This window comes from Lutra lutra, chromosome 8 (genome assembly GCF_902655055.1).
Source record: "Lutra lutra chromosome 8, mLutLut1.2, whole genome shotgun sequence".
In the NCBI taxonomy this organism is placed as follows: Eukaryota; Metazoa; Chordata; class Mammalia; order Carnivora; family Mustelidae; genus Lutra; species Lutra lutra.
In genome coordinates, this window is record NC_062285.1 from 86,582,503 (window position 1) to 86,826,295 (window position 243,793).

General features: G+C 39.4%; 8 protein-coding genes and 1 non-coding gene across 12 annotated transcripts; 6 read left to right on the forward strand and 3 right to left on the reverse strand.

The window, feature by feature from the left end:
• The first annotated feature begins 19,545 nt into the window (after window positions 1-19,545).
• LOC125108111 (U6 spliceosomal RNA) lies at window positions 19,546-19,648 on the forward strand. The gene has a single exon (XR_007129794.1). It is a non-coding gene; the product is annotated as a U6 spliceosomal RNA (small nuclear RNA).
• Window positions 19,649-29,650: 10,002 nt separating this feature from the next.
• On the forward strand, window positions 29,651-54,988 carry ART4 (ADP-ribosyltransferase 4 (inactive) (Dombrock blood group); the record flags this gene model as incomplete). Its single annotated transcript, XM_047741518.1, has 3 exons — window positions 29,651-29,902; window positions 32,862-33,570; window positions 54,819-54,988. Coding segments are annotated over 3 exons (1,089 nt in total), but the record flags the coding sequence as incomplete, so codon positions are not given.
• Window positions 54,989-57,403: 2,415 nt separating this feature from the next.
• On the reverse strand, window positions 57,404-71,569 carry C8H12orf60 (chromosome 8 C12orf60 homolog). Of its 4 annotated transcripts, XM_047743101.1 has the most exons (4): window positions 71,477-71,569; window positions 67,129-67,215; window positions 58,948-59,027; window positions 57,404-58,418 (listed from the first exon to the last, which is right to left on the reverse strand). In XM_047743101.1, exon 4 carries the CDS (start codon window positions 58,392-58,394, stop codon window positions 57,660-57,662), a length of 735 nt encoding a protein of 244 aa, XP_047599057.1. In that variant the 5' UTR covers window positions 58,395-58,418; window positions 58,948-59,027; window positions 67,129-67,215; window positions 71,477-71,569; the 3' UTR covers window positions 57,404-57,659. The 4 variants fall into 4 exon arrangements, 3 of the variants coding, with proteins under 3 accessions (XP_047599057.1, XP_047599058.1, XP_047599060.1); XM_047743102.1 differs by lacking the exon at window positions 58,948-59,027; XR_007129644.1 differs by lacking the exons at window positions 57,404-58,418; window positions 58,948-59,027 and adding an exon at window positions 63,084-63,522.
• On the forward strand, window positions 60,920-70,225 carry SMCO3 (single-pass membrane protein with coiled-coil domains 3). Its single transcript, XM_047743106.1, has 4 exons — window positions 60,920-61,109; window positions 65,293-65,375; window positions 66,921-67,319; window positions 68,909-70,225. Exon 4 carries the CDS (start codon window positions 68,925-68,927, stop codon window positions 69,600-69,602), a length of 678 nt encoding a protein of 225 aa, XP_047599062.1. The 5' UTR covers window positions 60,920-61,109; window positions 65,293-65,375; window positions 66,921-67,319; window positions 68,909-68,924; the 3' UTR covers window positions 69,603-70,225.
• A 733-nt stretch (window positions 71,570-72,302) lies between the features above and the next one.
• On the forward strand, window positions 72,303-87,824 carry WBP11 (WW domain binding protein 11). Its single transcript, XM_047743097.1, has 12 exons — window positions 72,303-72,440; window positions 73,989-74,104; window positions 74,566-74,597; window positions 75,435-75,528; window positions 77,943-78,139; window positions 79,603-79,736; window positions 79,953-80,152; window positions 80,567-80,758; window positions 83,311-83,412; window positions 83,844-84,137; window positions 85,126-85,308; window positions 86,799-87,824. Exons 2-12 carry the CDS (start codon window positions 74,041-74,043, stop codon window positions 87,230-87,232), a joined length of 1,926 nt encoding a protein of 641 aa, XP_047599053.1. The 5' UTR covers window positions 72,303-72,440; window positions 73,989-74,040; the 3' UTR covers window positions 87,233-87,824.
• Window positions 87,825-101,922: 14,098 nt separating this feature from the next.
• On the reverse strand, window positions 101,923-102,591 carry LOC125107734 (histone H2A.J). The gene has a single exon (XM_047743107.1). It carries the CDS (start codon window positions 102,482-102,484, stop codon window positions 102,095-102,097), a length of 390 nt encoding a protein of 129 aa, XP_047599063.1. The 5' UTR covers window positions 102,485-102,591; the 3' UTR covers window positions 101,923-102,094.
• A 3,228-nt stretch (window positions 102,592-105,819) lies between these two features.
• On the forward strand, window positions 105,820-180,367 carry LOC125107735 (histone H4). The gene is made up of 5 exons (XM_047743108.1): window positions 105,820-107,491; window positions 113,031-113,172; window positions 163,800-163,943; window positions 174,126-174,303; window positions 180,255-180,367. Exon 1 carries the CDS (start codon window positions 105,847-105,849, stop codon window positions 106,156-106,158), a length of 312 nt encoding a protein of 103 aa, XP_047599064.1. The 5' UTR covers window positions 105,820-105,846; the 3' UTR covers window positions 106,159-107,491; window positions 113,031-113,172; window positions 163,800-163,943; window positions 174,126-174,303; window positions 180,255-180,367.
• LOC125107732 (spindlin-1-like) lies at window positions 155,329-159,627 on the reverse strand. Its single transcript, XM_047743105.1, has one exon. It carries the CDS (start codon window positions 159,366-159,368, stop codon window positions 158,664-158,666), a length of 705 nt encoding a protein of 234 aa, XP_047599061.1. The 5' UTR covers window positions 159,369-159,627; the 3' UTR covers window positions 155,329-158,663.
• GUCY2C (guanylate cyclase 2C) lies at window positions 174,261-243,147 on the forward strand. The gene is made up of 27 exons (XM_047743096.1): window positions 174,261-174,532; window positions 180,255-180,367; window positions 182,344-182,408; window positions 185,096-185,311; window positions 186,375-186,496; window positions 188,538-188,634; window positions 191,031-191,148; window positions 192,757-192,892; window positions 196,487-196,572; window positions 198,702-198,813; window positions 207,742-207,823; window positions 210,733-210,838; window positions 213,793-213,855; window positions 214,405-214,476; window positions 214,969-215,073; window positions 219,733-219,819; window positions 220,939-221,071; window positions 223,505-223,642; window positions 224,639-224,727; window positions 226,340-226,431; window positions 229,396-229,554; window positions 232,570-232,762; window positions 234,470-234,644; window positions 237,131-237,229; window positions 238,846-238,940; window positions 241,225-241,301; window positions 242,533-243,147. Exons 1-27 carry the CDS (start codon window positions 174,322-174,324, stop codon window positions 242,708-242,710), a joined length of 3,219 nt encoding a protein of 1,072 aa, XP_047599052.1. The 5' UTR covers window positions 174,261-174,321; the 3' UTR covers window positions 242,711-243,147.
• The last annotated feature ends 646 nt before the right edge of the window (window positions 243,148-243,793 follow it).

The following is a 243,793-nucleotide window of genomic DNA, read 5'->3' on the forward strand; positions in this document are numbered from 1 at the left end:
ACAGCTAAACCCCCATCCCCATCCTCCCCCAGCAGCTAGACTTTGCCAGACACATTAGACCTCCAAGACTGGCAAGACTGACAGATGTTAATTCTTTGGTCAACCCTAGGAAATTTGGTGCACTGGACACACGAACTCCCCCCACCACCCCCATAAGGTATAGCTGAGAGCTGGCATTTTTCCAGATCCTAATCACTTTGTGCTGAACAGGGAAGAATCTGTCACATCTACCAGACCAAGCTGCCATATCCATTTTCCCCCAGATGACTAGGCTGTGCCAAACCCATCAGATTACATAACTGGTAAGACAGAAGCTAGTCTTCTGGGTAGCTGCCTCAGAAAAGTTGGGATGCTGGATGTACAAAACAAGACCTTCTTTCCCCTGGGAGAAAGTGGGAGCCACGACTTTCTTCCCAATTATACAGCTGTGCTAGGGACAGGGACTCCAATGAGAGGGGATCCCAAGTTTTTCTACCAGTTTCAGTGAGTCTGGTTTTATGTTTGTTCTGGACACAGCCATCTTTCAATCAGTTTCTGGGTTACTCACAAAGGGAATTTGTATATTGTTGTTGAATTGGTGTTTATGGGGAGAAGGCATGTCCAAGGCTTCCCCCTTCACCATCTTGCTTATGTCACAGACCCCCAAAGCAACTTTTTCCGAATACATTCTAGTTGGTCAGTATCTGTCCTGTAGGACCTAATATGAAGCACAAAACATTATCTGATGGTTTCAGAATGCAACTAATTGTGACTGCTCATTACCCAACCCTTGTTGCCCTTATTGGGAGTCAGAGCCTGCATTTATTTCTCTCATGGTTACTTCTCATGCCCTGTTAAAGCCTGTAAGTATTTTTGACATAAATTGCTAGAAAATCATATCTTCCCCCACCCTGTCCTTCTGAGTAAATTTTGTAATCTAAATGCAAAGTATATTTTATTGTTTTTTTAACTGTTCTCTCTTTAAATTCAGTAGTTGAGATAATTTTGTCATTTATTTTATTAGTTTTTTTGGAGATCTGACTCACCTGAAAATTTGATGAGGAAGTCATCTGTGCCTTTGAATAAAATATCTTTACCAACAAAGATTAGCAAGATTCCCCAGAGGGAAAGAGCCAAAAAGGGTGAGATAATGCAGCCATAGGAAAGAAGGTTGTCATTAAAATTCACTTCAAAGCTAATCATATCACCTGCTGTAGCCTGCATCTTTGTTAATAAAGCCCGCTTTATTGGAGATCCCAATGCAGACTTAGGGGGCCAGTAAATTCATTGCATATGCTATCTGAGATCAGTCTCTTGACCCCATTTGCTTTATTCCCTTATCATTCAAGGGAATGATGTGCCTAGGTGCTGCATAATGACTAGCTAACACATAATCCAAATAAACCCACTGATTGGGCCAAAAGGACAGAAGACAAAGAAAGGTCATTAAAAGTTTACAGTGAGTCAGATGAAGTCTCCAAATGAAGTGCTGTTTAGACAATTTCCCAGGCCAGGTCTTACTCACTCCTCCCCACCCCAGAGATTTGAGTACTTGTTGGGCAAGTACTAACATGTGCTTTGGTGTAGGAAGACCTGAGCCCAGGTCAGTCCGAGCTAGAATTATGACAAAGAAAGAAAATATTGTCTTAAACATCCACACTTCCTTTCCAGTCTCTTTTTCTATCTACTCCCTTCCCACTACTGACCCAAACAAGTTTGCCTTTGTCTTTCCAAGGAGATGTCTGCGTTTTAAAAACAAAATTTGGAGAGGACTATGTTGACACACACACACAAAAAAGTGTTTCAAATGGTCACCTTAAAGGCAGGGAGACAAGGTCCTGTACACAGATGTTTTGCTGCATGGCTCCCAGAGTACATCTCAGGTCATATTACAAAGTAGCAACGTAATCCACGGACAAGTAAAGAGGATTTTCTTTGTCAGCTGAACAGTTAGACAAGTTTCTCAAGCTGTCAATCAAGAGTAAGGTAAAAAGAGGCCCAGACTAATGTGGTTTCTGAGGAGCTCTTTAGGTGAGGGGGAACCTAAGTCTTATCTGGCCCCCTGGGAATTACTCATTTCTGGAGCCCCTACATTTTCCCGGTATATACAAAAAGTCAGGACTGATTTGAAAGAGAAGCATACTAAGCTTAATATCTAGAATGTCAGCTGTGGGTGTAGACTTATCTAGAAATGGTATTTGCATTTGTATGCCTGCATGTACGCAGTGAGAAAAAGAGAAGCAATCTTAGGGTTGATAACCCTGCCCTCTCCCAGCTCATTGCAAACACAATTCAAGATCTTCTCTATATAAGCTGTGCCTTTCCTTCCCCAAAGGAGCTGTGGGCATATGGCATTAATTTTCCATTTTTATAAACAAATTTATTTTAAACACTTTTGTACATATACATCAATCCCACAAATATTAACAGCATCTATAGGTTGTAGGCAAAGAGGTTATTATTCATAATCAAGAGATGTGAAAACTAAAACATTACTAGGTTAAAGTCATAAGTAAGTTAAAAACAAAACCAGCACTGAAACTCAATTTTTGATATCTTCTACAGGTGAGAAGCTTAAGGAGTTTTTTTGCAAAAGCAAAACTAAGGATGGACAACATTTGCAAACTGGCCAGAGTTTCAACAGCATGAAAAGAGAAGATCCAATCCTAAAGCAGGAAGAAATGTTGAGACTAAAAAGCCTCTTTGCAGTCATCTTTCAGTTTCTGATAAGATTCCCTTGGGAATTACAAAGTCACATGTTTGCAATCAGTCTAAACAGCACTTTTCAGTGATAAAGCACTTTTCAATCCCCTGCCTTGGAAAAAACTAGATCTCTTGGACAAAATCAAATAATTCAGTGTTAGTTTTGCAAGAGGGAAAAATAAACCTGTACTTCAAAAATATTTACAGCTTGGTTTTTTTTTTCCCTTTGCACTCAGTGACCTGAAAGATGAAAAGAGGGCTCTGAGCCAAACCAAAATATGTCCATGGTTTTCCACAAGCTGAACTAGGTTTCTAAATGTTGCAGTTAAAAAGCTTCAAAGTCATAACTCAGCTCTGTGACTGTCTTGTGTACACATACCTTACAATGTTAAACAATGACATGATTTATTACCTTCATATTAAAAACAAATAGACATGACTTCAGAGGCTAAATAAGATCTTGACAGGATCAGCTAAGTATTTAGATATTCAAGCTCTAGAATTAGCCCTATGTATACTTCAAAGATTTTTCAGTATCCATATTTTTAAGCCTCCAGTTTTCCAAGATCTTTCATGAGAGACTATCCTGCAGTATAGTTAATCTAACAGATAATTATGCTAATCCTGGTACACATAAATATTGGGTTTCAAAGAGAATTAGTGAAATGCCTTCTTTCTGTCTTCAACTACAAAATGAAATGCAAAATAATTCAAAAGATGGGTAGATGCACCAAAATGGAGCCTTGTGGATGTTCCCCATTTGATGGTGATGCTTCTTCCATAATTCATCATTGGCTGATGTTTTAATGATCATGTGACTTTTGGGGAAGTGTGGATTGGAAAGCTTACCCCTTCATGAGAGGGCAAGAAATGTAGTCACCTTCACCCCAACCATACCTTCCTCTCTAAGCTTAACTGGAACTTAATTTCAGTATCCCTCTCTTCATCTTCTTGTGCCCTAGTCATTAGAGCCAAAGAGTATCAAAATTAGAAAGTCAGACCCCTCCCTTTGTTTGACCTCTCTTCATGCCATAATTTCATGCAACCCACCTCTCCTCCTTAGAAAGCTCAGATGTACATGTCCCTTAAATCAGAATGGCTGTCTCTGTCCCAGCTCATTGTATGGCTCTATTTTATAGCCTAGAAACAGGCTCTAGATATCAAGGGCATTATGTCTAAAGGAGAATAAATATGAAAAGTAAAGGGATTAAAACTAAGCTATATGATCAGTGACTGACATAATGAGTGTTGTTTTGTTTGATGCAGAGAAGGTATATATGACATCTAGGTAAAAATATGCAGAGGTATGGCATGTGGGAAAAGAAAAATTCATGTTATCCTAAGGGTAGGACAATGAACAGAGGGTAAAAAAAGACAGGGAGAAAAATTTTGTTTCGAAAACCACAAAATCTAAGAGACAAGTTCACATTTGAAAAGGGCTGCTACAATGAGCTTCTCATCACAGATTGTGTTTAAACATGGGAATAACACCGCTTGACTGGGACAACAAGAAAGGGATTCCTGGAGTAGATTAGTTGTTTAGAACAAATGAAACTTCCAACCTTAGTACCCTGTTTTTTAAAAATTTATGTATTTATTTTAGAGAGAGCACTTGGGGTAGGGGGGAGAAGCAGAAGGAGAGGGAGAATCTCAAGCAGTATCCCCACTGAGTGTGGAGCCTGACTCAGGGATTGATCTCATGACCCTGAGATCATGACCTGAGCCAAAATCAAGAGTTGGACACTTAAATGACTGAGCCGCCCAGGTGCCCCTTAATACTCTGATTTTTATCATGTTCAAAGAGGAGAAATATATGAAGCCAATACTTATATCCATAAAATTAGCTGTTAGCACCCATTCTGTTCAGAATAGGGAGTGGATTATACAGTATAATATGCAAAAAAAAAAAAAAAAAAAAAAAAGGTTGAAGAAAGTGAGGTACTCCAGGCCAGACAGAATGAACATATGAGAATGGGCAAAAAAGGAGATGATTACAATTGAGCTATTAGGCTGGCAAATGGTCACATAATGAAATAAAGTAACTATTTGGATTTTAAGCCCACATCTTGACTCTTCATTCACATGCACACATAACATATATTTAAAGTGAACATATTTGGAGCTTGAACTTTATTTTTTGGATGACTAATTTAATTCTTTAGGTCTCATTGTAACCACAGCTCTGTGTTGTGAAATAAATATGGTCAAATGTGGGTAATATTCAAGAGTTTGATGAGGAAAGAAAATAAAAGTATTTCTATTACTCTCTAAACATCTCGTGCCTCATAATCTTTTTTTTAAGATTTTATTTATTTATTTGACAGAGATCACAAGTAGGTGGAGAGGCAGGTAGAGAGAGGGGAGGAAGCAGGCTCCCTGCCAAGCAGAGAGCCCAATGTGGGGCTCTGATCCCAGGACCCCGAGACCATGACTTGAGCATGGCAGAGGCTTTAACCCACTGAGCCACCCAGGCGTCCCTGTGCCTCATAATCTTAAATGTAATTAAACTAATATAAACATATATTACACATTTTACTTTGCTGTGGTCCATGTGATATAGTAGAAATGTATCTGGGTTTAATCTATTCTTAAGAAGTAGATGATTCAGAGAAAGACAAATACCATATAATTTCACTCATGTGGAATTTAGGAAACAAAAAGATGAACATAGAAGGGAAGGAAAAATAAAATAAGATAAAAACAGACAGGGAGGAAAACCATAAGAGACTCTTAAGTATAAGGGATAAACTGAGGGTTGGTGGAGGAGAGGTGGGTGGTAGGACGGGGTAACTGGGTGACAGCCATTAACTTTTTTTTTTTTTTTAGTTTTGAAAAACATTTTATTCAAGAATTACATAATTTCAATTATCTTCCAAAATACACTTTCCTAGATTGCTACAAAAGAAAGCAAATTCAATAAGACATTTATATCATTAAAAATGTTTTACTAGTATATACATACAGAATGCCAAGCAATTAATATTTAGCCCTGGAATGCATACCATGTCTTTTGTTTTTCCTTATTAAAGAGAGTCTCAATCCGCACTTGGTATAGGCTATGTACAACAGGCAAGTTGGTATAATAAGTACTGAGTGTTATAAGCAACTGATGATAATAATCTAATATATATATTATGTATATAATATAATAAACTAATAATACACTATTTGTTAACTAACTTGAATGTAAATGGAAAAAAAAGGCAGTAGACAACAGATGAAGGTCTTATGCCTAATCCTAACACCTGCTAAATATATGTTACTTAACAGAAGCATTTGACCTATTTGACCCAGTTTTCTCACTGTGTAAAATAAGGCTAATAATGTATGTATATTCTATCTACCTTATCACTTAATACAACTAAATCAGATAATGAAAATTTCTAAACTGCTGAGTGTATATTTGGTATATGAGGGGGGAAAACATGCATAAAAAAGAATTTTTGACTCAGATATTTTTATCTACACTATTACATATTTCTAGATATAGAACTTATAAAAATATCTATTAGTCAATATAAAAGTCATACTTTTAGCAGACCATAACTCATTTTCTTTTTTAAAAAATTTCTAACACCAATCTTTAAAATAGAAGTTTCTTATATGTTATAAACAGAAAAAATGTGAAAAAATACTAATTTATTTATCTCTGCATTTTCTGATAACTCAGTACTTCTAACCTAAATCCGATAATGGAAGGCTTTTTTCATCTACAAAGGACCAACTCAAGGGACACCTGGGTGGCTCAGGTCATGATCTCCAGGCCCTGGGATCGAGCCCCACATGGAGCCCCACATGGAGCCCTGCATCAGGCTTCTGGCTCAGCAGGGAGTCTGTTTCTCCCTCTCTCTCTGTGCTCTCTCTCTCTCTCTCAAATGAATAAATAAAATCTTTTTTTTTTTTTTTTTTTAAAGAGGGAGGAGTGGGATCCAGGAGAGAGGAGTAAGATGTTGGAGAAGTAGAAGACCTAAATTTCACTGGGTCCCAGAAATTCAGCTGAATAGTTGGCAAGTGCCATTCTGAGCACCTATAAACTCAACAGAAGATCAAAGAGATGAAGAGCAGCAATTCTAGGAGCAGAAAAGCAACCACTTTCTGGAAGGTAGGACCTGCAGGGAATGGATCTGAGGCAATATACGGGAAGATAGACCATGAGGGGAGGGGTCCACTCCCAGCAAGTGGTAGAGCAGTGGAGCACAAAATCAGAACTTTTAGAAGTCTGCTCCACTGAGGGACATTGCTCCAGTGGTTAAGCAGGGGGTGGAGCCCTCACAGGAACAGTGTGGTCTCAGGACCAGTGGGGTCACAGAAAGACCAGGGGTACCTGAGTGCAGCAGAGCTCCCCGATATTGGAGCAGGGAACCCGGTTACAGAGACGGAGCTGAACAGTGGTCTCTCAGCTCAGGGTTACCTTAAACCATAATCCAAGGCACATTCAGGACACTATTCTTTGAGCAACGACCCCACAAGTGGCAGATCCAGGGAGACTCACCTTCCTCCTCTGGGAGGAGGGTTTGGAGACTCCAAATGGGGCCATGCACGAGAGACAGAAATGTTCGGTCACAAGATGGGTGAGCTCGGAGCACAGTTGGAGACCCAGGGAGATGGGAGGGATTGACTGCTTTTCTCTGAGGGCGCACTGAGGAGTGGGGCTCTGAGCTCTCGGCTCCTCCAGGCCGGAGATTGGGAGGCTGCCATTTTCATTCCCATCCTCCAAAGCTCTACAGAAAGCGTTCAGGGAACAAAAGCTCCCGAGGGCGAATCCAAGCAGATTACTTAGCCTGGCCCCTGGTAAGGGTGGTGCAATTGCAATTCCACCTCAGGCAAAGACATTTGAGAATCACCACATCAGGTCCCTCCCCCAGAAGATCAGCAAGGACATCCAGCCAAGACCAAGTTCATCGATCAATGAGAACTGCAGAACTTCAGAGCTAGGGGATACAGCACATAGAATTTATGGCTTCTTTCCCATGATTCTTTAGTTAACTGTTTTGAATCTTCATTATTTTTTCTTTTTCTATTTTTTTAATGTCTTCTCTTTCCTATTTTAACCTATTTTAACAATTTTATCTTATCAATACCTTTTTTTTAAAGATCTTTATTTATTTATTTGACAGACGGAGATCACAAGTAGGCAGAGAGGCAGGCAGAGAGAGAGCGAGAGGAGGAACCAGGCTCCCTGATGAGCAGAGCCTGATGCAGGGCTTGATCCCAGGACCCCGATATCATGACCTGAGCTGAAGGCAGAGGCTGTAACCCACTGAGCCACCCAGGAGCCCCTTATCAATACCTTTTTAAAACTCTTTGTTAATTTTCATTTTTATAGTCATATTCTATCCCTTCATTGTATTTAATTTTTTTTTATACATATAAGTTTTCCTTTCTTTAAAATTTGGGAAACAGTTTCTCCTAACAGATCAAAATATACCCTAAATCTAACATATGGCTAGTCACCAGACTGATCACATTCTCTCCTCTTTTTTTTCTTTCTTTTTTTCAATCAAATTCTTATCTTATATATTTCTTTTTTAGAGTCTTTTGTAATTTTTATCTTTACAGTCATATTCCATCCCTTCACTCTCTTTACCTTTATTTTTGCATATATATAAGTTTTTCTTGCTTTAAAACTGGCTTGTGGGGGTGCCTGGGTGGCTCAGTGGGTTAAAGCCTCTGCCTTCAGCTCGGATCATGATCCCAGAGTCCTGGGATCGAGCCCCACATCAGGCTCTCTGCTTAGCAGCGAGCCTGCTTCCTCCTCTCTCTCTGCCTGCCTCTCTGCCTACTTGTGATCTCTGTCTGTCAAATAAATAAATAAATAAAATCTTTAAAAAAAAAACTGCTTTGTGGGGCTGGTTTGAATGTATACATGTACTAAAACCCATTGAACTGTGCACTTAAAATGAATAACTTTTATGGTATTCAAAATATATCTCAATTAAGTTTTTTTTTAAGAAAAAAAAAAAGGACCTACTCAAGGTAAAATCCTAAAATAGGTTTGCTTTTCTTACACCATCTCTCATCTCCCTTTTGTTTGCCCTTCCTTCTACTACTACACCTTACTTCTAGGTAAAGGGTAACCTTGCACCAGCCCCTTTAATCCATACTCCAATCCAAAATCTCCCCTTGGAAAATAACCTGCAGTCAGTCATATGTACCTTGCTACATGAGAATCAATGCATCTCCTTTCATAGATAATTACCTTTTCAGATTAATCCCTAGCTATAGTCTGCAAACCTACCCCCTGATTAATTTAAGGAAGATCAGGCACAAGTGAGTGAGCAAGGAGAGCTCATGTGTTTAGTTGCTGGCCCCTTCTGCCCAGCTGGCTCTGGGACCTCCCAATTCAAATAACTGAGAGAATTATAGTAAGTCTTTCTTCTAGGCCAGTAAGTGAATAACACTAATCCTGAACTTTTGGTGTGAGTAGCTGTTTTCCTGGTCATTAGTCACAAATGTCAATGTTTATGCACCTACAGTCAAAATCCAGAGGAACCAGCTTGACCAAAACTTTCCTTCTCAATATTACAGGACAGTTCTGCTTTTGTACACAACCTACATGAATGTAGAACTGTGTGATTATATTAAGTTGGCTGGAAAATTGTGTTTTCCTTGACAGCAATTAGGGTTTTACCCAAAGGTCTCCCAGCCTGAAGCAAAAATTGAAGGCATATTTTTTAAAGTAAGGGGAAAATAATAATATTAATTAAGCAATGAAATGGGATGCCATGCCCAGAAAAACTATGTTATATCTCAGTTAAAATACTCTCACTACTCTCTCCATTTGAATAACATGTTATCTATCAATTTATATTTTTATAATTAAATATACATTGAAATTACAAAGCATCTATTTGCACTATGTACACATCTTTTACTTTTATAAGAAAATAATAGGGGCGCCTGGGTGGCTCAGTGGGTTAAAGCCTCTGCCTTTGGCTCATGTCATGATCTCAGGGTCCTAGGATCAAGCCCCGAGTCAGGCTCTCTGCTCAGCAGGGAGCCTGCTTCCTCCTCTCTCTGCCTGCTTTCACACTGCCTACTTGTGATCTCCGCCTGTCAAATAAATAAATAAAATCTTTTAAAAATAAAAGAATAATAATCTTTATAACATTCATAATTGCTTTTAAAAAGGAAGAGTGTTGGGGACCCTGGGTGGCTCTGTTGGTTGAGCATCTGACTCTTGATTTCAGCTCCAGTTGTGGTCTCAGGGTACTGGGATGGGCCCAGCATTGGGCTCTGGGCTCAGCACAGAGTCTGATTGTCCCTCTCCCTCCCCCTCTTCACCTCCCCCTGCATTCTCTCTCTCTCTCAAATAACAAATAAATAAAGAAAATTTTTTTAAAACAGAATTTTTTTTAAAAAGTAAATAAGGAAGAGTGAGGGGGTGCCAGGCTGGCTCAGTCAGTAGAGCATGTGACCCTTGATATTAGGTCCATGAGTTCAAGCCCCATATTAGACATGGAACCTACTAAAAAAAAAAAAAAAAAAAAGAGTGAACGTAATAAAATGTTGAGCAACTTAAAGGAATTATGTGATTTAAAATTTATAAGAACCCAAATGGCCCCTTCTCTGGTAATTAATCTATCTTCCCTCTACCCCCTCTCCCCAAGGTTTTTGCTAAGCAGTCAACCAACTGAATACAAATGAAAACATGGATATATGTGAAAAGTGAGGTTCATTTGTCAGGAAACTATTGCACAGATAGATTATTTTGACTGGTTTGACCTGGTGATTAACCTATAGTGCTAAGAAAAATAAAGATATCAATTTAGGTCTAGGCAAACTCCTTGTAAACCATAATAATCATAGTAATAAAAACTGCAGTAGTAACTGTCATTCCTTGAGCATTCCCTGTATAACACTGTCCTAGATATTTCATAAACTTTGTCCATTCAGTCCTAATAATGACCATATGGGGTGGGTAGTATTATCACCATTTGCCAAAAGGGTAAACTGAGACACAGAGAGGGTAATTTGCTCAGTATCATCAGACTAGGAAAAGCAGAATCAGGAGGGAAGCCTACATTTGCCTGTTTCTTAAGCACTGTGTCCTTTGATCATGCAGGAACTTGAAAGAGATAATGCCAGTGCAAACTTAGACATCAAGACTCTAAGTCTGGCCAAGAGGTGTTAAAACTGTGGCTATAATTCATCAAGACTGGATTAGAGAATCACAAACCATGCCCATCATGGTTTGTGAACTGACATACTCTGTCAAGTTCAGAGAAATAAGCTGAGTCAGAAGGGAGATACTAGGTACTACAGTTTCATATGGATGAGAATCAAACAGAAAAAAACAGGCTTGTACCACCACTCCAGGAAAGCAAGATTCAGAGTATAAGGGGTCAACAACTCAAGTCAAAAGAGTGAAAACAAAAGAACCAAACATGTCCCCACTCCCCCTACCCCAACAATGGCTCTAGAGAACAAGAGGTAACAGAAACTATGGAAGAAGACTGAACATTACTGTAGTTACTTTAAACCACAGTTCAATCAGTAAACTTGGAATAATGACAATATTATTACCAAAAAGGCAAAAAGGGTATTTGGAAGAATTAAATGAAATTAAACATATCTGAACATACAGAGAGTATTAAATAAATGTTAGTGGTGATCTTGTTGGTTTAGATGGTTGCCTTCAATTTTCTAATATAGTGCAGTTTAGTGCAAATGCTCATTAACTAGGAGTCAGGAGACCTGGTTGAAATCTTTTGTTTGCCTTACTCTAAGTTAGCGATGTTGGGCTAACTTCCCGATATGATGATCTGTGAAAAAGGGATTATAATACCTCCTCATAAAATTCTTGAGAGAATTAAGACAATGAAGCCCTTGTGGGGTAGAAGAGGGTTTCCCTGTCTTTCTGGTATAACCTCAAACTTAGGAAGGACTCTTGGCCTGGCCTCTGGGATGGGACTATCTCAGCACCCTGTCTATGTCCTCTAACCTCCCTCTCTGACCCCTATCATGTCAAACTCTGGCAGTGGCAGTCAAACTCTGCCTTGTATCTATGAAGGGTCTTGCATGGACAGTTTCCTGCCCCTTCCCAATGGTGGTAGACCTCTGCTTTCTGTCATTGTAGGTACCTGAGCCAGATGGTTTTCCCTGCCTGTCCCTCAAACGCAGGGAACACAGGATGGTTTTTGCTTTAAATGAGAGAAGTTGTGAACCTGTTTTCATTACCATGGAGGAGGAATCTCTCTGATCCTGTCCTGTCCCCATTCTTTCTTGTGAATACCCAGTGGAGGCTTAGAAAAGACCTTGAGATTTTGCTCTTTGACACTGGGGCTCCAGCAGATTCTAAATTGTTTTGCTGGGGCACCTGGGTGGCTCAGTTGGTTAAGCAACTAACTGCCTTCAGCTTGGGTCATGATCCCAAGGTCCTGGGATTGAGCCCCACATCGGGCTCCCTGGTCAGTGGAGAGCCTGCTTCTCCTTCTCCTTCTGCTGCTCTGCCTGCTTGTGCTCTCTCGCTCTCTGTCAAATTAAAAAAAAAAAAATGTTTTGCTATCCCACACTTGACATTTAAGGATTTGTTAAAGTTTGGCTGTTTGCTTTTTACCCACTTTTATGGCAACTGCCTCTTTCTCCTCTATTTTGACAAAAATGAGGCAACTTATGTGTCCCATCTTTCTTTAGAGGGTCTGTTACCCTTTGAAATTCAGTTGACCTGCTTGTCATGTGACCTTGGCTCTTCCACAGATTCCAGGAGATTTATGATTTTGTAGATTATCTGGCTTTTTCCTTCATTTTTAGGGTGGGAATGATATTCTCTTAAGGTTTCTAAATCTTACTTGGAATGACTCAGATAGGGCTGGCCAATGCAAATGTCTGAAGAGTCCAGGTAGGTACATAATATATGTCATTAAACTAGTCTAAGAGTAAAAGGTGGGAATTATGGCTAAATGGAGAATACAAACCCACTTAATGCCATTTTTTAAATATTTAATCTTATGCATGTTAATTATTATATATTAATATAAGTATATTAATATTTAGTGTGCTAAATATTTAATATGCTAAAAATTAATGTTATGCATGCAAAATATCTTTTTTTTTTTCCCTCTACCCCTCCCCACCGTCGCAAAATATCTTTTTATTTCACCTGATACTTGGGGTCCCTGGCTAAGATGTTAGTAGAATTAGATGTGTTTAAACCTGGTTAAGCAACTGGTTGATGCCTAACTAAATAGAACTTTAGAACTTTAAAATGCATAATTTCAACCTAAAAGGAAACACCAATTAGCATACCCAGGAATCTCTACTTAGTCCTGTGCTGTTTTTAGTAGTTTAATTAATGTTTTGATGAAGATATAAAAGGAGTAGTAATTTTTGCATGAAATTAAACAAAGAGTTCTTGCAATAACACTTCATATCAGAATCAGGATTCACAAAGTCACTGAGAGGTTAAAATATAGTGGTTAAGTGTGCATAAATGTAAGGTCCTAAAAGTGAGCTTGTTAAATCTACTTCAGACTTACAGGTGCATAGCATTGGTGATATCCAACTTAACAGTAGAAATTCATATGCAAATGGCTTATAATTTCTAATAGCTGTGAATTCAGTGATTCAAAAAAATGATGTAATTGCCCCCAACATCTGCTTCGCATTAGGTTGCAACAGTGAAGGAGAGTGTTCAGAACAAAAGAAGCCTTAGTGCCACTGATTAGACACATGTGTGGTGTCCTATTGCCACGTTTCACAGGGGTCACTGAGTTACTGGAATTGAAACAAGGTGGCCAGGATGATAGAGAGTTTGAGGAACAGCTGAGTCAGAATGTTGAATCTGGAAAAAGAAAAGATTATGTTGAAAGAAAATGCTAAGATCTTCAAATTTAGAAAAGAATGGGGGAAGAGGAATTTGGCCACCACTATCAGAGATCATTCAAAATGATGGATGAAACTGATGTAATAATATGTGTAATTTAATATGTTATTACATTTAGGGTAAAGTAGATTGAAATGTTTTCTCCTTTGGTCAGCGAGAGAAATGTGGTTTATTTGTACCATTCATTACTAGTTAATGTAAGATTTGTAACATGTCTCAGAGCAAGGGGAGAGCAAGAGTTCGGTTAGCATAAAACCAGAATAATGCATTTTATAGAATAAGACCAATATTATATTATGACTCAAACATTAATTTGTCAAGTAGAAGATAGGTGTTTTTCAAAGAAAATTGATCTTTAAATTGTGAAAGTGGATTTGATTTCAGATATTTGTAGAACCTAGGGAAAAAATGGCTGCAGCACGGATAATTCACTCTCCTCACCACCATCCAGGAAACGATCGTTCACTCTGCCCACCTCTCAAGGGACATTAATGAACAGTGAACCCAGAATTCAACTCTCTTCTCAGACAGGCAATGCCTGGATGGAGGAGAAAGACCATCGATTTTTACTAGAAAACAGAAGCCACACATTTTTCAAGACAGAGTCAGGACTCAAGGTAGTAGAAGTTAATTCTGTTTCTAGGGAGTGGTTTGTGAACCCAGAGAAGCAGGAGACAGGACAAAAGCCCTATCTTTGGTGGAGCGAAGGGTTAAAAGAGCACTTCAGAGGCTGACTTCTGAACCACAAGCAGCATTCACTCACTGTGAGGATCAGGAAGAAAGTAAGATTCATCCTCCCCAAATGACACTTTTCTTCTCTCAGCCATAGAGACACATCATGTAGGAAATACAAGGAAGGGATTGACCACACAAGCTGCAGATGTAAACCTGGTAAAACAAACAAACAGACAACAACAACAACAAAAAACCCACCTTCTAGTTCCTTGGACCTTAATGAACAAAATGGAAATGTGTGAAGAAAATATTTTTAGATGTAGAACTATTAAACCAAAACAGACGTACCTTAATTTCCCGGGAGTCTGGGAAGTATATGTGGAACTGAATTTACAACTGACGCATGGAACACAGAGTCGCTGCTCTTGGTGGGAAGCCTTGGTCAATACTTAGCAAGCTGCACATGCCTGGGAAACAACCTGGACGTCAATCAAACCATGTGCCCAAGTGGGGAAAGGCAAGAAAATGACGGCATCTAGGTCAATAGAAAACTGTGTATCATGAAGAATATACCTCTGAGGGGTCTGGGTGGCTCAGTTGGTTAAGCGTCTGTGCTTGGCTCAGGTCATGACCCCACGGTCCTGGGATAGAGCCCCACGTGGGCTCCCTGTTCAGTAGGGAGTCTGCCCTTTCCTCTCTCTGCTGCTTGTGCTCTTTCTCTCTCTCTCAAATAAATAAAATCTTAAAAAAAAAAATACTTGCCTCCAAAATATTATGTTATCATACACACACACACACACACACACACACACACACACTTTTTAAAACCCTCAAGTAGAAATGCCAGCGATGGGGCGCCTGGGTGGCTCAGCGGGTTGAGCCGCTGCCTTCGGCTCGGGTCATGATCTCAGGGTCCTGGGATCAAGCCCCGCATCGGGCTCTCTGCTCAGTGGGGACCCTGCTTGCTCCTCTCTCTCTGCCTGCCTCTCTGCCTACTTGTGATCTCTCTCTGTCAAATGAATAAATAAAATCTTTAAAAAAAAACTTTATGCCAGCGATCTCACTAGAATGACACTGCAGGGCTGCTCTTGTCATCGTGCTGCTCTTGTCATCACGCTTCTCTTTCCTTGCTTCCTTTTCCACTTCTGCCAGCCTGTTTCCCACAGATGATCCCACTCATTCCACCTCTGAAAATCTCAGACCTGCTCATTTCAGGACTGCCATATAGCCAGACTTATAAGGGGACCACAGGGGGGCCTAGGGTCTGGGTCCTGGTGTCGAATACAGTCTCCCATCCAGAAACTTGCTCTAAGGATTTATCTGGGATTTACAAATCTCTCCCTAGAATTATAATCAACTTCCAGTACCTTCAATCCTGATGATGTCTTCAAAATATTATAGCTCCCATTCCCTACTAAAAATTGATAGTTTGGGGAGTATGCCTCAGTTCTAATATGCATGTTCTAGCTAAACAATCTGATGACTATTAGATTGAAAGATGGAGGTTTTTGAAAGATGGAGGTTTTTGCCTGAAATTTCTCCTAAGTGTTAAGCCCCTGTTACCTATGAGTGACCTTCCAAACTGCATAAATCTAAGTTTCTTGAGAGCTAGGACCATATCTGGTTGGTTTTTGCTAAAACGCCAGAGCCTTAGACAGAGCTCAATAAATATGTTATAAACAAGTGCATGAATGGTGATTACTTCCTTGCCTGGTATTCTCACTCTGTTCCACCCAGTGTTGGGATGGTCCCGGAGTTACGATGGATCTTCTGCTGCCCATTGTGCACCCAGAGCTATGGACAGACCTGAACCCATGTAGTCCTTGAACCCATGTCTGCCTCGGAGCGGTCTTCTGTCCCCATGCAAGTGGGGTGCACCACCATCTGGGCATGGGGATGTGTGCACCAACCTGGAAGCTCTCCAAAATTCACCCTCGTGGATTTTTACGGAGGCTGCATTACACAGGCATGATTCAGTAAATCACTGGCCTTGGGTGATTAACTTTCAGCATCCTTCTACTCCTGGAGATAGTGGGACTGAAAGTTCCAACCCCCTAACATTGGTTGTTTCCCCTGGCAACCATCGTCAGGAGCTTATTTTTAATGCAATATAAATAATTTTATTTAAAAATGACATATTTTGGAATTATTATCTTTAATTTGTGTGGTTATAAAAAGAACATGCAACAATATTTAATACAGTTGCTGTGAGTCGATGTTTTAGAATCTTTGACATATTAATTTCCCCAAATGTCAATTGCATAAAAGAGATACTTGGACTCAGAAGGCTTTTTCTTTTTTTTTTTTTTACTTTATTGTAATTATTAATAGTATTGTAATTTTTATTTGAGTATAGTTAACACATAATGTTACATTAGTTTCAGATGTACAACTAAGTGATTTTATAATTTTATACATTATAGCACAAATGTAGCTACCATCTGTCCTATTATATCACTATTACAATATCATAAACTATATTCCCAATGCGCTGCTTTTTATTCCTGTGACTTACTCATTCCATAACTGGAGGCATATATCTCCTTCTCTTCTCTCACCCATTTTGCTCACTCCCCATGCATCCCTTTCTCTCTGACAACCATCAGTTTGTTCTCTAAAGTTCTATTTCTGCTTTTTATTTATTCTTCTTTTTTAAGATTCCATTTATGAGTGGAATCATGTGATATTTCACTTAGCATGAAACCCTCTAGGTCCATTCATGTTGTCACAAATGGCACAGTTTCTCCTTTTTATGGCTGTGTAATATTCCATTATATATTTTATATGTAATATATATTGCTATATATATATATATATATAGATATATAGCATTTTCCTTGTCCATTGTCTACTAATGGACACTTACGTCTCTTCCACGTCTTGGCTTTTGTAAACAATGCTGCGATAAACAGAGGAGTGCATATATCTTTTCCAGTTAGTGTTTTCATTTTCTCTGGGTAAATACCTAGTAATGGAATTATTGGGTCATATGGAATTTCTATTTTTAATTTTTAGAGGAACTTCCATACTGTTTTCTACAGTGGCTGTAACAATTACATTCCCACCAGCAGTGCACAAGGGTCCTTTTTCTCCACATCTTTGCCAACACTTCTTTCTTGACTTCTTGACTTTAGGCACTCTAACAGGTATCGGGTAATATCCCATTGTGGTTTTGATTTCTATTTCCCAGATGATTGGTGATGGTGAGCATTTTTTCACATCGTCTGTTGGACATCTGGATGTCTTATTTAGAAAAATGTCTATTCAGGTCCTCTGGCCATTTTTTTCAGATTATTGGTTGGGGGGGTGTTCAGCTGCATAAGTTCTTTAAATATTTTGGATTTCAATCCCTTATCAGATATATCATTTTCAAATATCTTCTGTCATTCAATAGGTTATCCTTCTGTTTTGTTGATGGTTTCCTTTGCTATGCAAAAGCTTGTTATTTTGATGTAGTTCCAGTTGTTTGTTTTTGCTTTTGTTCCCCTTGCCTTAGGAGATTTATCTAGAAAAAGCTGCTATGACTGATGTCAGAGAAATTACTACCTGTGTTTTCTTCTAGGATTTCTATGGTTTCAGGCATCCCATTTAGATCTTTAATCCATTTTGAGTTATTTTTGTGTATGGTGTTAGAAAGTAGTTTAGTTTTATTCTTTCTCATGTACTTGTCTAGTTTTTCCAGCAGCACCATTTATTGAAAAGACTGTCTTTTCCCCATTGTATGTTTTTGCCTCTTTTTTCATAGATTAATTGGCCATATAAATGTGGGTTTATGTCTGGGATGTCTATTCTGTTCTTTTGATCTGTTCCCTCTTGTTTTTGTACCTGGACCATATTGTTTTGATAACTACAGCTTTGTTGTATATCTTGAAATCTGTAATTGTGATATGTCCAACTTTGTTCTTTCTCAGGATTGCTTTGGCTATTTGGGTTCCTGTGATTCCAAACAAATTCAGTATTATTTGTTCTAGTTTTGTGAAAAAATGCTGTTGATATTTTGATAGGGATTGCATTGAATCTGCAGATTGTTCTAAGTAATATGGACATTTTGACATTAATTCTTCCAATTCATAAGCATGGAATATCTATTTATTTGTATCATCTTCAGTTTCTTTCATCAATATTTTATGGTTTTCAGAGTACAGGTCTTTCACCTCCTTGGTTAAGTTTATTTCTAAGTATTTCATTCTTTCTGGTGTAATTGTAAATGGAATTGCTTTTTCAATTTCTCTTTCAGCAACTTTATTGTTAGTATATACAAACATTACCAATTTCTGGGTAATAATTTTTTATCTTGCCGCTTAATAAATTTGTTTATTACTTCTACTAATTTTTTGGTGGAAACTTTAGAATTTTCTATTTTCCATGTTATCTGCAAATAGTGACAGTTTAACGTCTAACAATACAGATGCCTCTTCTTCTTTTTCTTGTCTGATTGGCTATGGCTAGGACTTCTAGTGCTATGTTGAATAAAAGTGATGAGTGTGAACTTCCTTGTTTTATTTCTGACCCTAGAGAGAAAACTCTCGGTTTTCCACCATTGAGAACGATGTTGGCTATGGGTTTTTCATATATGACCTTTATTATGTTCACATATGTTCCCTCTAACCCTGTTTTGTTGAGAGTTTTTATCATGAATGATGTTGAATCATGCCAAACACTTCTTCTGCATCTATTGAAATGATCATATTTTATCCTTCATTTTGCTCAAGTGGTGTATGATGTTGATTAATTTGCAAATATTGAATCATCCTTGCATCCCAGGAATAAATCTCACCTGATCATGATAAATCATTTTTAACATACTGTTTTATGCATTTTGCTAATATTTTGTTGAGGATTCTTGCTTCTATGTTCATCAGGAATATTGGCCTGTAGTTTTCTTTTTTTGTAGTGTCTTTGGTTTTGGTATCAGAATAATGCTGGCTTCATAGAATGAATTTGGAGACCTTCCTTTCTCTTCTATTTTTTGGAATAGTTTGAAAAGAATAGGTATTAACTTTTCTTTAAATGTCTGGTAGAATTCAGTTGTGAATCCATCTGATCCTGGACTTTTTTTTTTTTTAGTTTTTTTTTTTATTATTATTACCTATTCAATTTTGTTACTTGTAATCCATCTATTCAGATTTTCTATTTCTTTTTTATTCAGTTTTGAAAGATTTTAGGGGCATCTGGGTGTCTCAGTGAGATAAGCATTGCCTTCAGCTCAGGTCATGATCCCGGGGCCCTGGGATTGAGCCCCACATCAGGCTTTCTGCTCAGCAGGCACATGCTTCTCCCTCTCCCTACCCCCAGCTTGCTTTCTCTCTCTCTCTCTCAAATACATAAATGAAATCTTAGGGAAAAAAAAAAAAAAGGATGATTGTATGTTTCATGCTCACTACTAAAATTAGAATGACCAAGAGAAGATTAGCATGGTCCCAGCACAGAGATAACATACAACTCCACAAAAGACTGTATTTTTCTAAGAATTTACCCATTTCTTCTAGGTTGTCCAGTTTGTTAACATATAAATTTCTTATTAATTATTTTCATTAACATATAACGTATTATTTGCCCCAGGGGTACAGATCTGTGAATCATGAGGCTTACACATTTCACAGCTCTCACCATATCACATACCCTCCCCAATGTACAAAACCCAAACACTCTCTCCACACACCCCCTTCCCCCAGCAACCCTCAGTTTGTTTTGTGAGATTAAGAGTCTCTTATGGTTTGTTTCCCTCCCAATCCCATCTTGTTTCATTTTTTCCTTACCTACCCCCAAGCCCCCCACTCTGCTTCTCAAATTCCTCATACCAGGGAGATCATATGATAATTGTCTTTATTTGATTGATTTATTTTGCTCAGCATAATACCCTCTAGTTCCATCCACATTGTTGCAGATGGCAAGATTTCATTTCTTTTGATGGCTGCATAGTATCCCATTGTATATATATATATACCACATCTTCTTTATCCATTCATCTGTTGATGGACATCTGGGCTCTTTCCATATTTTGGCTATTGTGACATTGCTGCTATAAACATTCGTGTGCACATTGTTGGCATATAATTTTTTGATGACATTCTCTTATAATCTCTTATATTTCTGGGGTATCTTTTGTTACCTCTCTTTCATTCTGATTTTATTTATTTGGGTCCTCTCTCCTTTTATTCTTGATAAATCTAATTAAAGGTTTGTCTATTTTGTTTATCTTTTCAAAGAACCAGTTCTGGCTTTTATTGATTTTTTCTATTTTTTAAAATCTCTACATCATTTCTTTATTGCCCTGGTCTTCATTATTTCCTTTCTTCTACTCATCCTGGGTTTTATTTTTTCTTCTTTTTTTAGTACCTTTCAGTGTAATGTTAGGGTTTTTATTTGAGTTTTTTCTTATTTCTTGAGGTAGACCTGTGTTGCTATATACTTCCCTCTTAGAACTGCTTTTGCTGTGTCCCAGAGATTTTGGACTGTTTTTTATTTATTTATTTTTTTGGTTGCGGGGAGTTCATTTTCATTTGTCTCCATGTATTTTTTTGCTTTCTTTTTTCATTGCTTCATTGACCCATGGTTGTTTAATATCATGTTGTTTAGTCTCCATGTGTTTGTGTTTTTTTCCAGTTTTTTCTTACAATTTATTTCTAGTTTCATACCGTTGTGGTTAAAGAAAGATGCACGGTTTAATTTCAGTCTTCTTAAATTTTTGAGACTTGTTTTATGGCCTAGTGTGTGATCTATTCTGGAGAATGTTCCATGTTTACTTGAGAAAAATGTGTATTCTGTTTTTTTTTGGATGGAGTATTCTGTATATTTCTGTTATGCTGGCCTGCTCCTATGTGTCATTCAAAGACATTGTTTCCTTATTAATTTTCTGTCTGGATGATCTACTATTGTTGTAAGTGGAGTGTTAAATTCCCCTACTATTGTTGTATTACCATCAATTTCTCTCTTTATGTCTGTTAATATTTGCTTCATGTAGTTGGGTACAAAGATGTTTGCAATCACTTTATCCTCTTAATTGATTGAACCCTTTATCAGTATGTCATACTCTTCTTTGTCCCTTGTTATAGTCTTTATTTTCAAGTCTATTTTGTCTGATGAAAGTATTGTCACCCCAGTTTTCTCCTGCTTCCATTTGCAGGGCAAATGTTTTTCTATCCCTTCACTTTCAGTCTGTATGCTTCTTTGGGTCTGAGGTTAATCCCTTTTTGCAACAGATAGATAGGTTGTGGTTTTCTCTTTTTCTCTTTTTTTCTTTTTTTTATATCCATTCCACCACACCATGTCTTTTGATTGGAGCATTTAGGCCATTTACATTCCAATTAATTATTGATAAGTATGTACTTATTGCCATTTTTAAAATGTGTCTTCTTGTTGTTTTTATAGTTCTTCTTTGTTCCCTTCTTTCTTCCCTTACTCTCTTTCTTTGTGGTCATCAAGTATCTATAGTGTTCTGTTAGGCTCTCTTTCTCATTATTTTTTGTGTATTTGTCATAGGTTTTGGAGTTGTGGTTACCATGATGTTCAAATATAATATCTTAAATAAATAACAGATTACATTACTTTGATGATGATTTAAGTACAATCACATTCTAAAATAAGAAAACAAAAATGAAAAAAAAACATAAAAAAGAAAAAATCTTTCTTTTTATTTTTCCTCCTCTCTTCCCTTATAACTCCCTTCTCCACATTTTAAGTATGTTGTCATATTTTACATCTTTGTATTCATATTTTTCTTATGTCTGAATTTGGCCATTTCTTTTCCATTTAAAGAAGTACCTTTAACATTTCTTGTACGTCTAGCTTGGTGGTGATAGACTCCTTTCTTTATCTTTTATCTGTCTGGCAAGTTCTTTTTAGCTCTCCTTCATAGCTGAATGATAACCTTGCTGGATAGAGTATTCTTGGTTGTAGGTTTTTTCCTTTCAGCACTTTGAATATATTGTGCAACTCCCTTCTGGCTTACAAAATTTTGCTGAAAAATCAGCTGACAGCCTTATTGTTTTCCCCTTATAGGCAACTTTTTGTTTCTCTCTTGATGTTTTTATGATTTGTTCTTTATCTTGAACCATTGACATTTTAATTATTACTTGCCATGGTTTGGACCTCCTTGGGTTCATCTTGTTTGGAATTCTCTGTTATTCTTGGACTTGAATGTCTGTTTCCGTCCCTAGGCCAGGGAAGTTTCCAATTATTATTTCTTCAAATGAGCTTTCCACAACTTTCTCTCTCTCTTCTGGGACCCTTATAATGTGAATGTTTGTTCACTTGATGTTGTCCAAATAATGTCCAGCTTCATTTTTAAAATTCTTTTCTCTTTTTGCCATCTAACTTGTGTGTTATTCATTACCCTGTCTTCCAGATTGTTGATCCATTCTTCTGCATCCTGTAATCTACTGCTGATTCCCTCTACTGTGTTTTTCATTTCAGTTATTGTATTCTTCAACTCTGATCAGTTTTGGATTTTTTAAAATATTTTCTATCTCTTTATTGAAGGTCTCACTGAGTCCTTCCACTTTTTCCCAACCCAGTGAGTGAGTATCTTTATGATCATTACTTTAAATTATTTATTAGCTGTATTATTTATCTCTGTTCCACTTAGTTCTTTTTCTGCAGTTTTTCCTTATTCTTTCTTTTGGAATATGTTCTTCTGTTTCCCATTTTGCTTGACTCTCCTTGTTTCTACAGATTAGGTAAAAAGGCTACTTCTCCTAAGGTTAAAGGAGTGGCCTTGTGTATCGTGTTCCCTGTGCAGCCTGTGTATGCTTGATGACTTTTGCTGGCTATCTGGACTTGTAGCTATATATGCTAATTATTCTTTTAAACCATGTTTTTTTTACAGAAAGAATAAAGAAAAATAACAGTAATGATGATGTTGATAAAAGAAAAGAAGAAAAGAAAATTTTTAAAGAAAAAAAAGAAAAGGAATAAGAATGAAAATAACAAAACAAAAAAAAAAACAAATTTTTAAAGTAAAAAAGTTAGCAAGTTGAATGAAAAATAAAATTTTAAAAAATTTTAAAAGGCCACAAAATCACAGCCTGTTTTTTGTACACCACAAGGCGGCTGAGGTGAGCTTATGGACCCTGGTCTTGCTGAGGTTGCAAGTGCTCTGGGAGCTGGACCTCACTTTGGTCTGCGCTTTTTAGGTGGATGAGGAAAGAGCATTCCCACAGTTCTTCAGCCCTTTTAAGCCTCAGCTTTCTTTCTGTGCCTCAGTACAAGTGGGGCTGGTGTGGACTTAAGAACCCTGGGGTTGCTGAGGTTACAAGCTCTCTATAATGAATGGACCCACCAGTTATGGTGTCTGGACACACCCGTTAGTTCCTCAGGACCCTCCAATTACAGAGTCTGAATCTGCCTTTTATGGCAACCAGACCTGCACCTTATGGTGCCCAGACCCTGCTCCGGTCTGTGCTTTTAAGATGGATGGGAGAGAATGTTCTTGCAGTTCCTGGGGGCTTCTAAACCATGGCTCTTTTTTCTGGGTCCCAGCACAGCTAGGGCTGTTGTGAGCTTGTGGACCCCGGGCTTGCCAAAGTCGCAAAACTTCTTTGCCAATCTGACCCACAAGTTATGGCATCAGGACCCACTAATTATGGCATCCCAGCCCATGCCTTATGATGTCCAGATCCTCTCCATTCTAGACTTATAAAGTGGCCTGGGGAGAGCTCCTTGGACACAGTTCCTTGGACCTTTTAAAACCCAGGTTTTTTTCTATGCCCCAGCATGGTTAGTGCTGATGTGGGATTGTGGACCCTGGACTCACTTAAGTCCCAAGCTCCCTGATACAGGCGGAACCGCCCCTTCCAGTGTCCAGACCCTGCTCCTGTCTAGGTGGGATGAGAACATAAACCATATCCCTCTGACCTGGAAAGCTTTCCCACAGCAGAGTTCTATTGCTTTTATATGCTAGTTGCTTTTATATGCTAGTTGCTTTTTTAAACCAGGCCTTTTCTTCCTGTTCCCAAGGACAGAGGGCTCTATTCCCAAGTCCTCAGTACTGTTTCTCCCCACTGCATTTGCAGCCTCAGGGGTGGGAGTTCCTTTTGTGGCTGGGTCTCCATCTCTCTTGCTGTTCCACTTGCCATTCTCTTACCTTTGGTTGCTCCAGATCTCTTCAGTCAGCTCTTACTTCTTCAGGAGTAACTGTCCTATTAATAGGTGTAGTTTGGTGTGTGCCCTGAGGGAGGGGAGTTCAGAGTCTTCCCACATAGACATCTGGAACCAGAACTTCCTAAGGGACTTGAAGGCACCACCTCATTAACTTAACCTAGGTATGGTTGAAAGGGGCTGGTTTGGAATTACAAAACACACACATTTCCTCTTTTTGGCTCTGCAGCTATTTCAGGAACTAGAAAAGATGTCGCTAAAGCTCTTAGCGTTTAAGAAATTACAAAGGTTTTAGGAGGTGTGTGGCACAAACCACAGACAAGAACAAATATATATTTATTATACATGTCAACATCACAGGAACACACACAACAGAAGTTGTTTTGTCCAGAATATTGAGGAGGAAATTCACAGTGGGTAGAAGATGATGAAAATAAAGCTTCCCCAACACTAAGGTCCTATACTTAAAAAAGAAGAAAGAGGAAGAGGAGAAGGAGAAATGCGAAAGTTTGGATAACATGTTTCAGGATGAAGCGATTGATCTAACAACTTTTGTTACAAATATATAGAAGTAACAGGTACAAATGCCTCCTGAGATAGCCCATCTCTTCTGTGATTTTCCTGCCAGCACTGTATGACCTGAATCTAATCATCAAGAAATAACAGATAAGCCCCCAACTGAGAGATATCTACAAAATAACTGACCTATGATTTTCAGAAACGTCAAGGTCAAAAAGCAATATGGACACTGAGATGTTCCAATTTAAAGAGACTAAAAGAAACTTGACGACTAAATGCAAATGGTGATCCTGGAAAATAGTCAGAAAGGAAATTATAGGAAAGGCTGATGAAATTTGTTAATGGACTATGCATAAGATAATAGCATTCTATAAATGTTAGATTTCTTGATATCGGTAATTGTATTGTGGTTCTATAAAAGAATGTCCTTGTCTTTAAGACATAAATTCTTAAGTATTTAACACTAAAGTGTGTTAATTAAACAATGAGGCCATTTGACCGAGATAGTACTAGTACCTTACCAGCCTACGTAAGCAAGCCAAAACCTAAGCGTTTAAAGACCTCAATGTTAAGAAATCAAAACCTAAAGACAACCAATCACAAGCAGCGAATTAGCCTTCCCTAAATGAGACAAATGGTTGAGCTACAGCCAATGAAATAATGTCTTGCTTTGCTTCCACTTTTTCCTCTACAAAAAATCTTCCCCTTGGTTCCTGTCAGTGGCGCAAGCTCTCCCAATCACTTCCAGGCTGCTGCTGCCTGATTTGAATTTATTTTTGCTCAAATAAGCTCTTAAAAATTTTAATATGCCTCAGTTTTTATCTTTTCACCAGGAGAAAATGCTTGCAATTAGTTCTTGAGTGGTTTAGAAAAAAGTGAGAGAATAATAGATCAAGCAGGGCAAAATCTCGAAATCTAAACATATGTGCTATTTAATGTGGATACAGGATATGAGAGTTCCTTGGACGTATGCGTGTTCCTTGTACAAACTTGCAACATTTCTGTAAGTTTAAAATTTTATCTAAATAAAAGTTGTTAAAAATATGAAGCAATTGAGTTTTGTTCACTTTTGTAAGGGTATTGAGGGTAAAAGAGAACTGACAAGTTAACATGTTAAAACCATTCTGAATTGCCAAATTTGGGGGTCTCTATTAACAACACTCCTTTGGATAACAAGAACTTCTGGAAGTCAAATACCCCCATTAAGTTGACACAAGGAGTTAAATGAAAGCCTAACAGTAAATACTAAGTGCCATTTCAAAACCTTTAGGCTGGTGGCAAAATATACGATTTCCCCCTGGATAATAACCTCTAGCAATGACTTCAACCTATGCTCCAAAAGTAGCTGTAGAAAATTAGTCCAGAATGTTTAGAATTTATGCTAGAAAATGGGAAAAATCTTTCCTTATAAAGCTGCTTATTTAAAACATTAATAAAAATTATCTTTCACTTTGTTGGATACCCTATGAATTAGTCTTTGCAAATGTCAGTAGATCTTAAGAGCCAACATGCCTTGAGAAGTTGCCATCAGAGGCACTTGGAAACAGAAAACCGAGGAATAGAGAGGTAAAATACCTTGCCCAAGGTCAAACATTAATGACCGAGTAGTACTAGGTGTCTGTCTCAAGAGTGTGTGCTCTAGTCACTAATCAATCTGCTTCCAAAGCAGTATGGTTCATGAATCCATTCCATATTTTATAGAGTATCTCAGTTTCACTGTTGTTCTAGCCCTGTAAGAGTGAGGTCATCTCCATTTTTACCTATGAAGGAGATGAGACTGAGAACTAACATAATTTGTTCAAATTCACAAAAACTAGGAACAGATGAAGGCAAAACACCAACACAGTTATGTGCAATTTAAAAACCCTTATCTCTTTTACCCATCAAGATGGCAGAAATAGATGGCATTTTGAAGAATTGGGTATCATCAAGAAAATGATACCTGAGTGAACTCCAAGCTTTAAAATAACTAATATTAAATTATCACATGGGAACTTTCCTAAAACAGTCCCAAGGCAAGAGATGATTTTTTTTTTTTTTACTGACTTTAAACATTGTCAGGAAAGAGTGTTTTCATTTTAATCCAAAAATGTACACACACTCACATGTCAGACCTCTTGTCTTTCACTATTCCATTTTATCTTCAGTATTTTCTCTTCCCTTCCTCCGTCCCTCCCTCCCTCTCTCTCTCACTGGTTCTGTCCCTGTCTCTCTGTCCCTCCCTTTTTTCCCTTTCTCTCTTCCTCCTCCTTGAAATTCTGGACAGTTGCATAAAAAGGTTACAAAGGTTCCTGCTTCCCCCTAGTGTTATGTGTCTATAAGTGGCAGTCACATTAGGAAAATTAACAAAACTCTACAAATAGTAGGAATAAAATGACACTTTAAAACCTTTAGAGTTTTTGGAGGCAGGGGGCCAACAGGGTGAGAGGAAAGAATATTATGATCACTGACAGTCTAGTTAACCTCACACGGCCTCAGGAAGTGCTCCTGTGACAGGGAAGTTAGACTATCCCCTTCTCACAGTTGTCTTGTGCGTTGAGATAAGACCTATACTAAAGGGTCTTGAAGCACAGTACACTCCCAATAAGAAGTAACTATTATTTACTTTTGACAGATCTGTAAGGTAGAAAATGGAGACTCAGCACTGCTCACTTATTTTCTTTAATTAACTCAGCCAGCGAGCTGTAGGACTAAGCCCATAATTCAAGTTTTCAGACGCTAGTGCTCTTCCTCACACCTCGATCTCCCAAATGGATAGCTGATAATGAGGAATCTTGAGAATTTTAAAAGGATTAAAAGGATATTTCATATACTACCTGTGTTTTCCATTAAATTAAAAAACATGCATTTCAATGATCTCTGGTCCTATCTCCAGAATTGGGTCTTAAAGTTGCAGGAGAGAAGTGCACAAAGATGTACGTTCAGGGGCACCTGGGTGGCTCAGGCAGTTAGGCATCTGCCTTTGGCTCAGGTCATGATCCCAGGGTCCTGGGATCAAGTACCGAGTCCAGCATCCGGCTCCCTGCTCATCAGGGAGCCTGCTTCTCCCTCTCCCTCTGCCCTTCCCCCTGCTTGTACTCTCTCTCTCTCAAATAAATAAATAAAATCTCTTTTTTTTTTTTTAAGATTTATGTCCAAAACATGTTCACGGATCATTACTTACAACAGTACAAAGTTGAAATCAAGTTAAGTATATTGATTCAATAAACCTTTGTACAAATAATGATAATTGTTCTTATTTATTTATTTCATTTACTTCTTGGTACAAGACACTGTTTTAAGAATGAGGAACAGATCAAAGCATCCAATGAGGTAGATGCTATTATGTTCTATTCACTGATCGTCTGCTTCTGAGAGAGCTCCATGGAACCACTCCACATTTCACTGCACTGTAGCCTTCCGGGTGGACCATTGTTCAACAGTGAAAAAAAAATCATGTTTTTGGTATTATTAAATTATATGGAGATGTGTTTACATTAAAAATGTTAAGGGAAAAAACAGTATGAAAAATCGCATACTATATTATTTCAGTCCTAAATGTGTGTGTGTGTGGGCATGTGCATGTACGTGCGTGTGTGTGTGTGTGTGTGTGTGTGTGTGTGTGTAGCACCAACATCTAAATCTAAATAGTATCTTTTTCCAGGGGATACGTTATGGGTAATTTTGTGTCCTCTTTAATACTTGTCTGAATATTCTGAACTTTTTTTTTAAGATTTTTATTTGTTTATTTGACAGAGATCTCAAGTAGGCAGAGAGGCAGGCAGAGAGAGAGGAGGAAGCAGGCTCCCTGCTGAGCAGAGAGCCCGATGTGGGGATCGATCCAAGGACCCCGGGATCATGACCTGAGCTGAAGGCAGAGGCTTAACCCACTGAGCCATCCAGGCGCCCCTGAATATTCTGAACTTTTGTAATGAGACAGAACTGCTAACATTGTTAGATGAAAAACTATTTTTAGGGTGCTAAAAAAAATGCCAGAATTTCTAAGAACAGGATTTTGTTTCTCTTCACAGTTAAATACTGAATCGGGAAGTGTAGCTGGGAAAGATTTGCAAGAAAAACAATTACCCCAGTGACTGGAGATAGAGGCAGGATGTTCAACCTAGAAGTGATAACCTAGAAAGGGAAGTGCCTGAGATAGGGTGTTTAAAGAGCACGTGTGCGGCATTAACTTGGCACGCAAGACCCCACTTTTGATCGATGTCAGCTGTTCCAAGGCTGTCTTCTGTCAGTAGTCATTAGGATTCACTATAGACTGAACTAGTGTGGACAGAGGCTCTGATGCCTTCCGAAGAGAAAATAGGGAAGAGCTGTGACCTCAACAGTTATAATTTCTGGGATGGAGACTTTCAAAGTAACAGTGGAAAGCAGCAAGGAGAACCTTCTGACAGTAATCCTAAAAGGTGTGCTGCTTCCTATCAGCCCCTTCTGGGCAGGGCCTATCAGCAGCACCAAATGAGAGTGACATAGGCCCACCTTGAGGTGGCATCTCCCCAGCAACCTGCGTGAGCCAATCACATCACTCGCAATGGAAACCTGCAGCTGCAGATAATGTCACTTGGCCCCAAACACTGTACAGCGTGTGCCTTTCCTGTCTTCCTGAGAAAGTAAGGGTTGAACTGCTGAGCCTGACCCTTAACAGGCCTTTGGAATTCCCCCCTACACAGACCAGATAAGGGATCTTTTTTTTTTTTTTATAGGAAACTAACAAGTTTGCTCTTACAATCCCTTATTTGGTGCAGCGATCTGGCTATTTCACAGAGATTTCAGCTCTGCAAATAAACTGGAGCCCATAGCTTCCCTCGGAGAAACTGCTGGTTGGAGGTGGTCAACAGAAATCTCCACAAGACATGAACAAGGAAAGGTCTTGCTGAGACTCATCCAAAGGAAATCCCGGAGGAGAACGCTGAGCCCTTATTTCACAGTGAAGTGGCAAGAGCGGGAAGGATTTGTAACACAAACGAATATCGACCATTGACCAACAGAGGCAGAAGGATTCTCCCAACTACTACCGCAGCCCCCACGATGAGAATCTGGCTCCTCCCCTGGCCGCTTCATCTCCTACTGCTGTTCTCTGGCCTGCAGACCCCCACCTGGAGTTCTGAGGTAGGGCGCAATTGAGGAGGTGATTTCTTTACGGTCAGAGCTCCACTGGGGCGCTTTCCTGGTGACAATCTTTAAATGACCTTTGGTCACTTGGGATCTAATTTCATTCAGACACTTTTTAAAAGATTTTTTATTTTATTTATGGGACGGAGCGGGGGTCATAAGCAGGGGTGTGGGAGAGGGAGAAGCAGGCTCTCCACTGAGCAGGGAGCCCAATGCAGGACTGGATCCCAGGACCCTGGGATCATGACCTGAGCAGGAAGCAGACACTTAACCAGCTGAGCCACGGAGGCACCCCTCATTCAGACTTTTTAACCAATAATGCTACTGAAGATGTTGAAAGCAATTCTTAAAGACTGTGGAATTCTTTAGAGTTTATAAATTTGGCATTAATGGAAGCTAGAGGCATAATGTGATTTTCTTGATTCTCCATAAAATTTAAGTAAAACATTGCTTCTGTAGGACAAATGATATAAAATAAAACCTATTTGGCTTTCGACTATTTCATAGGGATCAACTCAAAAGAAGTATTATAATTTAAAGTTCTATATAATAAAAAATAACCTAATGTTGAGAGATAACAGAGTACATATTTGAGATCTAGTGATATATTAAAATGTTTAGAGCTCACAGGATGTAACAGAACATGATATGATTGATTTTGTTTTGTTTTGGCTTAAATAGATTCTTGTAGGCCTATTTGTAAACCTTCTGTAAAGAGTTATTGGCAAAAATCATATAAGCAGTCTTAAAAATTTGCTCCATTTTACACACACCTAGATGTCTTCTCATCATAAATGACAGTAACACACCAAATGGTGTGTTTTTGAGTTTTAGCTGCAACATCTTTGATGTTGACTAGATGGAATCGTATCTCTTAATATAAGGAGTGCTATTTATTACAAATGCATTGTTTCTTTGCCAAGAAGAAAACATCTTGGAATTTGGATAGTTGAAAATATGACTCTAAAACATAGACTGATGATACTTAATGAACTTGTATTCAAATCTCTAACTTCAGTTTAATATGGACTAGATATTCATCTGTTGATGGGCATCTTGGTTCTTTCCACAGTTTGGCAACTGTGGCCATTGCTACTATGAACACTGGGGCACAGATGGCCCTTCTTTTCACTACATCTGTATCTTTGGGGTAAATACCCAGTAGTGCAATTGCAGGGTCATAGGAAATCTCTATTTTTAATTTCTTAAGGAATCTCCACACTGTTTTCCAAAGTGGCTGCACCAACTTGCATTCCCACCGACAGTGTAAAAGGATCCCCTTTCTCCACATCCTCTCCAACACACGTTGTTTACTGTCTTGTTAATTTTGGCAATTCTAACTGGTGTAAGTTGGTATCTCAATGTGGTTTTGATTTGAATCTCCCTGATGGCTAGCTATGATGAACATTTTTTTCATGTGTCTGTTAGACATTTGTATGTCTTCATTGGAGAAGTGTCTGTTCACGTCTTCTGCCCATTTTTTGACATGATTATCTATTTTGTGTGTGTTGAGTTTGAGGAGTTCTTTATAGATCTTGGATATCAGCCCTTTGTACTGTCATTTGTGAATATCTTCTCCCATTCTGTGGTCCATATATTCTATGGAGTATTATGCCTCCATCAGAAAGGATGAATACCCAACTTTTGTATCAACATGGACAGGACTGGAAGAGATTATGCTGAGTGAAATAAGTCAAGCAGCGAGAGTCAATTATCATATGGTTTTGCTTATTTGTGGAGCATAAGGAATAACACAGAGGACATGGGGAGATGGAGAGGAGAAGTGAGTTGGGGGAAATCAGAGGGGGAGATGAACGATGAGAGACTGTGGAATCTGAGGAACTAACTGAGGGTTTTGGGAGGGAGGGGGGTGGGAGGTTGGGTGAGCCTGGTGGTGGGTATTGTGGAGGGCACGTATTGCGTGGAGCACTGGGTGTGGTGCATAAACAATGAATTCTGGAACACTGAAAAGAAATTTAAAAAATAAATTAAAATTTAAAAAATATGGACTAGATATTAATAAATAACATTCAATTGACTACCCATGGGAAATTGTCTGTTTCTCATTCCTGATTTCTAGGAGGAGGGACTGTCCTAGGCACAGTCCTGAGCACTGTACCACTCCTCTGGTGGTGGGCAATTTTAGTTGACTGGTAATATCAGGAATAATAACAAGGCATTCTGAGTTTGACTCTGTTCTTCCTCCCCCTGGGAGTTAGCCTGACAGAAAAGGGCATGAGCTCTGTGTTCCTCCATGACAAGAATCTTATCTTTGGGCAGGCCACAATCCAATACTGTCTGCAGCTCAGTGGGCAAGTCTGCCTTGTTCTGTAGTATAGTCTTAACAAGTCTACGTGCCATCAGACCTAAAGATGTGTGCCCCATTACAATTCAGTAATGAAGGTGATATTTTAATCTTCATACATGCTCTGTTTTCCTCAATTTTTAAATCAGATCCTGGTCGAAAGAGAAGGCTGTTATTTAGTGGAGACCCTTTGGGAGAACCCAACATTACTCATCACTAAAGTTTTTTCTTAAGTGAAATTCAAAGATTTAATATGGGTTTTAGGTATTCATAAAAGAGATATTTATTAACACCCATGACAGAATGTAAAGGGGTTCAACAGGGGAAACAGAAAGTATACATAAATTTAAGATTTTATTTTTTTTCTTCAAAGTATTATGCAAAAATACTGGTTTTGGTTATACAAGAAGGGTCACTTCCTCCCTGGGGAGGTGAGTTTCTTGAACTTTTAGTAATATTTATCAAACCAAATTCAATCTCTGGCACAGGTCACTGATGCAGGAAGTACTAGGACAGGGTAATGATTATGAGTGAAATTTATTTCAGCAAATACATTTTGAGAAGACTTGGCTTTATGGAGGATAGCAAGTCAACCAGAACATCCACCACCTGATTTGAAAAGTTAAAATCGAGATTTTTCTTTTCTTATAGGTTGCAGTTAACATTGACTTTGACTTGGCACCAGATTCTTTTGATGATCAGTACCAAGGCTGTAGCCCACAGGTCATGGAGAAGCTAAGCCAAGGGGATTATTTCACAAAAGAAATAGAAGCACATAGAGATTACCACGGGGTCTGGAAGAAAGCCCACTTAACCTGGCTGAACAGAGCCAAAGATCTCCCCAAGAACATGAATATTACACATGCTCTGGCCATCTTGGTTTATACATCAAACAACAGTGTTCACACAAGCTTCACCAGAGCCATGGCCAATGCTGGGAGGTCTCCACAGCATTATGAACATTCATTCCATTTCAAGTACTTACACTACTACCTGACCTCAGCGATCCAGCTGCTAAGGAAAGAAATGGTCATGAAGAATGACTCTCTGTGTTTTGAGGTGTATCATAAGATGAAGAATATCAATTTGGAAGCCTACAGTGGTGCCACCATCCGATTTGGCCAATTCCTCTCCACCTCTCTCCTAAAAGAAGAGGCACAGAACTTTGGGAACCAAACTTTATTTACCATATTTACCTGCCTGGGCGTACCTATACCAGAAGACTCTCACAAGAAGGAGGTCCTGGTCCCTCCCTATGAGTTGTTCAAAGTTGTAAATATGAGCCATCATCCAAGAGGAAATTGGTTGCAGTTGCGATCCACTGGGAACGTGAGCACATACAACTGTCAGCTGCTAAAAGGTATTATATTATCCATCTAAACGGAATCTACTCTTATCAGGATCACAGACAACTATTCTTTTTAAAAAGTTATTTTTCTGTGGGGCTTATTAGGGGGAAGGCCAAAAATATGGAAATTGGCCTTCAGGAATGGTGGAACTGACGGATTAGAGAAGACTTGCCTTATTCCTTTGTTTCCCTCCCCTTCTTTCTCTTCAACTACTTCTGGAAAAAATGTGTTTCTTCAGTGGCTCTAATATGTGGGGCATTCTAGACACAGAGAGTAAACCTCTACTAGAAAAGATAGCATATAAAATATAACATTTTTACCTTCACCTTCAAACTCTCCTTTGTTTTTTGTTTTGTTTTTGTCATGGTCATTACAGGAATAGGGAGTGCTGTGAGTAAAGCAGGAGGCATGACTTAGTCACTTACTCTTATCTATTACCCATCTTCTATGTTCCAGGAACTGGAATGGGAGGCGTCATGTGCTATGAGATGAATAAAGCAAAATCACTATCCCAGGAGGTGTTTTAGTCTAATAAGAAATGAAAATATGAGCAAATGTCCACACTCAAAAGCACTAAGCAATACACCAGACATTCAAGGAATGGATGTGGCTTCTCAGTGTAGGAAGCTACTCATTCTCTTTGGAGGAAGTGAGAAAGTCTTCACAATCAAGGACCCCATGGGACTTGAAGTAGAAATGGGGGTTTTCAGTGAAAGAAGAGAGGAAAAGTCATTTCAAACAGAAAAGAGCATATGCTGAATGACAGAGGTTTCAAACAGCCAGTGTCTTTAGGGAATCTCCACAATTCTGGATGGCTGGAATGTAGGAGGTACAGGACACGGGAGGAGGCTAGGAGTCGAAAAGGAATAGGGGATGGGTTGGGGTGGAGAGTCTTCTGATGGGCCAGATGGTTAAAACTCTTGTATTCTATGCTAAGGACTTTCAAACTTCATGCTATAGGTAATGAGAAGCCACTGGAAATTTTTAAGGAGTGGAACATCAGTTAGATCAGTATTTTGGAAAGGGCTCTAATGATATGGTGGAAAATGAACTGAAACAGGAGAAACTGAAGATACCACAGAACAAGAACAACAAAATATTGCTAAGATCTTTTGTAGAAAATTATGTAGCCAACTCCATTCTGTCCCTGTATGTTACCAGCCACAGTCCCTGCACACAATGGTAGTTCTGTGGCAAGTGCCATGCCCTGTTTGATTCAGAAGGAAGATCGTCCTTATCCACACATGCATTTCTTCACACTCACACTTGACTGCAGTCAAACATTCAAAAATATCCCTGACTCTTTCTCTAGTCTGTCATTATTGCTACTGTTAGTAATTCAGGCTATGAGCATTACTCAGCATTTTGGGGCTGCAGTGTTAACAGTGATCCTGAAACTGACTTCCACGCTAAGGTCTTGGGCCTGCTTACTTGGGCCTATCTGCAAATCCAGACCAGGAGAGAGGTGACTTATCAATACTTTTATCTCTTTCTGCCTGTCCTTAGAAGTGTGGCAGGCAACAATACAGGTGAAATGAATATCTGTTCCACAGAACCAAGAGATTAGTGTTTGCAGAGGAGAATGAAAAACTAGAGTATGAAGCAAACAGTGAGATTTTGATACCAAACGAGAACATTCGTAGTCAGTTTCCAGGGTTCTTTAGAACTATACTGTTGCTTCATCCTCATAGAATGAAGCTGAGACAGAAAAATTTTTCTACTGGGTTGATGAGCAATATTTTTATTTAATATTTTTTTAATATAAAATATATTAAGTAAAAAGTTATAGAACATTTACATCAAAGGGTAGGAAACTGAAAGAAAGGAGTATAAAATAGAAACTATTACCCATATTCCCTACTCTGTAAGTCTCAAAGGAAACTATTTCAAGACCCTTCCCACCAAACTAATGATCTTTGCTTTCCTGTCAGGAAGCTACTCAAACACAACTGGGAGTTGAGGCTTAACTCGAGTAGCCATGCACATTGCTAGACTCTGGAAGCTTGGCTGGTCTTGACTGGATATTTGAAATCACAAATCATACTTAAGGAGTCAGTAAACTCATATTGCTCTGTAAGTTCTTTGTGGGCAGGCCTGTGACAATACAGTATTTAATTTAAGAGTCTGGCATTGAATCCAGGCAGTTTGACCCCGGATCCACTCTGTCTTGATTCCTATCCAACTTGTACCATTTTCCAGCTGTGTTCTCAGTCCAGTGTTTAAACTTCCTATGTTCTTCTACTATGTAAGGAGCATCATAATAGAGCCCCACAGGGTTTTTGTGAAAATAATACAAAAATATTTCTAAAAGAACTAGCATGTAATAAATGGTAAATAAGTGTTAACCAATATTAACTTCAGTCTCCTGGCACATAGAAATGTTCAATCTACATTTGTTGAAAAAAAAATCTATATTTGTTGAACAGCAAAAGATGAAGCATTCTCTTTCAATGCTTCTAAGTGGTCTTATCTTTGGGTCAGATGACCAGATAACTCAATTGACTAAAAACAGTTTCAATATTTGCTAGAAAGAGAAAGTATTCTAGGAAGTTCAACCCTTAGTCAAATATAGGGAGCTATAGCCATGATGTAACTGATCTGGAATGTGGTCATTTGCAATGTGAGTTACTACATCTAAATTCTTCCTGGAAATTCATCACTGTGCAGTCTTGGGAAGAGATTGTAAATGGCAGAAGAAAATGACCCCTGGTCGTAGAAGGTGATATATTGGTCAGAGACATCACGTGGTAGGCCAAGAGCTGGAGCTGGAGTGTCTTCCCAGCCGGCACAACTACAAAACTATTTGGAGATTGAAAGAGGGAGAAGAATCAGCTCGAGCTGCAGGGATGCCACTCTTCCTCTGACTTCATTGGCTCTGGCTGAGAGTTGCAGAGAAGGCTGCTCCATTCTCCGGTTCTGCCTTCCCTAAACCTCACATGGAAGCCCACTAGGGAAGCCTCAAGGCTGCCATTGGCTGGTTGTTAGCACAGACACTTTAGTTGAGGATAAAAAGACTATATTATCTCGAGATATAGATCCACCTATCTCTACGGATTACCCAAAAAAAAAAAAAAAAAAAAAAAGAGTTTGATTAACCTCATGATGCTTTCAGCTATTTGCTGCAATGGTGACTGTTTTCTCAAAAAGTAAGTGGTTTCTGAAACTTTCCTTAAGACATTTCTGTTAACTGACAAATAACAACTTTACTTATCCCAACATCCTGGAGCAGTGTTGGGTTGATCCATACATGAACAATGGGAGGAGGGAAGTGCTGTGTTTTTCTTTTCTGGAAGTCCTTCATTGGGAGGGAGGAAGATCAGTGGACCCTCCCCAGACCTCCTTTTCTAGCTAACTGCTATTGTCTGCCGTCAACCTCACAGTCTAGGGATTCCCAGAAGGTATTCTGGAGGACCGATATCCAATTCCTCATGAAACTGGAATCCTCTCAAGAGACTCTTTCTTATGCCTTCAGTTTTTTTTCCCAAGCAGAAGTCCCAAGCTATTCTACATCTAAAAAGTCCCTCTGAGCCAGTGACTTGTTTCCTCTCTTGTTCCCTCTTAATCTGACAGACATGATATTTGAAAGACAACACGAAGACTTTAAAAATTGGTCAGCCAAGACACCATAACTCTCCCAATGAAAAGACAATAGATTAGAGAGTATAGCTTCCCCAGACCTTCGATTTATTTCGAAATTGGTTCTGTTAACTTGAACCTACATTTCTCAATTTTAAAGAGTGCCCATAAATCTGTTGCCTTTAGAGTCAAAAGGTCAAATTGGTAGCATAATATATTTAAGCAAGGGCATTTGCAAAGGAAAAATTGTTTAAGAAATTCTACACTAACAGCCCTCCCTTCTAATTCTTCTCTCACCCCTCTTGTGACCTATACTGGTTACCATAGAAACAGATATTTTCATGCCCATTGAAAGACTCAAAATATGTTAGTTATTTGTCCTTAAATGTTGCTTTGTTCAGGAAAATAATCCGTGCCAAAAATCTGTAAACGCACAAATACATACTCTGTTCTGTATCATTGGATTCACAAAGAAGGATTTATTTGTGGAAATGTTTCACATAATCAAAATTCTTAAGCATGTTTCTAGAAAAAATACAGTCAACTTTTGTAGTAAGCCTGGTTTTATATGTTAACTTTGCCAGTTACTGGCAGTGAGAATGTGGGCAAAGGCTTGGTCCCTGTGTGTCTCCATTTCTTTATATGTAATATAGGGGGAAATGTCATGAAACCTTCCCTATAGGATTCTGGCAAGTACGAAGTGACTTAAGCATGTAAAAGCTCTTAGATCAGATTCTGACATTAGTAAGTACTCAAAACTTGTGGCTACTATTACTGTTACATATTATTTATTTTATTTACTTCCTGTTTCCTGTTTTCTCTTCCCCTGGGCTTTATCTCAACTTAGTGTTCCCTAGTTGCGGCAGCACATTAACATTGAAGTAGAGTGTCTGTCTCAGCTGAATGGATGAAAGAATGAGTAATTTGAGAGGTGGCTCAGTTGGTTAAGCGTCTGCTTTCTGCTCAGGTCATGATCCCAGGGTCCTGGGATTGAGTCCCGCATTGGGCTCCCTGCTCAGAAGGGAGGCTGCTTCTCCCTCTTCTCCCTGCTTGAGCTCTCTCTCGCTATCTCTGTCGCTGTCTCTGTCTCTCTCTCTCTCAAACAAATAAAATCTTAAAGAGAAAAGGAAAGAATGAATAATTGAATGAATCTAGGAGACCACACAGCATGGTAGAAAAAAGAGAAAAAACTTTGGAGTCAGGAAGGGCTGGACATATATGTTAGTAGCTATGTGGCCTGTGTGAGTAACAACCTATGAGCCTGTTTCTTCATTTATAAAATGGGGCAAAGGGGAACCTTGTGGCAGTACTTGGCATCCACCCTCTCAAACACAATTGAAAAATTCTAGGAAAGTACTTTGCACGTGGAAGTGGGATAATAGTTCAGTGGCACAAATGTGTGTTTCAGTGATATTGACAGTGACGAAAAAAACAAAGGAAGAGACAGAAGAAACAATGTTTACCAGTGTCTGAGTGCCAACTATTTCCTAGATAACTCTCTAAAAGAGTAATACTCATTAATCTCCACATTTTGAGAGAAAAAGGCTGTAGATAGCATTTGCCTCCAAATATCAAATTAACTAGATATACTGTATGTCAGTTTTAGCTTTTTTCTGCTTTTTTCAAGGGATTGAGTGTTTCTTTCTGAACAATCTGATATTTCACAGATTCAGAGTTCATGAAATACAAGCTATATTATGTATTTCTCCCTAAACCATATACCATAAGGCCAGATTGATCAAATTAAATTATAATCCACAAAAATATTATACTTACATAGCAAATCTCATTCACAGAAGGTTTTCACACACATTATCTGTTTAATTCTTACAACCATGCTGTACATTGGTTACTGACCCAACTATACTGGTGGGAATACTGAGGTTGAGAGAGGTTACATGGTCTGTATGAGATTATTCAGTTTATAAATGACAAAAGTAAGACCCTTTCCCATGTTTTATGACAAAAAGCCCAGGGCAATGTTCTCTATAGACTGCTTTCAGGAGATTTATTTGTCCATTCAAAAATATTGTTAGGAACCTACTATTCGTTTCAATCCTCTGTGACTGTAACTGCATTATAACTCACTTCATACACACATAAACATACAAGTACACACATATGTATAACAAGACAATCGTTCACAGTACACATGTCGTTTAACTCTAGGGTTTTTTTATTCTAATGCTTTTTATCACATTATTGGAATGAAGGTCGTAATAAAACATTAAGGCATCACAACCTCCAATTTGAAAAATACTCTACTAGGATACAGAGGGGGGAAAAAGCATTGAATAGATAGTTTAGAAGAAAAGCAAAAACAAATGCAAAAGTAAATTTAATGTGAGTTATCCTTAAATGAAAGATTTCATAGACATTTAAATCACGAATGTTTTTCATTTATTCCCCTAAAGGAAGATATTGTCTGTGTAAAAATAATGATAATAATAGTGTGAGGTAGAAATGTTAATGACTGTAAGAAAGAGAAAAAGTAACAAGAGAGGAAAGAAAAGTTACATTAACCTGAGAAAATAAAATTAAAGTAAACTTTTTTAATATCCTAGTTATGAGGAAGGGGGCTGAAGAGGTGGTTTTGAAGAATGAGTATGACTACAAAATAGTAATATCTGTATGTTTGTCCTTATTTGAGCATCAGTCATTATAGTAGCCATGAAGCAAAGTAAAGGGGAATGGTAGTGATCCTAGAATTTGCAACAGTGTTGGATGAGATGCTCTCGTTTTACAGATGAGAAAGCTCAGGTCCAGTGAAAGTACCTAATATAAAGGTCAGCTAGGGACAAAGCTTCAACACCCAAGCTAATCACTTCCAGTAACCGTAATTTCTACCCACTACATTGTTTCACTCTCAGTCAATATTCTCTGATAACTCTTCAGTAGAATCATATTCCATTAAAAAGTGAGAAAGAACAGAGTCAGAGGTCCTTGTGATCTCAGCCTCAGTGAGGAGAAAACAAAACAAAAAATGTTTGGGAATTACTGTAGTGAATGATCTGCTCAAGTGATATTAATGGTCTCGAGGTCCCTGTGAGAATTCAGATAATAAATTTTAACAGGAACTTTAACAGAAGTTTAGAAACATTATGCATTATTACTTTTCTTTGTCTACTGTTAATGGTAAAAATGGATTTTAAATATTGTTTGTATATACAGAATTCCAAGAAATTCCAGGAAACTAAAAGGATTTTATGCATTATTACGTGAAAGTAATGGGAAAATATTTCTCCATCATGTAGTCACCCTATCAGGCAATATGTTCAAATATTGAGGCAATCACAGATTTGAAAGTCTTCCTGACCCCAAGCATCTTTTCTACCTTAAACAGTCAGTGAAGTCTAGTTGAAAAGGAAATCCCTCTCTTTAGAACATTTTGTGATATATGGAGAAATGATACTGCAGCTAAAAAGATAGAGTTGAGCCAGACTGCTTGAGCTGGAATGCTGCCTTCACTGCACACTAGATGTGCACTTAGTGGTAAGTTTCTCCACATGTCTGTGTCACTGTTTGATCAGCAGGACAATGAGGATAATGAGAATAAATACCTCATACATTTCCTGAGAAGATTAAATAAGCTAATTGATAACAAGTACTTAAAATAGACCACAGCACAGAGTAAGTTGCTAATCAATGTCAGCTTTCATAATGGTGATGAAGGTGATGATAATTAAAATGGTGATGGTGCCACTGGGGACAATAAAGATGGAAAATCATGAGATCTCACACACCAACTAGCCGGGAACCTGGAGTAAATCTCTGAACTCCTTGGTGCTGTTTCATCTGCAAAATAAACAAGCTGAATTCTGCTGGTTAGAAAAAATTTTAAGAGGATACTTTTTTAAAGTAGCGAACTTCAAATATTTTTATTAGGAATTTTCTAAGTTAAAAAAAAAAGAATCAAAGGATAAATGAGGTTGCTTTTTAAAAAATAAACTCTACTCCTTTAAAGTTCTCTTTGTGTTCATTTTTACAGATTCCAGCAAAAAGTACAACCCCGCTCCTGTGGTTATTGCTTCTCTCTCCTTTTTGACCAGTATCGTCACCTCTTCCAAAAGAGGAGTATAAAGGAAACTTGGGGTTTTGCTTTCTCTGTGCCTTTCTGCTTGATGCCAGTGAGGGCACCCTGAATACCCTCGGGGAATCACTCTGCCCAGTTATCAACTGATGCAACACTCGCTCAGCCCACTGCCTGGGAGCAGACCTGGAACTCAGTGTATTTCTTCTCCATGGACACCGAGATTCATCAGGAATAGAAAAGGACACAGTCAGAACTAGTGAGATACAGTCATGGGAATTTTTTGGAATTGGGTTTGGGAGTGGGTTGGGAGCCTTTTAACTGAGTGGAGATTGATGAAAGCAGAATGAGTACGAGCCCACAGCTGCTAGCCACTCTCTTGCCACCAAGAAGGGAGACTCTATCTCCTTGAAATGGAGCAAACACAATGAAGGAAGAACTGAAAAATGCAAGAAAAAAAAAAAAACGGTTCTGGGGCACCTTAGTGGCTCAGTCTTTAAGCATCTGCCTTCAGCTAAGGTCATGATCCCAGGGTCCTGAAATCAAGCCCCACATGGGGCTCCCTGCTCAGTAGGAAGTCTGCTTCTCCCTCTCCCTCTCCCTCTTACCTTGCTTCTGTTCCCTCTCTCGATGTGTCTCTCTCTGCCAAATAAATAAATAAAATCTTTTTTTTATAATCATATAATGTATTTTTATCCCCAGGGGTACATGTCTGTGAATCACCAGGTTTACACACTTCACAGCACTCACCATAGCACATGCCCTCCCCAATATCCATAACCCCACCCCCTCTCCCGACCCCCCTCCCCCCAGCAACCCTCAGTTTGTTTTGTGAGATTAAGAGTCACTTATGGTTTGTCTCCCTCCCGATCCCATCTTGTTTCATTTATTCTCTTCCTACCCCCTTAACCCCCCATGTTGCATGTCCACTTCCTCATATCAGGGAGATCATATGATAGTTGCCTTTCTCTGATTGACTTATTTTGCTAAACATAATACCCTCTAGTTCCATCTACGTCATCGCAAATGGCAAGATTTCATTTCTTTTGATGGCTGCGTAGTATTCCATTGTGTATATATACCACATCTTCTTTATCCATTCATCTGTTGATGGACATCTAGGTTCTTTCCATAGTTTGGCTATTGTGGACATGGCTGCTATAAACATTTGGGTGCACTGCCCCTTTGGATCACTATGTTTGTATCTTTAGGGTAAATACTCAGTAGTGCAAATGCTGGGTCATAGGGTAGCTCTATTTTCAACATTTTGAGGAACCTCCATGCCGTTTTCCAGAGTGGTTGCACCAGCTTGCATTCCCACCAACAGTATAGGAGGGTTCCCCTTTCTCCACATCCTCGCGAGCATCTGTCATTTCCTGACTTATTAATTTTAGCCATTCTGTCTGGTGTGAGGTGGTATCTCATTGTGGTTTTGATTTGCATTTCCCTGATGCCAAGTAATGTGGAGCACTTTTTCATGTGTCTGTTGGCGATCTGGATGTCTTCTTTGCAGAAATGTGTGTTCATGTCCTCTGCCCATTTCTTTTTTTTTTTTCCAGATATCAAAGATGTCTCCATTTATTCAATTATCCATAGGTCTCTATATTAATCTGGTACATTTCTTTTTTTTATAAACATATAATATATTTTTATCCCCAGGGGTACAGTTCTGTGAATCGCCAGGTTTACACACTTCACAGCACTCACCATAGCACATACTCTCCCCAATGTCCATAACCCCACCACCCTTCTCCCAACCCCCCTCCCCCCATCAACCCTCAGTTTGTTTTGTGAGATTAAGAGTCACTTATGGTTTGTCTCCCTCCCGATCCCATCTTGTTTCATTTATTCTTCTCCTACCTCCTTAACCCCCATGTTGCATGTCCACTTCCTCATATCAGGGAGATCATATGATAGTTGTCTTTCTCCGATTGACTTATTTCACTAAGCATGATACCCTCTAGTTCCATCTACGTCATCAGAAATGGCAAGATTTCATTTCTTTTGATGGCTGCATAGTATTCCATTGTGTATATATACCACATCTTCTTTATCCATTCATCTGTTGATGGACATCTAGGTTCTTTCCATAGTTTGGCTATTGTAGACATTGCTGCTATAAACATTCGGGTGCACATGCCCCTTTGGATCACTACACTTGTATCTTTGGGGTAAATACCCAGTAGTACAATTGCTGGGTCATAGGGTAGTTCTATTTTCAACATTTTGAGGAACCTCCATGCTGTTTTCCAGAGTGGTTGCACCAGCTTGCATTCCCACCAACAGTATAGGAGGGTTCCCCTTTCTCCACATCCTCGCGAGCATCTGTCATTTCCTGACTTATTAATTTTAGCCATTCTGTCTGGTGTGAGGTGGTATCTCATTGTGGTTTTGATTTGCATTTCCCTGATGCCAAGTAATGTGGAGCACTTTTTCATGTGTCTGTTGGCGATCTGGATGTCTTCTTTGCAGAAATGTGTGTTCATGTCCTCTGCCCATTTCTTTTTTTTTTTTTCCAGATATCAAAGATGTCTCCATTTATTCAATTATCCATAGGTCTCTATATTAATCTGGTACATTTCTTTTTTTTATAAACATATAATATATTTTTATCCCCAGGGGTACAGTTCTGTGAATCGCCAGGTTTACACACTTCACAGCACTCACCATAGCACATACTCTCCCCAATGTCCATAACCCCACCACCCTTCTCCCAACCCCCCTCCCCCCATCAACCCTCAGTTTGTTTTGTGAGATTAAGAGTCACTTATGGTTTGTCTCCCTCCCGATCCCATCTTGTTTCATTTATTCTTCTCCTACCTCCTTAACCCCCATGTTGCATGTCCACTTCCTCATATCAGGGAGATCATATGATAGTTGTCTTTCTCCGATTGACTTATTTCACTAAGCATGATACCCTCTAGTTCCATCTACATCATCACAAATGGCAAGATTTCATTTCTTTTGATGGCTGCATAGTATTCCATTGTGTATATATACCACATCTTCTTTATCCATTCATCTGTTGATGGACATCTAGGTTCTTTCCATAGTTTGGCTATTGTAGACATTGCTGCTATAAACATTCGGGTGCACATGCCCCTTTGGATCACTACACTTGTATCTTTGGGGTAAATACCCAGTAGTACAATTGCTGGGTCATAGGGTAGTTCTATTTTCAACATTTTGAGGAACCTCCATGCTGTTTTCCAGAGTGGTTGCACCAGCTTGCATTCCCACCAACAGTGTAGGAAGGTTCCCCTTTTATGCATCCTCACCAGCATCTGTCATTTCCTGACTTGTTCATTTTAGCCATTCTGACTAGTGTGAGGGGATATCTCATGGTGGTTTTTGATTTGTATTTCCCTGATGCCGAGTGATGTGGAGCACTTTTTCATGTGTCTGTTGGCCATCTGGATGTCTTCTTTGCAGAAATGTCTGTTCGTGTCTTCTACCCATTTCTTGATTGGATTATTTGTTCTTTGGGTGTTGAGTTTGCTAAGTTCTTTATAGATTTTGGACACTAGCCCTTTATCTGATATGTCATTTGCAAATATCTTCTCCCATTCTGTCAGTTGTCTTTGGTTTTGATAACTGTTTCCTTTGCTGTGCAAAAGCTTTTGATCTTGATGAAATCCCAATAGTTCATTTTTGCCCTTGCTTCCCTTGCCTTTGGTGATGTTCCTAGGAAGATGTTGCAGTGGCTGAGGTCGAAGAGGTTGCTGCCTGTGTTCTCCTCAAGGATTTTGATGGATTCCTTTCTCACATTGAGGTCCTTCATCCATTTTGAGTCTATTTTTGTGTGTGGTGTAAGGAAATGGTCCAATTTCATTTTTCTGCATGTGGCTGTCCAATTTTCCCAGCACCATTTATTGATGAGGCTGTCTTTTTTCCATTGGACATTCTTTCCTGCTTTGTCAAAGATTAGTTGACCATAGAGTTGAGGGTCTATTTCTGGGTTCTCTATTCTGTTCCATTGGTCTATGTGTCTGTTTTTATGCCAGTACCATGCTGTCTTGATGACGACAGCTTTGTAATAGAGCTTGAAGTCCAGAATTGTGATGCCACCAACTTTGGTTTTCTTTTTCAATATTCCTTTGGCTATTCTAGGTCTTTTCTGGTTCCATATAAATTTGAGGATTATTTGTTCCATTTCTTTGAAAAAAAAATGGATGGTATTTTGATAGGGATTGCATTAAATGTGTAGATTGCTTTAGGTAGCATAGACATTTTCACAATATTTTTTCTTCCAATCTAGTAGCATGGAACATTTTTCCATTTCTTTGTGCCTTCTTCAATTTCTTTCATGAGTACTTTATAGTTTTCTGAGTATAGATTCTTAGTCTCTTTGGTTAGGTTTATTCCTAGGTATCTTATAGTTTTGGGTACAATTGTAAATGGGATTGACTCCTTAATTTCTCTTTCTTCTGTCTTGTTGTTGGTGTAGAGAAATGCAACTGATTTCTGTGCATTGATTTTATATCCTGACACTTTACTGAATTCCTGTACAAGTTCTAGCAGTTTTGGAGTGCAGTCTTTTGGGTTTTCCACATATAGTATCATATCATCTGTGAAGAGTGATAGTTTGACTTCTTCTTTGCTGATTTGGATGCCTTTAATTTCCTTTTGTTGTCTGATTGCTGAGACTAGAACTTCTAGTACTATGTTGAATAGCAGTGGTGATAATGGACATCCCTGTCGTGTTCCTGACCTTAGTGGAAAAGCTTTCAGTTTTTCTCCATTGAGAATGATATTTGTGGTGGATTTTTCATAGATGCCTTTGATAATATTGATGTGTGTGCCCTCTATCCCTACACTTTGAAGAGTTTTGATCAGGAAGGGATGCTGTACTTTGTCAAATGCTTTTTCAGCATCTATGGAGAGTATCATATGGTTCTTGTTCTTTCTTTTATTAATGTATTGTATCACACTGATTGATTTGCGGATGTTGAACCAACCTTGCAGCCCTGGAATAAATCCCACTTGGTCGTGGTGAATAATCCTTTTAATGTACTGTTGGATCCTATTGGCTAGTATTTTGATGAGAATTTTCGCATCTGTGTTCATCAAGGATATTGGTCTGTAATGCTCTTTTTTGATGGGATCCTTGTCTGGTTTTGGGATCAAGGTGATGCTGGCCTCATAAAATGAGGTTGGAAGTTTTCCTTCCATTTCTATTTTTTTGGAACAGTTTCAGGAGAATAGGAATTAATTCTTCTTTAAATGTTTGGTAGAATTCCCCCGGGAAGTCGTCTGGCCCTAGGCTTTTGTTTGTTTGGAGATTTTTTTTTTAATATTTTATTTATTTATTTGACACAGAGAGAGAGAGATCACAAGTAGGCAGAGAGACAGACAGAGAGAGAGGGGGAAACAGGCTCCCCACCGAGCAGAGAGCCCGATGCGGGGCTCGATCCCAGGACCCTGGGACCATGACTGAGCCGAAGGCAGAGGCCTTAACCCACTGAGCCACCCAGGTGCCCCTGTTTGGAGATTTTTGATGACTGTTTCAATCTCCTTACCAGTTATGTGTCTGTTCAGGTTTACTATTTCTTCCTGGTTCAGTTGTGGTAGTTTATATGTCTCTAGGAATGCATCCATTTCTTTCAGATTGTCAAATTTGTTGGCATAGAGTTACTCATTGTATGTTCTTTTTTTTTTCTAAGATTTTATTTATTTATTTGACAGACAGAAATCACAAGTAGGCAGAGAGGCAGGCAGAGAGAGAGGGAGAAGCAGCCTCCCCCCTGAGCAGAGAGCCCAATGCGGGGCTCAATCCCAGGACCCTGGGATCATGACCTGAGCCAAAGGCAGAGGCTTTAACCCACTGAGCCACCCAGGTGCCCCTCATTGTATGTTCTTATAATTGTTTGTATTTCTTTGGTGTTGGTTGTGATCTCTCCTCTTTCACTCATGATTTTATTGATTTGGATCCTTTCTCTTTTCTTTTCTTTTTTTTTTTTAATATTTTATTTATTTATTTGACAGAGAGAGATCACAAGCAGGCAGAGAGGCAGGCAGAGAGAAAGGGAAGCAGGCTCCCTGCTGAGCAGAGAGCCCTATGCGGGGCTTGATCCCAGGACCTTGGGAACATGACCTGAGCCAAAGGCAGAGGCTTTAACCTGCTGAGCCACCCAGGTGCCCCTCCTTTCTCTTTTCTTTTTGATAATTCTGGCCAGGGGTTTATCAATCTTATTAATTCTTTCAAAGAACCATCTCCCAGTTCCATTGATTTGTTCTATTGGGTTTTTTTGGTTTCTATTTCATTGATTTCTGCTCTGATCTTTATGATTTCTCTTCTCCTGCTGGGTTTAGGCTTTCTTTGTTGTTCTTTCTCCAGCTCCTTTAGGTGTAGGGTTAGGTTGTGTACTTGAGACCTTTCTTGTTTCTTGAGAAGGGCTTGTACCGCTATATATTTTCCTCTCAGGAGTGCCTTTGTTGTGTCCCACAGATTCTGAACCGTTGTGTTTTCATTATCATTTGTTTCCATGAATTTTTTCAATTCTTCTTTAATTTCCTGGTTGACCCATTCCTTTTTTAGAAGGATGCTGTTTAGTTTCCATGTATTTGGGTTCTTTCCCAATTTCCTCTTGTGATTGAGTTCTAGCTTCAGAGCATTGTGGTCTGAAAATATGCAGGGAATGATCCCAATCTTTTGATACCAGTTGAGACCTGATTTATGACCCAGGATGTGATCTATTCTGGAGAATGTTCCATGTACACTAGAGAAGAATGTGTATTCTTTTGCTTTGGGATGAAATGTTCTGAATATATCTGTGATGTCCATCTGGTCCAGTGTGTCATTTAAGGCCTTTATTTCCTTGTTGATCTTTTGCTTGGATGATCTGTCCATTTCAGTGAGGGGAGTGTTAAAGTCCCCCACTATTATTGGATTATTGTCGATGTGTTTCTTTGATTTTGTTATTAATTGGTTTATATAGTTGGCTGCTCCTATATCAGGTGCATAGATATTTAAAATTGTTAGATCTTCTTGTTGGACAGACCCTTTGAGTATGATACAGTGTCCTTCCTCATCTCTTATTATAGTCTTTGGCTTAAAATCTAATTAATCTGATATAAGGATTGCCACCCCAGCTTTCTTCTGATGTCCATTACCATGGTACATTGTTTTCCACCCCCTCACTTTAAATCTAGAGGTGTCTTCAGGTCTAAAATGAGTTTGTTGTAGGCAGCACATTGATGGGTTTTGGTTTTTTGTTTGTTTGTTTGTTTGTTTTTAAGATTTTATTTATTTATTTGACAGACAGAGATCACAAGTAGGCAGAGAGGCAGGCAGAGAGAGAGGGAGAAGCAGGCTCCCTGCCGAGCAGAGAGTCCAACTCAGGGCTCAATCCCAGGACCCTGGGATCATGTCCTGAGCCGAGGCAGAGGCTTTAACCCACTGAGCCACTCAGGCACCCCTGGGTTGTTTTGTTTTTGTTTTTGTTTTTATCCATTCTGATACCCTGTGTCTTTTGATTGTGGCATTTAGCCCATGAACACTCAGGGTAACTATTGAGAGATATGAATTTAATGCCATTATATTGCCTATAAGGTGACTGTTACTGTATATTGCCTCTGTTCCTTTCTGATCTACTACTTTTAGGGTCTCTCTTTGCTCAGAGGACCCCTTTCAATATTTCCTGTAGAGCTGGTTTGGTGTTTGCAAATTCTTTCAGTTTTTGTTTGTCCTGGAAGCTTTTTCTCTCTCATTCTATTTTCAATGATAGCCTAGCTGGATATAGTATTCTTGCCTGCATGTTTTTCTCATTTAGTGCTCTGAATATATCATGCCAGTTCTTTCTGGCCTGCCAGGTCTCTGTGGATAAGTCCACTGCCAATCTAATATTTTTACCATTGTATGTTACAGACTCCTTTTCCCAGGCTCCTTTCAGGATTTTCTCTTTGCTGCTAAAACTTGTAAATTTTACTATTAGGTGACGGTGTGTGGACCTATTCTTATTGATTTTGAGGGGGTTTCTCTGCACCTCCTGGATTTTGATGCTTGTTCCCTTTGCCGTATTAGGGATATTCTCTCCAATAATTCTCTCCAATATACCTTCTGCTCCCCTCTCTCTTTCTTCTTCTTCTGGAATCCCTATTATTCTAATGTTGTTTCGTCTTATGGTATCACTTATCTCTCGAATTCTGCCCTCATGGTCCAGTAGCTATTTGTCTCTCTTTTGCTCAGCTTCTTTATTCTCTGTCATTTGGTCGTCTATATCACTAATTCTTTCTTCTGCCTCATTTATCCTAGCAGTAAGTGCCTCCATTTTTTATTGCACCTCATTAATAGCTTTTTTGATTTCAACTTGGTTAGATTTTAGTTATTTTATTTCTCCAGAAAGGGCTTTTATATCTCCAGAGAGGGTTTCTCTAATATCTTCCATGCCTTTTTCGAGCCTGGCTAGAACCTTAAGAATCGTCATTCTGAACTCTAGATCTGACATATTACCAATGTCCATATTGATTAGGTCCCTAGCCTTTGGTACTGCCTCTTGTTCTTTTTTTTTTTTTTTGTGGTGAGTTTTTCCACCTTGTCATTTTGTCCAGATAAGAATATATGAAGGAGCAAATAAAATACTAAAATGGTGGCAAAGACCCCAGGAAAATGCACTTTAACCAAATCAGAAGAGACCCCAAATTGTGGGGTGGAGAAAGGGGATAAAAAGAAGTTCAGAAAAAAAATTAAAAAGACAAAACAAATAAAGAAAAAAGAAAAAAAAATATATATATATTAAACTGGTGACTAGAACAGGGCCACCCACTTAATTTTGGGAGTATTTTGGTCTCTTAGAATAAACTACCTCCCCAAATTTTTAAGAGTGAAAAACATATATAAGGGTAAACAAGATGAAGGGATGGAATATGCCTATAAAGATGAAAAAAAAAACTTTTTTAATTTCTAAAAAAGGAGGTGATAAAGTAAGTTGGTTGGGAGAATAAAGAAAAAGAAAGTGGAGAGAATTTGCTCAGGCTGGAGACTAGAACAAGCCCAGAGCTAGATTTAGGGTATATTTTGATCTATTAGAAGAAGTACCCCAAAATTTTTAGAAGAAAAAACCCTATGTGTATACAAAAAATAAAGTTAGATACAGTGAAGGATAAAATATGACTATAATAATGAAGGCTCAAAAAAGATTATTTTTTTTTCATGAAAGGTATTGTTAAGATGAACTAGTTAAAAAACATTAAAAAAGAAAAGGGTAAAAGTTAAAAAAATTTAGCAGAAGAAAAAATAAAAATTAAAAAAATTAAATTAACTGCAAGACTAAAGAATCATGGAGAGGAAAACCATGAGTTCCATGCTTTGCTTTTTCTTCTGGAATTCTGCTTTGTCCTTGGTAAGTGAACTTGGTCTTGGCTGGATTTCTTGTTGATCTTCTGGGGGAGGGGCCTGTTTTAGTGATTCTCAAGTGTCTTTGCCTGAGGCGGAATTGCACCACCCTTACCCGGGGCCAGGCTAAGTAATCTGTTCGGGTTCGCTTTCTGGAGCTTTTGTTCCCTGAACACTTTCCATAGAGTGCCGAAGGACAGAAATGAAAATGGTGGCCTCCCAGTCTCTGGCCCGGAGGAGCTGAGAGCTCGGGGCCCCACTCCTCAGTGCGCCCTCAGAGAAAAGTGCTCAGTCACTCCCGTCTCCCTGGCCTCTGGCTGCGCTCTGAGCTCACCCAGCCTGTGACCAGTTCAAGGTAACCCCGAGCTGAGAGCTCACTCCTTGGCTCTGTCTCTAGCCAGCTTCCCCACTCTAATACCTGTGAGCTCTGCAACACTCAGACACCCCCGATCCTTCTGTGACGCTGTGGGACCTGGGGCCTCGCTGACCCTGCATGGGCTTCACCTGGGTTTAGCCTCTGGAGTGATGTCCCTGAGTGGAGCAAAAAGTCCTGATTTAGTGCTCGGTTGTTCTGCCGCTTGCTGGGAACCGGCCCCTCCCCGTGCGGTCTATCTTCCCATTGCTTTGGATTCACTCCTCCGCCAGTCCTACCTTTTAGCAAGTGGTCTGTTTCTAGAATTGCTGCTCTTCTTCTCTTCGATCTCCTGTTGGATTTATAGGTGTTTGCACTGATTTGATAAGCTATCTAGCTGATCTCCTGCTACCTGAAGTAGTCTTAGCCTGCTACTTCTCTGCCATCTTGACTCCTCCCCTAAATAAAATCTTTTAAAAAATAAGAAGAAAAGAAAAGAAATAGTTCTGATGAAAGAATATGAGCCCCTGGATCCAACTATGCTTGAAACTGGAATCCTGGGCTTTTTAAAAATTACATAAATCAATACATTATATGTTTGCATAAATAATTTGAATCAGATTTCCTATCTCAAGCAAAGAATTTATGAATACTTATTTTTTTTTATTTAACAAGCCCAAATAGGAACAAATAGAGAAGCTTGAGTTTGAAAGCACAGAACAAATTCTTCATCAAATGGAAAAGCTTTGAACCCCAGAGGAATAATTAAAGTGTAGATTTTCTTCCAAGATTTTTATCAGCATTCAAGACCAAACAAGTATAGACTCAGATAGGAGAAAATAATGAAAACTTGAGAAATAAAAGGGAAAGTTAATAAAAGATAGTGAAATCTCATTCACTGGCTGAAAGGGAGTGCTACACATGTTTCTAAAATATTACAAAAGTTAGAATTTAAATCCATATGTTAATTTATAGAAGGACTTTATGGCAAATTGGATTTTAAGTTGTCATCAGAAATTTAGGTACATTTATTAGGAAAGCATGTAGATATATGTGGATATAAAGGAAAAAATGAGGGGGGGGGGAATCTGATAACCAAGTAAATATCAAAGATAAATCGAGCCCCACTGTGTGACAATAATTAAATAAAAAGAAGTATAAATCACCAAACTTCACAGCTGGGAATGTTCTCCAACTTCCCTCAGTTGTCTACAATATAAATGGGGCAATGGGAGTTGTTTTACCTGATTTCCAAAGACCCTGATACTGGGCTACAGGGAGTGGAGGGGAGGACTAGCTCTATACTTTAAATTATGGAAGTCCATAATACATGCCCCTCTGAGATTTGGGTAAGAAACAACAAAAGGGAAATCTGCTCATTTGACCCCAGCAGGACTTTCTAAAGGGACGGTGCCATGAGAGAAGAGACTTAGTGGGGAATTCGCTGCCTATAATCACCCAGTTGAGAATTTGAGCATCTAGTATATCATTCTTTCCACAGAATTTTGAGAACGGGGCCACATGCACCTCAGACACCTAGCTTACATTGACCTCTATTCCTAATAAGGCAAGCATAAAATTTCCATAGACACAATTTTCATGATTTATTGCCCAGGGACCTTGGTAGGTTAGTGGTTACTGAACAGAGAGTCCCATAAGCATGGCTCTGGGAAGAGATTTGCTGTGAGTTTTTGCAAGGCAACAGAAAAGCCTCCGAACATGTTGCAAATTTTTTTTTCTTGTGCCATATAAATACACTTTTTGAGCCATACTGTGTACAAAACACTTTGGGGATTAAAAGTTGAAGAGTGCAAGCCAGATCGTCCATGAGTTTACGATCTCTTGGGGGAAATGAAGAACAGAACACCAACAAGTGATGGAGGAAATACCAAAAGAAAGGGGACTATCAAGTCTTCTGTTCACGAGAGCTCAAAAGAACTTCTTAGGCAAAAGAAGAAGCCAGGAAGACTTCAAGGAGGAGGCAGCATTTGGGTGAGGTCTTGGGACCTTGGGGTGGGAGCAAGGAGTGAGAGGAAGAAGACAGTCAGTGTAGATATGTGTCAAGCGTTTAGTGCCAAAAAGGATGCAAAAAAAGTGCTCAGAGTTTCGAGAAAAGGGAGATCCCTCTGTCCTATGGTTGGATACAGCTTTCTATTGGAAATAAGGCTCAACGGAGGGCTTCAGATAGAAAAGGAGAGCTGAGTAGAAGAGAGACAGGGGATATAGGAATGATGGGTGTACACAAGGGTCAGGAAATAGATCTGGCAGAGTGAAACTGTAACATGGGCAGGAGAGAAAAGAGCCACCCGATCAAGCTAAAAGGCCAGCCGAACGCATTGGATCTCCATGAGAAATCAGTCTTCTCAGTAAGAAGCTAGCTGGGTGATCTTAACACATGCTCCCAGCACCTGCAGCACCAGTGTCCCGTACGAACTTGTCAGAACCATGAACCCTAGGGCCTGATCCCACATCTATAAAATCAGAAACCCAGAACCTGTGTTAAGAAGCCTTCCAGGCTTTTGACTGATGGGATTATGATCCATAAAGGAATAACCAGGTTTGTTTGTTTTTTTAAGATTTTATTTGTTTATTTGACAGAGAGAGAGAGAGAGAGATCACAAGTAGGTAGAGAGGCAGGCAGAGAGAAGGGGAAGCAGGCTTACTGCTGAGCAGAGAGCCCGATGCGGGGCTCAATCCCAGGACCCTGGGATCATGACCTGAGCTGAAGGCAGAGGCTTAACCCACAGAGCCACCCAGGCGCCCCTGGAAAAACCAGGTTTTTAAAAAGATAACTTAATTTTTCCTCCTGCTGCTGCTTCTTTTTTTTTTTTTATGTGCTCCATTTTTATTTGTCTACTTTTCCCTCTAACATGAATCTGTATTTTGTAATTATAACTTTGGTAAATTCTCAATCTTTTGCTTTCTTCTTCTTTTTCAGAGTTGATTTAGTTTTTTCATGAACTTTTCTTTTTTCAGAGTTGATCAAGATAAGTAACTTAAAAAATCAAATGAAATTTTTATTGTGGTTACAGAGATTTCCTAAATTATTTGATAGAGAATTGACATGATTCAAAGTTCATGAAACGTTAGAGACCAGTTTCAAAAATTTCATTGTAATTTCTGCTTTTTCCTTCTGGGATATCTTTGAAGGTAAAATGGATAAATTCACCTGGATGGTTAAAAGAGCTAGCCCTATAAAGTTTCAGAGTATTTATCTCCTGTGGTAATTTTTTTTTTACTAATGCTTCCCTCCTTTTTGTGTATGTAAAAAAATACTCTGGCTTCACTTATTGTTTTATTTGCTTCTTTATGATTCAGTGTTCTAATATGCCTATTTACTCTGACTTTAAAAAATAATAAGTCCAGTGAAAAAAATTTTCTGTAGAGCTTGATTTATTTAGAGAGCCAGGATTCTTGGCCTGAGGTGTCTAATGATCTGAATCAAACTGACTTACACTTTATGAACCCAGATCTTGATTTGGTAAAATTCAATAAACCTTTATTGAACTGGATGCTTTCAGAGACACTAACACATGCCAAACATTGGCAAGTGATAAAATGTGGAAAAAAAAAAAAAGGTATTACAGCATTACAGGACTCCCTCCCTTCCTTCCTTCCTCCCTCCCCCCTACTCTGCTCTCCTCCCTCCCTCCCTCCCTCCCTTCCTTCCTTATCTTCATATAGTAAGTACCCTTGCATTTTATTTTGTTGTGCTTCTTGACAGTTCACTTTCTACTCCCCACTATTGCTTCATTCCATTAGGTCACACTGTGCTCATGGCCTCTGGAGGAGGAATGGAACTAGATATGAGGTAGAAACTAGTGAGTTCTGCTTTTCAAAACCAGAAGGAAGGGAGAGAAAATGAGAGGAACCCAAAACAAAGAATTTGAGAGAAACACTAAATAAGAGTAATGGTTTTGAGAAGAGTATAGCTCCCTCACCCCCAAATATGTCCATATGTCCACAGGGTGGGCAGAAGTCATTGGAGTGGACAGATCAGTGGTGCTTGGTGGTAAGATGTCTGTGAGAGGCACTGTCAGTGATGATCAGCCTCAGAGGAGCCATGAGCATCTGAAAACCACCCGCTGCTACTGAAGAAGCATGGCCCATCCTAGCTGCCATTCCCATTGATGTGTGGTAAGGACCTCCCTCAAAATGCCCCCAGTCATGCCTCCAGTCTTTTTTTTTTTTTTAATATTCTATTTATTTGTCAGAGAGAGAGAGAGCACAAGCAAGGGGAGAAGCAGGCTCCCCGCTTAGCAATGAGCCCAATTCCAGATTTGATCCCAGGACCCTGGAATAATTACCTGAGCCGAAGGCAGATGCTTAACCAACTGAACCACCCAGGCGTTCCATGACCAGGACTTTTCTTTGCCCTTGTTCCATTCATTTCCCTGTGACTCTCCTAGCTGTCGCAATATCCTGGGACACAATCTTTTTTGTTTGTTTGTTGTAAGATTTTATTTATTTGAAAGAGAGATCACAAGCAGAGAGGGGGGCAAAGCGAGAGGGAGAAGCAGGCTCCCCACTGACCAAGGAGCCCGAAGTGGAGCTCTAACCCAAGACCATGGGATCATGACATGAGCTGAAGGCAGACACTTAACCAACTGAGTCACCCAGGTGCCCCTCCTGGGACACAATCTTAAAACCGAGAGAAGGCAGGTGAGAACCTGAAACACACATAGGTTCAGAAAAAGTAACAAAGTGAGAGCAGCACTTTCCACCTCCCATTTCTACATGTGTAGTTTTGAGGACAGGGTAGCAAATGGATACACTCAAGAACATCCTGAAAATAAGCCAGCTGTTTGAGCTGAGAGAAAATGCAGAATTCATGTATTGAAACTCATCTTTTTTCCAAGCCCTCTAAGCCCTGGAAGTGGTCCAAATCCCCTTGGTCCTTACTACAGGACTCTCTGAAGGTCTTAACTGTTAGGGAGCAAGGAAGGGATTCTTCTTTTTTTTTTTTAAAGATTTTATTTATTATTTATTTGACAGACAGAGATCACAAGTAGGCAGAGAGACAGGCAGAGAGAGAGGGGAAGCAGGCTCCAGGCTGAGCAGAGAGCCTGATGTGGAGCTCGATCCCAGAACACTGGGATCATGACCTGAGCTGAAGGCAAAGGCTTTAACCCACTGAGCCACCCAGGCGCCCCCCGAAGGAAGGGATTCTTACTTCAAAATTACAAGGGTGATTCCAATGACAGCCTTGGCTTTGGAGCTGAGCTCCTGACTCAGGATGGCAAAAGTGCAACTTCAAAGTAGCCACTACCGGGGAGGTGGACTGGCACCCTTGATGGATGTGACCGCATCGCAGGCTAAAAAGTACCGCGATTATCTTCTTCCGCCATGCCATCAAATGCTCACAATTTGTCTCTTAGTTTCTCATGATGCAGCCGTATCTTTTTAAAGATTTTATTTATTTATTTGACAGAGAGAGAGATCACAAGTAGGCAGAGAGGCAGGCAGAGAGAGAGAGAAGAGGAAGCAGGCTCCCCGCTGAGCAGAGCATCCGAGGTGGGGCTCAATCCCAGGACCCTGGGATCATGACCTGAGCGGAAGGCAGAGGGTTAACCCACTGAGCCACCCAGGTGCCCCTCATGCTGCAGCCTTATTTTTAAGTGTAGGGAAATAAGCATCTCCTTATTTTTAAAGGAGAAAATGGTATTTAAAACTTTAGAGGAGAAAATGTTTCAAGGAGGACAAAACTTAGGTATTCTCAGAAGAAAAATTCCACTCAAGAACTGGAATTATTAATGGCTTGTCTTATTCTCAACAATGTTCCTATTTACCACGTAGAATAGGGCAATTGTGAAAACACACACTCTTTCCTGTTACCTGAGAGCCAAAGACGTTCTGGTAGGCAAAGGGATTTATCTAACCTCTCTTTGTCAATACAAGCACATCTCAGAAATCCTACTTCTACAAATGTTGCAGTTTTTTATTTGTAAAAGGTTAGAACACCTCCATTTTTGAACCTCCAATAGCTCCTAATCATAAGACCTCAGTAGGAGGCAGACAAGAATAAATCACCTGCTCTGTTCTTATTCAAGTAAGCAAGAAAACTATTACTCTTCATTCATTGTTCTTATTAACTTCTTCTTTACCTATGATAGGTAAGGCACTGATGATACAGAAATTGGTATAGGACTGACAAAAATGCAGAAGGTAGGGGTGCGTGGGTGGCTCAGTCCATTAATCATCTGCCTTTGGCTCAGATCATGATCCAAGGGATGCTGGGATCAAGCTCCACATCGGGTTCCATGCTCAGTGGGGAGTCTGCTTCTCCCTCTGCCTCTGCTGCTACACCTGCTCGTGCTCTCTCTTTCTCTCGCTCTCTCTCTAGCCCTCTCTTAAGTAAATAAAATCTTTTTAAAAATGCAGAAGGATATTTTACGTGTTTCCTGCACCTGAACAGTACTTTCTGCCAGATTATCTGACAATAATGTTTACATTTACCAGGACTTCACACGGTAGTATCCAGAAATAGACTTACCAAGAGTGGAAATTAAAGTTATTTTAATTATGCATTAAGATGATATGTAATGTTTAGAGACATCCCCAAATGTAATACACTACCTTGATTTTCTGAACAACATGTTATTTTTAGTAACTGCCATGACAGCAGGCTTTCTTTGATTAGTTTTATTTGAATAAAACAAAACTTGAGGTAAATGGTCTTCCAGGTGACTACTTTTTGCACTTACATCCTAATATAACACCTTTCTGGCAGCAAAGGTCTTAGAACATGCTCTCAAAATTCTCAGGACATGAACTGATGTTCTGACAGAAATGAGCCCCTCTTGCATTCCTACTGGTCATTGGTTTTCTTGGGCACAGGAATCTTGGATTCCATAATATTTATGGCTTTTTGGAGGATCTCTAAGATTGGTGCCAGAGTTCTGACAATTTGCTCCAACTGATTTACAACTGACTCCATGGTATTCTTGAAATGTTCAGCTTTTAACACATCCTGCAATTTTTTCAAGATGTCTGCTGTACCGATTTTGGATGGACCTGGACTTTGGTTTTTCTCTGAGGTGTTGGCCTCTGATTGGTCTTCGGTGTCTTTTTGATAGAGGTCACTTAACTGAAGTTTCATGATAGGACATGTCATCAAGAGTGAAAGAGAAGATTCCAAAGCGCCAAGGATGTTACTGCTATTCAGTGCAGCAACGATAACTGGTGTCTGAACATTCTTGAACATTTCTCTAGCTGACTGCTGCAGCTCCTTGACATTGGCTCTCTTCTCAACCATAGAGCAAATCGCTGTTGCAATCTTGGAACATAAAGGTTCCTTTTGCATCTGGTCGTACTTTGCCTCCAGGACACACTGTATCTCCTTAAAGACTGTGAATAGTTGTTCAAAGACATCCTTAACGTTAGCATCTTCCTTCACAGTCAGGGAGTGGATCTGGGCATTCATAGTGCTGTTAAACGATTCTATAAATGTGTTAGTGAAGGCAACAAGATCTTGCATGTGAAAGAAAAATGTTTTGGCAGCTTGCACCAGCCTCTCTTTATCCTTTTCTGACTCTGAAGACATTTCTCCAGCACAAAAGTTTCAGCACTGCAAAACAAAGTAGTAATCTGGATAAAAACTTAAATTATTTATTTGTCAACCGCAAAGAGACTGATCTTAAAATCTAAATGTGGAAAATAACCGCTGTCGAGGGTAGGAAAGCTTCACCAGCTATGGAGCAGGAATTGATCCTGTGCTTTATTAAAAATAACAACAAAGATAATAATTAAAAGATTTTAAGCCACGATTGAATATCGTGCACTGGACCCTCAATTGGATATGCTGATATACGGAGTAACCAATTCTCACGCATTATCCTCAATAACTATCAGATCTAGTGGACAAGATTGTACAAAGCTTAAAAATTACATAGAAGGGCTCTGGTTCCAGTTAAGATAGAGCAAGCAGACGCGGTACAATCTTTCCTATGGAGTAGAACTAAAAATCCTGGACAGAAAAATAAAGTAACCATCAGATAACTCTGAAAGGTGAGTAACAGCAGACCAAAGAGGTGGAGTACTGCACTTCAAAGATGATCAAGGCCTTCTGACACCAACTCCCAAGACATCTGTCTTGCCTGAGAATGTTTCTGCACTTTTAGTACAACTCATCCTCTTCTGCCATAGAGAGGAGTGTTGATGTCTCACGAGAAAAGTTCTGGAGGAGACATAAAAAGATAGGACTGTGAACGTAACCCCAGGTGTCCCAAACCAGAAATCCACAGGCAAAGTCCAACCAGCAGATGTGCTTTGTTTGACCCAACAATTGCTTGTATCAACTTCTAAATTTAAAAACTGACAGATAGAAATCTGGATTGCTATTGCTTATTGAAAAAAATGAGATTAATTGGCAGCACAAAGCCCACATTATGAGTTAGAAAAGGTGACTAGATCTATAGCTGCCCTCTTCAAAGTGGGCTTTTACCATCTACACCCCATGGTCTGACACTAAGTGTTTCAACTACATGCGTCTTGTCATACCCACTAGTATAGTTTATATTAAGTAAGCTTCCTGAAATCCAAACCTCCTATTATCTCACAATAAAAAAACTTCAATGATTCAGTATTGCTGAGTGAATAAGATACAACTTGCTGGCATGGCGTTTAAGATCATCTAGACTGCTCTCAATTTTCCACTACTCCCTTCCCTCACTGCTCTCACGTATATCCTGGGCCACCAGTGTAATGGACTAAGTTTATGCCCTGAAAATGCTCCCAACATTTTGCTAGCCCCTTTATTCATAGTATTCCCTCCACCTGCATTCTCTCCTCCCTACCCCACCCCACACATCTGTTGAAATCCTACTTGTCCATCCATACTTACTTCAGATACACTGTCTACACACATCCTATTTCCCTTTTATCCCCATACCTGATAAGCCCCAGGATATGTCAAGTGCAAAATGATCCACTGGGACGGAAGTAAAATCATACCCCACTTAGTCCTCATTTAAAACTATAGAACAGCGCCTCTAGATTTTATATATCTCCTAGCTGGACTCTCAGTGTTGTATCCTCTACCCACCCCATAACAACAGAAATGACTGTTGTTAACGTTAAGACAAATGGCTACCATTTAGGAAGGTTTTGCCATATATCAAGCACTCTGCCAAATTCTTTGCATGCATTATCTCATTTAATCCATATGACAACCCATCAATTACAAACTAATACATCACACAATGAAAGCCTGGGTTGCTCAGTCGGTTAAGTGGCTGCCTTCGGCTCAGGTCATGATCCCAGCATCCTGGGATCAAGTCCCACATCGGGCTCCTTGCTTGGTGGGGAGCCTGCTTCTCCTTCTGCCTCTGCCTGCCACTCTGTCTGCCTGTGCGTGATCTCTCTCTCTCTCTCTCTCTCTGACAAATAAATAAATAAATAAAATATTTTTTAAAAAAAGAAAGAAAGAAAAAAGTTAAATTAAGTGACTTTTCCAGGGCTACATAGCTAGTAAGAGATATTTGGATACACAAAATCAGGACTGTCCAATTCTAAAGCCCATTTTTTTTTTCCATTAAGTTATGGGGGCTGGGGTAATTGTTTGCTTCTGAGGTGTCCCTGCTGTAGAGGAATCCATGGAGGTGAGGACTGAATGTAGAGGGAAAAGCATGAAAGACTCTGTTCTAAGCTTTAAGGGAAAGGAGTCAAGTTAGTCTTTAAGGCTTTCCTATGGTCAAGGAATTCACCGACACAGTGAGAGATGGTGATAAAGAGCAGGAAAGAAGAGCGCACTCACAAAAACCACATTGGGTTGCAGATATCTGGGTTTTTATCTCTTGAGAACAGAAACAAAGGCATCAGCAACAGATGGAGGTCTGAATGCAACAGAAGGTAAAGGAAACTTATGTGTGGAATAGCTGGCAAGACAGAACCGCAGAACCTGGGAGCTGCGCAGAGCCATCGTCTCTGCTGAGCTGGATGAGCTCGGTCGTACAGCACTTTTCAACCATAAAGTCCATTAAGGAATAGACAGTTACATGTCTCACCGCTTTATTCACCTTTCAAATTAGATGACTTAATACATACTAATTTTATATTAATATAGGAAATAGAAGAATTCAGAGAATGAGGATTGCAGAAATAGTAGATAAAGCAGACAGGCAGAGGGACCCAGCAGAGACCAGCAAAGGCTGTAAGTCATCACATTCCATGGAAACATCCAGATGAAACCAGATGAAAAAGCCCTTTGACAATATTCCTAAACAACCACTTGGACTACTGAACTCAGAAACACAGCAAGGTAAGCGATATGGCTATTTCTACTGGTATTGGTATGATATTCTGTTTCTCTGGATTAAACGGTTTTTGAAATAACATGTCAGTCTTGAATCCTAGCCATAAATATAATAAAGTCACAAAACAACTTTGTTTTAAGAGGATCCGATGGCAGCTTCCTTCTGAGTATTTCTCTGAAGACACCAGATAAAGAAGAAAATGAACAGCTTATGTAACTGATTAAGTCAGAGGGGAAGAAAAAGCAGTAAAGATAGCAATTTTAGAAAGCACTGAGGACAAAACGACACCTGTGTATTGTTTACATGGATTGTAGCATTTCTTTTTATGTCTCTAACATCAATATAAGTACTCAGGATCTGTGAAATGGAATGTACAATCTAATACTAGTTAACTTATAGAGTTTCTGCTCCCTCGTAAACTATATTACATTTAAATGCTGTCTGTCTCCAAATAGACTGTTATCTTCTTGAGGGCAAGGAACATTGTCTACTCTTTCTTTTTTTTTTCTAATGTCTTAAGGCATAGAAGTAGAGGATTCTCCCCTGAGCATTTAACAAAGGCTGATGAATGTCACTGATATTCTGCTTTCTGGTCAGAAACATTCTTTAGAACTTACATCAGAAAGAGTGTCATCCCACCATCAACAACTTCTTGGTTTTGTTTTGTTTTAATTAAAGGCCAGGGGTTTGATTTAAATTAAAGGAGGAGTCTCAGAACTATCAGTAACTGCTATTTTCTCTTGAAAAGCTTCTGGTTTCACCTGTCCCCTACTCCCAAACTCCCAAATAAGTGAACTTCCCAGGATAGCTGGACCCAATTTAGGATAGTGAGGAAAGTGACAGCAGGGAGAAATGGAAAAACCCAGAGAGCATGAATGACTCAACACTGGAGGCTGAGATGTGTTTTCTTTGTCTCTTTTCCCTTAATTGTTGCTATGGGAATAGTTCAAACATGCACAGAAGTGGAGATGATAAAATAATCAACTGTCATATACCCATAACCTAGTGTCAAAGATTTTCAAAACAAACTTGATCTTATTTCCTCTGTAACTCTATTCCACACTCCCTTCCAGATTCTTTGGAAGCCAGTCTCAGAAATCATGCGTATCATATCATCATTAACACACCACCATGTATTTCTACAAAAGCAAAAACTCTTCTTTTTGAAATTTAACTCTGTGCTTCCCAAATTAATAATATATATTTAACAGAACTATCTTTGGCTTCGAAACATACACAGTGCCTTGCTATAAAAATTTACTTTTGATGGTGGTATAAAATTTTTTGGAATGCAATTTGCAATACATATCCAAAAATAATAAATATAATAAAAACTTTAATTCTCATGGATTATACAATTCTTCTCGAAATTTATCCTGAGGAAATAATTAAGATAATTGGAAAAGGGGAAAAAACTGTGTATTAAAATGCCCACTACAATATTGTGATAGGGAAACAACTGGGTATTTATTAAATTATGGTTGATATCTTATGGAATATTTCATATAATAAAATTACTAGAAAACTAAGAATTTGGGCAGGTGTTTAAGTAAATTGATGTAAGATGAAAATATTATTTCAACTTGGGAAAAATGCTTACACATTTAAACAAACTTTAGGAAGGAACAATGAAAAAATTTAAGATGGTAGGTTTATGGGTTTTTTTTCTTTATTTTTAAAGTGTTTATATATTAGTTGAACTGACTTTATACTTTAAAGTACTTTTTTTAAATTTTTTTAAAGACTTTATTTATTTATTTGACAGATAGATAGAGATCACAGTAGGCAGAGAGGCAGGCAGAGAGAGAGAGAGGAGGAAGCAGGCTCCCTGCCGAGCAGAGAGCCTGATGTGGGGCTCGATCCCAGAACCCTGAGATCATGACCTAGAGCCAAAGGCAGAGGCTTAACCCACTGAGCCACCCAGGTGCCCCTAAAGTACTTTTTTATCAAATCTTTTACTTATAATTTCTTCATGTTATAATTCTACCATCTCTCAAAACATGTATCACTTGTCACTTTCTCCACGAAGCTTCCTCTAATCATTTCAATATAATTTCCTTCTTTAAATTTCTATAACACTTGACATTTAGCTACTGCTATTCATAAAATTATCCTGAGAATTTTTTATTTGAATATGTGATAATCAATACATTTTCACTTTGGAAAGTGATTCCTTTCCCCAAAACACTAAAACAACTCTACAGTATCACTAAATAAATCTTAACTTTTAGAGACAATACATCAATACATCTCTACTATTTCTTATACACTCTTTGATCTTGAATGTTGATCTCATTTCAAAATAATTGACAAGGTTAGTTTCAGTGAGAATCCATTTCAGGTTAGTCTTTGTTTCCATTCCAGTTTCAGAAGATATGCTGACCCCTGGAATCAGCATTTCCAAGTTTCTTTTATTGTCTGAAATAACAAGTAATGTTACATATACAATAACAGTGCATGTGATTTCCAAACTTCCTTTGGCAACAGAGCAACAGAACTCTCTCATTAAATTAAATTTTAAGCACCCACAGTCCAAATACAGCAACAAGCAAGCTCTGGGGCTTCAGCAAAGGCTAGGGTGAAATAAGGATGCTGGGGAGCCAGAGCGCCACCTGCTGCCAGCAATTCTTCATCAGGCTGCCTTACAGCTCTTGAGGACCTACCTCATGAACCCCGGCAACAAAATACTCAAATAACGGTAGAAACACAGCAGTTCAGTAGTGGATGCTAACTGTGCAGAGTGAACTTTTCACAGACAGTGAGCATTATCATCTGATAATAAACAATGTAAAAATCACATTTATCACACCAATGGTGCAAGTATTAAGAACTGGATTAAGAATAACATTTAGCTACTTATAAGTGCCAATCTTTAAAATTTATTTATAAAGTGACTTTGAAATTAGTTATAAGGGGTGCCTGGCAGGCTCAGTCAGTAGAGCATGTGAGTCTTGATCTCAGGGTTATGAGTCATCCCTGTGTTGGGCACAGAGCCAAACTAAAAAGAGAAAAGGTTCTTATTTTATTTTTAGAGATTTTACTTATTCATTCCAGCAGCAGGGAGCAGAGGGAGAGGGACAAGCGGATCTCGAGCTATGTGCAGAGCACAACCCAAAGCTCTATTTCAAGAACCCGAGATCCTGACCTGAGCCAAAACTAAGAGCCAGACACTCAACCAACTGAGCCCCCCAGGCACCCCAAAAGAAAAGTTTTCTTTTTAAGATTTTATTTATTTATTTGACAGAGAGAGACAGAGTGAGAGAAGGAACAGAAGCAGGGGGAGTGGGAGAGGGAGAAGCAGGCTTCCTGCCAAGCGGGGAGCCCTACTCCAGGCTCAGGACCCTGGGATCTGACACTTAACGGCTGAGCCACCCAGGTGCCCCAAGAAATGATTTTTAAAAGACTGAATTTTAAAGTCAATATTTAAAAGGTCATGCCTGAAAATGTTGTAAGATAGAGAAAAGTATGTATGGCCCAGACATCTTTTAGGTAAATATTATATATTGTTGGTAAGACATCCCTTAAGGCCTGCCGAAGTAACAACTAGGATCTTCAAGGAGGGTGGCTCTAACTGATTGCAAGGCTTTTGTTTTGCTGAGTGAAGTAAACACTTTGCAAGTCAGAGCTCAGCTTAATTGTCAGGGGCAATACTGGAAATGCTGCACTTTGCTAACTGTTTTTCCCCGTGGTGTATAACCTCTCCTCTAAGTATCAAGCATATATCTAAGAATAACAGTTTGAAAGGGAGCAAATTATTAACCTTCTCTAAATTACTGAATGTTTCCATATGGCCCTAATGTTAATACATATTAACCTGCAGATTGTTGAAAATTTGAATTTGCACAAATGAAGCACGAGCCCTATAATTTCAAATGACATAATACTTTCAGCTCAACGAGTGGCTTGAAGTCTGGCTTAACTATTTAACTAGATTAAAAATGCCATAAAAGCAGGACCCATGTCCTTTTCATTTTGTGTGCTCTATAAAGCTCAGCATGTTACCTTATCCACAGTAAATTGTTACTGAATTATTAAACTGCTTCCTTCATCAGGCTCTTCAAATTTCACCTGCCCAAAAATAATTCATTAGTTTCACCTTCAAACCCTACCTCTTCCTCACCTAATTCTCTATTGTTTATCTCACTGTTGGGATGAAAATAATGTTGAACTGTATTCAATCCTGGGAAGGTATGATGGCAGGCCTGCTGAAGATCTAGGAGGCGTAAGGAATCCTCCCAAAGTCCTTCCCCAACACAAAAGGAACTAGGAAGGTAAGCCCAACTCAGAAAAATACAAGTCCTTCTATGTTAGATTTGAAAAATAATTCTGAGCACATTATGACGTCTTACTCAAACTTGTTACAAAGAATTATAGACTGCTATCTGGAAACTGGGAGGAAGGGTATAAAAGTGCACGTGTCAGGCCTTGGGGATGTAAAAGAAAGAAAATATAATTGAAAATGTACTTGGGTCTTTGATTTCTGGTAAGATTGAAGTCTTTTCATCAGTTAATTAGCTACCATGCTTTTACTGTACAGAGCTGCTTGCTCATTTAGCTGTTAGATAGCTACTGTTTTTCTTATTGATAGCAAGTCATTAGAAATTCATACTTCATTTTTCTTGCATTTTTCCCAGGTTTTTTTAGTTCTTTTTACATGGTCATCCTTGTTTGTCAAATTTTTGTGTGACTTTTTTCCTTTGGTTTTAAGCTTATAAAGCCTTCCTCCATACAGACATTTGAAAATTATCAATTTTCTTCTATTTTATCTTTTTTTTTTTACAAATATTACACTAACTTTTTAAAATTAATTTCTAGGGGCGCCTGGGTGGCTCAGTGGGTTAAAGCCTCTGCCTTGGGCTCAGGTCATGATCCCAGAGTCCTGAGATCGAGCCCCGCATCGGGCTCTCTGCTCAGCAGGGAACCTGCTTCCTACTCTCTCTCTGCCTGTCTCTCTGCCTACTTGTGATCTCTGTCTGTCAAATAAATAAATAAGATCTTCAAAAAAATTAATTTCTAGGGACACCTGGGTGGCTCAGTCGTTGGGCTCAGGCATTCGGCTCAAGTCATGATCCTGTGGTCCTAGGATCGAGACCCACGTTGGGCTCCCTACTCAGTGGGAAGCCTGCTTCTCTCTCTCCCAGTCCCCCTGGCTGTATTCCTTCTCTTACTGTCTGTTAAATAAATAAATAATCTTTAAAAAATTTTAAAAACAGGGGCACCTGGGTGGCTCAGTGGGTTAAAACCTCTGCCTTCAGCTCAGGTCATGATCCCGGACCCTGGGATCGAGCCCTGCTTCGGGCTCTCTGCTCAGCAGGGACCTTGCTTCCTCCTCTCTCTCTGCCTGCCTCTCTGCCTACTTGTGATTTCTGTCTGTCAAATAAATAAATAAAATCTTTTTTAAAAAAATTTTTAATAAAATAAAATTAATTTCTAACCCCCCAAACTAGCCCATTGTGCCAGGAACATTTTCAATTATTATTGATTTGAAAGTCTACATTTATCGTATATTAAATGTATAGAAGAGTCTGTTTCCAGAACTATTTTGTTCCATGATTCCATCTACTCCTGCAACCTGTACAATACTAATATTATTTTTATGATGTTTTAATATTTGGGGAGGATAAAGTCCCATCATTACTCTTTCCTGGAAAAAAAAAAAAAAGAAATCTCATCTATTAGTTTTGTTTGATTTTGCTTCAACTCTTGGAAGAAAAGAAAAAGAAAATGGAGTCCTCTACATCTGTGTGGGACCTGGGTACATTTCTCCTCAAGTAAATTGCACCCTGATTTTTTTCTTTTATGATTAATTTGTCAAGGTTTGTTAAAACAAGTTAACTAGGAAGAAACTCACTACTTGGAAGCATTCAGCCTCCTATCCTGGAGGAAGGCTCATCTCTCCATTTGTTTATCTTTAGGTAAATAGAACCACATACCTTTTCTGGAAGCTATGCCTTCAGATAAAGGCAGATGAATAGCTGCTAGAGATATTTTACACTTTCACAGGCTAAGAAAGACTCCTCTCACCTAAATATCTGAATAAGAATGTAGTTGATGCTCTTCTGAATTCAAAGTGAGAAACTGGAGTTTTCACTTCATGATAGTATCTGAAAACTAGGAACCAAAAAGAAAAAGGTTGAATGGAAAATTTCTGGAAGAAAAAAGGAGAAACAAAGTCCAGATTCATGGTTATCAAAGTACAGTTTTGCCACCAAAAGGTGAGTTGGGGAATATTTAATAAATCCTCAACAATTTCTTTAAATGAAATTGAGATATTTTCTAAGTACTGTTGTGGAAATTTGTGTAACACATGGGTATGAGTGTGTGTGTGTGTGTGTGTGTGCGCGCGCGCACACGTGTGTGTGTGTGTGTGCTGGATTTGAATCAAAGATGCAAATGAATTTCTGACTGTGATAAGTTTATTCTATTAGGGATACCAAGGCATTTTTCTAAACTAAACATCGTAAATGATTATGTTCCCAATCCATTTAAAATCCCCTTCCTATTTCCAAATTATATCTTTATGTTCATGAAAAGAATGTTTACTTTCTTGAGAGAAAAATATCATTCCTTCATTCTATGCTTGTGAGATTCCTCATATCTAGGCTAAAAGCCATGGTCTCAGTCGATAGGGCCCAAATTCATTAGGATGTTGTTTACTCAAGAGAGAATATGCCAGACACCACAGAGATTTCATTCTCTCTTTTCTTCTAAGAGTTTCAACTAAAAATTAAAGTGCCAAGCACATAGTAAGACTATGCGAAGTATGCATATTGTAAGATTGTTCTCACAGTCCTCAAATTTTTTAACCAAATAAACTCTGAACATGCTTGTTCCTATTTTCTCTGCATAATACTCTAAGCCAGAAGAACAAACACAAGAAGGCTCTGGCCTGATTCATTGTATTCATTCTACTGCATACTCTTGCCACTTACTCTTAATACTTTCATGAAATGGCATTATTTCCTTTCTAACGCCAATTCTAGCAAATCTTCACTGTGCCCAAGTGCATTATAAACCAGTCTAAATAATTTAACTTCTAAGCTTTGCAAATGGAGACCACAGAGGTAGTCATAACCGCGCTGTCCCTGTACCATGCCCACTCTCTCCCCTAGTGGGATTTTAATCTAAAGAATTAATATATACCCTTAACATGAAAAATTTTTGTAAAGATTCTGTGTGTTGCCTTTGATGTCCCCTAGGCTTAGAGAACAAATAATTTGTTTGTAAAGACATATAGAGTAACTTTAATATTAGAAATTAAGTTAACAGTCTATAAACAAAATTAGACATTAATAACCCTGTAAATTCAGAGATTTTAATATTCTTCTGGCTCTACTAATTTATCTTCCAGTATTAGAAAAATCAATCTGGTAGGTGTATTCAGTGTGGTGAGTAGGGTCTGGAAAAATTAAGGAGTGCTGGTAATCAAGAATCAACCATATCAAACTGTAGTCTATGTCAAACCTTATTAAATACAACTTAGAAACAATCACATTTATTTACTAATAATCAGATGCTTGATAAATACAGATTTTCTTATCTAGGATTTCTCTCTACCACAAAAAAAAGCTAATGCCTCATTTATTGCATCGGTAGGTGGCATTGTCACCCACATTCCCATACACTGACTCTAAGTTTCATAAAAATAATTGTTTTAAAGAACCTGTTGAATTTTCTGAGGAATTCCTTAGATAGCACAGTGCTATTTTTCTACTCATAAAGTAAAAGATTTCTTGGTCAAATGCACACAGACAGCAGGTATTTTTCAAAAATTTTAGTGAAGATTTACTACTTTATTTTTCAGAGATTATATTTGAAACATGTCTCAGAGTGACTTCCTCTACCCAGAGAATCCACGGAGAAGGCAGGAAGTAAACCGACTTCACCAGCAGCTTCTTGACTGTTTATCTGATAGCTTCCATGCTACTAATAAGCTGATTGAGGTCTTAAACTTGCACTTGGGGTGCAAGTTGGCCTCCATCGAGATGAAAAGAGATGGGACCATCAAAGAAAACTGTGATATCATCATCCAAGCCATGATGAAAATCCAAACAGAACTACAAAAGGTTGATGAAGCACTAAAAGATAAGCTAGAGCCAACCCTCTACAGAAAACTTCAGGATATTAAAGAAAGGGAAACAGAGAAAATTGCAATAGTACAAAAGGTCATTTCAGTCATCCTGGGAGAAGCTACTTCCACAGCCAGTGCAGTAGCTGTTAAACTTGTGGGCTCAAACATCACAACTGGCATCATTAACAAGCTGGTCACTGTGTTAGCTCAAATTGGTGCTTCTCTCCTTGGTAGTATAGGAGTTGCCGTTCTTGGCCTTGGCATAGATATGATCTTCCGTGCCATCCTGGGAGCAGTGGAGAAAACGCAGCTTGAAGCAGCCATTAAAAGTTATGAGAAGCATCTGGTGGAATTCAAGTCAGCTTCAGAAAAGTATCATCATGCCATTACTGAGGTCACCAACACAGTGAAACACCAAATGAAATGAACAGCCACGGTGCCACTGGAATACTTTTCTATGTCTCTATAATAGTGTTTTGCTTCTTGGATTAGGTTCATTTTCTGCTAAGTTTCCAACATGGACAGAAATATAGTTAATAAGTTGGCAAGGTGGTTTAAGAGATGCTAAAACTAGAGGACTCCACAGAGTTTTTTATCAGTTGGGTCTAGACCCTGTGAGGCAAAAGATATATCCCAGGATACCTTCTTACTCTGCTCTACCAGATCAACATTACATTAAATGCTATTGTAGAAGAGCAAGTCTAGGGGTTACTTCTTCCTTTTCTTTTCCCCCAAATTCTTAAAATTTACTCTGAATAAAGAATCTTTCATTCCTACCACTAGCTTCAGACATCATTTAGTTCTAAGGGGATGTACTTGGTAACTTCTGCCTAGACACAAACTGTGGACCTTTGAATGAAATGGAAATACTACCATAATTTTGACCTTGAGCTTAAGCTCAATTTTCAATAAACTAGAAGAGACTGAAGTATGGGTTGTAACAGTTTATTTTAATGATCAAAGGACGCAAGGGTTCTGTAACTTCCACTGATTACATCCTATAAATGCAAATGGATTTTTAAAAGATAAAAGTTAAGGGGGGCCTTGGTGGCTCAGTGGGTTAAAGCCTCTGCCTTCGGCTCGGGTCATGGTCCCAGGATCCTGGGATTGAGCCCCACAAGGAGCCCCACATCGGGCTCTCTGCTCGATGGGGAACCTGCTTCACTCTCTCTCTTGCTGCCTGCCTCTCTGCCTACTTGTGATCTCTGTCAGATAAATAAATAAAATCTTTTAAAAAAAAAGATAAAAGTTAAAACTGAACAGATAAAGGTTCTGTTTCTATAATTGCAATCAACCCTGACCAACTGTGGTGTGATGCTTAAATATTCCTCACGGGAATGTTTGAACACTCTGCAACATAAAAAAAAAAAAAAAAAACACACACACAAACATGCTTGAACACCCTGGAACATTTGGAAAAAAAAAAAAAAACAAATATGCAAATCCCAGCTACACATATATAAAATACATTTGGGATGCAGGGGAGGAAGCTGTTACTCTTTTAGGAATTTGTCATTTAAAAGAGAGTCATAATTTATTATATGAGTTTTCAGAGAGGTGAAACTTCCTTTTCTACACTAGCATAATGAAGCTGTCCTTGCTACATAGAACTTTAGGTGCCTCATTTCATCAAATACCTGATTTCAGAAGAATCCAGAGGCTAAGGAGGCCTAATGGTTCAGTTAATTTCTGCAGACACAGTGTTTTCTAAATCTTTCACCAACTAATGACTCCCCATTGTGACTCTTGGGTTCTACTTACATAATCATTAATAAGTTGCTGATGTAAGAATGTGTTTGTTATAATTGATTCTTGCATCTTAGTACAAGAAATGTGCTGAAATTTTAAAAGCTCAGCATATCTCAAAAATTAAGCTAGATCAAAGACTCTAATTTTTCAAATGTACTCTTCATTTTTCTCTTTCATCACTGCTTCTTAAAATTAGTTGCAAAACTAAACTAGTTCATCTCCAAAATTAAATTTTATTACCTAACTTACAAGTTCTAAACTACAAGACCTTGTTATTGCTCTTTCTAGGACTCGAAATTCAGTCTAAAACCAAATCAAGAATTTTCTAAGACAAAGGGTAGTTTAGGTAAGGAACTCACCTTAAATGTTTAAGTGCACATTTAAAATATTCTATTGTTAAAAATTAATGTGTATCTCCTTCAGTATTTTGGAGCATTTATAATTGACAGTAAGAACTGACCGATACCTAACATAGTTTCCTAGAAGGGATATTAAGATCAGAAATAACCAAGGGTATCTCTTAAAAACATAATGTTTAAATATTAAACTTACCCTTAAGGGGAAAAGACAGGATAAGAGTCTTAGACTAAAAGTGGACAGAAGAGAAGGGAAGGACTAAGACTAGACCTAAGTGATAATCTGTATGTATGTACAGTGACATCATAAAGGACTTCTAGCTGGTGAAAAGACCAAAAGGGAAAAGCAGCAAATATAAAGCAACCTCGCCACTCGTATATTTAAAAGTGACTGCACGTGTATCCCCACATCTCCTCCTCAAAAAACTCATTGAAATTTCGGTAATTTCTCATAGATGAACAATCTCGGACTCCAACACGGGACGTGATCTCTTCGCTCAGGTCTACCTATGTTCTGTGTGCCCGTAAACTTCCAGACCGGCTTGACGCTGGGAAAGCGCAACAAGTGCAGTAGCAAATGTTATTCAGGGATCCACTTTCAAACAGACACTATCCGTTTGATAGAGATCGCGCTCGCTTACATCACGAAAAAAACAAAATCAAAAACTAATACAACTCCAGCCTACAGAGACTGCAAAACCTCTCCCGAACTGGGATCGGCCACTCATTCAGCCCTACAAACTCAACTTCCGGAAATTAAGTCAAACTGTCTCGGGCAGTCTTCCCACCAGCCAATCACCTATCCGACCCGCTTCATTTTTCTTCTTTCTATTGATCTAAAGAAGTGTCAATCAACGTGGTTCCGCTCCCTGGGGGCGGGATCTTAGCCGAGAATCAACTAATTCGGTACTAATTTGCAGCGGAAGAAACTCTGGTCCGAGAGTTCTTGGTTACTCTCTATGGTGCCAGGGCGGAGAAACACTAAGATCTGAGACCCTAGGCATAGGAAGTGACGTAAGGATGGCGGAGGGGCGCGAGCTTTCAAGATGGCGGTGGCTGGGTGGCTGACCGGCACACAGAGGTGAAGGCCCCTACGAGGTAAAAGAGGCCGAGAATCGTCCCCTCCCCGCTTCTCGCAGTGCCAGGAGTCCAGCAGAAGTGTGAGTGTGCAGAATTGTTTCACTCCGTTTCTTCATCTTTTCCCGCGCCGCCCCGGGCCCGCGCAGTTGCCTCGGGGACGCCAGGCCCCTCTGCCCGGTTCTTCCTCTTCGCGGCTTGGGTCTCCCCGGTCACGGACCGGGGGATCTTGGGGCCGCGCGGCTTCCAGCAGTTAAGCAGCTGTTCTCCCGAGTCGGTTAGCGCCGCCTCCTACCTGTGCTCGTTGACCGGTTGCTTTAGATTTGACGTCTTCTTGTACCTCGAGTCAGGGTCAACCGTCGCTATGGTTTCGGCAGTTGCTGCTGCTGTTGCTTCTCTTGGTGCATCTGGGCCCCGTCCCACTGCAGCCTCTTCGGTTCTGTGGCCCGACTTCCCTGCCGTTTCGGCTTTTGGGCAAAAAGTAGTTTGTTCAGACTAAGGCTCCGTGGTCTTCTGTAGAAATTCTCTGTAATTCCTGTCTGTCCTTTGTTTCCCTTGTGGGAGAAGAGGGTCAAAACAGGAGCCCGAGGGTCATTGAGAGAGGACAGCAAAAATGGTAACAGGCCATCAAAGACAGGAGAGCCTGTATTTATACCAGTCGTGTTTCGGTCTCCCTTCTCCCCCACTCCCCGGGTTTTCTGAGAAGGAAACCCTGGACAGGATAAATTAGTTGCCCCTGGAACAGCTCCAAAGCATTTAGCAGAAATCAAGGCATTTGAACGCTTGCTGAAAGAGGCATTAACTAATGAACTTTTCTGACAAAAATCGTTAAGGAAGGTATAATTAATTGTACGGGCTACACCTCATGATCTTCCCTTTCACACCCTTTAAAAGTCTACTTTCAAAAGGAAGTAAATTTGTCAACTTTATTATTGGGAAGAATAAATATTTAAAAGTTAAACAATTGAAATAAGAGAAAGGAGTAATATAGTAGTATCTTAGGGTAATAAAAATTTAGACTTGCGAAGCATTTTTTCTCAGACAGTCATCTCTTTCAGTTACCATTAAAAAATAGAAATCGGGAGCCAAGTAGGTAAGTAGGTACTAGTAGAAAAATAGGTGTCTGGGCGTTTTTGGACACTCCTTCATGTAATACTTTGATTTTTAATATTTGCACTTTTAGTTATGTTTTACGCTCTTGAGAGTCAAGAATTATATGTGAATTAGAACTAAACTTGAATTAAGCAGGCTTAAATTAATGAGTTTTCACTCTCTTACAGATGTTGTGAATACATGTGAAGAAAAACCGTAGAGAGGGACAAGGGTGACATTTATTGTTCAACCCACAGCGCTACCTCCATTTCCTTTTTATTCCTCTTTCACCCTACATGTAAATAAAGGCAGGGTGTAGGGAAAGGACTAATGGCTTTTCATATTCATGGTTTATCCATGTTGTTGAAGCATTTTCTGATTTTTTTTTTCAATTTCAGAGTCAGTCCGTGATCTATTAAAAAAAGTTAATAACCAAAGGAATGTTACTTTTCAAGAGATTGGTAGAAAGAAATTTCATAAAATAAAAAGAAAGAAATTCTGTAAATTTTAGAAGAATAGCTATTTCTTTGTCTTTGCAGGTTTTTTTGTTTTTCTGTTTTAATGAACAAGTAAACCATACAAATTGTCAACATGGGACGGCGATCGACATCATCCACCAAGAGTGGAAAATTTATGAACCCCACAGACCAAGCCCGTAAGTGTCCATTAGTGTGGAATGATAAACAAGAGGAGTGATAAATTTGCAAACACTAGAGAATCTGTTACGTCTTAATTATAAAGTCAGCATTTCTAGGTGTCAGTTGTATAAAGTTATTCGGTGTTGTTGTGGGCACATGAAAACTTTAAGCATGTGAAAAAATTAAGACCCATTTTTTAATTTGATTGATTTGCGAAGTGGAATTGGCTTGAAACTTTCTTTTTGTATTTGAAATTTTGGACAGATTAGTTTTGAGAGCTTACAACAAAAATATCTCAAGATTTTCGTTGGCATAATTAAGGGTTGTTGTTGGCATCTGGTGGATAGAGGCCATAGATGCTGCTAAATATTCTGCAGTGCACAGGATCGCCTCCCACATTATTGTTATCTGTATTAAGTTGGACAAAATGCTAGTGTTCAAGATTTGAAAAGTTTTGTATTTTCTCCTTCTCTTAAAGGAAAAGAAGCCCGGAAGAGAGAATTAAAGAAGGTAGGATTTCAGAAGCATCTTATTAGTCTTAAGTGATGTTTGACGCATCTTATTATTTGGGATTAGCAGATTTCCAAACAATATTTACAATTATTTGTCAGAAAAGATACTTCATGCTTTTTACAACAAACAATAAAATTTATTTAGCCAAAATGCTATACTTGGAAACTTAACCGAAATAACTTTGCAGATAAGCTCATGATGGTTATCATAACATTATATATTTATCTTTCCCACTGAGTTAAGTAAATATCTTTGAAAGGAATTTTTTTTTTCTGTTAAAGCATATTGCTTTGTTAAAAGCAACCAAATTAGTGAATGGAAATAAATGTGATTCTAAATGGCTCTGTGGGTTCATTTTCCTCATTATGTAGCCATTGAGTTTGTGGCAAAGTGTTCTCCCAGAATAATGCAGTATTTACTTTTTAGTATCATTCTTTAACACTGAAAGATTGCAGATTTTTAATAGTTTTTAACTGGGTTTTCCTGGTTCATTGTATAGCATCAAATCCTGCAAAACTTTTCTTTAGTTTATAATTTTAGAATTTAGCCCTAAAAAAAATCTTGATTTTTTTTTTTTTAGTAATTCCTTAAGATACCACAAAATTTAGAGAACTACCTGCCTGAGAAAGTTCATATAATAGTGTTTATCTTTTTGTGTAAAGTTAGAACATTTTTTGAGAGCCAAAAATTATGTAGCCTTGCTTATGGTAGTTGAAACAAGTGATCAGAAACCAAGGAAAAGTTCAACTTCAGTTTCAGTAGATTCTTGATGCAAATCGAAATAAAAACTCAGGAATGTCCAGTTTCTTGACATAGTGCTCTTTTTTTCCTAAGAACAAAAAACAGCGCATGATGGTACGAGCTGCAGTTTTGAAGATGAAGGATCCCAAGCAGATTATCCGGGACATGGAGAAATTGGATGAAATGGGTAAAAATTTATTTTAAAAGACTAGATTTTAGAGCAGGACTAACAGTCTGATACACAAAGGCAGGCAAGCAGGTAATGACAAAGCAGCATAGGCATGAGAAAAACAGAAAAAAGCATGAAAACGTTTGACACTTGGATTTAGCTTTAGTGTCAGACAAAATGGAGTGATGGGGAGCAATTGCACTCTGGGGATCTCCTCTAGAGTTAAATGAATGCTGTTATTTAGCTTGAATTAGTTATTGAGGGAAGACTGAAACCTGGAGTTTTTGTTTTACTTTTTTAATGTTGGCAGCTACCATATAAATCTAAATATTAGACTACTGTGAATTTATCAATTCCCCACTTTTTCCAGCGTGAACATCAAAGACAATTGACCCACTAAGGTGGTAGAAGAAATCATGAAATACTTAAAATCTAATTTTATAGAATATCATATGTATCATATTGGGATTTGTCTTTTTTCACATTTCTTTGAATAATTTTATTCAGTTTCTTCATACGCATTTTCAGGAATCACAAGATAACTGCATGTTATCTTTCCTTGCATCTGAGTTGCTTGAGAATTGTCTGTGTGATGCTGCCACTGGAAATTTTACCGCAACCCATAAATACCCATTTTTTAATACTAGAATTTTTATTTTTTCTGCCTTTTTTTTTTTTTTTTTTTTTTGCATAATGAAATGATTTTGGCAAGTTTTGTTTTCAGAAGTTATTCGGTTTAAGTGGCTTGCCAAAAATCAGAGAGTAAGTGAAAGAGGTACAGTGGATTTCAGTGATATATTAAATGTGTTGAAAAAAAAATTCAGCTATGTGGGGTTATAGTGTATAGTATATAGTGTGCTCTCTTAAATAGTGTAGCACAGCTCATGCATTTAGCCTAGGCAAGAGTTCTGGGTCAGATTGCATGATCCCAAATCGTTCCCAATTCTGCTGTAACTGATCCCATTTGTTGCCTCTTGTTTAAATATTACTATGGGCAGTTGTTATCCCTGGGACGTCAAGACATTAAATGACCTAGTAAATGACTTTAGATTGATTCATGTGGTTTTATAAGGAGATAATAGGAGTAACAGGGGTTTATTGAGCTCTTGTCTTGCTAAGCACCATTTTTTTTCCAGATGTTACAATTTTTAGATGGGTGTATTACCCCTACTTTGTGGGCGAGGAAACTCGGGCACAGAGAGAGAAACTTTCCTCATGGTCATGCTATTAGGAATTGGCAAGCTGGGATTAAAACTCAGGCATTCAACATTTTTATTAATCACACTAAGAATAGTGTGTCATGTAAGACTACCTTTGGAATAAATCACCAAAGTAGAAGGAGGTAGGGAAGAAGATAATTAAACTTGTTATCTGTTAAAAGAAAAAAAAAAAAGGAAAAGGGAGAAGGGAACGCTGTTCATCAGGGCTCTAATTATACTGTATAAACTTTATACATTTTATGAAACTCAAACTAGTTAAGGCAAAACAAAATACATACATTAACTCCCATAATTGGCAAATCCCAGAGGAAAACTCTCCTAGCAAGCACGGGTATCATTATTAGACTGTTCATCTGTCTTGTCTGATCTCTTATTAGCTTCATTCAGCATATTACTAATGAACTTCTTGGGATTGGAAGTGGAAAATGGGTAAAGAATTAGTGGGAAATGAAGTCAAGCTTGAGGTTTATTTTCTTCCTCCTATAAAGCTTCACTCTTACATCCACATTTAAAGTCTCAGGAAAGGATCTGGTTTCAATTTGGATCATGCGCCAGTTGACCTCTGAGTCAGTCACTGGGGAGGGAAATGTAGGGAAGAAGGTATAATTGACCAGGCAAGCTTGGGAGTGTTGTGCTAGCAATCCCTTTGGGGGCAAAAGACCTGAAATTAAGCCCCGTGTTGAACACCTGGAAAAAGAAAAGATTGTATGGTAGTTAGAGAACAGCAGTTTGTTATAAAAAAAAGTGGTGAGCTAGACACCACTGGATATTTTGTGGTCACGTTCAGTCATCAGTTTCATTGTGAAGTACTTGATATCCCCATTTCCCAGATGAAGAAGCTAAAGATCACTGAATTCAAATGCCCAAGATCTCAGAATTAAATGACAGGTCTGACTGAAGCCTCACAATAATACCAAGTTATTAGCGTAAATGAATGAAGATTGATTTTTATTACAGTGATGATGAAAATCAATTAGGTAATGTTAGACTTTTCTTAGAAGAGAAAGAAAAATTAATGGCTTATCTTTAAAAGGGTGGAGTATCAATAAATATCCATTACACTTCTTTTTAACAAAACTTTAAAAGTGTATACCTAGTCTGAAGCCTTTTTAGAAGTTTTAGTGTATAAGGAGATTTTATTAAATGATAGAGCTGATAACTAAATGAAGTGACTTTTTGTGTTGGATTTCAATATCTGCTCTTTTCTCTCAGAGTTTAACCCGGTGCAGCAACCACAGTTAAACGAGAAGGTGCTGAAAGACAAGCGTAAAAAGCTACGTGAAACCTTTGAACGTATTCTACGACTTTATGAAAAAGAGAATCCAGATATTTACAAAGAACTGAGAAAGCTAGAAGTAGAATATGAACAGAAAAGGGCACAACTTAGCCAATATTTTGATGCTGTCAAGGTAATCAAGTTTCTTTAGAGAGATAAACTAAAATGTTATATTTCGATTTGCTCTTAAAATTGTTAATGGGAGAACCGGTCATGATGAACTTCTTCCTCTTGGCAGTTTCTTGTCAAACTAAACCTATCCCATGAGCCAGCAAATTTAATGTTACGTACTTACAAGAGCAATTAATCCATCTGCCAACACAGTAATAGCCAAAAACTAGAAATAGCCTAGATGTCCATTAATAGGCTAATGGATAAACAAACTAGTATATTTGTAAAATTGTATGTACTCAGCAATGAAAAGGAATGCTCTACTAATACTCAAAACAACATGGGATTAAGAAAAAAAATTTTTAACATAAATCTCAAAGCATGTTGAACTTCTTTCATAGTTAGGATTCCATTTGTATGAAATTCTAGAACAGGCAGAACTATAGATTAAAGCATTTGGTTTGTTTTGTTCTGTTTTTAAAGATTTTATTTATTTGACACAGAGAGAGTTCACAAGCAGGCAGACAGGCAGGCAGAGGGAGAGGGGGAAGCAGGCTCACCGCTGAGCAAAGAACCTGATGCAGGGCCCAATCCCAGGACCCTGAGACCATGGCCTGAGCCAAAGGCAGAGGCTCAACCCCCTAAGCCACCCAGGCGCCCCACATGAAAGTATTTGCAAAAGTATTTGCTTTGGGATTGTTTTGGGGATTGATTGAGAAGTGTGAACTATATGCATTTGTCAAAACTCAGAATTTAGGCGCACCTGGGTGGCTCGGTTAAGCCTCTACCTTCGGCTCAGGTCATGATCTCAGGGTCCTAGGATGGAACCCCACATCAGGCTCTCTGCTCAGCAGGGAGCCTGCTTCCCCCTCTCTCTCTGCCTGCCTCTGCCTACTTGTGATCTCTCTCTTTCTCTGTCAAATAAATAAAATATTTTTTTAAAAAACCCGGTTTATATTTGATTGTGAATTTGTCCAAAAAAGTAAAAAAAAAAAAAAACCTAATTGTATCATTTTTTTGCAAAGTAAGTAGTATAGGTCCCATTTTACGGATAAGGAAACTAAGGAACTTGCTTAGTCATACAGCTAGTATGTGGCAGAAATTCAGCAGACTAATTTTAGAAACCCAAGCTCTGCTACTGAATATATACTATTTCTAAGTCAGTTGATAAATGCTGTTTATCATCCAGAATATTTAATAGAGTGGCTTTGGTCCTAGACACTTTTAACAGTTGGATTTCTATAAACAGCTATTTCAAACCATAACCCAAAAGGAAAAGTTAATGATGGAAGTAAAACAGCTGAGTTTTGTTTCTTTTAAAGGTGATAGGGATTTTTTCCATTCATTGACCGACTTTGGATTGTTTTTCCCTGATACTTGTGTTAGGTGGGAAGCAAATCCAGGTTATGAAACAGCAGATACTGAATTTTTAGTGTTGAGTTTGTGGATTGCACTGATACTATTGAACTTTTTTCTCTGTTTCAGAATGCTCAGCATGTGGAAGTGGAGAGCATTCCCTTGCCAGATATGCCACATGCTCCTTCCAACATCTTGATCCAGGACATTCCACTTCCTGGTGCCCAGCCACCCTCCATCCTTAAAAAGACTTCAGCCTATGGGTAAGGAAGCGGTAGCATAATTAAATAACACTTCTTAAAAGTACCTTTTAACTGTCCAGTGCCAAAATTATTGCAGTGGGAATTAAAAGGCAGTGTGAATGTAAGCGATGCCTCACTTGAGTAAATGTAGAGTAAGAAATCCCTTGAAAATATTTTTAGAAGAGGAAATAAATACCTCATTACTGTGAATGTGATTATTGTGGAATTTTCTTTCAGACCTCCAACACGGGCAGTTTCTATACTTCCTCTTCTTGGACATGGTGTGCCACGTTTGCCCCCTGGTAGAAAACCTCCTGGTCCTCCCCCAGGTCCACCACCTCCTCAAGTCTTGCAAATGTATGGCCGTAAAGTGGGCTTTGCCCTAGATCTTCCCCCTCGTAGGCGGGATGAAGACATGTTATATAGCCCAGAACTTGGTAAGGAGTGACTGTTCCTTTTGCTCTTGTGACCTTTCCGCTGTCCTTTTTTTTATTGGCCCTGTTTAACAGCTGGTTCACTGTCCTCAGAACTTGGGAAATAAATGAGGTTTACATGCTCATACTAACAAGATGGATAAATCATAGAATTCACCCAAGTAAAAGCAGCATACATAAGGAAGTACAGAAGTGTTTATTGTGTTTTAAATTAGGCTTTTTCTTTTTTTAGAAAAGATTTTTAAAAAACTGTTACCAAATGGAAATATTGTCAGACTGTGTGAAGAACTGTCATATACAGAATCATTTTACATAATGAAGTTACTCTGACTTAAATAGCACAATTCTCTCTGCTTTGGTATACCATATAGAGCAGGGTCCAATCATCTTTGTTTCCTGATCCCTTCTCCTTTTCAGCTCAACGGGGCCATGATGATGATGTTTCCAGCACCAGTGAAGATGACGGGTATCCTGAAGACATGGATCAAGATAAGCATGATGACAGTACTGATGACAGCGACACTGACCGATCAGATGGAGAAAGTGAAGGGGATGAATTTGTGCACCGTGATGATAACGAGAGAGACAACAATGAAGAAAAAAAGTCAGGTATGTGCAAATGAAAGTTCCATGGCTTGATCCATAAGTAGCGCACACGTTGAAGGTTCTGATTTATTAATGCATCTTTGAAAGTAATTTTGAGCACCTTGAAAAGAAGCGTCACAGCTCTATTCATTCTTACATCAAAGGTCTCTAAAAGTTCCGGACATGTAATACTTGGTGGACATTTGTGGGTTTGGATAAGAAAAAAGGAGAATAACCACATAACCATATTGAGAAAGCCATAGTCACATTATTGTTTTTTAATAAATCTGCTTATTTACATTTGAAGCCATTTAAATTTTCTGTGTTCATTGTGTCTCACATCAGCCCAGACCATAATTATAATTTAGCTACACCTGCGAGTGGAATCATGATCTAATGGAAGCATCCATAATGTATGATCTATGTCCATTTGATTATTATAAGATCAGACTGAGTTACTTGTACTTTTAAAAAGTCATTATGACATTCATCAAGAAAATTTTTAAGATTCGTGATAGATACTGAACAGTACAAAATATATGATCTGTCACACCTTGGTAGTCTTAGAGTTTCTTTTAAGATTGTTTTTGTAAGGGTGCCTGGGTGTCTCAGTGGGTTGTGTGTCTCAACTCTTGATTTCAGCTCAGGTCATGATCTCAAGGTTGTGGGGTCAAGCCCTTCATTGGGCTCTGCCCTCAACGCAGTGTTCCTCTCCCTCTGTCCTTCCCCCTGCTTGTGCATGTATGTGTGTGCTTTCTCTGTCTCTAAAATAAATAAATAAGATTTTTTTAAAAAAGAAATAAATTGGTTTTGAAACGTGCACCACCATATTTATGTTTGTAAAACTACTGTTGTTCATATTTGTAATGATGACAAATCTTTGTCCTGCTATTTCTTAAGAGCCATGGTTTCAGGGGCACCTCAGTGGCTCAGTTGGTTAAGTGTCTGCCTTGGCTCAGGTCATGATCCCAGGGTCCTGGGATAGAGCCCCATTTTGGGTTCCCTGCTCTGTGGGGAACCTGCTTCTCCCTCTCCTTCCCGCTCTGGCTCTGTCTCTCTCTCAAATAAAAAAATAAAATCTTAAAAAAAGAGTCATGGTTGCAAAACAAAAGCTATCTTAACAGGGTGCATAGAGCTGGTAATGAAGAATTATCTAGGACTTACGTAGAAGGCAGTACTACAAAGAGAAAGTCCTTAAAGCCACAGCAGCTTCGTTTTTCTGTGGCATTGTGTGATCCTTTGCCTCATTTTTCTCTTTCTGCCACCTTGTTTTACTTACGTGTACTCATCAATGTACATGTGCTTAATGTGGCTCTCCTACTAGGATTTGACATTTTCTAATATTTACACTGAGTTTTTACTATGTGCAAGGAATTTTCCTAGACAAAGGGTACAGAGTAAAGAAAACTAAAGCCCTGCCCATGTGGAACTTTGTAAATGTTTACCAACTAAGACTGCTCCTAATATTGCACCATTTAGCAAGATGTGTTTAATAGCAGATAGCTTCATTTATTGGGTTAAAAAAAAAGGTCCCTTCCAGTCTTAGTTTGCTAAGGTTTTTTTTTGTTGTAAATATGTTTAAGTGTCTGTTCAGATGCTGTTACGGTTTTTTTTAAGTTGTTTATTATAATGAACTATATTCATGGCTTTTCTCATGTTCAACCTTATCTTACATTTCTGGGACCAACCCTAAGTGTTTATGATGTGTTTTTCTTTTAAAACACTGTTGGATTCAATATGGTTATAAAATTGGCCCTTGAACAACACAGGGGTTAGGAGCACCAACCTTCTACACAATCAAAAATCCATGTATAACTTTCAAGTTCCCCAGAACTTAACTACTAATAGCCTATTGTTCACCAGAAGTTTTACTGTTAAGATAAACTGTCGATTAACACACGTTTTGTATGTTGCATGAATTATATACTGCATTCTTGCAGTAAACTTTGCTAGGGAAAAGAAAATGATGTTGAGAATTCATAAGGAAATACAGTCACTGTACTATACTATCACAAAAACCCATGTGTAAGTGGACCCCCCTCAGTTCAAACCCATGTTCAACAGTCAACTGTATTTTACAGTAGGTTAGTTTTGGAATCAAGGTTGTGCTGGCTTCATTAGTTCTGGATTACATTCCATCTTTTCTGTGCCTTTTTACAGGAAATTTCTATTTAATGTTTGGCTGAACTTCCTTATAAAATTATTTGGGCGAGGTTAAAAATAGATTTCTAACTACCATTTCAATTTTATATGTTCTGGTTTTATCACTTCTGTGGCCAATTTTTGTGGTTTATATTTTTCTAAATGTCTTATTATTTTATCTGGGTGTTCCAATTTAACTGGCATAAAATTATTAATAGTAGTCTTTGAATTTTACAGATCTTAAATCACAATAGCAGTTTACCAACCAGTTGGCACTTCTTAGACTATCTTTTATATGGCTGACTCTTCCCAGCACTTAATTTCTGCCAAATAGTGGGCAGCAGTCCTATCTACTGCTTTCTAGTCTTATATAGTGTGCATTTGCTGAATTTTGTTGTTTCTAATCCACCCCATTCTCTCCTTCCACCCCTTAGGTCTGAGTGTAAGATTTGCAGATATGCCTGGAAAATCAAGGAAGAAAAAGAAGAACATGAAGGAGCTGACTCCTCTTCAAGCCATGATGCTTCGAATGGCAGGTGAGACAGGGAGAAGAGTAATCAAATCACCTTTCAAGTATTTCTTCCTGCCAGTTCCTTTATGTACATTTTCCCATTTAGTATCTCAGCAACCCTGAAGTGAGTAATAAATCCTTATTTTACAAAAGTTATGGTTTGGAGACATTTGGAGACTAAGTTGCCCAAAGTTACCCAGCTAGTAAGTGGTTAAACTGGCATTTAAATCCAGGTCCTTCTTGTTCTAAAGCCCGAGCGTGTTTCACTGTGCTCCACTAGCACAGATGAGTAGAATATTGTTTGATTGCTCCACATCCAAGTAGTTTATTGAAGAAGGCTCTTCAGTTGTTCATTTTAAGGAAGCACTTAATTGAGCACATGTCTTCAGGCATCACTATTTTGTGGGCTGTAAAAAATGAATCAACTCCATTTACCTGGTTTAATATTTCTCTTAGGTCAGGAAATCCCTGAGGAGGGACGAGAAGTAGAAGAATTTTCAGAGGATGACGACGAAGATGATTCTGATGATTCTGAAGCAGAAAAGCAATCACAAAAACAGCATAAAGAGGAATCTCTTTCTGATGGCACATCTACTGCTTCTTCACAGCAGCAAGCCCCCCCACAGTCTGTTCCTCCTTCTCAGATTCAAGCACCTCCCATGCCGGGACCGCCTCCTCTTGGACCACCCCCGGCTCCACCCTTACGGCCTCCTGGACCTCCCACCGGCCTTCCTCCTGGACCACCTCCCGGTAAGTTGGCACTGCTCCATTGTGAGGAAATAACCAAGTCTACCTGTGATCAGAGTGATGAAGTCATTCCAAAAATACACATCATTGGTATCGATGTTTTTTCTTCTCCTAGTATAAGTCACTAAGAGATAAAGGAAGTACAGTTCATTTTTTCCGAGATAAAGGAAGTACAGTTCATTTTTTCCTACAGCACTGTTCACAGTCCATAGTACTTCCGACAGCCATCTTTTTCTCCAAAGTTGTTCTCTTTTCAGGGTCTTGTAGTTGAGGTTAACAGGCAGAAACTGGATATGAAACTGGTGTTTTCTTTAGTACTGTTTTTTAATATGACAAGATGACCCAATTCTAAATTGATGGCTAATGGGACGAGGGCACAGTAAATACTAACTGGCATCCTTCTTTGGTTGGGAGTTGTTGGATGTCGGTCTTTAGAAACAAAAGGAATCACTATTAATATAATCTTTGGCATGTAAGAATGAAAAGGTTATTTGAAATTTGAACTTCTTGGTTACTTACGATTTTATAGTCTTTCATCTTATAGTTGTCGTTAGGTTTTCTTCACTTGAGTTCATCATTTTCTGATTGGTCTTGCAAAAGCACGTTACCAGTCTTAAGTCATCTTCAGTCATCCTTGCTATGTCTTTCTGTGTTTCAGGGGGAATCCTTAAAGCACCCTGCTTTATATTCCATTTTCAGCTTTTAAGAGCCCGTTTAAGAGCTGAGCTATTAAAAAAGAAGAAGCAGCAGCAGCAGCAGCTATGCTTTTTGTCAGTACCAGCAAATAAAGAGAAATGATCTGTAACAAATCCCGTTCCATGTCTCTGGTGCTCAGATATTTGTTGAATGAATTCTTTTTCCACCTACGTTTTGATCAGTTTTTGAGGTTACCTGATTTCAAGTTGCCAAGTCAGACCACACTTGAGTTACCTTTATACCAAGTTATGACTTCCTATGTATGTCTCTTAATTTGTCATTTTTCTCTTTTCAGGAGCTCCTCCATTCCTGAGACCACCTGGAATGCCGGGACTCCGAGGGCCTTTACCCCGACTTTTGCCTCCAGGGCCACCACCAGGCCGACCCCCCGGCCCTCCCCCAGGGCCACCTCCAGGTCTGCCTCCTGGCCCTCCTCCTCGGGGACCCCCACCAAGGCTACCTCCCCCTGCTCCTCCAGGTGAACCTTTTGATTTCTAGTACAAAAACTTGACACTATATGTTTCATCTGCTCTAAGACATATTTTCACATTTTAGTTTCCTAAAATCAAGGGGTATCCTAAAATGATGTTTTTTAATTGCTTTTGGCCTAGGTTGAAGTTGAGTTCTTCTACAGGGTATGTGCACTGGATTCTGCCTGTCCTGTGAGGGACTTTTCCCAGGCAGAGACCACTTTGGATAAAATTCGCCATTTGAGTAGAGCGTTTGGGGAGGGGGGAAGCAATTGTGAAGTTATTCCACATATTTCCATATATTTGCATGAGTACAGAGTTAAAGTTTGAAAATAAAAGGCAGATTGCCTTGTGCTCTTATTACATGTGGTAGGTGTATTTCCAGTTCATTACACTGTCCCAGTTTAATGTGAAAACCCCCTCCTAAACTCCTTTGCTTGGACTTTTAGTGGTATCTGGAGTAATAATGAGTCTGTATAAGCAGTAGTATCTTAAGTTCAGTGAAATTTAGTATTTTATATTTGGTCTTAGAAGTGGCATTTGAAAAAAATTAAATCTGCAGTTCTGGGTAAATGACAATGGTATGTCGGAATCATCAAAGGTTATGAATTCTTTTCCAGTAGTGGTAACATACTATGATTAGTTACATTCATGTCCTCTAATGGTTAAAATTCCATTTCCTGCCTGTTGGGTTACCTTTTGCAGGGGAGGAATGGTGTAGAAATCAGTAAATAATGCAGGAGGATCAAACCCCCCACCTTGGCCTTGATGGCATCTGCACTATACAGCTAGAATAAAGTCTTGGGCTGTCAGATCTGAAATTGGACAAATTTGAAATCATACTTGAAACCAGTTGGTATTGTCAACTTTGTATTTAACTTTTTTTTTTTTTAACATTTTATTTATTTGATAGAGATCACAAGTAGTTGGAGAGGCGGCAGAGAGAGCGGGGGAAGCAGGCTCCCTGTTGAGCAGCCGAAGGCAGAGGCTTAACCCACTGAGCCACCCAGGCGCCCCTGTTTAATTTTCTATTTATTTAGTACATTACTCAGGAAGAAAACCTAAGTACAGGGGTACAGATTGAAAGTGAATATTAGGGGGCGCCTGGGTGGCTCAGTGGGTTAAAGCCTCTGCCTTCGGCTCAGGTCATGATCCCAGGGTCCTGGGATCGAGCCCCGCATGGGGCTCACTGCTCGGCAGAGAGCCTGCTTCCTCCTATCTCTCTCTGCCTGCTTCTCTGCCTACTTGTGATCTCTGTCAAATAAATAAATAAAATCTTTAAAAAAAAAAAAAAGTGAATATTAATTCATAATAAAATATTCCTTAGTATCAAAACATATTCCTGAGTTTCAGATAGTAATAAGCAATGTGGTTTTAGCTTATTTTCTGTAAATTGTCAATTTTTAAAAAAAAAACTGTCAACCTGTTTTTCACATCCTTTATAGTAGTTACAATTTATCCTCATAGTCTTCATCTGCCCGTTTTCTCCTTCATTTAGGTATCCCTCCACCTCGTCCCGGCATGATGCGCCCACCTTTGGTGCCTCCACTTGGACCTGCCCCACCTGGGCTTTTCCCACCAGCTCCGTTGCCGAACCCAGGGGTTTTAAGTGCTCCACCCAACTTGATTCAGCGACCCAAGGCGGATGATACAAGTGCAGCCACCATTGAGAAGAAAGCAACAGCAACCATCAGTGCCAAGCCACAGATCACTAATCCCAAGGCAGAGATCACTCGATTCGTGCCCACTGCGTTGAGGGTACGTCGGGAGAATAAAGGGGCCACTGCTGCTCCCCAAAGAAAGTCAGAGGATGATTCTGCTGTGCCTCTTGCCAAAGCAGCTCCCAAGTCTGGTCCATCTGTTCCTGTCTCAGTGCAGACTAAGGATGATGTTTATGAAGCTTTCATGAAAGAGATGGAAGGGCTCCTGTAACAGCTTTTAATGCCAGAGCAGGTTTCTGTTCATATCAGTGGTTCGTGGGGAAAGAGGCTCTTTCTAAACTTTGTGAAAGAGTGACTTTCACTGTCAGGGTATTTTTAAATTTCAGTTCAAGGAATATCCTAAAGTTTAGCCTTGTTCAGAATTTATTACATATAAGAGAGGATTATTTCATTCAGAATAGATTGGTTATTGAAGCAGTGCTGCTAATATCCATTCCCTTTCATACCACCGTGTTCATCCCGTTTGTTCCCTTCTCCAATTCTTTGGAAACTTGTGATCAGGGGGATCTTTGTTACTTACTTGTTTTGATTCTCTTCTTGTGTGCAGTGGGCACTGGAGTAGAGATTTCTGGGAAAAAAAACAGTTTATTTTATCTCATCTTGCCTTTTGTGTTTGAGTTATTTTAATATTTTCTTGTAAATATTTTGTAATATTTTAGTGAAATGGATCGCAGTGTCATTTCCTAATACAAAGCAAGATATGTGGGAAGAAAATGTACAATTCTTTGATTAAAATTATTTCCCACTGACCTAAACTTTGAGTGTTTCGTGAAATAAATAAATAAATGTTCTACACCAAGATATCTTCTGTGTTACTGATAATATGTAAATACAGTATCTGTGTTATGGGTAGAAAAGAAGCAAGTGTTTAAAAATTGTGTTTTAAGGAACTACCATTGCTGGTACACAATGAGAATCTTACTGAAAATATGGTTAAAACTAAGTTTTAAAATTTTAAGGGATAAAGAGAATTATTTTCCTTCAAGATTATCATACTGGCTTTGGAGAAATTGAGAGGTTATTAATAGCATAGAACATGAATCTTTTCCTTAAAGATTGTTTATTTTTCCAGAGCTCTATAAACTGACACTAATTAACAGGGAAAGCTTGTTTTAAACCATGTGTAAATTATTGGATAGCCAGAAAAGTTTACTTTTACTTTATTGACTTTGTCAGTTGTATACGCTTTTCTTATTAAAAGACCTGAAATGAAGAATGCTCAGTACTGTTAATTTTCATTGATACCGTTTTCTTTAAAAAGTGCTTTAATAACTAATTCATTTAGGCAGTAATCCTGGGAAATGATTTTCACAGATACTCCCCCATTTTACAGATGAGAGTATTGAAGCTAATGGTTTGTGTGGATTATCCAGTGGCCCAAAGTGAGTATTTTATGAACAAAGACATACACACATGCACAACGAGCCAATGTGTGCATTGGCTTTAGACTAGGCTTACCTGGTCTTACTTTCCAGTGTATCTTAAACACCTGTCATGTGAATCCCATGTCATCAAAAATCGGTGGTATCCTAAAAAGATAGTACATAACACAATAAGGCTTTTACTTTATTGCTTTTTATTTATCCTTGATGGATATTTAGATTTCTGTGCTAAGATCCTTTGTGTATGAGACTGTTCTAACTTAGAAGTTACTCTTTGAGATTAAAGCAAGTCCTGTCAAAGCAGTCTATAGGTCATTTTGGATTTTTTTCTTTTTTTCTGGGTTTTTTTTTTTTTTTAGTATAATCCTTACAGGCCAGTAAGTGAATTGAATTTTTTACCATTTAGATGCAGGGATGGAACACAATTACACCATCATCAAATCAATATTATAATTTAAATGTAAACAATCATTCTTTGGTATTTGGTCTGCAATATTTTTAATGTTCTTGCTTGAGATTTACATTTTTTCTGAGATTTCTGTTTCACATTAAGAAAGCTGTTCACGGTTTATCATAGAGTCATTTCCTAGTATCGCTTGTTTTATTTTCTGAAAAGTCAATTGTAAAATCTGACACTTTCATATGCTAGCTGTATTCACAGGAAAGGGGAATCAGCAGTTCATAATTTGGGTAGATTCTGAGTAGGCATTTGTTGTCATGATTGTAATTGACATGATTTCAAAAAAATGGATCACTGCTAAGCTTGATACAAATCCTTAATCAGATAATATGGATCAATACTGTTTGCTTCTGAAGGTGTCACTTTATTATGCATTAATTGCCCCTTAAAGTCATTTTAAAATTCTTTTTACTCTTTTTCCTGGGCTTTAAGGTATAAAACATGAATTAAGGATCCACAAAAATACTCTTCCATGGTGTGGAGTCAGCGTAAAGCCCTAGACGACCTCTGAAGTTCTGTTTAGATTCAATTCTTATTTGCATATTCTAGTTTGTGCTCTTCATAAACTTGTTTTATTTATACATAGTTGGAAGACATTTTTTAATATTAAACTTTTTTGCTTCAAGTAATTCTTCAGGCCATAAGATACCACAATCACCACCCCATACAGAACTGCACACATGTCTTCTAGTCCAACTACAACAGGCCTAATACATGAAAATGTTCCTCAGCCAGAACTAGTTCAGAGGACAGGCCTTCTTACAGAACTCCAGAACTCAAAGCTGTCACTGAGCAGATGTGTAGATAAAATGTCTACACACTCAGTCCTGGGTTCAGGAGGTTATAAACGAGCTGTGGGGAAATTTTCCTCTCCTTTACTTTCCTAGAATTAAGGGCTTTTAGCAAAGGTTGGAGCTAGGACTTCCGTGAGACCAAAATTACTCTCCCTACCACAGTTCTCTTTCTAAGGATGCCTTTGAGTTTGGCTGTCAAGGAAAGTAGATAGGACAGAGGGCAGGTGGCTAAGGACTGAGTGAGCAGAGAGGTTTTGGTTGGTCACATGCTCAAGTTTGCTGAGGGTTACTAGCCAGGAGAGAGGGACAGGTTGGAGAATGAAGAGTGATGGATGGAATGAGCTACCTGAGGGCTTGGGGAGCCATGTGAGTCATCAACTATTCTGCAGATAGTCACTGAGCACCTGCTGTGAGCTAGGTCCTGGGAAAACAGTGGCAAGCAGAATCAGATGAGGTCCCTACCCTCAGGGTCCTTATGTAAATTTCAAGACATAAGCATCAATGTCTGTATTACTTCTGTCTCATAACTTGAATACAGTATTTATCAATGCTAATTTTTTTTTTTTTTTTAGATTTTATTCATTTATTTGTCAGAGAGAGAGGGAGAGAGAGCGAGCACAGGCAGACAGAATGGCAGGCAGAGGCAGAGGGAGAAGCAGGCTCCCCGCCAAGCAAGGAGCCCGATGTGGGACTCAATCCCAGGACGCTGGGATCATGACCTGAGCCGAAGGCAGCTGCTCAACCAACTGAGCCACCCAGGCATCCCCAATGCTAATTTTTTAAAAGAATTTAATTCATTTAACCTGTGCTAGTGAACAATTTGGAAAAATAATAATCTGATGGCCATTATATGCTATCCGCCAGTGAAGACATAATTCATTAGAACTTTATAGTCTTTTTACATTTTAAAAGCCTTTAAAAGTTCTTAAAAAATGGAAATGTTTTCTCTGAAATATCAACTGATGACCTTAATGGTGCTGCAACCAAAGAGAAAACATTAAAAAATAAGTTTGCAAAGAAAAGACCATGGATTCCCCCAAGACACTGTTTTTCCTTGACCTGTTATCCTATTCAAATGTTATTTCCCCTCATTAGGCATCTGAATCCTAAAAATTAGCTGTCTACTATTGCAATTTACCCTAATGAATCCTTATTTAGTAAGAATTTAGTTAAGAATTGCATTTACAGGAGATAACTGAGAAATAGGAGAATTAACACTTTAAGAATGCAGTGAGATGCAAAAAAAAAATGTTTTAAGGATTTGTATAGCAGAGGAAAATGAGAATCCAATAGTGTTTGTATCCATAGAATCTCAAGAAAAATTAGAGTCTGAGGAAAAACAGACTTAACTCCATCCTTACCACTGCACCCAGCAAACTTGGCTCCAATAAAATGGGGAATGAGGTAGAGAAAGATGGTAACAGCCAAAGTTCAGGCAGGGAAGGGGAAAACATGAATATAGATAGCTCTGAAATCTTACCTGATTTTATAAAATGCACTACCCACAAATGAAAAGGCTGTGCTATTATGAAAGTTGGGACTTTTTTTCTGGGAGTTAATAAAGGTTGCCATATTTAGGGACTTACTGCAAAACAAAAACCAAAACAAAAAACTTCATACTTTCAAATAATAATTGTCGGCTTTTTAGAGTGCTAAGAGATTCAAAATGCAGGCAGAGGACAAATCCAGCATCTCCTATGACCATTCCTATTGCTGAGTAACCCACATCACAGGAGGAGCAATTGTAAAATCTGTATTTGTACTCTGAAAGTTTAATCATAAAATACATGTTCATGAAAAAACTTAATACCATATTTCTGAAGAAAAATTAGTAGAACAATTCAGTGATTTAAAAAGATGCTTTGTGGGGCGCCTCGGTGGCTCAGTGGGTTAAAGCCTCTGCCTTCGGCCCAGGTCATGATCCCAGGGTCCTGGGATCAAGCCCCACATCGGGCTGTCTGCTCCGCAGGGAGCCTGCTTCATCTTCTCTCTCTCTCTCTCTCTGCCTACCTCTCTGCCTACTTGTGATCTCTGTCTGTCAAATAAATAAATAAAATCTTAAAAAAAAAAAAAAGATGCTTTGTGTTCACTTGGCTTTTTATTTTGCATTTTATTTGTTTCCACTATTAGACTAGAACAGGGATCAGCAAACTTTGTGTAAAGAGCCAGATGGGAAGTACTTGGGGCTTTGTAAGCCATACAGTCTCTGTCACCATTCAATACCGCTTTCATAGTGTGAACTCTGCACTGCAGGCAGGCGGCCTGTCACACTTCCTGACCTCAAAGAAAGGACTACAGGAGATCAGCTCCGGGAGGTGGCGGTATAAGGGGGTCTGGGCACTGCTGAAGCCCAGAGGCCTGGAGTGTGATTTCCCTGGTAGGAGGCTGCAGGAAGGTAGTCCCCAGAGTGAGTGGGGGCTGCCAGGTCACAGAGAGACTGCGTATTCTGGACACATGGCTGGGGTAGACTGCCATCTGATGACCTCACACCTCACCACTTTCCCACCACTACCACTGGCAGCCTGAGCCAGCAAGAGCTGTCCCCTCCTCCTGCAAAGTCCTTCTAGTGCCTTCTACTGAGAGACTAACACGCTTACCAAAATGGAAAAATGATTAAAGGAATTCTGCCTCTTTTCTCAGAGCAGGTACTGAAGTTTGAAAGTAGGCCTCAGAGGCAAGAAACTTATAACTGGCATACATGAGTGCAAAGAGAATCCAGTCTCCTGTCACAACCTACTTACAAAATTATTATAGTACCAATTCCTTTGACAAAAACAAATGGAGTATTTCTCAAGCTCCTTCTGCCAGGTAATCAGTTAGGTGCTGTTAGCTTACGTGTACCAGCGAACGATAAAAGGCTTTCTGGGTGGTCATTTTTGTTCTTAAAACATTGCAAGAGAGCCCCGGAGTCCATCAACTAGAACAAAGCTAAGAACTAGGAGGTAAGCAAAAGCTGCTCTGAGAAACTGACAGACAGTGGCACTCACTAAAATCCTCCAACGATTCTTCTACAATTTCCAGCCTTCTCTGCAGTCAGATGAAACGGGGCTGGCTCTACTCAAGGGGCTGAAGCAAAGAAGAGTGGGCAACAGTTTCCTATGCTTCTGCATCTGCTGCTGGAAGGGACAGAAGGCTGAGTGGTATGTACATGAAAAAATGGCAGAACAGTCTGGAATCTCTAAGTTTTATAAATTTTGTTTAAGGTCTACTCTTGTGAGAGGTTCAAGAACACGCGGATCTCATCTGCTCTGTTTGCTCTTGCTAGCACTCTCTGTAAGTCAAGGGTTTTGTTGGGGGATGAGGGGATAAACTTTGTCACGCCAAGCAAAGCCCAGTTATTTTCTTCCCCTATGGCATTGGGCACCTGCTCACTTAGTGTTTGGATGACTAAGAGCTCTGGCCCTCCAGAGCCCCTCTTTACATGTATCTACTCTGTTCGAAGGCCCTAAAAGACTGAATTGTCGAGATTGCATCAGGGGGCCTTTTCTGTCTTTTGGCTCTCCCTTGAGCTGGCCAGTGAGAAGCAAGATACTGGAGGAAGGGAGGAAAATGAGGTTAGGGGAAGCTGTTTGGCTCTCTTAGATTAGACTACCTTGATTCTTCTAGTCAAGCAGGCCCCCTCCACACAACCTTCCCCTACCAGGTCTGGTGAGCACTCCCTCCTTTCACTCCATCACACCTAGGCGTGGTCATGGAGCCCAGCTCTCCCTAACCTCCTTCCAAGTGGTTTCCCTGCACACTATGCACATCACTATAAATAAGCCCATTATTACACTTTTCTCAAATCACTGCATTTGGCCATGCCATCTGTTTCCTGGCAGGATCCTGGCTGATTGAGCTCCTGATGTATTGAATAGACTTATGGAATAAATAAATACTATATGAAAGAGGGAAAAGTCCCTGAACACAGATAACAAACGAGGTAACACCATAAAACTCTCAGAGCAGCATCTGGCACATGGTAAATAGAACGCGCTTCCAGAATAACACTTGGTTTCAGAATGAGACCAGGGCTGTGATGCAGGGGACAGGCTGGCCTCAGGGTGAAAGACCAGAGCAGGGAGATCCATGAGGAGACCCCTTGGACTAGCACAGGAGAGTGGAGGAGAGATGCTGAAGATCTAGTTCACAGACAGCACAACCCTGGAAAATCCGTGTGGTACAGGGGATGAGGCAGCATGAGAAATGAGAACACAGTCCCTAGCTGACAGCTCTGATTGCGCGGCAGTGACCTTATTCCGGGGACTTAAAAAGGGTGTGGTGCTAGGTTATTAGGAAACGTATGATAACACGTAGTGGCAGGCATCCTTGGAATGCCTTCTGCCTTGAGTGCATTAATGTATTCAGTCATTACAGCAACCTGGTGAGGCAGCTACTGTCATTTCCTTTCCTTTACAGATGTGTCAATTGAAGCACGGGAGGATTAAGTCACTTGTCCAGAGTACACAGTGAATGGAGCAGAAATTCAGACCTAGGGAGGGGGAGTAGCAAGAAGGGAAGGGGGAATACCACAAAGGGAACTGGGCTAGTTTGGAACAGGCTCAGGCTGAGGTCCCTGGGAGAAAGACCTCATGGAAACCAGAGGAAGTATGAAGCTTAGAGGGCAGGTTGGGGGTCTAGATCATCAACACTGAGCCAGAGACATGGCACCACAAAAGGGAAAGAGAAAAGCCATATGGAAAATGTAGGGTAATGATCATAACAATCACAGTAATTTACTGAGCCCTTACCATACACTCATCACCGACTGCTTCATGATAGGCATAGATCTGATCATCCTATTTTTATATATGAGAAAACAGAGGCTTAGCAAGTTTATAGATAAATGTCTAGATTTTTATTGGGTTGAATTTTTTTTTTTCTGACATGAATTCAAATCAGAATAACTTACTGATTTGTATTTGGGCTGGGCAATGGGCAGCAGCATATTGGAAGACAGGAGGAAAGTAAGATCATGGTGTTTACTTAATATATACATTTAAACACATAAAAATTATATATAAGTACATATAAATATAACATAAATTTACATTTAAAACATCAAATATGATTAGCAATACATGGATTATCATGTTAAAGAAACCAGAACAGCCTCACCCTATATAAAGAGACACACAAAAAGAGAAATTCAAGACAAAAATTTCCTTGATGAACATGAAAACAAGGGGATGTCATTAGAGGATTTGGATTTTGGAAGTATGTAAATGAAATACCTATAGGCAGTAGCTCCCTCTTTTGCATGGTGCTTGGACACTGTCAACATTTGTCTTGAGGCGTCCTTGTCTATTTCCACAGCTCAGCAAGCCCTCTTCTGGGTGTCCCATTATTTTTTTTGGCTGTTGGGAGAGGGGAGAGCAGCCCATGACAGCTTGTAACCAGCTCAGACTATCAGCCAGGCCTTGGTGCTTCTGGGAGCTGGCCTGACAGCTACACCATGCCGTCCTGGGGAACACAAACAATGTCACAGCACATTAACACCAGACAAGGCCATTCTGTGAACCTGAAAAATCAAAACAAAACTAAGACTACTCTGGAGTCATGTTCTGAACCCAAAAGCACAAATGTTATCCAAACCACAGCAACGCCCAAACAGCCCAATGTGCATTAGTCAGAGTCCCCAGTCACAGCTACGGCCTCACCTCATTCTGTACAGCCATTAAATGCACGAAGCTACCAAATCATAGACTAATCCCTACTCACAGGAGCACGCAGTCCTAGCCAATGCCCCCAAACCAGTGAACACAAACCGAAAACCTGTAATAAAGCCTTTTTGACATCCTCTTAGTTAGAGACCCCACATTTCCCCCGCAGTGTGTGTCTTCCAAGCTGCAAAGAGCAAAACCCCAATTTGTTCAACTACAGGTGTGTTTCTCGTGGTGTCTGCTGGAGGGCACAGACCAAAGTGCAGACTGATTCCAAAGTGCAGTATAGATTCCACTAAAGCTCCCATTGCTTGGACCAAGACACTTAACTCAGTAAGATGGCGCCCATCGGAGACTTCCCGAGATTCCATCTGGGTAACGTGCCACCTGCTCAGGGCTGGGGGGTGAGTTCATGTTGAACTGAGTTCCTATATTTTGTTTAAGCTTCAGTGTTAATTTTGTTTACCCTGGAAGAAGAGCTCTTGGAATTTTTTTTTTTTTATTGTCTAATCACATTAGTGTTCTTTGATAAGCTTGTCTTTAGTCTTCTATCCTTTGCTTTTTTGCTTGTTAGCTTGTTTGATATTCCGTGTTGTCCTAAGAGACACGATCCATAGGGAGAGAGCGGACAGAAGTCTGACAAGTCTATTTTCAAGCTAACATCCCCTCCCACCCCCGCTCAAGAGCTGAGAAACTTAGGGCTCTTCAGACCAGCGACCTTGGGGCTGGCTTTGGGTCACCATTTCTAAATCAGAGCAAGAGTTCTGCCTCCCTCTTGTCTTTGTGTCCCTGAAGACTGGTCCATTTAGTTGTGTCTGTCTGGACCTATGAACAGGGATGACTGGCCCCTGGCCAAGCTGTGGGGATCAGAAATTATCCATTTTTATAAAACAGAATATTTTTCCTAGCCATCACAATCTAAAACTGCACCTTCTGTAGGCCAACCGCTTGTTCCCTTCATGTGTTCACATTTTCATAGGAATTAGTACACCTCTCTCCCTAATAAACATAATCTCACCAGGGATATTTCAGAGTTGCAGTTGCTACATGGGCTTCTGACATGAACAAGACAGTTCACTGGAAAGTACTTTAAAACAGAAAGCAAATAAACCCTCATGAGCAGACTGGTTGGTCTGATTTGTCTTTTAAAAATAGATAACTGAATATAGGGCTTATCCCTCCTTCGCTTCCATAAATTAGAGTCAAGCAGTACTGGCTTTTAAACTGCATGGCTTGATAAAATTATCAAGGACCCGAGTTACCATCCAAGAGTGCAGCCATTCTCTTTTCTGTACGTGTACATTAAAAATCTGTTTTCAACACCCAAACTTTCTTTCCTCTCTTTACAGAGAAGACAAAATAAAGCTTTACAGTGGTAATTTCATATCTGTCTGAAGCCAACTGGCTTCCTTTCTTTTTCCCCTTTTTTTGTTTTTGTGTTTGTTATTTTCTGTTCCTCTTAAATCCATTTACCTCCCTTAGAAAACTAAATATTAGCTAATTTTTTAAAAATTAATTTATTGGGGCGCCTGGGTGGCTCAGTGGATTAAAGCCTCTGCCTTCGGCTCAGGTCATGATCCCAGAGTCCTGGGATCGAGCCCCGCATCGGGCTCTCTGCTCGGCAGGGAGCCTGCTTCCTCCTCTCTCTTTCTCTGCCTGCCTCTCTGCCTACTTGTGATCTCTATCTGTCAAATAAAATAAAATAAAATCTTAAAAAAGAAATTAATTTATTCAGGTCAAATTTCTCTTGTTTTAAAATTTGAAAATACCTACATTATATTAACTCAAAAAGATATATGCACCCCTATGTTCATTGCAGTATTATTTCCAATAGCTGAGATGTTAAAAAAAATTTAAGCATCCATCAATAGATGAGTGAATAAAGAAAATGTAGTACACACACACACACGAATATTATTGTCATAAAAAGAATGAAATCTAGCCATTTCTGACAACCTGGATGGACCTACACGGTATTATAATAAGTGAAATATGTCAGACAGAGAAAGACAAAAACGGTATGATCTCATGTATGTATGAAATTAAAAAAAAAAAAAAAAGAAGTTTGTAGATAGAGACCACAGATTGGTGGTTTGCTAGAGCTGGGGGTACCTTGGGAGAGTTGGGCAAAATGGGTAAAGAGAGTCAAATGTCCAAACTTCCAGTTATAAAATAATTAAGTCATGGGGATATAGAGTATAACATGGTGACCATAGTTAATAATACTGTATTGCATATTTGAAAGTTGCTAGGAGAGTAAATCTCAAAAGTTCTCATCACAAGAAAAAAAAAACCGTAACTATGAATGGTGACAGATGTTAACTAGACTTATTGTGATGGTCAGTTTGAAATATAAACAAATCTTGAATCATTATATTATATACCTGAAAATGTTATATGTCAGTTACACCTCAATAAAATTCACCGTAACTTTTTACAAATGATACTTACAAGCAATGTATTTTTCCTTGAGAGGGCAAATAAATTAATTAAATAACTACATTGGTTTTATGAATTAATAAGTTACTGTTTCTATAACTTCTTTAAAATTAAATTAAATTAATTTTAATTAATAAAATTAAATTTTAATTTAATTAATTAAAATTAAAACATGTAAAAGAAACTATTCAACTGAATGGAATGATAATAAAAGACATATTTTTAAAGGGTTCTTTACCAACATTGTTCTCAGCTTTTTTTAAAAAATGCTCTTGTCACCATATCTCCCCAGAGTTTCTCCATGTGCAAAGTGAAAACGCAAAGGGTAAAAAAATGCATATCCATTCCAACACCGTTAGTAAGCTGAGCCAGCCGGTCAGCGTTTCTTGGACCGGAGAACATAATAACTTTTAAAGAACATTTTCTAATTATACGGCAATACAAGCAAATTAGGGGGTGTCCAGGAGTACAGGGATCCAAACTGTGAGAAATCTCCATTCTTTGGCAGACCCTCTCCTTGGGCCGTGTCCTCCCTCCATGCCCTCAGTGGTTCCTCTTCCTCTGCCAGTCCATGAGATCGCAGGAGATCCTCACAGCCCCTGTGCAGCGGGGCTGTTTTCTACACCTCCGCTTACGTATCTGTACATATATTCTGTGTATGTATGTTCCCTCTGGATGCCTACTTTTAGTTATGACTCCCAAATGACCTCATCCCCTAGATTCTCTCGCATCCAACTGCCCCTATTGTCCTTTGATTCCTGGGCCTTGGTGCACCCTGCCTCTCTGCACAGAAGACTCTAGCATGTTCGGCTAACTCACACACCTAGACCTATTTCAGGTGCCATTCCCCACCAGGCCGAGTGATACAGGTGCCTCCATTCCCTGTCACTGTAACACCCTGGGCATCTCCCTTTCTTTACATGTAGCCCGCTCTATTGTAATCACCTTTTTATTATAATCACTTTTCTAAATAGCTGGTTATCAATCACAGATTTCACACATAATATATATTCAATACGTTGTTGAACCAAGAGTTTCCGTTTTTAATTTGCATGGGTGTAGGTAAGCCATTAATTCCAAACTAGGTCATCTTTAGGGAGGGGGGAAATGCAAATTAAGGTTTTAACCTGAATGGTTAACAAGCTCAAACCATTTATTACTCTCTTTATTGTTACAGATTAGTGGTGGATATCTTGTAATTAGTAGAACAGCCACTAAACTTGTTTTTATGGTTTGCTACCAGAAAAGTCACAGGATTGCTAGAATGCCATGTTTTTCTATTTCAGTAGGTCCCAGAATAGTTGCAACCCACTCTAAATCCATTTGCACATAAAAATAAGAATAGTTACTATTCGCTGAGCATGTTTCTACATGGGAAACTCTAGTGTTCGCATTCACATTCACTCAAGGAATCCTCTGCAAAACCACTGATGTAAACTCTACTATTATGCCCACTTTATAAATAAAACTGAGGTTTAAGGAAATTGAGTGGTATTTCCAAAATCATCTAACTAGTAAGGGAACAGAATGGCTTTGAACTTGAGTGTTGTTCCAGAGAGCTGGAGTCCTTAGACACCATGGCATATGTCATTCCAAGGGCATTTGTGAAAAGTTTGCATACAGTAGGCCAGGGATCTCCAATTATGGGGCCAGACTAAACCTTTTGGTTCCAGGCAAACAAAACTGAACAGACCAGTTCTCAGAGACACAAAGACGAGACTGGCCCTACAGGAAAAACAAAACACGAAACCTGCCCAATTCACAGGCTGCCACCCAAATGGCTTAATCTTGGCAGGAAAGAATATGTGTGTCTATAAATACAACTATGGATTATGAATCAGAATCCAGGCCCCACCCAGTTCTGTCCTAAGTCGTCTTCTACGTGGTCTTGTGCTTGAAGGAATATTGTCCTTTTAAATTAACAATCATTTGTTGGCAAGAACTTTTTGTTCATCAAGGATCACAAGCTGAATTGATTTTGCAGGAGGTATGCATTTTTAACTGCCAATAAATTATGCAGGTTTTAGAAACCCCTCAAAAACAGAAATGGTGAAACAGAAATGGTGAGAGACTGACAGAAATCTGCAGCAGGGAAAGGATTTGAGAGGAAACAGAATCCCTGGGCCAGCGGAGGTGGTGTGGTGAAGGGGGTGGTCTTTGTACTTTCTATCATGTCTGTCTTGCTCTTCAGGTAACAGGGTTAGACAGACAGACTCCTCTGAATCTTCAGAGAGAAAGGAATAATTGCTTTTTTCTTATAAATGTCATGCTTTTAAGTAATAATCTTTCAGGTGCCTCAAATCTTTAAGGAAATGAACACTTAAGGTTCAAAACCAGCATTGGACATCTACATTTTATATATATATACGATTTTTTTTTCCTCCACTGCCCACCATGTCCCCAAAGTGGTAATACTGAGATCTTAATGATTGAGCATTAAAAACAAAACAAAACAAAACAAAATCCTATTAATTACAGTTACATATACTTTAATCTATAAGGGTAAGCCCATACCTTGTAGGAAATGGAGCTTCTTCTAATTTATTCAGCATCTAATATATGCCTTATATGTGTATAAACGAACAATCTCAGTCCTCAAAATTGGAATTAGGACTGTTTTACATATGAAGAAGACTTCCATATGGAAGGTGGGAGTGGAGTAAATAGTTGTGGTCATCTTGGCACCTGCTGCCCATGGCAGCCTCAGAATCTATTCTCCTCAGGAATCTGAGGCAATAATCTACCCCCCTAACAGAGGTATGTGTAGCCTGATCTTTGTTCACCTCAAAAAGATGACCACATGGGAGAAGTGATCCCAACATTCATTGCACAAGCAGCAGAGAGACACAAGTATTAAAGGAAGTTGAAGGTGAATCCTTTCTCCGATATTAACTTATTTGTTCATTGTTCTGTCATCAAGTCTTCAAAAAGAAGTGCATTCCAAGAGAGTGGAAATCTAGTTGGCCTTATGCACAGCTGTATTCCCATAATCTGGTAACGAGCATGGCACATTGAAAAGCTCAATACTGGGGAAGAAATAAAGAAGGTCCGTGTGGGAAAATGGGCCACCCACTGCTAAGGATGAAGAAATACCATAATGTTTTTTTCAGGAAGACTTCAACTCTGACTCATAGGAAAGATGACTCGGAAGATGTGAAATCTGAACTGGGATCTGTGCTGTGGGCCCTGTGGGCCAGGATGAAGCTTGTGGAAAAGGGTGAAATGGAAGGGTTAATTAAGGACAGAATAGGATGGCTACTGTTTAACTTTTAAATGTGGATTCCGGATCCGAAATGTGTTACTTCTGGCACTTAAGTCATTAATCCTTACATATTCTCACATTTCATGTTTATTAAAGTGCTGCTGTACAATCAAGCAATGTGACCCCTACCGGACTTTAGTGGGGAAAGGAACATGAAGAGACCTCAAGCAGGTTATTTGTTGTTAGGAAGCAAAATCAAACTGATTACAATTACAAAGGAGTACCATATGATGGAGACAGAACCATCTTGAGAAAATTGTCTTAACGGCTCCTAAACATGTAACCATGACTAAAGACACTGCACTGTTACGCAACATGAGTGTCAGGGAACAAATTTACTCCTGACTCATGCTTCTGTATTACACATATTACTGGGTGTTCCCTTCATTTTAAAGAAATGTGAACATAAGTGTGTATACAAAAATATCTGATATCCAAAACTTGAAAACACAACGGCTATTGGGCTAAGAAAAATATGTTGGCCCTGTGTCATCAGAAGCACTCTTCCAAGACGGAAAGTTACTCCACCTTCAAAAAGTACGGCCAGAGAGCCAACTTCCTGCGTGACACCAGCTGGCCCCCACCACTTCTGCACAACTGGGTCCTCCTGAACTGCCCAGACAAGACAGGAGAGTGAAGGCCCTGGGAATGACATAAAAATAATCCCCCTGACGCCCCTGCACCCTATTCTGCCTCTCTTTTGCATTAAGGCAAGCAGGGAGAGATCCCAACTCTGCCCACCTCCAGCCAGTGGGTTCCTCGTGGTCTCCCTCGCCCCACCCACAAAACACCTCGAGGGTGCTGACCAAAGTAGTCCACAAAGCGGCAGAAACCAACCCCCCAGTACCTGCTCCAGAGGTCTCCTGGCTGCCCCCCGGGTCATCCGGAAGGTCCCCGAGACTACATAGCTCTCTCGACCACATGATTTTCACCGACTTTATTGGCCCCGGACTCGGCGGGCCCCTCGCCACCCACCTCCCCACTAGATCGCGGCAGACTCCCATGACATCGAGTATATTGAAAAATACTGCGGGGTGGCTATGGAAAGAGCCTTTGCTGGGGAAGCCAGCTCCCCTGTGGCGGTGGCATCAGGGTCACTTGCTCTTCGCCTTCTGACTCTCCGTCTTCTTGGGCAACAGCACGGCCTGGATGTTGGGCAGGACACCGCCCTGAGCAATGGTGACTTTCCCCAGCAGCTTGTTGAGCTCCTCGTCGTTGCGGATGGCGAGCTGCAGGTGGCGCGGGATTATCCTGGTCTTCTTGTTGTCACGAGCGGCATTGCCAGCCAACTCCAGGATCTCGGCGGTCAGGTACTCCAACACCGCCGCCAGGTACACGGGCGCCCCAGCGCCCACTCGCTCCGCGTAGTTACCTTTGCGCAGCAGTCTGTGAACTCGGCCCACCGGGAACTGCAGGCCCGCGCGGGAGGATCGAGACTTGGCCTTGGCCCGCACTTTGCCGCCCTGCTTTCCGCGACCAGACATGGTTACCTCTCGCCTGAAACTCCTGCGAGAGGAAAAACACAGCAACCGGGTCCGAATAAGTGAATGTAATGTACCAACACCGGAACTGCCTCTATCACTTTGCTGACACTAGGCAGCGCCTTCCCATTGGGCGCAGCGACATATTCGTGACCAATAACAGGCAGGCTCCGCTTCCAACCAGCGCTCCGGCAGAGGGCCCGCCTTCTCCAGTTCTGTCCAGTCAAAAGAGCAAACTCCTAGCCCTCATTTACATAGCCTCTCGTATGAATACCCAGGACCGACCGCTCCGCATTTGGGGCTTCGGTTGAATTGATTGGCTCCTGATATTTCAACGTTCAAGTTCGCTCCTAGGAAAAGACCGTCTTAAGAATTAAGGAACCACGGTTAGAAACAGAAAAATCCGGGAGAGCTACCCGGTACAAGTACAAAGCACTCAAGCAAGAAATGCCTCAAGCAATTGATCATCCAAGATGATCCCTATGGTGCTGTGTCCCCCAGGTGGGTTTTCTCACATTATATAGCATCCTAGCCAGCTTGTCTGACTGCAGACACACATATCCCTCTGCCTGCCGTTTCTTTAAACAAGCGTCTTGTCTCCTGCAAACCCAGATGCGTCTGCTCTTACTCAGCAGTGTGGGAAGCTGGCTCCAAAAGATGCCTGGGCCTGATCTGGCTGTCTGAACTTTCTTAACCAGCCCAGATGACAAGGGACCCCTGACGCAGTTCCGCCGCTCACTGGTTGCCAATCTTCGCTTCCAGCGGCTGTGAAACCAGAGTGCTACACTAGACGTGAATGCTGTCTTCACAGACTGCGGAACAAAGTCGCTTAGCCAAAACTTAACATCTATTGTCTTTTGAGATTATGAGCCTGAAAAGAGTCTCTGGATTCCAGGGAGAGGCTGCAGTGAGGCACAAAGTTTTGGCCTTGGCTTCCTCCTTATTGATCACCGCGCTGCTGATCATGTTCTCCACTGAGACTTGGGAGCCCAGAGGTATACAAGGTCGCATAAGACATTGTGACATTGTGGTGGCATTTAGCTGTCCCTTTTTCTAGCCCTCTACTGCCCATGCGACGCTCAGAGGTCATGAAAAGACTAGAGGAAGAACGGTAGTAACCGTCCTTACCCAAATTGCAGAGCCATAGCATTTGGAACAAAATAAGTTCCTTCTTAAATTAGAAATTATTTTTTACTAATTCACTGATGTAATTTCACTTACCTCAACATTTCCCATAATTATACAATTACACTGCTATGTATCGTAAGCACATTAAAATAAGCGACATTTTATGTCGATTATAGTATTCGTTTAAAAGTAAAATTTACCCTCCCACCATCCTAATAAAGATTTGATTTGAGTGAAATCACATTTTCAGAGACATCCGCACATGTTCTTATTGCCTAGAACACTGATTAATCTATATACAGTAGGAACTCAATAAATGTCTTTAGAGTTGAGAAGCAGCATATTGTCATGATTAAGTCAGTCGTCCTGGAGCGGGACTGCCATGGTCCAAATCCTGGCTCTACCATTTACCAGCTGACCCTGGATAAGCTCGGTGCCTACCCCAAAGTGTTATTTTGAAGATTAAATACGTTAGTAAGCATCCAATAACTGCTAGATGAACTAGATAAATGGACATACAAGTCTCTGATGCAGTTATTAACATGTTCCTGAAATAAGTTTTGTAAATTTTGCTTAAATTTTTGCTCATATCAAAGGAAATTTTTAACAATTATTGTTACTATTTTGGACACTTTTTCCTTTTATTCTTGTAAGCAAAAAGGTTTTCTAACTTGAAAATTTTGTTTTAACCTTGATTTTTTAGTCTTAACATATATAATCAACCAATTTACCATTGTAAGAATCCTGATCTCTTCCAGATCTGATAGACTTCTCTTCTTCCCTGTGAGTCAAAAATAAAAATCATGTAGTACAATATGACTATTCAGGATTTTTGCAGCCATACAAACAGTATTCTAAGGGCTTTTTTTTTTTTAGTTACTTTTTATAGAGAGAGAGAATGCACGTGGGTGTGCGAGTGGAGGAGAAGGGGAGTTTAGAGGGACAAGCAGATTGGGGGTGGGGGGCATGCTGGGTCTCAATCTCAGTACCCTGAGATCATGACCTAGCTGAAAACAAGAGTGGGAGGCTTAACTGACTGAGAGACCCAGGCACCCTTCTGAGGGCACTTTTAATTTATCTTTAACAATAAAAAGTACTTTCTGTGTTATGCAAATGGGTAAGAATGGGTAAATTATAAGCATTTAGACACAGACAAATATTTACTATAAAGCTTTTCCTGGAAAGGCTTATCTTTGAAGATTCGGGACAGGGAGCACAATTTACTAAAATAAGAATTTTGAATCATCCTCTAAATACTGTTACTTTTTATTGCAATAAACCGTTTGGGAAGAGAGACAGTCCTGCATTCTAGAGCAGTGACATTACTGAAAGTTTCATTCTTGTTCAGGGATTCTCAAGAAAGGATTGAGAGCCTCCTGATGGGCAATTTGCAGTACAAATCACCTTTTAAAGCTACCGTCGTGGCGTCTCATATTTTAAGAACTTTGAATTTCTAAGTGGGAGATGTGAGAACCTCAGGTTTGAATGCAATAAGAAGAAATTTACGATATTTCAACTTAAAAACCATAGAAATAATTATTTGGTTGAAAAGCAAAGATGCGCCGGGTTGGGAGTGCGCAGAGGAGGCCAGATAATCTACATGAGGCAAAAACCTCTGAAAAGGAAAAGTCTGGGAGACGGGAGGAAGGGGTAAGGTTAGACTTTTTGGAAGAATTTTAATTCTTTCTTTGCGAGGCGTCACGAAAGAGAAAAAAAGAGCTATTATTTAAAATGTCCTCTCCCCCCACTAGTGACTGAAGAAGAAAAGGTGTAAAACAACTGCTTTGAAATCTAACAAGATGTAACGCATTTCTGGTTACTATTTATTTTCCTATTAGTCTAGGAATGGTATTGTTAAAGGAAGCATTCCTTTTGAAAAATAAACAATTAAAATTCGCGCGCGTGATATGGGGGTGAGGGGAGATGGGAAGGAGGGAGGGGATTTGTACTGAGCACTGAGAAAAGGCAGTATAAATCCCATTGACTCTTTCCTCAATTTTATGGCGAAAATAAAAAGTATTTCCAAGAAAGCAAACAACAAAAATCCTTCTTGCTCTGATTAAGGCTCCTTCACTCACCATTGGAGGAAAGACAAAAGCCTCCTGAGGCCTAGAGCTCCGCCCATTTTCTTGAGGTTTTCAAACAGGTCCGCTAACAGGACATATAAGCTCTGGTCTCCACGCCTACGGTCAGTAGCTCCTTGTTCTGACGTTTGGATCTTGTCCTGTATTAAGAAGATGTCTGGTCGCGGGAAAGGTGGCAAAGGGCTGGGAAAGGGAGGCGCCAAGCGACACCGGAAAGTCCTCCGGGATAACATCCAGGGCATCACGAAGCCCGCCATCCGCCGGCTCGCCCGCCGAGGTGGTGTCAAGCGCATTTCTGGGCTCATCTATGAGGAGACCCGGGGAGTCCTGAAAGTCTTTCTGGAGAACGTGATCCGCGATGCGGTGACTTACACCGAGCACGCCAAGCGCAAGACGGTCACCGCCATGGACGTGGTGTACGCGCTGAAACGTCAGGGCCGCACCTTGTACGGCTTCGGCGGCTGAGCAGTTTCTGCGGCTTTTTTTCGAACTCATAAAGGCCCTTTTAAGGGCCCCCAGAACGTCAAGAAAAGAGCCAACACTTTATATACCGTGTGAATGGGACCTGGGTGCGGATAAAGGGGTCCGAGGAAGCCCTGCCCTGGCGGGTGGCTCCGGTCTGCGGGTGGCGGGCTTGGGGCATAGAAACTGGGCTTTCGTCTTGATTTCGAGTTCCTTGTGCTGTAAGAGATGTGTGTAAGAGCGAACGGCTTCTAAGCAACCCGGCCCTCTGTCCCCGAGCCTATATGGAGAAGCTTCTATGCAAATTAGGGCTGGCTGGTACTGCCTCCGATTGGCTCGGAGGGCCGCGCGTCAGAGGGGGCGGCTCCCCACGGTAGACCGGTCCCCGGAGAACGCGGGAGTGGGATGGCGCGAAAGCGCTAGGTGCTGTCCTAGTGGCGCCCCGGAGTGCCGCAGAGTGTGAATATTTTATTTCTTTGCTGACGTCTGAGTAGGAGGGGACCAAGTCCCGACGCCTATTGGAGGCGGCAGAGCGCGGGCGATTTCGAAGGCGGGGCCTAGCTCGCGGCCGCGGCTCTACTGGGTATGAGCAGCACCTGGCGGGTGGGCGTCCCGGCCCGAGTACCTGGCAGGGGTGCTCGAGCTTTAGCTGACTACGGAGGTACCTGCAGAGCGGCCAGGCGCGCGGGGCAGCATCCTGCTGCTGCTCAGGAGTCAGTGTCGTGTGACCCGGTAGCAGCCGGGAGATAAGCCCTGGTTTAGGAGTAAAGGCCCTTTTCTGAGCTGCCGGTGCGGCTGGAGGAGGGAGATGAGTGGAGGGCCGCGTTCTAATAAATTCCGCGCAAATGGCGTGGGGCAGAAAGCTGTGTGGTCGCGGGTCTTCCTGCTCCGTGATTCAGCGCGGCGGCCTGGCACCCGGAGCCAGGCACGGCCAAGTTTGAGGGCGCTTTGCCCAGGTGGCGGGACACAGGGGGACCCGGCGCGGTGCGGACCTGCAGGGGCCTCCCGTGGGGCGCCGCGGGAACCGAGCTTGAGACCCGAGTTTGAAACATTTCTAGTGTTCCTTAGCGGAGGCTGGCATTATACCGTTTATCGGGAGTCAGGCGCTTTGGCACTTTGTGTTCCGTTACTGCGTTTGATTCTCCGGCAAATTTATGAAGTATTGTTATTACTGTTTTACAGATGAGGAAACTGATAATGGGGGGTCGGGGGTGTACGAACTGGAGGCAGGATTTGATCCCAACCCTGTTGGATCCCTCACCCTTTGACCTTAACCCGTTTATGACTCTGCTTCTGCCATAGAGGCCTCTTGGCCCTACTTTCTGATATTTTAGTTGTAAGTACTTCTCTCTAGTCCATAAAGACTAAAGTGTGTTGGTGATTCCGGTATTAATTAAATTTTTAGGGCACTGAGTCCCAGAAGCTCTACTTTCTTTAATCGAAGTGCAAAAAGTTACTTAAGAGAGCAAAATCTGGCACACCTTTGTGCCTCTCTATTTGTTGAGAGTGAATTTGAATAGATGGATAATGTACCTATCAAATCTCCAATCTAATATGAATCAAATTATTGAGGGGATTTCTGGGTGGCTCAGTGGGTTAAGTGTCTGCCTTTGGCTCAGGTCATGATCTGGGGGTCTTGGGACTGAGCACCCCATCCAGCTCCCCGCTCAGCTGGGAGTTTCTCCCTCTCCCTTTGCCCCTCCTCCCCTCTTGTGCTTTCTTTCTCTCTCAAATAAATAAATTAAATCCTTTTAAAATTTTAAGGATGAAGATTAGGACCCCAGTGGAGCATGGAAATAAGTATTTATATGGCAGTTCAATATATCTATTCCTTAAGTATTTATCTTACAAGGAATTGGTTGTTTTATTTATTTATTTAGCTTGTATTTTTGGTGACGGCCTCAATTCTTCCTAGCTGCATAATACAATTTATATCCGCCCTTATAACATAGCTATTTTTGTTCATGTTTTATGCTGCTTATAAATTGTAACCAAATTATTTGAGCACAGGAAATCTTTATATTTGTCTGTTTAAGTCCCATGGTAGTAGTATCCAGTCCTAAAGTAATCATGTTTTCCAAACCTAAACTGGGTCACATGATTGAGAACACAATAATGTATCTGAAATTGGAACTGAGATTGACTGATTGACTAATAAAATGCCTTACTACAAATGTTTGTTAAAGAATTTAAATCTTTGTAATGGCTCTCTCAACAGTGTGAATGGAGCGCTTTTGAAATTAGCAAAGTCATCTCTTCTGATTTTTGAACATTTAATGCCTCATTTGTTCCAACTATGTTAACTCTTGAAGATTCTGAGATAAATAAGCATAGTCCCTGCTATGGAGAAGCTTCTGTTTTCCAAGTAGAGAGGGAGGAGAACATCATCTGGGTTGTTGTACACATGTGGTTTATTCTAATGGAGGCCTATGATTTAAGTGCTATTGGTGTACAGAACAGATTTTTGTCAGATTTGGGCTATCTTCAAAGATCAGATGGTAGTTGTTCTTAGCTGAATTTCCATCGGAGAAGGGGAAGTCACACCAAGTTTAGAGAACAAACACTGTGAACAGATGCCACAGTAGTTTCCAGGCATGCTGTACTGGGGACCTCCTAATGTTGGATGTTTAATTTGTCCTGTGGTCCCAGAATAGTGCAATGGACTGGGTCAACAGTTGGATAAAAACTGAAACCAAGTCCAAACCAATACAAAAGTGGACAAGAGACAGGGGAGCAACATGGCCAATAAGTACAAAAAGAGATGTTCAGCTTGATTAGTCGGTCAGTCGGGGAATTGCAAACCAAGACCACAGTGAAATGTAATTGTGCACTCGCTAGATCGGAAAAAACAAAGTGACAATAGCAAGTGCTGCACGAAATCTCTTAAATTGCTAGTAAGAATACACATTCAACTATTTTTGAAACAAAAAGGTTGTCATTATCTTGTAAACTTAAAGATAGATGCACATAGATGCTGACCCAGCAGTTCCACTTCTGGGTGTTTACCTAAGGGAGATTATTGCATATATGAGGACCCATGTTTGCTAAGGTTTACCTTAGAACTGTTCAGAGTAGCTGGGCACTTGGGTGGCTCAGATGGTTAAGCATCTGCCTTCAGCTTAGGTCATGATCTCCAGGTCCTGGGATTGAACCCACATCAGGCTCCCAGCTCAGCGGGGAGTCTGCTTCTCCCTCTCCACTCTACGCCCCACCCCCCGCTCATTCTCTCTGTCTGTCTCTCTCTCACAATGAATAAATGAAGTCTTTAAAAAAAAAAAAACTGTTCAAAGTAGCAAAAACAAAGAAGCCAAATGCATGTTGACAAGAAAGTGGATGAGTTATATGATGGTGAAATCGGATTTGGCAATCAATGAACTGATAAACACAATATAAACTTAGGGTGGTCTACATCCAGTGTTTGGTTCTTCTGCTGACACACATGAAAACTTAAGCCTTCATTTGGCGAATTTTTATTCTGAACTAATACATGCTTGATTACCATCTGTGGGAGCCCTGAGGAACTAATGGAGCATGTTGCCCTCCAAAGAAAATTGACAGTTGCTTCGCCTTTGGGCCAGATGCTCTATCAACTTCTGACCCCTCGAGAGTATCTCGGCTTGATGGGAGAGTCTTAGATCCCACTTCACATCCTTATAGGAGCCCCAAGACTTATTATTTACCGTCCTAAATTTTATGCTTGCTTATCCCTTGCTTTCAGTTGTAATTTCTCTATTTTTTAATTTTTTGCCCTTTGAAGATTTTCCTGGGACCACTGTAATGCAACATTTGTGCTAGAAAGTTCATTCAGACTGTGTAGTTTGCCAAACTACTTGCAGTGGATTTTGCTAACAATAACATTTGATTTTATATGTCTTCCCTCACCAGTCTCTGAACTCCTTGAGAGCAGGAATCACTCAGATCTGTACCCCTTGAATAGCTCTCTGATCTAGAATTTGAATAGACACAGGCACTTATTAATGTTTTGGGAAAATTGTCTATTTGTATATTTGATAATATGATAACAAAGTAAATTGAGTTGTTTTCCAAACATTTCTATTTTCTGAAAAGATTATATACCATGACAGTTAGCTGATCCTTGAATTAGTAAACTATTTGCCTTGAAGTCCTGCCCTGAAAGTTTTGTTTTGGTTACATTTTCTGATTCTTTCACATTTTTACTTTTGTCTATTTAGACTTTTACTTTTTCTTGAGTTAGTTTTGGTAATTTGTTTTCCTATAAAGCTATATATTTTATTAAAAAATTAGAAAATTATACACATATCATATTCTAATATTAAAAACCTTGTCTACCTTTCTTATTTTGAATTTTGTGTTGTCTTCTGGTTATATTTTTCAGAAGTCTGGCATATATTAGCTTCTTCAAAGAAAAAAATTAGTCAATTTATCCTTTTAAAAACTTGGATTTTTTTGGGGTGCTTGGGTGGCTCAGTGGGTTAAGCCTCTGCCTTTGGCTCAGGTCATGATCTCAGGGTCCTGGGATCGAGCTGTGCATTGGGCTTTCTACTAAGCAGGGAGCCTGCTCCCCCCACTCTTACCCGTCTCTGCCTGTCTTTCTGCCTACTTGTGATCTCTGTCAAATAAATAAAGAAAATCTTAAAAAAAAAACAAAAAAAAAAAACAAAAAAAACACCCCATCCGAGGACTCTGGGATCATGACCTGAGTCAAAGGCAGAGGCTTAACTGACTGAGCCACCCAGGAGCCCCTGTTCAACATTGTTAATTATTAATTATATTCCAAAAATACAACCTGGATCTCTGTTTTTGTATACTCAGTGAATATTGTGCCTGATGATATTGTGTTGCCTCCTGCTATATTTTTGTTTCTGTCAATTTATCCTCATTTTAAATAATATTTATTTCATATAATTTGGTCATGTGTGATTTGGTATTTTTGGTATGACCACCATACTTTCTCTATGGGCTATACCTTCAATCAATATGAATAACTATTTTGACACCCCCCCTTTTTTGGTCCCTTACATATCAATTAAGTTGAATTTCAATTAGGTAAATTTTTATGAACATAAAATTTGTATGAACCTTACCTCAAGTGCTGTTTGGCATCTGCAGCCCTTAATACACTAATTAAAATATTTCTAATTCTTAAAAATTAAAACATTAAAATTAAAAAATAAAAAAATTAAAATTTCTAATTCTTAATACACTAATTAAAATGACTCTCCATTTTAACTATTTTGATTATTTTGGTAATATATAAAATATCTACGCCTATAATTCAGGGACAATAAAATTATAAGAACAATTTGGCTTACAACATTAGAAAAATAAACTTAAATTATTTGGTACAGAGTTTTGTTAGGCATCGCATGGCTTTATTTCTCCTACCCAAGATGAGTAATTTTTTTCAAGATCATTCTACAAAGAATCATTCAGAGGACACCTGTGTGGTTTAGTCAGTTAGGTGTCTGACTCTTGATCAGCTCAGGTCTAATCTTAGGGTCTTGAGTTCAAGTCTTGTATTGAGCTGCAGCTGGGAGTGGGGCCTGCTTAAAAAAAAATAATTAGTAAGCATTCTGCCTTTGGTTGAGTCATGATCCAGGGGTCCTGGGATCGAGTCCTGTATCAGGAGCTTCTTTTCCCCTCTGCCAGCTGATCCCCCTACTTATGCTCTCTCTCTCTCTGTCTGACAAATAAATAAATCTTTAAAAAAATCATTCAGCTAAGTGTTCATTACTTCATGGAGTCCTAGTTAACATTAGAGTTTTGGTTATATCAAACACTTGGGATGGGGCAGCTATAAAATCTGCAACCAGAGTTTCACTGATTTAATCTGGTACATAGTAAGCACTCAATAAGTAATCATTGAAGTAATGAATATTTGAAAAGGGGGTAAGGAAGGAATATTTTCATTTATTGTCAAAGATTAAGTCAATCATAGATAAAGGGAATTGAGTCGTTTTTCTTATCCTAATTAAGATTTACATCTGGAGCTATAAGGCATCCTATCTATTGTCTTGCTCAGGGACACTTGATACTTGAACAAAAAATAAGATTCTGTTAATAAGAAAGTGTATTGAGGGCGCCTGGGTGGCTTAGTCAGTTGAGCATCCGACTCGATTTCAGTTTGGGTCATGATCTCAGGGTAGTGAGATCGAGTCCCACCTCAGGCTCTGTACTGGGCATGGAGCCTGGTTAAGATTCTGTCCCTCCCTCTGCTCCTCCTCCACTCCCGATAGCATGCGCTTATGCACACACCCTAAATAGAAAGAAAGAGGGGGGAAGGAAGGGAAGAAAGGGAGGAAGGGAGGGGAGAAAAGTGGGGTGGGGGGGATTGTGGGCATGGGCCATGTGCTTTGAATTTACAGTATTCATTACCTTTTCAGTAAAATAAAGGAGAGGGGAGTGCAGAACATATATATGCAATAATTTAAGCAGCACAAAGAGTAAGTGGCCTCACAGAGAGACTAGTTAATTTAGATATAATTTATACTGATTTCGTTCCTTAAAATAAGAAAACGCAAGCTTCTTAAATGTACATGTTTGTCTTGAGCTATTCTATATGAAATTCTTCCCGGTATAACTGTTAAAGTTTGTGTTTTCCTTTAACAACCCTGCAATGTGACCTTCAACTGAAAATTATGTTAGCCTTTCATTGTTCATTTAATATACAGAATATTTATATGCAGGAGAATGAAATTGCAAAAAGATCTGTTAGATGGAAAACCATAAATCTTTGGGAGTAATTTTTCCCCATCCAGATTTCATGAAATGAAGAGAACTGAGGCAGATTTAAACTTTTGTTTTTAACACCAGATATAACTTTATCTCACAGTTTCAAAGAACTGTTATCACAGACCTTAACTTAAGTTTGCTCTGACTTTTATCTTTTGTAGGACAATGTACTTGCTCAACTACCTGGAAACTGATAACATGTACTGTTAGGTTCCAGCAACCTCGAAATCTTTGATCTGAAGGAGCTTGAACAACTCTATCATTTCAAGTTGGAACTTTTGTGGAATACCTATGAAGTTCCAGGTAACATGCTAGATGCTGGGGATACATGTATGTTCCCTATTCTCTTGGGAGTCAGAGTCCACGCAATACTGTCCATCCATCCATTCATTGAGTAAATACATACCAAGCCCTTAATCTGTGCCAGACCACATTAGGTGTTGAAGAAATAATGATACACAATGGTGAACAAAACAAATGTTGGCTGCCTTCACAGAATATAAGTCTAGTTAGTGGGAGATACAAACAAGGAAGTGAGAAAATATAATGCAGTGTGTCAAATAGTATGAAGAGGAGAAACAGTGTTATGGACCATAAAGAAAGGCACCTAACTAATGCTATCAGTGCTCTCCCTGGTTACCCTAGTTAATAGAAAATAAACTACTCTTTACAATACCATTAAACGATGGTGGAATTGACTCAATTTCAAAAGAGTAGAGTCCGCGACAACTCTCATAGAGCTCTCCCAACAGTATTCCCCTTATGGTTTCAAACGTCCACTTCTGTTTGATAAATTCATCAACAAACACAGGAAGTATTTACAACTCAACTCCCCCAGACAGCACCGCCTACTTCCTTTACAGTGTTTTCTAATAGTTTCTCAGAGGGACAATTATTATGCATTTGCCTGGGAAGATAATATTGAATGACTGGAACATGTGTCCTTCTAGAATGATGTTGACTGGAGAATGTTTGTGATGAAAGTTCTCTAAAGTTCTGATATTTTAGGCAATGTGCGTAGTATTTCAGAGTTTTGCTGTCAGCTAGTTAGTTTTTTAATGTCCTAGACCTTAAGCTCCAGTAGGACAAGGATGACCTAACTTTGTTTCCTCTTTATACTGAGCACCTAGCAGAATGTTCTGTACAAAGCAGTGTTCGATCAACTTTGTCCAATGAATACAGTCTTTGAACTGTTACCTGAAAATGCATCAGGTTTGCTCCTATCAGGTTAGGTATTCTGGCAATACAGTAAATAAAATCCTGCACTATACTTGCAAGTGGAAAAATTCACAGGTACGTATAAGAATGAATTAGCTTGGGGCGCCTGGGTGGCTCAGTGGGTTAAGCCGCTGCCTTCGGCTCAGGTCATGATCTCAGGGTCCTGGGATCGAGTCCCGCATCGGGCTCTCTGCTCAGCAGGGAGCCTGCTTCCCTCTCTCTCTCTCTCTCTGCCTGCCTCTCCGTCTACTTGTGATCTCTCTCTGTCAAATAAATAAATAAAATCTTTAAAAAAAAAAAAAAAAAAAAAAAAAAAGAATGAATTAGCTTGTATTTAATTAAAAAGGAAAGAAAGAGTTTGCTAAATATTTTTTTAAATATTTAAAGATTTAATATTTAAATCTTTAAATATTTGACTTAAATATTAAGTCAAGATGAATTTACAGAGAACTTTGAAAAATGTATTTTATTCATGACATGACCAGTTATAATTGAAATTTTATATAACATTACTATGCAATACTAAATGTGTACAAAAAGTTGAAGAGTATTGCCTTCAACAAGAATTTATATAGAATAAATTATAGAATATAGAATAAATAATTATAGAACATAATTATTTATTATAAATAATTATATATAATTATATATTATTTGTATATAATTATAATATAATTTATATATGTATATAATTTATATGTAATTACAAATGATTATAAATTTATTATAAATAATTATAGAATACAGAATAAATAAATTATAAGTATATAATAATATATAATATATATTAGGTGTATATAATATACCTATAATAAAAGCCATATGGATTTTCAGATTTCTTTATGAAAAACACTTTCTTAAAAACATGTACACTGCTTTGCCTAATAGCACCTTGGAGCCTGGATACTAATTTCCATGTGTTTGTTTGACTGTGTTCATAATATTAATTAGAATGTACTTAAATAGCACCTTATATATTTCAAAAAGCTTTCATATAGGGAACCAACTTGATGTAGTAGGAAAAACCCTGGTTGGGAAATTAGTCTTAGATGGTAATCATAGTTTTGTTGCCAAATATCAGTGTGACCTTTGATTATTTGGCTTCTCAAGGCTTTTGTCTTCTCTTATGCACGAGTAACACAGACACATGAGTGTGGAGACAAACCAGTTGTTTGTGTCTGATGTCAGTTCTGATTGGTCAATGATTTTCTCATAGCCATTTGTTAAATATTTTAAATATCACTCGATTTCTAAGGTCTCTTTTTTGACCTGGAAACCTATTATTTTTCATGCATCTTATGTTACCACCCCAGAGCTATTATTGCTATAGGTAGTATTCTACATTCATAAACATTTATTTTCAGGTCTTTTATTCATAAGCACAAATATGTATATAAGTAAGAATTTCAAAGTGGGATATAAAACTGCATAATATTGATATAGTAAAATAGTACAATCAGTCTTTCCCTTTACCAACATGTTAAGTAGTTTTTTATGGGTAGAGGTTTATGATTTTTTTTTTAAGATTTTATTTATTTGTCAGAGGGAGAGAGAGACAGACAGAGTGTATAAGCAGGGGGGATCAGCAGAGGCAGGGGAAGAAGCAAGGTCCCCACTGAGGAGGGAGACTGATGTGGTACTTGATCCCAGGACCGTGGGATCCTGACCTGAGCTGAAAGCATATGCTTAACCAACTGAGGCACCCAGGAGTCCCTGAGGTTTATGATTTTTAAAATTTTCATCTTTAAATATTGTTATGTTTTCTACAAGAATATTTTCATAATTAAATCAGTATTTTAAAAAATTTTCAGTTAGAAATGAATTTCACAAACATAATATGACCAGAAGATTTTTTTCTAAACGAATTTATTTATTTGAGAGAGAGAGCATGAGTGAGTGGGGGCAGACTCCCCACTGGGCAGGGAGCCTGACGCAGGGCTCGATTCCATGACCCCGAGATCACACCTGGGTCAAAATCAAGAGTTAGTTGCTCAACCAGCTGAGCCACCCAGGCATGCCGTGACTAGAGGATTAATGGAAAGGTCCTATAGTACATATATCCATACATATGTATGTGTGTATTACAAGTGGGAAGAATATATCCCTCACATTACTGGACTCTATTATATATGATACTATCTATAGGTTATATATACCTTACCAAAATAGCTTTGTCTATATTTCTTGCCTAGCTTACATTTCACATGTAAGGGGTAAGAATGTGAACAGACTTAGTTTCCTCAAGTAGATATGCCAGCCATCCCTTTGAAAAAAAAAAAGTCCCTGGGGGCACCTGGTAGCTTAGTCCTTAAGCATCTGCCTTCCACTCAGGTCATGATCACAGGGTCCTGGAATCAAGTCCCATGCTGGACTCCTGCTTAGCAGGAAACCTGCTTCTCCCTCTCCCACTCCCCCTGTTTGTGTTCCCTCTCTCTGTCTCTCTCTGTCAAATAAATAAATTAAATCTTAAAAAAAAAAAAAAGAAGAGTCCCCAAATTATAGGGGAAAACTCAGAAGGGAGATAAGGATTCTAAATGTAATCATTCACATTTAATTTCTGCAGGGGAATAATCTTGCTTAAATATATAATGAAGTAAAATTTTTTTTTAAAGATTTTATTTATTTATTTGACAGAGAGAGATCACAAGTAGATGGAGAGGCAGGCAAAGAGAGAGAGAGAGGGAAGCAGGCTCCCTGCTGAGCAGAGAGCCCGATGCGGGCCTCGATTCCAGGACCCTGAGATCATGACCTGAGCCAAAGGCAGCGGCTTAACCCACTGAGCCACCCAGGCGCCCAATGAAGTAAAATTTTTGCAGTGGTTTCTAAATTCAGTTGTTAGAGAAAGAAGATAATCAGGTCAAGTTTCAGGTTGTGGCCATCCCTTCTGTCAACCTTACCATCTGTGTCCATTCTCTTTTCTCCTGCTTTGGTAGCTGCAGGCAGAACATAAGCTGATTGCCTGTGCAGATGTCTGTCCAGAAGAGGAGATTAATTCCCTTCTTGCAGGTTCCCCTAAGGAAGGAGGAAGAAAGAGCTGTAAAATGCCTCTCCAGACTGACAATGCATAACAGTGATTATCCCTCTCTCCCCACTGAACCAGTGGCTTGTGGTGGTAGAGCTAAGGTGGCCTCCTTTTTAGTAAGCCTGGAATGGCAACGTCTGATCGTGATGATGGCTTTGGAATTTGAGGTACGTGATGCCTCTTTAGCCATGGCTGGGGCCCTAGTTATCGATTCTGGGACACAAAAGAAGATTCACCCAACATCTTTTGACGTCCTCATAAATACTATAATCCACAGGTAATTTCTGTTCATAATACATACAGCTTTAAATATTTTCCATTGGCTCTTCTTATCTCTATATGGTGGTATAGTTCCCATTCCAATTTTGTGTCTAGAATTTTTTGATGAACCCAGGATGCACATTTATGTCCATGTGGAGATTCTTGAAAGATCCTGGATAACTGCTCCATTTCCCACCCCCAAAATGTAACTGGTTTGTTGAATGTTCTCAATTCAGGAGATAAATGTGAAAACTTCATCCATTCTCTATCTTTTCATTTCATGATATCTTGAAAAGATTCCATTACTTCTTCATCACTCCCAGTTATTAAAAGTCAAATCTATTTAAAGCTTCAATCTCTTACTCAGTATAAAAAACTTTCCTTTCTGGGGCACCTGGGTGGCATAGTTAGTTAAGCAGCTGACGCTTGGTTTGGGCTCAGGTCATGGTCTCATGGTGGTGAGATCCAGCCCTGTGCCAGGCTCTGTGCTCAATGTGGAGTCTGCTTGAGATTCTCTCCCTCTGCCCCTCCTGCTAGTACATTTTCTCTCTCTCTGAAATAAATCATCTTTAAAAAAGAATAAAAAACAACTTTCCCTTCCCCCATGACTGGCTATGAGAAGGCTCAATAGATTTGGAGTGGGAGGGGGATGGCTTGTACTTCCACTTTTCTTTCCACTATAAAAAACCTGGAATGCATTGGGGTCCCTTTTCACCAATTGTGGGGCACAGGAAAGTTCCAGTAAGCATCATGCCACATGTATTTGCTTTGGGTAAGTTCCTTAACAAATCTTGAGTGTCATTTTCTACATCTATATAACATGGCAATAATACCTCTCAGGATTGGGATGCCTGAGTAGCTCAGACAGTTAAGCATCTGCTTCCAGCTCAGGTCATATCCCAGTGTTCTGGATCAAGTCCTGCATCAGGCTCCCTGCTCAAGGAGCCTGCTTCCCCCTCTGCCTGCCACTTCCCCTGCTTGTGCCTGTGCTTTCTCTCTCTCTGACAAATAAACAAAATATTTTTTTAAAAAACCCACAGATTTAAGGGTGCCGGGGTGGCTCAGTGGGTTAAGCCTCTGCCTTCGGCTCAGGTCATAATCTCAGGGCCCTGGGATCAAGCCCCGCATCGGGCTCTCTGCTCAGCGGGGACCCTGCTTCCCCCTCTCTCTCTGCCTGCCTCTCTGCCTACTTGTGATCTCTCTCTCAAATAAATAAATGAAAAATCTTTAAAAAAAAACCCACATATTTAAAAAAAAATACCTCTCAGGATTTAATGTCAGTTATAAGGGATGACATTGTCTGACTCTGGTTTGGGAGTTCTGACTAGCTTATGAGTGACTCAAGCACAGAGAGATTACAGTTAAGTTCCTCTTTAACATCTTTTTGATTCCTCTTTATCCCTAAGCCCCTGGAGAAATACTTACTTCTTTTTGGACCTCTTTATATTTTCAAAGCAAAATCTGTTATTCCATCTGTTCCTTAAAACACCTCATTAAGGCTTGTGTGCAAGTGTCCCTCTTGTTTCTTGTAGTTTGTCAGACTCATGTCCCTTGAATAATTGTTCAAGTTGCCACAGCCGATTGGTAAGTCACACTCTGGCTACAGCAGGCTGCTTGACTTCTGCTTCCCAAAAGACACGAATGGCACATATTTATACCAGTATTGCATGTGCTTATATATGTGTAACTGACCACTCCGTGAAATGTTGATGGGACATATTCAAATTAGGTCAGGAATGTTATTACATACTGATGTTTGATAAAAATTTTAGGAGTCAATGATAACATATAGATAGTATAATTACCTCTTATGTGGTTGAAGACAAGGCATTATACAAGTTGAAGTCCTTCTGAATTTTGAATAGCGTGTATGAATTAATTGTGAAAAAATTATAGTTAACCTTTAAGGTAACAAAATTAAAGACAGTATTAAGAGAAACTCACAGTCTTGCTACCCAGCAGAACTATTGTCATTTTTCATAGTACTTCTGTGATGATTAACTTTATGTGTCACCTTGATGGGGCCAGGAAATTTGGCCAAATGGTACTTTGGATGTTTCTGTGAGGGTGATTTTTTGTTGATGAGATTAGCATTTAAATCAGTGGACTTGCGCATAATGTGGGCAATCATTTGAAGTTCTTAATGGTAACAAAGGCTGCCCTTCCCAGAGCAAGAATGAATTCTGCCCACAGACTGGTCTTTGAACTTGAACTGAAACATCAGCTCTTCTCGCGTCTCCAGTTCGCTGGCCCACCCTGAAGATTTTGAACTTGTCAGCCTGCATAATCATGAAAGCCAGTTTCTTAAAATAAATTTTTCTTCGTGTGTGTGTGTGTGTGTGTGTGTGTGTGTGTGTATACATATACATTCTATCAGTTCTGAATCTCAGAGACTCTTGGCTAGTACAACCTAACATGTCATCATATTTACATGTGTTTTACTATATGTTAGCACACTATTTTGTATTTTTCCTTTTCTTTTCAGTTCAGATGAAAAAGCAAAATACCACTTTCAGGTAAAAAAAATGGTAGTTTTAAAACTACCATTTTTTTGGATAAGGAGACACTACATCTCTAGAGGTTCATAATCTGTGTACAAACATTTATCTCCACAGTCTTTTTCTCTTTATCCTAGTAACATATATGTGTGTATGTGTGTGTGTGTGTGTGTGTGTATAATTACTATATAATAATACTATATTATATATATATATATATATATATATATATATATATATATATAACTAGAATATATATTTTCTTTGACCTCATCTTGACCTCCCCCTAAATCTATCCTTGGATCCCCTCTTGCACTTGAATGTCAGCTGTTCCAAGGTGCATTGCCTTCACTTCTTCAATTCACACTCACTACTTACCCAAATTTAAAAATCTTCCACCCTCATACCGTACTGAAACGACTCTCAGGTTATCAAGGCCCTAATTTTAAAAATCCAATTTTGTAACTTTTTTCTTATTATAAAAGCAGTGCATATTTCATAGGGAAACAACAGAATATATAGAAAAAGCACGAGGAAACAAATTTTTAAAGACTCTCCTAAGCCCTGCCCTCAGTGGTCATCATTATCAACATTTTAGTTTATATTATATAGTATTATATGTAAAGATTATATTCACATGTAACTATATTTGTTTATATTTAGGAGAACATTCAAACATTTATAAGCAGTCAGAAAATCAGGTTGAGAGTATATGTATTATTTTAATATTTGCTTTTTAAACTTGTCATCATGCCAAAAATATTTTGAGTCATTAACTATTTTCCCACAACATGACTTTTATTAGTTGTCGTATAAACATATGATGATTTATTTAACCAATTTCTCATTGCTTGACATTTTGCTTGTTTCCTTGGGAGCTGCTATAAATAATGCCACAATAAATATTATTGCACATAAATCCAGTGAACATCTCTGATTATTTACTTGAATATATATTCCTAGAGGTAGAATTTCTAGGTGAAGGAAAATGCCCAACTTTTGAAATATGCGGCTGACCTGCCATGGAGAAATATTATACCTTTCGGAAATTCCCCCATTTAGGTAGTAGAGTGTTCATTTCTCCACTCTCTTATCAACCCTGAATAGTCATATTTTTAAAACTACCATTTTTTTTTACCTGAAAGTGGTATTTTGCTTTTTCATCTGAAAAAGGTGCAAACTATGTCTCAATAAGTATTTGTTGGATTAATTATTTTGAAACTGGAATTATTTTGAAAGGAATTATTTTAAAAAGATTGATTACTCTTTCATATCTTGATAGGTCATTTGGATTTTCTTTTTTTGTGAATTTTTGGTTTTACTATCTTTTATTTCCAATAGGAATGTTAGTGTTTTTGAAATTATTTTTTTTTAAGATTTTATTTATTATCTATTTGAAAGAGAGGCAGACGGAGATAGTGTGAGAGAGTAGGAGCAAGGAGGACAGGGAGAAGCAGGCTCCCTGCTGAGCAGGGAGCCCGAAGCAGGACTCGAAGCCAGGGTCCTGGGATCATGACCTGAGCCCAAGGCAGCCACCCAACCTACTGAGCCATCCAGGTGCCCTGAAATTGCTTTAAAGAATCATTCCATATATTAGAAATACGATCACTGGTATGTCAGTATTTTCAGCTTTATTTTCCCAACTCTCCTTTTCCTTTTTATTTTAGTTTTCAACAAAACCAAAAGTTGAACATACTTTTAGAATGATTTAGAAGTTTTCTTGATTAATGAAAGAAACATTTAAAAATTACACAGGTTTTAACTAAAAGCCTGAGACATGATATTGAGTTATGTGAACATTATAAAATAAATATTCATTAATGTTTTAAACTCAGAATTCAATAATAATATTTGCCCCTCCAGGGGCGCCTGGGTGGCTCAGTGGGTTAAGCTGCTGCCTTCGGCTCAGGTCATGATCCCAGGTCCTGGGTTCGAGCCCCGCATTGGGCTTTCTGCTCAGCGGGGAGCCTGCTTCCTCCTCTCTCTCTGCCTGCCTCTCTGCTTACTTGTGATTTCTCTCTGTCAAATAAATAAATAAAATCTTTAAAAAATAATAATAATAATATTTGCCCCTCCAGATATGTGTTTGTTTGATTTGTGTAGGTGTGGGATCTTTTGAACATTTATCTTTATTTATTTTTCTTTCAAGATTTTATTTAAATTCAAGTTAGTTACTATATATATATATATATATATATATATATATATAGTGTAGTGTTAGTTTCAGGGGTAGAATTTAATGATTCATCATTTGCCTATAACAACCAGTGCTCATTACAAGTACCCTCCTTTATGCCCATCACCCAGTTACCCCAACCTCAAACCCACCTTCCTTCCAGCAACCCTGTTTGTTCCCTTTAGTTAACAGTCTTTTATGCTTTGCCTCTCTCTCTCTGTTTCTATCTTATTTTATTTCTCCTTCCCTTCCCCTATGTTCATCTGTTTTGTTTCTTAAATTCCACACATGAGTGAAATGATATGGCATTTGTCTTTCTCTGATTTATTTCACTTAGCATAATACATTCTAGTTCTATCCACATCCTTACAAATGGCAAGATTTCATTCTTTTTGATGGTTGAGTAATATTCCATTATATATGTGTACCACATCTTCTTTATCCATTCATCATTCAATGGACGTTTGGGCTTTTTCCATAGTTTGGCTATTGTGAACATTGTCGCTATAACATTGGGGTGCATGTGCCTCTCCCAATCACTATGTTTGTATCCTTTGGATAAATACCTAGTAGTGCAATTGCTGAGTCATAGGGTAGTTCTATTTTTAACTTTTTGAGGAACCTCATACTGCTTTCCAGAGTAGCTGCACCAGGTTGCATTCCACCAAGAGTGTAAGAGGGCTCCCCTTTCTTCACCTTCTCACTAACATCTGTTGTTTCCTGACTTGTTAATTTTAGCCATTCTGACTGATGTGAGGTGGTATCTCATTGTGTTTTTGATTTGTATTTCATTGATGATGAGTGATGTTGAGAATTTTTTCATATGTCTGTTAGCCATTTGTATGTCTTTGGAGAAATGCCTGTTCATGTGTTCTGCCCATTTCTTAACTAGATTTTTAAATTTTGGGGTGTTTGATAAGCTTTTTGTTTTGTTTTGTTTTGTTTATTAACATATAATGTATTATTAGCCCCAGGGGTACAGGTCTATGACTCTCCAGGTTTACACACTTCACAGTACTCACCATAGCATATACCTTCCCCAGTGTCCATAACCCTGCCTCCCTCCCCCTACCCCTCCTACCCGCCCTGGCAACCCTCAGTTTGTTTTGTGAGATTAAGAGTCTATTATGGCTTGTCTCCCTCCCGATGCCATCTTGTTTCATTTATTCTTTTCCCACCCCCAAACCCCCCACATTACCTCTCAACTTCCTCATATCAGGGAGGTCATGTGATAATTTTCTTTCTCTGATTGACTTAATAAGTTCTTTATTGATACTAGCCCTTTATCCAATATGTCATTTGCAAATATCTTGTCCCTTTCCAGTGGTTGCCTTTTGGTTTTGTTGATTGTTTCCATTGCTGTGCAGAAGCTTTTTATCCTGATGAAGTTCCAATAGTTCATTTTTGCTTTTGTTTCCCTTGCCTCTAGAGACATGTCTAGTAAGAAGTTGCTGGGGCCAAGGTCAAAGAGGTTGTTGCCTGTGTTTGCCTCTAGAATTTTGTTGGATTCCTATCTCACATTTAGGCCTTTCATCCATTTTGAATTTATTTTTGTGTATGGAGTAAGAAGGTGGTTCAGTTTCATTCTTCTGCATGTGGCTGTCCAATTTTCCCAACACCATTTGTTGAACAGATGGGTTGGATATTCTTTCCTGCTTTGTTGAAGATTAATTGACCATACAGTTGTGGGTCCATTCCTGGGTTCTCTATTTTGTCCCATTGATCTATGTGTCTGTTTTTGTACCAGTACCATACTGTCATAATGACTATAGCTTTGTAATACAGCTTGAAGTCCAGAATTATGATGCCTCCAGCTTTGATTTCTTTTTCAACATGACTTGGCTATTTTGGGTCTTTTCTGGTTCCATACACATTTTAGAATTATTTGTTCTAGCTCTGTGAAAAGTGCTGGTGTTATTTTGATAGGGATTGCATTGACTGTGTAGATTGCTTTGGATACTATAGATGGATACTATAGATGTTTTAACAATATTTGTTCTTCTAGTCCATAAACATGAAATGGTTTTCCATTTCTTTGTGTCTTCCTCAATTTCTTAAATAAGTTTTCTGTTGATTTCAGAGTTCAGGTCTTTTACCTCTTTGGTTAGGTTTATTCCTAGGTATCTTACTGGGTTTGGTGCAATTATAAGTGGGATTGATTACTTGAATTCTCTTTCTGATGCTTCATAACTGTTGTATAGAAATGCAGCAGACTTCTGTGCATTGACTTTATGTCCTGCACCTTTCCTGAATTCCTGTATCAGTTCTACCAATTTTTTGGTGTAGTCTTTCAGATTTTCTACATAGAGTATCATGTGACCTGTAAAGAATGAATACTTAACTTCTTATTGCTGATTGGGATGCCTTTTGTTTCTTTTTGTTGTCTGATTGCTGAGGCTAGGACTTCCAGTATTATGTTTAACCACAGTGGTGAGAGTGGACCTCACTGTTTTGTTCCTGACCTTAGGGGAAAAGCTGTCAGGTTTTTCCCCATTGAGGATGATACTAGTTTGGGGTCTTTGTATATGACCTTTATGATATTGAGATATTTTCCTAATACCCCTACTTTGTTGAGGCTTTTTATAGTTGTTTTATTTATTTATTTATTTATTTATTTATTTATTTATTTGAGTGGAGGGAGGGGCAGAGGGAGAGGGAGAGAGAAACTCCAAGCAGACTCCACACTGAGTGCAGAACCTGACCCTGAGAGTACAGTCTCACGACCCTGAGATCACAACCTGAGCCAAAACCAAGAGTCAGATAGTTAAGCAACTGTGCCACCAGGCATCCCTCTTGAGGGTTTTTATCAAGAATGGATGCTGTATTTTGTCAAATGCTTTTTCTGCATCTATTGAGAGGTCCATATTGTTCTTACCTTTCTTTTATTAATGTGCTGTATCACATTGATTGACTGATTTGTGACTGTTGAACCACCCCTGCAGCACGGAATAAATCCCACTTGATTGTGGTGAATGATTCTTTTAATGTACTGTTGGATTTGATTAGTTAGTATCTTGTTGAGAATTTTTGTATCCATGTTCATCAGGGATAATGGTCTGTAATTTTTTTAAATTCAAACTAATGTTTTATTTTATTTTATTTTTTAAATTAAATTTAATTTTTTTCATTGTTCCAAGATTCATTGTTTATGCACCACACCCAGTGCTCCATGTAATACGTACGCTCCTTAATACCCACCACCAGGCTCACCCATCCCCCCATCCTCCTCCTCCAAAACCCTTAGTTTGTTTCTCAGTGTCCACAGTCTCTCATGGTTCATCTCCCCCTCTGATTTCCCCCAACTCACTTCTCCTTTCTTACTCCCAGTATCCTCTATGTATTCCTTATGATCCATAAGTAAGTGAAACCATATGATAATTCTCCTTTTTAGTGGGATCTTTGTCTGATTTTGGAATCAAGGTAATAATACTGGCCTCATGGAATGGGTTTGGAAGTTTTCTTTCCATTTCTGTTTTGTGAGAGAGTTTCAGAAGAATAAGTATTAATTTTTCTTTAAATGTTTGATAGAATTCCCCTGGGAAGCCATCTGGCCCTGGAGTCTTGTTTGTTGGGAGATTTTTGAGTACTGATTCAATTTCTTTGCTGGTTATAGGTCTATTCAGATTTTTAATTTCTTTCTGATTCAGTTTTGGTAGTTTATATGTTTCTAGGAATTTATCCATTTCTTCCAAATTGCCTAATCTATTGGCATATAATTGCTCACAATATTATCTTATAGTTGACTGTATTTCTGTGGTGTTGGTTATGCTCTCTCTGTTTTCATTCATGATTTTATTTATTTGGGTCCTTTCTCTTTTCCTTTTTATAAGTCTGGCCAGGGGTTTATCAGTTTTGTTAATTCTTTCAAAGAACCAGCTCCTAGTTTAACTCATCTGCTCTACTGTTTTGTTTTTTTTTTAAGTTTCTTTATAATTTATTGCTGCTCTAATCTTTATTTCCCTTCTCCTACTGGGTTTAGGCTTTATTTGAAGTTTTTTCTCTATCTCCTTTAAATGTAAGGTTAGGTTGTATATTTGAGACTTTTCCTGCTTCTTGAGGTGGGCCTGTACTGCAATATACTCCCCTCTTAAGACCACCTTTGCTGAACCCCAAAGGTTTTGCACTGTTGTGTTTTCATTTTCATTTGCTTCCATATCTTTTTAAAAATTCTTCTTTAATTTCCTGGTTAACCCATTCCATTCCTTAGTAGGATGTTTTTTAACTTCTTGAATTTGTGGTCTTTCCATATTTTTTCTTACAGTTGTCTTCAAGTTTCATAGTAAACATTTAATCTTTAAAAATAGAAAGGGAAAGGTGGGCCATTTCAGGGGGTCACATCAAAAATCTTATCTTTCTATTTGGCTGTGTGATCATGGAGAAAGGAAGAATATGTGTGCCCAAGAGGCAGAGGAACAGAATATTTTGATTTGCTCTCTCTATAGCATTTTGCACAGTTAACAGCTGTCTTTTCTGGGAATTTTAATCTTTTGTCTTTCACAACCATGTTTGTAACCGTTACTTTGGGTAATTTCCTTTGCTATCTCTATTTCCTTGCTTATCCTTTTAAATGCAAGTGTTTTTCAGCATTCTATCCATCTTCTCTTTGTCTTCTTTTATCTGGTTTACCTGCGTAATATTATTCACAAATACACTTTCTAAGTTAGCAGATATCTTCTTCCTCCAAACTGACCCTTATGATCAATCATAACTGTGAACAATATTTTCTGTTACAAATGTTGCTACTGAACAAATCCCAAACATTCAGAGGCTTAATGCAATACAAAAGAACATCTTGCTATTATGGTAGTCCGATGAGGACAGGTATGTGTGGTCAGAAGAGAGCATTCTTTCCTGATTTGATTTAGGTGTGTATGTGAGTACGCTTTGCTTTTACTCAGGTGAAGCTAAATGAAAGTCTTCTTTAACACTGACCTATCTTCTCACCTAAGTGAAACAGAACTTAATGGGGCATTGCTAAATAATGAAGAATCCTGCTGATGCATATTGATCCAAGAAATTTCCTATAAAACAACTAGGTTTCAAGAAATATTAAAAGATGACTTGTTGAGGGGCGCCTGGGTGGCTCAGTGGGTTAAGCCGCTGCCTTCGGCTCAGGTCATGATCCCAGGTCCTGGGTTCGAGCCCCGCATCAGGCTTTCTGCTCAGCGGGGAGCCTGCTTCCTCCTCTCTCTCTGCCTGCCTCTCTGCTTACTTGTGATTTCTCTCTGTCAAATAAATAAATAAAATCTTAAAAAAAAAAAAGATGACTTGTTGGAAGAGATTATGCTGAGTAAAATAAGTCAAGCAGAGAGAGTCAATTATCATATGGTTTCACTTATTTGTGGAGCATAACAAATAGCATGGAGGACAAGGGGAGTTAGAGAGGAGAAGGGAGTAGGGGGAAATTGGAAGGGGAGGTGAACCATGAGAGACTAGTGACTCTGAAAAACAATCTGAGGGGTTTGAAGCGGTGGGGGGTGGGAGGTTGGGAGAACCAGGTGGTGGGTATTAGAGAGGGCACGGATTGCATGGAGCACTGGGTGTGGTGCAAAAACAAGGATACTGTTATGCTGAAAATAAAATAAAATAAAAATAATTATTTAAAAAAATCCTTTTAACAAAAACAAACAAACAAAAAAGATGACTTGTTGCTTATCAGTGGAGTTGGTGGAGGTACTATGACCATGCAGTTGTTGGGGTGATTAGAAGTAGGGCCATGAAATCTGCGCAGGTCTAAGATGAGGGTGCTCGATACAGTACAATTAGGTTTTTTCTTCCCATGAAATTTAAAAAAGAAAGAAAAAGCTTTGTACAAGAGGCTTACTGAAAAGTCAAAAAGCAGAGGCACCTGGGTAGTTCATTTGGTTAAGCATCCGACTCTTGATTTTGGCTCAGGTCATGATCTCAGGATTGTGAGATCAAGTCCTGCGTCTGGCTCTATGTCCAGTGCAGACCTTAATATTCTCTCTCTTCCTCTCCGTCTGTCCCTCCTACTCCTACCCCTGTGTGCTCACAGGCTCTCTCTCTCTCTTTCTTTGGGGAAAAAAAAGGAAACCTGAAGGCATGATGATAAAAGTTATATGACCACTCTATAATGTACCAAATTTATATTCCACTAGGATTCATCCTGCCATTCCCAACACATCTAAGTACTTAATCTTTTGGAATATTTAAAGACAGAACTAATAGAATATTAAAAAATAAATCTTTAATGTACATCTCTCCATCTAGAAATATATTATTTGGAAAATTGTGGGGGAAATTGTGATTAATTGTATTTGCCAAGCATTCCTTTTTCTTTTAAGAAAATATTGAATTGGAATTAACAATGCAGCTAATCTTTGTGCAACTCTTCCACAGTTCAACCAAGAGTGGCAAAGAACACAAGATGATTAAATTCATTGTCTTCTGTTTCTTTCAGTAATTCCAAAAAATTCTGATGGCTCATACATTTGCACAATTCCCTGAATGATTTTAAATGCAGTAAAATGCTATGGCAGTGTTCACTGGTTTCTTCAGAATACCGGGCGTATGCACTTTCAGTCTGCATCACAGATGGAAACAAAGCAGGAAGGGAAACATGTTTTCTTTTTTAATTTCATTAAACCAGTACTTTTGGCTTAAGAGAGTTGGAGACTCTCTGTTGTGATAGAAAATAATATTCCATATCTAAAATTCTTTGGCTGACATATGAAATTCAAAAATAGCTATGCTCCTCGTTCTGTTTGCTAGACCATGAATTAACAACATTTCTATGCAAATATGGCTGTCCTTGAGAAGTACGTATCCAATGTTACTTTGGCGGTGATTCTACATTCCATGGCTCATCTACAGGCAAGAGGCTAAGGACAAGTTCTTGCAGTTTTCCCAAGTTTGAATCCATTGAAACTTGATGTTATAGAAAGGTTTTGCATTCCACAGGCAGTTGTTTGGTAGCTTAATTGAAATCTTTCACTTTTTGTGAAATACCTTTTTAAAGTCTTTTTCTCATAATTTTCTACCAAATTTTCATAATTGAAAAAATAATGTATTTTCCTATTTCTCCACCTAAAAATTATTTTTTGTGTAAGAACCAAGCTTAATTTAATGGTTAAAAGCTCAGATTATTTTAAAATTATTTTTTTAAATGTTTTTTGCACATTTAATTCTAGTCCTAGCTAACGAATTTTATCAATTCTTTTTTAACTTTTGATGGAGATAACTTATCAGATGCACTATGTATTTGCTGAAAATGTCTCATAATATTTAAACCTTTTTTTTGAAGATTTTATTTAATATTTCAGAGAGAGAGAGAGAGAGCAAGAGGGAGGGGTAGAGGGAGAGAGAGAGAATCAGACTCCCTGCTTGCTGAGTGGGGAACCTGACCAAGGGCTGGATTCCAGGACCTGGAGATCATGACCTGAGCCAAAGGCAGACAATTAACCAACTGACCACCCATGTACCCTTAAACTTTATTTTTCTTACACAAAAGATAGATTTTGGTTTTGCTCTACCACAGCAAAAATATAATTTCCATTTATCATAAAATTTGCAATATTTTCAAGTGTCTTTATTCTCTACTGTCCTAGTTGTTTAAGCTTCTTTTTTTTTTAATTAATTTTATTTTTTATAAACATATAATATATTTTTATCCCCAGGGGTACAGGTCTGTGAATCACCAGGTTTACACACTTCACAGCACTCACCATAGCACACACCCTCCCCAGTGTCCATAATCCCACCCCCCTCCCAACGCCCCTCCCCCCATCAACCCTCAGTTTGTTTTGTGAGATTAAGAGTCACTTATGGTTTGTCTCCCTCCCAATTCCATCTTGTTTCATTTAAGCTTCTTTATCTCTATCCTATCCTGTATCAATATTATGCCTTCATTTTTAATGTAAAAATTTGTATATACTTACTTCTTAATAGAAAAAATAATTTTATCATTTAGAATAGTAAATGTTTATTAAATAAAATTTAAATAGCTATAAATGCAACTCCTGCTTTCTGCATAAAATATTCATAGAAATACAAGGAGCATAGAAAAATCATCACTAGAACTTAGTCTCTTAACAATGACTTGTTTGGCAATATGTTCATGTTTAATACTACAATCAGTGCAAATACTTTTTTTTTTTAAGTAGTCTCCACACCCAACATGAGGCTTGAACTCACGACCCTGAGACCAAAAGTCACATGCTCTACTGACTGAGTCAATCAGGTACCCCAAAGCACATACTTGATAAGAGAACTACAATATATTGATAATATTTTATGTCAGGGATTGACAAACTTCTATGAAGGTCCAGATAGTACATACTTCAGGCTGTAATAGCTGGATAAGGGTCAAAGCCAAGGATATTACGTAAATATTTATATAAAAAGAGGGAAAATAAATTTCCACAATTTATTAATTGTGATTAATGAATTTCAAAAGCTAATAGTAATTGACTAAAATATTTTGGTAGTATAGATCTACTAGGAGAAAAATGGAATTCTGAAGCCAGGAAGATAACCTTCTGCTTATTTGGGATTCCAAAGTTGATATTCTCATCAAAATAAATTACAAATGTTCATCTGTTAATGTGTTTCAAGATTTTATGTATTTTAATTCTGAAAATTTGCTTTTCACATAGGTACTGCCAAGTATGGGCGTTAACTCACACGCATATGATTTCAGTTGAGCGTATTACTCGTCGTTTGGGTGGCATTTTTGACCTTGCAGCCTGTCACTACATTGCAGTTTAATTACTACTTCCAATTGAACTATAGATGGACATTCCTCAACTGCATAATTAAATGGAATTTGAAGTATGGAAATAGCCTTTGCACCTACATCAAGGTCAGAAAAAAATGCTATCTAGGACTGTAATGTGAGCTCAGAAAAATGTATGTTGCGAATTTATGTAGGAATGGCAATCTTCTTGTGTTTCCCTTCGACAGCATGTGAAGTTTATAGAGCAGCTTGACATTACTTTTGACTCAAATGTTTGTTGTTGTCAAAATGACTTTACCACAGTATGTTTCCCATGTAAGTGTTGTTTTGACTTGCAGTTTTAGGAATTCATTAAGGAACACTTTCAAGTCAGTGACAAAAGCTCACTTCGCATGGATGGAATTTGAATCTTATCCTCTTGGTTAGGGGCTGGCAAAGAATCTTCCTTCTACCACTTCTTCATCCTTTCCCCTCTATCACTTGCTTTCTTCCTCTACTAATGGAATTATTCTTCTCCATTTTCTTTTCTTTTTTTCAAAAATGCCATTTGATACAAATATATTTGGACATATAACTTTGTGTAAATTTAAGGCACACAACATGTTAATTCATTTATATATTTTAACATGATTGCCACTATGGTGATAATTAGCACCTCAGTCATGTTCCATAATTATCCTTTTCTTTAGCGGTTGGAATACTTAAGTGCCAGTCTCTTAGCAAGTTTGAGGATTATAATACAGCATTGTTGTCCATATTCATTATATGGAGCCTTCTCTGGGGCTTATAAACTTACCCACTCCAAAGTTGTACCCATAAACAATACCTATACTCCTCATTTTTCAAATGAATCATGTTTCATAAATATTTCAGTTCCTTCCTCAATTTCTTGAATTCTTAAGGAACATGTTTTGCTCTTTACCTTTTTTTAAACTTCTAGTCAGAAGTTTGATTTCTGTTCCAAACAGCTTGTAGATTTGACCAAGTTAGAGACAGAGCCACACTTTTGCTAATTTAAATAGAACTGATGAAAGTTGTTAAGTAGTTACCTCACCAGTAGATTCCACATCAGTTCTTACTCTTCTTTCAAAGCGGGGGCTCTGAGATGAGAATGAAACACATTTTGGAACTTTTATTGGCTGCTTAGCAATAGGTGGGAACAGCTGTCACCATCTCATCTGTGAATTCTCTGGTTTCGCACCGATTAACAGAAGCCAGATTGGAACATTTTTATGGTCCAAATTTATTACTCTTACCATTTCCCATTTTTGTTGACTATGAAGTCTTGCATAAATCCCACTTTAGGGCCAAAGTGGATGCAGTCATTCATATAATCATTCATATAATCAAAGCCCAAGCTGGTTACTGCAGTTAAGAGAGCATACTTTTAAGAAATCCTTTGGGGGTGCCTGGGTGGCTGAGTCAGTTAAGCATCCTCGATGCTCTTGCTTTTTCACGTCATGATCTCAGGGTGGTGGAATGGAACTCCTCACTCCCACCCATCCCCATGGGGTTCTGTGCTCAGCGGGGAGTTGCTTCCCTCCTTTGCCCACCCCCCCGCCCCTCAGCCCTGCTCCCATGCTCACTTTTTAAATCTTAAAAAAGAAATGTATTGTTGATTGTGAATATAAAGGTAAGGATAATGTTGTTTATCTTCCCCATAATCTTTATAGTTATTGACTTCCCTATCAAAACTGTAATCTATCCAAATAATTCAAGTGAAAACATTTGGGAACCCAAATCATCCATTTCACCTTTTTTCTTCACATCCTGGCATGAGTTAGGCTTCTCTTTAAGGTGCCTTCGAAAAATTAATAGAAACTTGTAAAAATATAAAATCTGATTCTCCTACATAATTTAAAAACAGGTATTAAGTCTGACTAGATTTGTGGATGTATCTACTTCCAACCTGAGAAGCTGAATTCTTAAGTAGAAAGAGGACAAAATTCACATATCAAAGCTGAAATAACAATTAAAACTATTAGCTGTATTTTAGGTTCTAATTAGAAACAATTTAAATATCAATCATATGACATGAAATCTATTTAGCTGAGTCACAACTAACATTTGAAATAAGCATCGTAAGGCTTAACTATTCTGCATTCAGGGATCTGCTGTAGGGAAAGGATCCAAAATACAGGTAGAAAACTCCCCACACAGGGTGCTTTGGGTGGCTCAGTTAGAAGCATCTGTCTTTGGCTCAGATCATGATATCAGGTACTGGGATGGGGTCCTGAGGCTGGGGGGGCGGTCCCTGCTCAGCAGGGAGTCTGCTTCTCCCTCTTCCTTTGCCCTTCCCCCCTGCTGTACACTCTCTATTGCTCTTGTTCTCAAATAAATAAATAAAATCTTTAAAAAAAAACCAAAACTTTCCACACAGTATAATTTTTCTGCAGCAGTATTTTAAAAGAAAAAAAAAAGACAATTTAAGTGTTACATTAATGAAAATGATAAATACAGTGCTTCATAGAAAAAACTACATTAGTTTAATAGTTACAAAACTTCGTATCATTAGTATTATAACCAGATTATAATTTCAGATGAAAAAGGCCATATGGACAATGGAGCACAGAGTGGTGATCTCAACTGAGAAAAATATGCATAGGAAAAAAAAATACATAAAAATCTACCAATGTTAAAGTTTATTTTTTCTGAGGAGTAATATTAGGGTGAAGTTTTCACTCCTTCTATATTTTTTTCCAGTTTTGTACAATGAGTATAAACAGTCATAAACAGCTTTTAAAAATTATAGTTAAAATATTTTAAAATATATTAACATTTGTTGATATTGATTATGATATTAAATACATTTTCTGCCAAAGTTTGTCTCTACTAGATAGATGCTGACTGCCAGCTTTATTTTTTTAATTTTTTTTTCAGTGTTCCCAAAATTCATTGTTTATGCACCACACCCAATCTCCATGCAATACGTGCCCTCCTTAATACCCACCACCATCCTCACCCAACCCCCACCGCCCCCACCCCTCCAAAACCCTCAGTTTATTTCTCAGAGTCCACAGTCTCTCATGGTTCGTCCTCCCCCTCAGATTTCCCCCAACTCACTTCTCCTCTCCAGTTTTAAGAGGAAAGAGGTCATTTGCAGCCAGGTGAATGGTTAAGTTTGGACATTTTGACTAATTAAATTTTGAAAAGTTTTATTAAGTTCTGCAACTCAATCTTTAAAAACCTAATCCATCATTTTTTGTAAAGAAATAGCATGATTATTTCAGGGAACACATAGATTGCTTGATAAAATTTAACCCTTTGATTCAGGTAGAACCATCCTATGGCATCTTGCTCATCAAATTGGTAGCTGTCTTTCACGCAGATCTCTTTGTTAACTGTTCTTAATAGGGTGAAATAAAGATAGTGTGAAATAAGATCTAAGTGAGCAAAAACAATTGCTCTGACCTCCCGATTCCATTAAAAATTTCTGCTGATGGATTTTTAATTAGTATCAAACAGGAAGTTTTATTTTTTAATTATATATATATATATTTTTAAAGATTTTATTTATTTATTTGACAGAGAGAGATCACAAGTAGACAGAGAGGCAGGCAGAGAGAGAGAGAGAGGGAAGCAGGCTCCCTGCTGAGCAGAGAGCCCAATGCGGGACTCGATCCCAGACCCTGAGATCATGACCTGAGCCGAAGGCAGCGGCTTAACCACTGAGCCACCCAGGCGCCCTTTTAATTATATTTTTAATAAAAACACTTACTATGGTATTTATGTGCAAGACACTGTTATTAGTACTTTACAAATCTTAACTTATTTAATCCCCTCTATAACCTTATAAAGTGGGTAGTATCAATTTATTTTACATCTATGACCCTTAGACATAAAAATTCATAATTTAGCCAAGGTCATCTAGATGATAGATGTAGTACAGCCAAGAATTGAACTAGGCAGTCTGGTTTCAAGATTAAAATTCATAACCTTGTACATGGAATATGTAACTCTCTTAAGTAGTAACCAGTTCATAGACCTCTTGATGAGTTCTCAACTTCTCAACAGTCTTTATTGGGTATAGGCTTATACTTTGTCAAATACCAAAGAGGCAGATGTGTGCACACACCAGAATTTTACAATGAATCTGGTATTGTTTCGTAAATACCAAGGTTTGGAAATACAGCCTCATCAAAGAATTCTCTTTTTTTGTTGTTGTTAAATTATTTGAAAATTTATTAATCTACTTTGAAATATCAAGATAGTGTGTATGACTCCCAAGATTTCCAAAACTTCATTTAGGAAGGATTTTTTGTATTTTTTAAAAATTACATATTAAAGAACACAGTTGATTCACATGAGAAATCAATCAACACAATTACTTAATAGTTACAATGACTGACCTAAAAAGAAACTGAAGACAATTTAAAATTTAAACATTGAAATAAAAAATAAAATTGAATCTGAAAAATCTTTAAATTTTAAAGTTATATAGATTCTTACAGTTTTTCTAGTTTAGCAGGATTTATAATGAAGTGATATTTTCTATCCTATCTCCAAGAAATAACAAGTAGCTTCTATTTGAATATTTATGGAGAAGGTAAATTTGCAAGGTTTTAGGCATTATATATCTTAATGTACTAGATCTCATGATTTAAAAAGTAAGTTTTTTGGGGAGCCTGGGTGGCTCAGTCAGTTAAGCGTCTACCTTCAGCTCAGGTCATGATCCTAGAATCCTGGGATTGAGTTCTGCATTGGGCTTCCTGCTCAGCAGGGAGCCTGTTTCTCCCTCTTTCTCTGACCCTCCCCCTGCTCCTTTCTCTCTCTCTCTCACTCTTTCTCTCAAATAAATAAATAAAATCTTAAAAAATAAGAGACTGTCCTAGTAACAGAGGCTATAAAGCTGAGTAAAGCATTCTTTTTTGTCTAGCTTTCATTAATGGCAAAAAGTTAATGTGTAAAAAATCAAAGATATAAAAGTAATAAGAACTGTCATAGTGGTATATAGCAGAAAGATTGGCAACAACTGTGTCTGATAATATCAGTTACTGACTTTTTCAGGGAAGTTTAAAAATTGACTTTGAAAATAGGTTAAACTTTCAAGGACTAAATGAGTAATGGCTACGCATTCTGGAAATTCAATAAATAAAATTAAAAGTGCAGAAATTTCCTAAGTAATTATTTGACTATCAGTTAGTTATTTTGCAGTGAAGTCTTTATAAATCTGTAAGTAAGGGAGAAAAGGATTACAGAGGAGTAGAATTTTCTTCAAAATATTTGATGGCCTATGAACTTGCTGGAAAAACACAACCAATAACTGTATTTTAAGAGAGTACTCTGCATTGAACCATATTTTTGACAGAGGACATGGGTATATATCGCTGTGCCTAATGAGTAAATTGAGATGAAATAAAAGAATCATACTGGAAATGGCAAAGGAAAAACAATTACTAATTAATATCATCAAACAGCATAAACAAATAATCCAGGCCAGAATAATCATTTAAGGATTATCCATGGTGACAATGCAGTTTTACCTTCCAACCATTTCTTTCCTGGGTCCTGGGGATACAAAGGCTTTCAGCTGTGGAGAAATGAAGGGAAGATAAGTGACTATGATCATTAGCAGGGGAATAAAGCTTCTGGTGTTTTGTGAAGGATTGGTCACAGGTCAGCAGAATGTGCTGGAAGTCCTTTGGAACTTAGTTCTGAGGATGCCAGGAAGCCCCTGAAGAAGGAGATTACACACACACACACACACACACACACACACACACAATATGAGGGAACTACAATGGCAGTAAGTCCAAAGTATACAAGGAAGAAAGTAGCTAGCTACTTTTTCTGAAACTAGGAGTATAGGAGGCTTACAAATATGTAATTGGTGTTGAAACAAAATAAAATTTAAAGCTTGGGTGCCTTTTAATTCTGTTTCTTACCTAATTGCTCTGGCTAGGAATCCCAATACTATGTTGCATAAGAGTGGTGAAAGTAGGCACATTTGTCTTGTTCCTGATGTTAGAAGATCTTTCAGCTTTCACCACTGAATATGATGTTACTATAAGCTTGTCATATGTGGCCTTTATTACATTGAGATATGTTCTTTGTGAACTAAATCTGTTGACAATTTTAATCCTGAAAAGATGTTGAATTTTGTCAAATGCTTTTTCTGCATCTGTTGAGATGAGCATAAGATGATTTTTTATCTTTCACTGTATTAGTATAATATTTATTGATTTGATGTGTTGAACTATCCTTGCATGTCAGGGATAAATCTCACTTGATCATGGGGTATGTGATCCTTTTAATATACTGTTGTTTTGTTAGTATTTTGTTGAAAAATATTGCCTCTGTATTCACCAGGGATATTAGCCTATAGTTTGCTTTTCTTGTAGTATCCTTATCTGGCTTTGGTATCAGGGTAATCATGGCTTTGTAATATGAGTTTGAGTGTGTTCCTTCCTCTTCAATTTTTTGGAAGAGTTTGAGGGTTGGTATTCATTTTTAAGTGTTTGGTAGAATTCACCAGTGAAAATCACCTGATCCTGAGCTTTTCTTTCTTGGGAGGTTTTTGGTTACTGGTTTAATCTCCTTACTTGTTAGTAGTCTATTCAGATTTTCTATTTCTTCTGATTTGGTCTTATTAGGGTGTATGTTTCTAGTAATGTATCCTTTTAGGTTATCCAATTTGTTGGTATGTAATGTTCATAGTAGTCTCTCTCTCTCTCTTTTTTTTTAAGATTTTATTTATTTGAGAGAGAGAGAGAGCGCGAGCATGAGAGGGGAGAAGGTCAGAGGGAGAGGCAGACTCTTTGCTGAGCAGGGAGCCCCATGCGGGACTCAATCCCAGGACTCCGGGATCATGACCTGAGCCGAAGGCAGTCACTTAACCAACTGAGCCACCCAGGTGCCTCATAGTAGTCTCTTAAAATCCTTTTTATTTCTGCAGTATCAGTTGTAACACCTCCTCTTTTTAATATCATTTCAGTCTTTCCTTATTCAGCATAGCTAAAATTGTTGATTTTGTTTATCTTTTCAAAAAAAAAAAAAACCCCACCTCTTAATTTCATTGACCTTTTCTATTTTTTTTTTAATCTTTGTTATTTCCTTCCTTCTGCTAACTTTGGGCTTAGTTCCTTTTTTTCTAGTTTCTAGAAGTGTAAAGTTAGGTTGTTGATTTGAGATCTCTCTTTTTTTTAATATAGGTATCTATTACTATAAACTTCACTCTTAGATGAGCTTTTGCTGCATCTGTAAGTTTTGATATGTAGTGCTTCCATTTTCATTTGATTCAGATATTTATGATTTACTTTTTATTTCTTCTTTGTCCCATTAGTTGCTTGGGAGTGTGTTGTTTAAATTATACATATTTATGAATTTTCCAGTTTTCTTTATGTTCTCTATTTCTGGTTTCATACTGTTGTGGTTGGAGAAGACACTTGGTAGGATTTGAATCTTTTTAAATTTGCTAAGATGTGTTTTGTGACCTAATATGATCTATCCTGGGGAATGCTGGATGGAATCTTCTATATTTGTGTTGTAGGTCCCTTTGATCTAAAGTATAGTTCAAGTCCAAAGTTTCCTTATTGATTTTCTGTCTAGATGATCCATCCATTCTTAAAGTGGGGTACTGAAGTCCCCTACTATTATTGTATTATTGGCTATTTCTCCCTTCAAATCTCTTGGCATTTGCTTAATATATTTAGGTGTTCCAATGTTGTGTGCATATATGTTTATAGTTGTTAAGTCCTCTTGATGAATTGACCCCTTTATCATTATACAGTGACTCCTTTATCTCTTGGCAGAGTGACCTGAAGCTTATCTTGTCTGATAAAAATATAACTGCCTCTGTTCTGTTTTGGTTTCTATTTATATGGAATATCTTTTTCCATCCCTTCACTTTGAGTCTGTGTGTTTTTAAAGCTGAAATGAGTCTCTTATAGGCAGAATATAGTTGGTCTTTTCTTTGTTGTTACAATTTTTTTAGTCATGCTGTGCCTTTTGATTAGAGAAACCAACCCATTTACATTTAAAGTAATTATTGATAAGTAAGGACTTACTAATGTCATCTTATTAGTTGTTTTCTGGCTGTTTTCCAGTTCCCTTGTTTCTTTTTTCTTCTCTTCCTATCATTCTTTGTGATTCCATGTGCCGTTTCCTGACAGCACATGGGAGAAGAATGAGGCACAAACAAGTCAGCTGCAAAAGAAAGGGAGGGGGGGGGAGTGACAGTAGAAAAGACTGTCCCCCGAACAACCCTTCAGTCTCATATTTATTGGAAAGTAGGTAACAACCAGCAAAGAAGCTGAAGTAGGTTACACATTGACCACGAGTCTTGTAGATAAGTAAGAAGACAGGCAAAATATGTCGGGTCACGTAGTATATGACCTGCAGTTGAGCAAGCCCAAACAAAAGGGATTGTCTGACTAACTGCAGGTGCTCTCTGAGGAAGGGGAGATATCGGAAAAATGAAGCATGCAGCATTCCACCGTGAGCGAACCAAGTGTTCCCAGGTGCTTGGCTTCAAGGACGTACGTATATCATCCTCTCCCCTAGAGGCCTGTAGCTAGTACATGTTTTTCTTAAGGCTATCTTTAAGCATGCTTGGTAACTAGTATAATTTCTTATGGGTTATATTTTAAGAAATACGTTGTTCTGAAGGACGGTTACAATGATGATTTTATGTAGTAGTATGTTTTGACTACCTTCTCTTTATCTTTTGAGTATCTACTGTATATTTTTGTTTTGTAGTTATTATGAGGCTTATGTAACATTTTAACATCATAACATAACATAGATATAAGAGCCTATTTTAAGCTAATAATAACTTTGATTATTTACAAAAATTCTACCTTTTTACTCCCCCTTCATATTTTACATTTTTTGTCACAATTTGCATCTTTTTATATTGTATATCCATTAACAAATTATTATAGTCCGTTATTTTTAATACTTTTGTTTTTGACTTTTATACTAGAGTTAAGTGATTAATACACCATCATATTCAGGATTAGAGTATTCTAAATTTTGACATTATTCTTACTTTAACAGTGTGTTTCATATTTCAGCTTTAAAGACTCCTTTTGGCATTTCTTATAAGACTGGTCTAAGGGTCATAAACTTCCTTTTTCTTTTTTTTTTTTTTTTTTTTTTTTTTTTTTGCTTGTTTCAGAATATCTTTCTCTTTCCTTCATTTCTGAAGGACCATTTTGCTATGTAAGCTATTCTATTTTGGCAGCTTATTTTTTTTTTTTTTCTTTCAGCACTTTGAATATATCATCCCAATCTTTCCTGGCCTGAAAGGTTTCTGCTAAGAAATCCACTGAAAGCCTTATGGGCATTCCCTTGTATGTGAGGAATTTTTTTTTTTTTCTCATGCTGCTTTTAAATTTTTCTTTGTCTAAAGTTTAAATACTAGGAAGAAAATCAAAACAAAATACATATTACTTAAATCAGCAGTGGTGATTATTGGTGTCTGAAATTACTAGCCTGTGCAGTTAGCCAAGTAAAATAAATTAGAGACATAAAATTCTTCAAGGAAGAGGGAAAAGTATTTTTCCAGATTATATCATTGTAAATCTACAAAACCAAAGGACTCAAGTTAAAAACGACTAGAAACAGTAAGATAATTCAATATGGTGACTTGTTAAAAATTAAAATACAGGGGTGCCTGGGTGGCTCAGTCATTAAGCATCTGCATTTGGCTCAAGTCATGATCCCAGGGTCCTGGGATCAAGCCTTATATCAGACCCTCTGCTCAGCAGGAAGCCTGCTGCTCTCCCTTTCACTTTGTCTCTCTTTGTCAAATAAATAAATAAAATCTTTAAAAAAATTAAAATACAAAAAGTAATATATTTATGTATATAAACAATAATCAGTTGGAACATATAATGATAGTATAATAAAAAAATCCAATTTTCAACAGCAACAAAAAGGTTTTAATGCTAGGGAGAAAATTCTTACAAAATATATTAAACATGTATTTTCTTTAAATTAAATTTAGGGAGGAACGTAACTAAAAATGCTGCCAATCTAGGACTTCTCAAATACTTGAATGACTTGAATATGTTAAATGACATACCTTGATCTTGTTCAAAAACATCTGTGCTGTACTTTAATATAGATACTATAAACATATAAATTTTTATAGATTATTCTATACACTTAATATAATCACCCAATTCCAAAAGGATGTTTATTGGGGGTATGGAATCAACTATATGTTCATTATTAACTGTATTATGTGAAAATTCATGCTACAAAATAACATCTGACAATTTCATAGAAATAATTTATATATGCATAGAAAGATGTTGAATAATAATGATTTTTTTCCTTAGTAAAATAACTTACAAAAGAAATGATGGGCCTCACTTATAAAATGTAGCTGGAGGAAAGTGAAGATATTGATGCCAGAACTGATAATGACTATAAGATTACCATAATCAATAATTTTTTATGAATTAAGTCATTGCTTTCCAACTACCAGATAAAGAAAGAACAGAACATCTGATTTCAAGATATTTCTTTGAACCTTCATTGATTTCTAATTTAAGTTATGTAATTTTTTTGATCATACTAACAATATCAAGCCTGAAATTAAATTTTTTTTCTCTTCAGATTTGGCATCATTCACTCTGTAGGGTATTAGAATCTCTTAGATGTGGGAGAATCAGAGGAAGATATGTGATTGTCAGCATTCCAGGTAAGAAACATATCCTCACTTTGTGTGAAATGCAAGTCTTTGACCCATCCCCAGTTTTGTCTATATCAAAAGCTATATGAACCCGTGGGTGTTACATACATTTTCCTAATAGGGCATTTTATTAATTTATTCAGTTATTCCATTACATCATGAAATATAAGAGGGAGGACAATGTTCTTCATATTAAATAAAATGGAAATTGAAATGTTTAATGATGCTGTTACCCTGACCTCATAATCTTCCTAAGAGTATTTTTTTTATTTAGAAATGATCCTACCTATTTCCAATTTCTATTTCACATATATGAAGAAGCAATATAGGATGGGTAGTGATTACATTAACTGCTGGACATTTTTTTTTCTTTTGTATCTGACTTGTTTCACTTAGCAGAATTTTTTTTTATTTATTTCTCTTCAGCGTAACAGAATTCATTGTTTATGCACCACACCCAGTGCTCCATGCAATACGTGCCTCCATAATACCCACCACCTGGCTCCCCCAACCTCTCACCCCCCGCCCCTTCAAAACCCTCAGATTGTTTTTCAGAGTCCATAGTCTCTCATGGTTCATCTCCCCTTCCAATTTCCCTCAACTCCCTTCTCCTTTCCATCTTCCCATGTCCTCCATATTATTTGTTATGCTCCACAAATAAGTGAAACCATATGATAATTGACTCTCTCTGCTTGACTTATTTCACTCAACATAATCTCTTCCAGTCCTGTCCATGTTGATACAGAAGTTGGGTATTCATCCTTTCTGATGGAGGCATAATACTCCATAGTGTATATGGACCACATCTTCCTTATCCATTCTTCCGTTGAAGGGCATTTGGTTCTTTCCACAGTTTGGTGACCGTGGCCATTGCTGCTATAAACATTGGGGTACAGATGGTCCTTCTTTTCACTACATCTGTATCTTTGGGGTAAATACCCAGTAGTGCAATGCAGGGTCATAGGGAAGCTCTATTTTTAATTTCTTAAGGAATCTCCACACTGTTCTCCAAAGTGGCTGTACCAACTTGCATTCCCACCAACAGTGTAAGAGGGCCTAAGAGTATTTTTGCATTTCTCTTCACTGTCCATTTCCTCAGCTATCTCATTCATTCAGTATTTTCTTTCTTTTTTTGTATTTTCTACCTGTCTTTCTTTTTTTTTTTTTTACTTTTATTTAGATTTTTATTGAGAGAGAAAGAGTGTGCCTACACACACATGCACTTGAGCAGATGGAAGAGCAGGCGGAAGGGGAGAGAGAGAATCTCAAGTGGTCTCCGGCACTGAGCCCGTCACAGGGCCTAATCCCATGATTCTGAGATCCCGTGACCCTGAGATCATGACCTAAGCTGAAATCAAGTGTCACACTCAACCAACTGAGCCACCCAGGGGGCCCTCTTCCATTTGTCTTTTTGTGTCTATAAAAGATTACATCAACCTAGGACTTCTCAAATTTGAGTGAAGGGAAAAATTCTTCACAGATTCCCTGCATTAGTTTGTTTTTTATGTTCTTGTTACTCAAATAAATGCTAACAATGAGATATATTTACTTTCTATGCTCACATTTCTTACTTAAAAACTATAAAACTGAAAAGAATTGATAAATTAATTACCAAAAGAACTATAAATTATATTTTTACAAAATTTAGGGGGACTGATAATGATGTTTTGCTAAAACTAAATCACAAATAGCAAAAAGATATGTTGCTTATTGTCCACTTGTCTATTTGGCTTTACTTAGAACATTTTTTTCAGTCATTTTTATTTTCCTTTTTTAACTATGAACTTTTTTTTAAAAGACTGATCCATTATTTTGGAAGGTCAATTCATTTTCTAGTACACATCAAAATGATTTAAGATACCACTGAATAAAAATAATTTGTTGTAACTTGAATATTGATACATGCAAAGGTAGCATCCATCTAGTATATCTGCTTGCTATATAAATATTCTGTCATGGGTGCCTGGGTGGCTCAGTGGGTTAAGCCTCTGCCTTCGGCTCAGGTCATGATCTCAGGGTCTTGGGATGGAGCCCCACCTTGGGCTTTCTGCACAGCGGGGAGCCTGCTTCCACCTTTCTCTGTGCCTGCCTCTCTGCCTACTTGTGATCTCTGTCTGTCGAATAAAGAAAAATCTTAAAAAAAAATATTCTGCCGAGTTTGGGATATGGTATTTTTCCTTCTGGGAAAAAAAGTTTTTTGACATAAGTAGAAAAGGAATTAAGGGTAGAAAGGGGAAATAAGGTAAACAGAAAATTACCTAAATGTAAATATTAAAAGATCAGAAAAAGTTTAACTGGTAGTCATTGCTACTTTGAGAAGAGTGGTGATATTAAGGAAGGGGTAAAAGTTATTTTTACTTTTTCATCCATAGATGCTGCTCTAAACAGTCTTGAATTTATACATTGACTTTTAATTTAAAATTACTAAAATCAAGAAAGAACTTAAAATTAACTCATTTTAGTCCTTCTGCATAGAAGACCACACTTCATTGTGCTAACAAGATCTAAACCTCTCCTTTAGTGATTGACTCTTCTACCAGCTCTAGATGTAAGCGAGGTATGTCAACTCTATTCAGCCATAAAATATACCTTTTCACATGTCTTAAATTCGAACAATGTGAGGAATATAGATATTCCTATTTGTGTCCATAAGGCAGGTGGCTTCATATAAAATTGATAGGAGAATCTAGATTGCTATGCTAGTCACACAGTGAGCTCTTTTTCTTTGTTTTTGCAGGGCATATGATACATGTTAGCAATCTCGACAATATCACTTTCACACTGTTGGAATGAAAGATATGCAGGAACCATAGAGGCAATGAAAGAGGCAATAATATTTTCAATTTACAACATAGCGAGTTGGAACTTAAAATTTCCTATGTCAAGTGGGACTGAAATGTAGGGACATCATAAGATTTTTTTTCCTGTTTGATTTAATACCATATACTCATATTACTTTATTGACTTTTTAGAAAAGATCCATTTGGAGAAACATAGCAATTCATAATTTGAGTGAGTAATGTAATTACCCAGAAGTATAGAACATTTCCCTTTTATTGTTATTTGGTTTTTGGTTTATTTTTGGCTTATATATCCAGACATGGAACTTAAGAAGCTGGCAATTTGGAAACCCTAACAGTACAAACAAAACAAGTGCCAAAAAAAGTGTTCTCTGTAGCTGGAGGACCAGGAAAGGGCAGCCTAGCAAGACAGAACATTTTTAGATGGTAAGCGCTCTATTCCAGCCAAAATATCATAGAAAAACTATAACCTCACCTCACTCCTGCCACCAAAAAAACCCAAAAAATCAAGTACAGAATCTAGATTTCCACCTTTGTCAGGCTGTCAGGAGGCATGAGTGAACACCTAGACTTCTACCACCACTGAGGAGTAATATGGCTGTGTTTCTCCCTTTCCCTGCCAGAGTGATGTTTAAGGAAGCCAGATAAAACAGAAGTCTCAATAAAATCCAGTATCTCATAATATAATACCCAAATGTTCAAATTTCAAGAGAAAAATCACACCATACCAAGAACCAGAATGATCTCAAACTGAATGAAAAAGATAATCAATAGATGCCAACACTGAAAAGATAGAGATGTTAGAATCATCTGTCCAGTATTTTAAAGCAGCCACCATAATACTTCATGTAAAATTATGAACACACTTGAAACAAATTTAAAAATAAAACTTCATCAAAGAAACAGAAGGTATAAAAAAGAACTGCACAGATGATTTTTTGAGGACAGTGAAATTATTCTGTATGCTACTATATTGGTGGATACCTGTCACTGTACATTTGTCCAAACCTATAGAATGTATAACATCAAGAGTGAACCCTAACTTAAACAATAGATTTTGAGACATAATAATGAGTAAGTTAGGTTCATCACTTGTAACAAATGTACCACTCTGGTGTGATGTTGATAATGAAGAAGACTGCATGTGGTGAGGTGGAGGGGCTATGGACAGATGGGAAGTTGTATTTTCTGCTCAATTTTTCTGTGAACCTAAAATTGCTCTTAAAAAATAAGGCCTGCTGAAAGAACCAAATGTAAAATCCAGAACTAAAAATACATTAACTTAAATAAAATATTCAGTGGGTAGGCAGAAAAGCAAAACATAGAGGACGAAGGAAAGGATCAATGATCTTGAAGACAGATCAATAGAAACACCCAGTCTGAATAACAGAAATACAATAGACAAGAAAAACAAACAGAACCTCAGGAACTTGTAGGAATATAGCAAAAATCCAACATTCTTGTCATTAGAATCCCAAAAGGAAAAGAAAAAGGAGAACTGAAAAAGTATTCAAAGAAATAATGTCTGAAACTTCTCAAATTTGGCAAAAGACATAAAACAAAATTTAATAAGCTGAGTGAACTTTAAAGAGGTTAACCAAAAAGAATTCTATCCAGGCACATTGAAGTCAAACTCCTGAACACTGAAAGACAAAAATTCTTTAAAACAGTGAGAGAGAAATGACACCCTGTATTCAGGAGAAAATTCCAAAGACAGCACAATTTCACATCAGGAATTATGAAAGCCAGAAGAAAGTGGCACAACTTTCAAGTGCTGAAAAAAAAAGAATGGACAACCCAGAATTCTAGCGAAAATACACTTAGGAATGAAGGGGAACTCAAGACATTCTCAAATTAAGGAACAGTAGTAGAATTTGTCACCAGCAGACCCATTCTAAAATAATGACTCCAGAAGTTCTTTAAACTTAAAACAATTGAAGGAATCATGAAATATCACATGGGAAGAGAGAATATGGTAAGCAAAAATATGAATAATTACAATAGAGTTTTTTCTTTTAGGTTTCCTAAACTATGTTTGATGGTTGAAACAAAAATTATAACACTATGTAATTTGGTTCCAAATATATATGTAAAGTAAATATTTAAGACAATTATATTATGAATGGGGGAGGCTAAAAGAATTGTAAATGGGAGTGAGTTTTTGTTACTCACTTGAACTTGTTAAACAGTTACATTAGTAAACTATGGTAAGTTATTTGTAGGTAATACCTAGAGCAACCTGAAAAAAAGTTATACATAGAGATAAAAACTATAGAAAAACCAAAATAGAATTCCACAAAACTTTCAAGAAACCCACAGGAAGACAAGAAAAATAAAACACAAAAAATGAAAGCAGAATAAGTAAAAAACAAACACAAAAAATGGCAGACATGAGCCCCAACATACCAGTAATTACATCAAAAGTAAATGGTCCAAATAAACAAATTAAAAGTAATCTGGGCAGAGTAGACCTGAAAATAGGACTGTGATATCTAAAAGAAACTCATTTTAAGTGTAAAGTTGTAGTTAGGTTGAAAGTAAAAGGATGCAAACATTTCTATCACACAAACACTAATTAAAAGAAACCATAAAGGATTATATTAATATCAGATAAAGTAAACTTCAGAGCCAAAAAAAAACAAAAAACCCTGCCAGTGCCAGAGGAATATAGTATAATGATAAAAGTGCTAATCCACCAAGAAGACATATTAATGCTAAATGTGTTTGCACCACATAATAGAGCTGAAAAATATGTGCAGCAAAAAAAAAAAAAAAAAATGGAAAGGAAATGGAAAACAATCATAACTAGAAACTTCAACATCCGTCCTTCAATTGTTAGAACAACTAGACAGAAAATTAACAAAGATATGCAAGTCAATAGCACCATCAAACAACAAGATCTTATCAACATTTATAGAACATACCACCCAACAACAACAACAACAAACACATTATTTTCAAGTGTTCATGAGCCATTAGACAAACTTCAAAATACTTTTTAAAATTTAAATCATACAGAGTATTTTTTCTGACCATTATGGAATCAAACTAAAAATCAATAGCAGAAAGAAAACAAGAAAATCTCCAAACACTTGAAAACTAAACAATACACTTCTACATGGTTCTATCTCAGAATGGAAACCTCAAGGAAATTAAAAAATGCATTGAATTGTTAAAAAATGAAAATATATCAATTTATGGGATATAGTAAAGCATTACTAAAAGGGAAACTTATAAGATTAAATGAATACATTAGAAAAGAGGGGAGGGAAGTCTCCAGTGAAAAAGCTTTCACATGGAAAAAGAAGAGCAAAGTAAATTCAAAGCAGGTGGATGAAAAAAAAAAAAAAAAAAACAAGAATAAGAGCAATAAATGAATGAAATTAAAAACAGAATAGTACAGAAATCAAGGTAACAACAATTATTGAAAAGATCAATAAAATTGATAAAACTCTAGCAAGACTCATAAAGAAGAGAAAAGACAAATTACTAGTATCAAGAATGAAATAGGGGATAGCACTCCAGATTCTGCACACACACTACAAGAGTAGTAAGTTTTATTTTTCTAATAAAATGGGTTTGAGGGGTGCCTGGGTGGCTTAGTCATTAAGCGGCCATTTTGACTCAGGGTCCTGGGATCAAGCCCTGTGCTGAGTGAGCTCCCTGCTCAGTGGGGAGCCTGCTTCTCCCTCTCTGCCTGCTGCTTCCTCTACTTGTGCTCTCTTTGTCAAATAAATACATAAAATCTTTAAAAAGAAAAAAAAAGTAGAAGAGGGGTTTAAAAACATGATAAACTGCCAAAACTTATTTAGTAAATTAGGAGAAAAAAGCTAAACCTTAGAGAAATTAAAATTACAGCTCCTAAAGTTAAACTCTTAATGTACAGATTAAGCATGTCTTTGGCATAGCTGGAAAAAGATTTGGAGAGCTATAAGATGAATTTGAATAAATTACCCAGAATGCAATACAGATATGGAAAAATAAACCAATATGAGAGTGATATTAAGAACTATAGAAACTAAAATAAGAAGGTATACCTCTAATAGAACTTTTAAAACAAGAAAGAATAGAGAGAATGAGAATATTTGAAGAGCTACTAGTTAGGACAATCCAGGAATGATCAAAGAAACCAATGCTCATAATCAGAATTATCAGTGAATCCCAAATAGAAAAATAAAAAGGAATAGCCTGGAACTTTGTGGTAGAACTGTAGAACCCAAAAGACAAAAATATGGTTTTTAAAAACCTTTAGAAAGAAAATTTAAAAAAGAATCATGATTGGGATGCTTGGGTGACTCAGTTGGTTGGACATCCAACTCTTGGTTTAGGCTCAGATCATGATCTCAGGGTGGTGGGATTTGGGATTGAGCCCCACAAGGGGCTCAACATAAAGTCTGCTGGAGATTCTTTCCTTTTCCCTCTCCCCTACCACTGCTTCTCCCTCTGCTTTTGCTCTCTCTCTCTCAAATAAATAAATAAAGTCTAAAAAAAAAAAGAATCATGATTAGACAGATGAATTCTTGACAAGATTAATGGAAGTCAGACAGGAGACTATGTCTTCAGAGTCCTGTCACCCTAAAATTGTATAGCTTGTGAAAATTTCTTTAAACTTCTAAAAAGATTCTTAATATAACTTTTTAAAAAAGATTTTATTCATTTATTTGAGAGAGGGCAAGAGAGAGAACATGAGCAGAGGGGAGGCAGAGGATGAGGGAGAAGCAGAGTCCCCACTGAGCAGGGAGCCCAATGTGAGGCTGGATCCCAAGGACCCTGGTTGCTTAACTGACTGAGCCACCCAGGCACCTCTTAACTTAACTCTTAATAAGAGCAATGTGATTAGAACTCTACTGAAATATAATTACTCACCTATTAAATAACCCAAAGTCTAAAAGTTGAACAACAGATTCTATATGGAGGCTATGAAGAAGCAGATACTCTCGCACATTCCAGGGGTTATTGCCTCACATGACATAAGGCCAAGATAGGTAATCCAGCAACGTCTACTAGAACTATAGCTTCCATTTACTCTTTGACCCAAGTATCTCCCTTCTGGGAATCTTTTTCTCATAAGCACTTATACAACTGTACAATAACACATGCACATCACTCTCTAGTGATATTTCTAATAGACAAAGATGGGAAATCCATGTTCGTAACATAGGAGACTGCCTCTTACAATATAAATGAAAAATCTACAGGATGAAATACTGGGCAGCTGTTTTAAAAATAAGAATGAAGAAGCTGTCTATGTGCAGATGTGGAAATACTTCTAGGATTTCTACTATTAAGTGATGTCAGTAGATAAGAAAGTAGGTTAAATAAGAATATATATATATATTCAGTATATATATTCATAATATAATACATATACATATGCATTTAAAAACCTGAGATAAAGTAAAACTAACAAAAATTGTTACCTATGTAAGATGAATGGAACAGAATAGAGGGAGACAATGATTAGAATGAAGTTATATAGATCATTTTAATATTTTATTGCTTGTTTCATATTGATTTGTAGATGTTTGGGGTTTTTTAAGAGAGGGAGATGTAGTCTCCTTGCTGAGCAGGGCTTGACGTGGGGCTTCATCCCAGGACCTTGGGATCATGACCTAAGCTGAAGGCAGATGCTTAACCAACTGAGCTGCCCAGGCACCTGTGTTTGTAGATGTTTTAAGGTAATCTGCACATATTAATCTTTTGGCAATTACATATAGTACATTTAGTTCTCTGAGTTGTATTTTCACTCCCTTTAGAGTGTACTTGATGAGTAGAAGTTCTTAATTCTAATGCAGGAGGGGAAACCTAGCTATCCCTTTGTTATTTTTACATTTTCGAGTTTGTTTTAAAAAACATACCTTCCATAAACATTTAAAAACAGATTATTCCCATCTTATACAAACTCTTTCAAAGAATAAAAAGAGAAATAATATGTCTCAACTCATGAGATTCTTACAATGTTGACACCCCAAACCAGATAAAAATAGCCCTTTCTCATAAGAGGGTTAGTTACAGACCAGTAGCACTCAAGACATGGCTGCAAAAATCTAAGTACAGTATCAGCAAACCAAATCTCACAATCTGTAAATAAGAAAATAAATATATTATGACCTAGGGGGATATATTCCAGGAATGCAAGTATTGCAGGAAAATTGAACATGATAAAACTATGCTGATATAATTTTCTCATTAAAAAATAAAAGTAGAAAAAACACTTGATCATCTCAACAGATGCAGAAACATAATACAATTAAAGCGTTGCTTTATGATGAAAAACTTGGGAAACTTGTAATAGAAGAAAATATCACTAACGTGATAAAAGAATTAAAATAAAATGAAATCCTCTGAGTAAACATCACACTTAGTAATGAAATGTTTAAAAGCATTATCTTTAAAATAAGAAACAATGCAAGATGTATACTGTCAGGTAAAAACAGGAAATAAGAAAGGAGGGGAAATCATATAAAAATTGTCTTACCTTCCCACATAGGCAAACTAAAATGCACAATCTATCTCCCTACTCCAGTTTAAAACAATATAATAAGAAAAGAAAAAAGAGAAAAATATCATTTAGTTAACAATGTTTTCACATACAGAAAATTTATTTTATCAACTACATTAATTAGTATGTAATAAGAGTTTAGCAAGGTTGTCAGATATAAGATCAATATAAAAACCTTTTAATTTCTTTTTTTTTTTTTTTTAAAGATCTGCCTACAGAACACAAGTAGGCAGAGAGGCAGGCAGAGACAGAGAGAAGGGAGAAGCAGACTCCCCACCGAGCAGAGAGCCCGAACACGGGGCTGGATCCCAGGACCCTGGGATCATGACCCGAGCTGAAGGCAGAGGCTTTAACCCAGTGAGCCACCCAGGGGCTCCAAAACCTTTTAATTTCTAACCACAAACAGTTACAGATTTAAATATGATTTGCAATTTACTTACAATTAACAAATATATAGAAGTTATGGATAATTATAATGTATGATATTCTTATGTATATAATTATAAAACTTCATTTAGATACATCCATAAAGATATAAATAAAAGGACAGACTAACCATGTTCTTGAATAAGAAGTCTCTTTATAGTAAAGATTTCAGATATTCCCAAGTTTGATTATGTTCATAGTTTTTAACCTTTATAGAAGAAATTTTTTTCTTAACAAGTAAAGAGGTTTATATTAAGTGTCTTTCTAGCATCATCTATACCCTAAAATATTTTGCACTTCACCCAAGTGTAACAATGAGAAGGGGAAATAGAAGAATATAAGTTCTATATTTGTTTGAAGGCAATATGAAAGTCTGATTGTAATCATTTAAAAATGGGAAATAGTTGTCAGGAGATTATAGTCATCAGGAAATAAATATTGAAAACTATGATAAACTAACTTTATAAGACTTTGTACTTTTCAAATTACTGCCAAGTCCACCCTTTTAATTCCTCAGGGTCCTTTAAAAGATCTATTTTTTAAATAAATGTTTTCCAAAGTCTGACTACATTGTTTGAGGAGATGGAGATAGAGAAATGAGTAAGAGATTAATTCCTTGAATTAACAGAGCTTAAATTCTAGTGGGGGAAGCAAATTAATTCATTAACAAGATAGTATTAAATAAGTAAATGGTTATAACTCATAAAGAAAATAAAGCAAGGTGATATAATGGAGAATAACTAAGGGAAAGAGATATCTTTTAAATGGAGTAATCAAAAGAAATGCCTCTAGGAGGTGCTGTTTGAGCTGTAATCTGTTAACAGTAGGGACACCATCTTGTGAAGAGCTGCCTGCAGAGGGAACAGCTGATGCAAAGGCCCTCAGGTGGGTGGAGTGATAGGGGATGAGACCCGTAAAGTGGCAAGATGATTATCACGTAGAGTAGTGGTTCTCAAAGTCTGGTGCATTTGGGTAAGGGTCCACATGACACTTTAAGGGGTCAGCAAAGGGAAAACTATTTTCATAAGAATACTAAGATGACATTTGCCTTTTCGTCTTTTTCTCTTCTGTTGATATTAGTGTTAACAGCTCAGAAGCAACAGTAGGTAAGACTACTGTACCTCAACACAAATCCCCAAATGATACTAGTGGTCATTGAATTCTTCATTCACCACATATCATTTGTGTGACCGAGTTGCAAGCTGAACTAGTCACCTTTTTGTGGAAACCATTTGTATTTGAAAGAAAAATTATGATTATTCAGACTTGGGGTTTAGCAGACAGTTTCTCAAAAAGTAAATCCAATGAGCTTGTCACCTTAAGAACACACTGACAGTATTTGTTACAGTGATGAAATTTGAGCACACAAGGGAAAATTAAAATTTCAGAAAACTTGGATCAGCTACTATGAGCTTGACATCTTCCTGATACTGACTTTTCTAATGAGATCAAGGATGATATAACAAATGTGATATATTTTTTAAAGATTTTACTTATTTATTTATTTGACACAGAGAGAGAGAGAGAGAAATCACAAGTAGGCAGAGAGGCAGGCAGAGAGAAAAGGGGAAGTAGGCTCCCTGCTGAGCAGAGAGCCCAATGCGGAGCTCCATCCCAGAACCCTGAGATCATGACCTGAGCCGAAGGCAGAGGCCTAACCCACTGAGCCACCCAGGTGACCCCAAATGTGGTATTTTGATATTGAAATGTGATAATGAAATGTGTTAACATTTGAAAGATCTGCATAAGTATAAACAATATTTTCCAAATTAACTGATACATGATATATATGATAGCCCAATAGATTTTAATATATAAGAATATGAATGTACCTTGATATGGTTCAAGATTTCAAACTGCAACGAACATTTAAGAAACTGTTATTTGTCAGGGATGCCTATGTGCATCAGTCGAGTGTCCAGCTCTACCTCTGAAACTAGTAATATATTATATGTTAATTAATTGAATATAAATAAATAAATAGAGTTGAATGCTTAACTGACTGAGCCACCCAGGCACTCCAAGAAATAAATTTCTGTTGCTTATAAAAAAGAAAAAATGAATCCAGCTGTCTTCTATTAAAAGATTTGCAGTGGCTGACATCGAAGAGGTTGCTGCCTTCTTATTCAAGGATTTTGATGGATTCCTTTCTCACATTGAGGTCCTTCATCCATTTTGAGTCTATTTTCGTGTGTGGTGTAAGGAAATGATCCAATTTCATTTTTCTGCATGTGGCTGTCCAATTTTCCCAACACCATTTATTGAAGAGGCTGTCTTTTTTCCATTGGACATTCTTTCCTGCTTTGTCGAAGATGAGTTGACCATAGAGTTGAGGGTCTATTTCTGGGCTCTCTATTCTGTTCCATTGATCTATGTGTCTGTTTTTGTGCCAGTACCATGCTGTCTTGATGATGACAGCTTTGTAATAGAGCTTGAAGTCCGGAATTGTGATGCCACCAACTTTGGCTTCCTAGGAACATCACCAAAGGCAAGGGAAGCAAGGGCAAAAATGAACTATTGGGATTTTATCAAGATCAAAAGCTTTTGCACAGCAAAGGAAACAGTGAACAAAACCAAAAGACAACTGACAGAATGGGAGAAGATATTTGCAAATGACATATCAGATAAAGGGCTAGTGTCCAAAATCTATAAAGAACTTAGCAAACTCAACACCCAAAGAACAAATAATCCAATCAAGAAATGGGCAGAGGACATGAACAGACATTTCTGCAAAGAAGACATCCAGATGGCCAACAGACACATGAAAAAGTGCTCCATATCACTCGGCATTAGGGAAATACAAATCAAAACCACAATGAGATATCACCTCACACCAGTCAGAATGGCTAAAATTAACAAGTCAGGAAATGACAGATGCTGGCGAGGATGCGGAGAAAGGGGAACCCTCCTACACTGTTGGTGGGAATGCAAGCTGGTGCAACCACTCTGGAAAACAGCATGGAGGTTCCTCAAAATGTTGAAAATAGAACTACCCTATGACCCAGCAATTGCACTGCTGGGTATTTACCCTAAAGATACAAACGTAGTGATCCGAAGGGGCACGTGCACCCGAATGTTTATAGCAGCAATGTCTACAATAGCCCAACTATGGAAAGAACCTAGATGTCCATCAACAGACGAATGGATAAAGAAGATGTGGTATATATACACAATGGAATACTATGCAGCCATCAAAAGAAATGAAATCTTGCCATTTGCGATGACGTGGATGGAACTAGAGGGTATCATGCTTAGCGAAATAAGTCAATCGGAGAAAGACAACTATCATATGATCTCCCTGATATGAGGGAGAGGAGATGCAACATGGGGGGTTGAGGGGGTAGGAGAAGAATAAATGTAACAAGATGGGATTGGGAGGGAGACAAACCATAAGTGACTCTTAATCTCACAAAACAAACTGAGGGTTGATGGGGGGAGGGGGGATGGGAGGGGGGGTGGGGTTATGGATATTGGGGAGGGTATGTGCTATGGTGAGTGCTGTGAAGTGTGTAAACCTGGTGATTCGCAGACCTGTACCCCTGGGGATAAAAATATATGTTTATTAAAAATAAAATTTAAAATAAAAAATATTCAAAAAAAAAAAGATTTGCAAAAATATAAAGCAATGCCATAATTCCCATCAACTTTTTTTGGTTTTAGAAAATACAGTTTTTTTTCCATAAAAATATATTGATGCTAAAATGTAATGGGTTGAGTGCCTGGGTGACTCAGTTGGTTGGGCCACTGCCTTCAGCTACCATCATGATCCCGGAGTTCCGGGATCGAGTCCCACATCAGGCTCCGAACATCACAGGAAGCCTGCTTCTCCCTCTGACCTTCTCGCCTCTCATGCTCTCTCTCTCACTCACTCTCTCTCTCAAATAAATAAATAAAATCTTAAAAAAAAAAAAGAAAAAGAATGGGTTTAAAGTTATTATTTATAATTAAATAACAAACTTGTTTATGTTTTCTTTTTTTAATTTTATTTTCTTTTTTTTAAGATTTTATTTATTTATTTGACAGAGAGAGATCACAAGTAGACAGAGAGGCAGGCAGAGAGAGAGAGGGAAGCAGGCTTCTTGCTGAGCAGAGAGCCCGATGCGGGACTCGATCCCAGGACCCTAAGATCATGACCTGAGCCGAAGGCAGCGGCTTAACCCACTGAGCCACCCGGGCGCCCCTAATTTTATTTTCTTTCTTTTTTCTTTTTTTTTTTTTTTTGCACATAAAGGGTTTATTTTAAATGTTTTAAGGATAGGATAGAGTTACATCATAATTATAAAAATTACTTACAGAATTAACAGATTTATATTGTTTATACTTCTAAATGCAGAGAACAGGGAACTGTCTACACATCGTATAAAATAAAATTAAAAATTAATTCAAGCCTGAAAGATGAGGTCATTTACCTAATCGTAAGATGCGAACACGAAGACCTCTGAACTATGCACACCCGCTCACACTGCACTAATGGTGGAAATACAAAAAGCGCAGCATTTCCAAGGAACCACAGACATTTCGACCATAATTATTTTGTTATAATAATTGTTCCTGTTTTGTCTTTGGAGAACTTTTTTTTTTTCTTTTTTTAAGACAATCAGCTTGCGTATGTCTTCAGGCACTACAATTTGTGACAATCAGAACAGTCTTCTAATGGGTCCACAGAGTTCAGAGATTCGAGCCCAATGCACTGCGGGGTTTGGCACGTAAAACAAGAATAGGAATGAACTCTGGCTGAGAGGTGACTGGGCGCTTCGAGAATGCACAGTCCCTTCAAATGCTGCACGACAGACAGAGCTGGGAAATCACCTTCTGCTGGCGCTGGCTCGCCAGTGCATTCTCATCCTATGACCACTACAACGGCACAGGAAGCAAATATACAGAAAACAGAAAACAAATCAAAACAAAGATAGAAAACAAAAAAACCTAAATATCTTCCACATGCAAGTTCAGTTAGTTACATTGAACATTCTACTTAGAATAGAGCATGCAAAAAAGGATGGTCTGCATTTAAGGTTCTCCTCGGAAGCTTCACGTGGCAGCCGGACGTCACACGCACACGACACGGGAACACGATAGCAGGTCAGTGAGGAAGGCCAGGACATTTTATACAGGTTCAGGGCTTGTGCAGTCACAAGTCCCATGATAATTTTGGAAACTCATGTCGGGCTCCTACAACAAGGAGCCAACATTCTGATACCAGGAAAAGGCAAGCAATGCATGCAGATCTGAAACGTGAGCCTAGAACGAAGCCTGAAGTACCGGGCGAGGGAGTGGAATCAGTCACCGCGCAAGTGTGGGTTAAGCCACCAAAAGAAAAGAGAATGGGGGGGGAGGAAAACAACAAAAAACCCCTTCCCCTTCCTTCCGCCCTAAAGGCAACAAATGGAAATGATGAAAATAATGGTGATCATCACGTGTCACGTTCGTCAGGAGAGTGGCAGACCATGTAGTATCGAAGGTGCTAAAGGTACTCGCAGGAAAACCACAATGCACGTCATCAAGTGACGCTGGGAAGGTCGCCACTGACCCAGCCCTCAGGATACTCCAAAGAACACTGGTTTTCAGTCCAAAGCCACTGTACCATGTTCACACAGTGCACACACCGGACGCCCTACTCTCAGGGCACACGTGTCTGCCTGTGCTCAGGGAGCAGACTCAGCCTCAAGACTGGCACACAGGGACTCCTGACCAGAGCCACTGGGAAAAAGGTGACAGACAGTCATGCAGCACGACCCCTGCTGAAGCCAGAGAAGTGTGAGACCAGGCAGGCACCGCAGGGAGAGGCGCAGAGGCAGATAAGCTCCCCCCGCAGCCCGAGGGGAGGCACTGCATTCTAGAGCGTGGGGGTCACCGTCCCAACAGCATGACAATGCGCAGCCTTCCGAAGGCAAAGCGGGCACCACACGGACCACGCGCAGTAAGGCCACCAACAACAGAATCTCCAATACTGAGAACAGCCACGACAGAGGCTGCACGGACTGCTGGTAGTTGGCTGGCAACACGTGCATTTCGCCTTCTGCCCGAACCTCAGGTAAGTCTCCAACCTCCGCAAGACCCTGCCTTCCGTACTGCCTCTCTCCTGGCTTTCAGACCGTCAGGGCTCATCTGAAACTACATGACAGATGACCATGTCGCTGCCACCCAACCACTTCTGTGATTCTACTTCGGTCAAAACCACCTTGCAGGAACAAGCCACAAAAGGGCTGTGAGGCTGAGGGCCACAGTCACACCCACAGGCTAGCACGATGACAGGAGAGTCCACGTCAGCAGAACACCAGGAGCCAAGAGCGCTCAGCACCACAGAAAGTGTCAGGGGACCCAGGCCGTTACATGTCTACATATTCTCTGTGGGGAAAAGCCGGGGGAAGCCTTCTGACCACAACCACGTTATCAGTAAGAACAGTAATAAAAATAAAAGTGTCCCAGAGAACTTGTCAGAAGGCCACACCACCACCCTCAAACTTGTATTTCTCGGATCAAAGCACTAGGTTCTGCCAGGAACTTACCACATGCACGCCAACCACTGGCGCACTGTTGCCTCTCAAATCACGCACTAGAATCCAGACTGCTGATCGTACAGACTAACAGACCAGGCTGTGCCGTCCCAAGCACCCCGGCATCACACCGTGTGAACCAAGTACCTGGGCTTTGCTTTAAAACAAAAAAAGTATTTATGATAAAAAATGTAAACAAAATTTTACAAAGCTTAGAAATGAAAGGCAGCTTTTTACCCAGCTTTCTGTTTTGTCAAATTCTAATGTGGGTCCAGCAACTGTTCACAATGATTCCTATTCGGACTCGTGGTTTAAAGCCTCCAGACTGAAAAGGCGTCTGAACTTCTGACTTCCAAAACACGCTGAACGTCCCTGTGTCTCCTGTGCCCACATTTACTTTTAAATAAACAGCAGTAATATACGAAATCGGACTGACTTAGGACAAGCACTCCTGTTAAACTGGAGAATATTATTGAACCCCCGCCCCAATCCACAAGGAAAGGACTGCCAAGGAAGCGTGTGTGCGTGTGCATGTGCGTGTGTGTGTAGCGCGCGTATGGACACACACAGATGCGGACAGGGAGAGGTCCATACACGTCTTAACGAAGAAGGCAGTACCGACAGTGCCAGACCATGCTTGCAGCGTGGCAGCAGGTGGGGAGAACTACGGTGCTGGGGAGCTGGGGCGGTCCAGTCCAGTTTACACGACCGCAGTGCTATCTTAACTTCACCAAACTTGCCTGTAACTCCCCTCCAGACACACAGACTTCTCGTAAGAGGAAGGAGTTCTTACACAAAATGCTCTGTGTTCACATCAATCTGTACTATTCAGAACAAACCGGTTCTGCTGGCAGAGATTGTGGGTTTGCAGGGACATTTAAGCTTTCATTAAACTGGAAAGCAATCAAGTCTTTATGTCTACAAATTATACATTTAATAGTTCCACAAATTTGGCCAAGTCCATGATGACATCTAGGATGTTTTCACCAAATCGTAGACGTAAATGTGGAAATCGTCATCAACCTTGATGAAATAGACCGACGGTTTGGCCTCCACCTAGTGAATGACCATGCCAGTCCTCTTAGAGCCGTCCTCTTTGGCATACTCCACCTGTTTGCCCACCAGGCTGTCCACAACTTCTCCCGGCTCCCTTTCTGCTGGAGGAGAATCGTTAGAATCAGGCATAATACGAAGGTCGCCTTCTTTATAATCGTCTAAAAGCTGGTACATGTACAAGATGGGGTCCTTCTCGTAAGTGATGTAGAACCACGTGTTCATGATGGGGGCGCGTGCCAGGACCATCCCCCTCCACTCGTCCTTGGAGCCGTCCTCCGTCTCAAACATGTGCTCCACCGCCTTGCCGATCATCGTGTCGGCCAGGTGCGCATCGCTGATCGGAGAGGTCGAAACTCTATCAGGGAGGACTTCGAGCGCAGAAACTCTTTCATCTTTATTAAGTTCTAGTCCATAAACACAGTCAAATCCATCGTATTTTATAAGATACAAAGAAGGATTTACAGGCACCTGGTCCAGAACGGTTCCTTTCCACTGGGTGACAGGGCCATTCCCCTCCTTCCACCCATGCTGAATCCTGCAGCCTACGATGTTCCGCCGGGGCTGGGAAACAGGTTTGCTCGGCCCCACACTGCTCCGATGTTTTTTGTGGGACGTCCTTTTCTTCATCATACTTGCAGACACACCAGCATGGCCTGCATCCGCTCTGGACCGCTGGCCAGGGGTCTTCCCGAATGGGGTCTTCATTCATCTATATTTAAGTGAGCAGCACAGCTGCTGGACTAGGGTGAAAATTGAATACTCTCCGATTTCAAACTTTTCACAGAATCTCAATGTTCCTATTAATCCATCATCCAAGTGCCTCTGTTACAAGTTCAGCAGAAACATGTGGACTCATAAGGACTCTGCCGGCCGCCCAGGCCGCCGTCCGCAGCCTGCGGGCCCCGCCGTCCCGCGCCACACTCCCGCCCCGGCCCGACTGAGCCAGACGGCGCCGCCCCGCCCCCGCTCCTTTATTTTCTAATATAATTAACAAACAGAGTTATATTAGTTTCAGGTATACAATACAACGATTCAGCAATTCTGTGCATTTCTAAGTGTTCATCAAGATAAGTGTACTCTTAATCCCCTTTTCCTCTTTTCATCCATCCTACCTCCCACCTACGTCCCCTTCGGTAACCACCAGTTTGTTATTTATATTTAAGAGTCTGGGGGTACCTGGGTGGTTCAGTTGGTTAAGTATCTGCCTTTGGCTCAGGTCATGATCTCAGGGTCCTGGGATAGAGCCCTACATCGGGCTTTCTGCCCAGTGGCAAGCCTGCTTCTCCCTCTCCCTCTGCCTGCTACCCCCCCTGCATGTGCTCTCTCTGTCTCTCTCTCTTTGTGTCAAATAAATAAAATCTTTAAAAAAAATAGATTCTTATATTTAGGAGTCTGTTTTTTAGTGTGTTTCTTTATTGTTTGTTTTGTTTCTTAAATTCCACATATGTGGTGGCTCAATCAGATAAGTATCCGACTCTTGGTTTCGGCTCAGGTCGTGATCTCAGGGTCGTGAGACAGAGCCCCGAATCAGGCTCTATGCTCAGTGCTGACTGCTTGAGATTCTCTCTCTCCCTTCCCCAAATTCTCTCCAAAATAAATAAATAAATAAATATTTTTTTAAGATTCCATATATGAGTGAAATCATATGGCATTTGTCTTTCTCTGACTTATTTCACTTAGCATTTTACTCTCTAGGTCTTCTGCAAATGGCAAGATTTCATTCTTTTTTATGACTGAATAATATTCTATTTTTCCTATATAAAATTGTGTTTTATAGATACACCATATACATATAATATATATTTATGTATCCATTTATCTATTGATGGATACTTTGGCTGCTTCCACAATTTGACTAAATTCTAAATTCTTTCTTTGTTATTTGAGTTGGTGTAATTTCTTGCCCTGCAGTCAGCTCCCAACCTCCTGTCTCCATTAATAGGCTCAGAGGAGAAAGACCCTTGCCTGTGGAGTGTGGCAAAATCCATCCAAATTCTGGCTCTATCACTTAGCATATGTGTAATCTTGGACCCAAAGAGCTTCCTTCCTCCACAAAATAAAGATAATAAAATCTCCAAAATATGGTTGGTGTGTCAATTAAATAATGACTATAAACAGGACAGTTGGAGTAGCAAGTGCCCAGTAGGTGCTCAGTGAAAGGAAGGTGTTAATTCTTAGCCACTTAAGCTTCCTCCCTCTTATATTTCAGTGACCCTCCCATGATTTTTCAGGCTCTTTTATTCAAGCCCAATAATTTCTATGTTAAATATAGATATGCTATTTGTTGTCTGCCTCACATGGAGAAATCTTTTAAGTGAACACTTATCAGGAAATGAGGCAAAGCTGGTTTGATGAAGTCCAGCTCTGTTCCCCTGCCCCCCTATTTTCATCCTTTTCTTCTGTTCATCTTTCCTGAGCTCCTATCCTAGGTCCTCAACCCTCTCTGTCCTTCACTATGCTTTTCACATGTTCCACTGGGGCATTTCTTGTTCTTCATCTGCATATACCGTTTTAGGAATCCCTCAATTTGAACAGGGAGAATTTGAAACTTGTATCTCAACTGCTGTCATCTCTGACTCCCTTTTTAAAGTTAAACTCAAGTTTCCATCAGCAGCACCACACACATTATATGACAATAAATAACACCAAGAAGATGGACACCAGAAACTTGACTGAATTCCATTTCCTCATAATAAAATCCAAACCTCTTGCCTCATCGTTACTATTCCTGCTAATTTCATGTTTATGTTTCCATCTACCCTTAAAGCTCTCACTCTAAAATTTTCCCAAGAATTCTCATAGTCCCACATTCCCGTCATCAGTGTCGTTGTATTTTCTTTCCAGACAAATCTACAGCTTTGTACTTTGTTTTGTTGACTCAGTTTCGGCTTCTCTGGGAAACACCTCACACACTCTTGCTTATTTCACTGGGATGTCCTGGGTGATGGCTGTAAACGGGCTTGGCTCTTTTCTCATGTCTATTTTACACCCGTACTTATCAGGGTCATTTAATCACTGTCTAGATCTCTGAGAATTTAAAAGCCTATAAAGATGTTTGAGACCGGAGAGAAAAGAATCTTGGCTCTGAAATACAAAAATAAAATAACTGTAAAGTCAAAACTGATATTTTATATTTTATTCCAATAGCAAAACTATAAAACTTCTTTCAAGTTTCAAAAGAAAAATCTTATGTGTGCGATGTGCTTCCATTTAGTACACTTGATATGTTGTGTCTTTGGGCAACTGATTTTTTTTTTTTAATTTATTTGACAGAGATCACAAGTAGGCAGAGAGGGAGGGAAGAGGAAGCAGGCTCCTCGCCGAGCAGAGAGCCCAATGCGGGGCTCCATCCCAGGACCCTGAGATCATGACCCGAGCCAAAGGCAGAGGCTTTAACCCACTGAGCCACCCAGGCGCCCCAGGGGCAACTGATTTTTGCAATCTTAAAGCATTAAGAAGAATTTTTCCCCTCTGATCTTCTTACCACTTTGAATCCAGTCCTATTTCATCAGGCATTTGTTGATGAACAAATCCTTCAAATTTTGCCAAATTTTAAACATTTAACTAATTAATTTTTCCTCCTATGTAACATGAAAAGAAATATCTACCACTCTACATTTCAGAACTTGTTTCTTTCTTTCAGATATATCCTGGTTCACTGTAAATAGACTTCAGGCAATAAAGAAGTCTATCTACATAAACGTAGTCGATTTCCAAATATTTGCTTTACAGATAATTTCTAAACCACATCTAGGCATATCATCATTTCTTGGACACAACTGAAATTTCTTTCCACTATCATATATCTTTTTTCTAATATAGTCAAGCTGGCATGTGCTTAAATATTTCAGTTAAGTTCAGTTAAATACGATTTTAATTGAAGTGAGAAAAGAAATACCTGCTGTGCACAGAAGTGACACAAAGGGAAGATTAATCAGTTCTGCTGTTTAGAGAAGGGCATTTGGAATAACAATAACCAACAGCTGTTGAGGACCTAGTGTGTGATAAGCACTTTATAATACCATTTTCTAATTTATTTAACCTAAACTTCTCCACACTGGAATCTGCAAAGTTCACAGCAACAGTAGTAAGTTAATTTTTACTTATTGTTGCTCCCATGTTTCTGAAAATTGCTGGGCATGCCTTGCATATTGTCCAGTAAGCCTACTTATGCTGCGTATTGCTACAGGCACACAATGCATGAGGGTTCCTAGTAGGTCCTGGCCTTGGCAGGTGCAATTTGCTAATACACAGAAGTCCACATCTGGGTGCTGCCACATGGAGCAGAGGAGCAGAGTTTTTACTGGAGGCTCGGGTGGCACATGACAGTTCATTAAATGGCTTCAGAGGTAGGGGCTAGAGGAGAGACCAAAAATAAACTGGGGTGGGAGAGAAAAGCAACCAGGAGGAGGTAGGAGCTGGCTGGTTCCTTCACAGCCTGATTTAGGGGAGGGACGTTGTGCTTCTTAACAGTAGGATGGCTCCCTTTCTTCAGCCCTTGGTAGGGACAGAGAAAAAGCAAAAGGCTGTTGCTTCGGCCCTCCAGAGTCTCAAGGAAAAGGGGAGAGCTGGTGTTTTGATGTCATGAATTCTGGGAAGGGGGCAGGGGATGCTGGGTGGGGTACAGGGCGGTTGGAAAAACTGGCAGATAACCAGATGGTAGCTCTGGGGGTCCTTCGTGTTGGAGTTACTCCAGTATGGTGGGTGGGGGGTCCCCACTGTTGATGGGGGCTGAGGTCTCCGGGGCTATAGGCTGCCTGGGTCCGGGGGGTTGCTGCCGCCGCCGCTGGAAGTAGGGGCGGTTTCGTGGGCGCTGGGGCTCAGGCCGGGAACCATCAGTGGGGCCTTGGTTGGGCTTGGTCTCGCCATCCCCACCTTCTGTGGTAGGCTGCTGGGGTGGCCTGGGGCGGAAAGGCCTTCGGTACCGAGGCCGGAATCTGGGAGGGGGCACGGGGGCAGGGCCTGACACAACCATCCGGGATCCCCAGAGTGCCAGAGCAGTGTGTCCATCTTTGACCAAGTATGGAATAGCATCCCTCTCCATTATGTGATGGAGTCTATTACGGGGCTGCTAGGAAATGATAACTCGGGCTGAATATTCTGCTGTCACATTGCTCTTTCACTTTTTCATTCCAGGCCTTTTTCTCCCCTGAACTAAAACATGTATTTATGGGCTGGTGCAGAATCAGATTTGAGTAATATGGCCACTGAGCTCTATGGTTCAGTGATGGGCAGTGTCCCTGAGAATGAATTACCCCCAACGTGGCTCTTCAATACCAGGTAAGTGGATATTGTTTGGGCAGATCCCATCAGTCATCTGGCACAGTGATCCATGTCCAGATTCCAACAAGGGACCCCGCTAGGCTTATTGGCTAGAAGAGAAATTTAATTTATTTTAGAAATGAGAAAAATAAAGATCAGCAAATTTAGGTTATCTGCCTGAGCTCATAGGTTTAGGAAATAGCCAAAACAAGATTCAAAATCCAGCCCCAAGTTTTGTGGGTTTTGGGGGGTTTTGTTTAAGAATATCAGACTACTTCCTGGAACTCAAAGAAGCTCTTCTTTACCTCAGATATACCATTCTGTTCTTTAAATGCTTTTCCTGCCTTTCCAACCACCTGCTAAGGGAGCATCAATAAATAAAACCATCTCTGTTTCTGAGGAGTTCATACTTCAGGGAACTGATCACTGTCTTCTTTCCTTCTTTCCCAAACTATTATTTTAACCCATATAACAATGAGAAAGTAATCCCTCAGCCACCCCAGGGAGGAAAAACAAGAGTAATACCTGACTTCTCTATAGGAAAATACAGAGTTCCTTTTTCAGGACTGACACATCAGCCCAACCAACCTCTCTTTGGCAGCCTAGGAAATGGACTGTGCCCTTTTTTGTCTGTTGTGTTTGAGGTAAGAGAAGACAAATCAAGCCGTTTCTGGAAGGTAGACAATGTTGTTACAGCCGAGAAACACTACTACTACTGATTCCCAACATTTACCTCCCGTTCATAGTATACAAACACAGCCACCTGGAGGGAGGAGCCAACCCAAGAGTCACGAGGAAATTTAACAGATTCCTAACTACTGCTGGCAAGTGTGTAACGATCACCTACGCCAGCCCTTCCTGAGCGCCAAGGAATACTGTACAACATGGGCTCGGGAAGGTGGGAGAGGAAACATTGCTCAAGGATTAAAGAGTTTCTCTTAGGATGGGGAAGGGGGAAGACCCCAGGAAAGGACTCTGATAAGGAAAAGAAATGAACTTGTCAGCCTGACCTATCTCAAGCTCTGGTGCTAACTTGGGAGATGCAGCCCTGGTCTGTGATAGTGATTCAGGGATCACCCTACCTTGTGACCTAGATAAGGTTCCTCTGAATCTCATTCCATTCTAGTAGAAAGTCTAAAAATCGTCCCCAGTGTTACGTTAAATCCTGAAGTCTTGAGTTATCGTGATCATCTCTGACTTCAGATTCCTGCATTGGCAAATCACCCAGCTGTCCTGTTTCTGTTCTTACCCTGTCAGTCTGGATGCAGATCCAAGCACCTTTCCGTAATTCCCACAAAGTAGACAAGCGGTGGATGGCACAGACTTGACTGAAGTTTTGGGTTTTCAGTTTTAGATTCCCACTAGCATACAGTGATCACAAAGGGAGACATTTGGTCTTGCGTACTATAATGTTGAAAACAATAAGAGAACGCTCAGAGAGAGTCAGCTGCATGGATAAAGTGAGGCATCTTGTCTTCAAGGAAAACACAAGCAACTTCTGTTTATGTTATACATCTTTGTTCTTAAAAGTCTTTAGCCTCATCCCACTAGGCCTTTCTCACTGGCCATTTTTTTCTATATCACTTCCAGCCGCGAGCCATTCTTCTTGTTCCTCTTCCCATCTCTCCTCCTTACTCCCTTTTTCCTGGATTGGTGCTGGGAAATTCAGATTTTCTGCATTTTATTATAGAAAGCTATTTGTGGGGTATCTGGGTGGCTCAGTGGTTTAAAGCCTCTGCCTTCAGCTCAGGTCATAATCTCAGGGTCCTGGGATCGAGCCCCGAATCAGGCTCTCTGCTCAGCAGGGAGCCTGCTTCCTCCTCTCTCTCTGCCTGCCTCTCTGCCTACTTGTGATCTCTGTCTGTCAATAAATAAATAAAATCTTAAAAAAAAAAAAAGAAAAGAAAGCAATTTGTATTCCCCTCTAATTCCCAAGGCTTAACATATCCAAAACCACTTGAGAACTCAGCAAAACCTCTTAGCCTTTTTGCTACCTAATCCATCTTGGCATTATGTTATCCTATGTGAACAAGATCAGGAAGTGCTTTGCAGGAAAAAAAAAAAAATCAGTGAAAGCAGGAATCATTTAAAATTATATATTTACACCTTACATTTTTAATTTTATGTCAAAGCATATTCATGTTCACTTATTCTCCAGTTGGTTAACATTAGGCCAAGGACTTCTCTTGGAGCAGGAGTCCCCCTGATTGGAGCTCTGAATCAGCTTTCTTAAGTAAACCAAACCCCTAGGGTATTTGCTGCAGATTTTAGTGTTTGCTGTTTGAAGACAGTTGATGAATTCTGTAAGGGCAGATTATTTTTAGGGGTTTTTTTATGTTATTCCCCAGTGTTTTATAGCAATCTTGCCACAGCAATTTTCTTAGTAAATTGCTTTTAAGATTTCCAACATTTTTCATAGCTATTTGTATCAGATTATATAACATTTAATTGAGGATATAACTTCATAAGTAAACTTGGCAAATTTAGACCCAAATGCAAGGGACCCTTACTAAACAAACAACTTCACTACAGGGAGCAGAATCATTTGTGACTTCTGGCTCCGGGCATCCAGTGTGTGTTTCAGTTAATCTCATGAGTCTATTTGGTCATCAGGTGAGAAATACGTCACTGGGGCGCGTGGGTGGCTCAGTCAGTTAAGTGTCTGCCTTGGGCTCAGCTCATGATCCTAGATCACCAGCCCCACATCGGGCTCTCTGCTCAGCAGGGAGCCTGCTTCTCCCTTTGCCTGCCCCTCTGCCTGCTTATGCTCTCTCTCTCTCTGTCAAATCAATAACTAAAACTTAAAAAAAAAAAAAGAAAAGAAATATGTCACTGTTGCCATTTCTTCTCAATAAATTCAGATCAGAACTTCTAATGTTCTACTTACTAAAAAAATGGTCATGTTTTAGTTCCCTTAGTTGGTAAAATTCCTTTCGAAAAACTCATTTTTGCCTCTCCGCTGAGCTAACAAGACGGAGGAGGCCTCAGACTGCTGTGGAGTGCGGAGGTGCTGGGCTCCTCCAGTCCCGAAGGTGAGAAGGTGGGCTTAGCAGGAAGCCTGTAAGAGAGACCCAAGGTAGAAACAGAGAGTGCCACGTGCAAGCAGCTTATTCAGTTATCCCTTCCCCTATGGAGTTGTTTCCCTTCTTTTCTCCTGTCTTTGAGAGGTTTTGTTTCCCGATGGAGCGTGTCTTTAACTCTGCCAGCCCCAGTGTTTTATTATTTGCTTCTGACCCTTGAAACGCTCCCAGCAAACCTGCCTCCCTTTAATTATGATCTACGTGCTAGTGGTTTTAGGATCCGGGAAGAGCTGTTATCTTGGTCTTCCCATTTGGAAATCTTTTCCTGGTTACATGCTGTAATCAGAGTATTCCCAGAACCACATGTACCTGTTTTCATATCTGAATTAAAAGCACCGGGCAGTTATCTACCTCATTTTCTCCACCCTAGACATGGCTTTCATTCATTTCTAGACCAAATGAACCAAAGCAAAAAGTCTGCTCTTTCTCCTACCATGGGAAGCGGCAAGAGCAACAAGTTAGAAAGCCACTGCTGGGTTCCAGCTTGGCCGCCAGATGCACAACATAAAACCGTTGCCTGTAGCAGAGGTTAATCCGCGCTGGGATGGCCATGTGCCTCTCTGCAGCCTGGTGTTCCAGTCTTCCTGACGTCCACTAAGCCTCCAGGGAACACCCATTCCTGACCTGACCTTCTGACCTCTGCCAGTCACCCACCACCACCTGCCCCACCCATAAAATAATCCCAGCACCTTCAATCTAAATCAAAGCTAAGTTCGGTGAAGTCAGAGACTTCAGGAGACACCATGACTAAAGCTGCCCTATTCCACATCAACCATCCCACCAACATGGGCCTTTCGTGTCCCAACTTCTCCAGCATGTTTCATCCCTATACTAATATGCCGTGGTCAACAAATGCCTCAATATTTTGATCTCCTTATGGGCTCTTCCCTCAACCTCCTGGCTATGCTGGGATCAGGAGAGGTGCCACCTTAGGGATGGGGTACACACAGGTGCAAAGGCCCTGGTGACATGGTGTATCTTAAACTATAATGTAGGTACATGAGTGTTCACTTTTTAATTTTTTAATTTGTATATATTCACTACAGACTATGTCTTAATATGAATTATCTACTTCAAAATTTAACAATTTTTTTTTAAACCAACCTCTGTTTCTTTGAGGCAAACACCAGCCAGCTATGGTACTCTCCATCCCTTTTGGTCATCCCCTGTTGAGTGCCAAAATACTGGTTGTTCTCCCTCATTTATTGTTACATGAATATCCTCCCATAACCCTACCTTTTTCTGATTACCCATCTCTTTCTCCCCTCTGCTTCTGGTAAGAGAAGCAAGCATAAGTTGTGCTTGTTTTCAATAATTGAGTACATTTCCAGAACCAGCCCTTCCTTCAGGTTCCTATCTACTATAAAATGATGAGAATCACAACTAGTACCATTCAGTTTTACTAATTCCTTCTACTAAGGTTTGGTTAATTGAGTACCCAGAATGCATTTCTTAATCTACCTGGGATGAACAGTAGAACAAGCTAGGCTAAATCAGGGTAACCAGAGTGTTACATCAGGCAATCACTGTCCTATCCCAAAGGCCTGAAGACTGACTTCTCATCATCACTCTCAGGATCTCTCTCAAGTCATGTCCTAAGGAAGTCCATTCTCCCTGTAGGCCCTGCAGGATTACTTGGTGTGGGGAAAGACCACATACCTGGGGTCAGAATATGGGTGTAGTGTGAGAGTAAAGGAGAAATAGAAGGGAGTTTTTCTTTTATGGATGTCTTTTCTTTTTCCTGCTTGATTGCTCTGGCTAGGACTTCCAGTGCTATTTTGAAAAGAAGTAGCAAGAGGGGGCATCCTTGCCTTGTACCAGATCTTCAAGGGAAAGATTTCAGGTTTTCCCTGTTAATTATTTTAGCTGTGAGATTTTCATAGATAGCCTTTATTGTGTTGAGGTAAGTTTCCTTTACACTTTTCTATTGAGAATTTTAATCATGTACTTTTTTTAAGTAAACTCTATACCCAGTGTGGGACTATGGAGTGGTGGGGCTTGAATTCACATCCCTGAGATCAAGAGTCACATGTCCTACTGACTAAGCCCCCCAGGAGCCCCAAGAATTGTAATCATGAATCAGTGGACTTTGTCATATGCTCTTTCTTAATCTAGGGAGATGATCATGGTTTTTTTTCCCTTTTATTTGGTAATGTGGTAAATCACATTGATTTGAATATATTGAACTATCCCTCCATATGAGAGAGAAATTTCACTTGATCATGATGTATGGTCCTTTCAATGTGCTATTGAATTCAGTTTGCTAATATTTTATTGAGGATTTTTCATGTGTGTTCGTCAGGAATGCTGTCTATAATTTTCTTTTCTGATCTCTTTATCTGGTTTTGGTATTAACATGATGCTAACTTCATAAAATGAGTTTGGAAGTGTTCTCTCTTTTTCTGTATTTGAAATACTTTAAGAAGGATTGATATTCTTCTTTGAATACTTGGTGGAATTTATGCATGAAGACACCTGGTCCTGGACTTCTTTGTTGAGGTTTTCAATTACTGATTCAATCTCCTTATTTGTTATTTGTTTCATGCTTTTCATTTTTTCTTCATTCAGTTTTGGTAGGTTGTATGTTTCTAGAAATTTATGCAACTCTTCTAGGTTACCCAGTTTATTAGTGTGTATAACTGCTTATAATTGTCCCTTCTGATTCTTTTTATTTCTGAGACATCCATTGTAATCTCAACTCTTTCACTTCTTTCTTTATTTATATGCATTTTCTCTTTGTTCCTTAGTTAACGGTTTGTCAGTTTTATCTTTTCAAAAAACCAATTATTAGTTTTGTTGATTTTTTTCTATTCCCTGTTTGACTTATTTCTCCTCTAATTTTTATCACTTCCTTCTGTCTGCTAAATTTGGGTTTAGTTTGTTCTTCTAGTTTTTCGATGTACAAAATTAGATTGTTTATTTGAGATCTTTCTTAATGTAAATGTCTATTGGTATAAATTTCCCCCTTAATACTGCTTCTGCTCCATCCCATAAGTTTTGGTATGGGTTTGGTTTTCTTTTTTGTCTCAAGATACTCTTTAAGTTCTTTTGATTACCACTTTTACCCAAGGGTTGTTTTAGAATGTGTTGTTTCGTTTTCACACATTCATGAATTTTCCATTATTTACTTATTCTCTTTTTAAAATTTTATTTTATTTAATTTTTGCTGTTATTGACATCTAGCTTTATTCCACTGTGGTCAGAAAAAAATTCTTGGAATGGTTTTAATCTTCTTGAAATTGTTAAGACTTGTTTTTTTTTTTTTTTTTTTTTTAAAGATTTTATTTATTTATTTGACAGAGAGAGATCACAAGTAGATGGAGAGGAAGGCAGAGAGAGAGAGAGAGGGAAGCAGGCTTCTTGCTGAGCAGAGAGCCCGATGTGGGACTCGATCCCAGGACCCTGAGATCATGACCTGAGCCAAAGGCAGCAGCTTAACCCACTGAGCCACCCAGGCGCCCCAAGACTTGTTTTTTCGATGTAACATTGATATATCCTAGAAAATGAGCTTTGTACACTTAAGAAACATGTATTCTTTGCTATTGGACGGAAAGTTGGTGTATGTCCATTTGGTCTGTAATATTGTTCAAATCAGCTGTTTTTTCATTGATTTTTTTGTCTTGGTATTCTATCCATTATTGTAAGTGGAATATTGAAGTCCCTTGCTGCTATTAGATTGTTGTCAATTTGTCAATTGTTGAGTTTTTCTTTCAGGTGTGTTGGTATTTGCTGTATATATGTGAGTGCTCTTGTGTTGAGTGCATGTGTTTATAATTATTATACTTTCCTATTGAATTAACCCTTTTATCATTGTATAATGTCCTTCTTTGTATAATTTGTTTGATGTAAGTATAGCCCCCTTCTTTTTCTTGGTTACCATTTGCATGGAATATCTTTTCCTATTCTTCACTTTCAGCCTATCTGTGTCTCTTGTACATTGTGATGAATATTGGTGGGGTTTTTTGATCTGTTCAATCAGGCACTTGTGCCTTTTGTTTTCTTAAGAGAGGGAGGCAGACCTAAGAGATTCTTAACTATTAAGAACAAACTGAGGGTGGCTGGATCAGTGGGGGATGGGCTAAATGGGTGATGGGGATAAGGAGGACACCTGTTGTGATGAGCACTGGGTGTTATATTTAAGCTAATCACTAAATTCTACTCCTTCAACCAATATTATACTATATGTTAAACTAACTAGAATTTTAAAGCCTGAAACAAACAAAATAAAAAGTAATTACTGATATGAGAGGATTTATTATTGCCATTTCCTTCTTTGTTTTCTGTTGTTTTGCTCCTGTTTTGTACCTCTCTTCCACTCTTTTCTTCTTGGCTATGTGATGATTTTTTTGTAGCGATTTGCTCTTATTTTTTCTTTCTTTTTTTTGTATTTATTGACTTTAATTGCATGCAAAATTTTATACTTTTACTCTCCTATCCCTACATTTTGTGTTCTTATCATGAGTACTTCTTTTTATAGCATGTACTCATTAAAAACAGGCAGTTTAGTCAGCTGAGGTCTGTGAAGACTGCAAGTATCCTTGATACCAAAACTACAGCAGCAAGTTCCGTTAGCCTTCTCTTGCTCTCCTTCTACCCCACAGGGGAGGTCCTGGCAAATGAGATCCCTCTGGGTCCTGGGGTCTGCGGTGAAGGCACCAAGGCACTGGGGAGGGTGGTGCAGTGGCTCTGGTCCCAATGAGGGTGCACCAACAGCTCCTTCTCAAAGGAGACACAGCAGCGTGTACTTCAGGCATCTCTGTCAGCTGGAGTTAGTGTCAGCAAACACCGCAGAGGTCCTTGATGATGAAAACTGCAGGTTTTCTACCAGTGGCCAAGGCTGCTTGGGTCCTCTTGCTCTCCTTTCCCTGCAGTAAAACGTCGTGGCCAAGGGGATCCCTCTTGGTGTGGAGCAGGGCCACACGGGAGGATGGAATGACACACATAAAATGCTTGTGTTTTCCTATGGGGCCATCTTGATTTTTTTTGTTCCACTGGGTTGCTGCAGCTTCTTCATTGCACTCCCAAAGCCTCCCCAGAGCTATTTTCATCTGTGGGCAGTTGTTAATTTGTTTTCGTGGAGGGATGAAAGCTGGGGCTTCCTAGCCCTCCATCTTGTTGATGTTACTTGCTTTAAGTTTGAAACATAAACTTGGCTTGAGTGGTCATCAAGTCAATGGTGTAAATAATGACATTATTTTGTCAATTGTACTACATTTCTGACTATATTTCCAAACCTCCATTTAGATTCAGGTCCTCTTCCCAAAACTCTAGGCTCTCCACATCTGCACAGGTTCCTTAAAATCAGCATGTCCAAAAACAGATGTCATGATCTTCTTCCTTAAACCTGCTCCTCTTCCAGAATCCTAGGAGCTTGCTTAACAGCTTTCCCACCTACCCAGCTGAGCTTATCAGGGGCCACTCTTGACTCCTTCCTCTTTCTAATGCTCCCACATCCAATAAATACCAAGTCTCATCTATTTTACTTCTTAGATATCTTTTTTTTTCCTTTTGTAGGAAATCTTTTTATTCACACTAAAGAAATTGCCTATAGTTTTCATATTTAACACATTTTATTTTTTGAAACAGTGAAAATACATATTGAGAGAATCTTTAAAACTATTTCATATACATTTTAGGTACTTATTTTTTTCCTCAGCTTGTGTTAGTTTAAATTTAATTAGTTTTTTTTTAATTTATGGTATCTGTGTATTATTAACATATAATGTATTATCTGTTTCAGGGGTACAGGTCTGTGATTCATCAGTCTTACACTATACACACGGCTCACCATAACACATACCCTCCCCAGTGTCCATCACCCACCTACCCCATCCCCCACCCCCTCCACTCCAGCAACCCTCAGTTTGCTTCCTGAGATTAAGGGTCTCTTATGGCTTGTCTGCATCTTTTAGATATCTCTTGAACCCATCTCCACTGCTATTGCCCTCATCCAGGTCTCCTTTACCTTGCATTTGGACAACAGAAACACTGCCCTAATTTACTCCATGTCCCCACTGTCTCTAGGTCATTCTTGTCATGGCAGCCTAAGAGGTCTTTACAAAATTCGTCGGATCATGTTCCTTTCTTGACTCTTAGGGTGAAGTTCCAGATCCTTAATGGGTTATAGGAAACCCTATGGCCTACCCCTGTCTACTCCACTGAGAACCTTTTCTTTTTTCTTTTCTTTTAAGATTTTATTTATTTATTTGACAGACAGAGATCACAAGTAGGCAGAGAGGCAGGCAGAGAGAGAGGAGGAGGAAGAAGGCTCCCTGCTGAGCAGAGAGCCCAATGTGGGGCTCAATCCCAGGGCCCTGGGATCATGACCTGAGCCAAAGGCAGAGGCTTTAACCCACTGAGCCACCCAGGCGCCCCTCCACTGAGAACCTTTATTGCCCCTAGACTCCTACCTCTCTCTACTCCAACCATGCTGTATTTCTTTCAGTTCCTCAGACATCCATGTTACTTCCCACTTCTGGGCCTTTGCACACGCTGTCCCCCTGCCCTCCACATGCTCCTCCTCTTTCCATTGAGCTAACTCCTGTTCATCCTTCAGGGTTTAACTTAAAGGACACTTTCTCAGGAAAACATCCTTGACTTTCTAGAATACGCTGCTAATCTGCCCTGTGCCCCAGAGGACTCTGCCCTTTTTTTCACAGTTGAGTGTATTCACAATTATTTATTTAATATGTGTCTTCACCACCAGAATGCATGTTCCATGAAGACATTAAAGTACCCACACCACCTATAGCTGTATACCTAGTGCCTAGCTAACGCCCAGCACCCAGTCAAGTCTCAGTAAACAGTTGCTGACCAGTGATTGAAACGCAGTTCTTCCTAGTTAAGGATTCAGTTCCGGTGTGCAGATATAACCTAAACACCAATAGTCCATGATATTTGTGCTTTCCTTTAAGCCCTTTGACCCTTATTTTTCATTTTACACATCTTTTTATGTACATACTAGTCTTCTTGCTTCCCCTTTTTCCTCTTCCCAGTGATGTGTCACAAATTGATGTATTTTTATTGGGTGAGGCCCAGGCAATCTCCCTGTTTATAACTCTGGCCTTTCTGTGAGCAAACACACAAAGTGAACTTTGGTTTATCTCCTATCATAATGTAGCTCCTAATTGCTGGCAGGGAGGCTGTATTCCATAGTCCACGTGACCAGTGGGGCATGACCAGAAAGGAGCGTGGGGAAGAGTGGACCAAAGGACCCAGCTAGAGGCTGCCCAGCTGGAGTCCCTGCCTCCCTAAAGGCACAGAGTAAAACAAGTGAGCCCAAGGAGTATGGTTCTGAGGTAAGCAAGGGCACGAAGATGACACTATTGGGCTTAGCTTTGTGGTCACTGCTCCTCCGTCCAGGGCTGACGTTCTGGGCCTCCCAGATCAGTCAGAACTGCAACAATGGCAGCTACGAGATCAGCGTCCTGATGATGAACAACTCAGCCTTCCCAGAGTCCTTGGATAACTTGAGACTAGCGGTGGATGAGGGAGTGGAAATAGTGAAACAGCGTCTGCTTACTGCTGGTAAGAACATGGTCAAAGAGTCCACCTCCTCCCTCTTACCACCTCTGGGGTCAAAGGGTTGCTTAGCTAAGACCTTCCATTTGCCTGATCACCCACTCTCCTCTAAGGCTGGCCCCACAACCCCTTTCTGTTTCAAGGCAGTAGGTTCTCTGAGAGAAGGATTTAGGTCCTACCGCATTGTGCTCCATCATAATCCACCCTGTTCTTGGAATGGCCCCAACCCAGGGACTTGCAGATGTTCACAGCAGTGAACTGCCCCAGACAAAACTCGATTGATGGCTCAGTTTCAGGAGGGTATTGTGTTCCTTTCTGCAGCTGCTCAGAGACTGTATTTGGTCTGGACCTGAGACTTTACAGGCTTACAGTCAAGAAGATGAATTAAGAGAGTTAAATTCATATAGACATGGACTCTTTTTCTGGGGTTTTTAATCCATCTGTTCACTCTTACATCTCTGTTGGCTGTTATTATAAGACACAATCAAATTTGCAACCAAATTCAGTGTTGCAGTTCTTTATTGTGTCTAGTAGTTATTAAAATAAACTTTATAACATCAGATAAAATACATAAAGGGAAAAAATCATGCCTGATAATTTTCAGCCACCTGGATATTTCATTTCCAGCGTCTGTTAATATATGCCTCTTAGTTTCTTGTTTTTAAGAACATGGTTGGGATCACTATGGTATAGAAACAATCTTCTATCCTTCTGATTTTATGTCACATTATTCTGCAAGTGACTTTCCTAAAGCTGCGTAATCTTCATGTGAATCTTCATCACATCATGTGAGTGGATATAGAATATTCCTCAGAGTCAATACCTTCCCAAACCATCTAATTATTCCCTACTGTATGATTTCCTATTGTTTTTAAGTTTTCATGATTATTTTAAAATATTATAATAAACACACACACACACACACACACACATCTGTGTATATTTTTTTCTATTCTTGAGACTAGATTGCCAAAAGTGTAATTACTGAGTCAATGACTAGATCATACATCTTAATGTTTATTTGTAGTTCTAAAGAGGATATGTCTTCATTTCCTCCATTTAAAATTCTGTGGTAATCAGCTCTTTTCTAGTGCCCAAGCTGCATGGTTTCGTTACCTTGTGGTAATGCCATGTGGCTAACACAAGGTATATGTTATATGTTATTTGGTACCTCTGCCAATGACTTTACATAGTGTATGGAAGGTATTTAAGCCCTCGTGCTATACATTGCTGTTCCTAGACTGGACGTGTGTGTTCTGAGAAGTTGTCATAAGTGAGATTTGAATAACCACTAAAAATGCAATAAAATTCTATCGTAATAAAAGCAAGAGGTATCATACATCACATATGTGTGATAACTTTTTGCTGTGCAATATACATTTCTTTGACTTGCCTGAGACCAATTCTGGTGTAGATAGATAGATTTGATCTAGAGCTGTAATGGAACTATAATGTCATTTAATTAAAGCCCTTTATTGACCAAGACTGTGGCATCATGGAAGGAGTATTTGATCTGAAATCTGAGAACATGGATTGGAGTCACCGTCCTAGAGTTTTCTTGCTTTGTGACCCTGGACGAGCAATTTCCCTTAGTCTCTCTGAGCCTTGGTTTCCTTCTTTATTGAGTATCTGTTGTGTATTAGGTCAGATATATAATCTCTTTAGTCATCACAGTTCTGTAAGATTGGCATTATTGGCACAGTTTCACAGTGGAGGTTTAATAACTTTGCTGAAGTCATACAGGTTGCCTATTGGAAATGAGATTCCAACCCGTATCTGTCTGGTTCCAAAGAGCATATTGTATTGCCACCCTAAGATCGTTAGCCATCATGAACTAACTTTCCATTAAAATAAGGCAGTGGGACACTGTAGTTAGAAGCAGAGATTTGGAATCAGAGCTTGGTTCGTATTCCAGCTTTTTAACCAACTGTTTATCACCAGCAACCTGGAGCAAATTAAGTTTTCTGAACCTCAATCCCCTTATTGTTTGAAATCACAATAAACGGTAGTTGGCTATGGTATGAATTAAATGAGGAAATTCGTATAAAGTACCTAATACACAGACTGAAACATACCAAGAACTCAGAGAGTAGCAGTTGTTTCATCGTTGTCACCATTGTTTTGGTTGAGGACATTAATGTTGTGTTATTGCTGTCGTGTTGTTGCTGCTGTTACTTGAACAAGTTACCAGGGTATAAAATATACAGTGTAGTGTAGTGTTAAGATCTGATCTCTGGACTCATATAACCTGTCTGGACTCATATAACCTGAATTTGAATTCCTGATCTATCAATCACTAGTAATTATAAACGCTTTATTGGGTTGTTTATTCTAAGTTCCACTCATCTCCTTTACCAAATAGAATTAGGCATGGTGAGGTGGTTGAATAAATTAAACAAGTGGAGAATTTGGTCGGGGGATAAACAACGATGCCCAGATTTTTGCACATGATGATGCATTTTGTTAGATGGGTGTTCATGCATAGGAAACTCAAGAAGTGCAGGTTGTAATGGAAAGATAGATTCATGTTCTAAACACACTGAGCATTACTATCTGGGGAAAATTCTAAGTCTTCTTAGAAATTCTAATTCTAAGTCTAAGACTACACTTAAAGAGCTAAATTGCAGAAAATATTAAGAATCCAAATGTGGGTGATGTCCAAATGGAAGAAAACAATATTTTTTTCCTAGTACTTAGGAAACTCCTGTAGGTTTTGAAGAATAGATAGGATTTGGTGGAAAACATGAAAAAAAGAGATTCCTTCAACTTAAGGACATCAGCTCCTCAAGGATGTATGTTCCATGACTAAGCACATCTCGTTCATACCTGCCAAATGGTCTCATGCTCTGAGGGGTCCCTTTCCTAGACTCCAGCACCTATATTCAGATTCACTGTGGTCCAACCCCATCCTCAAAGCCCTAGGTAGGGAGAAAGGATTCTCTGTATTCTATAGCATTCCACTCATCTTCCCAGGACAGAGGTATCCTGGTGGGGTGGAGGTGCAGGCAGGATAAAGATGAGGAACAGCACTTGGGGGAACTGTTTAAGTTAAGCTTTGATTTGAAGTCATTACATTGTCTGAAAATTTTCCATGTTTTCTTGAGAAATCAGTTGGGATTTGGGAAGATAAAAGGGAAGGGATCTTCATCTTCCCCTACCCAATTAAAAAACAAAAGCAGAAACAGTTCACATAACCATAAAATTTTTGAGAGACAGCAGCATGCAACGTATGTTCTACAGAAATGGCTCTCAAATTTTTTGGTCTCAAGACCTCTTTATACTCTTCAAAATAATTGCAGGCTCTGTAGAGTTCTGTATATATAGTTACATTTACCGACGTTTACTATATTGGAAATTAAGACTGAGAAATGGTTTAAATATTTGCTTATTAATTAATTTAAAATAATTACAAACACCTTATCTGTTCACATAAATAAAATTTACTAAAGAAAACCTCTATTTCTCAAGCCAAAAAATAAAAATAGGTAGTAAAAATGGTATCAATTTACATTTTTGTACATCTTTAATGTCAGGTTTCATAGAAAATGGCTGGATTCTCATGTCTGCTTCTGCATTTAATCTGTTGTTATAATACAGTTAATATCATGTAGGCTTTCAAAACTCTACTATATGCTCATGAGAGAAGAGTGGAAAAAGCAAAGATGTCTTAATTTACTTAGGCTAGCTTTGACCTTCTAGCCCTCCTGAAAGACTCTCAAGGTACCTCTGGGGTCTGTGGCCCACACATTGTGAACTACCATTCTACAATATGTCTGATTCTAGAATCAGACAGTCCTAGGTTCAAAACCCCAGCTGTGTAACCCTAAACAAGTCAATCTACCTCTCTAGACCTTCATTTTCTCATTTTTAAATTAGGAATTTTAACTGACCTCCTATGATTTAGGGGAGGCTTAAGGATTGAAATAATGCATGCAAAAATCCAGAGCCCAATGCTAGGCATGTAGTAACGGAGATCGCCCCGTTCTGTTCTATCTATAAATGGATGAGGAACTGGGGCCCCAGAGTTGAAGTCACTTGCCTGAGGTCACACTCAATAGATGTTGGCACCCCTTCTTCTAGATCCCATGCAGGATTTATACTTGTCTGCCACGGGCTGCCTGGACTACTGGATTTTGAAGTGGGTCATCTTCAATGCCCCTCCTGGTGGCAGGAGGGAGCAGAGCCCTCCTGGGGGAGGAGGAGGAAGAGCTATCTTAGACTTCAACAGCTGTGGGTGTGGCCATCTTCCCAACCTCTGTTTATGTTGTGTGACTCTGTGCCTCCACTCCACCCCCTGACTCCTCCCACTGCTTTCTAAGACCATCTCCGGTACTATTTTCCACTGGTCCCAACATGTACTCTCTTTTTCTCCTGGGCCCCCCACAGCCTCACCTATACTATCCTCCCGGCTTCATATACTCTATAGTCTTCCTATTGCCGTGAGAAATAACAAAAAGGGTACAAAGTGTTCTGTCTTATGGCTGGCACAGGGCCACATTCAGGTGTTAATTGCTCTTATATCCATCGCTGGCCCCACCTCTTCTTTTTATTTTCTCCGACTGGTCTTCTTGCATGGACCTCTTCTATTTGACTAGACCTACTGCCAACTCTTATTTAGCTCTCTTACTGAACAAAGTATCAGGACATGTGTTCTTGAATCAACCCTCCTTCCCCCAAAAAGGCAAGAGGTAAAATGCTCCCTAGTTGACAGACACACCTCTGAGGCAGCTAAAGAGTGCGAAGACTATTTCATTCTCAGTCTTGAAAAACACTGTTACTTGGACGTTCAGAAGAACAACAGCCTTTTCTGTTGTTGGTGTGTTTTACTCTTGTAGAAGTATCAAAATTATTATGTTTGACAGTTATGGTTTTAATCCCATTTTATGTATGAAGGCACCCAGTTAGAGAAATTCAGATGGCTTGTGTAAGAACTCAAAGAAAGTCACGCATCCTTCAACCAGCAGCGTGATGAGCGACTGAGGTTTCCAGACTTCCTGTGTAAATGCTTGGCCAAATGAAGGATGCCACTGCTTAGGAATCACACATCTGTCCTGAATATTTTTTTTATTCGGAGGAAACGAAATGGAAGAGACAGACCTTGATCATATGGTTGTGCTGTCTTTTTATTCCCTTCCAAGAGAGAATTTCTAGCAATCTAGCAATGAGGGATATCATCCTCAGTGCTCTTGCCCTTATCTGAAGATGACCCATTATCCAAAGACCCTAGACCCTGATGGACACATTTCACCAGTGTGCACATTGGCGGCAAACAGAATCAGCACTTTGGGAACATGAAGGAACAGATATCAGACTGTCTGTATCTTTGCTGTCCTAAAACTCTGCAGATGTGTAGAAGAAACTTGCTGGGACTACAAGCGTGAAAAGAAGAGAGCCATGAACAGAATGAAAATGTCATAAAACCAGATTGTGGGATGGTTGCACAAATATACACACTTACTAAAAATCATCGAACTGTACACTTTAAATGGGCAATTTTTATGTAGGGTAAATTATACCTCAATAGGGCTGTTGAGAGAGACAGACAGAAATGAGACAGAGGAAAGAAGTGAGAGGAAGTAATATAAAATATATTCTTATATATAATATTCTTGGGCCTGAAGAGGAATATCCATTTTTTCCCAGGATCAACTGGTAAAAAAGTAAACCTCATGGCTACAAACTACGGAAAAATAACACATTTTCTCCTTTCCCTCATTTCTGGAAACAGGCATAAATGTGACTGTGAATGCTACATTCATCTATTCGGATAGTGTGATTTATAAGTCAAATGACTGCAGGAGTAGCACCTGTGAAGGCCTTGACCTACTCAGGGAAATTTCTGTAAGTAAACACTTTTGTAGGTAGAGCTCACGCCTCTCGGCACATCAAAGTCACAGTGTGGAACTTGAGCACTTGTCCATGAGCCTCTTGTATGTCACCTATAGTCGCATAGCTGAGTGTTTTGGAGAGAGGGTAATCTGACTTCAGCCCCATACGTTTCCCAAGTGATGAGGGCCTTCTGGGAGTCCAGGAAAGTGGGGAGAACTTTCTATGTTCTATTTGTGCACTTTCAATATTACGGAGGGGAATTCTTTTGTTTTAAGTGTCTTCAAAACATTTTAAAATTTTAAATGTTGGCATTAACTGGTTTTCTTGTGTGTCCCTCAGGAAGTGCCTGAGGTATTTCAAAGTCCTACACCAGAGATCGCTGTTTCAAGTTGTCACCCTACATGGGCCACAGGTTAATGGCTTCAGGGCTGAATCTGAAACCTGAATTTTAAAATAGTAACAGTAGGGGTGCCTGGGTGGCTCAGTGGGTTAAAGCCTCTGCCTTCGGCTCAGGTCATGATCCCAGGGTCCTGGGATGGAGCCCTGCATCGGGCTCTCTGCTCAGCAGGGAGTCTGCTTCCTCCTATCTCTCTCTGCCTGCTTCTCTGCCTACTTGTGATCTCTGTCAAATAAATAAATAAAATCTTTAAAATAAAATAAAATAAAATAGTAACAGTAATGTTAAAGGGTAGAAATAGAAAGGGAGGGGCTCCTGGGTGACTCAGTGGGTTAAGCGTCTGCCTTCCACTTGGGTCATGATCTCAGGGTCTTGGGATAGAGCCCCACATCCGGCTCTCTGCTCGGTAGGAAGCCTGCTTCCCTCTCTCTCTCTGCCTGCCTCTCTGCTTACTTGTGATCTCTCTCTGTCAAATGAATGAATAAATAAATAAATAAAATCTTAAAAAAAAAAGAAAGGGAGAGCTTCTTGCCTCATTCCTCCTCCCAGCTCCCAATCCCAGCCAGGGCTTTCTGGAGTGAAAGAATATTCCAAGCTCTCGAAAGGCAAGTAGGTGTGCAAGCAGCCTTTTTACCACAGAAGCCCAAGACAAGGCTCTCCTAGAAGCAGAATTCTAGGCATAGAACCACACAAAAGTTTAATCAGTAGCATGACCCTGACCAGACAGGTCGGCTCATGTCAGGAAGAGACACTGACGACAGCAGTCATTCTCAGTCTTGACAGGGCTGGGAATGAGGAAGGGGAGTTTACAAACTCCACGTTATGATGCCACGAGTTGTGTCTTCCATCCCTTTATCTCTATGGACAGAGGTGTATCCTGGTTTCCTAAAGCCAGGGATGGCATGTTCCTAATCATGTTCCTTTTGAGAAATAGTACGAGACGCCGTCTGTAATCACCCGGCTGGTCACATTGCACTTCGTTCTCTTTAGCCCTGTTTTGTAGCTCTCCTTAAAACTGCAACTTGCCCTCTTCCCCCAAAGCCCCTGCAAGTCTAGCCTGCCCACAATCCGGCCCATAGACACTGCTCATGTTACAGTCAGTCCTCCCCCACTCTGTGTTCTCCTTTTGATGAAGAATCCAAGTTCACCTCCAACAAAATCTCCTTCCTTCCACCCACAGCATCGTCGCTTCCTCAGACTTCTCTACCCCTTAGCACCCCTTGCCCACCTCAAGGCACCGTGTGTTGCTCCTTTCTTGACAGGCGCACTTTCAAATTTTCTGGGGCCTTTTTCCCTTACCATTTCTTTCCTATCCATTTGTTCATTGTTTTCATTTTATTTTTAATTTTTTTAAAGCTTCTATTTATTTTTTTGAGAGAGAAGAGAGAGAGAGAGAGAAGGTAGTGGGGGATGGGGAGGGAGAAGCAGACTCCCCACTAAGCAGGGAGCCCGATGCTGGACTTGATCCCAGGACCCCCAGGATCATGACCTGAGCCGAAGGCAGGCGCTTAACCAACTGAGACACCCAGGCGCCCCCATTGTTTTCATTTTAGAGATTCATTTTTCCTTTTTCTTTTTTTTTTCCCTACAGAAAAACAAACAAATGGGCTGTGTCCTCATGGGGCCCTCATGTACATACTCTACCTTCCAGATGTAGTAAGTAATTTGGTTGGTTGTTGCTTTAATGCCACCGTAAGTTGAAGTCAGGCCATGATACCAATTTAAGTGATTAATCAAATAGCAGCTGGTCAAGGCAGAGCCATGAGGGGTGTTGGGGCCCTCGCATTTGGCTACTTCTCTGTAGCAAAATACTTTTCCAGGTAACTCGACCTTTCCTTACTGTGGGGTGAATGACCATAGCTGTTCAGGTCCAGTTACTAACATCTGAGCCTGAGAGGCAACATGGGACAGGTAAAATATTAGAGTCCTGCAGGAGACAGAGAAGACAATGAACTTGGACAATCCGAGAAGTTTAATAAAGGGGCATCTTCGTTAAGGTGTGAGCACAGTGTGTGGAAACACAGGAAAAGTGCTGTACCCGGAGCATTAGCAGGAGTCTGTTCTCCTCCTTAGGCCAGAGGAATAAGTGAAGTAGCAAGGTACTGACTTCACAGCACTGAGGATTATATACTTAATATATGAAGGCACCTTGCCCAGCGCCCTTATCAGCTTAGGGGGAAAAAGCTGCCAATATATTAATGCCACGATAAAAACATTTCTCTGCCTTTGGGAAAATCGCCCTCATCCTTTCCTTTCATTTCACTCAGTGTAATTCTCATCAGCACAAAACATTTTGTTCTTCCCCAAATCAAAATCCCTCTCCCATGCCTTTCTTTCATCTCTTCAGTCTTCCCCTGAGTCAAGGATCACCTTTGTCTACACGGAGAAAATTACGCTGCCCTTGCAATAGATTCTGGAAAAAGTAAAATTAAGTTTCTGAAATTTCTGTCATGAAGTCTGCTTCTGACATGTCCTCTCAGCTGGACAAACACACTCGGGTGTTCAGACCCACCACGTGCCACAGAAACACCACAGAAGCCCTTTCTCAGCTCATCTTCTAAACCGAAATACAGGCAAATTCAGGCTCTTAGTCTTCCTTGCACTCATTCCCAATTGTTGTCTTATCCAACCACTTAAGGATATGCTGTGAATGCGCTCGGAAGGAAAGGAGGAGCAGGAAAATTGATTCACTATTTGTGAGGACCTCCCATATGCAAAGAAGCATTTCGGTTTTGTCGGAGTAGAGAGCATTAAGTAAAACACAGCCCCTGCCCAGTGAAATAGAGAAGGTGACGAGAGCCCGGGGGACCAGTACAAGGCAGAGTACAACACCACACTCCACCAAAGAAACACAGGTTGCTCTGGGGTGGACAGAAGGAAAGAGCCTCCGCTGGTTGGAAGAGTGAAGCTCAAGAGAGAAAAAAGGACTTCATGCAGGAGATGGTGTATGAGTTGAGTGTTGAAGAACAGGTGAAATGTTAATGGGTAGAAATGAGCGGTTAAGCATCCCATCCAGGCAGAGGGAGAAGTATGTATAAGAGCAAAGGAGCAGAGAGGTACAGAAATTTCGTGAAAGTCTGTATTAACTGGAGTGCTAGAGATGAGCAGAGGAATAATAAGAAACATGAAGTAGAGAAAACCGGAAACATGAAGTAGGACTGTATTTGGGAGGTCATGAGTTCCAGGTGAGGGGAGTATATTTAATTAGATTTGCATCAGAAACAATTAAGATTGTGCAGGGAAGTGCCATAAGCGGCGGCTCAACTTTGGGATGAATAGGGGCCCACAGTGCACAGGAAAGACCAGAGCCCACAGGAGACACAAATGGGAAAGTCATGAGGGGAAGAGGAGGGAAGAACTAGCATGAAAACAGTTGACATGGAAAGAAAGGATGGTCTTTAAAGATATTTAAGGGTAGAATCAATAGCATTTGACAACTGGATGTTGGAATGAGGGATGGAAAGCAGACAAAAAACACTGAAAGAAATAGGGAAATAAGGATAACAGCAGTTTTGAGAAATAAAAATAAAAGGTCCATTTGACTGTGAACATGGGGAGTCTGAGATGCAAGCAGGACACCTAGTGAAACCCTTCAGTGCAGGGCTCAAGATGGAAAAGGGCATATTGCTTTGCTTCCTTTATCAAGTGTGCATTGAGGGCCTACATAGGACCCCAAAAGACTGGAGATATGGAGGTGAACAAGCCAGCCATGATCCCCGCCTTCATAGAGCTTGCAGTCTACAGGAAGAGACAGATATTAAACACATACCCACTTCAGGTATCAGTGAAACGTTCTCGTGGATAAAGAGATATTTAATCCAGAACCCAATGGGTGAGTAAGAACCACAAGAAGATCCATGTATTAAACAGGGAAGGGAAATTGTAAAGTCATCAGGTGATGTGTTTCTCAAAGTAGTCCGTAGAAGAGCCAGAAGTGAGGCAGTGCATGGAGGGAGAAATATGGAGGACATCTTTTGGGCTTTAGAACATCTGTGGTAGTTGTGGTGGCCATGCTCTGGTTCCTTAGCCCGACTCCCCAAAGGCATATGTCCCAGCCTAGATGTTATGACAACTCGTTTCAGAATAAATTGAAGTAACCAAGCCACCATGTATACATGAAAATACCCAGAGTTTCTTAAAACACAATACATTGCTTGATAAATATTGTTTTAAAATCTACCTGTGTGGGAGGGACACCTCTTTAAGGGAGAAAGCTGCTTGAAGACCCTATTTTATTCTTACCATTTATTACCAATCACAGGCTGAAACAGGTTAAAGAGGAATCGCATTTGTGCTGCTTACGTTAATCCTGACATTGGTTTCTTTCTCACCTCTTGGCATAGCCTTGACACAGATTTGACCTATCCCATGATTTCAGCTGGGAGTTTTGGCTTGTCATGTGACTATAAAGAGACTTTAACCAGGCTGATGTCTCCAGCTAGGAAGCTGTTGTACTTCTTGGTTAACTTTTGGAAGGCCAATCATTTGCCATTCAAAGATTTCTCCTGGAATACTGCATATGTTTTCAAGAATGGCACCGAGACCGAGGACTGTTTCTGGTAAGCAAGACCTTTAATATGCTTCTGGCCCTTGCTGTGGAGAGAAGCCACAGAATCCTGGCTGGTTATTATCAGATGCTCCTTCCATCTATAAAAGCACTCGGAATGGACACTAGCCCACCTTCTTACACACATGAAAGCAAAGGGGTCAAAGGAAACTATAAATGTAATCAGCATGTATGATATTTGCAACACTCTGCTTTTCCAAGTACGTTCACATTACGTTTGTGGACTCCCTACAGTAAATCCTCTAGAGAAAAGAGAACAAGTACTATGACCTCCATTTTGCACATAAGGACCATGAAAACCAGTGGCTGCTGCTTTCACATTACAGTCCAAGATATAATACCAGAGAATATGCATCTGCCAATACCTACCACTGGTTAGAAATAGTTTTCGCATAGTTTTTCAGAGGACTGAGTGGGGCAAAAGGAGAACGGGACATTGGGCACCATGGCTATAATAAAATTACTAGATTCACACAGCTCCAGCAGAGGTGGCAGAAAGAATCTTCTGGTTGGATTACCATAGCACCACCAGGCTGCTGCTTAGCTCCGCACTCTCTCCACCCAAGTATGCGAAAGACTAAGGGTACCACTGGGAACACACATCTAGGGAATCACAAGAACCAACCCTAAGGCCTTGTCCTAGAAACTTTGGGGTGAACTTAGAACCTGGGAAAGTCCATTTCCCTGGGAGGATAAAAGATTTCTATCAACTCTGAATTTTCGTACTATAGACTCAATAGGTTTCAACTTGTCTGTGATAATGGGGTTTATAGAGCAGAGCAGCCTTCCTCCTGCACATAGCAGGAAGCCATTATAAGGGACCTGCCAAATATCTACCATTTGTATAGTTACATGAAGATTCCCTAAAACTTCTCCTATACTTTTACTAAACTACATGACTGTAATCTAGACCATTGATACCATATTGTATATTGTCTGTTGTGTTGATAGTGATGAACAAGTTCCAGGAGAGATCTGTAAACCATGAGCAAACAACATTGGAGGCCGTGAAGAAACTAAGCTGGTTTCTTAGAGTTTGTCTTTTATCTGCTTAGGTACCTCAATGCTCTGGAGGCTGGAGTGTCCTATTTTTCTCAGGAACTTAGCTTCAAGGAAATGCTGAGGGGAAATGACCAGTTTCAGGATATCTTAACGAACCAGAACCGGAAAAGCAATGGTAAGGAGACATGGAGATAATTTTTTGCCAACTTCTTCCTCACAACTACCACTCACTTTATGAGTGGTTTTGACAGATCTACCACTATAGATAATAATGCTGCCGTCATTACCTCCATACAATGTGTTCACTTGAGGAGATCTCGAGTTGCATCCAACTCCACCATACTGTTCCTCCTATTGATTAAAACCTTATTCTATGAGAGAAAGGCGGAAGGTAATTAAATATAATGTGAAAGTAATAATGAAAGCCTAGCCTTTATAAGCCAAAATGACATCATGACCCACCATCGATAAACTGCTTTTTAAGTTGACCTCAGTGCCATCTGTTATTGGATTTGTGACTAATCCTCACATATGGGAACCCTGGTCCCATGATGACCAAGAGGATATGTTTATTGATATCTGGCCTCAATTAAAATTATAAGGTTAGCAGATCATCTCACTTTCCTCTGTCCCTGTACTTACGGGCCCGGGGATCTCCCAGTTACAGGTCAAGTATGGGATAAAATCATCCTTATTTTGTTTCATTTTCCAAGAATTATCTTTACAAATAAGAATATATCAGGAGCAAAGGAATCAATTGCGGACCTTTCCTACAAGGGAAGGTGCTTGCTTGGCAGGAATTCCTAGTATGACTCAAATCATCATCTGCTGTCATTATTAAGCTTTTGCCATATTGAGAATCTTCCATGTACAACAACAGCAACAACAACAAAAAAGAAAATTCCATGTACAAAACATTGCCAAGATGTGGGGGAAAAAGAAGCATAAATGCCCCTTAAAAGAAGTATTCATGTCCCTAAGGTGTTTACAATTCAACTGGACAACATAGTATATAAAAAGATCCAGTGGGCACATGGGTGGCTCAGTTGGTTAAGCCACTGCCTTTACCTCAGGTCATGATCCCAGAGTCCCAGGATCAAGTCCCTCATCCAGCTCCCAGCTCTGTGGGGAGTCTGCTTCTCCCTCTGACCTTCTCCCTTCTCATGCTCTCTCTCTCTCTCTCTCAAATAAATAAATAAAATCTTTTTAAAAATTAAAAAATTTTTAAAAATAAGAAGATCCAATGAAGTGTCCCCCAACTCCTCTTTCTCATAGTCACACATTTAGGAAATCTGGTGGCCAAGAGTGGTAAAACTCACTCTCACTCTCTCAGATAAATAAATAAATAAAATCTTTTAAAAAATAAAAAGATCCAGTGAAGTGTTCCCCAACTCCTCTTTCTCATAGTCACACATTCAGGAAATCTGGTGGCAAAGAGTGGTAAAGCTCGCAGAATCAGATTGGACTCTGACACTGAATCCCTAAGACTGAGTTCTGAGTTAAGAAGCTATAAACAGGGATGCCTGGGTGGCTCAGTCAGTTAAGCATCTGCCTTCGGCTCAGGTCATGATCCCAGAGTCCTGGGATTGAGCCCCATGTCGGGCTTCCTGCTCAGTGGGAAGCCTGCTTCTCCCTCTCCATCTCCCCCTGCTTGTGTCCTCTCTCTCACTGTCTCTCTCTCTGTCAAATAGATAAATAAATAAAATCTTTTAAAAAGAAAAAGCAGCAGCAGCAGCTATAAACAAAGCCCAAAGAAAGTTGCTTAGGAGCACTATGTAAATTCTCTCACTCAACTATATTTTTTTCACAGTTGCTGAGGTGTACTTCACTTATGAATGAAATAGTTTTTGTAACTAGTCCAACCTGGTAAAATGGAATAAACACTGAACCAGATTCATAAACTTGACAATTAGAGCTCTGCCATCGACTCATTTTTAACCCTCTGACATCTTGGCTTCCAGTCTCCTTAAATCAATAAAATTAAGGGAATGGACCAGAGGATTCTCTCTAAGATCCTTTACAGCTCTACTCTGACTCTACGCCTATAAACAAAACAAAACAAAAATCAGAAGACAGAGTAATTGAAGAATTGATGTTAATCTTAAAACATAAATGTACCATGCACATACTGGGTTCAGATTCAGATAACTGGTTCCCACCTGTTTGTATATAGACCGTTGTGTATTTCCCTCCCTGTCTTGTTCTCTCTCCTCCAGTGATTGTTATGTGTGGTTCACCAAGCATCATTGGCAACCTCAGGGGGGACCGGGCAGTGGCTGAAGACATTGTCATTATTCTAGTGGATCTATTCAAGTAGGTACAATATGGGAAAGAACTCTCCTCTTTTCAGAAAGACTCCCAGGATTTCCAGAAGATGCATTCTCTTTTCTCTTGCTTCTCACAGACTCGCATGGGGGTCAGTATGATAATATTTTAATCAATGTTTTATTCTTTCAACACACTGTCATATTGATTTAATTAACTGTAGCCTTAGCAGACATCTATACCTTTGACATCACTATCATGTCTAAAACAGAAGTGTAATGACCCATTAAACCCACATGTCCATTCATCTACACAGACCCTGGTCTCCAGCCTGATTGTAAGGTATTTTTCCAGGCAGTGATAAATCAACTAATAACCCAGTAGCATTATTTTTGAGACTGTGGACCATATCTCTGCCTTCTATTGCTAATGACCTTTGATCCTAGATGATTTTTCCTTTGCCACCTTTGGTAAGAAGAAAGTTCTAGTTAAATGAGTTTGCTGTTGGGGCGCCTGGGTGGCTCAGTTGGTTAAGTGTCTCCCTTCAGCTCAGGTCATGATCCTGGGGTTCTGGGATCGAGCCCCACATCAGTATCCCTGCTCAGCCTGGAGCCTGCTTCTCCCTTCCCTCTCCCTCTGCCTGCCACCCTGTCTACTTATATACTCTCTCTCTATCTCTCTGTCAAATAAAGAAAAAAATCTTCAAAAAAAAAAAAAGAATTTGCTTTTTTGCCCTCTGTGGTACAGCCACAGTGGTGATTTTATCCTCTGTAATTCTCTGGAACTAAGGAGAGAAAATTCTGGAGAATACAAACCTCTCCCATTTTCGTTTGTTCATTCCTTCCTTCATTTTCTTTCTTTCTTTCATTCTTCCTTTCCTTATATTTCAATTTTTATTTTTTAAATTAGAGTATAATTAACAGTGTTATATTTTACCACTCATCTTCTAATATGGTTGGAGAGCCAACAAACCATGCCAAGAAAGTTAGTGTCTGAGTCAGAGTAAGTTTATAGAAGGTGTCTCTGGTGCATCTGTGCTCCTTGCCCCATTAACTAGATCATATGATCTCACTTATCTGACCACATCATTAATCATTACCTGTCTGTACTCAGACTGGATACTGTTACTGCACTGATATCTCCCATATTTGCCTAGTCATCTCACCCACACTGTATGTGCTTGTCTCAGTGTTAAGAGGAATGAAGCATAGGAACTGCAGGCCTATTTGATTACTAGTTGTTCATGAAGATAATCTAATCAATCAATTTTAGCTGCAAAATACAGGAAAGAGGGCAAAGTTATTGATACTTCATTCCTACAGTCACATTGACAGCTTCTTTCAATAGTTGCTTTGCCCTCTGGAAGGAGTCCTTGATGTAGCCAGGTTGGTGTAATCTTACTTTTAGCAAATCCTCAACCAGCTGACAAAGTGTTGGCATCCCTTTGTCACTGTTCTCAAAGGACACTTGGGTATGTTTGGGGAAGATCATGAGATTCATTTGAAAATTGACATTAACTGGGTTTTGAATTCTAATTCTCACACTTCAGTTCATTTGACTTTTTTTTTTTTTCTGGACAGTTGATTTGGGTTTCCCAAAATCACACCTCAGTTAAACAATTTTTTTTTAAACTGTCCATTTGGAGTTCATTTAACTCTTGGGTATTACTTAGAATCTTGAGATTAAAACTTCTCTTTTGTAAAACGAGAATAAAGAGGCCCACTTCATAGGAGGGCTTTTAGGATTAGATGTGATAATATGAGCAAAATATTCAACCTAGTCCCCAGAGCATAGATGTGTTCACCTATTGTTTGCATAGTAAATGATGGTTATCCTAGTTATAGAAGTTCAAACATGTCAGATTCTTGCATATTAAAACACTCAAATGATTTGGAAGTTTAGAATTGCAACACAATCTTAGACTGTATTGACGGTCCACGGTGGGCCAACTATTGCCTAGGATTGGGGATACACAACCATACACTAACGTCAAAGAGCTTACAGCATTAGAGAAAATGTTTAGTCTTTTCATACTCATGTTTCACCATAAATTTAATTCATAAAATTTCTCTGTATCCTATCCCAGTATATCTGGGATATTATGAGCACATAAAAGAAAGTTTCCACATATAAACTAAAAGTCAGTAAGCCTTGAAAGCAAGCACTAGCTCACATGTCCAGAGCTCAAAAAAACCTCCCTCAAAGAAGTCTCTATATTCTGATCTTCCTTCCCACTTGTGGTGTGAAGCAAGCACAGCCCTCTGACCCAGCCTAGCACATCAGTAACCCTATCTGGGGAGGCAGACAGTTGTCCAGGATTCCAGAAAAAAAAAATGTTTTCAACTATTTCAAGGCTGATGCTATAGTTTGTGGGAGTTGTAGAAGCTCTGTATGATTTTTGGAGGAACCTAGTTTTCATGAGGAACTTGTGCTTTTTATTACAGTAACCATTACTTCACAGAAAATGTCACAGCCCCCGACTATATGAAAAATGTCCTTGTCCTGACATTGCCTCCTGGGAATTTCACCTCCATTAGCTCTTTCTCCAGGGGTTTATCACTGGTAAGTTTCATGAGTACTACTCTTTTCTTCGTCAAGGGTAAGATATTATTCTCCTATGTAAGACCCAAATTCTGAAGTAGCAATTTTTTTTTTTTTACTCCCATTCACTCAACAAATTTTAACTGAGATCAACTATGTGCAAGATTACTGATTTTAAAGCTCTTACATAGGTCACTGTGCTGGGCTCTGGACCAACACAACAATTATAACAATTGTTACATCAGAATGGAAGTGACACTGTGGGAAGACAGGAAGAAATCCTGTTAATTGAAGGAGGGTAGAAACTAAACAGTGTTTAAAAAAAAGAGAGAGAGAGATGACGTTCTTTACACCCTAAAGCAACTCTCTGCTGTCAGGAATGTCAAAATTATACCTTTAGAGGTAGGTATTCCTAGGTTAAGACATTGTCCCCTATTATAATTAAACTGACCATTGTGTGAATTTGTCCAGCAGAGTCTTAGCATCTCATCTGGTGTAGCATTTATCCTAGAAAAAAGAACCTCTAACCGGACATTAAATCCTGGCCACCTTATTATAATGCAGGAGCCCCTGACCCTAATACCGCCTTGGCCTTGTCAGTCACTGCACCTTTAGTGTGAACAAATTCATTCAGTGTCAGCTGAGAGCAGGTTTGGACTGGGAAGAGAAAGGAAGAGAAAGAGATGTTGAGGACCATCAACAACCTTGGGATGCAAGCCACAGGCCAGGCCCAAAGAGCTATAGGGGAAGTTGGGTACCGTGGGGAGTCTCACAGTTTTTTCCTGGACTAGCAGTTCTAAACCCTCTGTTTTACAACCTGCCAAAATTAGGAGCTGAAACCACTTCCAGGGTTGGATCTTAACTGGATTCTTTTGGTTTCATGAAAAGATGATTTCAGCAAAAGACATTGAAACCAATGAGAGATGTTTTCTTTTTTTTCTTTTTATATTTCTAACAAATATACTTCTGGGTGTAATATTCCGATATCACTTGCCCAGCTGCTAGGCTCTGGCAAAAGTGTCATTCTTCACAGGTGGGCAGTCTAAAATGCCCAAGCTGACAGAATTTACTTGGTCTCGGGGGCATAAGACTTGTAATCCCCAGCCCAACTCTATGATAACCACCATGCAACTGTCGAGAACTGTCTTCAAAGCAAGTTCAATGATATTATCCAGTCAACTCCCTTCCTGCCCCATTCAGGGTGCTGAAGGGCAAAAGTTGTTTTTACTGTTGTTCTCTTTTACTTTTTGTGAAAACATTACACTACAAGCAAACATTTTTTCTATATAAAATCTCACAAGAATTATGACAGTGCTTCATGCTGTTCTTCCTCATTAAAATGAAAGATTTCAGGATCATGGGAAGAAAATACAATTTCTTTCAGTTACTTCCCTAAAAACAGTGTTCCAGTTTTATTGATTGCCAAGGAAAGGCAGAATTTTGACACAGGGCTAATAAACATCAACAACCTATAGTTTCCTAAAGACTTCTTTAATGTCACCCCTACCATTCTCCTAATGTCCCTTTACCTTTCCAGTTACTCTGCTGACCCCAAGAATGTTTTGCTCCAGGCTCAAGACCAGAATCTCTTTTGGGGAACTCATTTTAAGATTTTTCTTTCCCATTCAGGAAAAAAATAACTTTGCTCTTGCCTACTTGAATGGAATCTTGCTATTTGGACATGTGCTGAAGACATATCTTGAAAATGGAGAAGCTATTACCACCCCCAAATTTGCTCAGGCTTTCAGGAACCTCACTTTTGAAGGTACTGGTTTCCTAAAAGCAGACAACAACAGCAACAAAACTTAACTAACACTTTCTGCAGAAAGCTGAAGAAATTCAGGCTTTATGGACGGACTTTGGGAAGCAATGAGGAGGGTTGGCCATAGATAGATCAATAGCTAAACTTTGAATTTACTTGGACATAAACACCATTGCATACATTTGAGGGTTGCTATTATTGATATCTGGACCCTAGTTTATGCTTCAGGATATCAGAATCTTTCAATACTAAAGAAAGAGCATATGGCCTGGACTTTGTACTTATGAACAAACTCATCACAAGTCATCTTGGACAGTGATGTCCTGACTGTGCTTAGAGACTAGCAAGAAGAGAAATCTCTGCAGTTTGATTTTGGTCCTTCCATATCTCCTTTCTATCCTTTAGGGATCTGGGACCCTGTATTACTCTCAAACTACCAAAACCTCTCATAAAAATATTACCCCAAAGTTCCCAACACATGTTCTGAGTGTGAAGTTTGCTTACTGTAATTTTAAATTGCCTCTCCCTAATTGCTATTGAATAGTGATATCAAGCACCTGTTCATGTGCTTATAGGCCATTTGTGTATGTTCTTTAGAAAATATCTCCTCAAGACTTTGCCCCTTTTTGACTTGTTGACTTGTTTGGCTTTTGTCTGGGTATGAATAGCTAATGAGATATATGATTTGCAAATATTTTCTCCTATTTTGTGAGTTGCCTTTTTACCCTGTTGATAATGTCTTCATGCACAAAGTTTTTAAATCTTCACGAAGTCCAATTTGGCTATTTTTTCATTGGTTGCTTGTGCCTTTAGTATCATATCCAAGAAATCAGGGCCAAATCCAGTGTCAAAAAGCTTTGTTATGTGTTTTCTTCTAAGAGTTTTATACTTGTAGGTTTACAATTAGGTCATGGATGCATTTTGAGCTATATGGATATCCAGTTTTTCCAGCACCATTTGTTAAAGATTCTCTTTTCTCTCAGTGAATGGTCTTGTCACTCTTAGCGAAAATCACCTGACCATATATGTAAGGGTTGATTTCTGGACATCCTATTCTATTCCATTTGTATACACATCTGACTTTATGCCAGTACTATACTGTTTTGATTACTGTAGCTTTGTAGCAAGTTCTGAAATTAAGAAGTTAGTTCTTCAGCTTTGTTCTTCTTTTTCAAGATTTTCTTAACTATTTAGGGTCTTTTGAGATTCCATATGAATTTTAAGATGGCTTTTCCTATTTCTGCAAAGAAAAAAAATCATTATTTGACAGGGATTGTATTAAATCTGTAGACTGCTTTGGGTAATACAGACTTCTTAACGATATTGTCTTCCAACAATATGGAGCAAAATGGAAACATGGAGGTTTCCATTTATTTTTATCTTCTCCAATTGTCTGCAGAAATACTTTATAGCGGGCGCCTGGGTGGCTCAGTGGGTTAAGCCGCTGCCTTCGGCTCAGGTCATGATATCGGGGTCCTGGGATCGAGTCCCGCATCGGGCTCTCTGCTCGGCAGGGAGCCTGCTTCCCTCTCTCTCTCTCTCTCTCTGCCTGCCTCTCCGTCTACTTGTGATCTCTCTCTGTCAAATAAATAAATAAAATCTTAAAAAAAAAAAAAGAAATACTTTATAGGTTTTTTTTTTTTTGGTACAAAGTCTAGTTTGTCTGATATTAGCATATGAATATACTACTCTGTTTCCGTCACTCTCTTTCAGTTACTATTTGCATAGAATATCCTTTTCCATCCTTTCTCTTTCATCCTATTTGTGATTTTGAATCTAAAATGCATCTCTTATAGATATTATATAGAATTATTTTTTTAAGATATTCCCTAGTATCTATCCTTGGAGAATTTAATCTATTTTATATTTAAAGTAATTACTGATAGTGGAGATTTACTTTTATCATTTTGCTCTTTGTTGTCTGTTGTCTTAGAGCTTTTTTGTCTCTGATTTTCTGCATTATTGTCTTCTTTTATGGGTAGTTGATTTATTTTGTAGTGGAATGTTTGAATTCCTGTCTTATTGTGTTGTTTATACTCTTCAACCATTTTCTTTGTAGTTACTATGGAAATTATAGTTAACACCCTAAGGTTATTACATTCTAATTTGACTTTATACCAGTTTAACTTCAATAATATCCAAAACCTCTACTCCTTTAATACTTCCATACCCACCTCCTTCTGACGTTGACGCAAATTGATGCAAAATTACATCTTTATATGTGTGTGTCCAAAAATATAAACTCATGATGTTTTAAACACTAGTCTCTTAAATTATATCAAAAAAGTAGAGTTACAAACCAAAGTTACAATAGTGGTAGTTTTTAGAATAGTTTTAAAAAACATATTCATCTCTTAAATCATGTAGAAAGCAAAAAGTAGAATTAAAGACTATTGTTGTATTAATGCTAGATGTTATAACGAACGGCCCCTGTATCTGCCTTTACTGAGATCTTTATTTCCTCGTTTGGCTTCAAGTTATTGTCCAGTGTTCTTTCACTTCAACCTATAGGGCAACCTTTAACATTTCTCCCAGGTCAGGTTCTGGTGGTTACAAACTCAGCTTTTGCTTATCTCAGAATGTCTTAGTTTCCCCCTCATTTTTGACAGGTTCATTGGATAAAGAATTCTTGGATGAAAGTGTTTGTTTCATCAAATTTGAGAATTTTTGGCCATTATTTCTTGAGATATTCTCTTTACCCCTTTCTCTTCTTCTTCTTCTTCTTCTGCTACTGCTGCTTCTGCTTCTTCTTCTTCGACTTCCTCAGTGCATATGGTGTTCTGCTTGATGGTGTTACATGGGCTCTGTTCACTTCACTTTTTTTCTCTTCCTCAGATTTGATAATTTCCATTGTCCTATCTTTAACTTCACTGATTCTTTCTTCTACCTGCTCAGATCTGCCTTTGAATCTCCCTAGTGAGTTTTTCATTTCAGCTATTGTATTTTTCAGTTCTAGAATTTCCTCTGAGTTTCCTTTTTAGGTTTTCCTTCTCTTTATTGATATTTCCCTTTTGTTCATACGTCATTTTCCTGACTTTATGTATGTCCTCTTTTAGTTCATTGAGCATCTTTAAGATAGTTTTAAAGCCTTTGTCCATTAGATCCACCATCAGGTCTTTTTCCGGGATAGTTTCTCTTGGTTTATTCCTTTTTCTTTTGATTGGTCAAGACTTTCGTGTTTCTTTGTCTGCCTTGTGATAATTTTATTGACAACTAGATATTTGAATTCTAATAATTTGATTCTAATAATCCTAGAAATTACATGGTAAATGGAGAATTTTTACTGGTTTAGTAAATATTCTTAGCAAAAACTTTTTCACTAATAAGTAGATTTAATTGGCTGATTATATTTTCATCCTAACTGCAATGCAAAAATGTTCTCTTCTAACTAAATACTAAATAGCATGTCTCTTAAAAATATCCATCAGAGATCTCAGGGCCAAGAGCCAATGAATGTTCCTTCTGATTAGCTCACTAACATAGTTTTTCAGTAAAATAGAGCAATCTGAACCTCTTTTATACACTGTGTAAGGATCTAACTCGTTTTTCAGTCAAAAAGTCAAAGAATAACTCCAGCTTTTTCTGATTTTGCCCTAGGGCATGCAGGTCCTGTGACTTTGGACGACTGTGGGGATATTGACAACACTATGGTGCTTCTGTATACTTCTGTGGAAACCAACCAAGTATGTCTAACTTCTTATCAGGAACTTGGGGTGAAGGGACTAGATGAAGAAGGATAACTACAAGGCGAGTTATAGCAAAGGAATCAGAGAAGTTGTGTTTAAAATCTGCAAGTTATTTATTTCAGTCACAATTATGACCTACTTAGGACTGTATCCTTTAAACATTTTGACCCATACCTTATTTAGAATGTCTACACTCTATTGGCTATATAAAATACCCACCCAGAATACATTGATATAAAGACCAGACTATTGATGGGATACCAATGACAGGATGACTGTGCTCTCCTAAGAATTGTTTATTCATTTCCACAGCTAAAAATTTCAAAGAAACATTCTCTATTCTCTCCATCTGAACTCATGAAAATCATTAATTTTGCATCTTTCTGACACATATAAACAGTCCTATGATGTCATGCTCTTATTCACGTTATCTCTTTTCTCCTCACCTACATATAGGTTCTTTAAAGAAAGGGAATGGGTCTTACTTCTCTATGCCTCCAGTGCTTGGCTTCTTATATGCCATATAGTTGATGACTGATCAGCTTTTAATTTAAAAATAAAACACCTGTCTCTATGTCACCCAAAGTTGTGCCCATCACAAAGTATGAAAGCCCCTGTTCTGCCAACCAAATGGTCAGTAGAAAGTTTTTTTTAAGACATCATGTCCTGACATAACTAGGAATCTAAGAGAAAAAATTATTCATTTTTTCATGTGATTTTCCGATGTCATCATTATCCCATCTTTAAGTCACATATTTAGTGCATATATTGACCCACTTTCTTAAAAAATATCTGTAATGGAAAATGTGGAAAGAAGAGGGAAGATGTCTAGATTGAGAAAGTTAAACCAGAAATTTGGGGGCAACGTTTCAGAAAAGTACTCCGTAGTTTTCAGTTACTATAAAAACCTTGAATTTAATGCTCTATTTCACATACACTTCATGGGAATACTTTAAAATAAAGTCTCATCAATGCTCCTGTTATTATAGTAACTATAAAGAGAACTATACTCTTCTTTAAGTTATTTATGTCTGGGATGATGCTCTTGGAGAGAAGCAAATGCATGTAGAAAGATCCCACATCAGCCTCATAACTGCTCTTCAGTATGAAAAATGTTCTGTGCACTCATTCTGTCTGAAGGAAAATCTAGCTGAATTTTTCAATGAAGGCAAATGTAGTTGAATTTTTCGATAATTTAATGCCATCAATTGTGCTGTATTATATGTATATATAGGGAAACCAGGGATTCGTTCTCAAAACACAGGGATATGAATAAGTTATTCTGTATCCAGAGGAAGTCTCAATAGAGATCAATGTACTGCCCTCTAATATTAGGATATTTACTACACTTAGTATATGCAATTATAGATCATGCTCTCAAGTTAAAAGTATATTTCTAAAGATGGAAAACTTTTATCCAGGAAGTTTTGAGGGAATGGTGTTAAATTTAGAACAATGGTCATTATATGCAACAGCAATAAAAGGATGTACTATTATATCCCATGAGCAGATCGCTGAAAAAGAAAACTTTTATCTCAGAAACCTAATTAGTATTACTTACAAGATAGCACATTAGAGCAAAAGGATAGAAGAGATTTGAAAATTATGTAATTGACAAATTTAAACGTGAATTATTTCAGAGCCTCTTGATTTGCCAAAATGGGTAATGAATGGATTTTAACTGTAGTGCATTTTCTCAAGATACTATTTTCAGTAGCAACTTAATATTGTGAAAAATACTGGTACTTCACTTATCTTGTGACTTGGAGCTAACTATTTAATTTCTTTTGGTCTCTATTTAAACTTTTTTGTAATATGAGAGACTTGAACTAGTTCTCTAAAGACCCAAGGAATCCATGTTGGGTAGGAGTTACTGGTATGAGCATAAAGTAGCATACGATTGTAAAGAAACAAAAATAATTGACCCACCTGAAGCTTAACTCTACTTTCATGCTGTGAACTAATAAATGGTTGCTAACTAGCTAGCTCCTGGCTGCTAAACATTACTTTGTTTCGCTGAGAATTGTTACTATGAAATTCAAGTGTCATTGGGCAGGACCGTCTCATCAGAAGTCGTTCTAAAATGTCTTTTTCTGCTCATCCTTCTTTTTCATGCCCTGACACAGTACAGGGTTCTCTTGAGCTATGACACCCATATAAATAAGACTACCCCAGTGGCTAACAACCCCATGTTCATCTGGATGAACCACAAACTTCCTAATGATCTCCCAGGCCAGGGTAAGATATCCTTTAGTGAATTTTGTTTCCATGAAGTTGCTTTTCAGGTAAGGTAAGTACATTCAATGGTTTATGCAATTAGCGCACGTTTTTATGTTTTCATTTGTTTTGTTTGTTGTCTAAATTAGATTTGCCAAGTTTGTAAAATGTGGACTTTACTTCCCTGCCTAATGAATATTACCTTTCTGATTAAACACTGAAAATATCCCTAATCTAATTTAGCTATACCTCTCTTTAATACATGTCCTACCTACCAACAAAATTTATCCTATAGAAAATTAAACTTGACAGTTGGCAAAATGAACACAAAGACATGTATTCTTTCTTTTTTTTTTTTGTAAAGATTTTATTTATTTATTTGACAGAGAGATCACAAGTAGGCAGAGAGGCAGGCAGAGAGAGAGGGGAATGCAGGCTCCCTACTGAGCAGAGAGCCCGATGTGGGGCTCGATCCCAGGACCCTGAGATCATGACCTGAGCTGAAGGCAGAGGCTTAACCCACTGAGCCACCCAGGCACCCCCAGACATGTATTCTTAATGCCAATTATTCCATTTTATCGCAATAAACTCAAAGTATACATATTTCAGCAAAGAACACAAGATGCCATCAGCTATTGGTCATCAGTGAGCATGGCTTCAAAAGTCTCCCCCATTTCCTCACCGGATACATACTTGGGTTATCATGATGGCTACCCACCTACTTAAAATGAGTTCCTATCATGTCATGGAAAGCCCTACCATGAGCAGGACTTCACCCATGCGACTACCGATGCAACCACCTAACATTTGCCATCACTGGACAGGACCAGCCAGGTATGTCCTGGACAACAATGTCTCAGGAAAATCTGGCTTAGCCAAGGCTTATGACAATGAATAGTAAGTAATTTCATGTTACTAATCTATTTCTTGAGAAAAAAAGTTTAAATTTGGACAAATATTTATGCCCAAAGATGCAAAAAAAAATGGAAGAAACATTAACAAAATGATTTAGCAAATGATATATCCAAAATAGAATATCATAAGCCAATTAAAATAATTATTTACAAAGAATTTTAAGTGACATAGGAAAACTTATAAGGTAAATTAACAGGAAAATAAACAACTTTTTTATTTAATGAGATTCTAACTTTGTAAAGCAATGTTAGAAATAGACTGTAAAGAAATATTCTAAAACGTTAACAGTGGTGGCTTCTGAGTAATAGGATCCTAGAAATATTTAGTATTTGTTTGTTTGGTTGGTTCATTGGTTGGTTGGTTGGGACTTTTTCTATTCTTTTCTTTTCTATTTTTGCTATTTTATGTTTTTCTTAATTTTCCAAGTTTTTCCATAATGAGTATATTAATTTACCATTTTTAAATATTAAAAAATAAACTAGAACTATTTCTCTCCCAGTCCTGGTCTATAGCCAGAAACTGAGGCTGATATGATATAAAGAGAAAAGTTCTGGTTTGATGCACTTGATTGTGTTAATGTGTTTGACACACTTACTATGTTTTCAGTCCTCTTGCATCCCATGAGTCAAATATGGTTAAAAATGATTCTTGTATTTTTATTCAGTAGCCATGAGCAGTTGGCTAAAGCAAAGAAGCAAGGAGGAGGCGGGAAGTGAGGTTCCCACTCTTCTAAACAATAAGCAATCCTGAGCTGATTTCAAGTTTACTGTTATCATTTTTCAAGTTTTTATTTTAATTCTGGTTAGTTAACATACAGTGTTAACTAGTTTGAGGTGTTCAGTATAGTGATTCAGCACTTCCATACATCCCCCTGTGCTCATCACAGCAACTGTCCTCCTTCATCCCCATCACCTATTTCACCCATGCCCACATCTCCCTCTCCTCTGATAACCATAAGATTGTTCTCTATAATTAAGAGTTTCTTTCTTGCTTTCTCTCTCTCTTTCTCTCTGTCCCCTTGGCTTGTTGATTTTGTTTCTTAAATTCCACATATGAGTGAAATAATATAGTATTTCTTTTTTCTCTTCTTTCACTTAGCATTATGCTCTCTAACTCTCTAACTCTCTATACTCTCTAACTCCATCCATGTCATTGCCAATAGCAAGATTTCATTCTTTTTTATGGCTGACTAATATTCCATTTCATATAAAGATGTGACATATATAAATATATATTTATTAATTATATTTTATAGTTATGTTAATTATAATATACTATGCTGTTATATGTTTATATGTAAATTTTTATATATTATAATTTACATATATCTATACATATATATACATATAATATATAATATACATATATAAATTTATATATAAAATATATATTACATATAATAATTATAATAATATATGTCTGTTCATGTCTTCTGCCCATTTTTAAATATTTTTTAAAATATTTTATTTATTTATTTGACAGACATCACAAATAGGCAGAGAGGCAGGCAGAAGGGGGGGGGAGAAGCAGGCTCCCTGCTGAGCAGAGAGCCTGATGCAGGGCTCCATCCCAGGACCCTAAGACCACAACCTGAACCAAAGGCAGAGACTTAACCCACTGAGCTGCCCAGGTGCCACTTCTGCCCATTTTTAACTGGATTGTCGTTTCAGTGTTTTCTAAGTTCTCAATGTATTTTGGATCCTAACATTTTATTGGATATGTCATTGGCAAATATCTTCTCCCATTCTGTAGATTGCCTTTTAGTTTTGTTGATTGTTTCCTTCGCTCTGCAGAGCCTTTTATTTTTATGTAGTCCCAAGAATTTGCTTTTGCTTTTGTTTCCCTTGCCTGAGGAGACATACCTATAAAGAAATTGCATGACTGATATCAAAGAAGTTACTGCCTCTGCTCTCTTCTAGGACTTTTGTGGTTTCAGGTTCATCTTTAGGTCTTTAATCCTATTCCAAATAATAAGATACCTAGGAATAAACCTAACCAAAGAGGTGAAAGACCTGTACTCTGAAAACTGTAAAACATTGATGAAATTGAAGACGACACAAAGAAATGAAAAGATGTTCCATGGTTATGTATTGGAAGAACAAATATTATTAAAATGTCCATACTACCCGAAGCAATCTACACATTTAAGTCAATCCCTATCAAAATACGAACACCATTTTTCCAGATCTAGACCAATCTTAAAATTTGTATGGGCCCACAAAAGACTCCCAATATCCAAAGCAATCTTGAAAAAGAAAAGCAATACTATCATTGCCTTTTAAAGTTGACTTCTTTTCATTAACAAGCTTTTTATTTTAAATTATCTCTAGAACCAACTGCAAGATTTGTAGGTTTAAACCAAACTTACTTTTGAAACATATCTCTTTTCTCATGGGTTTCTGCAACTCTCCGCTTTTTTCTTTTGTAACTTTTTGAATTACCATTATTTTTTTCTTATATTTCTTATTTTCTTGTATTTCTTGTTTGTTTGATTCATTGCTTGGTTGGTTGGTTGGGACTTTTTTTTTTGCTATTTTATTATTTTTTTTATTTTTTATGTTCCCTTATTATAGTGACAATATTAGTTTGTATTTTTAATGTATTTCTTTAAGAGTTTTTAGGTATTTTTTATTCAGTAGAATGATCTGTTCTTTGTAAAATGGTCAACTTCTCAAAAAGCAATTTTAAAAAATATTTTATGTATTTATTTGAGCAAGAGAGAACATGAGTGGGTAGGTGTGGAGAAGAAGAAGCAAACTCCCCACTGAGCAGGGAGCCCGATGTGAGGCTCCATCCCAGGACCCTGGGATCATGACCTGAGCCAAAGGCAGACACTTAACCCACTGAGCCACCCAGACACCCTTCAAAAAGTAATTTTTGAGAGAGCTCTCCTTATTTACCCCAAAGAGATCACATTAAATATTCACATTATATTATTCTTATTACAGGGACATTGTATCATTCTGAGCAACTTCACTTCATCCTCATTTAACCAGAAAATTCATTTAGCCAGAGCTTTTCATTACTCAGCTATTCCTACATTTAATTTTAAACTTTAAAAATAAAGTAACTCAATCTTTCAAATAGTATACCAATAAGATATTCCTCTGGTCTTTTATCTGGGTACACAACTGCCCCCTAAGTAACAGAATGTTTCATCTGAGATATCATCACTGTTATTTCATTCATTCTACAAAGATTTACTAGTGCCATTCAGTGTTCGAAGCACCTGGGACACAGCAATGGACAAGGTACATTTGTTCCTGTTCCTCATCCACACCATCATCATCTGCCTCCTGGGTTACAATAACATCCACCTGACTTCCTGCTTCAGTTCTGCTTCCTGTCTACCTCCCGTCCAACCAACATTGCCACCAGAATGAAAGCATGGATCCAGTCATGTTGTTACATTTTGCTAACACTCAGTTGGCAGCTCCCCTTTAACCATAAAGTCCAAGTGGCTTATTATAGCACAAAATGTCCATTAATCTTCCCTCTTCTCCAGCCTTATCTTTCTTCTTACCTAAAATCCCTTTCCCATTCCTTCAATTTCTACCTACTTCTTAAAAAAAAGGTGAAGAGTCTTGCAATTTCATGCCCCTGTGCCCTTAGTGATACTAATCTCTCTGATTAAAATGTATCACTCCCCCTGAAGATGAGAAGCTGCTCATCTTCAACATTTAACTTAAATTTCATTTTTCTACGTTCCTCAGCATCCCAGGAGGCTATTGATCTCGCTTACATCCCACCAGACTTCTAACATAGAATTTATATCATACTCACTTGTTTACACATTTTTTAAACCCTACACTGTTTAAATGTAGGGTCTAATCTTTTTTTTTATTTAAATTCACTTAGCCAACATATAGAACATCATTAGTTTCAGTTGTAGAGTTTAGTGAGTCATCACTTTGCATGTATAACACCTGGTGCTCATCACATCACGTGCCCTCTTCAATGCCCATTACCCAGTTATCCCATATGCCTACCCACCTCCCCTACAACAACCCTCAGTTTGTTTCCTATGAATAAAAGTCTCTCATGGTTGTCTCCCTCTCTGATTTCTTCCCATTCCATTTTTCCTCTCTTCCCCTATGATCCTGTTCTGTTTTTTAAATTCTGCATATGAGTGAAACGATATAATTATCTTTCTCGGATTGACTTATTTCACTCAGCATAATACCGTCCAGTTCCATCCATGTCGATGTAAATGGTTAAGATTTCATTCTTTTTGATGGCTGAGTAATATTCCATTGTGTATATATACCACATCTTCTTTAGCCATTCACCTGTTGATGGACATCTCGGCTCTTCCCACAGTTTGGCTATTGTGGAAATTTCTTCTATAAACATTGTGGTGCAGGTGCCCCTTCAGATCACTACATTTGTATCTTTGAGATAAATACCTAGTAGTACAGTTGCTGGGTTGTAGGGTAGCTCTATTTTTAACTTCTTGGGGAACTACCATACTGTTGGCTTCCCACCAACAGTGTAGGAGGTTCCCCTCTCTGCACATCCTCGCCAACATTTATTGTTTCGGACTGGTTAATTTTAGCCATTCTGACTGGTGTGAAGTGGTATCTCATTGTGGTTTTGGGTCTATTCTTTATTCACATATGCCCAACAAAGTGCCTTTGAAGGGACGAAGGAAGGAAGGACAATAACTATAAATCCTGAGTTTCTACTCAACACGTAGCCACACTGTATTAATTTTAATCAATTTACTTCTCTAAGTGTGAGTTTCTTCCTTCTTCAGATCAGGAGATTTGTTAACTGACTCCAAGATTCTTTCCAACTATCAGATTGTATGACCTGGTTTTATAAACTCATTTTACCATCACTGTCAATCTAATTAAATAGACTGTGATAACCATAGCAGCCACCAGAAGGCAGCTGAAGCTTAACCTTTGAACTAATGTCCCACTGACTTGACCAAGCAAAGCTGAAAAATATGTTGAATTAACAACCATTATATTTAAATAGTATACAGTATATTTAAATATCATAAGTATATTTAGTGTGATGAGATGTTCGTGCTGTCGGGGGCAGATAGGAATTGAGATGCAGGAGGACCCAGCAGTCAGAAGTCCTCCAGTTCTGCCAATTCACACTGTAGTCTAGGGGATGTGTCATTTCAGTAGACTGATGAGTAGAATTGCTGATGAGTAGAAATTTATTTCTCACACCAACCTTGAGAGTGGGTGATAGGAGTGATGATTACAGTAATAAACAGAATTCGCACCATCAGATATGCCCATTCAAATGCAAAATACTAATCTGTTTCTGCCCTGATGAGAAGAGAAATCCAGAGCTCACATCTTCACTGTTAAAAATTTCCCCCTTAACCCTCTTACACCGTTGGTGGGAATGCAAGTTGGTATAGCCACTTCAGAAAACAGTGTGGAGATTCCTCAAAAAATTAAAAATAGAGCTACCCTATGACCCGGCAATTGCACTACTGGGCATTTACCCCAAAGATATAGATGTAGTGAAAAGAAGGGCTACATGCACCCCAATGTTCATAGCAGCAATATCCACAATAGCCAAACTGTGGGAAGAGCTAAGATGCTCTTCAACAAGCAAGTGGATAAAGAAGATATGGTCCATATATACCATGGAATATTATGCCTCCATCAGAAAGGATGAATACCCAACTTCTGTATCAACATGGACAGGACTAGAGGAGATTATGCTGAGTGAAATAAGTCAAGCAGAGAAAGTCAATTATCATATGGTTCCACTTACATGTGGAACATAAGGAATAGCATGAAGGACATTAGGAGAAGGAAGGGAAAACTGAAGGGGGGAATCAGAGGGGGAGACAAACCATGAGAGACTGTGGATTCCAAGAAACAAACTGAGGGTTTTAGAGGGGAGGTGGGTGGGAAGCTGGGTGACCCTGGTTGGGGTATTAAGGAGGGCACATATTGAATGGAGCACTGGTTGTTATATGTAAACAATGAATCTTGGAACACTACATCAAAAACTAATGATGTACTGGTATGGTGACCAACGTAAGGTAATAATAAAAAAAAAAAAATCCCCTTAGCAGAAAACAAGATAAGAAGCAGAGACCAAGGGCTGTGTTAGTTATCAAAGCATAAATCCCTCCAAGTTACCCCTTATAGAAAGCATGGAGACATTTTAGTGAAGAAAATTCATGCATGTGCTGTTAAAATCCAATAGTAAAAATGTTCATAATGGAATGTGAGTGTGCCTGGTCCCTCCTTTGTCAGATCCGGTCTCTGAGTCACTTCTGCCTTTAGTTTGTTGCATATTTCTAAATAATATGCATATATTCATAATTCATATGCATAATAGTATGCATATATTCATAATTGCATATTTCTAAATAATATGCATATATTCATGATTCATAAGCTTTGGATCTTATCTGTTTATTTCTTGTATTGACAAAAGATTTAGTTCATCTTCACCAGCCCTACTTCTTTTCTAACCTTTTCTCAATATAGTTATATTTGTCAGTACATTTGTTGGGTACCTTTGTAATTTTAGTTAATATGCATAAGCTTCTAGTATTGTTCTACCAAACTATATAAAAAACTTCATGGAGCTCCTGGGTGGCTCAGTCGGTTAAGCAACTGCCTTCAGCTCAGGGTATGATCCCAGGGTCCTGGGACCAATCCCCATGATGGGCTCCCTGCTCAATGGGGAATCTGCTTGTTCCTCTCCCTCTGCCCTTCTCCCTCCACTTGTTCTCTCTCAGATAAATAAATAAAATCTTTAAAAAATAAAATAAAATAAAAGCTTCTTGCTTCCCAGTTTGGTAAAATGAAGATATTACTATCTCTATCCTTCCTACTACCTCCTTCCTACCTCCCAGATTCTCCTGTATTTTTCTTTAATTTGTCATAGCCAATAATATTTATTTGGTAACCATATAAACGCTCTGTCATCTACCTATAAGTTGATTCTATAAGTTGAAAATTAGTAACATTTTCATCATTATTATTTATATAAAGCGAAATAAGACTCTATTGCTTAGAATCCATTCCATTTTTCCTTCTTGGACTCACTTCCTATTCTAACCAGAATCCATTGTGGCATATATGAACCATGACTTTCTTGTACAGTTTTACTGTTGCTGTCCTTCTCAGTTTAGCCCTCTTCCTCTGTGTTTTCAGTTTCTGATTCAATGCTTCCTTGGGTTGGATCCCCATTTTCCTGAATTCCACTTGCCTGTCAGTCTCTTAAATTCCTTCATCTTTACAACTCCACCTGCATATGTGTGCTTTAATAAATTAAATCACTTATATCCTTCATTGACTTCTGTCAATGACCCAGGAGCCCTTGGGAAGAACCAGCAGGCAACACTGACTTTTAATATTCCACAATGACTGTCTTTTCCTCTGATTGTGCTTGGTATTAAAAAATAGTTGACTCTGGGGCCTCGGGTGGCTCAGTCAGTTAAGTGTCCAACTCTTGATTTTGACTCAGGTCATGATTCAGGATTGTGAGATCAAGCCCTGCATCAGTCTCCACGCTCAGCAAGTGGAGTCTGCTTGTCTTTCTCCCTCCCACCGCTTGCAGAGTCTCTCTCTTCCTCTCTCTCTCTCTCTCCCTCTCAAATAAATATATAAAATCTTTTAAAAACATAGTTGACTCTTTCTTCCTCTGTGAATTCTTCTTAGGTATATTGGTTTCAAGGACATCAGGTGGGTTTCCACCAAAATTATTTACATACTGGAAACTATTTCATGTTCTTGTAACCTTTGGTGATTCCCATAAGAGACACAGTGTGCAGACTCTAAGGACTGTTGACATTAAACCACTTCCCCTAGCATAATCCAGGTAGTTTTCCTCAGAGACCACAGATACAGGACCTATATTACCAAAGAAGAGATTCGTAAAAGATGAGTTTTTTTTTTTCAAAGTTCTCTCCTTCTCCCTTCTTCAAATTAGATTATACATCTAGAATCTTTGAAATGTTTTTCATGTGTTTCCTTATGTGTTCCTTATTCCTTTCAATGTGTTTCCTTACTAATGCATTTTTCACTGTCTTTTCTGCCACAGGCCCTCAAGTCCTGTTGATTGCAGTCTTCACTCTCACAGGAGCTGTGGTTCTGCTCCTGCTCATTGCTCTTCTGGTGCTGAGGTACCCACCACCCTCTTTGTCTTGCTGTGTCCAGAGAGTGGGTTGGGGTGGGGGAGGGCAGGGAGATGCAGAAGTCTGATGTCATTCAAGGATAATGTACATTCACAAGAAGGTGTCTAGATAGATCTAAGATCATGAAGGCATTCTGCATCAAAGACCACACCAAGGGCAGAGTAGTATTGAATGGATCAGTTCGAGACACCTGAACTCATGTCTGTCCCAGTTCTGTGACTTACTAGTGGTGGGGTTTTAGTGTATTATCACATGTTACTTAACATCAGTATCCTCATCTGAACTGTTGTGAGAACTTGAAATAAGCTGTGGATAGTGACTACCATACAATAGGCATCCTATAGGTGGAAATAGCTCTTCTGCTGTCTTATTGGTATGTTGTGGGAAATTTCAATCTCTATATTATTTAGTGTTTAGGCTGGAAAAGTCCAGAAATCATCTACTTCAAACCTCCCATTGTAGCATGGGGAAAGAGACCCAGAAAACCAAATGGCTTGTCTGGCATCACATCACCAGGTAGCTGTAGGACCAAAACTAGCACTCAAGCCTTCTGACCCTCAGTTTCATGGTTGTTCTACTCAATTTGGACAGAGGAAATGCCCAGCACAGTGTTAGAGGCATAGTGTATACTCAGAAATATTTGTTGAACATATAAATGAATGAGTGAATGCCACACTACACTAATCTGTGTATGTTAAATACATAAAACTTTCCATCCTGTTATATTGTCAGGATCACCTCCCTTTCCTAACTGTACCGGACAACAATTTTTCTCTTCGCATCACACACTTTGATCTGTGTAACACTGTACTGTCTCACGAGAGAGTCCAGTCTATTATATGTCAGGTAACGGTTTCTCCAGGAAAGGAAGTCGATTGTTCTGTTCAGTCTGAAGGCAGAACTTGACTGCTGTAACTGCTTACCCCAAATTTGAGCTGTATATACACATATACTGTGTATGATGGCCATTTAGTTGAAGATAACCAGAAACCAAAATTTGAGGAGAATAAAGCCAGTCAAGAGCAAGGTCAGAGATGCAGCTGTTTTCCTTCAGAAACCAAGTCCAAATGAGTGTCAGGTTAAGGTAGGGAGGAAATCAAAGGTGAGAGACAGTAACAGATGGAAACAGGCAGAGACAGGGCTTCCCAATGGTGTGCCCACAAGGAAATCTGGTAGATACATGTTATCCTTAGAGTTTTCCATTACAACTGCTTAAATAAGGAAAGTAGTGAATGATTTATGGCAACCTCTGTTCCAGTATGAATGACACATGACTCTTGGAATGTGGAGTCTCTTGGAATGAAGAGATGAGAGCCTTTAAGGCCAAAAGCCTTCTTGGCTCCAGGATCATAATCATTGGTCAATGATATGCTGTTTTATATGTGATTAATAGAGGAATACTCAGAGTTAGATGGAAGCATAGAAAGAAAATAGTCATTTCTGCTTAGAATCCATTAAGAAGGGCATCATGAATGACCTAAGAAGGTGCGTAGGTAGAAGTTTGTCAAATAACGATAAGCAAACAAGCAAAGATAAACTCAAAGACAAACAGGCCAATTCAGATTCCAGAAGCAGACACAGCAAGCATGAGAATTTGGAATATGCTAGGGGTGACATTACAAGTCAATCGGGAAATGATGTTGGCATAGTAAGCTTGCAACATGGAAAAAACGAAATTAAAATCCTATCTGAAACCATACACAAATATAGAATTCATTCCATATGGATTATAAATGGAATAAAGACTTAAAGGTGAAATTTAAACTTCAAAACTAAGAGGACATTAATAGAAAAAGACTTTATGATCTCAAGTGGGAAAATGTTTCTCAGTTAAGATAAAAAATAAAAGTCATAAAAGAAACAAAATAAATGTGGCCACAATAAAAACTAAATGTTCTATACAACAAAGTTAAAATGAGCAATAAACTAAAAGAAAATACTTGCAACTCAAAAGGACTAAGGATCTGTTTTGTAGAATATATAGGGAACTCATGAAATTATGACATATGGGCAAAATTTTGAATGAATTTATATAACTATATATTCTATAAAGTAGCTAGAAAGTATTTGAAAAGATATTGAATCTCTCTATAATTAAAAAAAAATGAAACCCAAAACAATAAACACCATCTCACATACATCATAATGGTAAAAAAAAAAAAAAAGTTTGATATTACCAAATGTTAAGAATCTGGAAGAAATGGGAATTCTCATGTTGGAAGGCTGGGAAGTGGTATAACCACTTTGGAAAACAGTTTGACAATATCTGCAAAGTTGTAAGTGTTTCTTATAACCCAAGAATTCTGCTTTACCTGTACTATCTGGGGAAACACGTAAAACAGTGACATTTTGAATGCTGAAATACATGTTACATTTTCTCTGTGCTTTTCTATTTTCTTCATATACTTGTTTTTTAAAGGCATAAGTGCATAAAAAGAACAGGCTTGTTTAGGAATTTAGTGTATTCTCTGGTGGCTTAAAAATTAACATATTTGCTTTTCAAGCTTACCAGTCTTGAATTGTGTCTGTTTTTTCCTTACTCTTTCCATATCATCTGTTCAGATTCTTTATAATAGTGAAGGGCTGCCTTAGTGAAGGACTAAGACAATGAAATGAAATGGAAAGAAAAGAAATAAAAGAAAGGAAGGAAGGAAGGAAGGAAGGAAGGAAGGAAGGAAGGAAGGAAGAAAAAAATAAACCATCATCAGAAATCCTTACAGCTGACCTAATGGTCCGCATTCACCAGTTTGGAGAACATGGAGTCATACCATTGGGCTAACAACTCTCACCACATATCTACCTGAGAAAATCAGGGTTCTAAATTTCTCTTAGTGTCCAGAAGCTAAATGACATGAATGTTAATAAATACCTATTGACTGGTTCTGTTCCTTTCATAGAAAATATAAAAAAGAACATGAACTTCGTCAGAAAAAATGGTCCCACATTCCTCCTGAAAATATCTTTCCTCTGGAGACCAATGAGACCAACCAAATTAGCCTGAAGGTAAGGCAAACCTCACCTGTTGAGGAATTCTAGGGCTGGTGCAACTTGCCAGGTATTTGACAAGACTGGTAGCACAGTAAGAAATGGGCCAAGCAGGGATTATTTATTTGCTTGAGAATCTAAGACTTAGACATTTTCTGATTCTCAACTTCCCATCTTCCCTTTGATCCTCCAGTGCCCTAAATGTCAGCTGGTGGATCCAATGAACCCTTCATGGAGGCCGAGATTTGGTGTGTTACTTCCTCTTTGCCTCTGACCCAGAAGGGAAATGCATATAGTGTGCATTTGTCATGGAAGCAATGTAGAAACGGACAGAGCTTTTGTGCTCCCCTAAGCCTTGGCTGCGACTCTGCCCACGCTAAGGATGTATGGCTTATCTTGCTGGCTGTGGAAGAAAAAGGCCTCTGCTGACATTTGCCTGCATCTCCCTCAGCCAGGACATACAACAGCAGCCAGGAGTAATCACTCGCCTTCAGGGCAGCCAGTGCTGGAGCCCTGCAGTGCTTACCACAAGAAATTCACGAGTTAAACTTTATCATGACTTTGCTGATGAGGAAACCAAAGGATGTGGGGTTAGAAAGCAGTGCAGGGTCACACACAGCTTATGAACAGGATTACTGCAAATAATAAGAGTGGACACTTACTGAACCCTTCTTAGACCCGTTTTGTCTTCCCCCGAGCCCTGTGAGGTAACAGGGTTAGAACCTGGGGAACGTGGTCATAGTTTGACCTTAGTGTGTCTAACTGTGAAGTCTAAGATCCTAAAACCTACCATTCACCATATTCTTACAGAGTTTTTATACCAAAACACACTAAGAGAAGAAGGAGACCCAGAACCTCCACATGAAGGTCATAGCGGGGTTCCCCAGCCCAGGGCCAAGTCAACAGGAGAGTGTGACTTGAGTTGCCTCCCTGCCTAAAATCAGCAAAAGTAAAATTGCAGCCTGGGTCGGGTGTGTGCTTAGCTCCTGGCACTCCATCCGTCCCCTACAGGTCATGCTCTAAGAACTAGGAACCCCTCATGCTGTACCTGGACTAGACCTCCCTTGTCGCCAATAATGCTCTGTTCTGAATGACCCTCTGTGGCGCTGGGAACCTCACACATAAAACTCCTATTTGCAAAGACCCCTCTACCTCAGGCAAGCATCAGGATAAAATCCATCCTGCAGTAATTCATAGAAAGGTACAAATGACCGTAACATTATTGGACTCCCCGAGGGAGAATTTCTAGACCTAAGTGATGAACTGGCAGTACCCCCCGGAAGCAGGAAGGAGACCTCTAGAAGGAGTGAGTGCTCCTCCACCTCTGGTGTGAGACCAGGATGGGCTCCCACGTGGCCCACCTCCGCACACATCTAGCCATACCTCCCCTCCTCACGAGCCTCCCCTGCTGCCTCAAAGCCCACGTTTCATATTTGTTCTTTTCAATGAAGCCTAAAATACTCTGTCTCTGTTTTCTTCAAATGTAGATATTCCTAGACATAGAACCCATCCATCCCTAATCAGACATTAATTAATTCATCAGATTAGCCACTCACCTGCCTAAGAGAGTCTTTGGGGCAATAAGCTTAAGACCCAAGAGGTGATTCGGGGCATGGGGAGTCACGGTCACTCTGAGTTTCAGGCAAGCTGGGAAGCAGGTGGACAAGGATGAGCTGTCAGGAGAGGTTTTCCAGTGCTGTGAGTCAAGTGGAACAGGGAGGAAGCCCAAGAAGGTCAGCCAGAGGGGAAATGCCACACCACCAGACAGGAAGCGGTTCAAGTCCCCGGTGCACGCTGAAAGCAGAGATAAGGAAACAAGACCAAGGGACCGGATGAGAAAGACTACATCCCTGTACGAGTTCAGAAAGGGACAGAAAACCAAAGCAGCCAGACACAGAGAGAAGTCAGGAAGGTCAAAGGGAAGAGTGACAGATGAAAACAATGATGAAGATAACTCATTTGAGGATAAAATACTTAAATTTGCAAAAAAAATTCACAAACGTTGTTGTGTTTGATGCCCAATACCCATGTCAGTTAGAATTTCCCAGAGAAAGTACTGAGGTTCAAATGGTTTAAATGACCTAATCGAGGGCCCAGAAAAAAGAATATGAGACAAGGCAGCAAGCTCGGATTTTAACGCGCCCAGATGTGACACTTAGTGTCATTTAACCTGCATGTGGCCCATTAGTAAAATGAGAAGAGGAAGAGAAGACATCTGACATTTATGAATCGGCACTGTGCCAGGCTACATGCTTGGAATTTGATATAGTTTATCTTGCTCCCATTTCAAAAGGTCCTGCGGGGTAAGTGTGAACCAATATCATAATACATCACAGGTTTCTATGAGAACCAAATTATAAGATGCAATAGTTCTCAATCTTTTTTTCTGCCTTGACACCAGAAGTCTGGCAGACCAAGAACCATATCTAGCCTGCAGTGGTATGTGTGTGTGTGTGTGCATGTGTGTGTGTATCTTGTTTCAGTCACTATTTAACGTCTTTTAAAATTAATTGCCAAATATAAAAATTTGGGAAATGGCATAGGAAAATCCATATTACTAGCTTCTTTTGACAAATCAGGTGATCGGGCAACTCTAGGCTAAACCCAGAGCTGATGGCTGCCCCCTGAGGCACCCCAACCAGTGTCCTTACTTGCATTGCTAATTGGGCCCTGAGGTGTAAGTTTGAAACTCAAGGGCTCAACAGGCTCCCCTGGGAGCACCTGTCTGTAGCCACAGACTGTGATTCCCAGCAGAATGGGCCAGGAGAGGTAGATATCTGGAGGGAAGACCCTGGTGGGGAGGGAAGGTGAGTAGTGACAGGGAAACACAAGGCAATTGTCACAGTGTTGCTGGGAGCCTGCCCAGCACACTGTGAACCAACAACCCACCAAGCAGAGCCTCTTTCTCTGCCTTCGCAGTAGATGGGACAAGACAGGAAGTTTCTATAATAATCAGTCTTTTCTTGTGCCAGATCGATGATGACAAGAGACGAGATACAATTCAGAGACTCCGACAGTGCAAATATGACAAAAAGGTGACTAGTCTCCTCTGCTTCTCTGAACTCTCAGTCAGGCTGTGTTCCAGGCCTTCTGCTCATTGTTGCCCTGGTCCCTGACGTTGACCGTGTAATGGCGCGGGTTGACCCACGGGGTTGTTCCTGGAACTTTTCACAGGGATGGGCAGGGCTGAGCTTCACAGTTACAAAACTCATAGTCCTGGACAAACTGAAGGACAAATAGAATTTTTAAGAGGGGTAGAGAGTAGGAAGGAAAAAGAGAATTGCCCAAACCACCATAGGATGACACCGTGGCTCGCCACAGTGGGGATATAATCCTATAAGGGGGTTTTGTATCTTCCTTCCTCCCTGGGCCATCCCTCTTCATTTACCTGTTCTTAAAGAAACATGCAGACCTGAGCCTATGCCAGGAGCTAAGCACCCAGGATGTGAATATCAATAAAATCATGTCCTTGCTCTCCAGAGCTTGCAGTATGAGGGGAAGATAGACACACAACAAATTACTATAATATGCACGTACGTGGTCATGCTACAACATTATCTTCTTAATTCAAATGATCTTTGCAGCGAGTCATTCTAAAGGATTTCAAGCACAATGATGGCAATTTCACTGAGAAACAGAAGATAGAATTGAACAAGGTATGTGTCCCTTACTTGAAATTCTTAAATGAGAAATAGCTTCACTCCATCTTTCCCGAGCACTCAAATCCCTGGTGGATACAGATGCTATGGGGGATGGAATTAAAAAAAAAAAAGAAAAAGAAAAAACCCTCAGACCAAGAAATGGGAGAGACTCTACTTCTCCTTGTTGAAAAATCAGCCAACAGAAGTTGAAGAGTGGTGTTTACTGGTGTAAAACATATTAGAAATCTACTAGCATGTCCTTGAAAATGGTCCTGATATTATTAGAGCGTTGTCAAAGGTTTATCTTCCAGTCTCCTTGCTGATAAAAGAAAAACTGTTGAGGAAGACATAGTGTCCATGAGGAATGTGCTGACATTCCAATATACCAGGAACAGTATGTCTTCCCAAAGACCTCAAGCATGGCGTGCATGTCTTATTAGCGTATTAGTTCTTACCGTGGCCCTGCTCTCTGGCTGACTTGCTTTATAATTAAACACATTATCTTAGTTGCTTCAGATTGACTATTACAACCTCACCAAGTTCTACGGCACAGTGAAGCTTGATACCATGATCTACGGGGTGATCGAATACTGCGAGAGGGGATCCCTCCGGGTAAGAACCATGATCATTTCCTGTTTCCTAACTGGCCAGCCATATGGGAAAAACAGTATTGAGTAGAAATGTTAAATTGTTTACCCAGTGAAAGAATATCAGAGAATTATTAGGAAAAAGTGGTAGGTCCATATGCTTTCCAATTAGATCACTTAGACTTCCTCAACCAGTCTTATTACATCTGTACCAAAATACAAAACACAAAAACCAAGCCAAAAATAGGAGTGTAGATTGAAAAGCCAGAGAATAGATGTGGGAAAGTGAGTCCCTCTAAATTCATTTTATTTTACTTGCAAACTTGCTTTTATATTAAGAGAAAAATGGATAGTCATTATGATAGCATCAGATAAGCACTGGAGACTTGTCCATAAGTCCTGGTTCTGCTACAGTCTAAATTCCCACCTTTCTCTCCTTTGGGAGGGATTAAGGGTGGCCCAGCAGTTGCCAGATGTGGTCAGGCGTTCTGGCTGAGCAAGTCCAAAGCAGAAAGAACAAGTAAGACAGGGCTGAACCAAGTTCTTGGGAAGAACAAAGCTTCAAGCTAGGAATATCAAATCGCTGGGTAGTTCAGAAGGGCAGGAATACATGAGAACCATTTACATACAAGAAACAAAGTCAGGTTTCAAGCAGAAACAGGACTGGAATGGGGAAATGGGCAGGAGCAGAAAGGAATCCAGGATAATTGGATCAAAGAGCATGGAAATATTTGCACCTCACCTTGAGCACGTTCTAGGCATATGTTACAAGAGCTTTCAGCCTTCTAAATACCTTTGAGTGGGGTGACCATATAGTTTATCAGAATACTTTGAGAAGGAAAGGGATACTATAGCAATTATGTTGGAACAGCAGATAAAAACTGTAACTGGATCCAAGCAAGCAAGGATGTGTGGTCACTGCCTTTGAGCTACATTCAGACATAGTTTCCTAATTGTCTTAATTAAAAATAACCTCATTGTCTGCCCTACAACAACGCCAAAATACTAAGAACCGGGGCAGCAGCAACTTCAAAGAGGTCCAAATAGTCACAATACGATATAATTTTTAAATAATAAAATTTTAAAATTAGTCACTTAGAATTTTTTTAAATAAGCTTTGATTCAATTCCAAAAAAAGAAGAGTAGCTTTCAAAATGTGTGGCATAAACTCAAAACTACCCTCAAGGAAAAAAATAATAGCCCTAAATGCTATTTTCTCCTTAAAAAATAATCTATTCAATGCAAAATTTAGAAGAATAACTATGGCCCAAGGAAAGGAAACTTACAAAGTTTAATTATTATTAAAAAGAATTTTAAAGTACTTTCATGAGGTTTTTAAAATATAAAACATAAAAGCTTTGACATTGGCCCCAGCAACTTCTTAATAGACACGTCTCCTGAGGCAAGGGAATCAAAAGCAAAAATAAACTATTGGGACTTCATCAAAATGAAAAGCTTCTGCACAGTGAAGGGAACAAGCAGCAAAACTAAAGGCAACCTATGGAATGGGAGAAGATACTTACAAATGACATCTCCGATAAAGGGCTAGTATCCAAAATCTATAAAGAACTTACAAAACTCAACACCCAAAAACCTAATAATCCAGTTTAAAAATGGATTATTTTTAAAATAAGACTTTGTAGAGAACCAGCTGATGGTTACCAGATGGGAGGTGGGTGGGGATGGGTTAAATGGATGATGTGGATTAAGGAAGGCACTTGTTTTGATGAGCACTGGGTGTTATATGTAAATGTTGAATCAGTAAATTCTATACCTGAAACTAATATTACACTGTTTGTTAACTAATTGGAATTTAAATAAGAACTTTGAAAAAAAGCTCACAAAAGCGTCTCCTACTTCTAATTAAAATTTTTAAACGAAAATGGGAATAAAAAATAAAGCTATGAAAAAAAGGTATTTTCAGTTGTGAAAGATTATTTCATGGCTATTAAATTATGAAATCTTAAAAAAAAGAAAAATTTCAGAAGCAATATAAATAATCATGGAAATTTGACTCAAAAACTAAAAACTTTAGGACAATAATAATACAAGAGGATGTGAGGGCCATCTGGCTGTGACATCTGTCACCCCATTGATCACCAGGGTTGATTCAGCTGAGCTGGCTGGCTAGACAGTTGTCCCCTTCCTTCCTTACCACTCCATGTGCATCCCCCGCAAAGCTGCACGCTCCATCAGAGAGGACGACAACCTTCCCCGATAGAGGAGAGACCATCCTTCGGTCAAAGGTTTACAAGTAGCTGCACTCCCCTACTAGAACCTCCAAACAAATGAAGCGCTGCACATGACAGTCTACCTCTCTTTAACAAAAAAAAAAAAAAAAAAAAAAAGATACAAGAAATTATAATTTCCATTATAGATAATACCAGATTCAACTTAATTCTTTAAAACTTCAAAAAATAATTCTTGTTGTCCACATAAATACTATTCCGATGTTAAATGAAAAATGAACATCTTCTAAATTCATTTAATATTCAACAAGGCTAACATAAAGTTGATGGTAAAATATGATTAAAGACTAACCAAATTTATGAAATTAGGTGGAAAAGTTATAAATAAAATACTAGTAACTCTAAGCCAGTTGTGTATAAAAAGCATAATATAGTCAGATATGGTTAATTCTATGAAAGAAAAAATATTAATATAATACATCATTATCAAAAGGTCATGGAAAACTCATGATGATTTTAATCAGTGCTGAAAATTATTATTTAAGTTGATGCTGATATAAAATAAACATACATTCCTAATAATAACAGCTTCAAATCTTTCAAAATTATAGAGCTTCCTTGATTTACAATGGGTTACATCCCCATAAAACCATCCTAAGTTGAAAATATCTCAAGTCAAAAATGCATTTAATACATCTAAACAAACAAACAGTGTAGCTTAGCCTGGCCAACCTTAAATGTGTTCAGAATGCTTACATTATTAGCCTATAGCTGGGCAAAGTCTTCTAACACAAAGCCTGTTCATGATAAAGAGTTGAATATCTCATGTAATGTACTGAACACTGTACTGAAAATGAGAAACGGGAGGGCTTTATGAGCAGAGAACAGTTGTAAGTTATTAGTTATTTACCCCGTGATCAAGTGGCTGGCTGGGGGCGCACTGCCCAGCATCATGAATCACCAGCCCAGGGGAAATGATCCAGATTCAAAATCTGGAGTATGGTCTCTACTGGATACATATCACTTTCACACCACTGTTACAAACTAGAAGAATTGTTAAGTTGAACCATTATAAGTCAGCGACCATCTATAGAAATGTTCATAGGAGGGCTAGACCAAAACTGATTCATTTGATTTCTGTGAGATGAAATTTTAGAATACCAATTCACAGGGCTTAGTCAAGGGTTTCATTTGGCCTTTTAATCCCTAAAATGCCCAGTCAATATTTAGGTAGCGTTTTTCGGCACTCTGCCCTAAAGTAGGAAACAACTATTACCTGAGCGGTCCTAGGCCCCCTTCTGGCATTGCTAACTCATGTTGGGAGCAGACAGCAGACCCTTCTCCAGGAAGTGACTTCTTTGTGTCTTGAATCTCAAAGCAAAGGCTGTGCCAATGCAAATTTTATAGTTCCCTCCCTGACATGTTCCCTTTAGGCTTCCATCCATGGCAAATCCCATCCAAACCTATTTTTATAAGAAAACAAATGGACCAGTCTCTCCCTAGATAAAGACAATGTGCTTCCCATCTCATAAATATACAACAACGCGTTGGCTAACCTTATTAGGAACAATTGATTCATTTAGGCAACAAATAGTTATGAGCCATCTGTTCATGCCAGACGTTGGTCTAGATATTGCAGATACAGAGCAAAGATTATCACAGAGTTTACATTTTCATAGGGAGAAGAGATCATAAATAAAAATACAAAATATGTCAGGTGCTAAGGGAAAGAATTACTTTAGAGTCTGTCTGCTCCTAATTTCCCTCCCTTAGCCTGGCCTGGAACCCACAGCCAAGGCAGCCTTATCTGACATGATTAATGACTTTGGCCCCTTCTTTGGAAATTATTGGTGCAACGCCTGAGTTAAAACTAAAGGTCAGATGGAGCTATTGTTCAGCTGTTCAAGTTTTACTGTGAAGAATAGTTACTAGCTTTGCTAAAACTCTTTATCTTGATAGAACCGTCATCGTATTAAAATGGTGAGTGCAAAATTCTAGGTGAAACAATGCATGCAAAATACAAGATCTCACTCTTATTGACAGGGGACCTGGTAAATGTAAAGAAAACTTAGGGCTGTAAGCTAATGGATGCAACTGATCATAAAACAAAAGCCTAAGGAAGGGATTCCTGAATAGCAATTCCTGGTTGAAACACACTAGTGGAATTTCAGTGAGCAAGACCCTGCAGCCCAGCCATCTGCAAATTGGACCAACAACCCACATTCCAGGCAGGTGTCTGCTCATTCCTTTACCCCTGGCAGGTAGAACCACCAGGATTTGGGATACTCGGGGTATCTCCTGCTCATTTCATTGCTGTGAGAGCTGCCCGATGTTTCGTAGGGAAGAAAAGAAATACATTTTAAGAAACCCAGGGTGACAGAGTTTTTTCAGTTTGTTTCTGAGCCCCAGGTCCCCGTGATTAGATTATTAACCTCTAATCGTCTCTCCACAGTATCCCTCCTTGCGACAACTTCTTTTCTTTTTCTGTCGTTCAGGAAGTTTTAAATGACACCATCTCCTACCCCGATGGTACATTCATGGATTGGGAGTTTAAGATCTCGGTCTTGTATGATATTGCTAAGGTAAGAGACCTGCAAACATGAAGGCATTTATGAAAATGAAAAAGGAAAACAGATCTAGCGGGCTTTCAAACTCTCTGAGCATTGGTTTCTTAACCTGTAAAATGATAATAAAAATAGAACCTATGTCAGAGGGTTGTTTTGAGGATTTTGTAAATAATGCATGTGCTTCATATTTACAAGTAAATGTTCTATACACAAGCTCTACTTTTTATGTTCATATTTTTTCTTCTCTGAGTTTGGGGCACAAATTTTCTTAGACTTCCTAGAAAGCAAAATCATATTAAGCTACATGCAAGACACCAATCTTCAACTTTTTACAAGAAATCTATTAAGGGCAGGCAACCCTCTTGCATAAGGCAATAATGACTTTGAACATGAATATTCCCAGATAAAATATGAAAAAGGAAGTGGATAGCAGTGACCAGGACCTCATTCGAGAATGAAGAAAAATCCGTCCCAATATTGACCTGTTTGATACAGTCTTAAATCGCCTGAAAGTCATCTAGGATCAGAATCCATTTTTTAAAACATTATAGAATCCCCACCGGCTTTGCCACTTTTCATTCCTGTGATCCAGGCTGAAAACCAATTTCTGCAAGGACACATCTGGCCACCAGAGGGAAACACTGCAGCCCGAAAACCTAGGGTGGGGTGGAGGGGAGGCCTTCCCCTTTCATAACTGAAGGAAACAGATTCTTTCAAAATAGAATGAGACCAATTATATTTTAAAACATAATAAGCCTAGCTCATCCTTTCAGAAAGGCAAGGCTGTATTATTCATATTTTTTTAACTGAAGTAGAAGACCAGAGATACACCCAAGATCACAGATGGAGTAAGTGGTCAGCAGAAACACTTAAAAAAAAAAAAATTAGGATCAACACTTTGTTTCATATTAGATGTAACCATTTAACCACAGTCAATTGCCTCTTAAGATGCAATGCTGAGCAAATATTAAGAAATTAGTATTTTTAAAGTAAAATTAATGGAACTAAATTTAAAATCTGGTCATGTGGTTCTATCGGCATGCTGAAACGGTTTCAGAATGTCACTTCTTTCTTTAAATAATCAAGAAGCTGAGGAGTGTCCTATCTGTCTCCCTGTCATCCGAAAAATTACAGGGTATGTCATACCTGCACTCTAGTAAGACCGAAGTCCATGGCCGCCTGAAGTCCACCAACTGTGTGGTAGACAGTAGAATGGTGGTGAAGATCACTGATTTTGGCTGCAATTCCATTTTGCCTCCCAAAAAAGGTCTGTAATGAATGACATTTTTACTGGTTTCCCTGAAAAAAATTCTCACAAGTCCATGTAAGGGTGTGGTGATGCTGGTCAGAAAATAAAGACTTGGAGCCACAGGAGGAAAGAGCTGGCTGGTCCTCCAGCACGTCACCCTTGTCAGTTTCCAACAAGTCCTTCTTGAGTCGAGCAAACCCTCTCTGTGGGTTTCCTTCATCTGTGTGGTTCTTGATTATCAGGGAGGAAATCACCAAGAAATTACTGGCTGTGGAAGCAGAACTTGGTGAAAAAATAGACAAGGTTAGAGTCTTAAGAGACATAGAAATCAACCACTCTAACCCTCTTCCTTTGTAGAAGACAGAATTGAGACTCCAAGAGCCCAAGATATTTGCCCAGGAAGACAGAATTCAAGGCCGAAGACCTATTTCCAAACTCTCATTCATTTATCTGTGATAATGATAAGAAATTATAATGATAAGGGGAAAAACTCTCTTACTAGTAAAATTATTCTTACCTATCCCTTTCTGGGTTGTAATAAGCATCAAAAAAAGTAACACAAAGAAAAGTGATTTGCAGTGTTTATAGGGTCTTTCATGTTGAACATTTATCCATTTTTTTACTATAACTCAGGGTCAAACAGCCTCAGAAATCTAGCACTCATATATAATGCCTTAAAATACCACCTAGATCCAAAGCTTAAATTCTGTTTCTAATTTTCTTTGGCAATTCTTCAGTTTTCCCTTCATAAAAGAAAAATCATGGGGCACCTGGGTGGCTCAGTTGGTTAAGCGTACAACTCTTGAACTCAGCTCAGTTCTTGGTCTCAGGGTCGGGAGTTCAAGCCCCACACTGTGCTCCACATTGGGCATGGAGCCCACTTAAAATAAATAAATGAAAATAAATTAATTTTAAAAAACAAATAAATGAAAGAAAAATTACAATTCTCCTAGTTCTTCAGTCACATCAAGCATGACATTGGACTCAATCCAGTAAATCCTTGATAAATATCTACATGTGGAGGAACAAATCTCCTTCATTAGGGACTTACCACAACACAAAATCAGATGAATTGCTGGTCAAATGCTCTTCTCTTGAACACCAACCAGTTATATCTACCTGTCTGTGCTGTTGGTTACCTGAAATTTTAACACGTAGATCTGCTTACCTTTTCTATGACCCCAAACCATTAGGATCAATCGTATAGGAATCACAAGTCACCTAAATTAAGAAGACATAAATTCAAAAAGGTAATGAACATTTAGATGGCAAACCAAATGAGGAAAACCTGCTTCAGCTCAGGCGTGCCGCTGCACCTCACAACATGGGTCCATAGATTCTTTTCACTGAAACTGCTGAAGACAGGAATCGCAAGAAGTTTAGAAGGAGCTAGCTAGGTGATCCTAGAAAATTTACATGGGATGGAGGAAAGTTAATGGTATGCCCTTATTGTTACTAAATAAGCTATGTAATAGGGTTCAAAACCCAAGTGTCTGTAGGAACCAACCATGGAACACAGAAGCGCTTCACTGGTATGAAGTAAACTACATGGGAAGTGTTCAGAAGTAGCAGGCACAAAATGTGAGAAAATCGTATGCATTATTTTGTCTTAATTTTTTTTTTATTTTTCTGAGAGAAAGAGAGAGCACGAGTGGGGCAGGGGGTCAGAGGGAGAAGCAGACTCCTGGCTGAACAGGGAGCCTGATTCGGGTCTCGATCCCCGAACCCTGGGATCATAACCTGAGCCGAAGGCAAACACTTAACCAACTGAGCCACCCAGGCACCCAAATTGCATGAATTATTTTTTAAAGGATACCTTGGGAATCCAGAAAATCACATCTGTGAGCAATGGCGGATTGAGAGGCTGCCAATAGGTCCCATCTGCAAAATATCAGTGATAGGCTCTTTATTTAAATGTGTTTAAACATGCATTCATATATATTAAACATAATATTTTTACATGACACAAAATATATAAATGCATTTTATATTTTACAATAAAAATATATAAATTTATATATTTTTTTATTTATGAAGGTTTTCATAGATGTATGCCATACGTCCCAAAAGCTATTAAATCCTCAGCCGCTCATATTCTACCACTCTCGTTCTACATATATTTCCCGAGCACTTCCTGTACACCAGGAGCTGCTCTAGGTAGGCTGGAGAGTTTTCAGCACTTTGATCCCAGAAGTTTTAGGGAAGACGTTGCTACGTGACCTCACCCAAATCCTGACATTTCATAGTCCGCTTAAAAGGCAAGGGTGTGTGTCCCCTGCCCCACCACTGTCACCAGCATTAGCATAAACTCCTCCAAAGTTTGGGACATATAAATTCAAGGCCATTCGGATTCAGGGTACATGTTATAGAGACTTCAAGAACAAAAGTGGGTTGGAGACCTATGGGCCACTGATCTCCCTCGACTTTGCAATCTCAATGCTGAATGCACAGACCTGTGGACAGCCCCGGAGCACCTCCGCCAAGCCAACATCTCCCAGAAAGGAGACGTGTACAGCTACGGGATCATTGCCCAGGAGATCATCCTGCGGAGAGAAACCTTCTACACGTTGAGCTGCCGGGACCAGAACGGTAGGAGTCAGACTCATTCATCTGTGCTCTCCGGGAGCCTGCATTCCAGGCTGACCTCACCTCTTTGTGATCACAGCTCAGTCCCCTCATCTGCAGAACTGATGGCATATCCGCCCTGCACATGGCACAGGGCTACGGAGGGGTTGACAGTGTGAATGTTAGAGCGCTCGGAAGAGCATAACATGCCAGGTGTTGTCACTGGCAGTATTATTATTGTCAGTTAAAGACTCTGTTTATAGTCCCCGCCCCCTTCCCTTCCGAGTCTAACAAAAGACGTGTGTCTGTTTAACACCTGAACTAGATCACTCTAGTGGGACATAAGTGTTGTAGTTCCTACTGAGAGGAGATCTATAGTTTTTGTACGTGTCCTCTCAGCACGGGGGCAAATGCTTCCTTGCTTTCATCCAGTCCTTGCTTACTGAGCAATTACGTACCAGGTCTTGACTCCTGGAGGGTGGGTGTCTAAGGGAGGGAGGGAGGGAGGGCTAGGGTCTCAGAGGAAAACTGCTAAAGGTAGTGGTATCTGAGTTACATTTTAAAGGCTTAGTTGGGGCACCTGGGTGGCTCAGTGGGTTAAGCCGCTGCCTTCGGCTCAGGTCATGATCTCAGAGTCCTGGGATCGAGCCCCGCATCGGGCTCTCTGCTCAGCGGGGAGCCTGCTTCCTCCTCTCTCTCTGCCTGCCTCTCTGCCTGCTTGTGATCTCTCTGTCAAATAAATAAATAAAATCTTTAAAAAAAAAAAGAATAATCTAAAATAAATAAATAAATAAAGGCTTAGTAACCTTAACTTAAGCTGACCTCCCAGGTATAAGTGGGCATCGCACCCTTTTACCTGGTGGCGCAGTCATCCTTTGGAGTGCTGGCCTTGGCTCTGTGACCTTCACCCTGGGCACCCATGGCTGTGGGGTGGGGCTGGGACCAACTCAGTCTGGCTGCTGCTACAGTGTTTTCATGCTGCATTCTTTCTTGTAATTTCAATTATTCTCATCCCATCAGAGAAGATTTTCAGAGTGGAGAATGCCTACGGAGTAAAACCCTTCCGCCCGGATCTATTCCTAGAAACGGCAGAGGAAAAAGAACTGGAAGTGAGTGCCTCCCCCTACACGAGTTTCTGGGCTGCTCTAACAAATTGCCAGCAACTCGGTGGGTTAAAACAACCGAGATTTATTGCCTAATAGTTCTGGAGGCCAGAGGTCTGAAATGGGTCATATTTCCTCCAGAAGCTCTAGAGGAGATTCCATTCCTTTCTTCTTTCAGGAGCTTCTGGGGGCTACTGACATTCCTTGGTATGTGGCCCCAACACTCCAATCTCTGCCTCCATGGTTACAATCTTATCTCTTCTTTGGTCTAATCTCCCTCCACTTCCCCCGTGGGCTAGGATTCGTGGGATTGCAGGTACCTCCCAAGATACTCCACAGTAAGGTTCCCATCTCAAGGTCCATTACTTCATCACATCTTCAAAAATCCCTGTTCCAAATAAGGTGACATTTGCAGGCTCCAGAAGCCAGATCTGGGACATTCCCTTTGGGTACCATTATTATCAGCCTGTCACACTCCCCACGTACTTTCTCACCTCTCCCAACTCAAGAAAGAGCTGGATCCTGAAGCCCATATCACATTCTCAATTTTTAGGACCTAAAAGATCAAGATGTCCGTGTGACACCCTTATTAGGCTTGTAAATCCTACCTACTGATATACAAATGGTATGTTAGCATCTAGAAACAGGATACATTCCAAGACCCCCAGTGGATGCCTGAAACCACAGATAACACTGAGTCCTATAAATACTGTTCTTTTTTTTCCCTACAAATACATACCTATGGTAAAGTTTAGTTTATAAATCAGGCAGAGTAAGAGATTAACAACAATAATTATAGAATAATTGTAATAATATAGTGAAACAGAAGGTATGTGACTACGGTCTCTCTCTCGCTCTCAAAAATATTCTTTTATACTGTACTCATCCTTCTTGTGTTGACATGAGATGATAAAGTGACACGTGATGAGCCAGAGTGAAGTGAATGACACAGACGTGGTGAGGTATTGTTAGGTTACTGTTGACCCTGCTGATAGGTCAGAAAGAGGGTCATCTGATTCCAGACCATGGTTGACTCAGACACGGAAGAACTACTGGAAATCAGAATCTCCTGAGGCAGGGTCTGGGCATAAGAAACTGGAAACCTTCCCACATGATTCCGCTGGTACCTCTGGTTGGAAACCCTTGTGGAAGAGCCTCCCGTAAGAATCACTGCCACGTACCCACTAACCCCAACAATTTATTGTCCTTGGCAACAGAAACCTTGCAAACATCTGTAAAGCATTTTGTCTCTCCCAATAATCTAGCCTTGTCCAAATCACATTTTTCATTAATTTAGGATGTGTGTCTTTTTAACACCTGAACTAGACCACTCTAGTGGGAAAATAGCCATTTTGTAGTTCTTGCTGAGAGATCTGTAGTTTTGTCACATGTCCTTTCAGGGGGGAAATGCCTCCTTCCATTCATTCCATTAGAACAGTGAGGCAAGGTGGTGCGGGGGGGCGGGACAGAGACAGACTCAGGGGAACTCAGAAATCTCATCCTCATTGTCAGAGCTGAGTTGTTTTGCAAATATTCCCTGCGTCAACTACTCCCATGGAGGGAAGACAGTAGGATTGGATGCTGCCCCCTAAGCCAGTCCACCCCTTCTTTCTTTCAGGTCTATCTACTTGTAAAAAACTGCTGGGAGGAAGATCCAGAGAAGAGACCAGATTTCAAGAAAATTGAGTCTACACTGGCCAAGATATTTGGGTATTATGGGAACTTTCACATTTCCTTACTAATTTCAGATTTTTCTAATAAGATTTGGCATTCAGTGGCACCTTAGATTGGAATGCCTGTCCTAATGAAAAGTCTCAGGCCACAACACCTGCTCAAAAAAATTACAAGGATGGCGCCTGAGTGGCTCAGTCATTAAGTGTCTGCCTTCGGCTCAGGTCATGATCCCAGGGTCCTGGGATTGAGTCCCTGCTTCCCCCTCTCCCACTCCCCCTGCTTGTGTTCCCTCTTTTGCTCTCTCTCTCTCTGTGAAATAAATAATAAAATCTTAAAAAAAAAATACAAGGAGATGGGGACAGACAGACCATTTTCTCATGGAATAATCACTTGAAAAGTTAAATACTCGAGAGCAGCTCTTGCCTGATTAAAAAATAAATTCTGACTGATCATAAATATGTCTGTTAAAAATATAGTTCCCTGGGGCACCTAGGTGGCTCAGTTGGTTAGGCATCTGCCTTTGGGCTCAGGTCTTTATCCCAGGGGCCTGGGATAAAGCCCTCCCCTCCCCCCAACCTGTCTGGCTCTGTGCTCAGAAATGTGTCTGCTTCTCCCTTTAGCCTCTCCCCCCTACTCGTATGCTCATGCTCTCTCTCATAAATAAGTAAAATCTTTAAATGTAAATAAGTTCCCTGACCCTTCTGCAGGTAATTGGTATTTAGAAGACCGGCATGAGTCCTATGAATCTGCAAAGCCATTGAATAATTCTTAAGCTCAAGAAGTTTCTTAAGATCTTAAAATCAGCAACTTTGGCCTTTGGTACTTAAGACTTGTGCCCTGAATCAGATTATAATTCAGGATCCAAAACAGAAACAAAAACAAAAAAGCACACAGTTACCCAGTAAGGTTCAATTCTAGATTTTCCATGTTTCAGTTATATACAGTGCAGAGTGAGAAAAATAACTGTGAAGTAAGAGTAGTTCTGATTTCTAGACTAGGATCTAGTAGTAGCTTACTGTGGGACATTGAGCAAAATGCTTACCCTAACTGGATGTCAATTTTCTTATTAGTAAAACTGTATTTGAATAGGACGATTTCGGCAATTCCTTCCAGCTCTAATTCTCCATAGGTGTCATTAAGTCAATGATTCAGATACTTAAAGAGCCGAAAAGCCCAGGTCTGAGATGAGGTCGAGTGAAATCATGGAAGGGTGGTCATTGATTGGTACATCTAATCTTTCATTTGTGTGAAAGGAACAGAAAATAATAAATGATGTAATTCTTGCCCATTTTTCATTTCTTCACAGACCTTTTACTAAGATCAAATGGGACTGTATGTGTGACAGATGAAATGTAAACTCATGAAGATAAACTGGGCCCCCAGTACTTGGCCTTGAATAGGGTGGTTCTCAAAACTGGCTGCACACCGAGATGGCCTGGGGTGGGTGGGTGGGGGGGGTGAGAAACCAGTGCCAGAGTCCTGCCCCAGAGAGTCTGATGTCATTGCTCTGGGGAGCAGGCTGGCATCAGGAGTATTAATAGCTCCTCCAGTGATTAAAATATGCAGTCAAGGTTGAGAAAACTGTTTTAATTGAATCAATTCATCACAAAGGATGGTAATCTATCTTCATCCTTTACACCTGCTCCCTCACCAAACTAGATGCTATACTAGATGCAAACTAGATGCTATACTGGCTCAAGGAAGGACCCCTGGGGAACTTGTTAAAAAAACACCATTTCACAGTCCCAAGCTTAGTGGTTTCCAGTCATTTAGGTCTGTGGTAGGACTCAGAAACATCGAATTTTTAACAAACATCCCTCCCCACCCAGGGGATTATGACGGAGGCCATCTTCTCCTTGAGCTTGGAAGTGGTAACTTAGAATTGTTGCTGTACTAGTCAGTGGTAGGGTTTATTCAGCCCATTCAATGGCACCATTTATGTTATAAACATTATCTCGACCTGAACAATGCTGCGGGCACTCAGTGTACATCCTGACAAGCCCTGCACTGAGACCCACCTGGCATTGCCAAAAGCTGGCGTCTGGTCTAAGTCTCCTTGGCCTAACAAATCATTCGAGTTGGGTTTTTTGCTGTGGGAGCCCGGCTCTCTGTTCTAAGGAGGTAATAGAAGGCTCAGAGTTGTTGTTGTTGTTGTTTTGTTTCTAAATATTTTACTTATTTACTTGACAGAAGGAGAGAGAAAGTGAGGGAGAGAGCGCATAAGCAGGAGGAACAGCAGAAGGAGAGAGAGAAGCAGCAGGCTTCTGGTGAGGCAGGGAGCCCAATGCAGGGCTCCATGCAAGGACCCCAGTATCACACCCCGAGCTGAGGCAGGTGCTTAACTGACTGAGCCATCCAGGCACCCCTCGGCTTTGCTTTTCTTGATCCTTCTCTTATCGTTGCATTTACCACTGCTAGAACCTTCAAAAAAAAAAAAAAAAGTTCTCCCTGTACTGTAAATTATTAAAATTTCAGAAAACAGGTATAAGCAAACAAGAAAGAAGAAATATCACCCATTTGTCAGTAGATGACCACTGGTTTTCAGAAGTTAAAAACAATCATTTTTGCCATTTTATCAACTTTTTTCCTTAATATGTTTGTTATTATAAAGAATGCTCCAGCTTCTCTTGTAGTTACTTCTCAGCACATTCCTGTTGCTTCCTTTGGATAGTTCCTAGAAGTAGCACTGGTGGACTGATCAGTGTGTGTCCTTTTTAAGTTCATGACACATTTTGCCAGGCCATCCCTCCAGAAAGGTCATAGTGTATGTTTTACCTCCTTACCTCCATTGATTACCATTGTTCTAACATTTGGTTTTCTCTTAAAAAAAAAAGAAAAAAGAAAAAAAAACTTACATCTATTTCTATTTAATTTTTCCAGAGGTTAATTTTGTTAAATGTGTATTGGCCATTTTTATTTTTTTTCTTTCATTAACTGTCGTATCATATTTTCCCACTTTGTTACTGGATGTTGATGCTCTTTATCTACTACCATATACAGCCTATTTCACGACCAGAAAAGTGAAAGTTATATGGACACTTTAATCCGACGTCTCCAGCTCTATTCTCGGAATCTGGAACACTTGGTGGAGGAAAGGACCCAGCTGTACAAGGCAGAGAGGGACAGAGCCGACAGACTTAATTTTATGTTGCTCCCAAGGTAAGGCAAGTCCTCCTGCCTGGTAAGTTTCACAGGATTCCGCAGGTCTGCCTTGTTCCCTCCAGCAGAAAGAAAGCATCAGCATCTTTGTCTAGTATTGTTTTTTCCTTTATATGCATATAGGATCATTCCCTTTTCCACATTCTTCAGCAAATTACTGAGCTTAAAAAAAAATACTTTGTTAAAACTTGGTCTGGTTTGTACTCTAAATATCTAGAAGAGGGACACCTGGGTGGCTCAGTTGGTGAGATGTCTGACTTTTATATTTAACTTGTGTTAATTATTATTTTATTCTGAACCCATGCTTCATTTGGAATATCAACTCTGCGTTACAAAAGGAATGATTTTGAGTCCATGGGAACTGTCTTCTAAATAAAGAGACAGTTTCTCTTTGGCAAACCTGAGTGAAGAAGTAGGAGACACACACATGCTTTGTTCAGTCATCCGTGCCCTGAGGGAGCCTATCGCAGAATCCTTGTGTCCCCAGAGTGCCAAGGAGCAGGCTGGGAGTGGTACCCCGAGCATAGGCTGGAGCCCTTAATATTCCCATCAGAGATGGCAGTTTCTATCAGAGCTTCATAAATGCTAGTTGTATGATGCAGAATTCCTAGCCCGGCCTTTCCTGCTGAGTGGTGACAAAAAACAACATCCAGATAATCTGGCTGCCTTCCCAGGGTGTCATCCTCAGTGGTCTTAACCAATAATGATACTCAAAGGATTCGTAACAGCTGGCTTGCCACCTCAGACTTTTAATCTTACTCCTGGTGTAATGTGCCACTTCGACTACTAGATGGTAGATGTTTTATTTGTTTTAATTATTGAGTACAGTTGACAGACATTGTTCTATTAGTTTCAGGTGTACAACATAGTAATTTGATGATTCTATACATTTCTCAATGCTCACTGCAGTGAGTTTAATTACCGTCTGTCACCATATAACAGTATTACCACAGTACTGACTGTATTCCCTGTGTTCTACTTTTCATCTCCGTGGGTAGATGTTTTCATTGGATTGTCAAAGGTTATATAACACGGTTCTCATCAACACCTGCAATACGCTGTGCCTCCAGTGCAAGCCACTTGTAAAAAATGTACATGTAAAAAGCATGTATATTTGTACAAGAAAACTAAAACATACACCAACAGTAACTATAAGAATCAAAAAGAAATATTTGTGGCAAAATTGCAAATAAACAAAGACAGGATGTAGGAACCAGATACTACTTAAACACTTATTTAACTTATTTAAACAGTGCCCCTTGGCTTTTGAGACGGTAAAATAGAAGTTTTTTCTTCTTGGGGGGGCCTCTCCAAGACATCCACTGTGTTCGCTAATCTGCTTACGTCAGCAACAGCCTGTTACCAAAGCTCGCCAGGTTGAGTCACTGCTCTTCCATTTATCCCCAACGTTAGTTTCTCTCTCTGGGTAATGTACCAGTTTCCAAGCCATATGACTTTTCAGATATAAGCAGTAATAGGAAGGGTAAAGATAGTGAAATATCCAATTTTATCATTACGTTTATGTAGCCTTCAAAAAATTTGCACCCTTATACTGGGCAGGTCAAGAACCACCACCCCAGAATTGCCCTGAGAATCAAACCAACCACGTCACAGGGAGGTTTCTCAAAGGTCCCAGGCTTTATCATTGCACCAATTGAAAAGACTTCCCTCGATGCTTGGGAGGTTCTCACCATGAGTGTTACATGTCCTTGTAGTTAATGAACTGTTTTCTGGGAGAATGGCAGACATGCCTCCTTCAATACAATCAGCATACCTCCAGATCTTCCTTGTCTCCATGAATACCCAAGGTCTGGGTTGTGGAGGAGATGCCCTGCAGTAAAAAGACCGAAAGGCGGGATGTTACTGAGTACTGGCTCTGCCCTTAGTGGCTGTGGGGCCTTGTGAGCGTCATACTTTATTTTTAAGCCTCAGTGATCTCAGTGACCATGGCACCTCCCAGCAGCCATGTTCTGATTCTAGTGGTTCCATACTTGGATCCTTTACAGAGAGATCCTAAGGGCAGACAGGGAGCAGCAAGCCTCATGTTGGCCCCACCCATTTTCTCAATGAAAGGACAACTTGGCATGTCAAAAAAGTATGGTGTGGAATTCCTTCTTTGTGGTTCTCTCTGAATTCTGAGTCTGATATACTACTCCTTTGATTTCTGCAACAAAGATATTCTAAGTTGTTTTTATCTGACCTCTGCAGTTTTTCCATAATTTTAACTTGTTTACATGGTGATTGACTTTGCTTTTTAAAGGACCCAAATCTAGCTCAAAAAATATATCAAATAAGTTCTTGTTCAGAATATATCAAAGTTAATTTTTAAATGCATTGTTCCTTTATGGTGATATTAAACAGTACCATGTAAAATATGCCTGGGAGGCAAAACTTGGCTCTAATGAAAAAAGTCAGGTCTGGGGTGCCTGGGTGGCTCAGGCCATGATCCCAGAGTCTTGGGATCAAGTCATGCATCGGGATCCCAGCTCCATGGGGAGTCTGCTTCTCCCTCTGAACTTCCACCCTCTCATGCTCTGTCTCACTCACTCTCTCAAATAAATAAAATCTTTTTAAGAATTTTTAAAGAAAAAAGTCAGGTCTGACAGCTGCAGTAATTCAAACTCTTACATTAATGACACACTCTCCTCAGCTTCTCAATGTAGAGCTACATCTAGAAGAAGCTGACTGTCCATAGAGTGGCAAAAAGTGGGTAAGTGTGTATACATATGAGGGTTATATCTGTGCTAGAGTTATATTAACATCCTTATTAGAGTTAATAATCAAGTACCAAGTTGATGCTAAACCTGCATATATTCCTCTGAGTTCAAATGCGCGTATCATATGTGTGTTTAAGTAATATATTGCCACAGTATGTGCAACCAGTCTTTGCTTCCTGGTCACCCCCACCCCAATTCTAGAATTCCTTGTGGGTTGTTACTACTGTCTCAAAAATTTATGTAAGATTTTTTAAAAAATTACTGAAGTCGAAGTCATTTTTTCCCCTTTCTCATCTAGGCTAGTGGTAAAGTCTCTGAAGGAGAAGGGAATTGTGGAGCCTGAATTGTATGAGGAAGTGACAATCTACTTCAGTGACATTGTAGGCTTCACCACCATCTGCAAATACAGCACCCCCATGGAAGTGGTGGACATGCTCAATGACATCTACAAGAGTTTTGACCACATTCTTGATCACCATGATGTGTACAAGGTAACCACTTTACCTAACAGGCTGAAATGGTTGTACTACCCCTGGCCAGCAGCCAAAGTTGGTTGGTTCCTATTATTATTCAGATCTTGTCCTAATTTAAGATTTCATGAATTCATGGTTGAATCTGAAGCTAAAGATGCAGGGAAGTAAAAGAGTTACAAGGGTCAGAAGTCGAAATGCCCTTTTGATTTTAAGAAGCAGTTTGAAAGAAACAACATAAAGTTCATCAGGAATGAACTTTGGGTACTAAACAGAGAGAAGATGGCATTCTCTCAAATCATCTTTTAAAAAAAATGGACAGTGTGTAGACTGATTGCCAAGGAAGCAGAGAAGACACTGGAGTTATAAAGTAGAATAGGAATCTGTTGTTGAAATAGCAAGCAGCGTTCATAGAAGACTAAAGAAGAGCAGGGAGAACGTTCTGTAAGTTCAGTACTCTGACTAGAGTGCAGACACATTTTCAGCTCATAATGTCTGAGAAGAGTAAAGGAGAATTGAATTCCCACATTTTCATGTTGGAAAAGGAGCAGAGCTTGTGGAACAAGTAACTTAGCGCTATTCATTCAAATCCCAACTGGCCCTACCTGTGTGACCTCATAAAATACATTTAACCTTGTCAAGTTTCAGCTTCCCTATCTGTAGAATGGGATGATCATAACACCTAACTCAGTGGGTTATTGTGAAAGCTATTGAGATAAACAATATGCCTGAAATACTATAAGCTCAAGTAAAGTTTAGAGGTCACTCATGTAACAGTCTGTCATAATGCCTATTACCCACAGAGAAGATGTCCCTTTTAGGGTTTGTCTTAGCACTATCTTCGCCCTATGTAGGTCAGAAAGGCATATGAACAATAGTTCTTGTTGGATAGGAAATGGTTATGCGTTTTAGAGATGGTTGGCAGAGAGAAGTTGACTACCAGCAAACATGAACAAATATGATTATGAAAATAAACTTAAACGAGAGGTCATTTATCAAAGAACGTTTATAGGATACTGTTGATACAAATTTACTTACCATGAAAAGGGCTTGAAATCACTATACTGTAAGAATGTACATTACAGGGGCGCCTGGGTGGTTCAGTGGATTAAGCCTCTGCCTTCAGCTCAGGTCATGATCTCAGGATCCTGGGATCGAGCCCCACATTGGGCTCTCTGATCAGCGGGGAGCCTGCTTCCTCTCTCTCTCTCTCTCTCTGCCTGCCTCTCTGCCTACTTGTGATCTCTGTCAAATGAATAAATAAAATCTTTAAAATAAATAAATAAATAAATAATAAAAAAAGAAAGAGAGAATGTACATTACATCTTGAAGGAGCCTACAATTATTCAAATAGGACATGAGAAAAAATGTTCAGTGTTAAAGGTGACTTTTCTGGTACTTACAAATGTTCCTGAAATTATATACAACCATTCAGACTATGTAAACATTATAAAAGTGTCACCACATCTAGATGGTTTATATTATTATGAAGTACTCTCATAGGTCAAAATATTTTATAGCTGCTTTACCATTCATTTAACTAGACTATAAAACCATAAAGAAATTAGCAGAGACCTGCTCTTGAGCTAGTCCCCGGAAAAGTAGTATGGGGCTGTGCTCACACTGAGTTCTCAAAAGCTTTTGTTTTGATGTGCCATCAACTGCTTGTTTTTTATTTCTTCTGCCTTTTGAAGGGGTAGGACCACTAATGAGCAACTATTTCCACAGGTGGAAACCATTGGCGATGCCTACATGGTGGCCAGTGGTTTACCCAAGAGGAATGGCAACCGGCATGCAATCGACATTGCCAAGATGGCCTTGGACATCCTCAGCTTCATGGGGACCTTCCAGCTGGAGCATCTTCCCGGCCTCCCGATATGGATTCGCATTGGAGTTCACTCTGGTATGGAGTTAAACAGGGTACCAAATGGGAATCATATGAACCTCTGTGAACCAACTAAATCAGAAAGGATAAAGGGTCTCCAGATGTGATCGATTTTCCCATGCAGTTTCCTCTTGAATCTGCCTGCCAAATAGGACATCCCATTACACATCCTGACATAATTCGAACCTCCTTCCAGGGTTCTAGGGAACAACACATTCTGTAGCAACCTTTGGCTCCTGGAATGATAAACACCAACCACAGACTAAAATGACAGCCTCCAGACTTCCTCCTATTTAAGTCCCTATATTTACTATTTATTTCCTCTCCCTTCCTTCCCTCTCCCCTGCCCCCAACGTCTGTTATTGTTATTGTTTTGTTTTGTTTTCCCCATTACACTAATATAGTATCTTTCACGGATTGGATTATCTACAAGGAAAAAGAATAGGGGGTAAAATTCCTACAATGAAAGGGCATTTATGTCCTCCCCACCCCCATCTATGGTACAGAAAATACACGGATCACTTCAAAGGCCATGAAAGATACTGACCCTAGAACGTAGAGATTTGAGAAAATGAGCTACAAACGTTATAGAAAAATGAAGTTGGAAAGGAACTCGGAAGTCATCTAGAGTAATCCTTTATAGGGCACAACTTATTTTTAGAGGTTCCAAGACAAGTAATACTTGTCTTTGGAATAATCCCAGGATTCCCTGAAAACTCACTGTTTCCAAAGTCAACTCACTCCATTACTAGTGATAATTATTAGACAGCCTTTCCTTGTGTTAAATTAAATCACATCTCCCTACACTATCCTGTCATTGCTTTTTTTCTGCCTTCCATGGCTCCCAGAAAACTCAAAATACAGAAAACCCAAGATCACTCCAGGCTGTGTGGCGAGGACCAGACAACTGCATTGCAAAAGTCATTCTCTGTCCACAATACCTGGCAGAGAGCCTGGCAGTAAACACTTACTGATTTGATAATGATCCAGGAGATTCTCAAAGTAAAAGTAAATAGAAGTTAAAAATTTCTGCCACAATCATGTCCACAGCTATATATCAGAGATGTTTCCGTATATACGTGAGGGACTTCTTGGCCATTTCCCCAGCCAGCAACAGCAGGCTGTCCCTTTTCTGACCTCTCACAGATTGCCAGGCCTGGATGGAGGGCCAGCAGCACAGTGACTGAGCCGAGTCAGGGAGGACGGAGCTTTGGGTTCTGGCCCCATTTCTTTCCCACTGTGACCAACGCAACCCTGAGGCGACTACCAGGGCCTCAGGTTCACCACATTGGGCTGGAGTGATCAGAGATATTAGGCACACATACCTGGAGGGGGTTAGCCCTCAGAAATTAAGAGGTGTATTTAATATTATATTATATATTATATTATATTTAATATTATATCAAGTTAAATATTGATAGTTGAAGGCAAGACTTCTGCGGGAATCTTCTGCCACCTGGCCCTTCCTGGCTTCACTCCAGTGTTAAAGAGACAGCGTAATTGGACCTAGCGGACCTCAGGCACAGATCAGAGATTTGAATTAGTAGCTGCCTCTCCTGCCCCTTCCCTTCCGTAGGCTTCCGCTGCTTTTGTTTCTCGTTGCTCTTGTTCCGTTATTTTGTGTTGTTTTGCATTGAGTGCTCGACACTCAAAGGAAGATCCGGTATTTTGGTTTTTTTTTTTCAATGTTCATAATCACAGAGGATCTATAGGATAAACCTACAAAGAAACTCATGTAGGTCAAAACCCAATAAGCCAACTAGAAAATCAAGTTCCCTTTATCCAAAACCGGTTTTGCAATTTCTGAGTTACTCTTTAACGTCTAAAATCTGTCACTCCTTGCATTAGGTCACTCCACACAAATACTTGGGTAACTACCCTTCTTCCATACCCAGTATGCTGCTCGGCCTGGTCTTGCCTTGGTTTCTGGGTTCTTGTAAGAAAGCCCTTGTGCCGCAGGCTCTGCAATCCGTCTGCATTCACGCCGCGGCGCATGAAGTGCCCGGGGACAATAATGCAAGTCCTCGTCTTCTGGGTCTCCCATCATTGTGTCGCCAGTCTGAGAATGCTAGTCTGAGTAAATTAAACAAAATGTGGCCCCTGAGCCTTTGAGTGAAGCATTGTCTCCAGCCGTTAAGAGCTCAGAGCTGTGTGGCCTGGCACAGCAGGCCAGCCGCGGGAGAGTTTTCATCCTCCCCGAGAACCTCCTATTAAACATATTACGAAGGACTTCCCACCTTAGCAGCCTGGAGCTCTGGATGCCTTCCTATTTTGTGCAAATGTACTTTTCTGTGCTGTCTGTAGCAAAATATCTTCTAGAAGCTTGTCTTGCTGTAAAAATGCTTTCCTCATTGAATATATCCATTTAACAAAAGTCACAGCTCACTTTTCATACCTCCATAGAATGAAGGATTCAGCACTGTGACGCTGAGAAAAGGCTTCCCCACCTTAACTCCACACCATGATTGCTTCTGCCGCCACTTCCTGCTTTCTGTGCATTTCAGGGCCCTGCGCCGCTGGAGTCGTGGGGATCAAGATGCCTCGTTATTGCCTATTTGGAGACACCGTCAACACAGCCTCGAGGATGGAATCCACGGGCCTCCGTAAGAAAGGAGATCACTTTTCGTAGAGGAGGATTGTGTCTTGCAGGAGAGGGGAACTATAACATAAAATGCACAATAAGGAGCTACAAAGAACTAGTGAGATGAAGAGTCACCTTCCACATGGACTAGACATGGGCCTCAGTCAGTCCAGTTCTTGCAACATTTGCTTTCGTTGTTGCCACTGCCTGAGAATTTCTGTGTTCTTCCTTTTTAGCTCATTAGTAGACTATTTCTGTTCGTTTTGGTTCATTTGCAATGCATTCAGGCATGCTCTACCTGGAATAGTCATGATATTTAGCATAAATCCATGTAAGTTAAAAAAAAAAATTCAGTGGGCTAGATATGGAGCTTACACTGGCTCGTTTTCCTATTCCTCTTTTGTTTTCCTGAGAATTGGCTTTAGTAAAGGAAAATATAAGTATTTATTATATGCAGAAGCCTTTATTGCATTCACCTGACAGAGTGGAGGCACCATGAGCTCCATGTAGTAGATGCTCAATAAATTTTTTTTAAAAAGATTTTATTTATTTAACAGAGATCACAAGCAGGCAGAGAGGCAGGCAGACAGAGAGGGGGAAAGGGGAAAGGAGCCCGATGTGGAGCTCGATCCCAGGACTCTGGGATCATGACCTGAGCGGAAGGCAGAGGCTTAACCCACTGAGCCACCCAGGCACCCCAATGCTCAATAAATATTAGAGGCCATGATAGTAACAGAAATCTAGATAAGAGAGAAAGCAAGCTTTGGTAGGTGGGGCTGACAAAAACACAGGTGCGAGAGTGGTATCTTGGCAGTCTACTGACAAGCTCTTACTGGTTTGTACAGGAAAGTCATGGTATAAAGGAAAGGACAGACTTGGGTTACCATTATAACTGTACAGATCACTCTCTGTATAAGCCGGGGGTGGGGGAGTAGTTACTCATCTTTCTAGGCATCAGAAGGTAGAAGGAATAAATAGAGGATGGGATACCAGTCTTGCTGGAAGGGTCTCCGGAAGGAGTTGACATGATGTGTGTTAAGCATTTAGTAATCCTCAGATACATGGCAGGCGTATAATATAGGACTGCCATTATCCTTACTATTGTCATTGTCTGTGGCCCCCATGGTGGGAACCGTGGTATACCAATGGTGGACCATGAATGTCGGTGACTTCACCAACTGCTTGTCAGAAGGATGACAGTACCTCAAAAGAGTAACACCTAAAAAAGTCATGACCCTGTCACTCTCTCCTGAATCTCCATCTTGCTGCCAACAATTAAGCTGCTAATTAGAACTTTCACAACAGGGACCCAAAACCAAATTGCAGCTGTCAAGCTCAGCACCACAAACTAAATCCAAACCAAGACGCAGGAGGCACCCCTCTGAGCAGGAGGGAGAATCTTTCGAGCACGACCTGCAGAGCCTCTTCACTCAAGACCCCAAAAAGCAATGCCAGGTCCTCTTTTGTCCCATGTGTGATAGTATTTGTCTCACAGGTCATATTTTTAAGGGCCCTTTCACCAAAATATCTCAGCTGTCAAGAACTCCTGTAACAACTGTCTTGATTCAAGTGGAAACAAACGTGTTCCTAGAATAGACTTCAAAATGGAGATTTTCATTGACTGTTTTGCATTTCCAGCCTTGAGAATTCATGTGAGCGGCTCCACAATAGCCATCCTGAAGAGAACCGAATGCCAGTTCCTGTACGAAGTGAGAGGGGAAACATACTTAAAGGTAAGGGGTCCACAGGGAGGGGACCCAGAAAAAGCACTCACTTGTGGGTCCCCTCCTTGGAGACGGGACATCCCATGGTCAATAATGTTAAGGAGCAAAAAGATGAAGAATCCTTTTCTGCACTCCCTGCGGTGATCGCCCATTACCCCCTGTAGGAGAAGCCACCCCCAGAAGAATGCAAACTCAGAGCTTTTTTCATATTTTGAACTAACACTGATATGTTATAAAATGCTACCACCATTTCTTCCACATACCTCCAAGTTTTGCTTCCATGTCTTCACGCAAAGCCGAGAGCTAAGGTCTGGGATGGAACTTATTTATTTATTTACTTATTTAAGATTTATTTATTTATTTGAGGGGCACCTGGGTGGCTCAGTGGGTTAAGCCACTGCCTTCAGCTCAGGTCATGATCTCAGGGTCCTGGGATTGAGCCCCGCATCAGGCTCTCTGCTCAGCAGGGAGCCTGCTTCCTCCTCTCTCTCTACCTGCCTCTCTGCCTGCTTGTGATCTCTCTCTGTCAAATAAATAAATAAAATCTTTAAAAAAAAAGATTTATTTATTTGAGAGAGAGAGAGCCTGGGGAGGAGGGTGAGGAGCAGAAGGAGAGGGAGAGAGAAACTCAAGCAGACTCTGCATTGAGCACAAGCCCAACAACCTGAGATCATGACCTGAGGTGAAACCAAGAGTCGGACGTTCAACCAGCTGCACCACTTAGGTGCCTGGGGACTTATTTAACTTAAGCCAAAGCCCCCATGCCTCCCTCACTTCCTCACTCTCACTGCTGCTTCTCTCTAAAACCACCTCTCCAGGGGTTGCTTTACCATTCGGAAGCTTTGGACCTGTGATTGCCACCTGCGGCCCCAGCCTTGCTGAGAAAGACCCTCTGTGGGTGTAGATCAGGAATCTAGATTTTTAGTGAGTATTCAAGGTGATCAGGAAGCATGCCAAGGATGGAGAATCACCAGTCTCTCTTCCCCAGGCTGTTGATCTCCAAGTTTCTCCAGTTGGCTCTTGGGCTGCTTTTCAAAGGTCATTCGAGTCCTTTCACAAATGGTCTGAAGCCAACTACTGATCGGAAGATGATCTGTCTCCAGAAGCCACAGTGCTTCTGGCCTTTACAATGTAACTGCAACTTGGAAAAGCCTCCTTTCGTGTAGACGTGACCTCATATCACACTCACTATCAGTACACTTCTGCACAGAGCATTCCCCCCAGCATAAGAGTGGTGTGTGGATGACTGCAGTCCAAACCCAGCCAGCCAACTACCGGTTTTAAAGGGCACCCGAGTGGCTCAATCAGTTGAGTGTCTGACTCTTGGTTTAGGCTTAGGTCATGATCTCAGAGTCATGAAATCAATTCCCGCATCAGATTCCACGCTAGAGTCTGCTTGGGATTCTTTCTCTCCCTCTCCCTACCGTGCATGCACTCTCGTTCTCTCTCAAACAAATAAACCTTTAAAGAAGAGTGATTTTTTAAATATATAGCCTTCCCATCTCCTTTTCAAATACAAGCTTTAGCGAAAACAGGATTTCCAATACATTTCCATTCATTTTATAGTCTCCAGATGGGTCCAGCAAATGTCACTTAATAAGCATGTCTTAGGATGAACACGTGTTTGTAATTTACATGCTTAAGGTGGGGAAATTGGCAGAAGGTTTGTGATGAAATCTTGTGGCAAAAAGGGCTCAAAGAAAAAGTGGGTGATGAAAACCAATTGGATGTCTTAGTGAAGCAGGATTGGACACAAATTCTCTTCTTTTTTCATTTAGAGTTCTTTTGATGTTGCTATAACGACACTTTGAAATATCTTTTGGGGAAAAAAGAGGACTGTACTTTGGAAAAAAAATACATCTGGGGAACGAGAGATGTATTTTTAAAAAGACACTTGGAAAGAAAGATGTGTCTGGAGGGAATGCAAATCTCATCAGAACATGGGTTCTGGGGGCGCCTGGGTGGCTCAGTGGGTTAAGCCTCTGCCTTCGGCTCAGGTCATGATCCCAGGGTCCTGGGATCAAGCCCTGCATCAGGCTCTCTGCTCAGCAGGGAGCCTGCTTCCCCTTCTCTCTCTCTGTCTGCCTCTCTGCCTACTTGTGATCTCTGTCTGTCAAATAAATAAATAAAATCTAAAAAAAAAAAAAAAGAACATGGGTTCCACTGAAGTGTGGACACTCATGAGAAACAGGGAAGTGAGGGGTCTCTTGGAAATGGATGTTTGTCAGCGCTGTGGGCTAGAACAGACCTATCTCACTGACCTCCATGGTGCCCACCTTTCTTGTCTCCCCAGGGAAGAGGAACTGAGACTACCTACTGGCTGACGGGGGTGAAGGGCCAGGAGTACAACCTGCCGACCCCTCCTACTGTGTAAGCTGCTGGGTGTGGTGGGGCAGGACAGGGCAGTGGAAGTCTTGGCTTTATTATCCCTGCTGTGTACAGCCATAACTGTTGGCAAGTGCTCCGCCAGTGGCAATGTTACATCAAATGCACAGCCAGGGACTACTTACATGAGAAGTCTAGAAACCTCCCTTCTCTGGCTGCCAGAAGTTGGGTGTTCCAGGCACGCTCAGAATGGAGGAGAGCGGACAGCTCACCTCCCGCAGATCTGGTTCAGACCAGAGGAGGGCGTTCTGGTGGCCAAGAGGCACTCTGCAACTGGACCCCTGCCGGCAGCTTTCTGCTAGGCTGCCTGATGGAAACAGGACCTTCCCTTCCCCGCCTCCCACCCAGGCCTGTGGTTCTGGGTGATTACATGGAAGCTGTGTTCTCCCACAGATGAGGAAGGCCAAGTTTCAGGTCTAACGAACAGGTTTCAGTTCTCTTCATGGTGACCAAGAGGGTCACCCCATTGCACATTTGGTTGCTGCAATCAGTCACATGGCTGTTGGGGTGGCTCTTGATATGGTCGAGAGACCCTGGCTTGCAGATTCTCAGATGCTGGACACAGATATGGCAAGCCTCTAGGGAAGCCGAAACAAGCCAGATCTTCCCCGGGCCACAGGGGAGCTGGCCCCTTATTGGAGCCCCCAGGTCCACTCCAAACTCTTAAAACCCTCCATCCCTTCAGAGGCCTCCCCAGACAAGATCCACACCCCAGAACGTGTGGGACCAAGTCCTCAGGGTTGGGTTGCAGGGCCCCCACCGCTATTGTCCTGGCGTTGTTTGCCCTCCCTGCAGTGGCATGTGGAAACGTAACCGTCTTCCAAGCCGAGGCAGCGTGTCATTCCACTTTGAAATTGAAATAGAATTTTAATTTAATTTTTTCAGTGTTCTTAGATTCATTGTTTATGCACCACACCCAGTGCTCCATGCAATACGTGCCCTCCTTAGTACCCATCACCAGGCTCACCTAAGGTGAAATAGAATTTTCTGTTTGAAATGTATCCTGCTTTTTCCACAAATGCACAGAGCAGGGATGACAGCTCTTATAAGCCTATCAAAAGCAAGGCTCTTTCTCTATTCTCTGGGCTTCCCGTGGTTAGCGTGGACTAAGCACTCAAATAAGTATTTGGTAAACGGAACTGATTGTTCTGGAAGGACAAAATAGTCTGTATGAATTGCTGAGAAGTTCCGTTTTCCCTCCCCACTCTCTTCCCAGGGAGAATCAGCAGCGCTTGCAAGCCGAATTTTCCGACATGCTCGCGAACTCTTTACAGAAAAGGCAGGCGGCGGGGATAAGAAGCCGAAAACCCACACGGGTGGCCAGCTACAAACGGGGCACTCTGGAGTACTTGCAGCTGAACACGACCGACAAGGAGAGCAACCAAGCGAATTAAGCACAGCTGCACTAAGGCAGTGGCCTCAAGCGTCCCAGAGACCTCCAAGCAGCGGCAGACTGTGATGAGCTCTGCTTGGCCTTGGCTGCCAGGGCGGGAACACAGACTGGCTTCTGTGAATCAGATGTACACACGCGGTGCAAAAATTACCTTTTACTCTGGAGTCTGATCTCAACAGTGGCTCTGGGGAGCTGCCCCCTGGGAAAGAAGAATAGATGGACTGTCTCTAAACTGAAGAGATTTTGTTCTTACTCCCATTTGTTTGGTTTTGGTTTTGTTTGGTTTACTGGCTGGCTCTTTTTCCTTCTGTATTCATGAGCGTTTTTAAATTGTCACGATTATATTTTAAATACCCTATCTCCATTAAATTATATTTAACTCATAATTTTTGCAGAAAATATGCTCTATGGTAGGCAAGAATAAAAGTTAAAAAGGTACCGAGTCTGTGTGTGTTTCCAGCAACCCAGCCATTTTCCATCTTCGCCGGCCACCATCTTGTGCTCACTGGACATGGATGACAGCCCCCAGCACGGAGGCGAGGCAAAGCTAGCAGTGTCGTTCAGGGCTAAGAAACTGGATGTTCAGTATCGCCCGCTACACACAAGAGGATTTTATGTCTAGCCTTCTACAATGGGAGGCAGGGCCTACATCTGTCTCCAATCTAAGATAAAGGTCAAATCTTATTTACTAGAAAAGACAAATACTTGAAACTCTGCAAAATATCCCCTTCCTGCCATCCAGCGGCCATCTTCTGCTCCCCCTTCTTATGGCATCCCGGCATGACTCATTTGCTTGAAATCTCAGGGGGAATGGCAAAGGGCAGCTGGTGTGAAGTAGATTAGAATCAGAAAGGCAAGAATGTAACACTTCTGTGGCTCATGTAACACTTCTGTCGCTCATCTGAAGGAAACAGTTTTGACCACATAACTCTTGCCCCGCCTCTACCACAAAAACCACACCAGAGATCAGGAAACAGGCAATATTTTCTCCTTCACCTGGAAAAGGGTAAAATCAAAAATAATAAAATAAATTATCTCCTGATGTATATAGGGTTAGCCCTTCATATGTGGCAAGAGTCCTTAC

What these genes read in the sequence shown, in the direction of transcription:
- C8H12orf60 (XM_047743102.1), bottom strand. Translation starts at nt 58,394, where the DNA reads ATGTCTTCAGAGTCAGAAAAGGATAAAGAGAGGCTGGTGCAAGCTGCC.
- SMCO3 (XM_047743106.1), top strand. Translation starts at nt 68,925, where the DNA reads ATGTCTCAGAGTGACTTCCTCTACCCAGAGAATCCACGGAGAAGGCAG.
- LOC125107734 (XM_047743107.1), bottom strand. Translation starts at nt 102,484, where the DNA reads ATGTCTGGTCGCGGAAAGCAGGGCGGCAAAGTGCGGGCCAAGGCCAAG.
- LOC125107732 (XM_047743105.1), bottom strand. Translation starts at nt 159,368, where the DNA reads ATGAAGACCCCATTCGGGAAGACCCCTGGCCAGCGGTCCAGAGCGGAT.
- WBP11 (XM_047743097.1), top strand. Translation starts at nt 74,041, where the DNA reads ATGGGACGGCGATCGACATCATCCACCAAGAGTGGAAAATTTATGAAC. An exon ending in GAACCCCACAGACCAAGCCC is followed by an intron (nt 74,105 to 74,565) that starts GTAAGTGTCCAT and finishes CTTCTCTTAAAG; the next exon opens with GAAAAGAAGCCCGGAAGAGA. An exon ending in AATATTTTGATGCTGTCAAG is followed by an intron (nt 78,140 to 79,602) that starts GTAATCAAGTTT and finishes TCTCTGTTTCAG; the next exon opens with AATGCTCAGCATGTGGAAGT.
- GUCY2C (XM_047743096.1), top strand. Translation starts at nt 174,322, where the DNA reads ATGACACTATTGGGCTTAGCTTTGTGGTCACTGCTCCTCCGTCCAGGG. An exon ending in CAGGAACCTCACTTTTGAAG is followed by an intron (nt 192,893 to 196,486) that starts GTACTGGTTTCC and finishes ATTTTGCCCTAG; the next exon opens with GGCATGCAGGTCCTGTGACT. An exon ending in CATTTTGCCTCCCAAAAAAG is followed by an intron (nt 221,072 to 223,504) that starts GTCTGTAATGAA and finishes CTGAATGCACAG; the next exon opens with ACCTGTGGACAGCCCCGGAG.
- LOC125107735 (XM_047743108.1), top strand. Translation starts at nt 105,847, where the DNA reads ATGTCTGGTCGCGGGAAAGGTGGCAAAGGGCTGGGAAAGGGAGGCGCC.